Below are 288,358 nucleotides of genomic sequence, written 5' to 3'. Positions count from 1 at the left end.
GGTGGAAGCAAAGAGGAGGCAGGCAAGGTCATACAGGAGGTAAAAGCGAGAGCAAGTGGGAATGGAGCAAGGTCTGCGGTAGAGTTAGTATTGCTGCAGGAAGAAGCTCAAACAGGCTGAGCTGAGAAAAAGGGGTACACTAATGAAAGATGACCTAGGGGGACATCACTCGGGGGTGTCCTCTCTAGAGGACAAAACTCTGGTTAAATTGCAGAGGAAGACCGTGTTACTGGTGGATGATGCTCCCGGCGCCTTCCCAGAAAAAAAATCACACGTCTCCTTATTCAACTCAAGTCGGGTCACAATGTTTATTTTGTCCTGTGCAATCTGAACCTTTTGGCAAAGTATGTAAGAGTCAGCCTGGGCTTTGAATGTTCTTATCCCCTGGTACCACTTCCATATCTGGGATAGACTGGCCTCTTTGACCACGTCTTGAAGTAGAGAAGATCATGCCCCAGGAGCGCAGTCCCTAAATGACCTTGAATGAATATGCGGCAAGAAATAAACTTCTGTTGCTTCTGCCACTGAAATTTGCTTCGTTTAAACTACAGTATGTTCTACCTTCGCTGACACAAATGAAGGTGACTAGTTGTGAAGCTAGTAATTAATGGTCAGGCCCAATTAGGCTTATTTTACTATGAGAGGCAAAGTATGGAAATGATGTTGTAGGAGAAAAAAAAATGGGAGAGAATGAAATTATAGTGTTTATTTAGGAAAATTTGCAATAGATAGTAAGGCATGTAGATAAATTTGCTACCTCTCCTAAAATCATAACCAGTGAAGTGAAAAATAAATTAATAGGAGACCCAGCCTCCTTCCCTCTCATGAATATGACAGCCTAAGCAGAAGTCAGACAGATGCACCCCCCCCCCACACACACAAATACAGGCTTGCAAGGTGCTTTAGCTTAATAAAAGCACAAAAAAGTTTCCAGTTCTTGTGATACCAAATAAGAGACTTTAGTATTCATGGATTTTGGTATCCTTAGGGTGAAGTCCTAGAATTCCCATGGATTCTGAGGGCTGAATGTATTCTCAATTTTTTCAATGATAAACTATTTTAAGTATTTTTATAAAAGGTATTTCTATATAAAATAAAACATTGCAAAAAGATGTTCATTTTTTTTTATGGGCTGGGAAGGTGGCTCAGTGGTAGAGCGCTTGCCTTGCATGCTTGAGGCCCTGGGTTTGATTCCTCAGCACCACATAAGTAAAAAGAAAAAAGCCAGAAGTGGTGCTGTGGCTCAAGTGGTAGAGCACTAGCCTTGAGCTGAAGAGCTGAGGGACAGCGCCCAGGCCCAGAGTTCAGGCCCCCCCAAAAAATGTTCATTTTTCTCAGTTGACTCAACATCCATGCAGAAAAATGTTGAGAATGAGGGCGAGGTCGTGTCCTGAGAATGGCCCTGCTGAACGTTCTCAAGGGGAAGAAAGATGAGGGGCTTCGAGAGCATCCCCTGACCTCAGGTTGTTTTAAAAACACTGTTATGCCCCGCTTTCACTATATTTGATGTCAGTATAACATGTGGAGGAGATGGGGACAAACAAGTCGTTTAAGGATTCAGGTGGACCTGTTGCAACAATGAGAAGTACAAAATGTCATGTCAAAACCAGCTTTACAATGTCGGTGTGGGGGGGTGAGGGGGGTATAATTGGGTGGGGGGGAGGGGGGAGGCGGGGAAGAGAGGTGAAGGGTAAACAAAGGAGGAGGCTGCAATGCTTGGTAAGAAATGTATGCATTATCCTGCCCATGTAATTGTAGCCCCTCTGTACAGTATGTTCTCAAATAAAATAAAATAAAATTTAAAAAAAAAACAAAACACTGTTATGAAGCATTTCAATCGGAGAGTTGCTGTCTTCACAAGCCCTTTGAAAGATTTCCCTGAGTTATATTCAGTCCCTATTAATTTGCTAACCAGCACTTTTTCTTTTGTTAGTAAGAAAAAAAAATCTCTGTATGTACTGAAGTACATGACATTGCACATATCTAAAATTGTATAATTGTATACTTGTATAATTGTTACAGAAATAAAGCTTATAAAACACACGCTTGTTTGGATCAAATAAGATATCTAGTGTTTCTCTCAACCAACCATTCCAAAAGGAATGTGCATGTCCAAATTTGAGAAGTATATATACATTTTTTTAAAAAAAGACCAACAATGGAAAAATTCATTGAATACATAATAAACAGGATAATCTCTAGCACTAATGATATATGATCTACTCTAAGACTTTTTGAAATTTAGTGGGTTGCATACACATTCTGATTAATAAATGAATACATAAATAAGTAAACGGGATTTAGCTTTATAAATGAGTAAATATCTAACTTGTATATAAAGAAATGATGCCTGATTGATCCAGGAAAACCAGGGCAATGGCTCATCACAAACCGTAAGGTGTTTGTGGTGGGATACGGAAGGATTAGCTTTATCTACAGGTCATAGACTGAGGAGGAAGATGCTGGTCTATTTAGAATGCTCCTGTCCTCACACAGATGCTAGTATCTGAGATTCCTAAAGTTAAGGCAAGGTTTAGGTGTGTGTGGGTGTGTGTGTGTCAGTATTAGGACTTGAACTCTTGACATCTCATTTGGCTTTTTCACCCGTGACTGGTGCTCTGTCCCATGATCTACACCTCCATTTCTGGCTTTTTGCTGGTTAATTGGGAGATAAGAACCTCTCTGATTTATTGGCTTAGACTGATTCCAAACTTGATTCAACCTCAGATCTCAGCCTCTTGAGTAGCTAAGATTAGAGGTCAGCACTTTTGTTTGCTTTTTTAAAGAATATGTTACCAACGTAATATTGCTGTTTTGTTTTGTTTTTGCAAAGTGAAATACACATAGTTAACCGATATATACATGGTTAAAAAAATCAAATTACATAGAAGGACTTAAAAGGAAAAGCAGAAAACCTGTACATTGCCCTCATTTTTGAGATAGACATCAAAGAGAAAGAATTTTAATCATTCTTTTTAGTTTTTTTATTTCGATTTTCTTCCTTGTAGATATTGGTTTCACTCTTCCCTACTTAATCAATGCTGACATTCTCTGAGATGGTCCTGCTGTCATAACTGATAATGGAGCTTGAATTTGCCCACATCTCCCAACAGTAAGTGGCTTTCTACTCACTAGTGACTCCTACAACCTTGGAAGACTCCTATTTCTCCCTGATCTAGCCTTCCCTCCCATTTCTGACCTTAGCCTTTTGTGCTGAACAGTCTCTCCCCTCCTATGGCCACACCCCTCTGCATGTTTTCTCATTTCTTCCTGGTCACTGGGCTTTCCTCTATTTATTTTCCCTTTCCCAGAGCAATAACATACTTTTCTCTGCCTCTTGCTCTGTTCTGTTGTCATTTTCACGATGGGCTTTTACCCTGGTCATTGTTTACTAACACTGTAATAGAAACCAGGATGTGAAGAGAAGGAGAGAGGGAGGAAATAAAGATGTTTTAGAGTTTGAATGGCAATTTGAGACTGAGGATCTCCATCCTAATGCTGGGTTCTCTTATTTAATCAACGAGGTCTAAGATATCCAAACATTTATGCTTGAGCTACTTCCCACATATTTAAAACACCTACCATGATCAAACTATCTTGAATGGGATAAAAACATTCAATGGTATTATTTTTCAAAGTGTAGACTTTTTTACGTACTACATCATTAATCATGTAGGTTTCTTATTCAAAATACAGATTCTTGGCCTGACTGAATTAAATTATCTGAGCCTAAGCTTTCCCAGATATATATGCCTGACAAGCTCATAGTATTATGTATAACAGAAATATAGATGATTGATAATATTTACACGCTTGCCTTACAAAAAATACATTAGTTACTGAAAAAAAAACATAGGAAGTAGAGTTCCTACTAAAGTTTAGAACATAGAATTGGAGGAGAAAGATGTTGCTTTAATATCTGCTTATCTTAGTAATGTTATATAACTGAAATTCTTGTTCTCACTGAAATAGCTGTAAAGTTAAATGTTTTTCAAGCAACCACTGAGTTCCTCATCTCTACGATCTAGCATTGAAGTAGCTGAAATTTGCATTTGGTGACCATCTATCACAACTCTGGTTTATTACCACTTCCTTGGCTTCCTTTCCTTCCATTTCTTCAAGTTCATATATCAGAAGCCGAGATTGGTATCTCAGATTTTTTTTTGTAACAAGCATTTTTTAAATGTTTCATGTAGTCTTTTTCTCCTGCGGGTGTTTTCAAATAGATTCTCCTCTCTCTCTGTCTCTGTCTGTCTGTCTGTCTGTCTGTCTCTCTGTCTCTCTCTCTGTTTGCAGGAAAAACTCAGTTTCAGAATTTTTGTCAGGTATTAAAGGGAAGCTAACAGCTGAATAATTCCCAGATCTGTTCTCTTTCACTTTCCCAATTATCTTAACATCCTAGGCTGCTCAGTGCTCACACTGTCTGGGAAGTAGAATTTTTTTTTGAAAATACAGCTATTGGACAGAAGGAAAAACAGTTTTAAAATGATGGCATAAAAATTTGGAGAAATGGTTAGTCTAAAACTCTAATTGGCACTTTTTGACATTTTAAAGGCATTAAGTATTTCAAAGCCATTAAGAAAATCGCTATTATTATAAAAGTTACTTTAAAAGTATAAAACAACCAACTAGGTAGTTAACTCCAAAATATTTCCTTTGAACAGTGAATACCCCATCAGGATAATCTTACTGCCATTTGAATTAGTAACTAAAATGTTTCAAATATTGCCTCTAAATAGTCCTAATGCAATGTCTTTTGTGAAGTTATACTTTCTTAGGATTGGAGACTTGCTTTTCTACACGAGCATGATGCATTTCCTTTCTGTATGCTTTGTACAATTTTTACTTCTTTAGGAAAGAATGAACAGACTTAATTTGGTAGGGCAATCTGTGGTGGTCAGAAGACTACACTCAGTGTTTTCTCTCTTTCAAAAACATGTCTTTGCAGCAGTATTTGTTCCTTGTCTCCTTTCAACTACTGTCCTACATTTATCACACCTGCAATCCTAACTACTAAGGAGGCTGAGATCTGAGGAACATGATTCAGAGCCAGCTCTGGTAGAACAGTTAATGAGACTCTTATCTCCAATTACCAGCAAAAGGCTGGTAGTGGAGCTGTATTTCAAGTGGTAGAGTGTCAGCCTTGGGAGAAAAAACTAAGGGAAAGCACCCTGAGTTCAAGCATCAGTATGGGCACACACGCAAAAATGTAAACTAGAGAACTTTCATGATAAGACTTGAAGTTAGAGTTCAGAAAATGTTCTAACTCCCATGAATTCATGATGTGGGGGTTAAAGCGAAAGACTGAATTAGCTGGCAGATGTAACCTTATGGTTAAGCAGAAGCTCAGTATCTATAATATGTTTCATGAAACCAGCCTATTGCAGTACAACTCCATGAGATCTACAGCATTCTGGGCCTCCTATTTAAGTCCATACCTGAGAGCAGAATTTTTTTCCAAAATTATTTAAAATTAAGGACCTAGGCCCTACTATGAAATGGACAAATGGAACTATATAAATCTTGATTCATTATTTCAGGATTCAAGATGACTCATATAATGTAGCTATACCAGGAGGAGGAAAGGCTAATTCCAAAAATTTACAAATTGTAATTACCTTCTCAAAGAAATATCCAAACTTGGTTTCAAGCATACTACCAGATCTTCACCAAGTATGCTTTGCTTTATCGAGTTCAGCTTCCTTGGGGGAAAGAGCATTCTGACAAAATGTTGTGGTAGCTAAATAACTGGATTTTTTGCAACAAGGACACTAAGCAAAAAAAGGTATCTCTTCCCTTCTGGGTCTAGTTGCATAGTGAGCCATGGGTTACCGTGCAGTCATGGCTAACTCCAAGAACTATACTGGGCACAAACAGTCCTGGAAATGGCACAGAAATGGCATTAAGGAACCTTAGTCACAAAAAAGATCGGTCTCATAAGGAGCTAGATCCCAAGTTCCCAAGGAACATGCACTTTGCTAAGAAGCACAGGAAGGGTTTTAAGTTAGATGCAGGCAAATAACGCCATCTTGGTGCTGACGCCATCTAGAAGCAAAAGAAATGAACAATAAATGCAAGATCCTGTAGGAGGTCACTCACAAGCTCCAGTGACTTGGTGTATGTCACCCCCACTCTCCCCAAGTATAAGGAATGAAGTTGTATCTACATTGCCAAGGGTCGCAGGCTTAGCTGGTCAAAGGCCCAAGCCCAGGCCCAAGCCCAGGCTGCAGTTGTAGTCCAAGCTCCAGCTCCTGCTCAGGCCCAGCTCCCAACAGTGCCTGGCTGCCCCTGAAGGCCCCAGAATAACCATCTCTGTCTGCCAGGGAGACCAGTGTGACTCCCCGGCTGCCATCTGCAGAGGGCTGGAGTCCTACGCAGGTTCTGCAAACAACCTGAGGCCAGATCTAAAAAGGAAAAAAAGAAAAGAAGAATAAAAAGATGTCAATTCATTTAGGCTAGAAGCAAGCAGTGGAAGAGTTAATTTAAAAGAGGCTTAACACCGCCGGCAATGGAATCTGCTCTGCAGAGCCTTAAAAATAGTCCAAGCATTCACCTCTCTAATGCAGAGATGGTTTCAGCCCGTGGAGTAGCTGCAGGCCAGCCCCGGGCCTCGCTGGTTCCCTTCCACCTCAGAGTCTATGTAGGCTAAAACCATATCCAAGGAGGTCTCATCAGCAGGGTAAGCAGCAGTGATGTAAGCTCTTTACTGACTACATTACTGTCTGACCGTGTGGAATAATAATTGTATAAGTGGTGAGGGTCAGAATGTTCTCTGTACCACACGGTTGGCCTTACCAAGACAGATCACACCCACTCCTTGCAACAAGGGAAGGCCAAAGCCCAAGGGAAGCCAGTCAGTGCTGAGAGTCAGTGCTCTGTTAGCACTCATCTGTCTCATGGCTTAATGAGTGTGTGTAAAAGTGCATGCACCTGTGCATGTGTGTGTGTAAAAATAGAATACGTGAAATTCATTGGCAAGGAAATTTAGTTGGAACCAAGAAAACATGTAAGGAAAGTATTGCCCTAGTTTCTTGAGATTAGACTAATCACGCTTTTGATTCTGATATTATACTCTAGGACACAGCTTTGGGGTTAAAGGCTTCTTGATTACTGCCCATGGTTGGCAGACAGGGCTTTCCTCTTATAGATGAACTTTGCACTTGTCTCCTGACACTGCTTGGTAATGACTGGCTTCTCTCTAGGGCTGAGAAGGCAGTAGAGCAGATGGGCCTGGGGGTAGCTTAAAATACCCTGCACTCGATCGCATGGTGTGTGGGTGTCTCTGTTGTTTGTAATCGTATTTCAGTTCAACAAAGTGGTGTGACTTGCCTTCCCCCAACAACGATGTTCCCTCTGAAGGATTAGACTGAATTCAGAGAAATATTCTGTCTTACTGAAGCTCCTAAAATATTTCCCAAATATATTTAGGCATTATATTTGAGGAAAGTAATTTAAGGGCTGTGCCAGGCAGCAGAATGTATAGATGAGAACAACTCAATAAAAGTCTACTTAAAAAAAAAACAAATTTCCTCAAATGGTCTCAGGTAGCCTGTGTGGGGTGGATGGACTGCCAGACTGCAATGATTCTGGTTTGTTAAGGAGACATAAATTTGCTGATCTACAGCCTAGTAAATTTTATAAACAGGTGGTAAAAAATCTGATCTTTAAAAATTGTTTTCTGTATCTCCTTTAAATGCTGTTTTTTTTTGTTTGTTGTTATTATTGTTGTTTTTCTGAAAGGTCACTTGAGTTTTCTTTAGGAAAAGGAGTCTTCCTTCATCTCTGACCTTCTCTTTAAGTCTTCCCATTAACTGAGTTGGCCTCAAGGTGATAAACCATAATCAATAGGAAGGCTGGTTACTGCGAGGTGCTAATTGACACCCCAAAGAGTGGGGTAATGTCAACAATCGATAGAGAAGACAGAGAGCTGGTAGATTTATGGCTTTGATTTTGAAAAGGTATGGGAATGCCCAGCGATGTTTTCCCTGGACTCCTTTTGAATGTTAATGCTGTCTTGAAGATGATTTCAGACACACTGCTAGGATACTGCTCTACGCGCTGAACAGAAGCCTCTGAAGAGTTGCTGAGGCAGAACTGAAATCATGGCTCGCCTCAAAGAAGCAGCTGTACTGGACGCTAATGAGGCCTTGCACAGAGGGACCATGCTCCTTTAACTCCAGGTTTTAATGGGAAGTTTTGAAGACAGAAACAACAGCCTTTGATCTGGGGTGTGCCATCAGCTGCTCGTGGCTACCACTGCTGTACCTCGGCTCGATCGGCAGGAATGGAAAGTCAAGAGGCTTCTAACTACCTGTAACTGTTCCAGCAGGAAACGGATCAAGTGTTTGTTCAGCCAGATCCAGGTATTTCACAACAATTGTACCTTCGATGGGGCTAATTGGATGCTTTCCTCTAACTTTACAATTCATGCATGAGCAGTAATCACATAGGTGCATTTTGGGTCCAAGTTCTGAATTTAAATCTGGCTGTTAAAGTCTAATTAAACAGTTGGTAGGGAAAGTTAATATGAGGGGATAAAAATGCAATAATGCCTTTATTTTTAAAAGCATGCTCATGCTTGAGTTTATTATGGCATTGATATTGGACAAAGAAGTAGGAAAATAGGCTTTTTTTCCTTCCCCTAAGCTGCAGTAAATTATTCTTTAAAGCTGTTTGCTTATTTATTGCATTATGTTTTTTCCATTCACATCCAACCTCCCAAAAGGTTAACAAGGATGTTTTGATTTGTTTACGAAGATCACAACTCAACAACTCCCAATAAGATTGCTGCCTGTCCCTGGGTGCTGAGCACTGGGGAGCATTAGCAAGGGGTCTTTTTCTCTGAGAAATGCCCAAGGAAAAGACAAAAGCAAAACAGGTGCAACAGCGGGGTTATTATTTGAAGTGAACAGTCCCAGTTTGCTAGTGGTGCCAGTGAATGGGGCGCTGCCCAAGTCCCAGGAAGGTGAATATTCCCGGCTGGGCTGCAGCCTTTCCCCTGCAGTCCCTTTAAAACTCTCTCAACTGTGTTGGCAGGAGGATGAAGACAGGGGAGTACAGCTCAGGGAGGGTCTCAAGCTGAGGAGAACGGCTCCACTGATCCAGAGGGGACAGGCAGCAGAGAGTCTGGGATGAAAAGGTCCACTCCCAAACCCCTCATGCCGCCGAGGCTGCAGGCTGACTCTGCGGGCATTGAGCGCAGACCAGACCTCCGGGGGCTGCCACCTCTGCCCAAACTGCCTGTTGACATTTGTAGCTGACTACATTCCCATGTTTGCAAAATGGCTGTGGGATTTCTGGTAGCTTTGGCTCCACTGAGGAGAGAATCAAATCATATTCAACCTTAGCCATCTTGTGAATTTTTTTTTTTAGTATAAACTGATACTCAACCATAGCTTTCCTGTACATTCTGAAGCAGCAGGACTATAGTATGGAGGAGGAAGGAAGGGCTATCTAGATATTCAGAGGTTATTGTTTATGCCAGCCAAAAACAAGGGTAGGAGGCCAGAGGAATTAAAACATGAAGTGTCAACGAAGTCGCAGGAAACCTGAAGTTCTTGGCTGGTCAACCATAAATTTATCTGAACCATTTCATGCCCTTCTGTGTATATTCTGAAAAATTACTGTTCACGGGGCCAGTACGTGGAATTTCCAAAAGATTCTGAGAGAAAGAACTTTTGTCCATGCAGTGAGTTGATTACCGTGGTGACTGGCAGTTTAGGCGGAGGGGAAGGTGTAAGGTGGAGAAGTTTGCACCCCTGCAATGGGTGAGGGGGGTGAGAGGCTGAGGGGCCCTGGAGAGATTCCAGTTCTACAGGCAAGAAGGCAGCTGAAGCTTCCACTAGCTCAAGAGGCAGAGTGATTCTCTTTAGCTCTAGTCTCAGAATGTGTATTGATTATATCACCGAAATCCAAGTTATCAATTCCGTAGTCTGCTTCAGCACCATGACAGAATAGTATGGTGCTTTGGGTAAGCCTCCCTGCCAGACACTGCCGATTGACTCAGTTCTCTCGGATTGGTCTCCCGAGTCTGACAGGTAAACATAGCTAAAGTACACAGGATGTGTGTAGAGCCAAGTGTCCGATCAACATAAACTAGACAAGCCTGTCAATGTTCTTGCTCAATGGCCTGGCTGTTTTTACACCTAGTTTTGAAAACATATCAAGTCACAAAATTAGGGATGTGGCCTAGAAGTTTTAAAAATTAGGCATGGCAATTATGTGGTTTGGGAGCACTTAAAATATAGACAACATTGCCTGACTCTACCCTGCTAGCCATTCACCACAGAGCAATGATGGCTTCTAACTCATTCCAATACTCAGAGAGAATTTAGGCTCCAGCTTTCTTTGCTGGGGGTGGGGAGGGAGGAAGATACTACACCTTGGTAACTGGTTTTTATGATTCTGGGCAGTTTATTTATAAATCTTTGTGTGTGTGTGAATAAATGTCACATTACACAAAACTAGAATACACAAAACACATTGTCACATTACACAAAAATAGGAATAAATGTCACATTACACAAAACTGGAAGGAAGAGGGACAACTCACATTCATCCCCACTTAAATACTAGACCCCCATTCAGGCCAGGCAGAGCTGTAAATACCTCAGCCACAATCATCACAGACCCTCCTGGCATTTGAGTTTGTGACCCCCAAAGTAAAGAAGTAAGTTTCTTCAGACAGGGCTGCAGAACAAGGCACCCTATACATCATTGGTCATACTGTGGCACTTTAAAAATAAAAGAAATGTGTCATTGCTTTAAGATATGGTTCCTTCATAAAATGTATTTTCCTTTCTGTGAACTTGTATAACTAGATGATAATGAAATAACATGTCCAAAGGATCTAGCCCAAGAAAGACAAATGCTAACATGAATAATTTCCGTGTAAGACATTAGGATTAGGTATATTTTAAATGATGACTTAAAGCAGATTTGGTAAGAAGGAGCTGACCTCTTGTGCAGAAGGGTAGCTGTCTGTCTCTGGCTAATTTTTGCATTTGAGGACCCCATCTATCAGCATTGAGTCCAAGGAAAATTTAAGGAGCCAAATAACTAACATCCTTGCCAGCCATGAGAGCTATGACTATTAGAGAATTACTGGGACTTGATCTAACTGTGATTCTTCAAAACAAGACCTACTTTGAAACACAATGACTTGACATCCCAGTTGGGCTGAAGGACAGGAGTTTCCCCCCCACCTGGTTGTATCATTTAGTTTGGAACCTTGGACTGTGAAATCAGTTCTCTGGACTGCAAGAAGCCAGAAATTTGATTCGAAAGAGTCAATGGTCCCAGAACAGCCAGGTATGCCCCCAAGGAGCTTGCTCTTTAACAGGGAGAAGGAGACAACAGCGTCGAGACTTGTCCTGTAATCAGTGCTGCCAAACGGCAGGCAAAGCCTGGGACAGAATAGCAATCTCCATCCAGGGTGAAGGAGACATGGCTGGCCCCACCAGGATATAGATCCTGAAGGAGGTGGGGCGGGGCAGGTGGGACTCCCCAGGAGGAAAGAGAAAAAGGAGATGAGCCATTATGAGGTTGGAGCCCGGAGGTGTTCATCCAGCAAGCAAGTGCTAGATTAACCCGAGGAACAGATAAAATGAGGATATTATTCCTCAGGTGTCCCTCTGAGCAACTGGAAACCAAGTTGCTGTGATACTTGCTGTTTTAAACTTAACCACTGCTGTAGGATGCACTAACTCTGTGGCCTAGAAATGATCAGGGCATCGTGTCCCTAAGAGCTCAAGGGCCTGAGCCACTGAGGTGTGCTGCTCTTGGGAAGGGGCGTGGTGAGTTCTTGGCTCAGTAAGATGAAGCAGGATTGAAGATGCAAGAGGCACAGGCAAGAGAAAGGACAGCGAATGTTGCTGAAACGAAAGCACTTGGCGAATAGGTGAGCACTGGCTAATGTGGGCTGCTGTCACTGGGCTTCATAAGAAATCCTCGGTGTCTCTCAGGGTGCCAGTATCGCAGGGCCCAGGGAGCTTGATTTGAGAGAAGGACTGCATTATAGAATGCTTAAAAATGGTGTTGTGTTAATGAAAGTTTTCTTGGTCTGATAGTAAAATTAGACTTTGTTTCCTCAGCACACAGAAATGGCCCTGGTAAAGGAAAGACACAGATGCAGTGCGTGATTGGGAAAGCCAGTCAAGATTTTAATACTGCCGTGAGTAACGTGGTCCCTCAGACTTAAAATAACTGCCCTTTCCCATTAGTGAGGATGATGGCAGGGTGCGGAAGACAGAATCTTCTGAAGTAATTTGCTTTCTCGTGTTTCACTCTTCATCTATCAGAAGGATTCTTCCTTCAGTTACACACCATTATGAGCCTTTTAAAATAGTCTTTGTTGTTGTTGTTGTTTTTACCAAGAAGGGCCCTTTTACTTTAAGACAGACATGTTTAAAATGTAGGTGTCTCTGCCTCTTTCTGCAATGTGCTAGTCAAGTGTTAAATTCCTTTTTCCCCATCTTTTCTCTGATGCTTCCTTCAATTTGTACATGCTGTTGAGCTTTCTAAATTAGTAAATTATTGATTCGCTGATTGCAGGCTCTTCCAGGGATTTCAATCACTCCAAAGTCCAAATGTGAGGCAGCTGCTGGCGTTCGTTTCTGGATCTCTCTGTTAGATCTCGTAACTGACCATCTCTTCTCTCCTCACTCTTAGAAGATTTCTCCCGTTCAGTCAGTTCCCCGTGGCACCAGCTCCCATCCCCTTTCCCAGCAGCCCACCATGTCTCCGGGTCTTCCGTCTATTCACTGTGTTTTCCTCCTCTTTCAATCACCTCCCTTTTTGTATGGGTAGTGGGGCTTGAACTCAAAGCCTCTCTCTCTTGCTTAGCTTTTTTTTTTCTGCCCAAGGCTAATGCTCTACCATTTGAACCCTGTCTCTACTTATGGCTTTCTACTAGTTAATTGGAGATAAGAACCTCCTGGATTTGCCTGGGCTAGCTTCAAACCAGGATCCTCAGATCTAGCCACCCACCAGTGCCCGGTTTCAAGCTCCTTTCTCTCTACTATATTTCTTCTTCCTGCACATAGCAACAGTCCTCAGGGACAAGTGCCCACCCATGTGTTAATGTGCCACTTTCTTTGGTAGAATATTGCAATGTGATAGGAAGCTTATTTGACCAAAAGAAGTTGTTTTAATCAGAACTTACGTACCATGGTAAACTAAGAGAGGAGAGGTTTACAATTCATGATGTGTCATGGTGTTTTCAAAATTCCTTCACCTATTTTCTTATCAGTTTGATATATCTGGATTACAGGAGCTAATCCAGGATTAAAGGGGTCAACTCCTGGATTGGAAGGCATCCGTCAGGTGCGATTAGAGAAAATACATATACTTAAATTTTAGTAAGCCTCTCAAAGCCTTCCATCAGGCTTCAAAGAGGATTAAATGTACTTTTGCCTCTTGAAATCTTTTTGAGGGGCAGGAATAGAACCCAGATCTTTCTCATACACACTAAATAAGAAAGAGCTCGCCGCTTGCCTTTTCATCAGCAAAAGGTGTTAAAACACAAATTGAAAGTAATGTTTGAAAATCATCTGAACAGTTGCCAGTGGAATCGTGGAGAAGTTGAGGCCCTAAGTCCTTGATAAGAGGCCGAAGAGGGCAGAGAGGCAGAGGGTCTGGCGCTGAAGAACTAGATTCCATCCGTGCCTGCCGGCGCTTGTTGGGAAGGGCTGCTTCACACGCAGCTCCTGAATGGACAGTGCACCAGCGATCAGCCCCGAGTTCCAGGCAAAGCCTAGGAAGAATGAGATACTGATCCAGGAAAAAGGCCTCAACCATGACCCTGTCTTAGGTAGGCAGGGGAAGACTGCTGCAGAATGTCTAGGTAGTTGTTAACAAGCACAGATCAGTTGGGAAAGGGAGGAACTCAGTAAGACACAGCCAGCACTCAGCCAGCTTGACAATGGGTTATTCTCACAGACTCTAGAAGTTCTTTATCTAGTCCTCTCCTGCATTTATTGGATCTAGAAATCCTAGAGTAAATGCATAGACTTTTGTTTTTTCTATATTTCTTTGGGGATTATGATTTTTTTTGGGGGGAGATGCTGGAGGCAGGGCTTGAACTCAGGGTCTAGGAGCTGTTCCTGAGATTGGTGTTGGCTCAAGGATTGTGCTCGACTACTCGAGCCACAGCTCCACTGCCTGCCTTTGGGTGGCTAATTGAAGATAAGAGTCTCATGGACTTTCCTGTTTGGGCTGGCTTTGAACCGCAACCCTTCGATTGCAGCCTTCTGAGTAGTTAGGATTACAGGCACGAGCCACCAACTTCCAGCCTGGCTATGATGTTTTCCTCAAGAATTTTCTCAGCTTTGCTGAAAACAGGCATAGGAAAGGCCTCTCACTCCAGTTGGGCTGGAGGAGACACGGATATAGGATGAGATTTCAGTTAACCAGCAGGGAAAGCAGGGTGGAGAGAAAGTCCTACAAAACACGTGAAGGCAGCAGGACCATGCCCAGGAGGCCTGGCCTGTGTCCACCCATCGTCAGACGCATTCCCTTGTGCTAGCCCTTGAGGGATTTTACATTTAGAACAATTAGGTCCAGTGTAGGCACTTTGGGTGGTGATAGATGACTGTAGTCTATATGCTAAGAAAGCTGCATTGGGAGCTCCAGCCACCTTTCCTGGATCATTTCTCTCCAGCCCCAGTGGAAATCAACATCCAATGCTAGGAAGATCCTTAAAAATAAATGAACTCTAATCAAACCAAGCTCTTATCTTCAGTATTCCTAAATGGCTTATTTTAAAAGATATAACCAACTTTTATCTCAATCTTGCTTCAAAACAAACATGAATCATAAATGAATCTTGCACTGATTCTGACCTTTAAGAAAATAATTCAAGAGGTCCGGGACTTAACTCCATGGAAGAACATTTGCCTGGCAAGTACAAGGCTCTGAGTTCAGTCCTTGATTCTGCAGGAAAGAAAGAGAGAGAGAGAGAGAGAGAGAGAGAGAGAGAGAGAGAGAGAGAGAGAGAGAGAGAGAGAGAGAGAGAGAATAATTCAAGTCAGGCATGGTACCTGAAATCCCAGCACTTGGAAGCAGAGACAAGAAGATCCTAAATTAAAGATCAGTCTCAGCTACTGAGTGAATTCCAAATCCTGTCTCAAAAAGGAAGAGAGTCAAAGGGATGTAGCTTTAAAAAGTTTCTGTTACTCTCAAACATCTAACACCATTCTTTTAGACACTGGTTGTAAAGCAGTTTCACTAGTTATATGTTGGAAGCCTCTTTTAACGCTTTCACTTGCAGAGTGTATCAACTTGCATGCAAACTTTTATTATAACTAATGTTGCACTGAAAGCAGTGATTCTAAGTGGACTGAGGAAATAGTTTTTGGGTTGATGCTTTAGGCAATCATTACAATTTTTATTAGCCACTTACTTTCATCAAGCATAATTTCTTTGAATCTATGTGGATTTCTATAGCTACCCAGCATGTATCGGTTTCTTGCAGACAAATACATCATGATTATATCATATGACTCTCTATAGAGTAATGTTTACTATGTAGAGTGCCAGAAGCTTTTAATGATCTTTCTCTATTTTATTATTTGCCTTTAAGAGCCTGATACTTCATCTTTTTTCCACCAGCAAAATGGAAATAGTGATAACTTTCTCATCTCTTTTTCTTCTTTTCTACCAAATGAGCTTACGTGAAAGGAAGCCATGGTCAATTGTCCTTAAAAAGAACATGGAGTCAATCAATTCTCCTCCTTCAGTTCAGTTCTCTAGATACCTTCCTAGGGTCAAGGAATGAACTCGATCTTTGTTTTTGAAGGCAAAAAAGCAGCAGTGTCTTGATGGTTTGGGAGTTGGAGCTCTTCCTTCCCTTGGCTCAGCACAGAAAGCAAATGAGCAAACAGAGTCCCTTTCTTCACGGCTACTTTTTCTTCTTCTTTGTACATCTTCCAAAGGGTTTTCACAGATATTCGTAGCACCGTGAGATAGTCAGGCATCTCTAAATATGTTTTTTACAGCCTCGTTTCTCTCCAAGATTCCAAACTCATTTAGTAATAGAATGAAAGCCACAGTCCCATGTTCCCTGAGAGATCTGGGGCTATACAGGTCCTTGCTTTCATGGAGCCTGGAGCAAGCTGGCTACTGCATGTCAAGTCCAGCCACAGGACTGGCACACGGGCTGGTGCTCACTCATTGGAACAATTATCAGGTAATGTTACTAGAGGGAAGCTAGAGGGAACTTGGCAGGGAGGCTGGGTTTGGCTTACTTGTGTCGCAAACCAACCCTCCTAGCCCCAGGTGGCCACTGTGAGGACAGTTGGGTATAGTAATTTCATGCAAGAGTAAAATGTTCTTCTCTGTAATCACAGAATTAAGCCCCTCTGATGAAAAGCAAAGCTGGCTGATAGATTACTGCTGTCTGAAAACCATGGTTGTAAATCTAGACAATCAGGTTGATATTTGATAGTTATTCCTTTCCCTTCCCTTTTCTTTCTCCCTAACGGTAGCTCAGCCTGTCTGGAGTGCAGCCGCCATGATGTCAGCAGACTGATGATGGAAGGAAAGGAGGTCAGGAACGCCTGCGATTTGCTTGCCCTGGACAATGGATGGAGGGCAGCCTGTCCCTTCCCCCCTGCTGCCCCTTGGGAATGCGTCAGCGGACTCTAGCATGTCTCTGGAGCAAAAAACAACATTTGTCTTTGTGGTTTTGTTGTTCATTTTCTTGGGAATCCTCATCGTCAGATGCTTCCGGATTCTTCTGGACCCATATCGGAGCATGCCAACCTCAACGTGGGCCGATGGGCTTGAAGGCCTGGAAAAGGGGCAGTTTGACCATGCCCTTGCTTAAAGGGACAGAGCAGCCTCGCCTCCAGAGAGAGTGAAATGTATTTCATGCCAGAGTGCAGATTCCCTTTTGTGGATGCTCTTAACAAATCAACTTTTGACAATACCTAGTCCCAAGACCACAACTCATGATTCCATAAACACAAAAGTACGTGAAGGATATCTTATTTGAGGATGGTAGAAAAGGTTATTATATCAACCAAAACAAACACCCAACAGTCTAAATGTCTATTTAGTCGATGAGTGACTATTGTGGACTATATGATGGTAAAAACCAAGAATATCATCACTGCCATTGAGTTTACCCTAAACCAAATTGCTGGCTAATCTAACCAGACAGGAAAGGATTTAGAAAAGAGCTGATCCCAATCTGGTGACTTAGGAAGAACTGGCTGCCTACTTCCACTCAGGCCTCTCGGTTTGCTCTGTTTATCTCCTGGGCAGAAGGAGAAAGAGTGTGGTTAGAGAACTCAAGGCAGGGACTTGGTTCTGTCCAAAGCAGGGAGCACTGACAAGTAAAGAGAGGCTTAGAAGAGGTTCTGACCTTGGCAGACACAAGTGGTATCATTTTAGTGCAAAACTGAATTGAAAGGCCGTGTGAGAGGTTTCAAAACTTACCAGAGCATTCTCTGTCCTCATGTTCATACCCCAGGTAGAGCTAGCTATACGCAACGTGAATTTACTTTGTTTACACTACCGATTTAAATAATAGGTTACAAGTACAGCTGCAGGTTGCTTTCATTAAAAAAAAAATAAGAAAAAGTTTAGAGAAGACTTTTAGCATCATCAAGAAGAATGTGCATTTATAACTGTATATAGTCATCAAATAAGAAAACCTTTCAAGAATCTTCAATGCCTCCTCTCAGTTCACCAAGACAAATGTGCTGGGGTGCTGTATGGTATTGATTTTTCTAAGAGAGAAGAGGGGGGTGGGAAAGAGCAAAGAACATGAAAGGTCATCTAATGCATCCTATCTCACTTCAAGAAGGGCTCCTGCAGATTGTTCTGACAAGATGTAACAAACAGAACCTTTTCTAAAGGGAGGTTATTAGGGAAGTGAAAAGAAGTGGGGGGGGGTTAAATAGGGAAATAGGGGTCAGTATAATCAAAGTATGTTGTCTATGTAAAAGTAAGAGAATGCCACCATGAAACCCATTATTTTATATGGCTAATATGTACAAAATAGACAAAATATCCATTCTGAAAAAGAATATGTGAACATTTGTATATTTATTGGTACGAATAACTTATATCTAAACCAACTCTCTCTGGCTGTATTTATAATCTGTCTTCCAATTTTCTCCTCAACTAATGATCAGTTTTCAAAGTTCTTTGAAATAGAAAAGGCTAATTATGTCTCAAAGGGCAGTCTTTAATCAAACTTTATTTTTTGAATTATTTTATTTATTTTTTCCTGGTCCTGGGGCTTGAATTCTGGGCCTGGGCTCTATCCCTGAGCGCCTTTTGCTCAAATCTAGCACTCTGCCACTTGAGCCACAGCACTGCTTCTAGCTTCTTCTGTAATTAATTGTAAGAGTTACAAGGACTTTCCTAATGTGGTTGGCTTTGAACCACAATCCTCTGATCTCAGCCTCCTGAGTAGCTAGGATTACAGGTTTAAGCCACTGGTGCCTGGCTATTTTATTACTATTATCTTTAAGTCATTGTACAAAGAGGTTTCAATTCAACAGATCAGCTTATGAGTACTATGCATCTTGATCAGTGTCATCCCTTTTACTCTTCTTTCCCATCTTTCCCACCCCATCCCCTCAACTTTCCTAGTTCCAGTTCAATATATATACACCCATCCCCTCAACTTTCCTAGTTCCAGTTCAATATATATATATACCCATCCCCTCAACTTTCCTAGTTCCAGTTCAATATATATACACATAAAATTACAACTTCATTCTTGTATCCTTCCTATCTAACTTCATTCTTGTCTCTATATGCATACACTTACATTCTGAGTATCCTGTGATCCAGGTTTCCATTCCCCATTTTCTTCTTCAGTTCTTTCCCCCCCCAAACATTGTTATCTTTAAGTAGTTGTACAAAGGATTTGTCATTCAACAAAGTGGTTTGTGAACACAATGTGTCTTGATCAATGTCACCACTTCTTTGATTCTTTATCTATTTCACATTTTGTTTATCCTTTGTCTTTCGTGATTATTCATTGGCTATTTTGAGTAATGTCCTTAGAACACCTGTGTATATGTTTTTGTTTGACATGTCTTCAGTTATCTTCAGTATACATCTATGAGTGGATTTTCTGGGTCACGAGATAGTTGAATATTTCACTTTTTGAGGAATTGTGGGAAAAGAACTGTGTGATTTTATTTTATATCTTTATCAGCAACATGAGAGTTTTGGTTCTTTTCTGAAATCTTTCCAGCTATTCAAATTTCTTTTTTTGCTGCAAGTTATATAACTAACACACCACTCTAAGAATGACTCAGATTTAAACAACAAACACTCATGATGTCTACATGCTAGAAGTGTGTTGAAGCCTTCAAAATTCCTTTCCTTCCAGATCTAAAGCAAAAGACTGCTTTTGAGGTGTGCTTATGTTGTAGCCCGTTGAACCACCAACTATTTTTCCTGTCTTACAAATCCAGACATCTTTACCTCAATGATTATAAGGTGTTTTCCTTCAAATGTGCCATGTATGTTCTTATTAAAAAAATTTCCTGATTTCCCTGAGCAGCTACTGATCACCATTCAAGTGTTTATGAAGCCTTTGTTTTGAGCCTGATATTGCTAACACAGGAAAGAAAGAGAAGGGACAGGGCTGGTTCTCGTTCTGTTAAGCCTTTCTACCTTGTTGAGAAATCAGTGAAAGTTAGTATGGCTGAGTCATTGTTCAAATGACCAATTAAGAAGCCATGGCTTAGCCAGTGGCTGATGCCTGTAATCCTAGCTACTTAGGAGACTGAGATCTGAGGATGGTGATTTGAAACAGGAAAGTCCATGGGGCTTATATCACCAATTGACCACCAGAAATCCAGCTGTGGCAACGTGGCTCAAGAAACACTCAAGCACAGCGCCCAGGCTTTCAGTTCAAGCTTTACAACTGAAGAAAAACCAAAAGACCAAAAGAAAACACCCCAAAACAAAAAAAAACCCAAACCCTATAGCTCACCCAGCCCCTAATCATCCGGGAGCTCACTATCTGTATAGGTTTTTATTTTAAAAATAGTCATGGGCATGGGCATAGGCACGATTACAGTTATGGTAAGATGACAATGCCGATGCATCTAAGAAGCATTAATCAGAATTCTGCCACCTAGGTCACTTTCCCTGGGAGTTTGTTTGTTCCTGACTTCCATCCCAGGGTGTCGATTCTGCAGTTCTCAGTTAGTGCACAGATGTTCCTGAAGATAAAACACAGGGAGAGAGGAATAAGTGTGGCCAAAACGGCGACAAAAAAAAATGTCCCAGGAGACAATGGCTCAGGTGTGCCAAATGCATGCTTAAGTGCTAGCTATAAAACTTTATACAGTGTAAGTTATTCTTAGAAAGTCAATCAGATTCTGACCTGAGAAGACAGGGTGGGTGTTTTTAGTATAAAAGAAAAGGAGAAGGAACAAGGAAACAGAATCAGGAAACAGAGGGGTGGGTGTCAAACTCTTCAGTGACAAAGGCAATGTGAGTGGTAACTAGAGCTCAGCGGAGAAAGGCCAAGGCAGAGCTGGGAAAGTGAAGTGTGGACGCCACTGTTGGTTTACACGAACAAAACTGAGGCAGAGAGTGGTGCGCTGGGTCTGGCTTCCATCCCCTTCCTCCGCGCTGCACGAGTTTAAACTCTATCAGGGGGACAGACCCAGACTTGGAAGCCAGGCCCGGCCAGCAGATGCCTCTCTCGAAGCCTACTGGCTTTTCTTTCTTCCCTTTCTTCCCCACTCTATTTTTGTTTTTTCTTCTCAGATTACAGTTCCATGTTCTACCTTCCCCTGGCTGAGGCTCTCCGGCTGCTCTCTGGCTCAGAGGAGAGAAACATAACAAGTGATAAAAAGCTTTGGCCTCTCCGGAGAAAATTGATCCCCCTGTGAGAAGTGTTCAGTGTGTTATAATTACTCTCACTCCTTGGGGTGAGCCGCATATTCGTGAAAGGTCACAAGAGCCTCTCTCTCTCTCTCTCTCTCTCTCTCTCTCTCTCTCTCTCTCTCTCTCTCTCTCTCTCTCTCTCTCTCTCTGTGTGTGTGTGTGTCTGTCTCTCTGTGTCTCTGTCTCTGTCTGTCTGTCTGTCTGTCTGTCTGTCTGTCTCTCTCTCTCTCTCTCGGGTTTCTGGTTACAGGACTTACAACACAGCACTTTGCCTATCCTACAAGATATTTAGAATGAGTTCAGCTAGCCTTTATGGTGTACATCCACATCTCATGATAACGAAGAAAAAGGAAACTTTTCCAAGGTCATCCTGGAATAGATTTGACTTTTGATTTAGAAAAATGTGGTCACCTCCTACTTACTCAGAGCATTAAATCACCACCTACTTACTCAGAGCACGGTTAATGTGCTCGGAGCCCCCCTCCCCAAGTTCTGGATCAGCCTCTTTCCTTCAAAAAGAATGCAAAGGCTCATGAAAATCAAAGGTAGTTTGGAATGAGGAGGTTAACTTGACTCCTGCTATTACATTAATAAGCATCGTGAGATGAAAATTCTGCTATTTTTAAGAGTTAAGGCTGAAGCAAAATGAAAGTTTCGGGAAGCAGAAGCTAGTGCATATGTTTATAGATGCAGAAAAATATGCATTTGACTTTCTTTTTTATTGGGTTCATCGCACAGCATGGTACTTCAACACTGACACTCTGATGGGACAAGCATGTTGATAAATTTGTTGCAATAAAAAATTTCACCATAAATAATTAAGCAAGAATCCTTGTAGTTTCAAGATGTCAGTTTTGAGAATTGACACACAGCATACATTGAGAAGCAATTATTTTTCAGAAATAGTCTGAGCCTCTAAGTAAAGGATAAAAATCTGAGATTTGTAGAACGTGAGGTAGATGTCTCATTTATGATGAATCACAAAGTTGCAGATTAGAGCTACAATTTCTAGTAAAAGTGCCCACATCATCATCTGTGCCTGTGTAGTCCAGGAATAAACCAGCTCATGGCAGAAGAGGTTATTTGCTTATTTTTGCATGGTAAAAGAAGAGTCCTTCTAAGCTTTGCTTGTCTTTCCTGTTCTTAGAAGGGATGAAAGAATTATTCCCAGACAGATGTGACTCTGTAGATGTGAGCCTCTTTAACCCACAGCTTTCTCTGGAAGATGAGCAAGGGCTCCATACTTCAGTCCGTTTGGAGATCTTTCCAAGGTCATTTGTTTTAGAATAGGAAGTATGCTGGTTAGCACAGAGCAAGGCAGCCTACACTACATTTTCTCTCCTGTTTCCTGCTATCTATGAATATGCATGCCTTGTCTCAAAGTGCCAAAGGATTTCCTTAGGTCTCTGGACCCCACAGCTTTCCCCAGGATCATGACTGATGTCTGTATAGTTCCTTTGCTTTAGACTAAGAGGTATTCTTTTTAAATCATCTTTCAAAAGAGACTTCCCCCTTTATTCTCTTCCAAGCCCTGTTATCAGCCCTAAGCTTATGCCATTTTGTAAAAAGTAATGTCATGGGTTGAAGTTTAAAAAGCTAGAAAGGTTGCATCATCTATATCAATTGTCTTATTTTACATTTAAAGAAATAGAGAAATCGGTCATAAGACACAACCACCCACTAGTTGTAATTAACATCTTCCCTATGTGGTGTGTAGATCCATTCAAACAGAATGACCCCCTAGTAAATTCATATGTGAAAAGATTCTTTTGCTGAACAATATGACAGCAAAAGGAGGAGCAATAACAAAGCCCTGGATGTTGCATTTTCTTTTGGAAAATGCTGAAGTTTCAGTTGAAGTCTGGGAAAACAGAAAGACTTATTAGACTTTAGAGGATAAAGGCTTCGAAGTTCCTCTATGTCCACACAGACTTTTGAGTTGTTTTCCTTAGCTGAAGAGGTGTAACATGGGAGCTTCCAACCAAGCTCATCAAGGCTATAGCTCCTACAATGTCATGGGTCACCAAAGCAAATCTTGGGATACAGCCAGAGCTACAGAAGATAGATGCTCTGTGAGAGGAAGTATCTCAAGTTTGAAAGGGCATTTTAGCCTTCTCTGCTCTCCTTTTCTCTTTGTTATAGTAGTTGTCCCCTCCCATCTCCTACCCCTCTTTAGAGGGGGTTTCCTTCTCTCCTCCTCCTCTCTCCCCTCTCCCCTCTCCCTCCACAGCTTTAGTTATCTGCTATCAATGGTACTCTGAAATATGAGGTGGAAAATTCCAGAAATGAACAAAGACTCTATTTATATAACTTTTATTTACCGTGTATTATTATTTTTCTCTTTTATTGATAGTGACTATTGTTAACCTAATTTATACACTGCCTAATTTATACACTGTCCTAAGTATATGTGGCCAGGAAAATACATATCTAGAATTCAGAGATGACCCATGGTTTTAGGCAATTGTTGAGGTTGCAACACATCCCTTGCAATGAAGAGGGAAGTACTGTACTTTGCCTTTTGGTCTTCTTCTGTTTTTTGATAGCTGGAGTGCAGAACGATGTTTAACGGATCCTTGAATTCAGTATTTCTGTGGCATATGCGTATTTTCCTTCACAATCAACAACAGTTGATGGCCTGCTCTTTCTTGAACCTGTCAACTTCTTCAAGTCCATCCTATTTTTGAGTTTGTTCTTTTGTTTACTAATAAAATATTTTCTTAACTTCCGGGAATTTGTTGCTCTGTAACTTTCACCAGCTCCATCTTGTTTTGTCATCTGGGATAGTAGCCTTGTAAGCATCGTAATCTTAAGATGTGGTATTACAGAAAGCCCAACTCCCATGGTCCTCTCTGGTTTCTACATCTCTTTCCAGCAAAGACTCGGTGATCGTTTGTTCTTTCTAAAGAGCATTGCTTGTTGGAAAGGTTTACCAGGAGCCCATTATAAAAGGCCGAGGTTTCCTAAGCTCAAAGTTCTACTCCTGTACAGGGAGTAACTGTGAGTTCGAGCGTCACTGAGCCCTTCCTGAGCTTCCCTGTGGCAACTAGGCATGAGCACAAGAAAATGCTGTTATTGTGACTGTGTGTGTATGTGTGCACGCATGCATGCGTGTGACTGTGCATACACATGCACACACATTATGTGTCACTGACCAAGAAACGTACCTCTCATATTAGCATCCATGAATCTGTGGAAGACTGATTTGTTAGCTTGCAATTCTTGGCAGCTACCATATTCCCCTGAGACAAGCACCTGCTGTGCCTTCAACATGCCTAATATTGTCATGTTTTGACCCTCCCCTGCCTTCTGAGTATCCAAGACTAGAACTGGCTATGTAGCTCAAGATCCTACTACCCCAGACTTCTGAAGGCTTGGATTATAGGAATATATTACCATGCTTGGCCCTTGACATGTCTCTTATTCATATAATAAAACACACCAGTTTAACAATCATCTTGGTACCTAGAAAGGAAAATAACAATCCATAGGTAGTCTAACTAAGATGAGTGGAACCAAATTATCGCTTCCTTTGTTCTAATAAGTAAGGCTGCCCACGATGAAATTATCCTTTTAGCAATCACATTACCAAGTGTGACTTACATAAAAGTTCATAGTCAGTTTAAGCATTTTACCTAGACTAAACCAGAAGTTTATCCATGCCAGGGCTGTGTCAACTATTCCAATCCCATTCCTCTACAACTTCCTTCTGCATCTGAGGTCAGGAATGACACATTTTTCTTTTGAAATGTAATTCGCCTTGCACTTCTTCCATTTTAGGTTTTTAGAACCTGATTTCTCCACGATAATCCTTGTTCTTCCAACTTGGTGATACCTGCAGGTTGGCTCAGCAAGGCATTTATCTATTTATTCACATTAGCAGTTAAATTGTGAACATCACCAAGCCAGAAAGCAGCAGAACCCTGCACCTTGTCACAGACATCTCAGTGCATTAAAGGAGTCAGTTGACAGCAGTAATTGTAAGTAATTGCTCCCTAGGGGAAACTCCATGGAGATGCTCACAGCACGGAGACCTATGAAGTATGAAAACTCAATTATGTCATGAAGCAAAGGGTCAAAAGACAAGGAGACCACCATAAAGTTAAGCATGTAGCATCTAGAGCTCTGCTAACATGTATTGGTTCAAATTAACAAATGAGAGACAACACAGATGATAAGTAGGGACTCAGTTCACATCTGCTTATGGAAACTCCCCCTGGTTCTACTGAAAACTCTGAACTCCAGGTAATATCAGCTTGAGGCAGCCTGGGGTTAGAGATGCCCATGCACTCTGGACTCTGGGATTCCGGATTCTGGTATGTATGGAGCTGGATGGGAAGATTTTATAAGCCATGTAAAGGTTGGATGTGGGTTTCCATAGCAAAGGACCTGTTTAATATGCTTGAATCCTGAGCTTAATCTCCAGAAATTGGAAAAAAAACATTTAATTTCTCAAAGCTTTATCTTTTGCCAATTATAAATGAACAAGTTTGACCCAATCTCCAAAATTCTTTTACTTCCTAACAAAACATGAAAAGCTAGAAATTTGAAAAGGTTCACTGAATACCAACGTGAAACTGCTTTTTAAGCCGTAGGCCATGTGTCCCATGTGTTGGAAAGCAGAAATTTGGATTCAGTTAGCAAATGTTTTCCTGCCTAGAACAGCAGTAGAAATCAAGCCAATGGAGAATTTTATAAAACAAGGGAAAGTCTAGAAATGAAAGTAAAGGTTTATACAAATGCTATATTGAATCACAATTCTGTTGAAGGCACTATTGTTCTTATAGTTGTTTTTATAAGCTTCTTGGAAAGCAGATTTTATTGATCAGAAAGCAGCCTTTCACAAGGCTGTGAAGTTAATTTAATATACTATTTTGTTGTGTGATTTTCCCCCCTTTGTGTTCTTGCTAGGCAGGTGCTCTACCACTTGGGCCACTCTAGACTTGTGTGTCTGCTTGGGATAAATACTCAGCTTGTTTGTGTTTTTCTCCAGTCATTTTATTTCTGTGAATTTGGGAACATCAGTTAACATTTACATATCTGATTTCTTCATCTGTATAATGGACCAAACAAGAATAGTACCCCCCCCCATACACACACACAGTGTTTTATAAGAACTGAATGGGGGTTGGGGATTTAGCTCAGTGCAAAAGCCCTTGCCTGGCAAATGCAAGATCCTGAGTTTGGCCCTCAGCTTGGGGGTGGGGGGGAAGGGGAAAAACACATATAATAACTAAATGCAAAGTTGGAATTAGTATTTAATAAGTTTTCAGTAAATATTGGCTCAAGAATATGACAATCCAGAAGCTATCTTCTTCTTTCTTTTTTTTTTTTGCTTGCATGACTTACTAAAACACCAAGTTATTTAAATGCATGCCCAAAGCATCAAACTCTGCCATTATAAATTGGGCTCACAAGGACAAATAGTATAAAATTGTGGGTTTAAAATAATTCTTTTCTTTTTTTTCCTCCAAGTTCGGAACAGAACAAGGAGGATGTCCGGTTAAAGTGAAGATCACTTTGAGGTTGGCATCTACAGTGAAAAGCTTTCTCTCTGGAGCTAGCATAGATCTCTAGGCATTGAGACACAGGTTTCTCATTGTCATTCTCAGAAGTGCTCTTTTATCATACTTTTTTCCCCTTTTCCCTGAACCAACTTCTAACCATTTGGAAGCAGAAAAGATTCCCTCTCAGGTTTCCACCGTTGCTTTGCTGATGACCTTGGTAATGTCAGTTAAATTCCTTCATGTTTCTCACTAAAATGGGAAAAAACAAGTGAGCTTCTCAGCACAGATATCAATGACCTTTTAAATGCTTGAAGTCCTGCAAAAATATTAAATTGCAATGTATGAAAAAAATTATAACTCAAAGATAATGAATTTCAATTTACATTCTCCCCGTAGGTTAAAATAATCACACATTTTATTGATAAAACCAGGTACATGGTACCTGTGAACTAGAGCTTGAGTCCTAGCAACAGATTCAGTGCTGAAACCCTGCACAGAATGCATTGTCAACGTTATCTAACAGTGTAATCCCTGCTCCGTGCCAGCCTCTCTCCCCATCTAAGTAGAGGTGGGTGCAGCTATTTTTAGTTTTAAATCAGTTTTAAATAGGGAAAACATTAATCTTGTGATTACCCTCCTCAAAGAACTACAAGCCTGAGCTCTCCTGGAGGTCATGCTGTTCTCCAAAATGATCCGTAACTGAAGGTTCAAAGAATCCCCAGCTAGTGAAGAATGGAACTATGTGTTTATTTAAATCCCTCATTAATGAGGGCAAAGTATGAGAATGATATGTCCTCTAGCTTTCACCAAGGAATCTTGGCAGTAAATCCTGTTGACTCTTTGGAACTGGATAGCTCTCTATGTTTCCAGGCTATCAGGTTATCAGCCCTAGCCTTGAGTGGGAAGGTTTTCTGTGCAGGAAATACCTTTGGCGATGTGTCTGCAATGGGTGTATCCCATAACATCTCACCAGAAGGTCCAATGGAGTGTCTTCGTATGGCTAATTGTCCCCCTCCAGATATGTACTCTCCTATGTTAGTCAATTTCCATTGCTTCAATAAAATATTAGGGTAAACTTAGAAGGAGGAGAGCTTCCTTTTGGCTCCTGATTTAGAGGTTTGAGTCCGTGGTCACTTGGACCTGTGGCAGGCCAGTGCAATATAGCAGGAACAGGTGCAGAGATGTGTTCAATTCGTGGTTGCCGGGAAGCAAAAAGATCCCAAACCCCCCTTCAAAGATACCTTTGGTTGACCTAACCTCCACCTCTCAAGAGCACCCGGACCAAGCTACCACAGCTTCAGTCAGTATCGTGGCCATGAAAAACCATTTAAGATTCAAATGATAACAGCTTCTTCCTGTGAAGCTTCTTCCTTTTGCCCTATGAAATAACTGTTTTCTTGGAAGGCAGAGGCAGGAGAGTTATAAACCCTTCCTTTGTTTACCTTTATGGGTAATTTTAATTTAAGAGGGGAAATTTCCAAATACTACAAGACCACATGGCGTGATTTAGACACTCATTCACTAACATAACATACATTAATGACTGCCCAGTGAGTATCAGATACCATAGTAGGTTTTGTTAGGTTTACAGAAATAAAAAAGAGTACTTCTTCTTAGGGAGTACACAATCTAGTTGGACTTTTAAAAAGCTCAACTTTATTGATAGTAAGTACACTAGTTAATAATTTTTGAAGAAACTAACATTTTGATTCATTTTTACCTGAGATAGCTTTTTTTTGGGGGGGGGGGTCCAGTCGTGGGGCCTGAACTCTGGGCCTGGGCACTGTCCCTCAGCTCTTCAGCTCAAGGCTAGCACTCTACCACTTGAGCCACAGCGCCACTTTTGGCTTTTTTTTTCTTTTTGCTTATGTGGTGCTGAGGAATTGAACCCAGGACCTCAGGTATGCAAAGCAAGCGCTCTACCACTGAGCCACCTTCCCAGCCCCTACCTGAGATAGCTTTAAGTTCGATTTGTATTTCAACTTTTCTAGAAACAAAATCTTTCATCGTTTTTCAGGGAAGATAATTTCAGGCATTTCACAGAATTCGCCAAACTACCATACACAAAGAAACGATACTAAAATGTGAAAATGTTTTCAATGAGACCTTCAGATCCCCACAGCTACACAGTTGCATTTCTGGAAATGTCTTTAAGATGAATTTAAAGAAAATGCTTTGATTTGGGCCAAATTAAAAACCATACTTTCTAGAGAATCAAATGAGTTAAATGATGAATGGAAAGAATCACCTAGTCATTTGGAAACCTTGCCTCTCAAAGAACTCGTGCTATAGTCTAAAGGTGGGGTAGATTGTAACCCTTGAACAGTAGCTACACTACCTCAAACTTCTGGATAACTTGAGGACCCTCCAGTCCATTTGTAATGAACATTGATTACCTTATATTTCTTAGCCAGCACACTGCCTTACATATTACAAATATTCAAGAATTACTTGTTGCATAGCATTGAAGTAAAGCAAGTTAAGTCAAACCTCTAAATCCCTATCTACTTATCTCCATGGTTACCAAACATTGCCATGCTGTGGCTCCGAATGTCACAGAGTCTGTTCCCACCTGCTCTTTCTTTCTACCCATGCTTTCTCATTTAAAGAAATGCCTGGCAGCCCTTGGTGATGGAAGTGTGTGTGTGTGTGTGTGTGTGTGTGTGTGTGTGTGTGTTTAGGAATTTTCCAGTGAACAAATTTTCATTTGGAGCTGCATTTTACTGTTTAACCCTCTTTTGAGTTTTATATAAACAACATAGCTAAAAATAGAAGTGCATTGATGATTTTGTCCTTTTTAAGTTAAAGCCATGTATGAGGTGCACAAAATGCCTACAGTTTAGAAGCCATTCTCGTCTCCGCTGCAGTTCGAAATGGAATTTAGTATAATAAACATTTACTTAATAAACATACTGAAACAGAAGAATTGGGGTAACAGATTGTTTTACATTTAAACATCCACTAAGAAAAACTGACTCATTTTTTTTTCAATTTAACTAGTCTGGCTCTCTGGCTTAGAAGCCTTTCCACACTTAAGTGAACTGGCTCTCTTCGTTTATTAAAAAGACTCATGGATTTCCAAACTTAATCTTTAAATCCCTAGTAGCTCGCTCTCTGCTATAATTCACTAACTCCATTCTTCTTGTTAAAGGAAAAACTTCACGAAGAGAGATAAAATTATTGTCCAAAAATCAATAATAAAGCAGGTCATGGTGCACATCTGTAATCTTAGCTATTTACGAGGCGAAGATTGGGAGGATTATAGTTCTTGCCCAACCAGGACAAAAAGCTCTGAGGAGCTTCTTTAAACTGACAGCTGGAGGCTCACTCGTCATCCCAGCTCTGTGGGAGGCTGAGGTAGGGAGGATCATGGTACCAGGCTAGGTTAACTAAAATAAATCTGTAATACTTCTTCAATGGAAGAAGGTGGATGCGGCCGGAAATGAGGCTCAGTGGTAGAGTGCTTGTCTAGCTTGCAGGAAGCCCAGGGTTCGATTGCTCGGTGCCACATAAATCAACTACTGCAGTAAGTCTGCAATAGGAAGCTTGCATTCCAAGTGTGGGTTTGGGCAGACAGACCCTCTCTCAAAATAACTAGCGCAAAAAAGATGTGAAAATGTGGCTTAGAGGTGGAACACCTTTCTAGTAATCACAAGGCCCTACGTTTAAACACCTCACTACCAAAAGGAAAACACATCAAGAACAAACCGGGGAATGACTGTGGAAGATTGGGGGGGGGCTGTTGGTGGCTGTTGTTGGTGGTGGTGGTGGAGGTGCCAGTCATAGTGCCTAGGCGCTGCCCCTGAGCTTCATTTTTGCTCAAAACTAGCTCTTTACTTCTTCTTCTTCTTCTTTTAATTGTGAAAATACTGTACAGAGAGGTTACAATTACATGGGCAAGGTAATGAGTACATTTATTATCAAGCATTGTTGCCTCCTTCTTTGTTTCCCCTTCCCATCCCTTCCCATCTCTCCCCCGCCCCTCCAGCACCAAAGTTGTAAATTCGTTTTTGGACATAACATCTTGTACATCTCATTGGTGCAATGGGTCCACCTGTATCCATATTTAAACAAGTTGTTTTTTCCCTTCCCCTCCACAAGTTATACCAACATCAAATACAATGAAAACGGGTTATACCATGGGGGAGGGACATAAAAAGCAATAAAGAAATCATCTTATAAATATGTTAGAAACAATCGCAAGAAAGAAAAAACATTTGAGTCTTTATCATAGGGTTTGTTTTGCCTAACATCAACTAATCTGATCATTTCTGCTTGTCTCAGACATATACTAGTTATTGCAAATAAGGGAAACCATGGGACCTATGTTTCTTTGGGCCTGGCTTACTTCACTTAATATAATTTTGTCTAAGTCTTTCCATTTCCTAACAAATGGGACAATGTCATTCTGATGGAGGCATAGAATTCCATTATGTATATATACATTTTCTTGATCCGTTCATCTACTGAGGGGCATCTAGGTTGGTTCTATATCTTAGCTGTGGTAAATAATGCTGCAATAACCGTAGTTGTGCTGGTAGCTTTAGTATGGTCTCATTTGTGATCATTCAGGTAAATGCCCAAAAGTGGGATTGCTGGGTCATAGGGGAGCTCTATGTGGAGTCTTTTGAGGAACCTCCATACTACTTTTTCCATACATACATGGAGAACTTCCTATTTGGAAGGGTTTTCACCGGATACATGTTATATCAGACAGATTCATTATCTGCAGCCTATATGAAATCCAACATGGGAAGGTCGCGGGCAAGCAATAGACCAATGACAGGCTCCTGTTTGTTTGGTCATGGCATGGGGTCATTTGTCTTAGATCTTGATGAAAAGATAGAATTTCAATCTGTAAAATCAGAAAATGAAGAAAAGTGAACGATGTGTTGGGCCAAAAAAAAAATCAACATTGGTCTAGAAAGTAGCAGATCTGGGATCTGATACCATTAGCAACCGAAGAAAGGTGCTACTCAAACACCTATAGGGAAAAGTGGAAGACAGTGATTGTGAAGGCACAGCTGGAATCCAGCATAGCAGAGAGAACTCTGAATGGAGACTCACCTGTGGATGTATTCTAAGGAAGTGAAAATTCAATGATGCTATTGAATGTGGTTCAGAAACAGGGACTGAAAAAAAAATAGTCTGAAGGATACAGTCAGAGCTTGGGTATTGAACCAGGGATGGCAGTCACCTTGAGTAGGGGGCAGTTGAGCAGATGTGTCCCCAGAATTCAGAAGGCACAAAAGGGCTGGAAGGACATGGAAATGTGAGAAGAAAACAATGTGTAATAAACAGGTGCTTCTTAATAGCCAACTAATGAAATCAAGTGGGGTACCCTTCCATCAACAACTGAGTGGAAAAAGAAAATGTAGTGCATGAATACAGTGGAGTATTACTCAGCCAAAAAGAAGAACAAAATTATTTGCAGGAAAATGGATGGAATTAGAGATTAGAATGTTCAATAAAATAAGCCAGACTCAGAACAATAAATATTGCATGTTTTCTTTCATATGCAGAATTGAGATTTTTTTTTTAAAGACATGAAAATAGAAGGAAAACTATGGGAAGGGATGGGGTAGAAGCGGAAATAAAGAGAAGCCTCAGTGTGGGTAACGGGGTTAAAAATAATCAAAGTATGTTATATACATTGCATAAAAATGTCATCAGGAAACCCATTATTTTATTCACTTAACCAAAAGGAAGAAATAGATGCTTCAAGTTTGAGTTTTATTGTGCTATTAACTCACTACGTTGGAACAATAAGAGAAACTACTTCATGTCATTCATTATGTGCCAGACACTGTACTAAAGGACTTAGCAAACCATTCTATTTAGTTTTCACAAAAAAGTTTATGAAATATATTTGAGAGGTTATGCTGAGATAAGTATTAATTAGCCTTAATATGGCTTACATGCCACAATATGAAGTATGGACAATGACAGGTGTGGCATTATGTATTACATGAGTTTCTTCCTAAAACCCCAATACAGTGGTCTAATTAAAAGGCTGAAATTTGTTAGCCCATTCTCTCTGAGGAGAAAGTCATGACTCAGTTTACCACTCCAACTTTTAGTGGAGAAATGCCAGAGGCAGACACACCAAGGTACTCTCCCCCCCTCCCCCCCCCCCCCCGCCCCACTACTTCCCAGTAATCTACCAAGAGAAACAATGTCCCAATAAGTGTCTTTAGTCAGTCAGATTAGTTGGGAGAGATAAAACAGTGGCAGAGGAATGGTTGAGATCATTAATCAAATGTAAGCCACTGTCCCCAAGAAGTTCTACTGTCCCAAGTCTACAAAAAATTGTAGAACCCAGAACATATAAATGACAGTGGCAGGATTCAGATTCACAGACAGTTACTACCTGATTTCCAAGTCCTTAATAAATGAATTCATCATTTACAACTAGTGTTTTACACTTTGCAAGTAGTTCATGAGGAAGCAGAATTTCCATCAATGTATCTGAAGTCAAATTTTGTGCTACTTAGATACATACCACAGTCTGCAAATTATTGCTCACTTCATTCCTTCTGAGCAAGTTAATTTGGTTGTATTGCACTGACATATGAGAACAGAGTCAAGAGAAATAACATCCTAAACTGAGCACAGAAAATAATTTAAATATATAAGCAGCACATACTAATAGCTAATGCTATTAATTATCTTTGTGTGTGTGTATACATGAACACACCCATCCTGGGGCCTGAACTCTGGGCCTTGGCATTGTCCCTGAGCTTTTTAAAGTCTAGGCTGGCACTCTACCACTTGAGCCACAGCTTCACTTTTGGCTTCTTACTGATTAGTTGGAGATCAGAATTTCACACGTTTTTCTGCCCTGGCTGGCTTGTAATTGCATTCTGGATCTCAGTCTGCTGCGTAACTAAGATTACAGTCATTAGTCCCTCTTTACTTATTCTTTATCTTGGCCTAGTTTGGATTCTCTTTAATTTCACATACGTCATTTTTATTTCATTTCATTTCACATACTCAATTTTTTCCATATTTCATAAGTTCAGAAGATTATTAATATTTTACTTATATAAAATCATAGATGCATAAATATTACATATACATATATATACTCACCCTCAAGATAAATATAATTTCTGTCAGTTTACTAGCATAGCTGCTTAAATTATTGGGCACATGAACCCTAGTATCCAATAATAGTCTTAAAATCAACTTCCCTTGATAATCTGGCCTAAACTTTCTTAGGTCAGTGATCAAATACAAATGTAGGATTGTGGAAGATATCCCATTTTAGCTCACCTTGACACCTCCTGAAGCCTTATGTGTTTCCCCCACACACACCTTTTTTTTGTGCGTCAGTAATGGGGCTCAGACTGAAGGCATGGGCACTGTCCCTTAGCTTTTTTACTTAGTGCTGGTACTTTACCACTTGAGCCACACTCCTACTTTCAGCTTTTGGGTGGTTAGAGATAAATGTCCTGATTTTTCTTCCCCTGTCTGGCCTCAAACAGTGATCATCATATTCCAGCCTTCTGAATACCTAAGATTACAGTCATAAGTCACTGACACTTGGCTTCCCGCATCTTTAGTTCAAACTTAGCCCGCCAATTCATCTTTTATCCTTCTTTGAGATAAAGATTTAGCATCTAGAAAGCAAATTTAAAATACTTTTGGTTTCTCTAGGCCAACACTAGTCAACTTTTGGTGCAAGTTGCTAAATTAGATATCTGACCTATTATTTTATTTTATCACAACAAAGCAGCTCTCATTTATAGATGATTTCTATGTATCAGATATTGGATATCAGATAATAGATATTAATTCATGTTGCTCATGAATGAATTAATTAATAGTCACACTGATCTGTGTGTCAGATGCTATAATTATTCCCCTTTTATAAACAGTAAAACTTGTTGGAGGATATTTGCTCAAGATCATTTACTAGATTTCTATCATCCAAAGACAATGGGGCATTAACCTTTAAGCACTATTGTACTTCCAATAGAGAATATGTATGTCTGCAAGGCATAGAAATGTTATAAAAAAATGTAGGCCCCAATACGAAGAATCAATTATAATGTCTTATTAAAAATGACCACCTAATTGGAATCTTTGTTATTTTAGTCTATTGTGGCTCATTTACTTAACATCTATGGTACAGCACAGCTCAAGGAGATGTGGCAACACCTGATGATAATTCAGAGTCCTCAGCTCTGTGTCACATAGTTGATTTGATGAAGCTGACACACAGGACCTTCAGAGGCAAGAAACTGTACAGTGAAGTGCTTAGTCATGAGGTCGATCAAGTTGTGTACCAGAAGGACATAAGAAGGGGAATGCCAAGGGCCAGCACAGAAACAGCCTGAAAGGCAAAGGAGAAATTGGAGAAGGAGAGGAAGAAGGAGGATAAACCCAGCAAAATGAGCCTGAAGAAAACTAGAATTTCAGAGAGTAAAATGAAAATGTTATGATTACTTCTCTTCTTCATTTCCTCTCATCCCCATTTTCTCCCCTCTATGCATATACATTCATGCATAGAACATACGTGCATGAGTGGACACATTTGCGATTGTGTATAAGTGACATGAACATAAGTGTTCATAGACCTTCTTCCACATCGTGTTTGCCTCACACCAGTATTAAACTGTTGTGGAGTCCAACGTGGTTACACACATCAGCAATCCTAGCTATCAAGGGGTGGCAATAGGGACAGGAGGATCCTGATTGGAGGCCAGCCCAGATAACTGAGACCCTATCTGGAAAACAAAATGTAAAAACAGAACTGTGGGGGATATTGCTCAAGAGCACTTGCTTGTCATGCACAGGTGCTGGGTTTAACCTTCAGTTGTGAAACAAAAATAAATGTAAACACGTTTCTGATAAACAGGATGGGGAGGTAAGAGGTGAAAATGGTAACTTTTAAATCTGCATCACTAATCCCTGTGAGACACATAAGGTATTGGGCCAGCCTTTAGATTTTTTTACTATATCCACTAAAACCATCATCCAGAATCTCAGAAATCATGAACAGGTCAATACTTACACCAGAAAAACTTCTTTTATTAAAAAAACAAACCAAAAAAATCCACACTATATATGGAAAATTTATTTTTTTTGATTGACATACTTTACTCCTGTACACACATTTTTGGTTTATCATTGCTGTGGGCAATAGAGAAGAAATTGCTCTATAATATTATCCCTCTGTGTTTGACAATAAAATTCAAGAAAAATATAGTATTCCGTCGGTACAATGAATTATGTGTTTGAGCTGAAGATACCAGTTTTATGGGTTGAAGGTACAACTGTGAATCATGGGTGCTGTTACAAGAAAGCTAAGTTACTAAAACCAGGATAAAACTCTTATGTGGGATTCTCACTGTCCTCTGCAACTTCGATTGTATAAAGTAAAGGAAACAAATTCCTGGAATTTAAGAAGAAATGTTTTGAGTCATAGTAAGTAGGATTGGTTCGTCACAGAACTTTTTAGAACACAGAAATGTAGTATCATCTTAATATAATCCTTATTTAAACAGGATTAAAAGCAATCTTCCATATTAAGTGAATATAATAATCTATTGTTTATGCATTTAATAGTTCTTTGTGAGCAATTTGTGAATAAATAGCGATATCTGAGTTTTGCCTATATATTCAAAGTAGCCAATTATATTTGGGTCTCACATCTATATCTAGGAGGTCCCTGTTGAAGTAGACCAAAGCGGAAAATTTCATTCTCCATCTTTTCCTTTACTATTTCATCACAAAGGTAGATATTTTAGCAGGCAACAATAGTGGTATTTTTCCTGATCTATGAACAAGAAATTTGTATTAATTTTTTTCTGATACTTTACTATAATACTTGAGATTAGATTCTTTACAAAGAAAACATTTTTGCTTGGCTTATGGTACTGGAGGTTCAAAGGCACGGTACCAGCATTAGCCATAGCTGGGCTATGTGTGTGAGAGAGACCAGAGGGAGAGACAGGAGACCAGAGAGAGACTGGAGTGCCATGACAGCTGAGAATCCCCTGCGAGAATACACACACCACACCCTGATGACTCCCTGGGAGAGCACTTCTTAACAGCTGCCATGTGCAGGCCAGACCTCCAACGCACGAGCCTTAGAGGGAAGGAGTTACAGCATGTGTAAATCACAGCAAGTGTGTTCCTATAGGAATCTGTGTGTGTCTGCTCGTGTAACGAAAACATCAGCCTCTTGGAGCAATTATCCCCACTCTACTCTTTTAGAGCCATTTTTCTTTCAGTGTTTAAACAAAAAGTTCACTGACTCCTCTTCCCACCTCTGCTGATTCCTGTTGGGCTTGATTGATGGGAAAGACATCACTTAATGCTTTTCCCCATCCCTTCTGACTTCTGACTTTTTCTCTGTTAAATTCCCAAGTTCTTCTCAGCCTTTCACTTCCGATCTGTCAGGCCATTTTTCTGCACTATTTCACTCTGCTTTATTCTGTCTAGACAAACACAGTCCAGCTTCCTGAAGGACTTGAGAGCCCCAAACAAGATCATAGAAAAAATGCAGTGTGTTTGATATCATCTAATGCTCATTCGTAGACTGCTCGCTGGTAAAAGTCACTTGAAGGTTTCCATACGCTTATCTATCACCGGTCATTTGAATTCAGACTAATACCATTTATTTGGATTCTCAACTTCTTTCAACCCTTCCCCTTTTCTCTTCAGTTTGTTGTACAGTATTTTATCTGTCCTTTTGTGTGAGAGACTATTACCAAGAACGGGCCAAATTTGTCCTGACTTCCAAAGCCTCTGTTATCTCTATTACTAAAATACTTCTGCATGTGATTTTTGTGGTGAAGTAATCACTTCAAAATCTTTTTACAAAGAGTGATACATACTGGAAATATTACAGAAGAAATGGTATATTTAAGGATTGCTTCCAAATAATCAAGAGGAGACAAGTAAGTAGAAGAAGAGGTGAAAAAATGTGAGACATAGGTTGATGTGTCTAATAGTGACAATGAGCTGGATGCAGTAGATACAGTCTTAGCTATTCAGGGAGCTGAGAGCTGAAGACCAAGATTTGACACCAATCCAGGCATAAAAGAAGTCCATGAGACTCCATTTCTACAATAACTGGCAAAAATTGAGCTTGAGATGTGGCTTAAGAAAGAAAGAAAGCAGAAAGATCAGCTAAACAAGCTGGCTGAGTAACTGTGATGTCCTGAATTCAAATCTCCCTACTACCCATGAATGTTGTAGTTGATAGAGTACACATGTAATCTATTAGGTTTTTCACACTTCTTTTACATATGGTTGAGTATTCTTTAATAGTAAATTGATTTTTTTTCTCTTTGATGTATAGATTTACAACTCATGTACTATGTATTACAAATATAATAATTATAGAAAAATATACATTTTTACTACACATCTAAGAGATAAGTAGACTAAAGCTTGAAGGGTGAAAGGAAATATTGTATAAAAGGTAAACGTAAGGACACATTGGAGATATTTTAAGTCAGACAATGCAGAGATCACAAATACATTAATTCTTTAGTGGATGAGAAATTGTACCAAAACTTAGTGACTAAAAGCAACAAACATTTATTATCCCAAAATGATGTGTCAAAAGCTGGGCAACGTTCAAGCAGATTTCTCTAGATCAAGATGTTTTTTTTAACAAGGTTGCAATGAAGTTGTTGGCTGTGACTCAAATGATCTCAAGGCCCAATTAGAAGACTGTCTACTTCCAACCCTATTTATTTAGCTATTGGCAAGTCTCAAACATTCATTGACTGTTGGTCAGAGACATCTGTTCTCTGCCCATGATTCCCTCTATCAGGCAACTCCACAACCTGGCAGAGGTTTCCTTTTGAGAAAGATTGAGAGAGCAGAATCCAGATACAGCTATCTCCTTCTGGAATCTAGCCATACCCGTTCTGAAATCTAGCCCAGTAAATATTAAAAATTCTTGGATTGGGTCTCCAGGCCTAGTAATACTCCTCCATTAAGTTTGACTCTGCCTACTGGCGTGTATTAATCAGCTCAGACTGTCATAACAATATGACACTAGTTGGATGTTTGGGCCCACTCTCATCCATGTATAACTCTGAGACTTGTAGTTCAGAGGGAGTAATTCTGGGAAATTTAGTTCAGCATATTAAAGGTGACACCTTAAAAAAACACACCATGACAAAGGCAAAAAAATAAAAAGAATATCAAGGTTAGAGAAGAAAACAGAGGAATCCTTTTACTTTAACATACAGAGTAGAAAGAAGTATAGGTTTTAGCTGAATCAGTCAGGAAACTGGTGTTGGAACACTGCTCATCTCTCCTCCTTTAGAAAGGATTCTGAGAGAGTCAGGAATAGCAAGTGGGAAGGGAGATTAAAAGTTCCACTAGAGAATTTGGTACATCATTTCTGGGTCAGAAGATCTTGTTTTGGATAACTAATAGAAGAAATGTCAACACAATCCTTTCCAAGTTGGAATGTGTTAGCAGACCCCAGACAGAGTTGTAATTCTCTATGGTTACAATGTCCCTTTAGACAAGTTTGTTCCTTTGGGCAGAATGCTGAAAACTGATCTAATATGGCATAATTTCCAAGATGCACTGTTAAGTGAAAAGTAAGAAAATTACAAACTAGTGTGTGTAATGGTAAATTAAGGAATTTAATGTATGTAGGTTTAAATGTGTAGAAAGAAATATGAGTATGATAAACCAGAAAGAGATTGGCCATCTCTCAAAGGGGAAGCAGAGATGAATATCAGTGATACTTTTCTGATTATATCTATTTGTCCTTTTGTAAAATGTATGTAACTCTATGTTTCTAGATACTAGGGAGGTGGAGATGGGAGGAAGATGGAGATTTGAGGCCAGCCTGAACACAAACTACATAAAGAAAAAGAACTGAGGTCATGGCTCAAAAAATAGAATACTGCTAAAAGTCATACATACACTATGTACATACATGAACTCCATACATAAACTCATAAAATAAATAAAACCAACCAGAACATGCCCAGGCATGAGATGTGACTGAACACAAAATGTAAGTAGTAACAAAGGACTACACTCTATTACAGAGAGGAATAGCTGGTGAACACAGTTATAATACTCAACATACATATGAGAAAATAGGACTTGGGAAATTGAGGAGACGGGTGGGGATGGGAAAGATGGAGGAAAGATGGAAGAAGGGATACTGATCAAGATAGATTGTACATAAACATTGGTGGGTGAAACTTTGTAAAGATAATAAGAAACCACTTGAAAAAATATATTAAATAAACAAACCGTATCACAAGTGAGTAACATGGCCACACTGTACAGGCAAGAAATAAGGACCAACCTAAGTAACTTTGGAAAATAGGCTTTTAAGAACTTATTGTTATTATTGAAGGAGTTAAACATTTTTAAGAACTATTATTATTATTATTATTATTACTTATTGGGGGTGTCAGGGCCTTGCGCTTGCTTGGCTGGCACTCTACCATTTGAACCATATGCTTCTGACTTTGCTGGTTATCAGGTGACAGAATCTAGCTCACTTTTCTGGCTGACCTCAAATCATGGTCCTCCAGATCTCAGCCTCCTGAGCAGCTAATATAACAGGTGTGAGTCACTGACAAGCTGCCTGAAAATAGTATTTATGACTAGATGCTGTAAGGCTTAAGACAAAAACCAAACAAATCTGTATAAACTTCATGCTAAAGTTAATAGACTTGCTATTCAAATAGATATGTCTGTGTGTGTGTGTGTGTGTGTGTGTGTGTGTGTGTGTGTGTATAAACTGTTAGAAATGAAATTTTTAAAAGTGAATATTTAGTAAACCTCACAATAATATTTGATTCAAGTAAGAATTATCAATGGATATTAAAATTAATGGAGGAAAATAAGATGAGAAACAGGATATTTATTTATGTAGTCTTACTGTTTTCTTGCCAGATACTTATTAGAAAGAGGAAAAAACCAACTCGAGGGGAGAAGGTGTCAGCTGAGTCAGATGATAAAGGTTGATATCACCAGAAATACCACCCATTGATACCACATAGCTCACCACAGCCTACCATCCTGCTAGCATGCTCTAACAAGGGCAGGGTATCATATGTTCGATATTTTAACTAAAAACTGCACCGAGAATTTAATCACGTGAAAATATCAGACACACCTCTATTAAGAGAGATTCCACAGAACAACTAGCCAACCGTTGAAAGACAAAGGAAGTCTGAGGAACTACCTTGGATTAAAGGAGACAAAGCAGAATGACAACTGATTTAGCTGCAAAGGTTTCATGGTCATAGCAACGCTGGTATTTGGGGTTAACTCATTCTGAACCGTGGTCTCCTGAGAGACAGGTGGTGGTGGGGAGGAGTCAAAGGGGAGGATGAGATCACTGGTCAAGGAGGAGCAGAGAAGATGAAGGAAGCTCGCATCAATAAGGACATGAACACTCGTTGGAAAACTCAACATTATTTTCCATAATTCATGTAGCTTTCTGACTTGTAGCTTTCTTCATGTGTACAAATATCATCACCGTTTACAGAATATGTCACAGTTTCTCTGGAATCCTAGTTTTTCATCAAGTTATGTCAATCTTCCTTGGTGGTTCTTCTCCGGTCTGTTCTCCGTGATTTGACTGGGTTTGAGGGATGGGGTAACTTCGTATCGCAGTTTACTTAAAAGGCCTACAGTCCTGTTGGGAAGGAAGCCATTCTCTCTCAGGTTTGATGTCATTTGATCTGATGCTGACAGTCTTTGAGCTTCAGCTGATCTGGTTTGATTTTTCAGGCACATCTTACATATTTCAACCTGCCAAGATGCACAATGGCTTGTCATTTGGAGTTGGTCTCTGCCTCAAGCTGATCTATGTAGAAGTTAGTGATACAGACAAAGCCCCGGGCTGTTGTTCCTGTTTCTTCCTTTAGTCCAATCTTCAGGCTTCTTTTAGCCTTCTTTTCCTTGTCCTAAATTCCTTTCCCCTGTTGTCCTTGGAATTCGGGATTCAAGGACCCTTAGAAGCATCTCCTTGTATCCTCCCCACCCCACCCCGCTTTTTTGTTTGGCCATCTTTGCCCTTTTTTCTGAAAGGACGCAATTCAGCAGCTGATTGCTTGAGCCCGAACTGGACTTTGCCTACCACACTTTGTTCGTTTTCCTCATGAAGATCTCAGGAACTTCTCTGATCAAGTTGTATTCACCAGACAATAAAATTGAAAGGAGAATTCCTTCCTCATTTTTAGTGGGGGGCAAAAGCATGATCACCCTAAAACAGACAAAAGTCTGAACATTCCGAGCCGAGTGCCAATGGCTCACACCTGTAATCCTAACTACTCAGGAGGCTGAGATCTGACAATCACAGTTCAAAGCCAGCCCAGGTAAGAAAGTCCATGAGACTCCTATCTCCAATTAACCACCAAAAAGCCAGATATACAACAGCACCCAGGCTATATTCAAGCCCCAATACCAATATACACACCAAAAAGTCTATATATTCTGATTGTCTTCTCAATTTACTCATTTTTTTTCACACAACAGATGTGTTTTCAAGGGTAGCTATTGAGCAAGACAATGGATGGTGAAATATCATCATATGGCTTTTCCTCTCAAGCCATTGTTTGAGTATTATAAAGGTATCAAGTCTTTTGAAATTACATGCGAAGAACTTGAAGTCATTGCTCTCCAGATGAATAGAGCACTGGTCTCATAGTTGAATGATATACACGCACTTGAAATGCACCATGGAATGGGCACAGGAAAAGGGAAAAATAAACTGGTATCTTAAATTATTTCCCTGACAAGCAATAATTTCAAAGTCTAATATCTTCTAATGGAGATTTTTCCTTCCACTTAGGCTTTTAGTAATGATTGTTTGTGGTGTGCACTAAAAAGGATTCTAAGGTCCCGTGTACTAGTCTGATAAAGCACTTCTTAGTTCTCAGTGGATCCACTTTCTGTCTTCATTCATGCTATGTGTATTCCCTGTTCCTCTGTCTCACTCAACTGTCAGGCCCTGGTCATTTCTGTCTTCTTTTATGGATCTTTTCCATGAAGTCAATCTCTTCATCACCTGTTTCCCAAGCATTTTTCTTCTTCTGGTTGTACTGTATTATCTCATGTTGTTAGTTTTATTTTCCCAGGTAAGAAGAATGTCATCAGAATGTAGTGATCGTGATATGTATCCCTTTCATATTATACCTAGAATAGTGCTAATACATAATAAATACTGAATACTGGTTCATCGTTGGGTATTCTACATCAGAAAAAGAAACACAAAAATCTAAGCACTGTTATAAGTTATTTTCTAGGTTGCAGTAACAGTTTTATTTCTTTATTCCAGAGACACAAAAGGATCCTGAAGGATTTTAAAAGTCAAAGGACTTGATTTTCTAATTTTTACCATTATTACTTTACAACAAAATGATGACCATAGATAGAACATTCTGTGAAAAGTGCCAGGTAAATAGTTGTTGTTGTCTCTGTATTCACCATCATTCCTAGCTCCTGGCACTCTGTGCTGTTTAAAATCAGTTCCCCCTCAAAGTTCCCTCTACTAGGAAGAGGTATAAAACTAGGCTCAAAGAAGCAAAGAGAGCTGGGGAATGTGACTCAAGTGGCAAAGCTCTGTCTTGCAAATATGAAGCCCTGAGTTCAAATCCAGTACTCTCAAGAAAAAGTTGAAAAAAACAAAGACTAGTCCAGCATAAATACAGAAATCAAAGGAACAACCTTATATATTATACTTACTAATCGTAAAAGTAATTTTCTGAATGCTTTTTCTTAGATGAAGTTAAATCTGCTAAACATACCATAGGATAATTCAAAATCATGGTTTCATCTCTTAAAGAATAATATAATTTTATTCTGGTTCCCTTGTTTTACCTAAACAGATGCATTTTGATTTTGTCAATATTCCATCCATCTATCTATTCATTTATTTAACAAACCATTACTAAGCACATACTACTCACTAGGTATTGAGGTGACAATAACTCCTACCATTGAAGAATTTAGACATTTTAATTTCTACTTCAGTTGGACGACTTAATTTTCTGTAAGAAAATGAAAAACTGAATAATGCAGGGTTTTTTTTTCACGCAACTTGTAGGTTTCCTAAATGATTCCCATTTCTCTAAATACTTTCAAGCATTTTGTGATAAGCATACTTAAAAGTTATCAAAGGAATTGAAGTTTTCTAAAAGTAAACATTTCAATTTGAATTCTAAGTATGTATCTGCTTTTTATTTTTTAATTTCTTTTATTTTTTTGGGGGGGGAGGGGGGTCCGGTCATGGGGCCTGAACTCTGGGCCTGGGTGCTGTCCCTCAGCTCTTCAGCTCAAGGCTAGCACTCTACCACTTGAGCCACAGTGCCACTTCTGGCATTTTTTGTTTTTGCTTCTGGGGTGCTGAGGAATCGAACCCAGGACCTCATGCATGCAAGGCAAGTGCTCTAGCACTGAGCCACCTTCTCAGCCCCTTATTTTTTAATTTCTGGCTGAGAAAATACATTGGATTTATATTGAAAGAAGTAGCTCCACGCTAGCTATCTTTGAAGACAAAGGCCACATGCGAGGCTCTGAAAGCAAGGCAGGCTCAGAAATCCCCCTCGGGCTCCCTGCAATGAGAATCAAGAGCTCCGCTTTAATGTTAGCACTTGGCAGATGAACAGTAGCAGCCTCCAAGGGAGATGATCCTCCCGGGATATCACATCACTGCCAGTGAGAGGCAGAGGGACTGCACTCAGTTGTTGACAAGCAGAGGAAAGTAAATATTTATGCCAGGAATGGGCACACTGGCCTGCTGGCTGTCCCCTCCTCAGCTGCCCCAGTAGATAAACAGGTCCTGTGGGCTCTCTCCACAGTCATGCCACTTCTGGGGCATTCTTTGACTTGAAACAGTATTCTGTAGGAGGTGAAGGAAGAGCTCTGTAGCGATGAATATATCCGATATCTAAGTCTTCTTTGGATAACTTAACTGAGCCCACTCACTGTTCTTTGACCAGACCAAAATATTCCCCCAGCACCTCTGTTCATGTCAGCATTCTGTGCTGTTCAACATCAGGTCGCTCTGCTGAACGTAGCTCCTATTATTCTGTATTTGGAATGACCTGGCATCCTACAGTCACTCATTTGGACAAATAAAATATAGTCCGGGGAGAGTGAGTGGGCCTTTTATGGTTCCATTTTCAGGCTGTCCTGAAGGCATAGTGTGCAGTGACCCGATGAACTCCCTGCGCCCTTTGCTTGAAACGACACATAAATTGCAGATCTTATTTCCCAAATTTAAAAGTGATCAACAGAGTACATCCCTCATTAGGAAGTGGAAGAGCCGGGCAGCTTAGCACTTTTTCATTTCAAAGCTGAACAACATATTTTCCAACAGCATTCTCATTAAAGGAGATATTTACAAGCTGGCTTTGATTCACTGCTTTTGATTCTTAGAATACTCAGCTGGGTCTTGGCCAGGATAGTTTAGTAAAACCCACATTATAATTTTCTTCGTGTAGATAAAAAAAAAAGTTCTAGTTAATTAAATTGCATCCAGGAACGGGAACCATTTTAATTATTTTTTAGCTGTGATAAATTAACAAAACTTCCTTTTAAGCATCATAGGAAATGAGTCATGACTGAGACACCTGAAATATAACTGAATGAGGAAAACAATATCACCAGAAGGAGACTGAAGAAGAAAGGAATTTTGCTTGAATTCATAATGATTTCATTAGGGTGTTTGGTACAAGTATTGAAATAGAAAGATGGAGGAACTTCAAAACAACTAAGAACGCAGACAATCTTTCTTCCATTGTAGGCTCTGACGATCAAAGGAGGGAATACCAATTCAAACCTGATGTTTCTCTGCATTTCCCATCCTCGCTGAGTGGAACCACTAGTACCGTATGTTTCAAACAGCCTTGACTTTTGGTTTGTTATCTTAGAATGGAGATGAACTTCAATGCAAATAAGAGACAAAGAGAAATCTTGAGTAATCATTTCCCATTGTTGAAGTTGCTATGAGATTTTCTGGATATATGTATATATGTAACATCATTTTATGATTTATGTTATGTAAACACTTCATAACATGCAACGAGTGGAAGAGAAATAACCAGGACTCTCAGAAATTCCTCTCCAAAGTTGTAAAATAAGAAAAAAAAAGCCTTTGAAAAACTCCTAGTATATCTCTTTAGATTGAACGAAATATTGTTGTTTTAGGCCTGTCCTTCTGAACACATTTTCCTTCTAGCAAATGAATAGAATGTAATAATCACTTGTGTCAAAGACACCATACACAAGACGACAGAATGCATGCAAAGGGAGATACTAGAGGCGGGTTTTTGCTCAATCTAGGTCTGACAAGAGCCCGGTGGAAACGGTGAAAACATAAAGCTAAGAGGACCATTGTGCTGAGGCAGCCTGTGGAGCTACTGGCAGGACTTCCATGCTGTCTCAGGGCAGGCCTCTGGATTTTCCTCGGTACGTTCCCCTCCTGAGACTGTGGGAGCAGCCCACACTCAAGGACAAAGGCGCACGGACGGGAAGATTTAATTAGGGACCCAGGAGGTGGTGAAGTCTCAGCAATCAAATTAAATATCTTTCTGCAGCTTTTTGTTTTCTTAACAACTTACAAAGTTACTCAGAAATAAATCTAATGGAGAATAACCCTGAGTGATTAGATCAGCAGCAGCAAACTCGGCAGCCTTTCCAGAGGGCATTTGGCTTGCCATCTTTTGTCTGAATCCATTTTAAGAAAAAATAACTTCAAAAATAATTAATGTACTATGTGATTTCTTTGTGTGTGTGTGTGTGTGTGTGTGTGTGTCTTCTCCCCTTTGGTGTATCCCCTGTTGTCATTGTATTTGATTTTGGTACCCTGGGTATTGTATTTATGTTTATCTGAAGGGGAACAACAAAATGGTGCTACAAAGCACAATGGGGGAACCAATGCAACAGCGATACTCAAATGACAATATGTTGGAAATGAACTGTACAACTTGGGGAGGGGATTGGGGAGAGGGAAAAAAAGGAGAAAAATCAAGCAGGGATAAAAAGTTCAACAAGAAATGTACTCACTCCCTTACCTATGTACTATAACCCCTCTGTATGTCATCTTGACAATAAAATTAAATTTAAAAAAATAATGTGGAAAACTGGTTCAGTGTGCAAAATTCAAAGGTTTGTCAGAAACAATCTATGACAGGGCAGCTAAGGGTTTAGTGAAGACTACTTTGAGATCATTCCTTTTTTTTGGGGGGGGGTGTTAGTCTGGTATTGGGATTTGAACTCAGGGACTGGGCACTGTCTCTTAACTTATTTGCTCAAGGATGGTGCTCTATCACTTGAGCCACATCTCCACTTGCACTGGCTTGTGCATTTGCTCACTTATATACTTACTTACTTTGTCCACAAGTGTTTGTTGGAAACTACTATGTGGTAGGCTCTCTGTCAGACACTTCAGACATAATGTTAATCAAAACCAGACAGCCCTTATCCTCCACAGCTTACTACATGGTGTGAGGAGGAGACATTGGCTCCTGAATGATTACAATGCTTGAGATCACGTAAGTGCTCTAAAGGGACACGATGCTGTCAGAGGAGACCTTAACCAGTATAGGCAGGCAGTGCAGTGACAGATTCCTTGACAGAACAGGTCTCATTTGTAATCTGAGAGCTGAGTGGACAAAGTTCTTTGTGGGAAGAGGAGGGTAGAGCATCCTTGATACAGGAAACAGTATACACAAAAGTCATAAGGCAGAAGAGAGCACATTTTGTGGAGATCTTTCAAAAGGATCAGCACGCATAGGGGCAGCAACATCACAAAAGCAATAGGCAAACCTAGTGTCCAAACTTCAGTTTCTAAATGTCACTTTTCACTAAAAAGAAATAGGAAACCCCGGAGGAAAAGCCAAGTCCTCAGATGTTGTTTTATCAGAAAGTAAGGAAGTGCTGAAAGAGTAGAGGGACTTGGAACGTCTCTGAGTATCTGTGAAGCAGACAAGTTGGAAGGGACTCCTTCCTTTTAGCCAAATTTCTGACAATTTGAGTATCAAGGAATAATAATAACATGTTATGGAGTGTTTAATAAAATAGGAAACCATGAGTATATAATGACATGATTATTTATACATGGATAAATTTCAAGCTTGGTGAGAAAAGGGATATTCATGTAGCCTCAAATTATCTTCTTACAAAAACAGCTGTTCATTAAAAAATGGAAAAAGATTACTTGACCATGAGGAACCCTGGCTGATAACAATTTAGGTGATCAGTGCTAAGATCATTAGTATTAGAATGAATTAAAATTCTGTACAGTTTTATAGCACTCAAAGAGAACACTTCATTTCTTTAATATTCCTACCAAAGTGCTTATCATGGAAAAATCAGAAATATCTAAATTAAAGCACATTATCCAGAATAGTTAGTCAGTAATCTTCAAGTTTCAAGGTCACAAAAGTCAGGAAAAGAATGAAAAGTATTATAGAAGAAGAAGGCTAACCAGACGTGCTTACTAAACATAGCATGCAACTCCAAGGGAGATCTTTGACTAAGAAGGAAGTCTTTGGGATACTTTATAAAAGATGAATGGTGTCTGATAAATGAATGAATAAGTTTGATGGCTAATACTGGGAATATTATACTTACATAGTGAACATCTTTTTTAAAGAAACACATGAGTACGAGGGGTTAATTGTGTGAATCAGGAATATATGCACTGGAAACATTCAAGGAAAATAAATGGTTTATACAGTGTTTCCAAATATTCTAGCAGTTTGCAATTCCTTCAAAACAAAGATTAACTCAGTTAATTTAAGAGTGAAAAAGGCCAATATGGTAGAACCTTTGGACCTCAGGTTCACTGGTGGCTAATAAGGAGATCCATGCAGCTCAGGTTTGGGTATACCGCAGTCTGTTCACTAGTTCCTGGAGAGGTTTGTAAATGAGAAAGAGCACTCACTGCTCTTCTGTTGCTCTGCTAATGAATTGACCACAATCCTGGTTGCTTAAAATCACATCTTTTGCAGGCCAGAAATTTGAGCGAAGCTGACTGAGTGCTCTGCTGAAGGCAGACATTGGTGTCAGCTCTCTGGAGCTCAGGGTCCCCTCCCATTATGAACACCATTCAGAGCCATATGGTTGTAAGATGGAAGCCCTTATTTTCTCACTGGGTGGTGGCTGGGGACTGTTCTCAGCTTCTAGAGAACGCCATCACATCCCCGCCCCATGATGCTAGTCAACTCCATCTTAGCCACAGATAATCTCCTTCCCATCAAATTCTTCTCAGGTACCCAGTTGTCTTTTCCATTCTGCAGAAAACTCTAGTATACTTGAGAAAATCTCATGTAATTAGGTTAGACACCTATAAAGTTTCTCTGTTTCCACTTGACTCGTACTTTAACTAGGTCAATTGTCACCATCATCCCTTCTTGTCACATACCAAAATCATGGAAGTCACACAAAGGAGTATGCCTACCACAGGACAGACAAGAGACATGAGTTGAGTCTACTATCAATATATATGTATATACATATATATACATATATATATATATATATATATATATATATATATATATATATATATAAAAGAAGGGTATCAATCTACCTCTCTGATCCATGAAATGAAGGCTGGGAAATTCTGGGCTTTGATCTCTGACATCTTTAGCAATGACTTTATCTGGTTTGTGTTTGTTAGTATAAGAGCAAGCTCCATGTGTTTCTGATTTTCTGTGGTATCTCTATCATGCAGCCCAATGCCTGACATATTGTTACATGTTCACAAATGAGGGCTCAAAGGATAAATAATGAGTGAATGATTACATATGATAGCAAAGATTTATTTTCTTACTTAAGAAAGCAAAGTCTTCAATTCCACTCCCTCCGTGAGTCATTCTTCCAGAATAAGCCAGGCTAAGGAGAAAGCCAACAGCTCATTTCCAGTTCCCTTTTGATGGATGATATTTGGGTGTTCATAGAATCTGAGAGGTTTTGGTTTATTCAGTGTAATTTGCCAAGAAGGCCTGGAACATATTCATTTATCAATAGAACTTAATACATTTATAAATATGGTATGGTGTTTCAATGAAGAGATTATTAAGATAAAGGCCCACAACATTGTCATAGAAGAGTATAGGAAGAAATTGTTTAGATGATGATTTTGGAAGTAGCTTTATTGATTTTTATTATGACAAAAATAAGCTCTAGGTCAAAAATTGATAAACAAAGAAGAAGCTGAAGAAGTAAATAGAGATCATGATGCTATATGTCAAAGATTCAGAGTGATCACTATGAGTAGTGAGAATGAATCTTTACAGATATTTCTCTCTGCAGCCTTGGCCAGCAGCACATTCATGTACACACACATCTAAAAGAATAACCTATGTGACTTTTATAAGTCTGCCTATTTTATTTGAAAAAAAAAACACACACACAGTTTAGGATAATAAGCATAAATATGAAAGCTATTTTTGAGAGCTACAGGACTTTTTATTTTGTAGTTTTCACAATATATTTCATTTAGACAACCTCTTCTAGTGGACTACTATATAAGAGGCAGTTTTTCTAGGAGTGTGGAATGTGTATATCATGCAGGGAGGGTTCCTGGCATATCAGTCTTTGAATGTTGGCTTACCAACCATGCTGTTTTTTAGCAGTTTTGTAACCAGTGAATAATATACAGTTTCTCTCATGCTAATGTACCATTAGTACCATTAGTGTTTTTATCAGGGGTAACATTAAATCACCCGAGATTAATTTTTCTTTTATGCTTTTTCTGTACCAAAGAACACAAAAACATAATAATCTTTGCCCCTGGTAAAATTCTTTTTAATCTCTTAACTTTTGGGAACAGCTTTTAGAAACTTTTAGAAAGTTCTGGTTTAAATAAAATAGCCAGAAAGACACACTGACAGTCAGTGGGTATTTGAATCTTAAAATAAATCAGTGGACAGTGGGTTTACCACTAAATGCTTAACTTCATTCCTCTCCACATTCAATATTGTATTAAAGTTAATGCAAGGTGAAGTGTACATTTTAATATAGCAAATGGTTAAAGCTAGTGCCAGTGGCTCACACCTATAACCCTAGCTACTCAGGAGGCTGAGATCTTAGGATAATGGTTCAAGGCCAGCCTGAACAGGAAAGTCCATGAGACTCCTCTTTCCAATTAACCTACAAAAAGCTGGAATGGGAAGCATGGCTCAAGTGGTAGAGCATCAACCTTGATTGAAAAAGCTAAAGGATAGTGCCTATGCCCTGAGTTCAAGCCCCAGTACACACACACACACACACACACACACACACACACACACACACACACACACACACACACACACACACACACACACACACACAACACACACACAAATAGCAAATGGTTAGTGGACTCTTAAGAATTAGTCTGCCAGCAAAATTCGGTAATTGTGATAATAATAAATCATGACATCTTCTAAATACATTCTTAGACCAATTTCAAATAATATTTAAAGGCTTGTGGAAACATAGCTTAGTCATTGGACCACCTTTACCTAGCCTATCTAGCATTACAAATCAGCCAGCCTTGCTGTCAACCTGGGTCACTTTTTCTTTGTGACTTGGATCTGTATGTCTCCAAAATTTAGCTAATGGAGTTCCTTGTTTGCTTCTCTTTCTTTTCTTTCTTTCTTTCTTTCTTTCTTTCTTTCTTTCTTTCTTTCTTTCTTTCTTTCTTTCTTTCTTTCTTTCTTTCTTTCCTTCCTTCCTTCCTTCCTTCCTTCCTTCCTTCCTTCCTTCCTTCCTTGCTCTTTTTTCTTTTTTCCTTCCTTTCTATTTCCTTCCTTCCTTGCTTCTTTTTTATTTCTTTTTTCCTTCCTCTATTTCCTTTTTTCCTTCCTTCCTTCCTTCTGTAAGGTCCATTCCTGGACGGCGAACAGACCTCGCCCAGTACCTGCATTACTTAGGCAATTGGGACACCTGGAAGAGGTCACATCCGCATCTGCTGAGGTCTCATCTTAATCTGATGTGGCCACACCTTTCTCCCACCTGATCCCACTTCCCTTTACCTGGACACACCCTTCCCCGCCCCTACCCTATATAAGGCCTAACCCGGGGCCAGATGGTCTCTTTTGCCAGCGGAGTGGAGTGCCAACCTTGCCTGGTCTCAGCAGGTCTTCTGAATAAACCTACCCCTTACCTGAATACCACGTGAGTGCTGCTGTTCTTACTGGGCTATCTCTTTTAAAAACCTAACATAAATGGTGCCGTGACTCAGATAAAGGGCTTAAAGTCAGGATAGCTGGGATTTCTGTCTGTTTTTTCCCTCTTTTTTCTTTTTTTGTTTGTTTTTCCCTTTTTGCTCTGAGGAATACCCACAGTTCTGACGGCCTTTTGCGAACCAGTCTGTCTGCGGTGGAAACAGCGCATCGATACCATTGCTGCCTTCACATCTACGTCCACACCACTTCTCCACTCTGGCCTTTCCCAGCCACGTGGAATGCCAACCTTGCCTGGTCCCAGCAGGTCTACTGAATAAACCTACCCCTTACCTGAATACCACGTAGTGCTGCTGTTCTTACTCGGTTACCTCTTTTTAAAAACCTAACACCTTCCTTCCTCCCTCCCTCCCTCCCTCCCTCCCTTCCTCCCTCCCTCCCTCCCTTCCTCCCTCCCTCCCTTCCTCCCTCCCTCCCTTCCTCCCTCCCTCCCTTCCTTCCTTCCTCCCTTCCTTCCTTCCTTCCTTCCTTCCTTCCTTCCTTCCTTCCTTCCTTCTTTCCTTCCTTCCTTCCTTCCTTCCTTTCCTTAAGCTATGGGATTTTGAAAGCTCCATTATCTGTAATACCTCAATGTGAAATTTATGTTTGCTGTTGGTTTTAATGTTATCAAGACACAAATGAAAGCCCTTCCCATGTTGGTAGTAACAAAGAGTGTCATGGCTGACCTGATTCATCTGCCATATGTAGCAAGCCAGCAGGATCATTCAGGAAATTCAATATGCCCCCAGAGAGAAGCCAAACACGACAGCTTATTTGGGGAATCATTTTATCATGAAGATGTATTTGGTTCTTGAAGCAGACCCAGAAATTTTTATTGAACTGTCTCTTGATTAAAGGGATAGATGATATCTCTGGGTTTTCCTTGACAAAATTGCCTTATTGTTGTCTATATTTCTCTTATCGTGAGGAAGGAGGTTTATTGTTCAATATTTGTTTCTTGTCTGTTTCTAGTAGCAGAGATTGAGGGCTCCTGAAAGGTTGGGCTCATTCATCCTAGAAATTACAAACAGTAAATCCTTATACTAGGGCTTCTGACATGTTTATAACGTCACAATAGGTTCCTGAGGAGGCATGTCCTGGGAGCTGATACTTCTTCACATTTTTAAGTGTGTAATCTTTATACTTATGGCATCATTGACCAAAGATTATTTAGTAACTAAAATTTAAAATTTGATTGCAAACATTATTGTATGTTCATCCTAATGTGTACATGAAAGCCCACAATATTATATAGTGATTAAAAAGTAAGGATAATGGTTGTTAGAATAAGTTAGCATGCCTTTTCCTTTTTCATTCTCTTGAGTAATGTACTTTCCTTTGCCAATAATTTTCGCTCAATACTAGAGTTTGCTGTTCATGCAACTTGCTTTGCCAATGTGAATCAAAAACTATTCTCTATAAATGATAAGGAATGAGTGTGATAGATGGAAAGTTAGGTAGGTTGGTCTACCCTCTTTCTAGAACTTCACACTGCCTGAGTTGCTTTCAGATGCAGGAAGTATCTCACAAACCTTCTCAGAGAATAATAAAACAGCAATCCCCATGTTCAATGGACAGGCGCTGGTTTCCTAGATGAGGTGTAGGCTGAGATTCCCCCCTCCCCTCCAGTCTGATGTAGGCTGAATGTTCCTAATTAACATTAGAACTCTGGCAAAAAGACCTCTATCAAGTTTATTTGGTTAAGAAATACCTTTTGCTTCTTTTAAAACTGTCACACCTTCAGCTTCTCCAAGACAAAATTTCCTCTCTGACATAGATTGAAGATTCATTCCTTCCCCTCAAAAGGAATTACAAAATTGTTTTTCATATATATATATGTGTGTGTGTGTGTATGTATATATATACATACACATATATGTATATATACATACATATATATGTATGTATCTATATCTATATCTATATATATATATATAGTCAGTTGTGGGGCTTGAACTCTGGGCCTGGGCACTGTCCCTCAGCTCTTCAGCTCAAGGCCAGCACTACTGCTTGAGCCACAGCACTACTTCCGGTTTTCTAGTGGTTTTTATTGGAGATAAGAGTCTCACAGAGTTCCAGAAAGCTAACAAGTTTAACAAAACACATCTGTTGTACAACTGAATGTTTTTACATGGAGATATAATACCATGACTTGTATAAATTATGAGATCCAAAACACCGGTATAAATACACCACAGGATATTTATTATAAGTGAAGGGAATGACTGATGGAAATTTGTGTGTTCAATATATATACATATATATACACATATATACAAAACAAAGTACAAAATTATGAGTAGTTACATAATTTCATACTAAATATGTGAAAAATATACCATGCTAGAACAATCTTGTTCCAAAGTTTGAAACATAATTGTCAAAAAATTCTTCATACAATATATGAACTTATCAATAATTTTCTAAGTATAAAGTTCTTTTATTAGAACTTTGTTTCCATTGGTACTTGAAGAAGACAAAAAGTTTTTGTTTTAAAAGATTTGTTAAGTTCTAGTGTCAATGGAGGCTAGAATTTACCAGTTACCAACAATTTTTTTGTCTTGAATTTTAACGACTAATCTTACTACTTGTTAACAGAGATCTATGTGACATGTTTGATCTATGGACCTAGTGTAACTTAAGTAAAATAATACTACAATAAAAAAAAGTCTCACAGACTTTCCTGCCCTGGCTGGCTTTGAACCTAGATCCTCAGATCTCAGCCTCCTAAGTAGCTAGGATTACAGGCGTGAGCCACTGGTGCCCAGCTCCTCTATATTTTTAAATTGTTTAAGATGACCTTATTTTAAAAGTCATTTCCATTTCTTGTCTCTGAGGCAAATAGTGTGAGCTACTGAAACAAGCTTCTAAGAGAAACATTTCTTGGGCTGGAAACGTGGCTTAGTGGTAGAGTGCTTGCATTCATGAAGCCTCAGGACTGGCAAAAAAAAGAATAAAAGAGACGAAATATTTCTCCAAGTGGTGGTTTTAGTGATTATTACCTTCAGCACCAGGAGAAAGGCCCCGGCCTGAGTAAGTCCTGAAGAGGCTGATTAACCTTGAACCACCTCTAACTTCTGAGCCTTCAGCTACAGGAATCAGCAAATTACCTTTATGACTTAAAGGCTCTGAGTTGGCTTTTCAGTTACTTGTAAATGAAAGTATCCGCCGCAGTTCAAAGTCCATCAAAGTATCTTTGACCATTTGGCTGTGAGCTATGAGAACATTCTAGCAGAGCACTCTGAGAAATAGCTTCTGTGGACTCCCTACTGTTTTCTAGTTTTTTGTTTTTTGTTTTTTTTTTGCTGATTTGATACTAGATTCTCTATTGAAAGAACAACAAAATTATTAAAGAAATAAAAACCTAGTGTTTGGAAAATTTTAACTTTCAAATGAATCTCTAAGAAATTTATTAGAGACATATTAGGGAATAAAGGACATATTTTCTACAGAGTCTATTGAAGCAGAGCATTAGAAAAAAAGAAGGGAAATTTATTAGTCAATGTACCAGTCGAACAAACACATCTTGGAACCACCCGTGCTTGGATGGCTCACGCGTATCGCTATCTAGTATCTTGCATTATGATGGGCATATGACAAATAATGAATGAATGCATAATTCACTCTCTGGTGAAAACTATAAAGGAAGAGTAATTCAGTCACAGAAAAACAGAAATATGTTCTCACTACTACTGTGGTTGTGACCATCTGGAAAATAATGACTGCAAGAGAAATAATGAATAAAGTTCTGTAAGTCAAAGACTGTTTCCTGGGTAAAGGTCCACCCCCAGGCTAGACATGGTAGTGCATGTTTGTTATCCCATGATTCAGGAGGCTGAGATCAGAGGATCATGAGTTCAAGGCCAGCCTGGGTTGGAAATAATATGAAAAATGTAAACGCATAGAATTAGGCTTTTACTGATTGGTAGTTGCACTCAAAACCAAATCGAATTAAAGAAATAAAAATAGGAGTTGCTAGCATGTTAGGGCTTATGGACTTCACTGAAAGTTAATTAGTTTGGATAGCTTAGAAACCAGGACCATTCCAGAGAGCAGAATGCAGGATTTGCCATGGGAAACACTGGGTGAGGAAGGAGCTGTGTGGGGAGGGGGTAAACTAGAAGATGACGGTGACTCAGATGAAGGCAGTTTTAGTGGCATGTATGCATAGTTGGTTGAAGAAGACTGAAGAAAGAATAGAAAAAAAGAAGCTAGGCTTTTGAAGAAATTTGTTGAGAGGAGTCACTGGAAGACATGAGGTCATTGTTTGAGAATGGATGAATCACAGGCTGCAAGCGTCCCGGCCTGCTTTCTTCCCATCCTTTGCACTTCTGGCCATGGTCTCATTACGTTGTTCTATTTTCTTACACACCTGAGCCTGTCCCTAATGACCCTCCATATGTGTTTGAATAAAACTACTCACAGCTGCTTCATTTATACCACTGTAAGACTAGCATGTGGAGAAGTACTGAGCATCCAGGGTAGCCTTGATCAAACAGAGAAGTGTAGAACAGCAACTGTTTCCAAGGATCCAATTTCAGAATAGTCGAGATCAGATGACCTACAGTCCTGTGTTGACACAGGGTCTGTTTCCCCTTTATGTGGAGTAGGTTGGACAGCAACTAGAACTTACTGTCCCTCCAAAGCGAAATACCACAGGAGAGAGGCATTTCTCACAGGGAAGTATAAGCCTGCTAGGGATCCCCAAAAGCTCATGGCAAGAAAGAACAATAAGGAAGAAGTGTTCATTCATTGCCTACAACAAACCCTAAATGAAATGCTGACAGTCCCATTCATTAATTAAAAGCTTTGCATTTTATCTTTGTTTCCCAAGGAAATATTGTAGAAAATTCTTCCAGAAAAGTTTCCCTGTTCACATAGACAACTATTCTGCTCCACGAAAGCAGGCTGGAAGTTTGGCGATGATTAGATCCACCATGCAAAACAACCGTGTTCAGTGAGCTAGCTACCTGTGAAGGGAAACAGAAGGGAAGCCTTTGCCCTCGGATGGAAGGCGTCAGAGCTGGTACACTCGTGAAGTGATCAGGGCCTGGGTATGTAACGTTACTTTGGTTTCTCCATTATCTGTCCTGTTGTGCCCATCTCTCACCACAGCCCAGCACAGTCACCCTGCTGATCAACTCTAGGGAAGGTGGCCATTTTTCTCCACATGATGGTACCTCTACAAGAGGTACACCTGGTATACCGGGCCTGCTTGCTTTTGAGTTCTTTCTTTCCTTGCTTAGGGCCTTCGAAGAGCTCTTAGAGAGTGTAAGAGCTGCTTCATTACCCGCCCCCTCCCATTGCCAATGGAGCAACCATGATTGCTGGAATGATAATAATCACCTCCATGAGGACTGATCGTTCAGTACTGATTTTGTTCCAGTGTACGGTGGGCCATCCGTAAATATTCAGAAAATAAAAGAAGAAATAAGCAAAAGCCAGTGGGCAGATAAGAAAAGTAAGTGTGAAGACTTCTTTCAAAGACGGCCGCTCTCTTCCTTCTCCTCAGCATCACCCCTTCAGTGTAAATCTACTCTCTGTTCTGTCTTGCCTTTCCTCCTTACTAGGTTTTATTTTCCTCCCACCCTCCTTTCTGGTCCTATTAATACTCACTGGAATTTGATGACCCATCCCAACAAGCATTAGAAGAGGAGTGTATAAAATAAGCCTCTTCTTCTTGGCACATACATGACTTCTGATCCTAGGAAAAGATAAATATTTGACAGATACTAGGTAAGATATGATAGACAGGTACTAGGTAAGATATGATAGACAGGTACTAGGTAAGATATATGAACTGCTAAGAACTTATAGTGCTTTTTAGCTAAAAATAATGGTAATAGTAGCAGAGCCAATAGTTTACATGTATTTTATGAGTTTTTATTTTTAAATAACATCTCTTTATTCCTTTGGGCTTAAAGTTTTCTAAAAATTCAACCTTAAAAATAAAATTCTTTGTATAATTTTTTTTTAATTTAATTTAATTTTATTTGAGAACATACTGTACAGAGGGGCTACAACTACATGGGCAGGACAATGCATACACCTCTTACCAAGCATTGCAGCCTCCTCCCTTGTTTACCCTTCACCTCCCTTCCCAGCCTCCCCCCTCCCCCCACCCAATCATACCCCCCTCCCCCCCCACACCGACATTGTAAAGCTGGTTTTGACATGACATTTTGTACTTCTCATTGTTGCAACAGGTCCACCTGAATCCTTAAACGACTTGTTTGTCCCCATCTCCTCCACATGTTATACTGACATCAAATATAGTGAAAGAGGGGGTTACACTGTGGGGGAGGGACATACAAAGCAACAAAGAAATAATCTTATAAATGAGTTAGAAACACATGCATGAAAGAAACGAAAACATTAAAATACATATTTAAGGGTTCGTTTTCCTAACATCACATTATCTGACCTTTTCCGCTTGACTCATACCTATACTAGATATTGCAAATAAGGGAAACCATGGGACCTATGCTTCTTTGGGCCTGGCTTACTTCACTTAATATAATTTTTTCCAAACCTTTCCATTTCCTAACAAATGGGGAAATGTCATTCTTTCTGATGGAGGCATAGAATTCCATTGTGTATATATACCACATTTTCTTGATCCATTCATCTACTGAGGGGCATCTGGGTTGGTTCCATATCTTAGCTATGGTAAATAATGCTGCAATAAACATAGTTGTGCTGGTAGCTTTAGTGTGGTCTTGTTTGTAAACATTTGGGTAAATGCCCAAAAGTGGGATTGCTGGATCATTGTATAATTTTTAACTTAATTATATTATCTCATATTTCCTTCCAGAATCCTTTCCACAGATCTTCCCTTTGAGAGAGAGAGAGAGAGAGAGAGAGAGAGAGAGAGAGAGAGAGAGAGAGAGAGAGAGAGAGAGAGAGAGAGAGAGAGAGAGAGAGAGAGAATGGAAAAGTTCCTTTGTTTTTCAAGGACTTTTAAAGGTCTGTTTTTGTATCGGCCATATCTCTTTGCCTCTCTTTTTGATCAGTGAGACATACAAGAAGATTAATAACCATTATAAATAATTAGTGCCTACAGTTCCTTTCAGCACCCATTATCAACATGACCTTTCTTCCATAAAATATTAGGAACCTTTGACCCTGAGGATATCTGCACATTCTCCCAAAATGCACTAACGTACAATTCATTTCGGTGGGTTTTTAAAATCACATTGTCTAAGAAAAAAGATTAGAATATTAAATCTGGCTGAAATCACAAACGTGATTCAAGTAGTTCTTTTAAAAATAGGAAACCTATCGAGATGCACAGTACTCATAAACTGATATGTTGAACTGAAACTCCTTTGTACAACCATTTGGACATGACTAGAGAGAAATAAAATAAAAAAGATGGAATGATTTTCCTGATCCTCCATAATCTATTAATTAGATGCAAGTCCCATAGCCCAGTCTTTGTTTTTCCACATCTACCAAGATAGTGTTGAATTTTCCACTCTGAGCGCCAGCTGCTCGATAATTCACTTTATTCAGGTTGATTTGTACAGGCACTGGGGGACTTAGAACTATACTGAAAGAGAAATGCTAATCACCTTGTTTTATAGATAAGTTTTAACAATTTGACCCCCTGCTACTACTGTAGTTATTTGCACTATATGCTCTAATCCTAGCAATAAATTCTATGGTGAGAACCATTTCTGGCATCCAGTCTGATTTACTTTGGATTGGACAGTGTGACGAGGTTGGATGAATACAGGACAGCGATCAAAGCCTCAGGAATGATTCTGATCTGTGGACTGTCACAGCAGGAAACAGACTTACCTCAATTCACAAACGCCTCCAAGGAGAGGAACAGAAACTGGCTGGGAGAATATGGCTGGAGGCTTTGTACAAGTAACAGGGAAGACAAAGCAGTGTCTGCAGAACTATGACAGCGAATGGGACACTAACTAGCCAGGGACGAGATAAGTTGCCTCTGCAATCCTGTGTCAGGAAAATAGTTGGAGTCAGAACATGGCCAGGTGGAGGTCTCTGTCTTCAGTGGGTGGGCCCACTGAAACCAACCACCACAAGGGGCCTGTGTGAGATCACTGTCTGTCTATTCACGAGTCCGTGTGCTCCTCACGCAGCAGTATGACGTCTGATCTGCAGCATTGGATCTAGTTATAAACAGACTTTTGGTTTGAGCACAGCCCATTGCTTGTCTTCTACTTCCAACAGGTTTCCCAGCAATGATGACTATGTGATGATTCTTCCTCTGTCTGGATCTGATTTTTGAGAGAAGTTTTGAGGGATTCTTGTGGCTTTGTAATAGGGTTTTGCTTGGGGAAGTTAACTGTCCTTGGCATGTCCGTTGTGGTTGCTTAGGAACAAGGGACAGCAGAGCAGTAGCAGTGATTCTAAAACTCTAGGGAATGGGCTTCGTTAGTGTGTGTCTCATTGACGGGCAATCCCAGTGTGCCTGGCCTGAGATGGGAACATGTCATAGCAAGAAATGTGTAACCCCAGACTCAGAAACACCAGAGAGAAGCAGGTGAGTCCCCAGCTCTTCCTGACTCAAAAGAACTCATGGGAATGTCTAGATGAAGTAGCCTTCACTCTGTACTTCAAAGGCAGCCCTCCTTCAAAGCCTGGGGAAAAACATCAAACAGACTTTTTCCCTTTCCTGGACAGTGACCTTTTCCTTGGGACAGGGCTGGCTTTCCAGATCATAGAGCAAGGCCTAGCACTCAAGTTTTCAACCAACAGTTTTGTTAAATAACAAAATGTCCATCAACATCACACACTCACTCACCCTAACCATTTCACTAGTGTGAGAAGGGCAGGAAGGGGGAGGGAGCTATTTTCCCAAATCACTGGACTCAAATGTCATCCCCGGCCCACTAGGACACACACACACACACACACACACACACACACACAGAGTGCTGGGTCACTCATTGTCCCTGAGTTCCCAAACTACAAACCAAAACAAATAATGACTATCAGTACACAAGTGTAGAATTCACCTCAACAATCAGTAAACAATCACTGGAAAATTTGCCTGTGGGCACAAGTCATTTCCCTTTCAATGTGGAAATCCCTTCCATTCAGAGTCTTCTTGCTTGAATGTGAGACACATTGCCTCTTCTGTAAAGAAGCTGTGTCCTGGAGGGAAGCCTCTCTGGTGGGCTGTTCACAGCTACTGTGGTTCTACTTTGTTCAGATAGAAAAACAGGTGTTCTCCTGTGTGACTGTATGGCTGGTGGGCAATGCAAGAAGTTCAAGAAATTCATGTATCTCCTAAGATTTCACATCAACCGTTGTTTCTGTGTGCAAAGGAACCCATGACCTTCAAATGACAGTTCTAGACAGAAAGGTTTTGTTGTTTTAATGGTTGTTTATTGAAATTTAGCATTTTCTTTTCATTTCCCTTAACAGAGCACCTACAGACATGTCAAGATGTTCTAGCCAATTAGAGAGGGGAACATAATGTTACCCAACAAAGGAAAAAAATGCCCTTCAGTGAACACCTTGAGACGAATCATCTAGGGTACAATCAGTAGGGGAGGGGAAAGCAGAAGTCTGTTGCTCACTGCTGACTATGGCTTGTGTTTGGCTGTCGTCCTGCTAGATGGAGCCTCCAGGCAGAGAGCAGGGCTCTTGAGCAGAACAGGAGCGCCATTCTATCCTTGTTGATCCTCAGCTGGCTTCAGCTCAGCTTTGTCAGTGGGAGCAAATACAAACTGGCCTAGAGTGACTTTGGCCTGGCCTTCTCTTTACTTTTCCCTTTTCTTCCCATGCCCTGGCCACAGACCTTTTCCACAGATCACATCCACTAAGTTGTCTAAGGAGAACGTTACGCTCTCTGTGCAATTGTCATAGGAATTTCTTTTTGAAGCATTTTCCCAGGAAACCCTCTGCTATACCATAAGAATTGGGTGCTGAATAGTTATATTTCCTAACCTATTTTCTGTTAAAAATATTTTAAGTTAAAATACATTATTATATACAGGAAGTTCCTTGTGACATTTCTTAGACGCAGTGTTTCCCGTTACTTTCCCTTAATGTCCTTCCTCCTTCTTAAAATGATTTGAACAGGCTTTATTGTTTTATTTTCATATATGAAGGACTTCAACTTTCTCTATCCTTATTCACCTTCCCCTCCCCCTGATGCCTAATTTTATTAAAATAACTAATTTTATTATAACTCATTGATGACTATTCCACCATAAAAAACATAGAGCAAAAAGTTCTATTTCAGACATTTTGTTCAAAAGGAAAGGCTTTTTGTTGTTATTTATGTAAAACAAAGAAACAAAGCCACTATAAAGTTTCTATGTCTTATTATTTCAACTTTCCAGTAGAAATTTGAAGATATTCTTCCAGTTTCTCCAAGAATCCCGCAATAACGAAACATTGAAAGGAAAACAGAGTTCACAAATGCATTTGTTAATTCTAATTTGTGTAATCTCAAGGCTCCTAGGCTTTACAAAGCCTTTCTTAATTAGCGTACAACATGACTTCTCTGTGTATGCTGAGTTTCCATGGTAACGTTGAGGCCATGACTCATGACCTTTCAATATTATTGTCAGACAGCCAAAAGCTCCTTCTTTTTTAAAGTGATCATTTTGTTTGGGAATTTATTAAAAGAGGTTGGCTTCAAAGAATACTTTCTGTGGTGTATTTGTGGCAATCTGAACATGCATTTGAGAGTGGTATAATTACAACAAGCTGAACATTTCTTTCTGGCTTGATACATTATTTGGTAAACAAAAGATAAAGTATGCTGGGTGCTGATGGCTCACGCCTAGAATCCTAGCTATTCAGGAGTTGGAGATCTGAGGATCCTGAGAGTTGGGCAGGAAAGTTTATGAGACTCTTATCTCCAAGTAACCAGCAAAAGGCTGGATGTGAAGCTGTGGCTCAAGTGGTAGAGCTTTAATTGTTTTGCAAAAATGCTCAGGGACATTGCTTAGGCTCTGAGTTTAAGCCCCAGTACTAAGGTCTCTCTTCTCCATGAAGGTTCCAGTGACAAGTGCAAAGGTACAGGCAAACAATCGTGAATGTTACAAACCATAAGGACTGCAAGAGATAGATGTTCACAATCTGCTTTTGACTCTCCTGCTTCCTGGAGACTGCTTCCCTCCTTCTTCTGTTTTAAGTTGAAATAAGAGAATTCTATGCTTCCATCAGAAAGAATGACATCGCCCCATTTGTTAGGAAGTGGAAAGACTTGGACAAAATTATATTAAGTGAAGTAAGCCAGGCCTACAGAAACATAGGTCCCATGGTTTCCCTTATTTGCAATAACTAGTACATGTGTAGGACAAGCAGAAAAGGCCAAAAGCTATGTACATATGACCAGATAAGATGATAAGAGAAGTGAACCCCAAGATAGGGACACAAATATCTTTTTTCTTCCTTTGTATTGTTTCTAATGTATTTATAATGTACCATATGGTTTTTTATTGTTGTTATTGCTTTGTATGCCCCCCCCCCATGGTATAACCTCTGTTTTCACTGTATTTGATGTCGGTGCCCTGCATCTTGTATATATATACTTCTCTAATTCGGGAAGGGGAAGGGGAAAAAACAAAATGCTTAAATAAGGATACAGGTTGACCCATTGTGACAATGAGATGTACAAAACACTATGTTGAAAATGAACTTTACAACTTTGGTGGGGGGGGTTAGTTGTGGAGGTGGGAGGGAAGGGATGGTAGGGGGAAAACAAAGGAGGAGGCACCAATACTCAATGGGAAATGTACTCATTACCTTGCTCATGTAACTGTAACCCCTCTGTATAGCATTTTTACAATAAAAAAGTTCCAAAAAAAAAAAAAGATTTTGCAGGGTTTTGGTGTTTGGGTTTTTTTTTTTTTAAGGACAGATATTCTCAAGAGAGACTTTAAAGTCTTTTTTATCTTCTGCAAGGAAAGTTTACATTCCATTACTTTTATTTCTTTTTGACATATCCAGAAACTGACATTTGGAGGAAATACTTTAAAATGTTATCTTCCACCTTACTGTGTAGGGATCTGTGTGTGTGTGTGTGTGTGTGTGTGTGTGTGTGTGTGTGTGTGTGTGTGTGTGTGTGTGTGTGTGTGTGTGTGTGTCTGTTTGAAATACAAAACTGAGACTTCTCAACCTTTGCTTTCTTTCAGCCTGGTGTCCGCTTCTGCAAGTTCACAGTCAGATATGCAGCCAAACACCAGAGTGTCGGTAAGAAATAGACTTTGGATGGTTTCTTGGTGTAATAAGAAAAGTAGTAAAATGAGCCTGCCCTTTAATTGAATTAATACGGAGGATTTGCCTTGATATAGGTTCATTTGCACAGCTTACTTGTAAATACTTAAAGCCGAAACATGCAATGTTGGTTCCAGATGCGAGGCTGAGTTACAGAGGGGTGGAAATCAGTTCAGACGTGGCATGGGTGGTGGGGAGAAACGGGCGTGGAGGGGCGGGTTCTCTGTGGCCTACAATGGTGTAAGTAACCTGGGCTACTCTTAAGTATTTGTTTGTGTGTGTGGAAATCCGCGTGTGCAGATGTGATAGAAACCCAGGAGAGCACTTGATTTTGTTTAGCTAGGCTTGCGTTTAACTCAGGGTCTATTCTAGAAATAGATGGTTTTTGTGGTTTTTGTCGTTGTTGTTGCTTTTCAAGCCAGCTGCAGACACAGCTGGGTCTGATAGTCAAGTCTGCAACTCCCTGGCCTCAGAAATCCCCAGCCTGCTCTCCCTGCACTCCCCCTCCAGGGATCTCCCGCTTGGTGTTCGGTTAAACCTAGGGGCGTACTTAGAGGGCTTAAATCTGGGACAGGGACACATGGAGGTTTGTCATACTTGTTCTCTACTTTTACATAAGTCTGAGAATGTTAGTTTTCTTTTTTTTTCCAATTTTCTCAAAAACATCATTAAAGAGTGATGCCAAGGGGTTTCAGTTCAACACGTCAGTTGATGATCAAAGCTTTATTCATCCATGCCACCCTCCCATCATTCTCCCTCCCATCCCGCCCAGTCCCATCCCCCCCCCAACTTAACCTTGTTCCGTGTCCATACATGGACATTTTAAGCTTATTTAATGCAGTGGGTTTTATTGTTTTTTTGATTTTTAAATTCATTGCCCCAACTAAGAGTAACCCTTCCCTATAGCATGTAAAAATGGTTTTTCTGTGTGACAGGAACCTTTGAGCCTGAGAAATGGGATGTTTCAGAGCATCAATCTGTTTGCTGCCCTTTCCTCTAAAGATGCCTATTCACTTATATCCTAGAGGTCTCTAACTTGAAAAAGACAAAGTACCAATTACCTTGCTTAACATTTTGCCTGGGGCTCTCAATTAGCTCCCTGGAGTTCACAAACCTTTCTTTCTAATTTACAATGACAGGGTTAGAACCCTGGGGCCTGAAACAACTCTGCTCCCCCTCCCCCAAGTCTCTCTACATTCAAAACATCCAACCTTTTGGGAGGAAGTTAGGATTAGAGACCTCCAGGTCATCACTCATCCAAGTGAGTGCTGTCTCTCCCTCAACCGCAGAGTCCGGCTAAGTGGTGAATTCCAGATACTATGCAGCAGAACCAATTCTGCTGGAGACCAGTGATGCACCCAAGTGGAGGAGGTCTTCAGTTGCCTCTTTAAATCATTATGCTACTTCTAGTAGAGAAGATTGGAAGGGAGAGGGAAAGGGAGTCAGTCTTGACCACCCGAGCACATTTAAACACACCCAAACTTTGTCAGACTGTACTGGAAACCTCATTCTCTATTGGCTTGTACAGTGCTGTTCTCTGTCTTTTGGACTCCCTTGGTTAATCATGCCTTCTTAACATCCCTGGGACAAAATTTCAGACATCCAAATGGCTCTCCATCAGTATCATTTGAAATACAACAAATGGACTAAGCTCCAGGCAGAGAGCTAGGTGTGTCCCTCCCTGTTGGACAAGGTGGTATCCAGAATTAAATGATTACATTGACACTTATATTATTACTGTTGCCACCCTAGTAGTGGAGAAAACAGAGATTTGGGGTGGCTCAACAAGCTTCTAGACATGAGTGACCAGAGGATGTATTCACTACTAATGTAAAACATTATCAGGTAATCTGTTAAGAATTAGATGCACTTCTCAGATTTAAGATGGTGCCCATTTATCTCACCCTTACTTTCTTGGGCCTGTTGGAGAATTAAAATGTTGCTTAAATTGTTGACTTTGCCCCATAAAATCTCCTAAACAGCTAGCACATAAGGGATCTCATTTTAAACTGCTTAGGAAATCAAATTTACATCACATGGGGACTTACTTAGTCTGAACTATCCTTGAGAATCCAGCAAGTGAGCATTGTAAACTCAAATTCCATTGGTTATGCCAAGTGGTACACCCCAATGTGAGACTGTACATGAACTTGTTTGTGCTAGAATACATATTATGCAAAAATGAGAATTATTATGAAGCCTCATAGCCCACGGTTGCTTTCAAATTGTTATTTGGTGATAATTTTACCGATGAATCATTATTTAAGTGCCTAAGATACAAAAGAACTTTCTGAGAGGTTTTTTTTTCTTGACTTATAAGGTCAGATTCTTATTATGCTATAAAGAAAGTCAACTTTACAAAATGACCTTTAAGTATCTAAAAGAATTTACATTTTATAAATTGGGCAAAGTAAGCCATGACTTGCATTGTGTCAGATCCTTAAATTCTGCTCTTCCTTTATTGCTTGATATAAGATGTCATTAGGTTTTCAGGGAACATATAACCACCTTTTTTATTTAAAGCCTTTCTGATATTTACAGTTGTAGCTCCTTGTGATTTTGATTTGCATTTCCTTCAAGTAACAAAAATGTGGAAGTGTCTCTTTTGTTTTCTTTTAATCTTTTTTTGCCATCTTTCTCTTATTTGATATTCGTATATCTTATACACATTTACTTTATATTATTTGTTTCTTATTAGTTGGGATTGATAGTTCTTTCAAAAACTATCTTTTGAGACAGATGCTCATGTCTGTAATCCTACTAACCCAGGAGGCTGAGATCTGAGGATAATGGTTCAAAGTTAACCTGGGAAAACAAACCTGAGAGATTCTTATCCCTGATTAAATACCAGAAAAAAGCCAGAAGTGAATCTGGGGCTCAACAGTTAGCGCATCAGCCTTGGGAAGAAAAGCTAAGGGAGAATGCTTGGGCTCTGAGTTTAAGTTCCAGTACTGGCACACATACACACCCCACCTCCACACACACACACACACACACACACACACACACACACACACGTATATAAGTAAATTTTCTGATGCCTTTTGCAGGTATTTTCTCAAGTCTGCAGTTTCTTTATTCTTGTAGCAGTGTTTATAGAATAGCAGGAGTTTTAATTGTGATGAAACCTTACTACTATCCATTTGGTACATTCATGGCTCCTGTTTCTGGCATCTCACATAAGAAACCTTCGCCCCAGGTCACAGATATTTTCTCCCAAGTTTCCTTGCAGAAATTTCATAATTTGAGGTTTTGCAATGATGGATGAATGAAGGCTGCAGGACTTGGTCTGGCTCTGACTGGGTACGGTTCTGTAGCCCTGCTCCCAGTAGTCCTTGGGAAGTGCTGACCCCCTCCCTCCCCTTCCCCTTTTCCTTCCCTTCCCTTCCTGCTTTCCCTCCTTTTCTAGATACTGTCTCCAATACGTCTCTGCAGCCAAGTCTCTCTTCCTGTCTTATTTCTTGAAACCCTAACCTAATATAAACATGAAATCAAAATAGATCCTAACCTAAGGAAGACAGTTTTGTGAATGGAAATTCAGCCATGTTGCTGGCGCAGAGGACAAGACAAACATGGGAATTTTAAATAGAAACGGCCACTGTGACTGAGGACAGCCCTTTGGAGAAATAGTACAAGTGGCTAATGGTTTAATATTTTATCTGAATGGTTTATTTCCCCTCCATAGACTCCATCCTGGGCTAAGACAAGGCCTCCAGGGCCTGGGTGCATGCTTCACCTCTAGGTGTATAGCTTTGCCTCTGGGCCGCCCCAGCCACAGGACTGAGGGGGCAGGTAGTGCACAGAGACCCACCCACAAACACCATGTCCTCTCTCCTCCCGCTGCTTTACTGGCTCAAGAAATCACGTGGTCCAAATCAACTTCAAGGGTTGAGAAAGCTAGCTCTTTATCGTGTGTCTAGAAGCTTCATTGGATGGAAAGAAAGTTACAACAGTACTACACCAGTCTTAAAAAAAAAAATGGGTTTAGCCCAGCACACCAGTGGAGATCTGAGCATCCCCGTTCAACACCAGCCCTGGCAGGAAAGTCCGTAAAACTCTTATCTCCAACAAAGCACTCTGAAAACTGGAACTGGTGCTGTGGCTCAAGTGGTAGCACACTAGTCTTGAGCTGAAGAGCTGAGGGACAGCTCCCAGGTCCAGAGTTCAGGCCCCACAACCGACAATAAATAAATAAATAAATAAATAAATAAATAAATAAATAAATAAATTCCCCCAAAGCAAATCCTCAAAGAAACAACCTCAGTAATAAGTGAGCTAAAGACTTAGAGACTTCTCTGAAGAAGAAATAAGAATAGTCAATACAGACATGAAGAAGTGTTCAACATCTCAACATCTCTGACCATAAAAGAAATGCAAATCATAACAACATTGAGATTTCACCCCATCCCAGTTAGAATGGCCATTATCAAGTAAACTGACAATAACAGATGCTGGCAGGGATGTGGCCAGAAGGGAACATCACTACACTGTCGGAGGGAATGTAAACTTGTTCAACCACTCTGGAAAGCAGTATGGAGGTTCCTCAAAAGACTTAATGTAGAACTTCCTAGGACCATCAATTCCACTCCTGGGTATTTACCCCATTGATCACAAACCAGTCCACATTAATGCCACCAGCACAACTATGCTCATGGCAGCATTATTTACCATAGCCAAGATATGGAATCAACCCAGATGCCCCTCAGCGGATGAATAGATCAAGAAAATACGGTATATGCACACAATGGAATTCTATGCTTCCATCCAAAAGAACGGCATTGCCACATTCCTAAGAAAATGGAAAGACTTGGAAAAAATTACACTAAGCCAAATAAGCCAGACCCAAAGAAACATAGGCTATGGGGTTTCCCTTATTTGTAATACTAGAATATGTGTATAAATTTACAACTTAATTCAATGGATAGTAAAAGACAAATAATTACACATGAACATGATTAATTAAACAGCACTCTAATCATTCACACACTGAGAACCAAGGAAGATATTCTTAGGAGAGGATCTCAATGGTTCAATAGTGATATACTGTATAAAATGATGCTTATCAAAATGGACTCCAAGAAATGGAAACAAAGTTTTTTTTTTTAATACACTGTTTTCAGTTATTTCTTTTTCTTTTTTTCTTTTTTTCCCTTTGGTTTATTCCCTGCTGTCACTGTTTTTGAATTTTGTACCCTTTGTCTTATGTATAAGTTTATCGATTTGGAGAAGGAAAGGGGAATCACAGAAATGGTGGGTCAAAGAGTGAAGTAATACAACAGTGATACTCACTAGACACTATGTTGGAAATGAACTTTACAACTTGGGGGTGAGGGGAGTTGGTGGGGAGTGGGAGAAAATGAAGGAGAAGGTAACACTGATCAGAAAGAAATGTACTCATTATCTTACTTATGTAACATCACCTTTACAATAAAAATTTAAAACAGATGGCTTCCATTTTACATCCTCTTTTTGTTGTTTTGTTTTTGATTTAGCATATTCTTCTAATATGAGGGGCTTTCATTATGGCATTTCCATACATGTACATATTGTGTTACCCATCATCTTTTTTAAATGCCCAGATACTTTTGGGTACAGTAAGGAACTAAAGCTGAAAGGTGATTATTTCATTGCTGTTTGTCCTTTCAGGCTTTGCTACTGGGGCTTGAACTTAGGTCCTGATGCTGTCCTTCAGCTTTTTAGCTCAAGGCTGGTGCTTTACCACAGCTTCATTTGTTTTCTTGTGTCCTCTCTCTCACACCCTATATCCAACCTGTAAACAAATTCTCTTGGCTATATCTTTAAAAGTTACCCAGAATGCAAGTACTTTAAAAAAAAATTTTATTTTGACTTGACTTTCTGGTACTGAAATGTAAATAAGAATCTCACAGACTTTCCTGCCAGGACTGACTTCAAACCACAATTCTCAGAATTTGGCTTCTTTCGTAGCTAGGATTACAGGTGTGAGCCACTGCTGCCTAACCACCATTTTCTTTTTGAATTATTTTGGTGTTTAATTTTTAAGTAATGGTGGATTAATAATAACTCAAAATAATTCCTAGAATAGCTACAATAGCAAAACAAGCTTCCATTTGAGGAAGTTACTTCCCTAAGATTCTACAATGTATCTTCGATTTATGAAGATGCCAATGGACAGAGAAGATAATGGCAAAACAGAATTAATTTCATTCTGTCTTTGCAAGCACATATATGTAATCTGGCTTTTCCCTGTCACAGAGAATAAAAGTAATGAAATATCAATTTTTACAAATGTAATTGCTCAATAAAGAAGCAAACTTATAGTTGGTTCTAATGAACACAGGTGGCATAAAACACAATGCTTGAAAGGCATCTGGCGAAAATTTGAGAAACAAGCAAATCTATCTTCCCATTCCTATAGCTTCCATCTCAAATGATAACTTTTCTCTGCCAAAAAAATTCTTATGAGAACCTTTTCCTAAGGCTCTAGTCCACCCATCTCCTGCTTGTATTCACTCTCCTCTGTGGAGAGTTTCTTTTTTGTTGTTGGTGGTGGTGGTCTGGGCCTGAATACTGGGCCTGGGTGCTGTCCCTTAGCTCTTTAGCTCAAGGCTAGCGCTTTACCACTTGAGCCACAGCATCACTTCCAGCTTTTTCTGCTTATGTGATGCTGAGGAATTGAACCCAGGGCCTCATGCATGCAAGGCAAGCGCTCTACCACTGAGCCACCTTCCCAGCACCTGTGGAGAATTTCTTTAGTAAGACGATGACCAAAAATTCCCTTTCATCTTTGTTGCAGTAGTAAAGAATAACCAGGCAAGGTATAATTGCATAATATCATGATGACTACTTTTTAAGAGTTCCTGGTCCTTGTAATCAACTTCCAGGGTCTCTGAAGCTGTGAGCTCCCCAAAGCTACACCACAGAAGCATAGAATCTACAGATTAAGTGGACAATGATTATGATTATTACCTACAATGTTATTACTGTTGATCACGCACTATCTATGCTAAGTAGGCATTGTCCTGCATGATTACATGTTGCCACCACAGCAGTCTGGAAGTTATTTTCTTCCTTCTTACCAATGGGGAAATGGAGGCCCAAATAATCAGCTTACCTATTCAAAGTCACACAAGCCAGAAGTGCTCATCACTCCCTTCACTCCACATCAATCAGACTCACGCTTGACATCAACAGAAGTAGTCCTTGCTGGTGTGAAGGACGAAGTGGAGGGTTAGAGAATGGAAGGTGCTGCCGAGCTTCTTGAGAGTTGGAGAGACTGGTTGTCAGGAGTCTGGTGATGAGCACACATTCCCTGCACTGAGCAGAAAACCTACAACCCTGTCCTGTTCCCGGAGCGTGAGTTCCTCCTACACCTCTATATTCAGCCTCTAAAACCAGGATGACCCTGTGCCAGATTCCATCCTACCTGCTATCTTTTTCTTATCGTTCTCACCCATAGTAGAGTTTGGTATGCCGATGTGGCTGATTGGCAGAGCCTAATTCTCCTGCCTACAACTTGACTACCAAAGATGCTCCAGAGGTACTGGTAGCCATGATTTGAGGATCATTGCCAGACAATCGTTGCCAGACCCTACAGCAAAACCTATGAGACCCTTATCTCATATTAACCAGCAAAAAGCTGGAAGTAGAGCTGCGGCTAAGGTGGTAGAGTGCCAGCCTTAAATGAAAGAGCTGAGGGACAGGCACTGAGTTCAAGCAGCAGCACTTGCCCCCCCAAAAAATGTTTGTGTGAGGGGATTTCTGGTTTCTCCCTGGAGACCTAGCATTAATTAGACAGGGAAATCTCCAAATAAGGAGAGACACTGGGCAGCCCGAGCAGCCTGGCCAATGGGCCCTGGCACAGATCAAGTGAATGGGAAAAGGGAGGTTCGCTGAGAAGCTTCTGTTGGCTGGGCTGGGCTGTCCTGGCCACGCCAAACGGCCAGACCTGAGAAGAAGTGGAAAGTTCCAGCAAAGGCAGGCTCTCCTCCTGTCCTCTGTGTGACGTATCATATTGGAATGTGCTATGGAAATTGCTGCTGAGCTTTATCTGATACCAAAGGATGCATGACACATTTCTCCTTCAGATACTGGTAAAAAGGACAGTCTGTGCCAATGCCAGGACGAGAAGGAGAAAAAAAGAGTAGGGTTTCTTAAACACTTCAAGTTCGGCTAAGGAGTGCTTTGGTCGATATCCAGAGCATCATCTTTGGAGTAAGCAAGTTCTCATCACTGCATTCAAATCTTTTAGAATGTTTTACTTAAGCTTTAAAGGTCACTGGGTAAAACACATTACCATTTCTCTGAACACTGCCAACAATAGAACATTCGCTGCTGATTATTTACAGTTTAACAATTATTTATTTAACAAAATAAATTAATTTAGAAACCTCACAATAAAATTCTATCACCGAATTCAGGAACTAACTCAAAATCTCTCTTTCCTGCAACCATGTGCATTTCCTAAAACACTGGTGTATGATGGGAGAATGGATTGTTGATCAATATGTCCAAGTATTCAAGTAATCTAAACCTGTGAATGATGTAAATTAGTAGTCCTGCTCCACAATACCTTAACTAATCAAATGAGAAGAGTACTTAAAGTATCTATGAGCCGCTTAACTGAATTGTTTTAAGAAAGGATATTTTTGGTAGCTTTAAAGAAACAAAAAATTTTAAAGCAAGTTTGATCTTTTTTCCTTTGGTGTTTTCAATCCTTTTTCTAATTATTCTCACCATTCTTTGAAGTAGACAACTAATGGTTGAGTCAGTTTTAAAATAGACTGTTTTTTCCTCGTTTCATGACATACTTGTTTCATATATCTGTGTATTAGAGTAAGGCTTTGTTTGTGTTTTGTTTGCCATTACTGAGCCTTGAACTCGAAGCCGTGCACTCTCTCTTGCCTTTGTTCTGTTTAAGGCTGTCATTCCACCACTTGAACCATAGCTCTATTTCCAGAATTTTCCTGATTAGTTGGAGATAAGAGTTTCACAGACTTTTCTATCCCTGCTGGTTTCAAAACATGATCTCCAGATCTCAGTCTCCCAAGTAGGTAGGATGGGTACAGAGTTTCAGTTTTGAAAGATAAAATGTTCCAGAAAAATGTAACAATGTAACCATACTCAAAAGCCCAGATTGTAGGAATAATATGTAATTACTTCAATTCAAACTAAAACATTAAAAAAAAAAACTTACTGTAGCTGGATGCTGATGGCATGATCTTAGCTGCTATTTCAGCTTTTTGCTGGTTAATTGTAGAAAAGAGTCTCACCGAGTTTCCTGCCTGAGTGGAGTTGAACTTCGAGCCTCAAATCTCAGCCTTCTGGGTAGCCAAAGTTACAAGCATGTGTCACTGCCGCCCATCTTAATCAGATAACTTTTAATAGTCTTTAAAATTTTTGCTTTTAAAAATTATCTTTAAGTAGTTGTACAAAGAGATTTCAATCGAACATGTCAATTTAGGAGTACAATATCTTTTGATTTTCACGTAGAACAAAATCTCAAGAAGTTAGTATTGAACAGAAATTCTAAGCTGAGAATTCTGCTGAATATATTTATTCGGATTGCCTTATCATGATTTGTTTTTCTACTGCTTAGCAGAAATATCTACTGACCTTACAGGAAATGAACTGGTTTGAACTGACTTGAAATAGGAGCGAAAGTGTTAAGAATTTGGGACTGACTTGTCATCTCAGCTACAATGATAACACACATTGGAAGATTGTGGTCCTGAAAAAAAGCAAGATCCTACCTCAATGAATAACCAGAACATAAAGGTCTGGAGGTGTGGTTCAAGTGATAGAATACGGGCCTAGCAAGCATGAAGCCCTGAGTTCTAACTCAGTATCTCCAAGAAGAGAGGAGGGAGACATTAAAACACCAGTCTCCACTCAGTGTCACCATAATTCATTAAAAACCATCCTCTTAACACCAAAATAGTACATCAGTCTTAATTTTAGAATAAAGGATGGTCTTTTCAGTGGGATACATCTGACTTCACGAAAAACATCGTAATACTATTTTTAACATCTTGCCTTTGTCCTTCAGTTGCTGACTGGCGAAAGTGTATTTGCAAACCAGCCTCATGGTCTAAGCTGGCACTGGGCACCGCTAGTGAAATGAAATCCCCTTTTGCTGAAGTTTTCTTGGGTCCCACCCACTTTATTATGTCCCCCAACCACTCTTTACCCTTCATCCATTCTGCTCTGTTCAGGGAAAGCTCAGGCTTCTCATCGGCTTCATCCCAAGGGAGAGTGGGCGGAGAGCAGGGATGAGAGAAGAGATGGCCAGGCTGCTGAGCATTCGCAGCAGTGGCTAGATTCTTCTCCCTGGGCCTTTCTTAGATTCTCCCCAGAGACTAACCTCCCCTCTCTTCTCCTGCCTCTGGTCAGGCTACACCATCCCCATCTGTGTAAGAAGTCCCTTCCTGCAGCTCTTCCCAGTCCCTCCTGTGAACAGCCACCTGTTTTCATCAGAAAACACATTCCTTATGGAAAGATGAAAACACTCAGGCGGAGGCCAGGGGAGTGCTGGGCTCTGAGTTACACACAGTCAGATTCTGAATGCAGCTCTCCAGGGGACTGGCCGAGTGCTGTGCTGGCTGCTGACCCCTCCCACCGCTGTCATCCTCTGGGACATGTTGAAGGACACTTTCTACCACAGCTTCTCAGTGCAGTTCGTTCACATTCTAACTTAAACCTCTTCTTGGATGGCTATGAAAGAAATCCCCAACACAAGAACAGTTTCTACTTTTGTCCGTAAAGGCTAAACACACGAGAGTGGTGAAATTCCCATGATGCCTTGAATTCTGATGACATAAATGTGCCTGGTATAACTGGTTGAGGTCTCAGGGGTAGGGACAGCACGAGTAAAGGCTTGTACCTGAGTGAGAAGCATAATCAGACAGTAGAAGAAGGGTAACAAGTGTAGGTCCGTAGGTACCTGTCAAGCAGGGGCAAATAGGAATGGACAGCAGTTGTTTACAGAGGGAGAGAGCAAACAGGAAGTGCAGCCATTGCAAACTGTGTTGCATGCATGCTTTATTTGCAGGAACTTACTACACCTCTCTGAGCAGGGGCCCAAGCATGTCCAGCAAACTCAGACCTTTTCAGGACATTTAATTCTTCAAAAGTCACCAATGGGGTTGGAAGTATGACTCAGGTAGTAGAGCACCAGCCAGTGAGCAAAAAAGTGTCAGATACCAAGTTAGAGTCCTGGTCTCAAATGAAAAAAAAGTAATTTTTCAAATGCTCTTCTACAAAGGTAGAATTTGTTGTGTCTACATTTTTACCTAGCAATCTGGCTTCTAAATAAAGGCACTATGTACACACACACACACACACACACACACACACACACACACACACACACTTATAATTAAATTTAATTATCTCAATTCACACACGTGTGTATGTGTGTATATGAGTTAACACATTATCAACATATCAGCACTCATAAGAAAACTTCAGCTGTTGAAGCATTTACCTGTATTACTTGACTGATGATTAGCTTTTCCACCACCTGACTTCGGCCTTGATCCTGCTCTCTGAAGGCAGAGACTGCCCCAGCAGGCAGACTTCCTTGGGGCTCTTTTCCCTGCCAGGGTCCCAGGCCCAAAGCCTGAAAAGTATTGCCCAATGAAGCCTCTGTTTCGGCCTCTGAGCATGAAGTACTTGTCCCTCTTGTCGATCCCCTGCTTGGCTGCTGAACCACTGGTCAATCAACAGTTACATATTGGGCTCCTGTAAAAGGCTCCCACAAGTCCTGTCTGGCCATTCTGCATATGGCCTATCAGAGACCATGCACCAATTCTCAAGGACAGGGGAAGTTTGCTCAGCTAAGCTTGGAGAGCAAGGTCATCTTGGGAAAGAGAAATAAAGATGCAAGAACAAGGAATGGAATAAGAAGATGACACTGGGTTAGCTTAGAGAAATCAAGAAAAAAAAACAGGGAAAGTATATTTTCCTCTGATTTCCCAAGTGAGAGACCTCTGCGACCCAAAGGAAATTTACTCTTACAGTATTGTATCAAGTTTGTTTAGTCCAGAGCCCCATAACCCCTAGTGTGCATTTGTGGAACAATCTAGTGTCTCTACTATAGTCAAGGAGTTTACTTAGGGTTTAATATTATTTACTATTATTTTAATTTGATCATCTTAGCTAGAGATATTTCAATTTCTGTCTTGACATTTAAGTAGAAAATATTAAAGACCAAAAAGTGGATATAAATAAAAATGAATTATTGAATTGCTGGAATTTATCGTGTGGAAATCCATGTGCATGTTTAATCCCCAAATATATATGTATATATGTATATATAATAGGCAGGCTGATAAATTAGATCTGTTGATAGCTAAGATACACATATATGGCTATTTCTCTTCATGCTTTAATATGCTTTGGTCATATTCACTCCCCCCCTTCAATTGCCTTTCTTGCCTCCACTCCTTCTTTTCTCCACATCCTTATACCCCTTCTTTACTTTCATGTACTTTTATCCCTTGAGATTCTCCATATAAATGAGAACATACCATACTTGTCAATGTGACTGGCTTCTTTCACTTAGCATGATGATCTCCAGTTCCATGCATTCTCTCTCCTCCAAATGACATCATTTCATCCTTTTTTAAAAAAATAGCTGAGTAATATTTCACATTTTCTTTATTCTTTCATCTATTGATGGGCACTTTGGTCAAATTTGATCTTGATTATTATGGATCCAGCTACCATAAGCATAGGTGCACAGGGTTCTCTGTTGCATGCTGATTTACATTTCTTTGGTTATGTTCCCAAAAGTGTCATATCAGGATCATGTAGTAGTTCTATTTTCAATCTTTGGAGGAAAGTTCTTGCTACTATAACGTGCTTGTCTTTGCATAAACGGATTCTCTTAAGGGAGTAGGGGAGGCAGAGGCAAATGTGGACACAGGTGTGACCGCTTTAAGGAATGAAAGGCATAGGTTGTAGTAGAGTGAAGGTATAGAAGGTAGGCTTTGCATTCCTCACAGCTGGTTTAGGTATCTCCTCGTTCTGCAACACTTGACATTTTCCCGTGTTTTTTCTGTACAAAATATCCCAGGTTTGCTTAATAACTTGTTTCATCTGGCTTTGACTTTACAGTGCCTTTATCTTCCTGGAAATGGCTGCTCTTGGCCAGTGAATTTCAGGGTATTTAGAGGAAAGGGCATAAATTAATGGATTAGTGGATGTGTTGCTGAGTTTGTTCACAGATGTTTTTTTTCAATAGCCTCTTGAGATCAAATATCAGAGTCTGCCTGAAAATAACATCAGGTATTCCTAATGCCAAGGGAATAGTTTGACCTCTTGACAATACCCTCTTTCCAAATGTTTCGTAGCATGCAAGTATGTCCAAGTATAAATAGACAAAATGTTTGCTTTGAGGCTTGTTTTATGGACTTACTCTTTTATTTAATTTTTATTTTCCTTTTTGAGTCCAGATCAGGCTGGAAAACTCATTCTCTGAAACCTGGGTTGGCTCTGCACTTACTTCAACCTCCTACTTCAACCTCCTGAGTGCTGGGATTACAGACATGTGGTGTGGCATAATACCTACTCTTTTTTTTTGTATTTTAATACTTTTTTATTGTAAAAATACTGTACAGAGGGATTACAGTTACATGAGCAAGGTAATGAGTACATTTCCCATCAAGCATTGTTGCCTCCTCCTCTGTTTTTCCCCTACCATCCCTTCCCTCCCCCCTCCACAACTACACCACCCTCCCCACCCCCAGCAGAAATTGTAAAGTTCGTTTTTCAACATAGTGTCTTGTAACTACTAAAACCATCCTGGGATAGAGAGAACCCTTGGTTCATATTGCCCCTAGTATCACCAGTCCAGTCCCAAGATGCACCCCTGTGGCAACGTTTTGGGGGGAGGACGGGGAGGGATTAAGATAAGTTCATTAAGAAGTTTATCAAATCAGACCAGGTCAGCATTTTTCTAAGACCATATCAAAGAAATGCTAAGAGGTTACAGGCTGGGGAAAGTCGCTATAAAGCACAAAATAAGCTATAGGCTGGGGCAGCCCACCGATTGGCCCCGTCCAGCCTCATCCCTGTCCTTCTGGTAATGAAATCCGTGAGAGGACCAATCTGGGGTGTTTAGTAATGGCTGCCGGCTTGGAGGCTCAAGACTGACCAGGCAGGCTGGGAAGGAAGGACGGGCAGCGGGAGGTGCATGCTTTCTTCAAAGAGCGCCTAATGGCAAACTTATGAGGGTGCTTCTGCCGCTGGATGGGACAGACGTTGGCTTTGGGACAGGTCGGTTGTGACCAGCATAAATTGGCTTCACCCAATGGAAGTTCATTTTCTTGAGAGGCCAGTAAGTAGCAGAGACCCACAGCTCGGCATTCACCGTAAACAATTGTTAAGAACTGAGTGAATGTTTTCTCTCTATGGTTGGCCCCACTTACCAGCAGATGGCTCCATTGTATCACCAGGAATTGCACACGTGTAAGGTTAATGGCGTAACCAAAGGGAAAAACAGAACAGCCCTTAGACCTTTAGAAACAGAGTTCCTTCTTGATGGGGTTCATCACAAGCAGCTGGGACAGAGGGAATTTTCGCAAGCAAGCAGGACAGACCCAGAGAGGTTGTGAGGTCAGAATGTTAATACAGAGGAGCGTTCTCTTTTCATGTTTTCATGCTGCTCTGTAGTCGTCACATTAGCCGCAAAACAGTTAGGAAGTGATTTGACTCTCTACAGAACCTGTAATGATTTCTATACCAGTGTGGCACCATCTGCTTATAGCACAAGAAAAGCAACCTTAGAACAATGTTGAGAGGCAGTATGTATACATGTGTTACATCTGAGTTACATGGCTGATCTCTGGGGAAGAATGATCCAAGACTCTTACCTAGCGATGCCTTGTCTTTGGAACACTTTTGATAAGAGGGTGAAGGTAAGAGGGACCCAGGGATGTTTTTCTCAGAAGTCTTTCCTGATAGGTGGGTGTTCACCATGCAGTGATTTAGGTGACCCCTTCCACTAGGGAGAAACTTTGAGCCTTAACTTGTGACTTGAACAAGAGTTGTCCATGAATCAGATTCTACAAGGACTCAGAGTAGCTTTCTGAAAGCGATTTCTTTTCGCCATTCAATTTTCACTTTCTAGTCCAACACACTGAATTGTCAACTAAGATCGATGGTTAGTTTTAATTCTCTGTTATTACTGTTTAGAAAAAGAAGGATTAATGTGATCCTATGAATTAAGCCGCTCCTCAGTTCATAAAGTTGTTCAAAATGTGCTCAGGAAACTAATTGAAAGTAATGTTGGTTATTGTTTTAAAGAAAGAGTCGTTGGACACTGGGCAGATGACTTTGACTTCGGCCCAACTCAAGTACTTGGAGGTTTGCCTGAAGGAAGCAGAAGAAAAGGCGAAAGCTTTAACCGAACAGGTAAAACCTGCACGGGGGCTGGACGTATAGGTTCTTCAGTCACAGGATGGAAAGTGAATCTCTGACATATTTTAACCTCTGTCTTTGGGGCTTCCACATGTACTTGGACACACACACACACACACACACACACACACACACACACACACTTCCCTTACATACATGTTATGCTCACATGCTTAAGCATACACCTTGCAGGAGCATGCACACATATACACACATGTATGCACACACACGTGCACATATAACCATCCTTGTAAACCTAACAGGACTTACTTTAGTCTATATGGAACTTTTCAGCCTTAAACTTTTTTCCACATTTACATCTTCTTTGATTATTATTATTATTATTATTTTGGTCATTCACCACAAACCATGTAATCCTGATTACAGTGCGTGGTTTTCCTGACTAAGAAAGGCGTATCAGCGTTTATAAAGAAACAAGCCCAAAGACACATAGGAATGACACAGAATAATTTTGGTAAGCTATCTGAAGACAGCTTACTTGGAAGAGTGATTCTCAAACATTGACTTCCTTCTTGGAGTCTGAAGACTCTCGGAAGCCAAGCAGGTCACAGAGTGGAGCTTGGCTTGGGTCATCAGCCTGGGCACTGCCAGAGCGGCCGTTGCCGGTCATGGGTCCCAGATCGCTGACCTCAGACATGGCGGCTGTAGCTAGCAGAAAAGCCCAGATGGGGGAGCTGAGCCATTTCCCAATGACATTAGCAGTGAACTATATGTCATTACCCCCACCCCACACCTGCTTCTCCAAGCTGGATTCCAGCCCAGGGCCCAGGGCCACCAACGCTCACTCTTAGTGAAAGTCAGTGGAGAGAACAGGAAAGAGGAGACCTCAGTATAGCAGCATGCTTGATTAATTTCCCATGGACTGGTATAGACTGTTGAGAGAATAGTGTCTGCACTCCTTAGAATATTTTTTTATTTTCTTTAAGTAGTAGTATAAAGGGGTTTCAAGTCAGCACCGTTTGTAAGTACACTGCATCTTGATCCATTGGTCTATGTCCCTCCCCTTGATCTCATCCTCCAGTAACAGTGTGTATTCCAGCTTCTTGGTAATCATTTTGTGAGGCTGTGAGATATTGTTCAGAGGAGTTGCACATTGGACTCCTCCCCCCTTGCATATATCATATACCATTTTCCATTAGTGTTTGACAAGATTTTTCTGCAGGAACTAGGGGAAAGAGGTAGTTGTATTGTGAGAAAAGAGCTCCAGTTTGCATGCAGTGGAGTACATGCCGATTGTTCTTTGTGCCTGACACAAAGAAGTGGATTCATTCTCCTTTCAACTTCCAAAAAAATAAATAAATGTGTCCTTAACTTTAGGGTGTGTTTATTGTTTGTCACTAAATGTGACTGATACTAGGGCTCACCAGGGGATGTTTGTCTATTAATAAAAGTATGTAGCTTTTTAAAGAAAGTTTCCATCTCAGGTCTGCGTCATGGCTCAGGACTGCCAACTGATTTTTATGTTTGTTTTCTCTGAACCAGACAAAAGCAAACCTCAATCTGTGGCAGAATTACGAATTTCACAAAAAATAATGACGATACAAAGGAGGGAGTAACAATGCTCCATAGGAAATGGACTCATTACCTTACTCATGTAACTGTAACCCCTCGGCACAGTATCTTTACAATAAAAATATATATTAAAAATAGTGATGATGGACTTTAGCCACCATTTCAAAGCATACACACACACACACACACACACACAAACACAGAGACATCTAAGAATTTAAGAGCTTCCAATCTGGGAAGGATTTTTGCATGACTGATTAAAGTAAGCATTCCCTATGCTGAGACATAGGTTTATTTTTTATACTTGAGTGATTTCTATGATTTCTTATTCAAATAAGTCAAATTCCTTTAAAAAATGAAATACAAATAGCCCCTAATATTTAGTACCCTTAACTGTATGGCCCTTTTCCACAACCCCAGACAATTAGATGTACTTGTTCAACTTTTTTAGCAGATTAAGTATATGAAATGGAAGTTGGATTTCACTCAACTTCTTTGTACCTTTGGGTAGTAAGATGGATATACAGGGTCTTCTCTCATAAAATAGCTCAAGGACAACAGAATCACTAAAAATGAAGGAGAGAAAAAGTGGATATTTTCTCGACTTCAACATGAAGTTCACAATAACATTGTGTTTAAGGGCTTTGTGTCTTAATGTACTAAAATACAGTTCTGGAAGTTTCAGATTTGCATAACTGAGTGAATTTAATTAGAAGTTGGCCATGATTTGAGCAAAAGGAAAATATGATGTTGAAAGGCACATTGCAGGCATTTTCAATATTGCATTTTTAATTAAGTTGGGCGTTTTATTAGACTTGGCTGCCTCCTCTGCTACTGTTGAAACAGATCAACCAGGTTTCAAAGGATTTAACCCTGAGATCTAGGCTTACCCTTGAAGAGATAAAAAAGTGTAATCAGCAGCAGCATGTGGCCTATTTTCAAATGTAAATCTCTGTTTTAAAAACAGACAGGGAAAGCACACAAGTGACCTTTGGTAAGAATGTTAGCTAGAACAGTTCAGAAAGGAACAGAACAGATATCTGTCTCCAACAATCAAGCATTTGTCCACTGGGTGCCACTGTCTTCCTTGACAGTGTCTACCATTAAGCAACAGCAGAGAAAGATACATTATTTTTTTTTTATCACTAACAAAGATGACTCTGTGTACGTGTGTGTGTGTATGTGTGTGTGTGTGTGTGTGTATGTGTGTATACACCTGTGTGAGTGAATGTTTTCATCTGCATCTGTTAAGACTCCTTTATATGTCATTAATTTAGGATTTATTTCAAGCATGCTAGAATTCTAGCTGGCTTTTACCAATAACTCAAGTAATGTACGTTGTTGTTCTGTGGCTTAACACTGGCCCAGGTGGACAGACAGGCTGAAGAAGAAATGACAAGTCAAAGGCTGGTGTTGGAAAAAAAGGAGTGGAGGCTCACAGTGTTGCCCACTAGTGGACCTTGCCTTTGAGAAAGGGGAAACGTTTGTCCTTCTCCAAAGTCTACCTCTTGGCTTTGCTTTTTAAAGAACACAGAATGAACTCTGAAATGGGAAGTACAGGTCCCGTTGTAGTCATCTACATTAAGCAACTGTGGGTCTCATTGCCTCAGTTTACTTAAACTGCTTTTTCTTCATGAAAAAGAGGGAAAAGAAAAAACCATAAGGAAATCAGGAGATTGTGGTCACCTTCCCCAGGTGAGATCAGCAGTCAACTCTGGCTATCAATTATTCTCTATTGCTCTGTAGTCATGTCACTATTGTCAATATAAAAGAAACACTAGAGCAGGATGCTTTACAATTAAGACATATGATTTAAACTTGTCAAGGCTGTGAACGAAATGATTAGACACTTCAGCTGGAGCAGAAAGGATGACTAGATTCCAGCTCAGGTCCTGGGTTATCATAACTCCAAATGTCTCCACAATTGATATGAAAAAAGTACCTGATTATATTTCTTATAGGGTAAACTCAGTGAGAAGAAAACCACATTCCTGGGAATGAGTAGTAGATAAAGAAAAGGGGATAGGCAATGAGGAAGAACATTAAAAGTGTTAAGAATGTGAAGAGAGCCAGACGCCAGTGGCCCATGCCTGTAATCCTAGCTACTGAGGAGGCTGAGATCTGAGGATCAAGGTTTGAAGCTAGCCCGGGGAAGGAAAGTCCATGGGACTCTTATCTCTCATAAAACCACCAGAAAATCTGAAGTGGAGCTGTGGCTCAATGTGGTAGAATGCAAGCCTTGAGCGGAAAAAGCTCAGGGACAGCACCGGCCTAGACCCTGAGTTCAAGCCCGTGACCACCACTACCAACAACAACAAAAGTAAAGGAAAGAAGAAAAGTACCATTGTTTTGGAGATGCTCATAAAAAGTAGCTTATGCCTTTGTGCTAGCTTCTATTACCAATAGATGTAGGAAGATCTGGTGATTGTCATTTAGGGCCACACAAGTAAATTGACCCTATGGCTTTTCTACGGAGCCAGATTCTAAGAAAATGCCAAGCAAACCAGGAGTTTCACAATGCAGCATGATCGCGGACAGCCCCAGGACAGAGTTCAGCAGGCGACATTCCTGCGAGCCAGAGTTTCCCCCACTTACCAAGGCCTTCTGGTTTTTCCTGCGCCCAGCTAGAAAACCCAGGCTTTTTTTCCCTACTGTTCTGTTTGCAAGCCTTAGGTTGTTGGGCATTTCACTCCATGCCTCTAGCTACTGTTGTGTCTAAGAGGAGCAGATAAACATACTACTATTATGGGATAATCGTCAGACTTCTGATGAGATAGATAACAGTGCCTTGGTAGATGCTATGATCTGCAGAAGGGTGTCAACTCAAAAACCATGCCTTGCAATCTAACCTCCAATATCATGACATTTGAAGGTAGTGCTTGGAAGGTGATGAGATCATGAGGGTAGAGGGCTGGTGCATTTATCAGAGGCCTGAGAGAGCACCTTTGCCGCTTCCACATGTGGACAGGAAAGAAGGTACCATCTGTGAGCCAGGCTAGCTGGGCTCTTACTAGACACCAAATCTGTTGGCACCTTGGTTGTGACTCACAAGAACCATAAGACATAGATTTCTACTCAGTATATGACATTTTGTCCTATCAGCCCAGATGGACTGTACTGAAGGGTCTCAATGGACCTTCAGTCAGGATCCAATTTATCTTGACTCTCATCCACGTCTTAAGAGAAACGTATCATTCTTTTCATGTCTTGGGCCACAGAAATTATACACAGCTCCATTCAACCACAAAAATGGTGGTGGTGGTGGTGTGTGTGTGTGTGTGTATGTGTGTATGGTATATGTGTATAGGTATGTGTAAGGAATTTCTTTCCTTACTGGTGTCTCCCAAAACATTGGCAAGATGGCACAGGTCCTATGACAGCCATTATTACCTTACTCTCATAGTCTTAAGTCTCTCTGCCTGCCTCCTCCCCGAGTCACGCTCCTTTCTCTGGGTCTTTCAGTCCGCTTTCTCTTCTATTCTCAGCTCTTCATTTGGTATAATGTCAGTTCACGCTTTAATCGTGTTTTTCATTCAACACCCCACGAGGCTTCTGTGTGTCTGTCCTCGCAGGTTCTATGGTTTTCCCCAGACAAGCCGCGCTGGTGTCAGGTCACCTCAGGGTTTTCCCTGGTAAGCTGGAAAGAGGTGGTGTCCACGCATTCTTCCACCAAGACAGGAATCCACTCGTACCTCTGCCAAAAGGATTCATTTGGGACACTTATGGGTGCGCAACTAGGAAAATGCTCATGCATATGAACGACGCTGTAAGGACTAGTGGGGAGGAGATTTCTGGAGGTAGGAAGCCAGGTGGGAAACTGACCTTTTTGTTCCCAAGCATCCTTTCCGCCAGATGGAAATGAGATAGAAACATGGCACAGTAAGGGGGCCTCTTGATGATCTTTGATGGGCATAAAATACGTTTAATCCTGTGGCTTCCATCGAGGTGATCGTGGGATTGGTGAAACCCAGAGATTGATGACACCAAGAACAGAAAGAACTTTCAAGAGAACCAAACGTAATAGTTTTGTTTCTTATTTTTTTAATTAAGATTTAGGATCTAATTTTAGGGAAAACATACCTATTTTTTTCTCACTTCTTACTGTTGGCCCATATTTGTATAATTTTAACCGGTGAGATCGACATTTCCTAAGGCCCCAAACAAAACTGGCAATGGGGCATTCCTGTATCTTTACTGTCCCGCTTGCTTGACCAGTTAGGACATTTGCAAAGGAAATTCCTTTCCCTCTTTCTCTTTCCTGGGATCTCCTGCCTAGCTCTTCCTTATCTTAAAAAACAATAGAAGTAGAAGAAGACTGGGGCAGGGGTGGAGGTGGCTGCATTCACTTCCTACAGGAATGCATGTCTGGAAGCAGAGCTCAGCATTGAGTGGGGAATTAGCATTTCTTAGGCACCTGCAGTGTTCCAGGTACCGAGCTGAGCTGTGTACACCTTGCATTTGAGCCACGCCATAACCCTGTGAGAGACAGTTACTACCATCTCCATTTACTAGTGAAGACAAGGAGACTGGACATTGACATGTTCCCAAGTCATGTGGTCAGTAAATAGTGAATTGGACATTAGAAGTGGACTTTTTTTAAAAAAAAAAAATTCAGTGCCTATTCCTAAGAATCATAAAATAATGTTCCTGAGAATTTACCACACGAAATCCTGAAGAGTGTATTAGACAGATTTCTAGACCCTCCCCTAGGGGTTTCTGATTCAGTGACTCTAAAATCAAACTTTTTAGACTCTGGGCCCAAACATCAAGATTTGTACATGTCATTTTCCAGCCTATGAAGGGCAGAGAAAGGAGATTTATTACATGGTAGCTTCGGAAAGACAGCGCATGGACATGTCACCAGCCATCTTTGGAGTACAGATGTTAGGTTATAGGTTTAGGTAGACAAGGAATGGACACAGGAGGGGAGATGTGTGCATGGTTATTCGGTGCTCCTGGGGAAAGGATGGCTTGGTTAGCTGTTATTTTAGTCCTTGTTTTGGGTAGTTTTCGGGGATGCTGGGTCACGGTCACCCCTGGTCAAGATAAGGAAGTCTGTCTTTGTCTGGTGGGTAGTCTGTCTTGAAGAAGCTCTACTGATCCTTAGGGAGCAATTTCAGATGTTATTGATCCACAGTAAGTCCTGTTCTTCCCAGATTCCAAGGTGATTTCAAAATGACTGCAGAGAGAAATGGCCTAGAGCAGAGACACATACAAAATGGTGGCAGGTGTGTCCAGCTTTTCTGCTGTTTCCTTAGTCATTGGTAGGCCCAACAAAAGCTGCTTTTCTGTATCTCTTCCAGATCTGGAGTATGGTTTAAGAATTTGCATATCTAACAAGATCTCATCTAGTTAAAGCACCAGATGTTAACCCAGACCCTTAGGCTGAAGTTCCTTTTCTCTGTGTTCCCCAGCCGCAAGGAGCAAATCGCTTTGGATTCTGTTTGGGGATATAAAACAGACATCACCAACAAGGAAGGCAGATTGAATTTTCCCTCACACAAAGCAAGTCTAAGCCCGCCCATGCCGGGAAGCTGGGTAGCTCCAGGAGACTTGAACTTGGTCTCTTTGATTTCTCCTACATGGCTTTTCCCTCTTCAGTAGAACAACAGAGTCCAGCAGCCCCATTTGTCGAATTCATGTTTTAGGCAGCACTGGGAAGGAAGAGGCTTCCGCAGGATGGGGTGGTGGTGGAAAGCAGAGCAGCCCTTATCCAAGGAATTTTTTTAGAAATCTCAATAACCAATCAATTCCTGTAGGTCACTGGCCACTTCCATTTGTGTAAGATCTGAGAAATACAGTTACATACCTGGGCACAAGTATGAGGGCTTCTCTTTTTCATTAAGAAAGTAAGAGTGGACATCTGTTGGACGAATAGCTATCTCTGCCTCTCTTTACCAAGCCCTTGACCAGATTTGTTTGCATAGAAAGTTTATCCTAGTGACGTCCACGCTCTTTTGGGTGGGGAGATTCATCTTCCCCGCACTAGCTATTCCTGAGAGAACTAGTTCACCATGGAATCATCTTGACACGTTTATACTGGCTTATTCCTGAGCGCTAAGTAAGTAATTGTTTTCTAGAGTCTGTATCAGTATGACATTAGTGGACATTGCTGTGTAGAAGTGTCTGTCATCAGACTGGTGTCTGGAAAATGTGTGTTGTTGGGTGTACTTCATGTAGAAAGAGACAAATAGAGTATGCATTCGTTTCAGCATCTCAGACTGAGGTGGTATTTTCTTCCTTTGATGTCTCAGTGCTCTACCCCTTGAGCCATGTCTCCATCCAGCTATTTTGCTGTTTAGTTGGAGATGGAGTCTTAGGGACTTTTCAGCCAGGGCTGGCTTCAACGTGTGATCCTCAGATCTCAGCCTCCAGCATAGCTAGGATTGCGGGCACCAGTCATTGTTGCTCGGCTGGAGACCCTTTTAAGGCAGGAAAGATAGAGGAAGGCTGGGCAAAAAACCATTGCTCTGAGAACCCCGTGGTCCAATTTATAGTCTCAGTCTCAGCCAGGACAGAAAGCCAAGTGACAAGCGTTGGGCAGGGAGGTCGTTCCTCCCTGTTAGAATCATATGAACAGGGACAAATAATCTGTGATCTTTATTTAAAGAAAAAGCTCTAAGCGCATGTTGTGAGAATGGCTGAGAGCATTAAAGCAAACCTGAGAGGAAGCGACAAAGATAGAAAGGAAAAAGCCCAGGGTCTGCCCTGGCTCTCAGCTCTAATGCCGCTGCAGACTTGCTCTGTGTACAAGAACCCCGTCTGAGGCCCTAATGGCTTTGAAGGCCATTCCATGTCAAGACTGTGACCAAGCTATCACAGAGGGTGCTGTGCTTTGTTTATTTGCTTGCTTGCCCCCCAGCCCCTAAGCAGTGCACTCATTCGGTTCCCAAGCATTGACTGAGGCCCGGCCATGCATGCAGCACTGTGCTGAGAGGTAGGAACAGGGCACAGAACAAGGCAGGCAGGATCCAGACTTGTAGAGCTGATATTCTTGTGAGAGGACACAGACAACAAACAAGCCTGACAGTACACAGAGCTGCCTGGGGTCTTGAATTCTTTGCTAGGCTTCAATGAGAAGTGTCTGCTGTGGGTCAGTGCTGGGTCTTAGGGTAGCCATGAGGCTCTGGTCTTTGGGAAAGTAGGCATTGGAGCTCTGTGTGTGTGTGTGTGTGTGTGTGTGTGTGTGTGTGTGTGTGTGTGTGTGTGTGTGTGTGTGTGTGTGTGTGTGTGTGTGTGTGTGTGTGTGTGTGTGTGTGTGTGTATGTTTTGTGTGCTTTATTGGATTTGGAGGATATTTTTTTCCTTTGGTTTGTATTTTCTTTTTGAGTGCTACCTCCTCAGCATATATTACTTGTGTTTATATTGTCCCTCAATCAGTAACCTCTTCTGTATTTCTGTTTCCTGTTCTTTTCACCTATTTTCAACAGCTTTCAGCACGTTGTCTTGTGCCACCTTCATCCACAGACACAGTGGGCTTCTATACTCTAATGACTCCTACCACCGTTCTCTTTTCCCCTTTTCCCTGTCCCTCATTCCCCAGTCTTTAAATCCTGATACACACACACACACACACACACACACACACACACACACACACACACACACACACGTTTGTTGTTCTGAACCCAACTTACTTTAACACAATGATCTCTAGCTTTATCCATTTCCTTTCAAACACCATAATTTTATTCTTCTTTATGGCTGAGTACTACTCCACTATGTATATATACCACCTCTTCTTCATCCATTCATCATGGAAGATCATGTAGGCTCATACCATAGCTTGGCTATTATGAATAATGCAGCAATAAACATGGGTGTGCAGGTATCTCTGTAGTGCCTTGACTTGCAATCTTTTGGATATATGCCTGGGAATCGTATCCCTAGATCATATGACCATGATTAGTTTTTGTCCTTTGAGTAACCTCCATGCAGCTTTCCGTTATTCTATTGGTTTTGAAAGCTTAGGCAAGGTAATACCTCAGATTGCTCAAGGTTCTTGGGACACCAAGGGTTTCCAAAAAGGGATAGGATTCTCCTTTATAGTACTTCTTTAGACATAAGACTATGTCATAAGCAACAAAACAGAGCTAAACAACAGCTGGCGAGGTGGAAAGAAACATCCCAGTAGCAGAACAGGGAAGATTCTGACAGTTTACATTCTCTTGGGACTTGTAATGACTTCTCCAGGCATATCTGTGTGTGCGATGATAAAGCTTGGACAAGAAGCAAAGAAAACCCAAGGAAGTAGTGGGTTATGTTTGACTATCATAACTAAGAACTTATTGATTCTGGCTGGGATGTCTCTCAAGGGCAAAATGCTCACCTAGCAAGTGCCATGCCCTGGATTGGTCCCCCAGACCAAAAACAAAAGAGAGAGAAAAAGAAAAAAAAAACCTGAAATTATTACATGTCTCTATCCCTAAAGGAAGTTACCACTATTTTCTTCCTTGCATCCCTCTGCTCCACTTGTATTGTCTTTAGAGGGGAAATTGATTGCTGGTAAATTTTTAGATACTGGAAGTTATGTACTGAGTGGTGAAAGTTGATGGCCCCCAAATGTTCCGGCTCTTCTTTATTGTTCACATGCACAGTGGGCTCCTTGATGTCAAGTTTACTTGAAGTAAGTAATGTGCCCTTGGTAGGAGTATTCATTTCTGCAAACTCTCAGAAATTATGCTTGATATGCCAGACTGCGATCATGAGGTTTTTGTGAATGAGTTTTTGTTTTCTGGTCTATTTTGAAGTCGACTTTAATGCCATAAAAATCACAAGCAGTCTGTTTGGCCTGGAATTGGGTTCTTTGTTATCATAAAACTTACTTATCAGTAACTTTATTAAGCAGTTTGGTTAGTCAGAGTTCTGATGGATTTTTATAGCCAGAGTTCCCTCTTTAATTACCCCACCCCCCCCAAAAAAAAAAAAAGAAAGAAAAGCTTCCCATTCAAGCAGATGTCTATCTTCATTCATGCTACGGAGTTATTGGGCATAATTTGGAGACGAAAAGGGAAAATTTTCAGGCTGGTGAAGAGAAGTGTTTTGAATTGAGTTAAGCACAATGACAAGCCTCTGTTGTTGCAGGCTGGGTTTGTTGGACTGCCGGCTTGTTATGTAACCAAAGACTTCCTTTTGCTTGTAAATGTCAAGATCAAACAGAGGTCAGTTTTAAATAGCTGACTGGTGCTAATTAATGTAATGTTCCTGTATATAAAAAAACAAATGGCCTTGTTCCTTAGAAGACTGTGATAAGAGCTGCTGTCATCTTTCTGCGTGGGTTTATATCTTCTTTTCTTGTATGGCATTCACATCTTTCTGGATGGGTTTATATCTTCTTTTCTTCTGTGGCATTCACATACATTTTCTTTATAAGGTTTTCTCTGAGAAGCCACATTCATTTTCATTTTTCTTTCTGTTTCTAAGTAACATAGGAAGTGAATGTCTGTCTTGATGGATTTTGTGATTTTTGTCCTGCTATAACAAAAGACCTGAAGGTTGGTACTCCATAAAGAAATGAGGGTTATTTAGCTCACAGTGGTAGAGATTCATAAGAAAACTGCCAGCATCTGCTTGGCCTGGAAATGGGACCTAGAGTAGTAAATTGAATCTCAGTGGTAAGAATCTATATAACAATCTATTCCTGGGTGAATTCTCCACACCTAGAAGATCCAACTCCCTCCTATAAGGAAGAACTAATCATTCATAACCCCTATATTTAAATTCCACCAGACTCCCCCCCCCTCTTAAAAGTTGTACCATACTGGGAACTATACTTTGAGCATATGAACTTGTGGGAGACTAGCCATGTCCAAACATAGCCATTATATGCTTTCATTCTGTCATTCATGTATTCATCCAGACCATATTACATAACCTGTAAAATGAGTTAGACATTCTGCTAGACACACTCGGTGCTTCTTCACTCAGGGCATTTCCCGAACAGCCCGGGAACCTTGTCTGTGCTATTTTACAAGCGAGTGCTCCTCTCGAGTCATCCTCTGTGTTCTTGCTTGGTGACGTGGCTTTACGGCACCCAGCTATGGGAACCAGCCAGTTTTCCTCCTCTTCTTCCTAGCCTAAGACCTGACTCTCCAACTGCCTACTGAGCTGCTCCACTGCGCTTCTCACAGTCAACTGAGGCCGGGCCTCTCCAAAAGACAAGCCATCTGCTGCTTCTGTCTCCAAATCTACTTCTTCTCCTTCATCCCCTAGGCCATTGAGAGGTGACACCATCCACCCTGTGGCTAAAAGCAGAGCTCTGTGCCAGTATGAGTACTGAACCATGTCTGTCCTTGGCCATATCGACGCCATCTTGTTTCTCTGAATCCACATTTTCACTCTTGTCCGCACAAACCATTTGCAGCAGCTTTTCCTGCTTGACTTCCACGCTGGTCCTTCTTTATGGATTCGTTAATATGATAGCTGGAAACCATGAAACCCCATATTTCTCCTCAGCTTAAACTCCCAACTGAGCCACCTTTCACTGTTAAGAACAAGTATGTGATCCTAACGGATCTGACAATATCATTTGTGTGTGTGTGCTAGTACTAAGACTTGAACTCAGGGCCTGGGTGCTGTCCTTTAGCATTTTTGCTTAAGACTGGTGTTCTACCACTTGAGCCCCAGCTCCACTTACAGCTTTTTGGTGGTTTATTGGAGATAAGAGTCTCATGAACTTTCCTACCCAGACTAGTGACCAGCTGAGCACCATTTTCTATCTGACCGCTTACTTGTTTCTTCATTATTTCATCATCCCTTCTTTCTGTCTTTAAGATGTAGAAATGGCTTGTTCCTTAGAAACAAACTCTAATATATTCCTTTCTCTTTGTTTCTGCCCCGAACTTCTCTGCTCTGCTCCTATGACCTCCTTTTCCCCTCTTTTCTGCTAATTATACTTTTCTGGGTGGACAAGAGTATCCCGTACTACACAACGCTAAATTCAGAAGCAGATAGAAAGACCCTGCTGTCCTTTATTAAGAAAGTAAGGTTTTCAAACCACCATGCAATACCACTATTTTTATTTAGTTTTCTTTTATGCTTTATTTGGTACTTTAATTAAAATATACTTTATGTTACTACATATATGGAACATATTGCGAGTTTCAAATGGATTCATGGAAGTACCTCATTTTTTTCCATTTTAATTTCTATTTCAGCAAACATGAGCTGGACAAAACCTACAAATAGTTAAGGATTTCAATAATTATCAAGAATACGAGGCCCTCAGAAGAAAAAGGTTAAAAGCTGCAGGTTTAGTAACCCTGCAGCATGTCATCTAAGAGTCAAATCTCATCTAGGCTTATTAATATATATATATATACACATATATTTATATTTAAAATAGCTTTGCTTAATAAACCAAGTAATAAGCGTGACACAGAGCTCTTAAAGAGGGCAGTAGCTTCAGCTGCTGGTAAGCCCCGACAGTTGATTGTTGAGCCCAATGATCTATTCCTTTATAAGTAGAAGAAAACCAATGAAGTGAAACTATTCCCCATTCACACAGGTACAGTACCACCATTACTGGAAGAATTGTCCACATTGTCAGACTTTTTTTCCTATGATGATCTCCTGCCCACTGGTATTTAGATCCAAGTCCCCCATGGCTGCTTTGACTTTTCCCTACGACTGGCTTTAGCTCCTTAAGCCTGTGTTCACTCACAAAGCCCCTGTGTTGACATACGTCTGTTTCTGATAAAGTTATTTTAAGTTCATCTCACATCCAGGTAGAATTACACTCCTCTAAAATTACGTAGGGGAAGAGAAGGCAGCTTTGCAGAAGAAGCTGCCAGAGTCTTGGTTTCTGTGATAGAGTTCCATCCACACAGTCAAGGGAAAACACCTCCAGAGAATGTTCCTTTCACCCAGACGGACATGGATTACACAGTGTAATACGCATGTGCAAATACTAAAAACTCTGGAGGGAATATGCAATGAGGTATGAAATTGATTTCCATTCCTTCCTGACTATGGAATTGGCTAAAACAAACACACCAAAATAACAACACCAGAAACAAAGCTCTTCCCTCGTCTGGCCCAGGGAGAAGGCGTGATCTAGGCCGCATGTTTTCTTCAGGTCCTGGGACTTCTCCAGGTCCCATGTGGCTCCTTGCCTCCTCCAAATTGGATATCTTCTTCTTCTAGGACTTTTACTAGGACTATTATTATTATTGTGTCCTGTATTCAAAAAATGAAAATGCTGCAGACTCTGACCCTACAGATTTCCACCTTCTACTGCTTTGGCTATGTGTGTATGTGGTAGAGAGCTAGTCATGAGCAAAAATGGTTGGGGATAGTGCCAAGGCCCTAAGTCTAAATGCGCACGCATGCACATGCACATGCACACGCACACACACACACACACACACTCAGTTTGCCTTCTTTACTGCGTCACCTGTGGGAACTTCTCCTAAAGTTGCCTAATTTTTGTTTCCAAGAACATAAACTCCTCAAATAGACTAGCAGGGATGTAGAGAAAAGACAAGGTCTGAGAGAGAATGGAAGACAGCAGAATGCACTTGGGATGCTGGGAGGCCCACCAGGGGAGGAAGCCTACGATGTGCTCTGTGAAGTTGCTGTGAGGATGTGCCAAGCCGAGCAGGTGGCCGTATCCTAGAAGTGAATCCCCAGTCCCTGCACGGAAACTTCAGAGACGGCTTGGGTTCTGTACTTGGGGCAAGGGGTGGCTGGATGATGGTCAAAATAAGAACCAGGGCAGCTTCTCCAGTGTTCTGAGGACATCGTAGTCCCTCCGATGGGTGAAAATCTGTGTGTGTGTGGGGAGGGGGGTGTCCTCAGGAATGAGCATTTGCCTAGGGTTGGGGGCTCTGAGTTAAGATAAAATGGATACTTCTGGCAAACTTGTTTGTGTATTATGAGCTATTTTTATTGTTCCTGGAAATAGTAGCTTTGTTTTTCTAGAATTACTTTATGTCCATCATTACATTGACTTCAGTTTCTCAGAACCTTTCACATACAAGCATTGACCTTTATTTAGTTCCAAGTCAGTGATTGACTGCCTGAACTTTTACTATGTCTTTTCACTTCTCTCTAATATTCTTATCTATTCATAACTTTTTTTAAAAATCGTAGAAAATTTAGGAATCTATGCACAGATGCATAACTTTATATTTCAATTACTTGTGGACCTGAGGTTAAATATGTCTGCTTCTACTCAGGGTTAAGTATTCTTTTATTATTCAGGGCTTTTTTTTTTTCAAAAGAATTGAAGGGTATTGTGGATTGAATTGCAGCCTCATAAAATGCATTTGTTGCCATTCTATCCCAGGAGCAGAGAACAAGACTTTAAGTAAGGGCATTGCAGATATAATTAGTTAGTATGTGGCTATACAGTAGTAAGTGGTCTCCTAATTAAAGGAGATTGGTGTCTTTACAAAAGGTGGAAATTTGACTGGGCACTAGTTGTTCATGCCTGTAATCTTAGTACTCAGGAGGCTGAGATCTGGAGAATCATTGTTCAAAGCCAGCTTAAAGAGAAAAGATTGTTAGACTTCATCTCTGTACCTAACAAAAACAGAGCCAGGCTGGGAAGGTGGCTCAGTGGTAGAGTGTTTGCCTTGCATGCATGAGGCCCTGGGTTCGATTCCTCAGCACCATATAAGCAGACAAAGTTGGAAGTGGCACTGTGGCTCAAGTGGTAGCGCACTAGCCTTGAGCTGAAGAGTTGAGGGACAGCACCCAGGCCCAGAGTTCAGGCCCCACGACCACCACCCCCACCAACAACAAAAATCAGAGCCAGAGTCATGTCCCAATTGATAGAATGCCAACCAAGTAAGTTCAAGGCCCTGAGTTCAAACACCAGTCAGGGAAAGGAAGACAGTCATGCAAAGATGAAGGCAGAGTCCAGAAGTACAAGCAAGTGCCAGAGATTGTCGGCAAACCACCAGAAGTTTGAAAATAGATGTGGCATTGATTCTTCCTCACAACCTCAAGAGAAACCAAGCCCACAGCTCCTGGAAATGGCCAGCCAACAAATCCCCATTTCTTACATCTTTCAGCTTGTAGGATCGCTCCAGCAGCTCTATTCAGGGAGTCGCTCTACTCTCAATTATAGTCCCTTGGAGGTGGCTGGAAAGAATCTGTTCAAGGGAAAAGATTAATAAATGTCAAAATCTGTCTTGTGTAGGATAGAAGTAGAATGAGGCATTTGTTTTTAAAATTGTAATGTGACCAAGTAAGTTTGGTGAACTAAATAGGAACTCTTGCCCCTTCCACTGGTAGGTAAGGTAAATGTTTAACGTGTTTGCTTCTGTTTATATAATACTTGTCCAAATCATCTTGCAAAGTCTCTAGCACAAGCAAGCCTTTTGTTTTTAAGTCCCTCCTTCCTCTATGACATGACATCTACAAGCCTTGGGGAGGCTTCGTTTATATTTCAGTAGCCTTTGAGTAGCACTGGAAAAAAAAATCTATCTTGCATTATCACTTGTTAGTGTGTATGTGTGTAGGTTGTGGAGGAAAGCAAAGAGCAGGAGCACAGATAATGTGAGTAGATAAATGAAATTGAATATGAACATCTATATTATACACTGGGCATCATGGTTCATGACTATAATCCCAGTTCCTTGAGAAGCAGAGAGAGGCAGATCATGAATCTGAGATCAGGCTGGGTAACAGGTGGCGAGATCTTTTCTCAGAAATAAAATACAAAACATTAAACTCCTGTCTCTCACTCTGTACAAAATTCAACTCTAAAGATTTCAGATCTTAGTGAAAAGATTGAGTCTTGGGGACTCCTACAGGAAAAAATAAGGAAAACTCTAGAAAACAGAGGTATAAGTAACTATTTTCTGAATAGGACTGCACTTGCCCCAAAAATTAGAAAAAAAAAGTGGGATAACATTCAAATAAAAAGGTTGTGCATAGTGAAAGAAATAACTAGAACCCAGAAGCAACATACAGAATGGGAGAAAATCATCACAAGCTATTCAACAGATAAAAGACTGATTAATATCTAGAGTATACAAAGAATTAAAAAATTACACAGCAGAATAACATATGACTCAATTAATAGAAAGGCAATGATCAGATACTTCTCAGAAGAAGAAATGCAAATGGCTAACAGATGCATGAAGGAATGGTAAACATACATGTCATAAGGAAATGCAAATCAAAACTACACCAAGATTCCACTCACCCAGTCAGAAAACAAATAACAATAAATCCTAGTGAGGACATAGAAGATAGAAGTCTCTCCTTCACTGTTGGTGGAAAGATAACCTCATGCAAGCACTATGGAAATCAGCGTGGAGGTTCCTCAGAGGCTAAAAACACACCTACCTTATGACCCTACTATATCCCTCTGAAAGAGTGCAAATCAGTATACAAGAGAGTGCGTACCCATATTTATTGCAGCTCTGTTCACAATGGCCAAAGTCATGGATGAAGAAAACCTGACATGTATGTCACAGAATATTCATGAACTTTAAAGAAAAATGAAATTTCTAGTTGCAAAAAAAAAAAAACAAAACTGGATGGAACTGGGGATCAACATGTTGAACAAGTTAAATCAAGATCAAAAAACCAAATATCTCATATTTTCTTCATTTGTAAAATATAGACCTAAAAGATATACATAGGTACATACATAGGACTATATAATTGTAATTCTAGGACTGTTTGGGGGAATAAGTGAAGAAAAAGTTAAGAGAGTGATGGAGGATGAATACTATCAAAACTGCTGTACCTGTATGAAGATGGCATAAGGAAGCTCATTGATAGCTATTTAACAGCAGAATAGAGGGGGATAGAGAAAGAATAAGAGGTCAATCTGACTACATGACATGCATGTGTGAAATGTCATGGTAGAACTCCTGTGCATAATTTATACTAAAAAATAAAAATACAAAAAAGAAAACTAGGCTCCAGTGGCTTATGCCTGTAATCCTAGCTACTCTGGAGGATGAGATCTGATGATCATAGTGCAAAGCCAGCCGGGGCAGGAAATATCCCTGAAACTCTTATCTCCAATTAACCACAAAAATGTGGAAGTGTTTCTGTGGTAGAGCTCAAGGATTAGAACACTAGCCTTGAACAAAAGGTCTCGGGGAAAGTGCCCAGATCCCAAGTTCAAGACCCCAAGATTACACACTCAAAAGAAGATAGAAAGGAAGGAAGGAAGGAAGGAAGGAAGGAAGGAAGGAAGGAAGGAAGGAAGGAAGGAAGGAAGGAAGGAAGGAAAGAAGGAAGGAAGGAAGGAAGGAAGAAAGAAAGAAAGAAGGAAAGAAAGAAAGAAAGAAAGGAAGGAAGGAAGGAAGGAAGGAAGGAAGGAAGGAAGGAAGGAAGGAAGGAAGGAAGGAAGGAGAAGAAGAAGGAGAAGGAAGGAAGGAAGGAAGGAAGGAAGGAAGGAAAGGAGGGAAGAAGGGAGGGAGGAAGGGAGGAAGGAGAGGGAGGGAGGAAAGGAGGAAGGTAGGAAGGAAGGAAGGAAAAGAGGAAGGAAGGAGCCTTTGGGTTGATTATGAAGGTGGAACACCCATGTTGCAATTTTTTTTTATTTAAATTTTTTTTTTTTTGTTAGTCGTGGGGCCTGGACTCTGGGCCTGGTGCTGTCCCTCAGCTCTTCAGCTCAAGGCTAGTGCTCTACCACTTGAGTCACAGCACCACTTCTGGCTTTTTCTGCTATGTGGTGCTGAGGAATGGAACCCAGGCCTCATGCATGCAAGGCAAGCACTCTACCACTGAGCCACCTTCCCAGACCCTGAAATTTATATTTTTATGAGAAACAGAGACCAGCCAAGTGCTGGTGACTCACATCTATAATTCTAACTACTCAGTGCGCTGAGACCTGAGGATTATGGTTCAAAGCCAGTCTGGACAGGAAGGTCTGTGTGACTCTTCAATTAACCCCAATCCTGGGTTTGAACTCAGGTCCTGGGAGCTGTCCCTGTAAGGTTAAGGTTGGTGCTCTATTACTTGAGCCACAGTTTAAGAGTCTGATGGACTTGAACCTCAAACCTCAAATCTTAGCCTCCAGTGTAGCTAGTTTTGAAGTATTTGCACCTGGCAAACCAATGTCTTCTCTCCATTTAAGCTGGAAGTGGGGCTATGGTTCAAATAGTAGAGCTCTAGCCTTGAATAGCAAAAGCTACAGGACAGCTTCAAGCCCAGCCCAAGATTAGAAAGCTCTGATCTCTCTGTCTGTCTGTCTCTCTCCTCCTTTTTCTCCTTTCTCTTCTTTCCCCTTTGCTCAAGACACATGCAAATAAAAATCCGGGTTTCAGATTCAGCTGGACATATACAGCACAACCTAGAAACGCAATGATATTGAGATAGTTTCATTTTTTTTCTGAACTTTGGAAGACTGTAGAAGGGGGTTACAGTTTAATGGGTGCATCCATGTGTCCAGCGTTTCCTGTCCAGTCATACTTCCCATCATTCCCTCCTATCCCATCTGCTCCCCCGCAGCCCCAAATTCATTTCACATATGCATTGAAATCTTGATTTTTCTGTCCAACTTGCCGCTTCTCCAAATTATATCTTTACAAGTTGTAGAGGTGTGATTTCAGTTCTCTTCCCAAAAGACCTTACTTGTTAGAAACAAATGAAATCAGCATTATTTTCTTCTTTCTCATCATGTATGAGAAAAGTTCTAGAAGCGATTTCCATACTTCATTGGTATCAATAGGAGGTTGCTTTACATCTGTAAGTTGATCTTTTAAAAAGAGCTTTTAAGGCATCACACCCTTAGAAGAACATATCTTTAGCTTGCAGTCTCCGAAGAAACTAAAGCAAAACTGCTTGATCAAGTGTGCTGGCTAGAGAAACAACTAGAGACTATAAACCGGAAAGAAGCCAGAGAAGAGTCATATGAAGAAATGGTACTTAAGAAGGACCAGGTAGGTATGTTTTGGAGGAAAAAGAGCATCTTCACCACTTTAAAAGTTACATAACTCGGGGCTGGGAAGGTGGCTCAGTGGTAGAGTGCTTGCCTTGCATGCATGAGGCCCTGGGTTCAATTCCTCAGTACCCCATAAGCAGAAAAAGCTGGGAGTGGCACTGAGGCTCAAGTGGTAGAGCACTAGCCTTGAGCTGAAGAGCTGAGGGACAGCGCCCAGGCCCAGAGTTCAGGCCCCATGACTAGCAAAAGAAAAAGAAAAAAGTTGCCTAACTACATTAACTGACAATCCTGCAGAGCAATTTCTGGTGGGTTGAACATTAATATTTAATGAATGGGAGGGTGTAATTCAATGGTGGAGCCATGCACAAGGCCATGGGTCAATCCCAGCACTACAGAGAGAGGGAGGGAGAAGGGAGAGGGAAGGGAGAAGAAAAAGAGAGAGAGAGAGAGAGAGAGAGAGAGAGAGAGAGAGAGGAAAGGAAAGAAGGGACTAAGGAAGGGAGGGAGGAGTTCATATTTATATAAACAAAGAAAAATACAGCCTTTGTTATTTGCTAATTTCCTGGTGCATATTGATAGCAAATAGTTAATTTTTTTGAAGTTTTTGAATAATGCACCCTTTTGAATAAAGGTAGTTGTCTACTCTACCTATTTTGCAAATGGTATTGACTGTAAATATTTTGAACATGTATTTTTTGTTTTAGTTTTCAAGGTTGAACCTAATCAAACAATGTCTATGTAGTAAGACAAGTGGATCATAAAGTTTAGCTTCTAATTTTATCAATTATTTTATACAAAATTATGAATCTCTGTGGATTTTTATCTATAGAATGACATCAATTTTCTTCTTGTCTGACTCAGAGGGATTGTATCTGCTTTGGAGGCACATGGCTATGTTTCTGTGTTGAAGGTATCTACCGACATGTGTGTAAAAGGAGAGACATAGTGCCAATGTCAGCACATCAAGCTAACACTCCTCCCCTGCTTCCTCGTTCTTAACACATTTGTGTGTTTTATTGCCCTTGGGCTCCTCTGAAGAATGGAAGGGGGCGAGGAATAGGAGAGACGATCTCGCAGTCATGATTTCTAACACATCTAGTTAAGATTCACAAGATTTGAGAACTAGCACACATTCATATCTGGAACATTTGGAGTATGGAAAAGGAAAATCTCTGCATTTGGTTCCTAAATGTTTCTCCCTTTTAGTGCATTGAGAAGCTACAAGCTGAAGTAAAAGCTTCCCAGGAGCAACTTAAAGCCCATGTAAGTGTTTCCCTCCTTTCTTTCTTCCCATTATTTATATTATTGCTAAAGAGACAACGACTTGCTAGATGAGATCAATGAGCCTTGTCTGCTACCTACAAGTCTAAAATCATTATTTTTAACTGCATCTCTGTAAATAAACCTCAGATTTTTGATGATGGTAAAAATGACCAACCTGAGATCTTATGGTCTAACCATACCTATGCTGGGCTGACTTAGTGAGTACATGTGGGTAGAGAGAAGAGACAGATGCGACACATAGAAAGTAGGTCTAGAGCAGAACTTCTGAAGCACTGGTAGCTGGAAGATGGGGTCATTTCCTAAAACAAATCCTGTGTCTCCTGTATGCTGAGAGTAGGGCCTGAGAATGTTCACGTCTAGGGGATGATGGCTGCACGTGATACTAGAACTTCTAGTCTTTGGACACACTTTGAGTAGCACGTTTCATACATAATCATTCTACTTCAGTCTGGTAACTTGGGAGCAAATGATCGCATAAAGCAGAGTCTTAATTATCCATTCTCCTGCAAGTACTTTCTCAAGTTAGAACTTTGACAAATTCATTCACACTTCAGCCTGTCTGCACAAAGAACCACTAATGAGTATTTCCTGCACTGTGTATTCATTCATTCATTCATTCATTCATTCTGTCTGTCTGTCTGTCTGTCCTCTCTCTCTCTGGTGCTGACACCAGGACTTAAACTCAGGGTCTCTTACTCTTGCTGCACATTTTTGGTCTACCACTTGAGCCCCAGCTCCACCTCTGGATATTTTAGCTGATTAATGGGAGAGAAAAGTCTTCTGGATATGTGTTTGTTTATTTGTTTGTTTGTTTTTGGTCTGAGCTGGTTTGGTCTGAGCTGCTATCCTCCAATTTCAGCCTCCTGAATATTTGGGATTACAGGTGTGAGCCACCAGCACCTGGCTCTTCAGTCTTTTAAAATCAATCACCCAGACACAACCTAATGTTTTAAAAGTTAAGTTTTCCTTTCAATTGTCTCCTCTATGTATTTCTTGGCCACTATGGGGTGAATTTGATTAAAGACCAACCTTTGATTAAAGGACCAGTCTTGATAACACCAAGTTCCCCAGATACATCTCAGATCTCAGAGGCTAGTCCAGGAAAGACACAGAAAAGCTGGCAATAGAATAAATCCTGGAAAGAGACTGACCTGGGTCACATTTTGGGGGGGGTCCCATTTTCATTTAGAGAAAAGCTAACCTACCATGATCATGAACAGTTTGTAACTCTTTTAATAAATTCAAAATCTTTTGAGCCCTTGTATATTCATTTAACCAATACTGAACATGCCTTGCGCCCGAACTGGCACCCATTGTGATATAGTCTAACCAAAATGCACCTTGCTACTTCAGAGTTCTGTTGCACCTGCCTGTTGCTCAGCCTGGTCTTGAGGTGACAGACAACATCTGTAGTCAGAGAAGTAATGACAGATGGCTTAGAGGAGGGTGTTAGCAGAGGACATTTGAAGGAAAGCACGTGTTACCCCCACCACCTTTCCATGATAAGCAAATGGAAAACAGAATATCACTGGTGCTTGAGGGAGATTTCTACGATGTCCTCTTCCTCCTTGCCTAATTTTTCTGGATTTCTTTGCTTCTTTCTTGTCACTGTCCCTGGCTTATCCGGACTGGGATTGTCTGAGTTCTTTGTGTGTGGGTTGTTGAGATATTTTTTATTGCAGTTGTCCTTTATTCAAGTGTCTTCATCAAGGTTTTGCTTCCATTCATGAATGAACACAGTATTTCCCATAATGGGCATTGAGAGTGAACTGTATGTCTTCTTATATTATGGAAGGTACTTTTTAGAGTATTGATTCAAAAGAAAATGAAACAAGATGAGCATCATTCATTCATCAGTGTGGAAAAAAAATCCCTGCATCTCCAATAGGTTAGATCACTTGTCATACACCGAAACTCTTGATTTTGTTATTGTAACTTGCTGCCTCTCCAGATTACAGCCTCTGTGAGCACCTGAGGTGTCAAATAGTTTCAAAAGGTTCTGCTTCTGATCTCTTTTTCTCCTCCATGTGTCCCATCACCACAGAGCCCTGTTGGCTAAAAAGAGAAGTGGTTAAAATCCATGTGTAATGATTTGAAGTGAGGAATTGTGTGTGGTATTATGGCTCTGTGGTGCGTGCATAAGATAGCAAGATTTGATCCCTAAAACTGAAAAGAAAAAAAGTAAAGATTTGAAGTAGACACAGAAAATCAAGCAGAACCAAAAGTTGACAGTCACCAGAAGCGTGTGACCTACTACTAGAGTGTCAGAGAAAAGGGGATTAAGGGCTCAAGGGCATGGGAACAGAATACTGTACATGAAGTTTTCTGAGATAAGAGATTGAAATGTTCCTGGGAGATCTCAGAACGCTGAATATTAAGACAGAAATCACAGGCCAGGCACCAGTGGCTCACTGCTGTCATCCTAGCTGCTTAGAAATAGAAATGAGGATTACAGTTTAAACAAGCCCATGCCAAACTCTCATGAGACTTTATTTACTTTGATGGGAAAAGCTGGGCACTGTAGTATGTGACTGTCATCCCAGTTACAGGAGGATCACAGTCCAGCCCAGCCCAGGCAGAAGCAAAACCCTGTCTCAAATAGTATCAGAGCAAGAAGGGCTGGAGGTGTGGCTCAAGTAATAAAGCCCCCACCCAGCAAATGTGAAGGCCCCAGTTCCAGTGTGGAGATTGTAGCCTTATTAAATTTAACAGAGCTCGATGTACCCAAAATACTACATTTTGTTGACACTATCCATTTCTATATCCATCCCCAGTAGACTCTTAGGTCACTCGGACCAGTGCCAGTAGTTTGTGTGTGTGCACTGTATCAGGTACAGGGCTGCGAACATTGTAGCCACCCACGTTCTCTGGTCTACTCCTCCATTCATTCAACAAGGTATCTACTTTGTGTCAAGAACTAGATATGACTGAAGCCAAGTGCCAGAATTTAGAGAACTCAGCTAATAGAGTTGAATAAAGGAGAGGAGAGGAGGAGGGAGGGAAGGAGAGAGAGAGAGAGAGAGAGAGAGAGAGAGAGAGAGAGAGAGAGAGAGAGAGAGAGAGAGAGAGAGAGCATGCTTGGGGGGCATTCCACCTCCTCACCCTGTGCAGAGAGGGCAGGAGAGGATGGAGAAGAGACAAAGACCTGTCCTGAACCTAGGGGTGCCCTCAGTGACTTCCAGCCCCTCCAATCAGCACCATCATCGAGGGTCAGCTGGCATGGAGAGAGCCAAACATGATGCTGTGGCCAATGAGCAGTTAGACGTGGACAGTCTGTCTGCTTTTCCCAGGTCATCTCATTTACTTATCTGTGGCCACCCACCCACCACACCCGTGGCATCCTTGTCCTGCAGGGCTTTGTCTATCGCTCTCATTGACGGCTTTTTCCTGTCCTCCTGGCTAAACGTTTCTGATTCTTGATCAAGGACAGCCAATGTTCCTTTCCAGTCAACCCGGAAGTCATCTCTCCTGTGTTGGTGTTTACCCAGCATGTCTCTGTACCTCTTTCCACTTGTCCCCTGTGTGGCCCATGCCAACACAGTGGGATGTGGCCATCTCTTCTTCCAAACCTGAGTTCCTGCACAGCGGAGACCAAATCTATTTTCATCTCTCCCTCTGTGTCTATACAGTTTCTAGTCCAGCGTTCATGGAACGATTTGTGTTGGCATAGCCAAATAGACACGAACTTGGTAGCTCTGGGGAAATTACTTCCGGGAAGAACGGTGCTTCCTAAACTTGTCAGCCTTTCCAGTTCTGCCGGACAGAACTCCCAAGGGATGCGAGATGTGGCCTTTCTGGATTGGAAAGGAGAGGAAGAGAAAGAAAATCCAGCTGTGGAAAACCCCTGTTGTAGATGAAGTAAGAAAAGTGTCTGAAAGAATCATTGTCTTAACATGACAATTACCAGCCTAGTGTCTGGGCTTGCTCTTATTTGTTCATCTGCAGCTCAAATGTTGAATCATTTTATTGCATCATTACATTGATACCTGTGAAATGGAAAAGAGGCACAAGTCTTAACATTTCAGAGTTATCATTTGCTGGCATGTTGACGATTAAAATCTCAACCTGTTCACTGCTGTGCGTAGTCACAGCTTATGCAGAAAAGAAAAGAACAACACACAGCTTCAATCAGAATTCCTCCTAGTGCACACAGGGACGTCCAGGCCAAGCCACCCACAGAGCTAAGCTGTCCCGGCATTTTTATTCCTCCTACTTGATTACTTTGCTGCTGAGAGGCTACACAGAATGAAACAAATATTTACCATGTGTATTTGTAAGGATTTGAAAATAATTGTTCAGATTAGACAAATTTAAGTTAAGACTATCTTAAGGATGATTCCTTTCAGAATCGATGCTTTTATCTAGTGCCAGTGGTTCATGCCTGTAATCCTAGCTTCTCAGGAGGCAGAGATCTGAGGATCAAAGCTCAAAGCCAGCTTAGGCAGGAAAGTTCTAAGACATTTATTAACAGTTAAGTGCAAAAAAAAAAAAAAGCTGTAAGTAGAGGTGTGGCTTAAGTTGCAGTGTGCTAGCCCTTCTCTTTTCTATTTTTAAAAATTAGTTTTTAAGCTGGGCACCAGTGGCTCTTGCCTGAAATCCTAGCTACTCAAGAGGCTAAGATCTGAAGATTATGGTTCAAAGCTAGCCCTGGCAGGAAAGTCTGTGAGACTCTTAGCTCCAATAAACCACTAGAAAACCGGAAGTGGCGCTGTAGCTCAAGCGGTAGAGTGCTCACCTTGAGCTGAAGAGCGCAGGGGCAGTGTCCAAGCCCAGAGTTCAAGCCCCATGACCGACCAAAAATAAAATTAGTTTTTTATATAATTTAATTATACATATTTATTTATTCTAATGTCATAAAGGATTTGAGATAGCTTATTAGAAATTCACATCTAGAGTAGTTTAATTTTAAGTACATTAATAACAATAATTGAGATCATATATACTGAAATAAAATGTCAATATCAAGAAAGAAGAGAATATGCATATAAATAACTTCTATTTAGTACAGTTGAAACAGAAGTATAACTTTTACTAACAGTCAAAATCGAAATAGAGACAATTATTTGATTAATAATTCTTCATGTAGGGAAGGAGAGAAGGTTACCATTTGTTTTCCAGTGAGTTAATTATTAATGAGACTTTTCTGTTGGATTTCATTATTCCATACTTTGAGAAACTTATTGGGAAAAGAAAAAAAAACTCATCAATAGTATCAGACTGACAAATATTGTAACAAATTTCAAATGGCTATTTTTGTAATCCCCAGCAAAAAGAAGCCTGTAAATAGTTAAGGAACTTTCCTCATAATAATTATAGTATAGCTGCCAGTGCATATTTTTAATCCCCAGCTATTTATGATAATGCAGTGGGCAAGCTTATCTTTAGCCAAGTACATAATGCAGAGAGGGAAGGAGGCTGGAATAAGTCATTGTAGTGTGGAAGTTGCTGACTTACATAAAAAAAGGAATATAAAATTCAAGTTATCCAGATCATCCAATTTTCTCAGAAGATGAAAATCTACATCTTAGTGTGAAGTCCCCTTATTTATAAATGTTGGCAACTCAAAAACATGCTTTGTGTTAATTGTAGTTGAAATAGAAATCTTACCATGGATTTTAAATCCAGTTTTCTCCATCTACCCATAGCACAGTTTGGAAAATGTTCTTTACAGAAACCAGGACTAGGGGCTGGGAAGGTGGCTCAGTGGTAGAGTGCTTGCCTTGCATGCATGAGGCCCTGGGTTCGAGTCCTCAGCACCACATAAGCAAAAAGAAATAAGCCAGAAGTGGCGCTGTAGCTCAAGTGGTAGAGCGCTAGCCTTGAGCTGAAGAGCTGAGGGACAGCGCCTAGCTTTCCCTCAAAGAAAGAAAGAAAGAAAGAAAGAAAGAAAGAAAGAAAGAAAGAAAGAAAGAAAGAAAGAAAGAAAGAAAGAAAGAAAGAAAGAAAGAAAGAAAGAAAGAAAGAAACCAAGACTATATGTGGTTGCAGATAAAGGAAAGACAGTTTGCTTTTTGCTCTTGTTTCTGGAACTTGGATTTGTTTGGTGTGATAATGCTAACTATTGTAACAAATTCAGGATTTCAGCAGCTGAACACAATAGAAGATTGTTTTCTTGATCATCCAAGTACCAATTGATTACACATGTTCTTGTCCAGGAAAACACTATTAATCAGCATTATTCTGTAAAAACGCAAGGTGCCTCTGAGACTGAATCTATAGGAACTAAGGTCACTTCGGAGATCCCAGGAGGCCAGAGAGGAAGAGATGATCCTTGTATGTGTTTGGAAGTTTCTAGAGAAATATATCCGAAGGCGGAGTGCTTCTGCTCATATTTCCATGGTTCAAAGTTGGTCATGAAGACATAGTCATGGCAAGAAATTTTGGGAAATGTGGCCTAGCTGTGTACCAGGAAGAAGAAGCAAATATAGATTTGAATAACCCACGATCAGATTCTACCACACTAATATTTAAGTCATTCAGCTGACCCAGGATCTGTAGTTCTTCACAGTTCGACACTCAAACTGGCTTGTTGTAAGCTAAGTAAAACTTGATTGAAATGTATACAATTAAGTACCAGATAGTCAAAAGCTCTGAGACAAAATGTACAATAATATACGTTGGAATATCTTGCTCTATTATATTCAAGCAACAATAATTTTTCATTTTTTTAAATGATAAAAACTAACTCAGACCCCCACGTGTCATTGTTGGCAGAATATTCATTTCATATCATTTCTTTTCCCCACCCCATGAACTTTATTGTCCCAAAGTTGGGGTCACTAGCCTATAATCCATGGGCCTCTCATTCCCTCCACCCCATACCCATACCATAGACCCATTCAAAGCTTTCAAAGGCTTGTGGTGGTGTGGCTGAGCACTAAAGTTGAGCAGATTTATAGGGGTTCTTCACATCTACATAGTACTGTCCCCAGCCTTTCTGGATCTACTTTACACTTGAAGTCCTATAGTCAAAGGACTTAGGTCCAAGTGGCATGTGGCCTCTGGTACAGGAACCGCCAATGCTCACAGCTCTGTTATGGAGAACTGAGTTCCTCCACGTAGGTTTGTCTGCTTCCTTTTTCTTCTCAAGCACAACCTGCACCTTCTATCCACCGAGGCAATTGTCAGGCTCTTTTATTAGCGACAACACCCCTGCCAGCCGAAGGGCTCCCGCATGCTCAGAGCTGTATCAGGAGTTCACTCTCTCTCCTTGCATGGAGTTGAGTTGATGAGGGTGTGTGAAGAAGTTGCTATTCTCCAGTTTGACTTATTGGAAACTTGGAGAGATTCTCAAAAAAGGGCAGACACTTAGATAGAAAGGCATCCCCTTAGTGTAAGCTTAGATCATTCTAGAGAAATGGAGTGTGCTTGTAATTTATCTTGTTCCGTTTGAAAAATATGGCAAGGATTAAGTATAAAAAACAAACTTTGATCTCTTCACTTCCCCTAGCCTCACGGAAGCAGACTGAGAAGTTCCATGTTAGATATCTTCTAATCCCTGATTAGCAGTCATCCTCACTTAAGTCCACTAGGATGCAACGTCTACAACAGGCAATGTCGACAGTAATAAAAGTGGTGTCTAGTCGAGTCACTGGCAAGTTCTGAAAAGAAAAGAGAAAAGAAATGTCCACCCTCCTCCTCCCACCCTCTCCCTCCACGGCCCACGCTCTCCACACACTCACTCCTCACCCCAGAAAGGTGAACACATCAGGGAAATCATTTTAAACATGCTTGAGAATCAACTGAACATTCAGAGCAAACTGCCCAAGTTCCAAGCCCTGCTCTCTAGTTTATTGGCTGTGCATTTTTTTGAGTTTTTAAAATCGTTGTTTATTAGTTATTCTTATTGCTCAGAAGCTTCATTTTCACAACTGCCAAGTGAGGATACAAATATACCTAGTCTATAGAATTATCATCATGATTAAATGAGGGAATGTTTCTAAAAAATCTTTTTAGATGATTATCATAACACCGGTATAAATGTTATATATAAAGGTGTGCTTAAAACCAAACCAAACCACAGTAAACTAGTGAGCATGCTTACAAGTTGCTCAGTGTAAATGTGCACAGAATTCTCTGTGAAAGGGTCTCTGTGAGATATTGTGAATGTTTGTGTAGCACCATCTCATAGAGCTCACTGCTGAAGCATTGTTTCAAGGATTAAATGAGATGATACAGACACACTAGTGTTGCCAATGACCAGACCAACCCTCACTAATGAGAATACTGTTTGGCCACCAGGGCTGCTGTCCGGCCCTTCCTAAGTCCTCACTGGCAATACGTCCTTTGACATTCACCTAAACCATGACCAAGCATGTATTTCCCAGTGCCGAATCCTACTGTAGGAGTGTAAGTCTCACTGACTTCACTCTTTTCAAAAGTAAGTTCACATCCCTGTGGAGCCGAAGCAATTCTTCATGGTTTCTGGGCATGGTCCGCTCTGTCTGCCAGGGCCGGCGAGAAGGAATTAGCAGGGTAGTTTCTGTTCACCTTCGCTTGAGTGAGGATTTGCTGATTGCTGTCGGCAGGTGCCAGTGCCACCGGGAATGGAAAACTACTGCCCAAGAGTTGCATCAAGGGGAAAGATTGTTTTTGATGCTCCAGGATAATTTTGATCATACGCCGGCCCTTTTCAGCTTTCTTTCCTCACCTTTACCTTCTCAGTCCCCCTGGAGAATGTTATCCTACCTGTTTCTCCCTAAGTCTTGCTTGACCTCATAAACAAATGTCCCAAGTGAAAATGACGATGATGTCTATTCCCAGTGCTCAGCGCTGCGTGACTGCAGCCGGCTTTGCTGAAGTTTATTTGCTATCCCTTGTTGGGTAGCTGCATCTGGAGCTTTCTCTAGGTGGAGATACTCAGGCCTCCTTTAGTCAGAAGCCAGGGCAGGGTAAAGGCATGCAGAGCACACCGGCCTTTCCATGAAACTCAATGTGATTACTTTTACCTTCCAAATTTCAGTCCTCAAGACAAGCCTCAAGCTGTCCCTTCATTACTCTCTCATTTGTCTGATTTAGCCTTCCAATATTTCTCAGTCAGGAGTTATAGAATGGAAGAACCTACAGTCAAAGTTCAGAGAGAACTCCAGATGGTTGAGGATTTACAAGTATATTTTAATGTTAGTTTCCTACAATCATCCAGGATGTGAATCTCTCCCTGCCAGATAGAGAACAGCTTCAGGTTTTAAATGTTAATTTCAGTAACTGCTTCCCTGTATAAATGTTTATCATTTGGGGTGTTTGATATACACATCATTCTATGGTTTTCCAGTCTCATCCCTTTTAAAACGCCATGTGTGAGAGCTGATCTCAGCCTTACCGGAGATTCCAGGGAGAAGAAGGGACCTGGGGAGAGTTCTCTTGAACCTTTAAAAGTGGAGAGATTACCAGAATGCTGGAATCTGTAAGAAAAATCAGCGACCCTATAAATAAACAGTGTAGACCGTCATTTAAATGAGTGTGTTTTGTTTTCAAAAGAGGGTAACCAGGTCAGAGAGCCAACATACTCATATTATTTAGGTCTGAGTCAGTATCTTGACAGTAAAATACTAATTTCACACCTTTTAAGTATTTTTTGTTAAAGAGTTATGGCTGTCAGAAACTAAAGAGGACTTGAACTTCTCACAGAAAGGATACAACAAGTCTCCAAATCCCAGGAAGAGACAAAGGAATGCAAAACCAAAAGATAGAGATATTAAGTGCTCATTCTTCAACTATCTTTGCTGATCCTTACAACCTTCAGGCTTAATGGGATGGGCAGCTTTGGGGTCATTAATTGTGATTGTCTGTCCTCATGGAAGAGCTGGTTGAGAAGAAGGATTAAGAGGAGAAGCAAGAGCTCCCAGGCTCATCTGATCCAAAGAGATTTTGCTGCAGGCCGGGCGTAGGGGAGAATTCAGGGCACATGAAGGAGAGAGTGGGTGCAGGAACAATGTGAACAGTCAGAATGGAAGTTCAGCAGAGGGGATAGGCAGAAAGGAGAATGAGAGGGCTTTCTCTGCTCTGTGGAATTGCTAATGAGAATGCAGAGAGATGTTTACTTTAAGCATTAAAAACAAGTTATGTCCAGTTGGAGCCCCTGGGAATGTCCCCTCCTCCCTCCCTCTCCCCCCCCCCCCCAGTACTCTTCCAGGCGTAGAACACTCCCATCCCCAGAGACAGGGCTCAGGAGGTAGCCAAAGTAATTAAAGAGTTCGGTACAGTTAACCCTTGAAAAGCTGCTGCTGTGTTCCATTAAGATCATTGTCGTGGATACATGTTTCACTAGATGGAAATCCAGGTTTGAGATGGATTTCAGACTGAATACCTGGCATGTTAAATGTTTATTAATATACGATCTCTAGTGCATTGGGATCGTTCGACATTTAGTGGGAAGAGACTCAGTGACAATTTGGAGGACAATTCTATGACTTTTCCAAAACCATGTGGCCTGGGGAGCTTACTTGGTCTTCTGGGTTAAGGATTTCAGGATATATGTCTAGACTTCTCCATCGGGCACAGTGGATTATGCCTGTAATCCTAGCTACTCAGGAGGTAGAGGTCAGGAGGCTGGAGGTCAAAGGCCAGCCTAGGCACAAAGTTCATGAGCTCTCATCTCAGTCAGCAAAACCTGGTCTTGGTGTCAGGCGTCTTCTCATCCTGGCTACAGCGGGAATGGAGGGGACTGTGGGCCAGGTGGGGTGAGGCATTAATGACAAAAGCAAAAGGGTTGGAGGTGTAGTTCAAGGACCAGGGTACCCTTCCAGCAGCACAGGATCCGGAGTTCAAACCCCAGTACTACCAGACATAGAAACTGACTCCACACGATTTCTCCGCAGAAGGAGGTTAGTCTCAGGTCAGGCACCTTTGAGAACTGATTCTAACAAAACTGTGATGCTGCTCGACTCTTACTACCCTCTGTGCATGACTTCAGCTCTGTGCTGCCTTCGGTGACACTGAGGATAAATAATTGGCACTCTTTGCTTAAGGAGCTTGAATTTTTATTAGTTTTTATGGGTGGCAAACGATTTGTTTTGTTCCCCCTCACACACACAACTATATCTTCTTGGAAATTTCTAACCTCAAAATACAATTCTCTGTACTACTCGTGAGTAAATATTATGGATATTATGGCAATGGGAGGGCTTTGTTTTTACTAAAGACCAGGTGTACCTCAGAAATGAAGAATAGTGGCTGAGAACCTGTGACTTGCACCTGAAAACTTAGATACTCAGGAGGCTGAGATCCAGAGAATTGAGGTTTGAAACCAGCCTAAGAAGAAAAGTCTGAGAGACTTCATCTCCAATTAACCAGTAAAAACCTAAGAGGGATGCATGACTCAAGTTGTAAAACACCAGCTGAAGTAGTACAAGGTACAAGGCCCTGAGTTCAAACCCCAGCCAGATCAGAAAGAAAGAAAAAAAAGCAAGCAAGCTAGAAAGGAAGGAAGGAAGGAAGGAAAGAGAGAGAAAGAGAGAGAGAGGGAGGGAAGGAAGGAAAGAAAGGAAGAGAAAGAAAGAATGAAAGAAAGAAAGGGAAGAAGAAGAAAAAAGAAAGAAAGGAAGGAAGGAAGGGGAGAGAAAGAGAGACAGAGGGTGGGAAGGAAGGAAGGAAAGAAGGGAAGAGAAAGACAAAGAGAAAGAAAGAAAGAAAGAAAGAAAAGGAAGAAAGGAAGAAAAAGAAAGAGAAAAGAAAGAAAGAAAAAAGAAAGAAAGAAAGAAAAGAAAGGGAGGAGAGAGAGAGGAAGGGAATGAGGGAGGGAGGGAAAGAGGAAGGAAGGAAGAAAGAGCAAAAGGGAAGAAGGGAAGAAAGAAAGAGGGAGAAAGGGAGGAAAGAAGGGAGGAAGGGAAAGGAAAGGAAGAAAGGAGAGAGAGAGAGAGACAGAGAGAAAGAAAGAGGGGTCAGATTTAAGTCCCTATTCCCCACTTTGGATCTACACATATGTATCAGGTCTGTGTAGCAGGTATGTACACTGTGCCTTGTATAAATCAGCTTTCACATAGTTGTTATGGGTTATCATATATGCATAGATATAATTTTAGGCAGATGAACCCCTTCCATTGCTCTTCCCACCCCATCCCCGTTATGTCTACCTCTGCTTCTAGTGAAATTCCTTGTGCCATTCACACACATTAACACAATCTATTCCAATGTTCTTCACATGCCATCCTCCTCTCTACTTCCCTCTTCCCATCAGCCTCCCAAGCAGTCCCATAGTTACAATCAGGCTTTAGTATAACTTTAGCATTGACATGTTTGTCATTTTCTGTGAACCCCATGGGTCAGAATAAATGTAAGCTTGATGAAGATAAAGTAGGAGACCATCAAGTGACACCTTGCCTCTCTCCTGCTAGATTTCATTCCTGTGCATGGTTGGAAGAGATTCCAGGGCTGGTGGCCCAAGAGCTGGGCTGCTCAGTGCTGGGGTGGGTAAAGGAAACTAAGAAGGTTTTCCATGATAGCCACACTCACAGAATCTCAGCATCACAGAGACAGTCTCCTCTTAGGAGCAACCACATTCCCCAATACAAGGCCAGGTGGCAGTAGCTCACACCGGTAATCCTAGCTACTCAAGAGGCGATGGATCATACTTTGAAGTCAGCCTAGGCAGGAAAGTCCATGAGATTCATCTCCAATGAACCACCCAAAAGTCAGAAGTAGAGCTGTGACTCAAGTGGTAGAGCACTAGCCTGGAGCAGAAAAAAGCTAAAGGATAGCACCCAGGCCCTGAGTTCAAGCCCTCATACTGGTATAAAAACAAAATAAAATAACCTCAACAGCAGCAAGAACTACAACAAAAAACAGGTTCTCCAATAGAGTGTAAGGAGCCTTTTTAAATAGGAGAATGTAAAACAGAATTAGTCTAAGTCATTAATTACATATATGCTTGACCTGGCATTATTAAATATATACCATATATATAAAGCACACATTCAAAGAAGCAAGTTTTGACGCAAAAGTTTCCATCCAGGACCGATGTTAAAATAATGCTACTAGACAATATATTTTAAAGCTGCTGTTATATACCTATATATGTTTCAGAAAATGTATTTTGAAGCTGCTTATACATACCTATATATGTTTCAGAAAAGCAGTGGAGTGGGAGGGTTGTGAAGAAATAGAAGAACGTGGTGGACTTGGCAGAGAAACCAGGATTCAGCGCTAGTGTTCTGGAAAGAGCACCTTAGAGATCCACACACTGCTGTGTGGATAAATATCACCAAAGGTTCAAGTCGCATCCATGAAACTTCTAAAACTTGCAAGTATATATAAAGATGAAAAGTATTTGTTCAATGATCTTTATCCATGATCAGGACTTTTGCAAAAGAGGGCGGCAGCAATTTTCCAAGGCCCTGAACCTAATTTGCAAATGTGGGACATGCATATGCTTTAAAATTAGCATCAATGGGCTCCTAAGGTGGAATTCTGTGGTCAGGGTCATGTTCTTGTTTAACAGAACCAGAATAGTATGAATTCAAGGTCAGAGGTAACACCTAGGCTCCCTGGGAGGAAGGAAGGCCAGACCTGGCAATGGTGCAACTACAGCACTATTTCCCAGCAGAGCCTCTTCCTGCTTTCTGTCTGATGCCCACTGGTCCCTGTGAGCCAATACCTGAATACCTCCCCTACCTCAGATCCTTTGCTTCCAAATCCGGTATTTCTGCTGTGAGTAGAGTGGGCACAGCAACCGCTCTGGATTCAGGCCTGAATGCTTCTGACTGCTGCAAGCTTAATGCGGGTGTCGCGGGCCTGCGCTGATGGTGCAGGTGCAGCGGGTGAATCAGGATCTACTTTAAGAAGAGGAAGACTCAATGGCGAGGAGATGCCTACACTCAGGGAAAGTGTCCAAAAATGATTAGCTGGCCAGAAGAATGGAGAATTTCCATCACATTTGTCAAGTCCAAACTCAGGCTCCTAGAGAATGGCCTAATCTAATAAGATCCTCGTTCTCAGAACACAGGAAATCAAAGCAAGCTCAAGGAAGTATCAGAGCTCTCAGTGATCCACCTAGTCTGATTTTCTTTTTCTGTAAGATATCTGCAGTAATGTGACCTTGCTAGTTATTTATCCTGTTACCTTGGCATTGACGAAGCAGAACAGATGGAAAATCCCTACAGGTTTTCTTTTGCACCTCTTACCAGTACTATGTCCTAGCTGGTGGTGGTTGGAGTGTCAACCTCAATGAGTCTCAGAAATACCTGAAAAGATCGCTTAAAACATGGGTAGAAGATTTATGATATGACCTATCATCGCAATTCAGAGCATCAAAACGTATCTGTACAAATACTTGCACAAAAAAATCTTCTTAGCATAATCTGCAATTGGCATATTTATAGACTTTCACCTACTCAGTATGTTGAGGTAGGAAGGTCATTTGAGCTTAGAAGTTTAAAGATAGCCTGAACAACATGAGGGAGGGAGGGGGGAGAGAAGAAAGAGAGGAGGGAAAGGAAGGAAGGAAAGAGGGATGGAGGGAGAAAGGAAGGGAGGGAGGGAGGGAGGGGGAGGGAAGGCAGGCAGGCTGACCATTGTGACTCATGCCTGTAAGCCCAGATATCTGGGAGGTCAGGAAACAGAGGTCAGGAGGACCACAGTTCACGACCAGCACAGAGATCCCACCTCAACAAACAAGTCAAGACAAAGTACAGCTAATTTTAATTACTGAAACATAGCAAAAGCAAAAAGGGTTAGGGCATGGCTAAAGTGGTAAAGCCTGAACTCAAACCCCAATATTGGCAGAAAAAAATTCTGGTTCTTGCTACAACACAGATGAATATCAAAATTCCTATGTTAAGTGAAAGGTGATAGAAACAAAAAAAATCCACATGGTATGTGATTCCATTAACGTAACTATTGAAAGTGTAAGTAAGTCCATCAAGATAGAAAGTAGATCACTGGTTCATATCATCCAGTGGTGTAGAGAAGATGAGTTCTCGCTGCCAATTGGTGTGCATTGCTTTATTGTCATGGTAGTGACAAGATGGAAATTACAAGTGTTCTGGAATTATATGATAGTAGCAGGTTGCAAGTATAGTAAAAATTATTGAGTTGCACATTTCATTTAAAAGAGCAGAGTCTATCTCAGTATATAAAAAAGAAAAAATCCAATAAATTCCTGATGTTTTCCACCAAAGAAAACCAAATCCAAACAAAGCTCTAAAATGATGGTGGAAACATTTAGTGTGGTCTGTGAACCACTGAGAAAAGAATGCCAGGAGGACAGTCCCAAGAATCTATGAAAAACACAATGGCTTCCTCCCAATCATTGCTAATTACAAATCATTATACATCAATGGGTGAATGCTTATATTTGTGCATATTTGGTATATTTTGCTCATTAATGGCTTGCATTCCAAAATAAACTACTATGTAATGCCATTCAGTAAGAGTCCAAGATATTTCGGTTTTAATTGTCTCAATCCTGTTTGTTTTTAAATGATGCCTTGACTGGTCCAAGGCTGGCATTCTACCACTTGGACATTGCTTCCTGCTCAGCTTTATGCTGAGCAAAAGTGGCTATGAGCCACTGGTGCTCTGAATTGCATTAATTATTTTATTAAGCAACATCTCAGTATCAGATAGGCATTTGCACTGAGTCTATAAACTAAATAATTTATCACTTAGTGCAGTGATTCTTGTCCCTGATTGCATTGGCATCAAGTAGGAATCTTTTTTTTTTCTTTTTTTGTTATGAGGCTTAAACCCGGGGCCTGGACGCTGTCCCTCAGCTCAAGGCGAGCACTCTACCACTTGAGCCACAGAGCTACTTCTGGTTTTCTGGTGGTTTATTGGAGATGAGTTTCATGGACTGTCCTGCCCAGGCTGGCTTTGAACTGCGATCCTCAGAGCTCAGCCTCCTGAGTAGCTAGGATTACAGGCGTGAGCCACCGGCACCTGGCCTCAAGTGGCAATCTTTAACATTATATAATGAGTCCTGGATTCTACCCTTCACGTCATCCCCCAAACAATGATTTCATTGATCTGCAATGCAGAAAGAAGATTGAGATTTAGATATTTTTCCTCATATGATTTTAATACTTAAGTCATGTTTTAGAACTACAGCCAGAAGGAAGAGGTGAGCCACCCCTGAGTGACGGATCATACATGATGCTAAGTGGTATGAGGACAGGAGTCAAAAATTACCCCGGGAACTCAGAGGAGCCATTCTCACCCGGGCCAGAGGACAGGGCCGCTCAGGGAAGCCTTCATGCATATGGCGACCCCTGAGCTCAGTGTTTACTGATGGAGAAGGATTGTCCGGGTCGGAGGTAACAGCGGGATGGATCAAGGGCAGGTGAAAGAGTCCAAACGTTAGCTAGAGCAAAGAAGAGAGAAATGAAAGTCCAAGAGGCATGTCATCCATTCTCTAGCTGGCCACGGCCGCTGAAGTTTCCCCAGACACCAGCTCCGACTCACTGCACGTGCTGGTCATGACAGTTTCTTGCTTTCTTTCCCCTGAAGAGAGGCAGCAGTAAAAAGCCCTGTATTATGCAATCACCATGGAAGAAAATCCAGCAGGGTCAGCGTTTCTGGTGAGGATGAGTCCTAGAGTTCATTATTTGTTTGGCAGCTTCAGACCTATCTTTTCATACCAATCCCATCAACCCGGGAAGCACCTGAGCCCAGGGTCTCAGGTAAAGATTCTCCATTGTTCTTAAACTCAGTAACTGCTGAAGGCTGGAAGGACACAAACTGAGCAAGCAAGGACTGGAAGTTATCCTTACAGAGCGAATGAGGCCTATTTCTTTCTTATCTCTAAAAGAACTTTGGGGATTGGATAGTTAACATCTCATTGCTTTGGTTCCTAGCCCTGTATTCTTACGATCTTTACTACCTTTACAGTCAAATGACCCATGACACGCCCAGAAGGTTCTCAGCTAGAGTCAACAGTCTGTAATATTTCTGCAGGAATCTATTTGCGTTGTAGGGAGATTGTCTTTAGCTGTGGCGAAGCCAGTGAGTGACACGATAATCTATACTCTCTTTTATTGAATAGGGGGTTGCTTCAACCATAACATTTTAAAGATGTGAACCAAAAAGAAGCTCACGTATGGCAAACACTTAAAACCTCAGCGCAAGTCAGCATGGGAGCTAGACCTTCTGATGGCTTCTTTTATGGGAAATGCATATGTTGGCTTCGCTTTTGTTTGCAGTTTCACGTTCCAAAGTTTCAATTATCCATGGTCTGAAGATATTAAATAGAAAATGTCAGGAATAAACAATTCCTATGTTTTAAACTGCACGCGGTTCCGAAGGGTGCAGTGAATTCTCCCTCACCTCCGCACTCTGTCCTGCCTGGAATGTGGATCAGTCCTATGTCCAGCTTCTTCATGCGGTCCTGCCTGCTGGCCACCGCGCAGTCCTCTCGGGTGACAGAGGACGGCCACTGTGTGGCAGGGCATGTGTCCAGACAACCCTGCTCCAGGAGCCGAATGCCATGTCTCCCTCCGTCGAGTGGCGCAGGTTACCTTGTGGGTCGACATGCAAGAAGGGTAGGAGCAGCAAGTACAGTGACCCTTCACCCACCTTCTAATGTAAGAGGTGTCCTAATCACTCTATTTTACTATCAGTTATTCTTACAGTACCTAATTTATCTATTAAACTTTATTATAGGTATCAATCATGTCTAACATCTATATGGGTAAAACATTACATCAAAGTGTGTGTACATATATAAAACACATATAATTTATTTATATTCAATATATGTAATTTATATATTATACATGATTTATACATAAACATATATGTGTAATATATATATATAAATTATACACACATATACATGAGGGTCTTGGGATACATCCCCTGTGGACAAGTGGGGGGTCATTGCATGTATATATTATATAATATATATATTATATAGTATATCTATTCACACAGAATCCCCCTAAAACAATTCATAGGCAAATTCCACAGCCGTTTCGATATTAAAGGAGTGTTGGCATCGCACTTAGAGTAGGCAGAAGGACACTAAGGCTCCTGTGCCCAGCACAGATGAATAGTCCATTGTCTGGTAGGTGCCTGGGCCTGGACAGGCATCTCAGCTCTCTTGGCTGTCTTCATCCATGTTTTTTTTTATCAAGGTTCAGTGTTTCTAAGCACATGCACACACAAACACACATCTCTGTAATATTTTATTTTTTCATCTTCATAATATAGCGTGCGTTATTGTCATATGTTTCTATTTTGAGCAGATAATGCTGTGAATTATGCTATGAATTTTGTGTGAAGAACTGAATGAAGTTAATTTTTCATGTATACCTACAAGATTGCATTCACACAACATTTCTAAACTCATCATTCTACAAAACCATTTTGCTAAGCATTGGCTCTGCCATTCCAAAAGTATAACCAAGCAATATTAGACTTAAAGGTTAATAATATACAGGCATATGAATTTAAATTTATTTTCCCTTCCTTTGTCAGACCTTATGTTAGCAATCTGCAATTTTTATAATTTTCAACAGAAAAAAAAATCACCTAGGGACATGTTTCTTTTGGATTGTTTTTACCATATGGTTTTTTTTACTTGTATCACATTGCAAAAATATATTAGCACTTTTTCCTCTTTCAATTTTACTCAGAGACATATTTATAACATTATTTTTAAATCTTAAACAAGTGAAGTTTCTATCAAGGATTATTTAAATATATTTTAGTGCAAAAAGGTCTCAGTTTTTAGGCAAGATTTCTCATCTTCCTACATCCTCTGGTTATTTCTTTTTTAATCACCTTTTTGTATCTTTCCATCTCCATAACAATTATGCATTATATATGTACACACACACACACACACACACACACACACACACACACACATACATGCACCTTCTACTTCCTGCAAAGGTCAGGAAGTTAAATAGCTCACAATAGTGTGGAGTAATGATTTAGTGACGACTTGGTAAATGTTTAGAATTCAGCGTACGATGGGCAGGAGAGAGAAGCCCTGATGTTTAAACACCTTTTCCCATCATACATCTTTTAAAGCTGCCTAACGTTTCTGAAATGGAAACAAGTAGCTTTGCTAATAAGCCTGAGCTAATTCCCAGCTTGCCAGTGACAGGCTGTGTTGCCAAGTGAGAAGCGCTGCCACTCGGAGTATTCAGGGCTGGGGAACGATTGATCGGGATCCCACTCTTGGATCGAGCTCCCGGGGTTTTATGAACTTCCCTTTCTTTGGACATTATGGAGGGCAGGAGTGTTCCCTGGTATCTCTTACAGAAGGTCTTCAAATGTCTCTCACATGTCTTTGGCATCTGCAAGGATGAAAAAGCGCTTGGGAGACGACGTCCTTCCTCCACTGGTCCTTCCTCCGCTGATTGTGCAGCCCTCTCTTCCTGTCGCCAACGCTTTCTTTTCCTCCATGTTGACCTGACTGCAGCCCTGGAAGAGTAGGAGCTCCTGACTGTGGCACCAATGACCAAAATGAAATCCAGCCCATTGTCAATCTCTCCATACAATTTCGTTATGAAGCTCTAGGGGCTATCTTGATTGAGAAAAGGTAGAACAAGGGACAGTAAAAGAAATATGTATTACAAAATTACAATCGAGAGACAGGCCAGCACCTTTGAATTTCCGATATTTTCTTAGGCCACCATTTAAAAAAATCAATTTTCGGGGCTGGGAAGGTGGCTCCGTGGTAGAGCGCTTGCCTTGCATGCTCGAGGCCCTGGGTTCGATTCCTCAGCCCCACATAAGTAAAAAAGAAAAAAGCCGGAAGTGGCGCTGTGGCTCAAGTGGTAGAGTGCTAGCCTTGAGCTGAAGAGCTGAGGGACAGTGCCCAGGCCCAGAGTTCAGGCCCCACGACCGGAACAAAAAAAAAAATCAATTTTCCTGATTCTTTCTCCCCCTTAGCACCAGGAACGTGCCATAGAGACTCTAGACACAGCTCGCCAGGATTAGAAGGGCCCTGCTTTAGAAATGGCACCCTCTCGGATTGGCTTGTCCATGCCCTTAAAGCTTACGACTCCTGTGGGTCTGAGGGAGTTGAGAGCATTTAGAAAGGGTTAAAAGATTTTCTTAAGGCCTTTCTCATCGATTTGTTCAATGTCTGTGATAGTTATGAGATGCAGATGGTGGAGTAAGAACATGCAAACTTCTGCCCTTGTGCAATTTAACACTGTGGTAGAACCTCCAAAGAAAAGACAATGAGCAAATAAACTAGCAGATATATAAAACATCAGGTGATAGTGAACAGGCTACGAAGTAAAAAACAAAAAAGTATGAAATTGACTGGGGATTCTAGACAAAGGCAGAGGCTTATTATTATTATTAATATTTTGGTCAATTGTGAGGCTTGAACTCAGGTCCTGGACACTGTCTCTGAGCATTTTTTGCTCAAGGCTAGCACTTTACCACTTGAGCCACAGCTCCACTTCTAGTTTCGTTCTGGTTAATTGGAGATAAGAGTCTCATGGACTTTCCTGCCCAGGCTGGCTTAGGACCATGATCCTCAGATCTCAGCCTCCTGAGTAGCTAGGATTCCGGGCTTGAGCTGCTGGCGCTCTGTCAGAGGCTCTTTTGAAAGAGCGATCAGGAAAGCCTCACTGGGAAGCTGTCTCTGGTATGCCAAGAGCTCTGGCCACATCCTCCAGCAGCTCCAGGAAGGACAAAGGCCACATGCTTGCAGTCAAAACACAGTTCTCTGCAGGTGAAGAGCTTTGAAGCATAGCCGATACAAAGGTCCTTGAGGAGGAGATGCTGTTGGTACAGGATCCAAGCTGCACCAATGCTCATCTGGCCCCTAGGGCAGGGTGAATAAAGCTGGTTTGGACTCTGTGTAGCAGGTGGAGAGTTCCCTCGATGACAGGCCTTAAGACAACACTTCCAGAGATTGAATGAACCAGTGCCCGCTCAAGGCTCCTCAAGCAGTATCCTACATCCAGCAAAATTCCAGACCATGATCCAAGGACAGTAACTGCACCCATCAGCTCCTATTACTAGAGGGCGATCAGACAAGTCTGGCCCTCCCCTGAGGAATCTCTCCTGGTGCTTTGTTGACTTGGCTTGTCCGAATACTTACTAACAACAGCTTGGTGACGACGGTAATCTTATTATACAGGTGTCTCTCCCACACTCTGTGTGGGTAAAGTCCATCTTTTCAAAAGTCTGTGAGTACAGCTGATGTTGACAGAGCCTTAGGCTGTTTATACTCATGCCTCTCTCCTCTGCCATCTGCTTTGTCTTTGGTCAGAAAGAACCTTTCTGCTTTTGATTACTGAGTGCCAGGCTAATCGTTTGCCCTTGGGATGATCTTGAAGTCGCTTTTATTCTGCTACATTATTGGTCATCCCATTTTACTAAGTCTTTGCAGGTTCTTCTCCTCCCTCCACTGATTTTTTACTTGTCTGATTGACATCCTAATCAAAGGAGGTCCTCCCCCATACCCCCAACTAGTGCCAAGCAGAGATCTGAGGATCACAGTTCAAAGCCTGTCCAGGGCAGGTAAATCTGTGAGATTCTTATATCCAATTAACCACCAGAAATCTGGAAGTGGGGCTGTGGCTCAAAGTGGTAAAGTGCTAGCCTTGAGCAAAAAGAGGTCAGGGACAATACCCAGGCTCTGAGTTCAGCCCCACAACCAACCAAAAAGAAAGAAAGAAAGAAAGAAAAAATGATGTCCCCAAAGATGCATTCCCATTGTGACCTTGCAAGACCTTCAATGTTCCAAAGAGATCATAGGAAACTCCCTGTTACCTCTCTATAATCATGATTCCCAAATTTTATTAAAATTGGTGAAAGGCTTTTTGTTCTGTGTGCTCAGACACAAAAGAGCCATTATTGATGACCTTAAGTTACCACCTGACCAACTCAACCCCCCTCGTAATGGAAATCACGCTACCTAGTCCTGTCACCTAGCACCTTAGGGCTAGCCAGGTTGCCAACAGCGATGTGTGAACCTCAGCGCCACAGCAAGGGTTCCTAAAGACAAAGCATGCTCTAAAAAGAAACTTGAGCAAACCAAAGGGAGACTAAAGCTTTTATTCTCACCCCACACCCATTGGGAAATGATAGATGCCTAAACGAACCTGTCTTCAAGGACATAGCCAAGGTTGAAAGACTTGCTTTACCAAAGACAAAAAAATAATATTAATAAAGAAAAGAAAGAAATTGCAGCTGTGCTTTTTCTTGAAACATTAACTATCATATCAACAACTTCTTTCCCAGCCAGCAGAAAGGAAAGAGAAATGATAGAGAGAATAATATAACCTTTAGTTGTGATTGAGAAAGGTACCGGAATTACTCAATGTCCCATGAAATCCATTTGAATGGTTCCTGTTGAAATGTGCCAGCTGGAGGAAATATTATTTATAAAAGCAACAAGCAACATTCAGCAAGGAAGCAGGATGGCTGAAATAATGTGGAAAAAAATTATTTAAAACTTCCCATTCTTAAATCTCTCCTCCGGAAGGGCTCGTATAAATTCAACAGGTTTTGTTTGAATGTTTTCACAACTCGGCAAATCTTTTGCTTAATGGAGCTTTTACCTTTCACACGGAATTTCATAGCACCAAGGACAAAAATGCAGCTGTGCAGATGGGGTGGGGGGGTAGGTCTGGCCTCACCGATGAAGACGAAGACAGAGTCTAGTTAAAAACCCCTCGCAGCCAGGTGCTGGTGGCTCACACCTGCAGTCCTAGCTACCCAAAAGACAGATCTGATGATCAGAAAGCCACCCCGCTCCTATTCTGTCTATCTGTGTTTGGATTTGGGTGGTGATATTGCTGCCTAAGTCCTTTCTACCCCTTCAAAAAAACAAAAACAAAACAAACAAAACCCATGTTTCCAGAGAAACAGAAGTCTTCATTAACAATTTTTAAACTTCTCCAAGAGAATCTGGATACCTGGATGGGCACAGCACAGCAGGACTGTCTGGTCCTGGGGCCAGCTTCTAATATCCTCAGAAAATGAAAAAAAAAGATATTTTCTTCAAGTGTTTGCCTAGGATTGACTAAGAATAGATGACCACTTGGAGAGGTATTGCTACTAACATTCACCTTTACCTATTAAAACCCATCCCAGTTTGTAATTAATATGCAACAAGGCACCCACAACAACACTAGAGAAACAATTCAGAGACACAGGCCAGAAAGGGAGAAGTCACGTAGGTTGGACCATCAAAAGTCCAACCAGTGTGCCAGACACCAGTGGCTCACACCTATAATCTTAGCTACTCAGAAAACTGAGATCTGAGGATCACAGCTCCAAGCCACGCCCAGACAGGATAGTCCATGAGACAGTGGTGCTGTGGCTCAGGTGGTAGAGCACTATCCTTGAGCATAAAAGAACTTCAGAGACAGCACTTTGGCCCAGAGTTCAAGCCCCAAGATGATGATGATGGAGGAGGAGGAAGAAGAGGAGATGAAGAAGAGGAGGAGCCTCAAGGAGGAGGAGGAGGAGGAGGAGGAAGAGGAAAAAAATTTTGAGCAGAAATATCTACAGTAATTTCCTCATCAGACATCCAAAGGGACTCCCAAAGCCAGCAGGAGTCTTAGGGACCATTTGACTCCAAGACTGGAACCCTTCAGCTACATCTCAGTACTTGAAGGATGAGCAGCTAAATTCAATCAGAAACATCTCCTGCTCCTAAAAGTGATTTCCCTTTGTTCTCAGCATAAGAGCCACAGCTGGGTTTCCTAAGGAATAAGCCAAACGCCATATGTCTCCAGGAGTGCCTCCAACTGATCCAAAGCACACAGTCTTCCACTGAGAGCAAAGATGTACATTTCCATTCCTGTGTACATTTACTTTAAGGAGGACTGCTGGGTTTTTTAGCTAGTTAAACAGTGGGTGAGCTATGTTAGATTACTCATTTTAAGGCTCATAAACTAAACTTAATACACTGTGAAAAGGAAGAAGATTGACAGATTTCAGAGCAAAGACATTCTGTAGATAAGAGGTCTCACACAACATTTGGGTGTCAATGTTGGAAAGCCATGCTTTCTACGAATATAAATACTCAGTAGGCTTTGTTTCCAGAACTTATCTTGTGAGTTGATTTTTGATGTTCAGTTTCTTTCTTTGTAGTCACAAATGAATGTTAATTTGTCTTCCTCATTTTCAACCTGATCTGTTCACTATTATTTGGTTATTTATTGAGGATTGTTAAAGACTATTTGGACAAATTGGGCATGATTACACGTATTCCTAACTTTATTAGTCAGAAAGCTGAGGCAGAAGGATGATAAATTCCAGACCAGCTTGGGCTACATAGTAAGACACTGTAAAAAAAAAAATGCACATGGTCATCTGGTTGAGAGTATTAGTACTGCCGTGTTGGTGGTGGTGGTGTGTATTTGGTAGTATTGGTGTTTGAACAGAGGGTCTCTCACTAGCTAGGCAGGTGCTCTACCACAGAGAAACACCTTTAGCCCTGAGTGAGGCTAGAGCCTCACTTTCTTCTTAAGCACATGCCTAGACAGATATCCTGTTCTAGGGCTAGGATGAGAAGCATGTGCCACTGCACTCATCCTTTTTGTTGAGATGCAGTCCGGTGCAACTTTTCTGCCCATGGGAGAATCAGAACTCTCTCAATCTCAGCCTCACATATAGCTTAGGGTGATAGGTGTATACCAGTGCAGCTGAGGTCTTGTAAACTTTTCTCAGACTCCCCAAGTAGCTAGGATTATCGGTGTGAGCCACCAGCCCCTAGCTTGTTATAGTATCTTTACTTATTTCTTTCAAATGAATAGTAATTGAGATATGTACATATTAAGGTTTAATAGGAATCATCTATGACCCTCATGCTAAACAGATGTTACAACCTTCTACCATTACTTTAGCCTACCTGGAGTTATTCTTTTCCTGGCTGAGGTTGAGTTTGTAGTAATCTTGCAGTCAATTTTGTAATGATCTAAAAAATAACTCTTTTATGGAGGAACAGAATAAAGAATATATCTCACAGTTCTTTCATTTCCTGATAGTGCCTTTATGATAACTTTAGTAGCATGATTTTAAAAAATGAAGCCAGGCATGGTGGCACATACCTGTAATCCCAGAACTTGAGAAGCCAAAATAGAAAGATTGTGAGTTCAAGGCCAGCCTGGGTTACTGAGTGAGTTTCAGGCCAGCTTGGGGTATATAAACCAGACAAGAGCTCAAGAACACTAAAAAACTAAAAGAAAGAAAGAAAGAAAGAAAGAAAGAAAGAAAGAAAGAAAGAAAGAAAGAAAGAAAGAAAGAAAGAAAGAAAGAAAGAAAGAAAGAGAGAGAGAAAGAGAGAGAGAGAGAAAGAAAGAAAGAAAGAAAGAAAGAAAGAAAGAAAAAAGAAAGAAAGAATGAGAGAGAGAGAAAGAAAGAGAGAGAGAGAAAAGGAAAGTCGCTAACCAAACCCAAACCCCAAAAGCATACTTTAATTTTAATTCGTATGCTTTTTTAACATATAATTTGAAATTAAATATAATTTGTACAAACTATAAAGACCCTTATACTGATTTTTAAATATGGAAAAATCAATATGGAAATGTTGAGTACACTAGCCCTACTGTTGTGGGTTAACTATATCACCCTACTTAGGTTTTTCTAGGGCCAATGGTGAGAGACACAAATAGGGCTGGGCAAATCTCTAACATAAGAAATTCCTCAAAGCAGTAACAACTCCTAAATAACCCCTTTCAGAGAATCCAACTTGTGCTTCATTTCTTCTAGAGGAAAAAAAAAAAAAAGGAGTACAGGTTTTTGTACAAGCACCACACACGCATTTGGTCTGTGAAGGTGCTTGATTGTAAAAGCCACCTCCAAGTGTAGATTTCATGCGTTATCTCGAAGCAGCTCTCCTTTCTGGGTTGACATATTATATGCATGAAGTCCTTTGGAAATCAGACTTTGAAACCAAAAAGAGTTGACTTGAGTTTAGAAGATCTGCTTATTTCTTAACATTCCTAAGGTGAATGATTAGCCAAGGAGTAATCTGACATTTTAAAGATCTTTTGATTTAGATTGGCACGCTTTACAGTGTACAGTGTCTTTCAATTCAGAACCTTGGTGTTCTTAAATATTTAACCAGTATAAAAAGAATAAGGTGTGGTTTGCAGAAGAACTCCTTGTGCTGGTGATTGTCATTAATGGTCTTCTCTCTGCCCAGACACAGCTGGGTACCAGGTAGGAGCTGTCCTGAAATACTGAACCAACACATAAATGTCAAAACAATAAAGGAACTCTTCTCCCATGTCAGCTTTCTGTCAGATGCTAACTTCCTACTCCTCTTGAGCATCTCAGAAGTTTCTGGACAGAAAAGCATGGGGTATAGCTATGTCTGGATTTTCTCTGGGTAAAATCCTTGACCAGGGCTAGCCACTTCCCATCCATTTCTTTGATAAGAATTTGTGGGTTTGACTCATTTCATTTTTTAACCTCTACCACCTGTCTTTCAAGAAATTCACAGCATCTTTGGCTCTCCATACTTTAAAAGGCTAGCCTTCTCTTGAGTAATGAGAAACCAATGGGAAAATGCGTTTAAACTTGAGAAGCATAGTGAGTCATACTACTTATTTAGGCTATCATAAAGTAATAGGAATGGCTAGTAACATTGAGATCCATCTGGAATCAGGACCATTTTTCCTTTCTGCCAATGAACTTCCCTTGGGAGTTTTGTAAAGAATGAAATAGAATGTCCATCTAATGGATCTCTTGATTTTTCAAGCACATTCGAAGTACCTATGATATGAATACAACATTCAAACAAAAAGACAGATGTAGGTATCCATCAGGAGCAGGATGGGCTTTGCTTTTTAACTGTCACTCCATTTAGTTAATGAACACCTGAGAAGCATCTGCTGGGTTTTCAGACTGTCAACACTGAGTATCAGAAAGATGTCCTCCACCTTATGAAACTTTCAGACTGGTGGTACCCCAGTCAAGTTACCGTTCATTTCCAGTGCAATCCAAGGAGTGCTATGACCCGGCAAATACGCATCTTTGTGACAATTTCTGGGAAGAGCTCCATATTGAGGCAGAGTTGATGGGGAAGCTTCAGGGCCACAGGTACCTTAAGACACAAAGTGTGCCTCGTACGGGTGAGCTAGAATAACACGCAAAAGCAAACTACACTCAGTTCCTCAAGAAAGAACATAGAACAGTTTTCCAGATCAGCTAAAGAGGAAGTCTCTTGACTGTTTAAGAGCATCCCGTAGTCACAGAATGGTGATCAATAGCGTCAGATTTATGTTCTAAAAATGTCGGTGGTGCCAGGAGTCCATGGCTCACACCTGTCATCGTAGCTACCCAAATGGCCGAGATCTGAGGATCACAAATTGAAGCCAGCCTAGGCAGGAAAGTTCATGAGACTCTGGTCTCCAATTGACCACCCAAAGGCCAGAAGTGGCAGTGTGCCAACTTTAAAAGAAACAGCTAAGTCGGGCGCTGGTGGCTCACGCCTGTAATCCTAGCTACTCAGGAGGCTGAGATCTGAGGATCGCTGTTCAAAGCCAGCCCGGGCAGGAGAGACCGTGAGACTCCTATCTCCAATAAACCACCAGAAAACCGGAAGTGGCGCTGTAGCTCAAGTGGTAGAGCGCTCGCCTTGAGCTGAAATGCTGAGGGACAGCGCCCAGGCCCAGAGTTCAAGCCCCATGGCTGACAAAAAAAAAAAAGAAAAAGCTAAGGGACAGCAGCGAGGCCCTGAGTTTCAGCCCTCGTACCAGCAAAACAAACAAAACAAAAACAATAGGAACAGAAACATCAGACAGGCCTCATGGAGAGGTAGACCCACTTCTAAGGATTCCTTCTGCAGAATCTTGGGTGAGAGGTGACTGTGGCTTCCCTTGGGCAGAGGATATGGGATGGAGAAAGGAGGTGATACAGGATGGCGGAAGGTTAGGAGCGATACAGAGGGAGGACAGAAGAACTCGGGATGCCGCAGGAGCTCTGCAGAGAATGGAAGGTGGTTCTGCTCATGAGCAGGGAAGTGGGTGAGTGGCAGGTTGGAAGCAGGATTAGTTTGATTTTTGAAGACATTGACTTTGGTTTGCTTGGTGGGTATTGACAGTGACCTTGATCAGAAGTGAAGCTGAAAAATATAGATCTAAAACTGGATGCTGGTGGCTCACACCTGTAATCCTAGCTGCTCAGGAGGCTGAGATCTGAGGATTGGGGTTCAAAGCCAGCCTGGGCAAGAAAGTCCATGAGACTCTTAACTCCAATAAACCACTTAGTAAATCCAGAAGTGGTGCTGTGGCTCAAGTGGTAGGGCACTGCCTTGAGCACAAAGAGACTCAGAGATAGCACCTAGGTCCTGAGTTCAAACCCCAGGACTGGAAAAAAACAAACAAACCAACCAAAAAACAGCTCTAAAGCTGAAATGTGAGAAAGGATTAGAAGAAGTTTTAAATTCAAGCCAACAAATGGGAAATCTGGCTGCTCTTAAATCTTTTCCAAAATTGTTTTGTGACAATTAACTTTATAAATACCCTCTGGAATATAAGGAAAGAGAAAACAACCTCCTACCTTTGTCTTTCAAACTTGGGAGACAGCACTGTAATTTACAATGAGTTTATTTTTAACCCCATTGCTGGAAACCAAAGGGAAGAGATAGAGGGGAACAAAAGAAGTTGCCGCAGGAAAACCTGGGTAGCAATCAATCATAGAATCACAGGAACAGATTTGCATGACATGTCAAGTGTTTTCAACATCATAAAATAGTTGCTGTTACAATTAGATGCCTAGTGAGAAGCTCCATAGTAAGCTGTTTTTATTTTCCAATTTTATACAAGTGACTTAGCATCTTACTCATTTGCAGTCCATGCTGTTGTTTGTTGGTTGATTTGTGGGAGGGGGCACTGACAAGAATAGCAAGAACGGTGCCCTTCCCCAGCTGTGGCACGCAGCTGGTTACTAGAGACCACACAGGACCTAAGGCCAGGATCTCTGACAAGTATGCATAGCAGGCTGGTGGCTGGACTAGATTCATGAGAAAAAAAATTCTTTTCATTGGGAATTGGAACGAAAGATAAAATGTGAACCCTCGGTTCATCCCAAATTTATTCCTCAGACTTACAACTATCCCTTCAAGCAGTCTGCGACGTTAGCTCAGAACCCGTACTGCAGAGCCAAAGCCGTGGGGGTCGAGGAGATGCGACCAGGCTCACAGCCTCATGATACACAGAAGGTTCTGGTATTTTTGAGAAAATCAAGGACTCAGTACTTTTTTGTCCATGTTAATTTTTAAACAAGACCTGAGTGAGTACACTCTTTTCCTGACCAGTGCCTCCAAGCCCAGGGAAAAAAATAAAAACGTGTCCTCCATTTATCCTGTAGAGACGAATGGCATGATTATCTGAGGCGCTGGCCCGCCTGAGCGGCTATAACAAAATGCCACAGAGACTAAGGGATTTTAAACAATTGACATGTATCGATTTCCTCACATTAATAGGGGCTTGATGTCCGAGGTCAAGATGACAGCATGTTTGGATTCTCCTGAGCTGGACTGAAGGTCTCTTGCTGTGGGCTGTTCCTAAAACTCCAGTCAAACCACTTAGGTTCCACTCTGAAGTTCCAATCTTAAGAGCTTCTCTAAAGACTTTAAGTACAGGCTAGTGACATTCTGATTTACTGAGGGTTGAGATATCCATATATAAACTTAAGAGGGACCCTTTTCCCTAATATTCTGCTTGTTTTCATTTAGCAGAGGTTTAGGAGACAGAAGATTTAGAAAACTCTTTGCTCTGACAATTCACAAATAAAACGAGCTCAAAACAAACTGTGCCTCTTGATGGAAAAGTAAAAGTTTTGGTTTATCTGAATACAGACTGTCCAAAATGAGCTTAAGGTCCTGTTTTGGCAACCTATGGAAATGACAGTTGAGGATCTGTTAATGGGAGTTTTGTGCAAACTTACCTAGCAAGCTTGGCAAAGAGTCCAAGCCTCTAGGGCTGTTTACAGTTCCTTTTGAGGGATGTTATTGTTAAATTTGTTCAAGCTATAGCTCAGGTTTTCCTTGTAAATAAGCCCTGGGGCTTTCAAAAGTCCCATTGACAGTTTGTAGGATAAGCCCTAAAATCACAATAACTTTTTCCCTCTGAAAATGTCCTTATTTCCTCTAGTTTAAACTTTTGTCTTCATTAGACTGTCAAAAAAAATAAGTGATATGTTTTTAAAGCTTGTGAGAGTTAATACTAATTACAGGAAAAGTAAATAAATTTAAAATCTGTAATTATCACCAGAATAAATTGTTTCAAGCTGTTCAAAATATTATGTCTTCAGTCACTGTATTAGCAAACTGTGTTGCATGTTAGATATTTTTGTAGTCTCAACTTTCTTACATAACTTACTTTCTGTCAAAATTCAACATCTATATTTTATTTTCCCCTCACTAGTTGTTATTAGAAAATAATGAGATGACACCAATTTAGTGAGGTATTAGTTATTGATTATGACATACTTCTCTTTAAGACTCTTGGAAAATGAAAGCTGAGTACTGGTGACTCACACCTATAATCTTAGCTGCTCAGTAACCTGAGATCTGAGGCTCGTGGTTCAAAGCCAGCCTGATCAGGAAAGTCAGTGAGAATCTTATCTCCAATTAACCACAGAAAACCGGAAGTGGTGCTGTGGTTCAGAGTGATAGAATGCTAGCCTTGAGCAAAAGAGTTCAGGGGCAGTGCTCAGGTCTTTAGTTCAAGCCCCACTAGCAACAACAAAAATCTTAGAAATAAAAACATAAAATTCCTAATGGTAAAATTATTTCAGTGATTACAGACTACTACACCATATCTACAACTTTCTTTCTAAGTCAGTGGCACGTGTATTTTTCTGAAGATTTATCTTTGTTAAATACCCTAATTAAATAGAATCTTAAATTAGTCAAAATACCCATTAGCAAATACGTAAGATGTGTCATATCCATCTTAAAAGTCATTTCTTTAGCCTACTCCAAGGCAAAGAATATGCTAACCACAGTGCATCGTGGCTTCCAGAATTCCACACAAGAATACTGCAAACTGATGGGTACACCCTAGAATATTGAGTAAGGCATCAATGACCCCTAGCCCCATAAAAAACCTTAACGATGTAGCCCAGATTGAAGCCAATAAAGGAAATCCTTCAGATCTCCAACACAAACTAACTCAAAATGAGAAAGCTCAGTTGGAGTTGATGCCAAGAGACTCAAAGGAAACCAGGATCCTGGACTGGTGCAAAGAGAGATGGAAATCGGGACTCTGGGGGCAGAGAAGTGTGGTGGAGCTCTGTGCCTAAGGCTGGGAAGTCAGGAAAGATTGTTCCGTAATGAAATCACCACCTGAAACACTTGGGTTAACTAGAAGGAAGTGTTTATCTACCGGGAGCTGCGTGTTGTCATCAACCACAAGAATTTTCAAACCTAGACCTGCAATGTCTACCAGGCCCCAATTCATGTAATATACAGTATATTACTTGTATCGAAGATGAGTTACTGTAGAATAAAACACATGGAAACAAGAGTTTTTACTGTTCTACAAGGGAACTACCTTGAACTTTTCAAAAATGCCAAGGTTAGAAAAGAAAAGAAGTGGGGAACTGGCAGCTCACCCCTGTAATCTTAGCCACTCAGGAGGCTGACACTTGGAGGATTGAGGTTTGTATACAAACCAAGAAGAAAGTCTGCAAGCCTCCAGCTCCAATTCATCTGCGAAAAGCCAGGCTGGAGACCATGGCTTAACTGGTAAGAGTACTAGCCATAAGCAAACATGCGGAAGAAGAGTGCCCTGAGTTCAAGGTCTGATGCAAGACAAAAAACAAAAGAGAAAAGGCTGAGTGCTCCCATTGAAAGAAAACTAAAGGAATAAAAACAAGACGAGGAAGCACAGTGCATGAACCTTGACATAATACATTTAAAACAAGACAAAGCCCTAAGAGCTGTTTCTGGAGCCAAGGAACACTGAACTGTGGAATACATTCTGGATATTATTCTTGTATCAATATAAATTGCTTGGCTGTGATGACTGCGTGATGTGTAGATAGAAGAAGGTGGTTATTCTTAGTAGTGCTTGTTGAAGTATTTCATCCTAACTGGCCAGACGGTCTGGCACACAACTGAGGGAGATCAGGCAAATAGAGTAAATGGATGACACTCGATGAATGCAAGGAAAAGGGATGAGTATGTTCCTGGGACCATTCTTTCCATTATTCTGTTGGTTTAAATCTTATCAAAATAAAAAATTGGAGTCAGATGACGTGAAAATAAAGACAATTCTGAAAGAAAAATATGAGCGACAAAGAAATAAACTTGATCAAATTATAGCAACGTTTACCAACCTATTGCATGTTCACTTTTTCCCCCTCAGCGACAACCACTGTACTGAGTTCTTTTGTAGCTTGTTGAAAACATTTTCAGAAACTATTGGCATCCTATATGCCAATGCGTATATTGCTCCATTGGTTATTTTGTGTGAATCTGAGACATGCCTTTTGTTCTTTCTTGCTTGACAGGCTACTTTAAAAGTTGCCCTTAAGGCTTTGTGCACTATCTATAGTATTTAGTAGAGTTCTGGAGTGGAAATTTCTTCCAGACCTTACCTTTATCTGTGGTTCCCCTTTCTGCTGGTTCAGTTACACACAGTTACCAGTGGTCAACTGCTGTCCAAACTAGTACAGGCTGCAGAAACAACGCATTCATGAGTTTTAAACCGCAGGCCATTCTCAGTAATCTGATGAGGCCTGGCACCTTTCTGCCCAGGATGCAGGTCAGCATGTATGTGTGCATACCTGCGTGTGTATACATATGTGTCCATGCATGCAAATGTCTGTATATACACGTGTATATGCATATATGTATCGTTTTTAGATTTGAGTTGTGCTGCCCACCCTGGCAAGCACCTGCCTACCACAGGCTTTCCATCTCTCATAGTGTTGCAGGCCTGTACCACCACATCTAGTTTTCCTCTGTGGATATCTGAGAATTGTGGTGCAGACAAACACATGCTATTCTTTTATTTTTTATCTTTTTAAGTCAGTCATGGTGCTTGAACTCTGGCCTGGGCACTTTCTCTGAGCTCTTCAGCTCAAGGCTAGCGCTCTACCACTTGCGCCATAGCACCACTTTGGGCCTTTTCTGTGTATGTGGTGCTGAGGAATCGAGCCCAGGGCCTCATGCATGCAAGGCAAGCGCTCTACCATTGAACCACCTTCCCGGCCCAATACATGCTATTCTTATCTCCAAGTAACTAGGAAAAACCTGGAAGCAAGACTCAAGTAGTAGAGAGCCATCTATGAAGGAAAAATGCTGAGGGAGAAGCAAACCTAAGTTTACGTCCCCCCCTCCCCACCATCTCCCTCCAACCATGAGAGTCTCACTCATTCAAATTATGACCATTCTTTTGAAGTCCTGGTCACTTGAGGACTACCACAGATACAGGGGATGTCCATGCTAATCAACTTCTGTTTTTCTCTTGTTAGTTACTGTATTGCCAGTTTAATTTACAGTGCCCCAGCCAGTAAGCAAGCTGAAAGTAGGTAGAGGACAATAGAGAATATTTTCCTCCCCTACATTAAAAAAGAAAACCTGGTCATCAATTATTATAGTATTTCAACTTTTATAAAATGTATACATTTATTTATTTAATCATAGTCTTTTGGTAGGAAAGCCATCTCAAATGAAAGAAAAAACAATCTAATATCTTCATCAAGAGAATCTTTTTCGGGGCTGGGAAGATGGCTCAGTGGTAGAGCGCTTGCCTTGCATGCCTGAGGCCCTGGGTTCGATTCCTCAGCACCATATAAGCAAAAAGAAAAAAAAAAAGAATCTTTTTCAAGGAAGAAGTACTAGTACAAATCAGTAATCTCCTGGGGAGAGTCAACAGAATTGTCCCTGAAGGTCAACAGCTAATCACTTAGCTCTCCAAAGAAGAGCAAACACGTGTGAGCTCTTGATCCTGTAAATACATACATACATACATAATCTAATGGGTACAATAATAATAAAGGACATGGCACAATAATAACAAAGGGAAACTATATTAAGTACATCAGCCATGTAAGGTCAATGGATATATTTACTTCATTAAAAACAAATAAACAAACAAAACAGAGGAAAGCCGAACCTAAATGATCACAAAGCCTTGACAGAAAAAGTTGAAATTACATAGTTCCATTTTCTTTTCTTCCTCTTCAGCTGAAATCTACCAGATGTCTCAGAAAGCATTTGTAACTTGAGAGTATAAATAAACGTTATAATGTCCTAAAGTTCTATTTAAACTAAAACAGACTGGGCAAAAAAAGAAATGTTTTTACTCTTTCTATTTGATCTTCTGGTAGGTTAGAGGTGTACACTTTAGCAAATGGTATTCCACAAGAAGCTCAGGCTGATTTTTATGTCGATGGTACTTTGATTGAAACTGAAATGCTAAGAAGGAAGTGGCTGGCTCCCAGATGGCTTGGCACCCAGAATCTACACCGCTTCCCCAGTTCGCTCTGACATTTCCTCCTCGGGAATCTTCTCCCAGCACGCTCCTTTTGCCCAGTTTCTAAGGCTGCATTCCTACTCAGCACTCACAGACCAATAAATGTCCCTTGAACATGAACAGACTTTTCTTTTTTCTTCTTTGACCACTAGATCTCTCCTCCGACCTGAGCCCAGATCCCAGGAGATGTAGGTAGGTCAGGTCTGGCCACTCATCTTCTAGTCACCAAATTAAGAGGCAAGAGAAAGGTCGGAGAATGGCCGGCATGGCACGGGCTTGGTGCAGGAAGACAGAAATTCTGCCCATCTTCAGCCATCTTCGGGAAGCAGACGTGAGGTGAAGTAGGAAGAATTGGGGTCAGTGGTGAGAGACATGGTGGCCAGAGGTGTCATCAGAGCTGGTGACACCTTGTCGTCTCAGGATTGATCAGCTGGGACCTTGTCCCATGAAGACTCACTGATGTCAGTCAGGTGTTCAGGCTCTGGTCTGCTCCTCCCTGCCTTCCAAGACGGCTGCAAAGTATGCACGGGACAGAATGGCTTAGGACAAAGCACACACCCAGTGGAGAGATTTGGGATGCTTAGGTTTTTTATCCTGATCCCAGTTAATTTATGGGCCTGCAAGAGCAGTTTCTAAGCACTTTTTTATAAATGGGAAGCTTTGGATTATGGGGATTGTGGCGAAATCTCTTGCTTCATTAGAATGAAAATGCTTTTGGCACAGCTCTGAAGCTTCGACAATACACAAAAGAACCACCCTGGACAGTGTTACCTATTAGTCACAAAACAAACGTTCATTGCTTCATGCTGAATAATAAGAATTAAGTGAGATTCCATACCAAAGTTTCTGCAATGTAGGCTTGGAGCTTGCCCTGTATAGGCAAACAGCTTCGTCTGCCCTTCTGTTTCATCTCCTTGATGCCTACCATACCCTTATCCTATCTTGGTGTGTAAGCCCTGAGAAAGCAGAGGCCTGGCCTCTCTTTCAATTGCTTGTCCCTCTGGTATCTAGCATGTGGCCACCCAGACAGTGACATGTAACTAGTACTGACAAAGCCGGAACAATTACAGAACATGGATTGCTGTTGCTTCACTTAGAGGAAATCAGGTTTATGGCTACCTAGAGTGTTCTAGTTTTTTCCTTTGAAACCTGAAAGGCTGATGACTGTTAATTGGAGATACTGAGAAAATACCTTTTCACCTTCAAGACATTTTAATCCCAATGGTAAACATGAGTTCACCCGTAAACAGAAGTCACAATTAAAAAAAAAAAGGAAGTCACAATTGCCCATAGTTATTCTCAGAAGGTGGACTGTGTACAAAACATCTTTCTGGGCATTAATGGATGAGCTGTCAGGAATGTACATCGTCTCCCCATGGGCTTTGTCCAACTTCCTTTTATTCAGTTCACTGTGACCTTGTTTTGTGACTGAGTTCCCCTAGGACAGCTGCTGATTTCCCATCCCTGATGTCAACACTGAGAAGAGGCAAAGAGAATATAAGATTCAGAAGCTCAAAAGCCTTAAAAATGTTTGCCTTAAGTGCCCTGGTTTTCCATCTTTTTTTTCTGCCAATCCCAGGGCTAGAACTCAGGGTCTGGGCACTATCCTTGAGCTTCATTTACTCAAGGCTAGCTCTGTACCACTTGAGCTGCAACAATACTTTTTCTGTTTATGTGGTGCTGAGGAATCGAACCCAGGGCTCCATGTATGCTAGGCAAGCACTCTACCACTAAGCCACATTCTCAACCCTGGTTTTCCATTCTTATATGTTTTATAAGGGTCCCATATGCCATAACCTATTCCCCAAAGCAGTGCCTTGGTGGTAGCCTGTACATTAATGATGTGACTAGAACTTGCCTGGTGTGGTACAAAGAGCACTGTTGCTCAGGGCTTTGTTGGTGAGGCTCTGATCCCCTCCTGAAGAAGCTGAATGATACCAAGGATCAACTCCATAGGAAGATCCGCTTGTCTTAAAGTAAATGTTTCTTAGCCAAGTGTCGGATGTTTCAGGTACTTCCTTGTAGAAGGCACTTTTAATTCTACTGCTAAGGGAGACTGAGGGCTTAAAAAGGAGTCAACAGTTTCTGGAATCCTGTTATTAAGTCTACCTGTCCCATGTACTTACAGTGAAAACTTGGAAACCGTTTGTGACATGGCCCTTCAGTCACATTCCTATCCAACATGTGAAAACATGGAAATGTGAGTGGAGCGTCGGTGGTTCACGCCTGTAATCCTAGCTACTCAGGAGGCTGAGATCTGAGGATGGAGGTTTAAAGCCAGCCTGGGCAAGAAAGTAGTCTGTGGAACTCTTATCTCCAGTTAATCACCAGAAAATTGGAAGTGGCGCTGTGGCTCAAGTGGTAGAATGCTTGCCTTGAGCTGAAGAGCTGAGGGACAGCACCCAGGCCCAGAGTGCAAGCCTCATGATGGCCAAACAAACAAACAAACAAACAAACAAAAACCCCAAACACATGGAAATGTGCTCACCACACAATGCTGAATGAAAACAGAAGATGCTTCCAGTGAAAAAAGATGTTGAAGACTCAACAAAATGTGCTTATACTTGTCCCTTCAGGAGCTTTTGTGGGAGCATATAATCTTTGAAATTCATAGAAGAACATTCGGCAGTCATCACTTCAGAAATGTAAGAAATCAAACAAAACCCTGAGTGTGCAGGTGGGGGCTGGACGCGAGAGGCCTGCAGAGCGTGCAGAATGCCTGGGGAGATACTCCTCAGGGCCGCTGAACGCCGGGCTCTAGACAAGAAGATGGAACCCACGGGCCCCTGTCTTGCCACCCATAGACAATGCAGCGCCGCTTTCAAAAGGAATATGACACCATGTTCTTATACTTCAGAGTTTCAAATCTTTGGGTAAGAAATCCCATGTGCAAACTTAAGATAGAGAAAGAACGAGAGGAAGGGAGCCTGAGCCTGAGTGGCTCGCGAGCCATTACTTGTGCCAGTGTCCGTTGAGCAGTCACAGGACGGGGGCTGCACCATCACAGGGACAGAGTGAAGATGAAAATGCACAAGACAGGCGTGCCTGCCTTCTCTTTCCTTTGCTCAGTGTCCCCAAGGAGGAAACAAACCCAAACAGACGTGTAACGATTTAAATGCGTATAATAATATGCATAAATCTCAATAAAACAATACAATAAATGCAAAAATAGACTATGCTGCAAAGTACTTCTGTTAGATTGTTTTATGGTTCCTGAGTTACAGTTAAGAAGTGAATGCTTTTCTCTGAGTACTTTTTTTTTGTTTTTTGAATATCATTTGTGACTGCATGCGCAATGATCTTGATACAGCAGTAGGGAAAGGCGAAAGACAGAAGAGTTAAAAGCATTAAAAAGTACGTTTCTTCACCTCAGTCACGTATGGGATGAATGTATTATGTTTTGTGTTTACGGAGGCATAAAGTACCTGCCAAATATTTACCACGAGCATTCTTAAGCTCGACGAATGCAAAGGCCACAGCTAGGAAATGAGGTAATGAATGTTGACCAAGTGGGAGAGATTTGGCAGAATGAGCCAACCAGAGCGCTGACTATTGAACCTTCTCAGGTTTTGTATAGAAACAAGATCTGGTGTGGAAATGCTCCAGAAAAAATGCTGCCAGAAACCACATCGGGTCAAACAAAGGGGAAAAGGAACTGTTCACAGAAACATAGTCCTTCCGTTTTGTGAGTGGACAGCCACATTCCCAGTGGGGTCTGAAACAAACTTCAAGCTATTGGACAATCAGGAGGCTCAAGAAAACCCAGGATACCAGTTTGCAGTGTAGTACATTCAGGAAAAGCTGGGCGCTGTAGATTTAGCCTCCCAATTGCCAAAGAAGAGCATGAGTTCTTTTTCTCAAGAGAAAGATTTGTCAAAGTATATGAGTTAGGGCCAAAGGGAATGACTGATATGTGATACTGCATAGAGTTAATTTGCAAAGAGTGGTAGTGTGTGTGTGAAGGGGGTGAGGGATGGGTGTATTGGGTGTGTGTGATTCTTTTATAGGGGCCATGCTAATATTCTCTGTCTTGTTCCAGTTTCAGTATATGTGCTGCCAAAGTGAGCACAAGAGTGAATTTCTTTTAAATGTGCACTTATTCATTCTTGCCAAGTGTCTTCATTATTGGAAGGGTGGGAGAATGCAACCATAACATTCCATACACAGATGTAACAATGGAACGAGGAAAATGGAGGGGGTGGGTAGGGTTGGGAGAGATGGAGGAGAATTATGAAAGGCATGACATTGATCAAGATGCACTATACTCCTAAACTGACAGGTTGAAATCCCTTTGTATAACTAAAGACAGTAAAAAAAAAAAAAAAAAAGTGTGCGTTTATTTGTGTTTGCCAAGTGTTTTAGGTGTTGGAGTATTTTCAGAATAGAGTCTTTCAATTTTTCATAAAACAATGGACTCTTCTAAATCCTAGAGTCAATGATCTGTAGTCATCTTCTAGTCTGACTTGTGACCTCTTCCTTGTAACCCCTCGCATGCTGAGAGGTAGAGAAGAAAGGCTTTTGTGGATCGCCTCGGATACTTCTTTACGTGTGCCCATCTTGGGTTGCAGTGGCCTAGAAACAAAAGGAGTTGTACAACCTGAGTTTAAGATGGCGCTACTTTTCATGGCCAACCACGTCTGGGAGCCTGGTTGGTGCCCCAGTAATGTCTAATATGTTAACTTTTGCACCAGAAGGCACAGTTCCCACAGTTCCACACAGGCCAACCACGTTGTATAAAGGAACTCAGTGTACCCGGGGTGAAAAAAATTCTATCCATTGAGCAAGTGTGATGATGAATGGTGATTGACACCTGGGCCAATACAGAAAGAGAAGAACAGGACCCAGAGACAGCAGGCTTTGCTTTAAAGGGGCAGCCACATTCAGCTTCTATTGCGTGGGCCAAAATTTGCAAGCAGGACTGGCTGCCTGGGCCAGGATTGGAGGACAGGTTCTTACTGAGTAGGCCGCATACTGAGTTCCACGCTCTCTGGCTGCTGTCTTGGAATTCCTAACAATTTTCTAATAAGAAGTGTCTGGACTTTGGATGTGCACTAGATTCCCAGGATGTAATCAGTCTTTTGTTAAATTAGTGTCAGTTAGTGGGCAGGGTGTTTCCCTTGAACATGATGCATCTTGACCAGTCACTTCTTCCTTCTTTCTCCCTCACTCTTCCCCAACCAGTCTCATCTACTTTCCCTGTTCTATTTCCACGCGTGCACACAGATTATTACCACTGTGTTTGTCCTCCTAACCAGCCCCCATTCAGCTACTCCCTTCCCGCACCCCCCCAAGTTCAGACATCCTTCAACTTCTGAATGTTCTTTCTGTTACACTGCCTGTTAATTGTCCAAAGGGATTTTTATCATGGTACCCCACACCTAAAAATATTGTCTTTTAAGAACAGCTCTACGTCTGTAGTTTCCCATGGAGATTATTTCCTTGGAAATATTCCAGTTTTTAAAAATTTTAAGCATCATGAATAAATATGTCTACAAGTTAATGGATCAAGGTAAACAGATTTCAACCCAAAGAGTGCCTCCATGATTATTCTAGAATCTTTGGAATTGAAACTGTGCCTTAGATGCAATTTAGTTATTTCCCTTACTCTCCAGATGAGAGGACAATAAAAAGAAATGAAGATAAAATAGAGGTTGTCATGATTTATAATTCTCCACATAGGAGGCCTGTTGGGAAAGGCTTTGCTGTCCACAGGACAAATGTGAAGAATCTGCTTTGTATACCAGCTGTGATAGTGAGCACTTTATGTTTCAGTACTTTAATTTCTTAAGCAGTGTTTTAGCCAAGAAAGTATCTTTTTATCTTCTGCTGACATGATTTATCCTCTGGGATTTTAGACCACTGTTGACTTTCTTTGACCATTTACACAGTAATTATCTGAGTAATATCTTTTGGGTGAGCCAAGGGTTAGCAGGATTTTAGGAGCTGGTCTACTGCAGGAAACACATGAGCAGGTCTTACCCAAGGATTATAGCTTTCCGACTGGGAAATGTCTTTCTTTACGCCTTTTTACATGCCACCAACTTTGAAAACATCCTATGTTCTATAAAAGGGGAAAATAGCATAAACAAATGCATATTTACATTCTAGTTTAATATCTTTTATTTGTGCACACTAGAAATAAGTACTTTATTGGTTTATCATAAGAACTGCTCATGTTCATGGACTTTAATGTGTTGGACCAAGTGTGAAATGACCATTTCTTTTTAAATATCAAAGTGTACATTTCTTTCCTTTCCTTTCCTTTTCTTTTCTTTTTTTTTCTTTTTTCTTTTTTTGTTGGTCTTGAGCTCTGGGGCTGGGCGCTGTCCCTGAGCTCTTCAGCTCAAGACCAGAGCGCTACTACTTGAGCCACAGCTCCACTTCTGGGTTTCTGAGTGGTTTATTGGAGATAAGAGTCTCACAGACCTTCCTGCTCCAGCTGGCTTTGAACCGAGATCCTCAGATCTCAGCCTCCTGAGTAGCTAGGATTACAGGTGTGAGCCACCAGTGCCAGGCCATTTCTTTGTTTTTAATGGCTCTATTCTATATATTTCCCTGTTTCCTGACTCCTGTGAGCTAAGAGTACTCTGGAGAAGCACTAGTAATTAAATATGGCCTTTGACAGATCCTGTTTGAGACAAAGAATAATTTTTTTCTTTTTTCTTTTTTTTTTTTTATTATTAATCCACTGTTCAAAGGAGTTGCGGTTTCTTAAGTCATGCCATGAGTACAATGCTTTTTGGCCAACATCACCCCTTCCATTGTTTTCTCCCTTTTCTTCCTCCCATTCCTAACTTCTGGTTCCATAGTTCCGTTTTTGCATAATGACCACTGAATATAATGACTACACTTGCTCACTTTTCCTTCTTTCATTCCTGTCTCCACCCTTTGCTTATCCTCCAAAACATGTTTTTGCTTCTTGGTTTTTGTTTGGATAAACGGTATGTTAGGTGTTCTGAGGAGTTATACCTTTGGATCTCCAAGCCCACATATAAGGGTGTCATCCTTTAGTCAGTTTGTTTGTGTGTAAATGCATTGAGCCCTGTATATGCCATCATGCATAGCTGTTTTTAGATCTAGTTTCCACATATGAGAGAAAACATGTACCATTTGCCTCGCTGAGCCTGGCTTACTTCACTTGACATGATTTGTTCTAGGTCCATCCGTTTCCTTGCAAAATGACATATTATTCTTTCTAATGGATGAGTAACATTCCATTGTAAATTTGAACCACATTTTCTGGGCTGTTTCCATAACCTCGCTATTGTCAACAGAACAGCAATGAACATGAATGTGCTAGTGTCTTTACTGTATCCTGACTTGTAATGTTCTGGGTAGGCGTCCAAGAGTGGTAGGGCTTGGTCATGGGGAAGTTCTGTGTTTAGTTTTTCGAGGAATCTCCAAACTGCCTTCCACAGTGGTTGCACAAGTTTCCATTCCCACCAACAGAAGCGAAATTTCACACTTTGAAGCCACTGCCTTCACAATTTCAACCCTGCAAGTTGAAAATTTTAAATTAAAAAAAATTACAGTTGGTTAAACTTTTTAATGGGTTAATCTGATTCCGAGATGGTTTAGTTGAAAAGTATCATCATGGGATGACAGGTGTGCTTAGGGAAAGATTTAACAGAGCCAATGAAGATAAATGTCAAAAAACAAACAAATAATTTGAATAGAGTCCTCATTGCAGCCAGGGTTTCATTTAATTTGAGGCAAAACATTTCTTGGATGCTTATCTCTACCTTGCAAGAGCGCTGGACCTACCCAGGGCTGTCTGTGCAAACCATCTTGTGTCCAATTGGTGTCCAGTGCTACACTGCACTTCTCTCTCTCAGAGGCCAAGGTTGTGGAGGAAGGGCTGGGGGGCGGATGAGCGGGATGTTTTGGGGACACAGCAGGCTGTGGATGGTGTGGCTGTTCTTTGTGCATTCATGGTGGCAGCCTGCCGGGTGGCTTGGCCAACAGTGCCCTGTGTTTGCTCTTTTGTTGTCTCGTACCATGTGGTGCCAGCAGTGTTCTGGCAGCTGTCACCATCAGCAGGTGCTCCTAAAATACCAACTAACCCTAGTAAAACAGGAGGAGGAAATAATGTTTGTGGTCACCTAGGCCCGGTGCCACCTCTTCAGAAGACATTGGCTTTTGTTATTTGTTTATTATTATTTTTAACCAAAGGGTGCCACCCTGCTCTTTGTGGTCCTTTGAAGACAGCAAGATTCCACTGCTTTTCTCTCTTCTGAAGAAGGATCATGTGTGAAAGAATAAATATTCCGGAGAGAATCAGAGGGAGCTGGACTGACTTGAAAAAGCCACATTGGAACGAACATATCAATACCACTGTCTAAGCACAGCAAGGAAGATGCAGTTTTCATTCTGGGAAATGGCTTCTATCCCCTGATGAAACTATGTGAAAGGCATGGGAAGTCTTGCCACGCCCCGTGTGTTCTTCCGCAGGGATGTGTGAAATTCACATGCAGGCCATAAGAAAGATGTATTTGCCTCCAGCCACCATAAGCAGACCCGAGTCATTGTTTGCCTGACCACCAAGGTCTTCCTATGTAACCCACAAATTTCAAAGTTGTGCCAGAAAAAAAAATGCTGTATTCCAAAATGAGAATGACTGATACTATGACCTGAGATCATCAATGCTTCTACTGGACAGGTAATAGCATCAGGTTCAAAGCAATCTCATCCATATACAGTTCAACCTCATCTCCATATTGACTTCAAAACATTGAGTCAATGAGTCATTTTTGGTCAAAACTTGGTTTTGTATTTTTCTCCCATTAAATAATTAGCTTTAGAGCAAAAGAACTTAACCATTACACATGGTCCCCAAGAAATTAGATTATCCTTACACGTGCTATATAGGAAACTTTATTAATATAGAACCCTAGAATTTCTTTAAAATCTGAGAGAGACCTGGATATTAAATTTCACTCTATTAGTAAGTCAAGGATCTTTTCATATATTCACTACCTTGGGATTAGTATAGGCTGGGCTGGGGTGAGCTGTGTGTGGTTGAGCCCCAAAGGGACAAAGTGAGTGTCACCACTCATTGAAGGAGGCTGACAGACGGAAAGGGATGTGGAATAAAGGTTGTTTTCAAGAGAAAACAAATCATGAGCACACTTAATGCTGTAAAGAATAAACCTAGCCAGGAAGAGTCTGAAGACATGACGGCAGGGCTGGGGGAGAAAGGAAAAGGTTCCATGAAGGAAGGAGTGCTCTCCTTCCACAAGCACAGTGGAGGGCATCCACCCTCAGGCTGGCAGAGTGTCCCTTCCTTTGGAACAGCCAGGAAGATTGAGAGGAAGAAATACCAAAGCCATTGAGTCCAGGGCTTCTGGGTGGTCTGAGTTGTTTACCTGGAGGTGTTTCTTCCGCATAGGGGGAAGCACAGTTGCACGTGGAGAGGAAGGGGGCTTCACTGCGCCGAGAGGATCGGGAGGATTGCTTTGCCACTGGGGGGCTCAGTTGAGGTTACAGACCACCGGGTCATTAAAAGGCAAGAGAGTTGTGATTTGGGGGTGCCCAACCCAACTGATGTTGGCCCTGGGATGCAGAAGAGTCAGGGGACCTGGAGGGAATTAGCGAATGACACCAAGAAGGTTCAATGACACAAGAAGAAAACCCACAGCAGATGGACTTGTTTGACCTCCCGGGGTGGCGTTGGAGGGCAACTGTATAAGAATCCCTTTAGTTAATGAATATGGACATGGAGGCTCAGAAAGTTTTCCATTTAAATACTACTCTTTGATGAGTATGTCACCCTGAAGATGATCTTAACATACTTGTTAGTGTCCCAAGTAAACTTGTAATAAAGCAGGGAACTAGCAAATAAATTGAATTAATAAAAACCTGTCATAAACTTCTTCACAGCTAGAAAAGACCTTGCATCATACACAGAGATAATCATTTACAAGAAAGGAAACTAACATGATAGATTTTGTCTTAATAAAAAAAAAAGTTTCGCTGAGTCAAGGGGCACATACATCCGTCGCACAGAACTATACAAAAGTTTTCCAGAGTTCTCAGGAAAGAAGCCAGCACCTTGCAATTGGTCCTGCAATTCATAGTTAGCTACTTTCAGCAGAATGTAATCTCTAGAAAGACTAGGTATTTATATTTCCTATGACAGTTTTCCTAGAATCTAGACAGTATCCAGACATGTAGATATTCCATACTAGAACAGATTTATTAAAGTTACAAATACCCAAAAAATACTGTTGACTCTTCCCTTGGATCTCTATAAGCAATTAAAAGTTGAATCTGGAAAAAAGTTGTATCCATTCTTTCTTTGTATTGCCTGCTTCAGTTACAGTAGCTTCAGTCCATCTAGTGAACAGAGCAAAAAAAACCCAGAATGTCCACCATTCCCCCTTCATCTCTGTATCTAGCACTATTGGTGGTCAGATCCTGTCAATTCTTTTTTTTTTTTTTTTTGGGTCCGGTAGTGGGGCCTGAACTCTGGGCCTGGGCGCTGTCCCTCAGCTCTTCAGCTCAAGGCTAGCGCTCTACCACTTGAGCCACAGCACCACTTCCAGCTTTTTTCTTTTTGCTTATGTGGTGCTGGGGAATCGAACCCAGGGCCTCAGGCATGCAAGGCAAGCGCTCTACCACTGAGCCACCTTCCCAGCCCCTGTCAATTCTATCTTGAAAGAAAAAGGCTGACCAATAAGTTCCCTGGGTGTGAATTTTGAAAGAGGTAACATTGATCAGGATGTATTGCATTCATACTCGGCCTTGTCAAATGACACCACCTTTGTACAACTATTTAAAGATAACTTAAACAATCACTGTGCATTTTACTATAGTATTTTTAAAAAGCCAAACATGTAGTTTCCCTGCCAGAAGTCTCACTCCACTGACTTTCACCAGGACTCAACTACAAAGGGGAAAAAAATTAAAAAGAGAAAAGGTAAAAGGAAATGAGAAAAGAGAAAAAGGAAAAGAAAAAGGAATGGAAAGAAGTGAAGTGGAGGGGACAGGAACGGGAGAGGTTGTGAAGGAAAGAGGAGAAAGGAGCAGAGAGGAAAAGAGGGAAGGGAGGGAGGGAGGGGAAAGGAGGAGGAGACAGGGACAGGGACCAATCAGTGGTGACGAAATCACCGCTTTCTTAAGTCTGCTTCTTTTTAACACCTCAACTGCTCCACTTCTTTTTTTGTCTCCCATTGGAAATTGAGATTCAGACCCTAGCCAGGTCCTACTGGGAAGGGATAGACACTTAAATTCGGTCAGTTTTGACTTGGGGACATGAATTTGTTTTCTTTTGGAGAATGTGCTTGGTGTTCCTAAACAAAACAGGCCCATTAAGGCGGGAAGTGAACAACTGCGCACAGCCAGAAAATATAGACCAGTAGAACAGTGGAACCATGGAACGTCTACTCAGCAAAGTGGCCAGGATGTCTTAGGCCAAGTGCTCTGGTGCACACACATTGGCCATCCTTGAGGAGATGTGGAGGAAGGGGTTGGGGACCAAAGATGCTCCTTTTGCAGTGTACAAATCAGTGGTAGCACCAGGGTAGCTTGGAGAATAAAACTCCCTCATCCACCAAACCACCTCCAATAAAAACACAACCTAACAATGCAAACAGTGCACTTCCTGTGCAAACACAGGCCTGGATCCAAGCCCTGTGCACACTTCCATCTGGATCATTTGTGCTCTAAAAATCTCTAGTCTAGAAATCCTGAACCTATTACGAGGCTCATTCAGATATCTGAGTCTGACATCTCTTAATAGCATCACCCAGGGTCAAATCAGGGGCAATCAAAGAAGATACTGGGAGAAGTCAGACCCAACTAGATAGTTGGATAGTTTTTTAAACTTTTTTTTTTAATTTTATTTTATTTTATTTGAGAACATACTGTACAGAGGGGCTACAATTACATGGGCAGGATAATGCATACATTTCTTACCAAGCATTGCAGCCTCCTCCTTTGTTTACCCTTCACCTCCCTTCCCAGCCTCCCCCCTCCCCCCACCCAATTATACCCCCCTCCCCCCCCACACACCGACATTGTAAAGCTGGTTTTGACATGACATTTTGTACTTCTCATTGTTGCAACAGGTCCACCTGAATCCTTAAACGACTTGTTTGTCCCCATCTCCTCCACATGTTATACTGACATCAAATATAGTGAAAGCGGGGGTTACACTGTGGGGGAGGGACATACAAAGCAACAAAGAAATAATCTTATAAATGCGTTAGAAACACATGCATGAAAGAAACGAAAACATTAAAATACATATTTAAGGGTTCATTTTCCTAATATCACATTATCTGACCTTTTCCGCTTGACTCATACCTATACTAGATATTGCAAATAAGGGATACCATGGGACCTATGCTTCTTTGGGCCTGGCTTATTTCACTTATAATTTTTTCCAAACCTTTCCATTTCCTAACAAATGGGGAAATGTCATTCTTTCTGATGGAGGCATAGAATTCCATTGTGTATATATACCACATTTTCTTGATCCATTCATCTACTGAGGGGCATCTGGGTTGGTTCCATATCTTAGCTATGGTAAATAATGCTGCAATAAACATAGTTGTGCTGGTAGCTTTAGTGTGGTCTTGTTTGTAAACATTTGGGTAAATGCCCAAAAGTGGGATTGCTGGATCATAGGGGAGATCTATGTGAAGTCTTTTGAGGAACCTCCATACTGCTTTCCAAAGTGGTTGAACAAGTTTACTTTCCCACCAACAATGAAGTAAGGTTCCTTTCTGTCCACATCCCCTCCAGCATCTGTTGTTGTTAGAGTTCTTGATTTTTGCCGTTCTAACTGGAGTGAGGTGATATCTCAATGTTGTTTTGATTTGCATTTCTTTTATGGCTAGGGATGTTGAACATTTCTTCATGTGTCTATTGGCCATCCTTCTTTCTTCTTCAGAGAAGCTTCTCTTTAAGTCTTTCGCCCACTTATTTATTGGGCAGTTGTTTCTTTGAGGATTTGTTGTTGGGTGGTTTACTTTTTTGAGTTCCAAGTATATTTTAGATATGAGACCCTTGTCCGTTGTATGGCTAGTAAAGATCTTCTCCCAATCCGTGGGCTTTCTATTGATCTTGCTAGCTATGTCATTTGCCCTGCAGAAGCTCTGCAACCTTATGCAATCCCATTTGTCCAACCTTTCTTTGATTTGTTGTGCTTCCGGGTCTCTATTCAGAAAATTTCGGCCTGAGCCAAGGAGACCTAGGGTTTCTCCTATTCCATCCTGTAATGTTTTCAGAGTGTCTGCTTTGAGTTCAAGGTCTTTGATCCATTTGGAGTTGATTCTGGTGCAGGGTGATATATAAGGCATTTTTTAAACTTTTAAATTAATTTGTTAGTTAATTTCATGCCAGTTCTGGGGCTTGAACTCAGGGCCTGGGCCTGGGCACTGCCCTAGAACTTTTTTGCTCACAGCTGGCAGTGTAGCACTTGAGCCACAGCTCCACTTCCAGCATTTTTTGATTTAATTAATTTAATTAAGAGCCTCACAGACTACTGTCTGGTTTGGCTTTGAACCATGATCATCAGCTCTCAGCTTCCTGAGTATAGGTGTGAGCTACTGGTGTCCATTAGTAGTCTTTTTTGTTTTTTAGCTCCCAACTTTTCTTGGAAGGAACATAATTGCTAAAGTTGGATTGCCTTCAATTATTCCACTATCACAGGATAAATTTCACTTATTCTTTTCTAGATAAGGCTGATTTTCTTCTTCTCTATGTTTTTTCCACTTCTCATCACGAACCTGGTCTAGGAAGTGTTTCTGTGTCTCACAAATTCCACAGGACCCTCCACAGGCCCCCTTATTCTAGGGATCATCAAACAACCTCACAAGAGATGAAGTACAGAGAATCTTAGCTATTATTCAGCTTGAGAATAAACTCTCAGCTTCCTACTTCCCTGGGTTATTTCTATTTTTAGACTTCCCATGGCTTAGTCCCCATTTACCTCCCATCCTTTGACTCTCTAATTCCTGACCTCACTTCTTCAAACTTTTCTTCTTTTCTTTTTTCCTGGGGAAAAAAAAGAAGCCAGTCTGAATCTCATTTAAGAGCTCAGACCACAGCCAGCTTTCTGGTATTCAGATTCTATTACTGCTACTTTCTATGTGTGACTCTCGTACCTCAACTCTGCCAGTCCTGTGGTCAATCCTCTATGCTTTGATAAATTTACTCCCGGAGTAAATTTACTCCCGGGAGTGTCTGCCATATTGAATCCTGAGGCTGTTGTGAGTTGGTGCATGTAACAGGCTGAGAAGAGTATCTAACATATATTTAATGAGCACTGTGTAAATGTTAGCTATCCTTACTACTTCAGAGTTCATCCCAGAAAGAAAGCACAGTATCCATTACTTAAGTCAGAGTATCTCTAGTTGTAGCCAGGGACTAGTGGCTCATCTCTGTAATCTTACCTAGTCAGGTGAGATCAGAGGATCTAGATTCAAAACCAGCCTAGGCAGAAAAATCTGTAAGACTCTTATCGCCCATCAATCACCAAAAAAAAAGCCAGAAGTATAGGTGTAGGTCAAGTGGAAGAACACCAGCTTTGAATGAAAAAAACAAAGAGTATTCTGGTCTTGAGTTCATGCCATAGTACTGGCACAAAGAATATAACTGGTTATGTAAATTTTAATTTGGAAGATAGGACATATTAACAGAAATAGTTCATGTACCCTAAGATAAAGTTTTCCATGTAAACGTTAGGCATTTTTATATACACCATACGTTTAGTTGAAATTACTAAGTACTTATTACCTCGTTCTTCCCAGCTGTATAGCCAGGATTCCTACCTGTAGTTTCATGGTTCTCTACCCTCCACCTCACCCACAGCTCTCACAGGCTGGATGCTGATTGTACCTGCCACTCTGATGCAAGCAGTCTCAAGAAATCTGGCCAGTGTAGGTCCCCTCTGTTCACGGGAAGTTCTGGAAGGTAGCCTCAGGTGACCCAGAATGTAGAAAGAACTGACTTTCTGGGCTATGAGAATGATTTCATTGGCCTTGAGTGATACACACTTTGTTACCCACACATACCTAAATAGTATACTAGATCCATTCTCCAAGCCTTAGACTTCTATAGCTCAAAATCAAAACACTGTCAACTATGGAATTTATATATGACAAGTGGAAAGGAAACTAATGAATAATTTCTCAGTAATTTTCTGTTGGAGCCAATCCTGCTTCCTGGACTGACTCAAGATTGAGAGTTCAGGATTTTTCTAGGCTAAGAAAATTCTTCATGAAGAAGAACTTCTCCAAGATAGGACTCAGAAAAACAAATAAGGCCAATCAGTCTTGAGAGAAAACAAGATACCTCACATTTACTTGACTTGCTCTACTTGGCTACTTACTCAGATCCCTACAATGACAAAAGCAAAGGAAAAGAAAAGGGTGCGTTGCCTTTTCTGATAACACCCGCCAACTAACTATAAAGTAGTAGCTCATGGCTTGAAGTTGGCTTGCAAAATGAATGCCTCATGCAGTGTTTGAGATCGGTGCTCACTCCTAAAGGTTGTCATCTTTTTTCTTTCTTTTTTAATTGTGAAAATACCATACAGAGGGGTTACAATTACATGGTCAAGGTAATGAGTACATTTCTTATCAAAGCATTGTTGCCTCTTCCTTTGTTTCCCCTTACCATCCCTTCCCCTCTCCACCCTCCCACCCCCATATCCCCCACCCCCCACCAAAGTTGTAAAGTTCGTTTTTCGACATAATGACTTGTTCATCTTATTGTTGCAATGGGTCCACCTGTATCCCTATTTTAAATGATTTGTTTTTTCCCTTCTGTCATCTCTTTTCAAGTGATTTCACAATCACATTTAACTCCTTTATTTCTAGCCTATGTAGAGCCGCTAGGCACATCCCATAATAGTTGGAAAAGGGTATAAGGAAATTGTCCACTATCTATCTATCTATCTATCTATCTATCTATCTATCTATCTATCTATCTATCTATCTATCTTTATCTTCAGTGAAAATACAGAACACCATAGCAGATAAATTTTCAGCTGCTTTTGCAGCCAACAATCAAGAGGGCGTGGCCAGTCCAATGCACATTTCACAAACTATGAATCGGAAGTATGTGGTGCACAGAAAAGAATAGGTAGAAGGCTATCCAAGACTAGTTCTGATAGTCATCCTGGCTTCTGTGAATGGATTTGTCTTGAGTCTGTGTTGTAATCTCTTAAGTTTTTTCAGCAACAAATTCTTTTCTTGAAGTTGGCCTCTGTGTTTTAATAACTAAGAACATGAGGAGGGATTAGGAAAGTTTCCTAGCAATGCTATCAGACATGACTATTCACCCTCCTATCAACATGAAACGTTGTGTCTACTTCTTTTGGTCTTATATTCACCTCACAGTGGATCCAAGAACGTCCCCTACCATTTTGGAAATGTCTCTTCTATAATGTTCCGCTCCCTCCTTTCTAGTAGATCCTTTCTGTCAATATTTGAGCATGATTGCATAGTTCCAGTTAAGCAAAATAAATTGCTTCGATTCTTTGTGTCTATGTAACTATTGCTCTAACGCAGGGTTTACCAACTGGTGTGTCAGTGTACTACGTGTTCCAAGAATGGGTTCTAGATGTCCTTTGATATTTTAAGGATTGTAAATATTTATGGTTATAAAAAAAACTTAAACCAGTTTTACAACCACTCAAAACTTAACAGTTGAAATTACATTTGAATACTAGTTTTATAGTTCCCACTATAAACCCCGAAGGCAGTAATCATTATTTTGTGCTCAGAATGTGTCCATGTTACCCAGCCCCACACTCCAAACATGAGTGCCTCCTTGCCTTGTCTTTCCCTTCAATTATTTCTGTCAGTCTGACAGAGTCAAGGTTTGCCTTCACATTCTTTTGCCGATGAATGTGAAATAATTACTTGCTTTTGCATTTGGATTCATTCACTTTAGTTGTCCTTCAGCATGGAGCATATGCTTATTGTTGCCTTGTTCTATCATGGTAGGAAGGAGAGGAGGTGGGGTTTGGCTCAGGAGGAGAAGCACCTGCTCAGCTTTGTGAAACAGGATTCGCTGCAGCATTTGCTCGCAGGCGAGGCGGCAGCTTTAATCGGGAAGACGGGGCAGGGTCCCGAGGCTCACACGTTCATGGCAGGCATTTGGTAGTCTCCAAACCATGTTTTGGGGCCCCAAGTGTCTCAGCTAAACCCCCAACCTATTTCAGCTGAGTCCTCAGCCATCTTTGAAGGTCAACAACAGATTCTGCTTCTTCTCCTCATTGTGCTGTCTCCTTCTTGTGGGACAGAAAGGGAGATGCTGTGTCCACTCGCTGTGTGTGGCTGCTGCATTTCATATTTAACTCAGCAGTTTTGCTTTTTCCTTTAACGATCCTTAGTATCCTATTGCTTTTCTGAATGCTTAATCACAGTCAGCTGACTTCTGTGTGTTTGCAGGTGTTTTTATTCCCATTCTTTTCAAAAGTCTAAGTCTTTTGCCTGGGCCCAGGTGTTTATCTCCCACTGGAATATTCTCCTCATTTACCACAACAGGAAGTTTTAGCAATAGACTACCACTTATTGTAGGACTGTCTGTGGATCATAGGAATCCTACAGTCCCCTAAGCATGACTACTACCTACTGCTTGGGAGAGTCATGTATCCAAGACAGCCAAGATAGCCAGGAATGATTCCAACCACATCTCAGCACAGGAAAGCTACACATACTGTGGCATGCACCTCTAACTGTAATCCCAGCAAAGACAGGCAGTCTAAAGGAGGTAAATACAGCTCCCGTATACAACAGGGAGAGAAGACCTTACCACAAAAACAACTAGCAAGCCGGGCGCTGGTGGCTCACGCCTGTAATCCTAGCTACTCAGGAGGCTGAGATCTGAGGATCGCGGTTCAAAGCCAGCCCGGGCAGGAGAGACCATGAGACTCCTATCTCCAATAAACCACCAGAAAACCGGAAGTGGCGCTGTAGCTCAAGTGGTAGAGCGCTCGCCTTGAGCTGAAGAGCTGAGGGACAGCGCCCAGGCCCAGAGTTCAAGCCCCATGACCGACAAAAAAAAAAAAAAAAAACTAGCAAAATACAGAGATGAAGGTATGGCTCCTATTGTACAGTGCCAGCCTGGTAAATGGAAGGCCCTGAGTTCAAATCCTAGTACTGGTATTTGATCATTTACTTCTTCATCTACATGGTGCTGGGGTATAACTCCAGGGTTAGAGAGCTAGCTTAGAAAATACAAAGCCCTGTGTTCAATTCCTAGTACCAACTCCCCTCCCCAAATCACCAGTTTACTATGAACACTTTCTTAGGGCAATTTCAAAGACATTTCAAATAAACTGATCATTTTCAAGTCAGAGTTATATCTCCATGACAACAACACAAATAAAACCCCACCAAACACAAACTAACTCACCTAACTCACAGCTGTTATCATTTTACCTAATTACCTGAATACCACTGTAACGCAGACAGGTATGTAAGTTGAAAGCAAGTACATATCCTTAAAACTTTCTCACTTTTGTCTTCTTATCCAAACCATCACCAGATCTTTTTTGTATTAACTCCCAAGTATCTCTAAAATCCATCCTTTTATCTTCTGCCACCAAGACCATGATCTCATCATAATATGCCTAAATTACTGAATTCATATCCTTCCCAGCACCCTAATGTACCTGACTCCAATCTATTCTGGTTTACTCAGATCTGTTCACTGAAACCAGAGTGTATTCATGAGAGAAACTGAACCAATAATGTATGAATATGAATACAGGAGGGGGAGAGAGAGAGAGAGAGAGAGAGAGAGAGAGAGAGAGAGAGAGAGAGAGAGAGAGAGAGAGAGAGAGAGAGATATGCCAGGCGCCAGTGGCTCATGCATGTAATGCAAGCTACTCAAGAGGCTGAGATCTGAAGACTGAAGTTCAAAGCCAGCCCAGGCAGGAAAATCCATGAGATGCTTATCCCCAAAAAGCTGAAAGGTGGTTCTGGCTCAAGTGGTAGAGTGTTATTCTTGAGGAAAAGAAACTCAGGGACTGCACCCAGGCCATGAGTTCAAGCCCCAGGATCAGCAGGAGAGAGCGCGGGTGGATAGGAGCAGGCTTACATGACTGGAGAGGCTGGTAAATTGAAATGTGTAGATCTGTAGCGCTGTCTGATAAACTGGAAATTGAGTCAATGTTGTAGTTTTCTGTTCTAACTCCGTGAGATGGACCAGAATTGCTCCTTTAGGATGCTTCAGTCTTTGCTCTTATGGCTTTCAAATGCTTGCTTGGGGTCCACCCACATTATGGAGGGTAATACACTTCATTTAAAGTCAACTAATTGTAAATCCTAGGCATATCCACAAGTTCCTTTACATCAACACCTAGACTAGTATTTGGACAAACAACTGGCCACCATCGCTCAGCCATGTTGACACATAAAGTGAACCATCCAGGTAACAGCTCTATATGAGAATAGCAATGGTATCTGTTTCATGGGCTAGTGTGTATGGATGAGTTAATATGTATAAAACACCCCGAATGGCCTGGCACTGGTGACTCACACTTGTATTCCTAGCTGCTCATGAGGCTGGGATTCCAGGACTGTAGTTCATAGCCAATTTGGGCAGAAAAATCTCATGAAATCTTATCTCCAGCAAAAGTCCAGAAGCGAGGTGTGGCTCAAGAGATAAAGCCCCAGTCTTAAGCAAAAAAGTCAATTGAGAACCTAAGGCCCTGAGTTCAGGCTCCAATAGTGGCTTAAAAAAAAAAAAAAGAAGAGGGCTGGGAAGGTGGCCCAGTGGTAGAGTGCTTGCCTTGCATTCATGAGTTCGGTTCCTCAGCACCACACAAGCAGAAAAAGCCAGAAGTGGTGCAATGACTCAAGTGGTAGAGCGCTAGCCTTGAGCTGGAGAGCTGAGGGACATCATTCAGACCCAGAGTTCAAGCCCCATGACCGACAAAAAAAAAAAAAGAAGAAGAAAGAAAACACCCAAAATAATGCCTAGTACACTAGTACATAGCATCCATTGAGCGAATTATTAATAATTAACAATTATTAATAATGTGGTTATATCAACCACCTGCACAACTTATTTTAATAATCTCTGATTTTTTTTTTTTTTTTTTTTTTTTGTCGGTCGTGGGGCTTGAACTCTGGGCCTGGGAGCTGTCCCTCAGCTCTTCAGCTCAAGGCGAGCGCTCTACCGCTTGAGCTACAGCGCCACTTCCACTTTTCTGGTGGTTTATTGGAGATAGGAGTCTCACGGTCTTTCCTGCCCGGGCTGGCTTTGAACCGGGATCCTCAGATCTCAGCCTGAGTAGCTAGGATTACAGGCGTGAGCCACCAGCGCCCGGCTTAATCTCTGATTTTTACCAAGGCTTTTGTCTGTCTTTGCAGGCTCTCTCTCTTCACTAAGGGTGGCTGTTTTCTCCCTGACCCCTGAAAGGATCATTTCCCCATTCATCACAAGCCTTTACATACATTGTTCCCTTTGCCTTAATGTGACTTGCTACTTCTTTTCAGATCTAATGAATGTCTCTTACCCTTCGGGTGTCTGTCACTGGAAAAGCCTTTTCTAGTATACTGAATAAGATAAAATCTCCGATGATAAACCCTCAGCATTCTACAATTCATTTCTTTAAATGACTTGTGAAAGTCAGCAACTGTGTGTGTGTGTGTGTGTAATTGCTTTAAGTCTGCTTCCATAACAAGACTCTAAATGCCATGCTGGGACTATGGTCACCTTACTCATCTCCATATTCTCTGGGTTGATAGGTATATAAACTTATTGGTGACACATAAATGAATGTCTGCATGAAGCACCTGTCACCTTGTAGAGCCAACTTACAGGGGAAACTGAGAACAAGAGCGTCCTGGTCACCCTGGAGGCACAGTGGCTTCTCCCCAGATAGAAAAATAGAAGAGACAGCGTCTAGTCTGTGGTTTGCAATGTATTCAGATTCCAATTCCCTTATTCCATTTCTCCGGAATGTTCTTCCATGTTTCCCATCTCTTTGTTCCCATGGCTTATTTAACGTCCTCTCTTACTAATAGTTCCAAGGTATGAATTCTGTGTCATTGCAGAGTCTGCTCCTTTCTAGGATTCGTTGCTGTCCATGGGAACGCCCAGTCCCGGTTCCAGCATCTTACTTACCTCCTGCACCCTTCCTTTTGCTTTGCTATGCTTTATCTTTTCTTTATTTAGCTGGCTTCTAGTTTAGAGCCTGACATATAGTTCGTGCTCAGTAAATATTGGTTGGATTGAAGTAATCTATTATGAATCTCAGAAAAGACAATTCTTTCTTATGATCTCTATTCTTTCAAAGTTTTATCAGCTTGATATAGTGTCAGCAGGTGAAAAATATATATACATATATGTACATGCACATATATTAGGCTACAAGTTTTCTAGCAAGTTTTCAGTTGAAAAATTAAGATACCTTCTTTTAAATGTTATGATAGCAGAATACTTTCAAATCTCATAAGATTTTCTCCCTATGACAGACAAACTAAGGCTACTTAAGATACTTGACATATTTTATGCCACAAAATATGCATATATGTATGTGTAAACATATAAAGCTATTAATAAGATGCATTGTATTCATAAACTGGTTTGTTAAGTGGCAACTTCTCTTTTACAAATACTTAAGGATAATAATTTTAAAAAGACTTCTAAAGCATTTAAGGAGCATTGACTAATTTAAAAAATCTTGAGTTACTTTTAAAGTAAGAAAAATAACTATAGCTTTAGTTCTTAAAGAGGGAGGGCTTTCCTAAAGTATTCTTCATATTTTCTCTGTGACCCATGTCACTTGAAACATTTAGCTGATTTTTACCAAGGCTTTTGTCTGTCTTTGCAGGCTCTCTCTCTTCACTAAGGGTGGCTGTTTTCTCCCTGTCCCCTGAAAGGATCATTTCCCCATTCATCGCAAGCCTTTACATACATTGTTCCCTTCACCTTAATGTGACTTGCTACTTGTTTTCAGAGCCAGTGGCTCACCCCTATAATCCTAGCTACTCAGGAGGCTAAGTTCTGAGGATCGTGGTTCAAAGCCAGCCTGGGCAAGAAATTCCATGGGACTCTTATCTCCAATAAACCATTAGAAAACCAGAAATGGAGCTGTGGCTCAAGTGGCAGAGCACTTGCCTTGAGCTGAAGAGTGCAGGGACAGTGCCCAAGCCCAGAGTTCAAGCCCCATGACCCACCCCAAAAAAATTAGTAGCATGTATTTAATAGCATGAGTTTATTTACCCATACATGAACTTTAAGATGATTTTAAAGATACCATTTGATCCCAGCACTGGTGGTTCATGCCTGCAATCCTAGCAACTCAAGGGACTGAAATTTGACAATCATAGTTAGATGTCAATGCAAGTTTCCAAGACTCCATCTCCAATCAACCAGTTGGGCTGGTGGTGTTCATGATACAGTGCCAGTCACAAGCAATCAAGCAGAGCTAGAGCAAAGGCCTTGACTTTCAAACCCCTAAAGCAGAAAAAATAATAACAATTGCCTTTGGCATCAGGAAGCAAAAATCAAGGCATTTGCCTTGATTTTGATGTAGAAGGAGATAGAGAGAGGACTTAGAATTTCCCTGCTAGATCTCTTTGAAGCTTATAAAGCTTTTGCTCAGCCAGGGAAACAAACAATAGAATAGACAATCAACAGAATAAGGGGAAATAGTTGCAAACTGCTCATTGGATGGGGGATTAATATCCAGAAAACACAGAGAGTTAAAAAAAAAGTTTCTAAAGCAGAAAAGCAAATTATCATATTACCAATGAGACTAATAATTGGAATAGACACTTCTCAAAAAAAAGATATACAAATGGGCAGCAAATATAAGGAAAGAAAGTGCTGAAAATCATTAGTCATCAGGGAAATGAAAATCAAGTCATATTGGGTATCCTCACACCTCATTTACAGTGGCTATAATTTTTTTAAGGCGCATGCTGGCAATGACTGGAGAGAGGGGAAACTCTCATGTGACTGGTGCATCATTACTCAAGCCACTTTTCCAGCCCCCAAAGGAGAACTCTTAAGACACTATTGGTACAAATGTAAATTAGCATAGACCAACAATGTCTGTATAATTATAACTATAATTAAATGATAATTAAAGGATATAGTTCATGTAAAAAGGAATATATTACTATATATATAGTAATAAGTGTACTACCATGATCACTATTTCAAGAAATGTCTCCCACATTATACAAGAGTCAGAACCAACTCAACTGCCCATTAATAAGTGATTGGGCAAACAAAATGGGATCTAAATGTGGAATAGTATTCAGCTTTAAAAAGGAAAAAAATTATGGTTTTCCCACATTTTTATAAATATCAGTTGTCCAAGGAGATTTCATCTGGACATGTCCATATGCAATGCAATGTGCACTGTTCAGAATTCCCCATTTGCAGAACTTTCATCCCTCCACCTCTTTCCCTAACCCAATTTCATTGGTTCATTGTTCCATTTTCACTTGGATGTAAAATGTGTTGACCATAGTCCCCTCCTTTGCTCTCTCCTTCCCCTCTCCCCTTCTCACCAGTGTCTCCACCCACACAAGATCTGTTTACATGAAAAAGAATGGAAATTCTAACACAAGCTACTATATCAATAAACCTTGAAGTCATTATGCCAAGTGAAATAAGTAGATTACAAAAGGGACACATACTGTTTGACTCCACTCACATACCCTATTTAGAATAATCAGTGCATAGCAACCTGAAAGAGGACTTGTAATTGCTAGGAGCTTAAAGAAGGAGGAAATGGTTGTTGTTATTTAATGGGCATAGAGTGTTAGTTTTGCAAGACTGAAAGAGCCATGGGAATTGGCACAATCATGTGCCCATATGTTACTGGATTATACACTTAGAATAAATAGTAAAGATTATAAATTTTTCTGTTATGCTTTCCAGTTGAAAAGTCAAGTGCATTTGTGACCCAGAGTAATTGACCGTGTCACTTTAGATAAGACTATAGAACTGAATCAGAGGAAATAGAAGTCAGTTTCAACTTTGACTCGTGATAGTTGAGCACATATACGAAACCTATTATTCATCTATTCATTTCTTAGACAGCCAAATATTTGTTGTGTATCTTGCTAGTTTTTAGTTTCACAGAAGTCTGGCCATATGGCTCTGAGTCAACTTAATTCTACCTACGGGTATTAGATACTCTCCTGGTTATCCCAGGGATATAATTTGGAGCACCAGAGATTTCCATGGGTGGTCTTTGGTCAAGCTAATGTTGATCCCTCTATTACAATAATAACTTGGAAGATCAAGTAAGAACTAATTAAATATGGCCTCTGTGGGTTTTCTGGGTCAGGACCAAAACAAGTAACTATTTGTTACTGGGAAATCTTCCATGCTGAAGAACTGATGAAGTGATTAGCCCTACATCTTACAAGCTCACACTCGAGGGAATTGTGACAGAGCAAGTCACCTGCAAGAGATGAAGCCTGCTCTCCTCAGCTAACACTACAGGTTCCCTCCCCTACCTGCTGCGCAGGCGCGCTCTCCTCAGCCAACACTACAGGTTCCCTTCCCTACCTGCTGCGCATGCGCGTCTGAGTCGAGGGTGTGTTGTTGGGAGTCAAGGGCTTGCAATTCACCTCTAGATCCCTACTTGGAAGTTCAGATTCATGTAGCATCCTTGCAGTGCTAGATTTGTAATAAAATTAGAGATATTAGATACTACTTTCTAGAGCATAAGTTAATAGGATTATAGAGAGCTAGGAGTTCTAGAAACCCAGGGAATAATCTACACCTAATGACTTGGTTTTAATAAGGGAGTATGTTTAGACTTGTTAAAATATGCAGCTTGAAACTTGCTAATATTTCCCAAGCAAGTTCACAGCACCAGCACCTTCCATTCAATGCCTATTGACACTCTATCCTCAAGTGCCAAGAGCTGCTTTTATCAGGTCGTACTTTACACCCCAGTTCAAATAAAACACCAGATTCTGGAAGTGCTTTTGTTTTAAGCACCATTTTAATTGTGCATGTGTGTATTGTGTGTGTGTATGTGCATGGGCACGTGCGCATACGTACGTATGTGTGTGTGTGTGTGTGTGTGTGTGTGTGCATCTGTAGTGGGACTTACACTCAGAGCCTTCTGCTTTCACTTGGCTTGTTTACTCAAGACTGGTGCCCTGCCTTTTGAGACACACCTCCACTTCTGGCTTTTTGCTGGTTAATTGGAGATTAGAATCTCACAGATGTTTTTTTCTGCCTGGGCTTCAACCCCCAATCCTTAGGTCTCAGCCTCCTGAGTAGCTAGGATTACAAGCCTGAGCCACCAACACAATGAAACATCATTTTAATTTATCTAAATATTGCTTTCTTCCCACTGAAGAATGTCGCATCATGACCTAGGCAAGAAAACATCTCTAAATGGGGCAGAAAAAAATACACCAAAAACCAAAACAAATAAAAAGAAGAAAGGCAAAAAACCAGACTACAGTCAGCTGGAATGTTGAGTAAAGTCAGCCGCAGTAGCTGCTTACTCTCCAGTCCTTTTCTCAGGCATTCAACTACTGCCCACAGCAGAACTCGCACATTTTAGTCAAGACATCTTCAGGAGTGGCTAGCCGCTCCTATTTCTTCCACTGCATGCTTTTGGTGTGTTTGTTGTTTTGGTGGTACTTTTGTGTCGTGGTTTTTTAAGGAAGAGTCACACTATATGGCACAGAGTGGCCTTGAATTTCCAGACTTAACTGACCCCTTCTCCCCAGACCTTGACAGAGTTGGTGCTGCCACTGTGCCCAACCTCCTCCTCCCCCGAAGAAGGTTTAGAGTGGAAGGAGCTTTGCGTCAATGCAGCTTGCAATGAGCGAATGGGAGGTGTTTAGTTTTCTTAAGGAAAAGTTTAAGCTTGAGAGTCTCGACATGTATGCCTGTTTCCAGGCATCTATCAGGTAAAACAACCGAAAAGTTAGATTGACAAATTGCTCATTTAATTGTAGTTCTGTAGTATTCAACTTAATAACTATATATACACAAATGACCACACAACTCACTAGAAATGACTATAAAGCCATGTACTTGCGTGCTTGCATGCTTCATCCCCAAAGATCAATTACTACCTCTAGTTCTACTTACAAAAAAAAAAAAATATCAGCACTGCGAACTAATATCATGGTACTCAGCAATTTTTCAAAACACTTATACTTAAAAGTCTCAGGGAAGATGGGCGCTGGTGGCTCATGCCTATAATCCTAGCTACTAGAGAGGCTAACATCTGAGGATCTTGGTTCAAAGCCAGCCTGGGCGGGAAAGTTTATGGGACTCTTATTTCCAACAAACCACTAGAAAACTGGAAGTAGCGCTATAGCTCAAGTGGTAGAGCATTCGCCTTTAGCTGAAGAACTGAGGGAGAGCACTCAGGCCCAGAGTTCAAGCCTCACAACCAACAACAACAACAAAAAGTCTCAGGCACTTTCCTGCCCAGGTAGCTTCAAACTACAGTCCTCAGATCTTAGCCTCCTGAATCGTTAGGATTACAGGCATGGGCCACCAGCTCCCAGCCTAGCAAATGTGGTTTCAAATGAGCTCAGGTCAATTTCGTTTTAAACCTAAACATTTCTGCTGTGAAGGTGTTCACCTCTGCATTAAGAAAGCAGATTACACCTCTGCATTAAGAAAGCAGATTACACCTCTGCATTAAGAAAGCCTAGCCTGAGAGCCTAATCCACCCCACATTGCTGCTTTCTCCAATTTCTTTTTCCATGCCCTCCAAAGTTATTTCCTGCTGTCTGGGCATCATTTCTCCTCCTCTGATCATTTCCATTAATCATTGTGGAGTGGTTTTAAGGTTACTAAGATATTGTGCGAACCCTCCTGTTATTTCTCTGCTTTGGGGACAGAGTAGCGTTTGAGAAGAAGAAAATATATTAGGAATATTAATCAAATTAGATTATGTTTACCTCCCCAATACCTCTCTCAAAAAAAAACCCTAAAGATAATTTACACACCTTAGTGCTTAGGATCTCAATGTTTTAGTCTTTGAACACGTGCTTTTGCCTTGTAATTCAAGATCAATTACAGATTGGCAATCATTGGTGACTTTATTCTAGAAGGAAGCCTTAGTCAAGGTCAAAAGGAGTAACTGTTAAAAAAGCTTTGCCTTATTTTGGTACTCATGGTAGAGAAACTGAGCCTCATTTCACATAGCTGATAAGGGATTTTTTTTTAACCATTGTATAGTCCATCCTCTCCTTTTTCTGCTTTTTTCCACCCATGTCCCTTCTAATGGCTGCTGCTAATGATGCCCACACCTGCAGAGGTGGAGCTGAGAAACAGAAATTGCTTCCCATGCAGCTTTGGCCCTTCGGGATTTCTCGTTCTTGCGTGCTCTCCCTCTCCCTCCCCCCAGGAGATCTGGACTGGAAAACAGCTTCCTCCCTGTCTCTGTGAGGTGTGACAATGCACATCTCTCTGCTCTCAGGGTGTGATCAGAGATTATACAGCCAACAAATAGACTTGGCTTTAGCAAATGCTGCCTGTATTTTCTTTTTGCATGAATTCCTTTGAAGACTTTGGTTTGTTCTTTGCTAGGATCAACTAGGAATATACAAACTTATTTATTGCTTTCTCCTTCCTTCCTTCCCTCTCTCCCTCCCTCCCTCCCTCCCTTCACCTTCCCTCCTTCTTTCCCTTCCTCCCTCCCTCTCTCCCTCCCTTCCATCCTTTCTTCATGAAAACTGTCTACCCAATAAAGACTTGCTGGGTAAAATAGATAAGACTGTGTTTCACAAAGAAAAGGACATGCAAGCAGAATCCCTCCCTTTTATCTCAGAAATATTATTATAGCTTGTGTTTTCAAGGATTTTCCTCCATAGTCCTTGGCGCTATTGATTTGGAGCCCAGTGAAGGCAGAATATGGTGTTTGTGGAGCATATGGCACTGAGGACTTTCATCACATCATGGTAGACAGGAAGTAGGGAAAAGGGACAGGAGGAAGACTGAACAGGATCTCACCCAAGAATCCACCCTCAGTTACCTGCTTCCTTTCATTAGGACTTACTTCTTAAATCCTAAATGAAAAATGAAGCAACTTCTTATTGCATTTGGTAAGGTCACAGTCAGAAATTAGTTGGAGCTGAAGCCCAAAATGCATACATAGGCTTTTTGAGGAGACACTTCATATAATAGAATCTGAAAATGCAATTAATAATACTCACACTTCATTGTGTTGCTAAAAAATGAAAAGAGCTAGTGCATTTGAAGCTCTCGGTGCTATTTCTAGCACAGTGGAAGTGGTCAATATGCATTAAGGTCTTTCTAGAAAGTTCCAAGTAATGATTTGTGTAGAACATAAAAAGAGGAGGAGATTAAAGTACCATCTTTAGGGGAAAACCTTCCGTTTTTAGGATATTTTACTATGGGAACTCACTCCAATGTAATGCTGTCTATTTTGTATTTCTTTTTAATTTTTCTTAAACATACAGATATCATGAAAATGAGTATATCTAATGGCAAACTCAACTTCTATCTCTAAGAATTGAGGTGTGGTCTCCACTATAGTGAGTTAAATTTCCTCATTATTGAGATTTCCTTTTCTTTTTGTGAAAATCCAAAACCTCTTGAGTTGGGGAATAATTAAGATGCATTTTTATGGCACTTTGTTACCTTAAAATCAAATGAGTGGATACTCAGCAGAGAATTACTGCAAAGAAATAAAACATGCCAGTTCTAATTTCCAAGATCTGGAAGACAGGAAGCACCTATTCTCTTGTATAATTCCTGGTCGTGAGAATGTGATCAGGGGTCCTCTGGAGACAAGCGAGTGTATCTTAGTAATGGAAGTGTGCTGTCAAGTGATGGACAGATTCAAGCAAATGTTAAGTGATGGACAGAGTCAAGCAAAGTGGGGAGAAGGCTGTTTTCTGGCAGACACAAGTCAGTGTTGCCATGGCAGCATGAGTTACAGACTTAGAGTGCTCCTCCGCTCATAACATGCAGGCAGCCCTCCCTGGGGCCACTCGGGCATCAGACTAGCTCTGGATGGACACGGAATCAGGACCAAACATTTAGGTTTTGTCTACACATACCAAGTAAGGAAGAGGTCCGTGCAATCATACAGAAAACATTTTTTTAAAGAAGAAAAAGAAAAGTCTTACTTTCAAGAAAATGCAGATTTTATTTTCTGTAAAGTAACATAAAGAAATATTTAGAAAAGCTGCTATGAGCCAGGTGCTGATGGCTCACACCTGTAACCAGCTACTAAATAGGCCAACATCTGGAGGACTGGGACTTCAAATCACTCCAGGAAAGAAAACTTTTGAGACTCCATCTCTAAAATACCTGCCAAAATGCCAGCTTGAAGGCATGATGGAAGTGTAGAATTCCAGCTAAACAAGGAAGCCAAACAGATATGATGCTTTGAGTTCAAACCCAGGTATTGACAAAAGAGGGAGAGGAGAGAAAGTGAAAGAGAGAAAGAGAGAGAGGAAAAAGAAAAGACACTACAGTGTTTTAATGAAGTGTTAAAGGTTTTCCTTATGTGATCATTATCCTTCTGTGATCTTCATGTGATAGTCAAGGAATAACAACCAAAACAGAAGGATATAACTAGACTGCAAACACTGCCCTGGGTCCCACCATTTCTATCATGTCGTTTGATTCCCCACACAGCCTTATGAAATGGGATCGAAAGCTTGGCGATGTCAGGTGCCTGTCCTAATTTGTCATGGCCAGTAAGTGAGAAAGCCCAGCTTCATAATCCAAGGCCATGATTCAAAGTGTATGGAAATAGCTGTAAATTTTAAACAGTGCTAGCAACTGTGTGTTGAAACTCTTCTAAAAATAGCGACCTGGTTATTGCTAATCCTCATAGACTTGGTATAATACAAGCCAGCCCAGCAATATGATACTGATAAATACTGCTTTTTCAAAACAAGGTACAGATATGTGATTTCCTTCCTCCTCTGTAGGAGAAACAGGGGCAAAAAAGAAAGGTTACAGGAATTTGCCTCCAAGCCATCAAGGTTTCCTAGGCTTCTAGTTGTCACCAAAGAGAATCCCTTGTTACTAAGGAGACCATACAGACTCCATTAAATTCAAGTACAACACTTGGGTTGCCTGGCTAGGAAAGGCCAAAAACGCAAAGGAAAATATTATCACTGCTGAAATCATTTGATGTCTATGACTAATGAGAAAACATGTTGGCAAATTGAATTGTTCAAAGTACCCTAAGGGCTTGGTTAATGTTATGAATTAATAGCATACAGCAGTTTTGTCTGGAGAAAAGGAAAGGAAAGGCATAGATGTTAAACTATTTTTTTTAAGTATCTGCATATTTGAAAGGTCCCACAAGAACCTTGGGCAATCTAGGTCTCTCATCTAATTTTTAATTTAAATTTAATTTCCCCTTCCCTCTCCCTCATAGCTAAATAATGAAGGTTGTGCATTTCGATTCACGTAATTCTTGAATTCTAAGCTGTCTTATCCAACTTCTCAAAAGTCCGAGAAGTATCATTGAAGTGTTCCTGACAGTGTGCCAGCCCTATAGGTCTTTAGGGCCAGGCCTTTGTGACAAGTGTTGTGCCCTTCACGGAGCCCAAAGGAAGGCAGGAGTGGAAAGGATGGGAGGGAGCCAAACGCCTCATCCCTCCTGACCCAGGTCCCAGAGGTTAGCCGAGGCCTGCTTGAAGATGTTCATCCAGGCTCTGCTTGACAGTCCCCAGTGGCCCGTCTTCACCAGGATTCTTCTCTTGTCATGGATGGATATGGCTGTAATTTTGGCAGGGGGGTACTTGCTTGCATTATGATGAAGCCTGAATCTTCATGTTTTCTGTCTAGTTCTTCTATCTAGTTCTATCTAGAATAACACTGTTTGACTCAACTTGCTCTTCTCTTGAATAGTCAGTCCCTTAGAAACCTGAAGTCAGCAGTACCTCAGCACTGACAGTACCCAGGGGACTCTCACTCCCAAACTAAATACTTTCAATTTCTGCCTCAGGTTTGAAGAGCAGCATACAATAAGAAAAAGCAGAAGGTACAATTACTATAAGAGAAAGACAAAAATTGGTAGTCTAAAAATTAGATCTTTTAAAAATGAAGTATCATGTTTCTTCTCTGACAAGTTGAGGGGCTGCAGCTGTAGAGCTTAATGCTGAACACCTGTTCGCATCTATGACTCTCCCTCAGGGCAGTCTTTAGCACCAAAGCTAACAAAATAAATGAGGAGGAGGAGAAGGAGGAGGAGAAGGAGGGAAGGAAGGAAGGAAGGAAGGAAGGAAGGAAGGAAGGAAGGAAGGAAGGAAGGAAGGAAGGAAGGAAGGAAGAAAGCGGGAGGGAGGAAGGGAAGGAGGGAGGGAGAGAGAAGTTGAAAGTCTTAAAAGATTTTTGAGAAGTACTGTGTCTGTACTCTGTGTTCCTACATCCTATCTGTCAAATCATCCTGTAAAAATGGAAATGTAGACACTTCCTTAACTATGTCACCCACAGTAGCTTGTAGTAACAAGCCTGTTAATCCTCACCAAATTGCATTATTTTTTTCTTTTCTTTATTTACTATCAAAGTCTGCTGTGAGAAGAGTTCTAGAGAAACACTTGCATGTGACTGGTTGTGACATGATTTGAGAATGTGAATATTAAGAATTAAGGGAGTGGCAATATTAGGAAACAAAGCTTCAATTCTTTCTCTTCCCAAGATCTTATTATGAAAACATCTGAGCCTATAGACATGTTGACATAATTTTATAGTGAATAGCAGTAACTCAAGCCAACTATGAACAGTTTATGATTTTCAACATATCTCACATCTATTTGGCTCTCTACACATCTGTTGACCCATTATTGTTCAATACATCTCAGTGCCACTTGCCTGTGTCACTAGAGCTAATCCACAACACTCCAACATGCATATCACTATTAGTTCTTTCTTGAGTCTCTAAATTCCTTCTTGCCACACATTTATGTATTTTTTCCCTGTCGCTATCTACTCCAAAGTTCTAAGAGGAAAAAGGCAAGTCTAAGAATCTGAGTTTGAAATAATCTTGAAATAGCACGGGGCAAGCCCCTGGTATGGCTCAAGGTGCAGATTAGCATGACAAGTCCATCGTTTGCTATGAAACACACAGCGAGCAAATGCCCAGACGTATTTCCTGATCATCTCATTGAGCTCATCTACATGGCAAGCCAGATTATGAAGAGGGTTTTAGTGAGTTGAGACTCAGAGGAAGGGAAACGGTGTTCGCGTCTAGAGGCTTCTCAGCCCTGAAGCTTCATGGGTCGGCCTGCTCAGTGCCTGACACCAGTGGATGCTTCAAGGCAGGAATGGCAGGAACGCTAACCACCACCCTAGGAGACCTGCAGCAAAGACCAGGTGCACCTGAACTGTGGCCCAGAGCACTTCTCTGCCCTCCTGTCCCTAGGAAGAAACTCCTTGAAACCTGTCCCTTTGAGTAACACACTATTTTCACTCATCAATTAAGGTTAAACAATAGCTGTCTTATGTTGGGTCTGGAAGACAAATCTTCCCCCCACCTCTCTTCCATGTGGGGATTAAAGTCAGTTTCTCTCATGCTAGGAAAGTGCTCTAACGTTGAGGTATAACCTATTTTTAGAATTAGAGGCTTCTTGTCAGTCTAATCCTATCTGTGATAAATTGATTTCACTGGCTTTCCTCTCAAAGAACAAAGCCATTTCCTACCACCCAAGTGTGCTCCCTTCGGGGGAAGAGTAGACTACTTCCTACTGAAGCAAAAATGATCCCTTTCCCTGCTAAGATTTACGTCTGTCAGGCAATGTTAATGCTTCGTTTTCTGGGCTTCCTAATTGCAAGCCACAAAGACTTGGCAAGGTGAGCTCTCCAGAGGGGAGGCGGCTACCCAAGAGCAACACAAGGGCACAAAAGCAGTGCTTGTCATTGTCATTGCAGACGAATCCACTTTTGACAAATGGCATCCACTTTGAAATCCATGAAGGGATCATCTAGTCAAAAAAGGCTCAGGGTGAACTCTCTGATTATGTAACAACTTCCTCCAACCATGCAGACTTAGAAATCAGACCGTTTTCATAGGAAGTTTTTCCTGTCCTCTGCTGCTTATAAAATCATTCTTATCTTGGACTATAATAAATATCTATAAGCATCTTCACTACCCATCAGTGCCTAGGTGACACTTGTATGCATTCGCACACACTGGAAAGTCAACTTCTCAAGTCGTCTTCATGATAAACAACCAATCCGCAGGGCTCAGATCCACATTCAAAATCCTTCTGGAGGTAAAAGATCCTGCGATGCAGACAGTGGGCTTTTATGGCCAATTCTCTGACAGAGAATGCACATGCACTCTGAGTCCCAGACCTCAAACCGCACTCAGTCTAGATAAAGGGAGCTTTTGATCAAAGCGGGGCATCACAGGCAATGTTTGTCCAGACATCATTAATTCTCCTGATTCCTATTCCTTTGATGTTTCGGTCTCTAGTGACGAAAGTTCTTCTTGTTCTCCTTATTGTTATTTTGAAGAAACTAAAGCACAGGAAGAAAGTGGAAAAGCTACAAACTGATTTGGCCACAGCTAAGCAAGAGGCTGCCTTCACTGTCCTGGAACTCAAAGAGAAGATAAAGAGGCTCTGTGAGGGAAAGCCAGCCCCTAGAGGTCAGTATTATCACGTGATGGGTACACATGGGGGCCCCTGGTCCCGGGTGATGCACACAGCTCAGCTCACTTCAGTGGCAACAATACAAAAAGCCAGGCCTGTGCACAGGGACACACATCATGACCCGCAGCATCTGGCCTGACCTCAGCACATGAATGCCAACTCCAGGCTGGAGTCTCTTGCCCTTTTAGAGGGAGAGAATGCATAGTTCTTCATCAGAGGGAAGTCGATGAAGAGGGGAAGAACTCGACTGGAGTGGATCTGAGCCTTCACTGCAAAAGCTTAGTGGCAGAGAAGGAGAAGCAAAGCAGAAGCAGTACCTGATGTCTTGAGCCATGGCCCCTGGTCGTGGGGGTGGGGGTGGGGGTAGGACAGGGGCTCATTGGAAAGTACAGACTGGTAGACAGAGACTCAACAAGGAAGAAGATGCTTCTACCCTTAACTGAATGGACCAGAGAACAGAGAAGGATAGTTAGGGGTAAAGTCTACATAGCTGCAAAAAATTTTTAATAGCTATATTGATTTTGATGAAAACACAAAGACTTGTGCTGAAAAGGGATAGATACATAGGAGGGGAAAAAAGCCCCACTCAATAGGAGTTAGCCTTCAACACTTGGTGCCAGGCATTTTGCTAAGTTTCCCGTGGTATGTGCACTTAACAGATTACACAAGACTGAAACAGAGGTGTAGAGGTATGCATTGCTTTTCCCCAGGTTAGACACGGGTGGGCACTTTGGGGGTCACCAACAGCCACAGCAGCAAAATACGCTAACTGGGAGATATTTCTGAGCCTGGCTAGAGCGAGGACATTTCCCCATGCTGTGTCACAGCAGTCGCCGCCGTCAGTTCTGCCTGTTGATCTCTCCCACTGAGTGGCGGCCCCTGGGATGAGCGTCTCCTCTGAAACACGCCACTCCTGCAAAGCCTGGAACACACCATTGTTCTCACACCGCCTTCCTCTTTTACTCATAAGCAGAGCTGGAAAACGAGGAGCAACTTGGAAACACAGGGTGGGTGGGAAGAAGTGGGTGATGTGGTAGCTTCAGGAAGGGGACACTCCCAGCATCTTGACCCCATAGCAAACCTTTGAAAATGAATTTGGTTTTTCTTTTGGACTTGAAATAAGACTTTCCCAGGGTTTAAATGGCATGTAACACTGTCACCTTGAAACATATACTGAAGGTCAAGCCAAAATAACATAAAAGCCATTCATAAATTTGCCTTTATCAGTATAAATCCTCCACTAATTAGAGAGTTTGGGATTTACCTCTTTGGTAGAGAACTTGCCTAGAATGTCTAAGGCCCTGGATTCAGTCCCTAGTAACACACACACACAAACACACACACACACACACACACACACACACACACACACACACAGATCAATTAGCACAGCCTTGACAGAGAAACTAAGAGATAGTACCCAGACCCTGGAACCAGTATACACACACACACACACACACACACACACACACACACACACACACACACACACACACACACACACACACACACACACACACACACACCTTCATTCTTAGCTATCGAGGCCATATTTTCAATTGGTTACAGATGTAGAACACTGAAAATGATTGTAAAACATTCTAGAGAAAATTTTCCTATTCAGGAACTCTCAACTTCTCACTCGCATGTTAAATATTGTAAAAAATAGTATTATAAGGTACCTCACTTGATTTCATTTTTTTTTTTTTTACAAAAATAGTACCATTTATTTACTTATTATTTTTTTGTCAGTCATGGGGCTTGAACTCTGGGCCTGGGCGCTGTCCCTCAGCTCTTCAGCTCAAGGCTAGTGTTCTACTATTTGAGCCACAGCACCACTTCCATTTTTTTTTCTGCTTATGTGGTACTGAGGAATCGAACCCAGGGCTTCATGCATGCAAGGCAAGCGCTCTACCACTGAGCCACTTTCCAAGCCTCAGTACCATTTATTTTTGAATGACAATTTGATCTACTGGATCATAATTTAAACAATGCAGAGCACTAATTATTTCAGGGACTGGAGAAAATATAAACTATCTTTCTTTCATTGGTCATTTTCCTCTTTCTGTTAATAAACAAAATTTGTTGTACTTATGATGAAATAAATTTTAAACACTTCCAGGGACCAATTATAGATCTAAACAGTGCCTCCCCTTCTAGAATGTTCTACTTCTCTTATTTGATGGACAGATTGACTTATTGGACCAACATATAGTACTAACATCTCAAATATCTGTACCTTCTCACTCTTTTTCTAATGCCTCAACCTAAATTCAGTAGTCCAAGAGCTTGTCAGGCCATTGAGATCTTAGAGTAATAGTACTTTGCTTTTTCAGAGACATGGTCACCTTGCTCCACCTCAATTCACTTGAAAATAGTTCAAAAATATATTTAGGAACTACGGAACACAATGACCTTTATTTTACCACAGACCAAATAAGACCAACCTTCCCTCCCCCCCACACTGCTAGATCTAAAACACTACCTTCCCCATTTTCCCTGTATCCTTTTTTAAAATGTTTGTTTGGACTTCTCTAACCTCTGTTTACAAATGACGGATGCTCCAGCCGTACTAGTTTAAGAAAAAGGAGGATTTACGCACATGTAAATTTACCAAGAAAGGGCATGTCTTTAGCCTTCTGGTGTAATGGATTCGGGGTCTCCAATACCATTAGGACATTCTGACACTCAGTTCTGCTTCTCTCTGCCTTGCCTCCTCATTCTCTTCTTAGGCTACATAGCAGGACGCTAGAAGCATAGATTTAAGCATCTGTGGCCTGAGCTTCCTATCACTTTGTCTCCACAGAAGAAACAAAGTCTTTTTATACCAACTCTAGTTGGGAAAGTCCAAGGAAGAACTCTGGCTTGAGCTGGACATGCGCCCCTGGCTATGAGCCAGTCTCTATGGCTATAGACGGGGAGCTGTGGTTCAACAAGTTCTGGTCATGCATCTAGACTGTGGGGCTGCGGGAAATAAGATTGGGAAAGAGAATGTTCTGCCTAATATCTCCCACCAGAAGCAGAGATCTGGGCTGGGAGAAAAAAAAATCTCTTCTTTAAAGGAAAAGAAGAAAGACAAAAACAACATCTACAGTGTATTCTCAGCGAGTGATTTAGTTCAAATATAATGTAATATAATGTCCCCCATCCCATAGGAGATGTTTATGACAGACTTCCCAATGAATAAAATCCTTTTAATGAGTCAAGAAGTAAATGCCTAGTGGTAAAAGTTCAGCCAATTTTCCTACAAGTTTGGGGAATGGCTGGCAGAAGGGTCATAAAAAGGCCTGTGAAATCATTTAGTGCGTATTGAGACAGACACATTCATTCTTGTAAGCTTTGCTTTCGCTAGCCACACCAGTTTGTCCGTACTGATTATTTTGTATGGCCCCTAGCAGGAAAAAAAGGTTTCCTCACCTCTGCAGAGATAGAGAATCAGTCGCCTTCTTCATTTTCTAAATAGTCTTTAGGTTTTAAGTCTTCTGATTCAAAAATGTGTAGAATAGTAAGACTATCTATGAGTATTCATATTCAAATTGATGAAAGAATGATAAACCAGGTATTTCTTCTTATGTGAACACAGTACTATTGGCTATGTTCTTAAATTACTTCTAAGGAAATAACTTACTGAAATCCATGGAACGTTCAGCTGAATAGAATAATGTCTTTATTATAAAACTGGCCCAGCAGGAAACTTACATCCTAAGTGCTGTTTGTTTATCCTACTTTGCACAAATAATCACAACCCGAGGCAGATTCCTCTGTCATCTCCACAGCCTGAATCTCAAGTGCTTATAGACTTAATTACCAGCCGAATCCAGTGAAATGCCTATTGTGCTCTTTCCAAAGTCTGAGTCTACCTCTTTGTAAATCTCAGCATGCAGAAATGTAAGGTTGACTTTGAGAACAAGTTTTGCTGCTTGCTTTGGTTTTGAGTACACAGTTAATATTCGTTTTGCTCTTAACCTGTGTGACCAAAACTCCTGACAGAACAACTCACAAGTTTTGAAGTTTTTTAACCCATTGTCTTTGCTTTATTGATTCTGGGCCTGTGAAGATATAGAATAGGCTTGGTGGAGAGTGTGTAGCAGAAGTTGGTCACCTCATGGTGAACAGGAAGCAGAGAGAAATGGGGAAAGGGCAAAGGGTCAAAGCTACTGTTACAAGGAGATGTTAAGGGTGTAGGGATTAGGGAGTGAGGCAAAGGTCATGGAACTGGATTACGGCAATTGTTGTACCATATTGTTAATTTAGTAAAACCACTTCTAAACGATAAACATGTTGAATTCTGTTGCATGAATTTCATCTTAGTTACTAACAGTGATTGAAACAACTTCTCACTAACTTGTAATAACTAACCATTCTAGCAAGAGCAAGTGTATTTTAAAGTATCTTGGATCTAAATAAAATCTTTACTTGGTAAAATTCCAAGAATTTATAAAGAGGTCCTTCTCATATTTATCTGAGTGAACAGATTTTTCAGTCTTGAATAGTTGTCCATTAGAGAGTGTATGTTCTTCCTTCCTCCTTTCTTCTTCCTTTTTCCCTCCCTCCCTCCCTTCCTCCCTCCCTCCCTCCTTCCCTCCTTCCCTTCCCTTCCTCCCCTTTCCTTCCCTTCCCTTCCTCTCCTTTCCTCTCCTTTCCTTCCCTTCCCTCCCTCCCTCCCTCCCTCCCTCCTTCCCTCCCTTCCTCCCTTCTTCCCTTCCTTCCTTCCTTCCTTCCTATCTTCCTTCCTTCCTTCCTTCCTTCCTTCCTTCCTTCCTTCCTTTTCGTTTGGTGGTACTGGGATTGAACCCAGGGCCTCATACTTAGCAAAGCAGTCATACTACCACATGAGCCACACTCCTACCTCTTATGTAGGTGTTCTAGAAAATACCACCCTCTCTTTCTCTCAGCAGAGTCCTTCTGAAGGCTATTATTCCCCAGATCAATGAACAATTAAGCTATAGTTAAACTGTTAAACTAAGAAACAAATTAAACTACACATGAATAATTCCAGACATAGCCCTTTGTTCTCCTCCAAACACAGATATTTACACTTTCAGTATACCTAGGGTTTCCTAAGAAAACGACAAGGGCAGTCCTACAATCTCACTGCTTCAACCGCTGTTTCTTAAAAGCGATCAAACAGGCATAATAACTTTAGGGTGAACTTTGTGATATAAATTTCTAAGAAGTTCCATATTGGCCTCATGGAAATAGCTTGTATCTACTGGACTATATGTTATTTATTGCATTTACTGTGTTTTATTTATTTTTTTTAATCTTTAGCTCTCATTCAGAGATTGCCCGTCAGGTTGTCTCTGCCTTTGGCCACTGAAACAAAGCTGCTGCATTTCCAATCAAAGCCTTCTCACTGGTGAGGCATCTGACCCAAGAGTTCCTGGAAAGCTTAATTTATTGAACTAGACCCCCCCCCCCAAATTGCCTCATGTAGCGGAGGGATTATGAGCTAATTCCTTATGCATACATTTAAGGTGGTTGTCCAATGCTTCAGAAGCCTATAAATCACTGATGTAACAAGTAGGCATTCATTGGGACTTTGGGGTTCTCAGTAGCAGAAATGGAAAGGAAACTGCTGTAAGCAGGAGCTGTGGGGGCTGGAAAGGAGGCTCACTAGGAGGGTTTCAGAATGCCGGCCTGGCTGCTCCTCTCTTGGCTCCATCTGCGCCGCTGCAGGCCCAGCGTAGGAAAGGTCCCGGTTTCCCTGGCTCCTGCTCTACGCCGACCATCTGTTGTTTCACCTACACAGAACTACTTCCTCCTCCTTTGGTAGCAGAAGCACGGTTTTCCTTTCAAGAAGAATCTTTCTCCCCTTCTCTGCAGTCATATGACGTGGTCAAGCAGGTGTCCTGTCCCCATGAGCTTGAGGGAAGGCTTATAACTTATAGGGTCCTGGATTCAAGCCAAGAGCTGAAGCTTGAGTTGAGCTGAGCTGAGCTGAATGAAAGAGGGCAGAAAAAAACCCTAGGGCTGATTCATCCTGGGCCTGGTGTCTGGTCTGAAGGAAATGTCTATTAGTTCTTAGTGCCAGTATTTCCACGTCTGCCTTTATGAGGTTTTCTTTTAATTAAAGCTTTCCTTTACTGCTGAGAGCCATCTCATATCCTTTCCATACATCGCGTCATTAAAACAGTCAGTCAGCATTGGCTTATAGTACTTCTAAACAAGAAGATTTGTACCTAACCCAAGGGAGCCCTACTTACCTCCCCCCCCAAAAAAAATCTACAGGTATCTCAGAGAAGGAATTTGACTAATCCTAAATATTACATATTGCATTTTTACTCCTTGGATCAGTTGCTTTGGCCATCTTAGGAAGTGGAGCTATCATAGATTACACCTGGGCCATGTGCCCAGGCCGGAGAATGTTATCAGATAAGAAAAGATGAGAAAGTTTTAAAGACAGAAGATAAAATGTGTCTGTCACTGTGCCCTGTCGTGTGCTTTAAAGGTAAACCTCATAAAAGTGAAGGAGAGAGCCATTCGCTACTTTATCTTATCAGGAAAATACAAACGATCTCTTCCCTCTACTCCCTATCATTTTTACTGCTGTTTATTTAGGCCCTTGCTTTATGAGTGATCTGCAAGTCCACTTATCCTCTCTCATTAACAAAAGGTAAGAAGATACCATTCTGATACTTTTGGTTGGGTGGGGGGTTTGGTTCCAGTACTACACCAGCTGTGGGAATTCAGTGATGTCAAGATCCCATCCCTCCTTCATTTGTAAGACTAATTTTGGAATTATATCATGATCAGGAAATGGTGTTCCCTTCCTTCTGGCCATCCCTTAGGGACTCTTTTTTTTTTTTTTTTTTTAAGTCAGTTGGCTTCTATATCCAGAGAGGTTGGATGAAAGGGCAAGCACTAGCTAAATGTCAGACAAGGCACGTGGGAATTAGAGCTTGATCAGTTTCAAAGGTTTGCTACTTAACCCTGGAGACTGCCATGATCACCAGAAGAGGGTGTGCTGTTGTTAACAAAGGAGTGCTGAGGAGGAAGATACTTCCAGGAAATGTGCAGAGCATTCTTGGGCCCTCCTTTGTTAAACATCAGCAAATGAACATTTGTCAACAGGAGCTGAACTGGGGACATGGGTTGTCAACAGTGACCAGCCGGCTGCCAATACCAGCACAGCTGCCCCTGGTCTGAACCTCTTGTTAACAAAGTAGAAAGGTGATTTACTGTTTCCCCCTGTAGATACCCAGGAAACTCTCTCTCTCTGTTTTTATTTTTCCTGGTAGGAGTTTGAGGTGAGAAATGTCACATTGGCCAAATGGATAAATTTGGGAAAAGAAAGTATAAGGTCATCAAGTCAAGTTTAGAAAGGATACATGGAACCCAGTTCTTCTGGACAAGTAGAAGTCCTTTGTTTGACACACTGGAATTATTTTTGGCCAGTGGGATAGAGTTAGATATGTACAGTTATTGATTTTGAGATGCACACCTCTGTGTACATCACTGTGGTACAGAAGAGTTTTGTTTTCAGAGATGCACTCCTGTGGACCAGCTTATCCTATGATTCGTTTCAATTTCCTCAAACAAATGTGTCTTTATAGTCACATTTGGTATTTACCAAAGAGCACATAATTCAGAAATCATGAAGATATGTAAAGCTGGGATGTAGCTCAGTGGAGCATGTTTTCTTGGTATGGGTGAGACCCGTTTGGAGCACAAACACTTCAGGAAGGAGGAGGAGGGAGAGGAGAAGGAGAAATGCCAGGCTTTAGAGTTGCTTAGCATGTAATTAGAAACAACAACAAAAAAGTATGTCAACTCATGCTAACAGGACAAATAGAGCCTGTGACACTAAAAGGTTCCACTTTTGTGCAAATGCTTTCCTTGATCCCACAATCAGTGGCCAAGGTGTTCCCCTGGTTCTCCAGCAAGACCCGGAAGTGTGGCCACACCAAGTTATCTTCTCCAGCTGGGCACGCCATTGGAGCGTCTGCTGCCTGAGAGTGGTCGGGAAAGCTTCTGGCAGCCACCAGTTCTGTGGCTATTCTTCTGGGAGAAGGAAGGAGCCTTGTTCATAGCCTGGAGAATTTCCAATAGAACCTGGCAAACAAGAGGGAGGGGTCGACACACTGAACGTGTGTTATTATAAATATTGGCCAATTGTCCCTCCAAACAGTAAAATCCTGAGGCCAAGGAAAGGAGGCAAAAGCTGGCAGACAGATGCACAGAAGCTTCAAGAATGAAAGAAAGCCAGAGTTCTTGAGTCCTCAAAGGCAAATGAGTCCTGAAACACATCAATAGGATAAAGCCTACTGAATTCGTTCTATAGAATCTGTATATTACCCTAACTCTTGAAATAGGTCTAATAGTTTGAGAGAATACAATGGAGACTCTTATCATACTGAGTATTCTAGGTTCAAGTAAAAATTGCATGTCTGGTGTGGATGACCAGCTGACCAGTGAAGCCATCTCACCTGCCACAGTTCTGAAGGGAGAGTAGCTCTAGCTATTCTGGACGAAGACAAAAACCTCTTGTCTTAGCCGGGCACCGGTGGCTCACGCCTGTAATCCTAGCTACTCAGGAGGCTGAGATCTGAGGTTTGCAGTTCAAAGCCAGCCCAGGCAGGAAACTCCGTGAGACTCTTATCTCCAATAAACCAGTAGAAAACCGGAAGTGGCGCTGTGGCTCGAATGGTAGAGTGCTCAGCTTGAGCTGAAGAGCTGAGGGACAGCGCCCAGGCCCAGAGTTCAAGCCCCACGACCGACAAAACAAACAAAACCTCTTGTCCTATCCCAGGTTGCTAAGTAAGTTTCTATTGAAAAAGTTCGTTTTCAACATGCTTTAAAATATTATTTGTCTAAGAGATGGCATAAGCAGCCACTATTCATTTTCACTTTAAGTGATGTATGATGCGCCACGCCCAGCTTTTTGCTAGTTATCTGGAAAAGGAATTTTTTGGACTTTTCAGACAGGCTTCAAACTGCAATCCTTTTGCTTTCAGATTACCAAGGAGCTAAGATTATAGGCATGAGCCCCTCATACCAGGCTTCCCAAATGTGTGTGTGTGTGTGTGTGTGTGTGTGTGTGTGTGTGTGTGTGTGTGTGTGTGTGTGTGTGTGTGAATGCACCCATGTGCCAGCCCTAAGACTTGAACTTAGGGCCTGAGCACTGTCCCTCAGTTTTTGTGCTCAAGGCTAGTGAGCTACAATCTCCTTCTGGTTTTTTGCTTGTTTAATTGGAGATAAGAGTCTCATGGACTTTCCTGCCCAGGCTGGCTTTGAACCACAATCCTCAGATCTCAGCCTCCTGAGTAGCTAGGATTATAGACTTAGCCACTGGTGTTCACCTTTGCTATTACTATTTTTTCTGTTTTTAAAAGATGAAAATTATTCTAAAGTTTATAATATAAGAAAAATTGCCCAGGTTCAGTGAGTGTCATGTCCTGGAATCCCAGTTACTCAGGAGACTGATATAGGAGGTCACTTGAGTTCATGAGTTTAGGTGAGACTAGGAAAACTAAAGAGACTCTGACAAAAAAAAAATACATGAAATTAAAAGTTTTAAATGTAATTTTTGTTTTGTTAAAATATCATAGTGATCACACTAGTAAAACTAAGGATATAACATGACATAAATTCTGACATACAAATTTTCATTCACACTCAAAAATATTTGAAATGAGGAACCATGTTTCCAGTTATCTATACATATTGTGTGTATGTGTGCATATATTCTTACACAAGTACTCACATAGGTCTGTATATGTTGAATATCTATATATCATATATATCTATGTACATATATTCTAAATATTAATATTCTGCTTATCTGTATATTATATATTGATAATATATTTACTATATTATTAACATATAATATAGTAAATATATTATCTATATATTATCTATTGATAATATATTTAGAATATATATACACATGTATATAAGATAGATAAGACACACATGTGTATATATATTCTAAATATATTATCAATGTACTTATAGCTAAAATATGATTGGCCCCGAGGCTGGAAATGCTACATTTTTTTTAAACTGATCTTATATTAGCCACTAAATGTCTTAGGTGTTAGAAGCAAAAGTTAGTAGAATGTAGTTAACTCCAGAAATCCAAGAGAATGTCAAAGGCATTGAGAAGATAAGGATCTGACTGCTTATCTTTTATTACTATTATCTTTTATTTGAATCAAAAGACAAAAACTGGCAGACTTGTATAGTCCCTCTGTCTTGAGACTATGAACACAGTTTTCAGATATAAGTTGATAATATTTTTCTTTCTCATAGGCATAACATTTCCATAGAAATCCCCAGAGTCACTAATTGAATGTGAGAAAAGATGTCCTTTTGAGGATGCTTTTGATCTAAAGCCAAAGGAAGTAATTTATTTAGCAAAAGCTGTGGGATCCAAGTAGAGATATAGCTGTGGAAATATCGACAAGCCAAACTAAGTGCCTTAATTTATTTGTCAATACAGTAGTATTAGCATGCTAAGAATTCACTTTGGGAGAAATTCTCAAGATGATGGAAACGGGTTTCACTCTTATTTATATTATATCAATTGGTTCTGGTCCTTTGGAAACATTCCTGAAGAGAGTTGGTAGGCCTAGCAGTCTTTTATTACTTCAATACCTTCCACTCTAAGATGTTAGAGAAACACTCTTGGCCCATTTATTTATTTATACTTATATTTTTTGTCAGTCATGGAACTTGAACGCAAGGCCTGGAGCATTCTCCCTCAGCTGTTTTGCTCAAGGCTAGTAGTGCTCTACCACTTTGAGCCACAGCTCCACTTCCAGTTTTCTGGTTGGTAATTGGAGATAAGACTTTCCTACCCAGGCTGGCTTTGAACCACAATCCTCAGACCCCAGGCTCCTGAGTAGCTAGGATTTCAGGCATGAGCCACCAATGGCCCAGCCCTCTTGCCCCTTTTAATGACAGATTTTACATGTCTATTTCTGTTATGGTGCAATTTTATTAGTATTATTTTTGAATTTAATATGTTTATTCATTGTATAAGTACTGATTAGTGCTCATGAAACTTAAAAAAAATCTTATTTGAACTTCAAATCAAGGGAAAGAGTAAAACATACTAAATAAAGATCATATTAGAAAACCAAAAGCACAAGAAATGAACACAATCCAAGCTTGATTGAAATGTGGTAATACCAGCTCCAGCCATATGCAACCATTAGGAATTCCCTTCAGCACGCCCTTCTGCTCGCTGCCCCTCTGATTGCAGCTTCATCCAGCTCTTGTTCTGGGGCTGTCCTCTAGCCCTAGCTCTGCCCCTTCCTTCCTTTCTTTCTTCCTTCCTTCCTTCTTTTCCTTCCTTTCTTTCTTTTTTCCTTCCTTTTTTTCTTTTCTGTTGGTCAAGGGGCTTGAACTCTGGGCCTAGGCACTGTCCCTAAGCTCTTTTGCTCAAGACTAGCCCTCTACCACTTGAGCCACAGTACCACTTCTGGTTTTCTGGTGGTTAATTGGGGATAAGAGTTTCATGGACTTTCCTGCCCGGGGCTGGCTTTGAGCCCTGATCCTCAGATCTCAGAAGATTACAGGTGTGAGTCACAAGTGCCTGGCTGGTCTCTAGAATGTTCTTCTGGGAAATGTCACTTCATCCTCTCTCTGCCATCCCACCCTTTTCTGGGACTTCCCGCAGGTCACGGGTTCATGAACTTGTGAACACCACAGTCAGAACATGTGTTATGAGCGTATCTTTCCTTATTTGTTTTTTCCAGTACACTATGATTTTCTTGAAAAGAAATAGAGCATCAGATGTCTTGTCTTTGGTGGTGTCCTAGCTCAACGTCTAGTGCTCTGAGGTCATGAAACATCTGGATAGAGACCTGTAGAGGGACACTTTTTTGGTGCATTATTTTTTACAATGTTTATTCATTGTGTGGCGATGGAGAGAATTTTCCTATGTCCCTGAGCTTTGTTGCTCAAGGCCAGCACTCTACCACGTGAGCCACAGCACCACTTCCACCAGGACTCTGGTTGCCTTTTGACAGGGCAAGGAGCCGCCCTCCTCCCACCCCAGGTCTTCTTCCAGGTTCCAGGCCTGCATTCTCCCCTCCCCAGGTATGTGAGTTATTTGCCCTTTCTCCAGCTTTGACCACACACTCCTCTTCTCCACTTCATGCCTGTTTATTTAGGAGCACGCCTGTGTCTCCCATCTCTGCAAACACTTCCTTGACGCCTCCTCACTAGGTCCTTTGTTAGGTTGTTACCTTAGAGTAAGGTCAACTATTTGAAAAGGTTATCTCCACATGCTGCTTCGCTTCCTCCTCTCTTTCCCCTCACTGATGAATCACCTGAGTCTGTGTTGCTCACCTTATTGAGATGAAAGTAGACAATTGAAAGTGCTCTACCTAAATGTGCTAACCACACCACGGGTCTATCCTAAAGTAAACTCTTCTGTATTTGTCTTACTTGAACCCATAAAGTTACATACTCCAGATGGCTCTCCTGTCTCCCTACCCTGAAACAATGAGGTTAGACCCCAGTACCTTTTTCTCCAACCCTGAAACCACTCCTCCAGTCTGGATTTTTGTTGGTTGTTTTGGAGCTAGAGTTTAGTGAGGTTTTCTGGCTAGGCTAGCTCCAAACTACCATCTTCTGGAGTATAGCTTCCTAAGTAGCCAGGATTACAGGCATGAACCACAGGTAACCAATCAGGTAACCCTTGTATTCTTGACAAAACTGTAGTCTTTGCCTAAGTCAAACCATACAGTCCTGGGATTTTTTTCTTCCTTACTGGTTACCTCTTCTCTGTAACTTGTTGAAGCTTGTTCTACAAAACCTCATAAAATATTTAGGTCCTAGTTCAGGGTTATTCTGTACCTTCAGTTGCTCCATGACTCATTCTAATATCCTTAAACATCACCATTCATCTAATAATTCTTAAGTTTGTATCTCCAGGTGATGTATTTCCCTCCTGAGCTCTTGATTTTATATTTGTACATAAACTTTGGGGCTGGGAAGGTGGCTCAGTGGTAGAGTGCTTGCCTTGCATGCATGAGGCCCTTTGGTTCGATTCCTCAGCACCATATAAGCAGAAAAAGCTGGAAGTGGGGCTGAGGCTCAAGCGGTAGAGTACTAGTCTAAAGTTGAAGAGCGGAGGGACAGCGCACAGGCACAGAGTTCAGGCCCCACAAACCACAAAAAACAAACAAACAAACAAACAAATAAATAAATAAGTAAACTGTATATACTCCTTTCCTTACCTTTCACTCAAAGCTCACTTGAAAAAATAATCTTCCCCTACCTTGTCTCTTTGCAGTCCACAAAAGGATCATTCCCCGTGACTCGAGCTAAATAAATCAGTAAAAAAAAAAAAAAAAAAAAGAAAAGAAAAGAAAAATTGAAATTGAAATTGAGATAAGTGCAGCAGAGAAAGGAAACAGAGTTCTGTAAGGTAAAATAATTTAGAACAGAGGAAGAGAAAACATGGTAGGCCACTAGATCTCTCTAAGGAGATGACAATATAAGGAGTCACCAAATAGGCAAAGGGAGAAGATCCTGAAGCAAACAGCAAGTATAGAACACTTTCTGTTCATGCATTTCAACAAGACGCCTCAGTCTAATTTCTAAAGCAAAACAAATAAGGGGAAAATTATCAGAGGGTAGGGGGATAGAGGTAAAAAGAGGCTAGAGCTGATATGGGGGCTTCATTATTTCAGGAGCCAAAGAGTAGTGACTTAGACTGGAAAGGCAGATTGAAAATAATGGATTTACTCTTAAAAAGTCACATCTTTTTAATAAATAAAATATGTATACATAAAATGATTTATTCTAATCATGTGTAAGTATACAATTTTGTGGCATTAACTACATTGACAATGTCATGTAACCATTATGACTGTAGACATAACGTACATCATCTTCAACAAAAGCACTGAACCTGGTAACCTCCATTTTACCTTTTCCATATGAATTTGTCTGTTGCCTGTGCTTCCTGGAAGCGAAATTATACGATGTTTGTCCTCCTGACTATGGCTTATTTTAATGTCTGTTTTAAAAGTCTACTCATGTTGCAGGGTGTGATAAAATCTTATTCCTTTTTATAGCTGAGCAATATTCCACTCTAAAACTACATTGTGTTTATCTGGAATGGGTTTCATCTTTATTTTAAAAGAGTTAGCAGTGGATTGGATGTGGAGATTAGGGAGATGAGGGTAAACAATGTTTCTTGGACGTATAGCTTATGATAATATGCAGCAGATGAAAAATTGGGTGAAATACAGGAATCTAGAGAAGAATAGCCCTTAATCCCAATCAGAGTAGACTAGATCTTGTTAATACTGGCTACAGAAGGATTCTTAAAGAATGTGACTACTAAACAGCTCTTGAAGTGTAACTATGATTTAACCATATTCAGAAGTGTGTACTGTATAGAAAAGTGCCACATATATGTGTGTGTATATATATATATATACATATATATATGTATATATATATATATATGGAGTGCTTACAAGTATACGTGTGGAGTTCAGGAGATATGGAGAGAGTTAATAGTTCACTTGACACTTGGTAGAGAAGTCCTCTGCCATCTTCTCATATTTTACAGTTATATAAGGATGTGACATTGTTTTGCATGATATTCTAAAAAGAACCTGAATAATCGACAATCTGAAGGAAGTTCTCAGAAATCTATGTTATAGTTGGTCAAATAGGCAGAAAATGGTTTTGTGTGTGTGTGTGTGTGTGTGTGTGTGTGTGTGTGTGTGTGTGTGTGTGTGTGTGTGTGTGTTTAAGAAAGGCAAGTGTTAAATATAAATCCTTAGCTCAGGATAAGGAAAATAAGTAGGACAGTGTCGTTTTCTGTGAAAATAAATGAACAAAGAAAATAAGGCTGTCCATTGTTTCAAATGACAAAGAATTGGTAGCAATCCAAATACCACAGGAGACAAGATTAATGTTAAGAATATCTGTCAACATCCTGTTTGAAAATCTCAGTCAGGATCAAAGATATCTGAAAATATTGACTGAGGGTTTCACCCAGGAATGAGCCACATGCTCTGTAGCAGAAACCTGTAAATTGCTCGTATAGGGTATTAGGGGGCAAACAGACCTTGACCATCAACTTTTCCAACTCCCATGTTTTACAGTGAGAAGACAGGGGCCTGGAAAACCTGTTCTCCTCTCTGAGGAGCTGGAAAGCAGCAGGAAGTAGCAGGGATTGTGGATTGTACAGTATTAGGTTCCATCCCAGCTCAGTCATCTGTCCTCAGTTTACTCAGCCGAGAAGTGAGGATCAAAACAGTTAGTTTGGAAGGTGCTTGGGAGATTAGGAGCAATGTACATAAAACATCTGGCACACAGAAAAGCATCAAATGCCAGATCTGGTTGCCTGAAGTCCTGGGATTAGTGACAGAACAAGGACACCACTTCCCTCCGCTTCCCTCCACTGGTACTGTTAAGTTACCTTTAAGCCTTCCAGCAATGGCGCTCTTCCAACAGGAGGCGAGGGGAGGCATTATGATGCGACTCTATAAATACTTCGGCTTCTAATAACCTGTAAATATCAAATGAGTCAGTATTGTATAAAATGCCAAATGGAACTTAGTAATCTTTCCAGAACACCAACACAGCAAAAGAGAGTTCAACACATGGGACAGCATGTTAAAATTTGGCTGAAGAAATTTTTTTCTGAACTGAAAATTTTATACTTAAATATATTCGATTTCACAAATTATACAATGATTATTTTTCTAACTTAGCAAAATTGCAGTAGAGTCATGTAATACTGAGAATAGGAAAAAATGTAAACTGACTAATAATAGTTGAATTATAGCAGAGAAGTAAAGAGAAATTGCTTAAACGTTCATAGTTTGTAAAAGGTGATTAAAGATAACATAGTCATCACAATTAGTCATCTCCATTGTGTGTGTGCCTGGCATTAAAATAGGAGAAACACTGGCAACTCAATAGCAAAATGCTTGACCAGCATCTGCAAAAGCCCAGCACGGAAACCAAAAAATTCACCTTAAAAAAATCAGCCAATCTGATTACTGTCTCTAATTCTAATTCACTTGCATAAACATGGTCATTGGCCATGATGCATTCAACAGAGTTGGACAGACAACTGAAGCTTCTACCACCACGCTTCTGCTCTACTCAAGACCTTCTTGGCATGGTCCCTTTGAAAAGGAATATGAATCTAAGTCTGTCAAGAGCTACCCTTACGTCTTGCATCTCCCATTACTATTTGTGTCATTTCCAGGTAAGCAGAGTTGCCAGAGTGTTCTGGAAGGTCTGGATGGCTGAGATGAATAAGAGGTACACTGTGAGCAAGAGCGTACTTTATTTGCAGATTCATTGCATGTAGTTTTGACCAAATGCAGCCCCAAACTATCAAAATCTTAAAATCTTCAAAGTAAAAACAAATTAATTTGCCGGCACACCACACAGCTCAGTTGATTCAGAGAAACCGTCAGTTTGACATGATATGCAGTTGTGTTCAAATCCTTGTGTGATCAGCTGAGTAGTTCCCTTAATTTTGAGACACTATACCTCCCCCAAAGGATACCCAAGCAGCAATTAATTAATTCCATGGCCATGGGTATGTTTTAGATGTGTTAAAGTGCAGCAGGGTGGCATTTATTTAAGCAGATGTAGGAAAAATAACTCTAGCACTCAGCGTACATCCCTGGACTTCCTGAGCACTCATAATTTTCTCCCCACAGCTGTCTCCTTCGAACTCAGTGTGTGCAGATGCCAAGGATCTATTGTATAAGATTTTAAAATGAGGAAGACCTTCACAAGGCCAAAATTAGTCCATGGGTTAAATTCTGTCAGTCTACCAAGTGTTTTAAATACTCCTTATAGTCCTGGCCTGCGCTATAAGCCAAATATTTTTGACAATTTTTTAACCACTGAACAGTGAAGAGATTTCCCATTGCAGGCAGGAGATGTAGCTTCTTTCACAAGGCCAGATAATCTGGCAGCCGGGGATTGGATTCTTGACCTGGTCTCCTTTGATTACACCTGCCACCTGTATAGCAATTTTAATTGTCTCCATCTTCCATCATTCCCAGTGGAGTTACCCAGCCTTACCACCCAGTTAAAGAAGTCTGAATCAGTATGTCTGTGCTGTAATTCAAGAATTTACTTTTGTTCTTTTTTTTTTGATGATTTTTGTGTTTTTTTTTTAAGTTTCCTTCTTTTTCTTTTTCTGAGACAAAGTTTCCTGAGACAGGCTGGATTTGAACTCACTATTCTCTGGCCTCAGCCTCCTTACTGCTGAGATTACATATGCAATCACACCTGGCTTAGAATGAGCATCTTAATAAGAGCATCCATTACACAAGAGAAAAGACCGCTTTCACTCCCTGGGTTCTAAGGGATCTTAATCCCATGATTCCCCTTCATCTAGAGAATGGAACTGTCCCGCTTACAATCTATGATTCTCCCCCCCACCAAAGAAAACCTAATGAGATGGCCTTCAAGTGCTTTTCATCTTATCTGGCGCAAGAGAACATTATGTACATATGGAACAATATAGTTTTAGAAAAAGATTATGTATAGTAATTTTTCAGTTTCCATTTCCCCCTTAGAAATGAGCACTTACAGTTTTCATGTTTCTTTTTCATATCAGAATAGACATGCTATTTTATACATCTCTCTCCAAGAATAATCATTTCAGAATATGAAAAAGTTTAAGACCGTTTCAGTTTCTAATGTATTTTACTGGTTCTTAAATATAAGTCAATATGCTACAGAAACAATTATTGGACAGTTATTTTATCCATAAGACTCTTTTCATTAGATAATGAGAAGCACAACATATTGGGTAGTATAAAAATAATAGCTTGAAAGGGTTAAATTCAGCTTTATGATTAACGTAGAACACAAGATCTGAATAGCTCTAAGTCTGCTAGTGTACACTGTAATTATCTGAGAGACACTATGGGTCCAAACATGAGTGAATGAAGGAGAAAAGCTTGTTGATTCAGAGTTTCTATATAATAGGCACTCTTTTTCATAGGTACAGTAATTTCAAACATTGGTTTGGGACAGGAATTAGGCCTTTATTGAACCTAGAACTCTGTCCTGTTTTGCAGGTAGGAGGGGAGGTGAGCTAGAAAGAGAGGAGCTGGGAAGAACTGGAGCCAGCAAGTAGTTCTACCCTGTGAGATGCCAAGCTATGGAAGCAGAAACTCTAGCCTTGGTTGTCCGAGAGTGGCAGGGGAAGGGAGGGCAGACAGCAAGACAGAGGTCATTCCTGACAAAATGGCTGCAGAGGAATTTTGCAGTGCCTCTGGACAGACTTGTGCTTCCCGCCGTGATCCCTGCAGCTCTGAGCCACCCAGGCCATGTCTAGACCAAGTACTGCGAGCCCGAGACCCTGGCCTCAGTTCTGCGTCCTCTGTGGAGCTTGCTCTGGATCCCAAGGCAAGGGACGCAGCTTGCCTTGGGTTTGTTAGATTCAACTAGCTGTTAGAAGGCGCCTAAAAGGTTTATGCATGAGGATGAGTCACAGACGAGTGTTGAAGTTCGTTTCAAATGTTATCGAATGCTCTGAACTTTAAAAGCCAGGGTAAACGTTAGTAATGATGATTTTTTAAAATTCTGTTTTGTTCCTTGTTTTTCCAGAGATGAGGGAAGTAGGAAGGGAAGATAATTATTTTCAATTAAAGCAAAAGAAATGATTTAACCCAGAAGTGACAAAGAAGACCCTCCAAAGCAACCATGCTGAATGAACATTTGTCTCAGGAAAGGAAGATGTTCAAGAAAAGCTGGGGAAAGCCAGGGCATGTTCCAAAGGGACTTGCAGTCGGCTCCAAGGCTGTGGGCCGGGCAGCCGAGAGTCATACAGAACACAGACAATAGTACAGGAGAGAGACAGAGACGGAGGAGACAGGAGAAACAGAGAAATTCTGGGTGGAGAGGACCAGCTTAATCATAAAGCTACAATGTCAGTATACCAGTGGGTCTGCTCCTAAACTAAAAGAATGTAAATACTGTCTTTCAATGGTCAGCCATAAGTGTAAAAAACGTATCACAGTCATCACAAAAGAATGAGTCTCCATGGCTAAAAGAGCTGCCCATCCAAACCCAAACATCCAGCTGAGAATCACTGATTCAAGGATCAACTTGGGGAGGGAGGGAGGCAAGGAGGGAGGGAAGGGTGGTTCAGAAGCTCAGTCTAAAGACCCAGGCCTCATCTTGATCTTGTAGGACCAGAATTACATGTGGAGTATTTCCAAAATTGTGGCTAATTCTCAAAACAACCTACCCATTTATCTTCAAATAGTTCCCCAAACACTCTGGGTGTATAGGAGTCCCATTCTAGGTGGGATCTTAACACTCCCAATGCTACCTCACGTGTTTATCATCCCACTAAAGCCATAGCTTTAGAACCCCAGAGAAAATTGTCCAAGCAATTCAAAGAATTATCTAAGATGTTTTATTTTATTTTATTTATTGGCCAGTCCTGGGGCTTGAACTCTGGGCCTGGGCACTGTCCCCGAGCTCCTTTTTGCTCCAGGCTAGCACTCTACCGCATGAGCCACAACACCACTTCTAGTTTTTTTCTAGTGGCTAATTGTAGATAAGAGTCTCAAGGCCTTTCCTGCCTGGGATGGCTTTTGAACAGTGATCCTCAGATCCCAGCCTCCTGAATTGCCAAGATGATAGGCGTGAGCCACCAGTCCATGGCTTACCTGCAATCTTTTGAGAGTTCAGCATCACAGGTAGAGTTAGCCAGCATTTATCAGAGATAATTTGACAGTTTTAACTGTTGAATATGTAGTCCTCAAAAGAAAAGAGTGTAGAAGGAAAGAACCGGAAAACCAGCTCTATTGATCCTAATATTGGGGTTGTGGCTCAGTTCCTTGCTGCTCTAAAGCTGGAACCGCATTTCCTCCCTCTTAGTGATGCTGCGTCTATAAAACAGGATTGGAATTTCAACCCATCCTAAACACATAAACGAAATGAAACCGTGCTTATTCTATTAGTTACAAGAGTGTCATTAAAACCATTGCAGAGTGGAAGGGAGACAGCTAGATTCTGCCTCTCAATGGAGCGTGGCAAGTTCACTTCAGATCAAATGGGATGGGACTTTGTGCTGAGGCCATCTTTGGAAAATACCACTTGCCACATATGGTTTGCTGCTTAACCCAATTTTGAAGGTCAAAAGCTGAGTATAGCTTGTTTGTTGGTGTTGCCTTTGTAATGAATCCCGTTTGCTCTTGGGAAGACAGAGGCTAAGAGTGGATTAGTTCAAAGGACTTTGTACTCAGAGTCAAAATCGGAAAGAACATCAACTGCTGTCAAACGCCATCACAAATGCATCTGTGATGAAGAGAAATAGTTTTAGCCATGTTTCTATTATTTGGCTTCCTATGGGTTTAGCAAACAAGCAAGGTAGCACTCACAGACTCCATAAAATTCTTAAATCTTCATTATATTTAAAATGTTGTTAAGGAAGCAGCATATGAATTCATGTCCCACTAAAGAGTCCCTTTTCTGAAGAAGATCTGATAAGAGAGAAATAAGCATTTTCCTCTAACATCACATCATTTAGCCAAAAAATGTCTAAGTGAATGTAAGTTAAATTTTTTTCATTTTTTTCTTTTCAGTGCTATTCCGGGGGCTTGAATTCAGGACCCAGGCACTGTTCCTGAGGTGTTTTTTGTTGTTGTTGTTTACTTAAAGCTAGCACTCTACCACTTTAGCTACCACTCCACTTACAGCTTTTTTGGTAATTAATTGGAGATAGGAGTTTCATAAACTTTCTTGCCCCCAGACTGGCATCAATCCACAAGGCTTGGATATCAGCTTCCTGAGTAGCTAGGATTATAGGTGTCAGCCACAGGAACCCAGCTAGTTACATTTTAAACAGAATTATGAATTACTTCAAACAGAGGGACATGAATTAAATTATAATGAACTGTATTCTACATAATAAAATTGAGTGTGTATAGTAGCAAAAAAAATTGATTTCCCTGTTTTCATAATGTTCATGTGAAAGTCATTCCATGGGTTTTTTGCTGTTTGTTTGTATAAGTCCTGAGGCTTGAAATCTGAACTTGGGTACTATCCTTGAGCTTTAATACTCAAGGTTAGCACTCTACCACCTGAGCCACAGTTTCATTTCTGGCTCTTTTTTGGTTAATAGGAGATAAGAATCTCAGAGTTTCCTTTCCAGGCTGGCTTCAAACCACAACCCTCAGATCTCAGCCTCTTGAGTAGCTAAGATTACAGGTGTGAGCCACCAGTGTCTGACTCCATGTCTCTTCTTACTTATATAAAATTATCTTTAAGTGGTTGTTCACTTCCATGTTTTAGTAAACTATTTCTTTTTTTAAAAAAACAAGCTGTTCTGTTAAATCATGATGTGAGATAGATATCATTAAAATCATATTGAACAATAATCATCTACAATTGCAATTATTTTGGATAGACATTGACCAAAAAGAAGGATTATTTAGAAAGTTACTAGCAAATATGTTCTCTAATATAATTTTATTAAAGATTAATAAGAATTTTATGGGGGGAGGATGGGAAGGGGTAGGAAGGGGAAACAAAGGAGGAGGCTACAATGCTTGATAAGAAATGTACTCATTATCTTGCCCATGTAATTGTAACCCCTCTGTACAGTATTTTCACAATAAAAAAAAGAAAGAAAAGGAATTTTATTGATGAAAATATGTGAGGAAATAGGCAACTGGTAAACCTGTGTTCAAGTCCACACTTAATGTGATTTAGAAAAGTAAGCCAGGAACTGTCGGCTCTTGTCTATAATCCCAGCTACTCAGGAAGCTGAGATCCAGGAAGATCATGGTTTGAAGCCAGCCCAGGTAGAGATGTCTGAAAGACTTCATCTCCAATTATTCTGCAAAAAAATGGCAGACTGGAGGCATGGTTCAAGCAGTAGAACCCCATAAGCAAGGAAGCCAAGCGAGAGGACACTGAGTTCAAGCTCCAGCATGAAAGAAAGGGAAAAGAGACAGAAGGAAGGAAGGAAGGAAGGAAGGAAGGAAGGAAGGAAGGAAGGAAGGAAGGAAGGAAGGAAGGAAGGAAGGAAGGAAGGAAGGGAGGGAGGGAAGGAAGGAAGGAGAGAGAAAGAGAAAAAGAAAGAGAGAAGGAGGGAAGGAGGCAGGGAGGGAGGGAGGGAAAGAGTAAGCAAAAAAGGAGTCTGAAAACAAATAGCACGCATTAAAATCATGAGTTGAAATATTAAAAGCAAACACCAAGTCAAGAATACTTAGATAATTCCTAAAGATTGGTGAAAGAACACATTGTTTTCCAGCGCATCAGAGAAGGCCTTGGGGCAGAATATGGGATCCACGGTCCACCAGCCCATTCTTCTTCACAGTCATCTGTTCCCATTCCACACATTTTTGATGGTTCACCTCAAACCTCAGCACCCTGAAGCTGTTGCAAACATTCCAGTCCTCTCTGACTTCATCCCTTCTGACCAGCCATAGCCCGGATAATCTGAGCTTTCTGCCCAGGTCCTTAATTCTGGTTTATCTTGAATTATTTTCTAATTGTCACATTTGACTTATGGTTGTTGTTTTGCTATTTGGTTTATTCATTTTTATGGTGCTAGGGATTGAACCCAAGGCCACTGTCAAACCAACTACCAAGTTCTCCAAGTAACAAATCAGTGAACCTTCTGGACCAATGGGTCATACCAGAGAAGATAAATCAATGATGTTGTTTTGTGAAGTGGAAAGGTCAAGTGTAATGAAGCCAAACTGGAGTATGAGTGGCCAGAAAGAAATCTATAAACTATTACAAGGGTCGCTTTCTTGAAGGTCCTTGGAGCATATTCTTGGACCAAGGCCACGGACTCAAGTAACCAATAGTAACCAGGCACTGTTCCTAGACTGTGTTTCTTGATCTCACCATTCACATACACCTCTCACGGAGGAAGCTTAAAGTCAGGTACTGGAGCCCTGACAATGCCTTGAATAGCATATGCAAACTTCCCAGATCAATACAGAATATCTTTATGTCACCTTATCTAAAGCTATGGAGGAGACCAGGTTGAATCTGACCTTTTGGAAGTAGAAGTGGAGGGATGTATATTCGCGTAATTTTACCCATAATCTAATCCCTTTCATTTCTACGAACAGCCAAGTGTGGTGGCTCACACCTGTCAGGAAGCTGAGGCCAGTAGGATCATGAGTTCGAAGCCAGCCTATGCTACATAGTGAGCCTCTGCCACAAAAATACCTTCACAAAGAAATCGTATTTAACAAGTATTTTGTAAACAATAATATGAGCCAAAATCTTGGGCAACATAAAAATTACTAATAACCTTATTATTCTAACAATATGTTGGGTTTTGCATATTAGGATTCTATATGTACATATTTACATGGGACATGTTTTTATGGTCAAAATATCATGTATTTGTACTATGCTATTTTAATAAACAGATCTCTTCAATTTCAATGTATGAGGATCTCAACTAAGATGAGTAAATTGTATCTGTGAGTAATTGTTGAGGAATGTAAACATTTTTTAAAAAATAATAACAAAGTTCTCTAGAGAGAACATAACAGCCGGAAACTATAAAACACTTTTTTTTTTTCCATTCTTGGATCTAGGTCCTGACATTCACAACATGCTTGTTAAAAAGAAAGAAAGAAAGAAAGAAAGAAAACTTCCTGCCTTCATTCAAATAGTTTACAAAGTGTTCTTCAATTTACTTACAAAGCCATTCCTTCCTTGACCATCACCCCCGGTTTTCACATAACTCCCATGAGTACGTACTCAGGAAACATACCTCTTAGTTGGCAAGGAAAGCCAAGTGTATCATTGTGAGACTCCTCCAGCCAAGCATTCAACAATGTGCATGACGATGAAGTGTGAATGAAGTAAATGCCCACAAGGATTGCTACTTGCGTGTTGTTCTAAGGAAGGTGGCAGCCAGATAGAAACGTCAAAGCTAAATGAGAGCATATTTCATCATGATGAAAGGTGGCATGCATGCACGTGCGCACACACACACACACACACACACACACACACACACACACACACACACATTCTCATCCTAACCTCTGCAAATACAATATTCTGCAAATAGGATATCTTACATGGCAAAGAGGATTTTGCAAATGTGGTTAAGGATTTATCTCTTTCTTTTTGTACCAGTACTGGGGCTTGAAGTCAGGACCTGGATGCTGCTCCTTAAGCTGTTTCACTCATGGCTGGTGTTCTAACACTTATGCCACACCTGTGCTTCTGGCTTTTTCCTAATTGGAGAACAGAGTCTCTCAGATTCGGATTTGTCTGCACAGGCTAGCTTTGAGCCTCAGTCCTCAGATCTCAGCCTTCTGAGTAGCTGTGATTACAGGTGCCAGGCTAAGGTGAAGGATCTTGACAGAGCAGATTACAATGGATCAGCCAGGTGAGTGAACTATAACCACGAATCCTTCACACCAGGGAGACTTGCTGAGCTGTATGAAAGGGAGATGTGACGTTGAGCGAGAATCAGACAGATGCAGCGTCACGAAATCTAAAAATAGAGAAGTGGAGCCACAAGCCAAAGAATGCAGACAGCCAGTGGAAAATGGAGAACACATGAGAGATTCTAAAGCTTCCAAAATGAATGCTACCCTGCCAGCAGCTCCAGTGTAGCCTACAGAGACTTAGTAGACATCTGGCCTGCAGTTCTTTAAGCTGCTGTTTAAGTTATTAGAGTGGTAATAGAAAGGCAACACAACAGCCATTCTGGCAGCTACGTGTATGCTGTAGCCTAAATTCTCAGGATAGGGTGAGTTTGAACTCTCAGAAGTGCTCTGACTAAAGAACCTAATATGGGCAGAGGCATTTCTTGCTCACCTTGCACCCCGTCATATTGTAGAGTCATGTGCTATTTTCTGGCCAATGCCTGTCGAGCCTTGGGCTAAGAAAACATCCATGCAAACCTCCAGGTCTCCTTGCTTCTCTGTCTGGGAACTCCAAAAGGCTCGTGGGGAGGCAGCTGATGCCCAGGACACACATCCTGACTTTCTTGAGATTGTTGAAAAGAGGCCACCTTCAGGACCTTTAGGTTTGCAGCAGAGTTGGGTTTGTTGTTGTTGTTGTTGTTGTTATTATTATGATTATCCTTAAGTAGTTCCACAAAAGGGTGCCCGTTCAACAGGTCAGTTTTTGAGTGCAACGATTCTTGACTGATGTCACCCCTTTGATCATTCTCCCCCATCTTTCCCAACTTCACCAGTCCATTTATGTAGTTCCATTTGCACAAATATACATTGAGTATTATGGCTGCATTCTCTCTCCCCTGCCTCTCTTCATTGGTCTGACCTCCTCTCCTTAACCTCATGAGTTCCTATCCTGGGACTTGTGTTGGTTATTCAAAGAAATTACACTATTGTGTTGGTTATTCAAAGAACTTGCACTATTGGAATCCCCCCTAATGTACCAAACTTTAGTTAACATGTCTGTGTGTGTGTGTGTGTGTGTGTGTGTGTCCTCCCTCTTACAAGAGAAACTTAACAGTGAACAAAGACCAATGAACATGCAAATGAGTGTTTATTTTAATTTTCAAAAGTAGCTGGGTGCTGGTGGCTCATACTTGTAATCCTAGCTACTCAGGAGGCTGATCTCTGAGGATCATGGTTTCAAGCCAGAAGAGTCTCACAGGAACTCTTATCCCCATTAACCACCAGAAAACCAGAAGTGGAGCTGTGGCTCAAAGCAGTAGAGCACTAGCCTTGAGCAAAAGAGCACAGGGACAGCACCTAGGCCCTGAGTTTAAGCCCCACGACTGACCAAAAAATAGTAATACACATATATAAACTAATTCATTTATTTAGAGAGGGGCAATCTTTTCAGACTCTTGTCTTTTAGAATAAATTAAAGTGAATCGCCTAACTAATACTTCATATATGGATTGGAAATTTGTTTCAAGTGGTTTACACTGAAAATTTCTTTGGTATATTACCATTTTTAGCTATTATAATTCAGTATCAGTATTAATTATGGTATTTTTAGATGTGAGAAAGTCTGTTACTCATTTTCTTTCTTGAGGGACTAAGTAGATGTTAATGTCTGATATTTATTTCAAAATTTTACTTTGAAATGACTTTATATTAATCAGTTCTTCTCAGTAAATAAAAGTTATACCTTATTTTATTTTGAGAGGGTTTAATTTTTCATTAAGTATATTACCTGTGGCTAAAACTGGTAGAATAAATTCAGGTCTCACAAGATTTCACTATTAATCAAAATTAAACAACCTTTGGCATGGGGGCAGCTCTTCTGTAAAACAACCAGCCACGGAGGCCTGTCAGACCTATTAGTTAGCTAAATGAGTATGCATAAAGAATCTAGTAGTTTGGTTTAGTAACTCAGAGCGCTGTGCCCCTCTAGGCCTAACAGAAATGTAATACCAATTCCGCAGTGAGTGCCATCAGTTCTGTGTACCAAACAGGCAAAGTATCTGTGAAGGAATGTGCACTATTATCTCTTCTGGGATGTGAGCTATTATCTCTTCTGGGATGTGAGCTATTATCTCTTCTGGGATGATGCTTTGTTTTTAATAACACAGTCACCTTGCAGAAGGGTTTCGTGCCATTCTTTGGCTCACGTGCAAAGGAGTCATGTCATCTGCTACCTCACCCTGTGTACACATGGATGATACCCATGTTGAGGTTTGTTCAGCTCTACAACAACTAACATCATAGTTCTTTCCCATGACTGTTTCGAGGTAGTATTCAACACAGACTGATGGTCTCAACTCAGTTATTTTACTTGGTCATGTAATTGAACACACCTTTTTTTTTTTTTTTTTAATTTAGGGCATTTCAGTTTCTCCTAAAAGTACTTAAAGGTCTTCAGGTATTAATTAAGGAGAAAATTAAATATCATAATATATAAAGGTTTTTAGGTTACTTTTTATGGAAGGATGTAAAGGAAGAAAAAAAATGGCTTCCCTCTATCCCTCTAGGTTCATTGGTATTTAGAAATTAGATTGGCATATGGCCAAATGACAGGCAAAAAGCTATTCTAGTTATATCCCAAATGGTGGAGTGCCCCAAATAGGAGAGTTGAAGGGTCAGATGATGCAGGCTGTTGTAGCATCCACAGCTACAGATCAGAAGCGGGACTTGGGCCTCTGCATGTAGAGACCCAAGTGTTAAGAAAGTTGGGAGAGGAAATGCATTGTGAATGACGTATGTCAGTAGGGTAGTATTGAATATTTTTAAAGTAAATTTGGGTGTTTAAGGAAAACTAGAATTTTAATTCACCTCCAGGTTTGTGCTTATTGCCCCTCCCATAAAAAAAACCAGTACAAACAGCACAATATTCAAATTATATAGAGAGAGGGGGGAAGGGGAGAAAGAGAGAGAGAGAGAAAGGGAGAGAGAAAGAGAAAGAAAAAAAGAAAGAAAGTGAGAGACGGTTGTTTTCGTTTGTTTGTTTGTTTTGTGCAGCCCTGGAGTTTGAACTCAGGGTCTAGATACTATTCTTGTGCTTTTTTTTGCTCAAAGCTACTGCTCTTCCACTTGAGCCCCAGCTCTATGTGTGGCTTTCTGGTGGTTAATTAGAGACAAGAATCTTATGTACTTTCCTTCCCAGGCTGGTTTTAAGCCTCTATCCTCAGATCTCAGCCTCCTGAGTAACTACAGGTTTGAGCCCCTGGCAGCTACCTTAATTTGGCTATTTACTCACTTCCCATATGTAACAAAATATGCATGTTAACCTTAGACAAAGCAGAGAGAGCCTCAATACAGAGACAGAAGGAATCAGGACACACTAGAAGAAAGTGCTAGTCCTTTTGAGCTCTAAAATCTATCAGAGATACTGGATCCCCAGCTTCTACAGCTGGAGGCCAGACCTTTCTGATTCTTGTTTATACATCTATAAAATAACATGCACATCTGTGTGGCTTTTTGCTATAAACTTCTCTACCTTCAAATTGGATATTGGTATTTAATAGGTGCATCACTGAAGCTTTTGAAATGCTCAGGATGAGTGATAGCTCTTTTCTAGTAAATTACCAACAGTGTGTGTCCAGATAACACCGCCACGCTGCCTTTCTCAGATTTGTTGGCCAGTGTACCTATCGTGTGTGTGTGTGTGTGTGTGTGTGTGTGTGTGTGTGTGTGTGTGTGTGTGTGTGTGTGTGTGTGTGTGTGTGTGTGTAGACTGGGGCTTGAACTCAGGACCTGTTACTGTCCCTTAGCTTTTCCACTCAAGGCCGGCACTCTACCACTTGAGTCACAGTTCCATTTCTAGCTTCTTTGGTAGTTCATTGCAGATAAGATTCTTAAGGACTTTCCTTCTCCAGATGGCTTGGAATTGGGATCCTCCGATTTCAGCCTCCTGAGCAGCTAGAATGATAGACATGACCACAGACACCCAGCAGTGTATCCATCTTTATTGACAAATGCTTGCTGTAGAGAGATGCTGTGTGGGGAGGAAAACTTCAACTATGCTTGTCAGGGACGGGAGTGCTACAGGGAATCTGGTAAACTCCCTGTGTGTCGTTCAGAGTTAAATAAATATGCAGGAGTTTAAACAGTGGCACAGAACACAATTCCCTCTGAAATAAGCACAGGACGTCTCTTCCTAAGCAGGAGCCATACAAAAGGTGGTGTCCATTTGTATAGAGTAAGACCACTGACCATCCAGACCCCAGCATTTCACATGGCCCCATCCACTGGCAGACAGCAGTGTTCCACCAAAGTGTAGCCCATGGGAATATGCCTTTGAGGTTGTTTAAAAGTGGTAGGCTGTGTGAGAGAAAGACATTTCCTTTCTTGGAGCCTAATTTAGCTAGAAAAAGAAGATAGACAGAATATGAGTTTCCTGTATCTGAGTGCATTGTGTAATTCCATTAGCCATAAACAAACTTGCTCTGAATCACTTATGTTAGTCAACTGAGCTATTTAATTTTGTGCCAGATGTGACCTTCAATCCATATATAGCACATGGGCCAATAGAAAATGCTAAAAATTGCTCCCCAAATACCCCCATCCCTCTAGGCTCCTACCTTGGAGATCATTTCTTTAATAACAGGTGGACAAGAGTCCCATGGTGTCAGTGCAGGTGGGCACACACTGATCCCCCAGAGTGAGCCACAGACCTGTGCAAGCCCTGGAGAGTGGGGTATGTCTCTATGGCCAAGAGGTTCATATGCCGGGGATGGAGACAAAGCTTTGGACAGGCAAATACAATAATGCAGGATGTTCCGATGGCTGGAGAGAGCTGGGCGGGGGGGGGGGGGGTCGGGGGACTTGCTCAAGTTGCTGCTGCTTGCTACCGCTCTACTGCTCAGTCCTCATGATCCTGGAGACAGGACCACTTTCGCAATCTGGAGGGTCTACCTTAGAGCCTGCCTTTCCACTCATCAGCAAAAGCTTGAAAGCAAAGCACAGACCCCATTCTCCTGGCACCCTAAGTTGGGACACTCTATGATGCGAATGTACCTATTGACGGAGGTAGATATAGAGAAAGAGAATGTTTCTAGTTAGGTCTACAGAGAAAACAACATCCTAAGACATTGAAAAGGAGCGGAGAAGTGTTCATGCTGAGCCCTATTTTCAGTCACTCACTGATCTTAAGCCCTTCGCCCTCTTATCTCCTCTACTTCTCCTCAGAAATGTCTGTTGGTAGGAAGCAACGTGGAGCAAGGCCATGCAATTGTAGACCCAAAGCAGTGACTTCCACCGTCTTTCCAGTAGACCCTCTTATTGGCAAGGATGGGGTGAGCAACTGCCTTCCCACTTTATCTCCACCGAAAGCAGCTTCCTACGTTTAGGAAACAAAGGGGCTGTACTTTATAAAGCAAGCAAGCAAACACTCCCCTCCCCCCCTCCACACACACACCAAACCAGAGAGATTTGGATCTTGCACTGTAGAAATCACAGGGAAACCCCAGGTTCCAGGGATGGTGTGAGCCTGTGAGCCTTCTCAGCAAGCAGTTATCTCCTGTCTCTTCTCTCCAGTGAATTTCCTTTGGTGATAAGAAAAGGAGTCCAGGGAGCTGTCATATCACAGACATCTCAGATGACTCTGGAAGGAGCCACTCTTACTCTCTCAGACTGTTTTAAGACATTCTGCTATGGTTTTACCTGCACGGCTCAGCTCTCAAGGAATTCTGTAATCCTTCTAATGAGACTTCCTAAGGTGTGGAAGCGGGTTTCTATCTCAGACTGGCCTACGCTTCAGCATGCTGAGTAGGAAAATAGTTTCATACGTTAAACCCCCTGCGGCTGTGTTTGGCATGGAGCTTTAAACATCTGGTTCTATCATCAACACTTAAAACAGTCCAAAATCTCTTCCACACGATGCTAGTCCCCAGGGTGATATCAGAGGACCATGTGTGAATTTTTTAGAGAGAGCAAGATTTGAGGAGATCAATAGTTGTGGAGTTCATATGAATCTGAATCCAAGCTCAGCAATTATTAGCTGTGACCTGGGGTGATTGTACAAAAACTGGACTTACAAGGCTTATATATACAGAAATTCTGGAACAGAGCATAGTCCTGAGACACACATAAATGAGGAAAGAGAGAGAGAACTCTGGGGAGAACTCAAATGCAGTTGCCATCTTCATGGTACTTCTTGAAAAGTGGGTCTTCCCTTCCTTGAGATTCGAATGTTTGTTTGCACGCATAGCTATCAATAAAGCTACACTTGCCTCTTCACAATTGGTCACTTTGGTAACTGAGTAGCTCTATATCTGAAGGCCTTAGAACCACAAAAGAGAAAGAAAATGTCCTTAGTACCCTGGAAAAGAGATTCTTTTTTTTTTTTTCAGGTTCAGTTCTGTCAGGCTTGCTTTCTATTAGAAATATGAGATCAGATTCTGGAGCTTAGTTGTATTTCCTGTGGTTAAATCTGATGTGGAGATTAGGTCGGTTCAGGGGCATTTAAAAACACATGAAAAGACTTTAGACTTCCTACAGATAAAGAGGAAGGAGTTTCAGAAGAATTTTCTCCTAGACTTCTGAGATCCTAAGTGTAGTTAACAAGAATAGGCCTTTTAGATTGGGATCTGCTGTCTACTTCCTGAAATAAAACCAGATGATTTGCCTGAAGACTGAGACAGATCTCCAACCAATGGCTTACGCATCACAGGACATATTCTGGAAGGCAGAATAGAGTTAGGATGCAAGGCAAGACACAGCCTCCTGAGACCTTCACTTATCCCAGATATAGTAGATAGGAAAAGCAACCCACACAGAGTCAAGGAGATACAATACCTGTGTCCACCTAGCTGAGAGGTGGACGCAGGGAGAGATGGGAGGGTGTAGATCAAAAGAATTGGGGGAGCAGTAGAATTAGTATACCATGAAAAATGTTCCAAAACCAAAATAACTGTTCCTTGGAAGTTGTAACAGAAACAAGTAGGAGGGAAGATTGACCTGGATAATGAATGTCGTGGAGGAAACGAGTCTCACATTTTCTAGATCTGGAAAGCTGATTGGTTCAGCATGTTTATAATTGGAACGACTCACATCCGAGCTGAATCAATCTTGCCTCACAAGAGCATCGACTGAACTGTCTTCTACACTGTCAACACTGACCAGTGCCGGTCTGCAGTCAATAGTCTGAAATTTAGGATTCTCAAAAGGCAGATTTGTTCTCATTTGAAAGGCAGCCATTAAATACAGCCCTGTTTCCCCTGGCTGGGTCTGTATATGTACAATAAGTAGTTTCCCGGCCATTCAGGTCAGCTTTTGCTGCTGAGTGAATTCAAAGCCAGGTTAGGTCAGATTTTGCCACCAGATGAGTTTTGGCAAACTGATTTTCTAGAGCTTTGGGGATTGGGGAAATTTGGAAATAGAACTATGGAACTGTGAACTTGTATAGGTGGAAATTTCTACTTGAGCATTCCGCTAAACAGAAACATGAACTGATTTACAGGAAACTAGGGAAATTTGAATTAGAGAATGTGCTTTGAATACCCTGTAGAGGATAATAGTAATAATAATAATAATTAGCATTTCCTGCTCAGGCTGTGTTCGAACCACAATCTTCAAATCTCAGCCTTCTGAGTTAGATGTGATTACAAGCTTGAGCCAGGCACCCAGAGAGATTCTTGTTTTCATTACGGAGGGGCTTTTTGTATTTGAGAACATCTGCAATTATTTTTCTTATGGTAGTACTCTAGTTTGAACTCAGGGTCTTATGCTTGCTTGACTTGATCGCTCTGCTGGCATTCTACCACTTGAGCCACACCTCCACTCTGGCATTTTGCTGATTATTTTGAAGATGGAGTCTTGTGGATTTTTCTGCCCAGGTTAGCTTTTATCATCAAAATTTCAGCCTCCTGAATAGCTAAGGGCATAAGCCACCAGAGCCCAGCTTTGCAATAGCTCATATCAAAACTAGGCCAATCAGCAGATTATTGATACCAACAAACTTATTTTAAATGATGTAAAAACCAAATTGAACAATTACATTTTCCTCGAAGTCAAGGGCTATTCACTGCTTTTTGCCTAAGGCCTAACTTTAATGGCTTATCAAAGGCACAAAACATGGAGTAAATATATCCAGAACACTAAAACCTAACAAAATGGATGCATCTCATTTGGAAAACACAGTACACTTCATGCACTTACATTTTCCTCTTGGTTGATACTCATCTGTTAGGATGCGTTAATAACATCAGACTTCCACATTGGTTTAATTTTATATAAAAGCATAGTACTGGTTGAGGAGAGGGGAGACCTACTGCTTGGCATTTGGCTGGATTCATTATTTGCACTGGTCTCTTCCTGACTCCGGGTCAGGCTCTAGGTGCGCGTTTGTGTGACACACCATGCACACGTAGAGCACGGTGCATGCAGATCGGACCAGGCCTTGTTCCAGCAAGGCTCGGAACACGATGCTGCGCATCCAGTTTTACCACTCCCCAGAGCATGGCCCTGGGTAGCCTCCGTGGTTCCCAGGCCTGTCGATCACATCTGAGGAGCTCTTTGACTCAGAACCTTGATAAGATGAAAAGATGGAGGGCGCCAAAGCCGCACTACAGGACTAACTAGGTGCTGTGTTTTGCAAGTTAACAAGCAAGTCGGGGACTTTTATGATTAATTTCCAACCTTTGTTCATGAAAGAATTGATGGCTATGGCAAAACCCCTCAGTCCTGGAGAATCCACGATTCCCTCAGGACCTGCTCTGTCCCAGGTCCGCAGTGGACATGGTAGAGTCCCAGCACACTCTGCATCTCCCTGTAAGCCGCTCCTCAAAACTCGCCCTCAGAGCATGAAGTCTTTCTCACAGAGCTTCTGCAGCGGATTCGGCCTGGAGACTCCCTCGGGACAGAGCTGGGCCTTCAGAAACTCCCTCTCTTTCATCTTCTCAAAAGAAATGGCCAGATTGCTACTAGGTCGCCTCTCCATGTCTCTTACCCCTCCCTGTCTCCCATGGCCAGGTGTATACCTCTGTGCTCCCCACTATCTATTCCGCACCTCACTAGCAAGATAGGCTGTTTTGACACAACAAAACTTTCTGGTGGGGTAGGACCAGATTAAAAGTAAGGACCAGGTAAAAGTGACAAGGGGCTAATTATACGCTTCGTGGGTCACGCGATCACACTTCCTGTAGAAATGCACAGACATAAATTCACACATGCGCAGCCATAAATGCACTTCTAAACCATCCTGACAGAGAGGTGATCATTTGAGGATTTAGGATGTCCTATTTGTCATTTGCACACCTCTTTTATTAGTTAATACAGGACTCGTTTTCAATTAATTTTTTTCCAATGTCTTAACTTGTTGATGTTCTCATCTTCTCCATTTGCGAAAGTGTATGGAAAACAAAGTACCTTTCTTCTCTCGCATCACAACAATCAACCCAGAAGCCTTCTTGACCACAAAAAGTTGTGAGCATTTCTCCTCACCAGCAAACAAGCAATTCTGCAAGAAATACCAGCTGAGTGCCTTCTCACTCGAGTGAGTTCTGATATGGTCTACCTGCAGATAGTATCAGATTCACAGGCTCTCCTACTGCAGCTGCTGCTCATGAACCCCACATGGTTTTCTAGTGCTGACCAACCAGCTATAAAACCTTCTCCTTGAGCTTCTTATTGTAATAAATTCCAGTTGAGATTCTCTTTGATGCTAGACTAAAAGAAGAGAAGCATCCCAGGAAGACAGAGGTAGCTTTGTGGCACCTCAGAAGATGCTACACAGTGAAGAACGAGAAGCTAGACCGAAAGAAGCCAGACTTCAATTATATTATTTAAATCCTGACTCAAGCTAGCACAGTCTCTGAGCCAGAACATTCTCTTCCTTACTTAAACCGGTTAGACTTAGGCTTTCAGCTTATTTGAGCAAAAATAGTAGTGAGTGATACACTATTATTGGCATTTGCTATACAACCACTTTTGTCCGCTGTGGCATATTCTATCTAGCCAGACAAAATAATGTATTTCAAGGACTTTCCCTCCCACTCCAGAACACTAATCTTTATTAGTCTTAGCCCATCATGATGTTTATTCCTATTTTTAAAGACTGCTTTAGGAATATGATATAACTAGGAAGGAGGATGTGTGTGTGTGTGTGTGTGTGTGTGTGTGTGTGTGTGTGTGTGTGTGTTTGTCTCTGTTTGTGTATCTGAGGGAGAGAGAGAGAGAGAGAGAGAGAGAGAGAGAGAGAGAGAGAGAGAGAGAATGAAAGTCTATCACAAGCATATAGAAGCTTTCCTAACTCTTAAAAAGAGACAAGACAGACTTTTCTTCCAACTTTTAAACAATGCTCTAGGAAGAATGCAGTAACTTCACAAATAGGAGGAAAACAAAACCAAAAACAAGAGAGTCTAAGAGAAAGCAACCTAGGTCCCTGAGCCACAAAATGAACTAACCCCGGAATTCCCCAGACTTCACGTGTGCAGTAAGGAACAGCCATTGTCTGAGCAGCTAGCCGCCCTGCGTCCTTCTGAGAGCTGAATGACTCTGACGATACATCCACAAACAATATTGATTCTTTGAGGCTAATCCCAAGATTTTTTTTTGTTTCTTAAGCAGCTTACTTGAAATCTGAATCCAAAGAGAAATATACTTTCATAATTCTAGACATAGTTTGTCACTTGAAGGTTTAAGTAGTTTCAAGAACTGAAGGGACCAATTAATCTATGAAGTACATTAAATTTAAGTTATTCTGAAATCTTAAGCTGGAGACAAAAGGGAAGCTTGGCCTGCTAGAAATGAATGTGTGTGCTCCCAGTCTTTGTTTACCCAGGTGGTTAGAACCAGAAGATACTGGGAGGGTCACCTTGGAAAGTAGTCAGAACAAATGCCCACAAGTCTTGGTGGTAACTTTGCTGCCAATTCCTAAGATTTATTTTTTAGCATTTACTAGATCAGAAATTAGTAATACTGTAAATGGAAATGGAAAAAACAATGAGACACCTGACCTGTTGCTTTATTCTTTGAAGTCAGGAATATTCTAAAACAATTGAGAACTGCTTAGCATATGATACCCCTGGGTATGTTGTGAGCCCCACCAAGCAGTAGATGTTAATGGGGACCTGGGACCAGGTTTCCATGGATCTGCATAGACACTTGACAAGCAGAGATTGGGGGGGGCGGGGAGAGGGAATGGCATGATTTAGAAAGAGCTTATATATTTCAGACCTGCTTCTACACAAAGGGGTACCAGTCAAAAGAATAGAAACAAAATGCAAATGTTTGTTCTGCTTTAGCATGATTACCGAACAAGTTCTTAGAAAAAACACATGGCTCAGGTACTCAGTAAACGTTTTCCCTCACCATCTGTATCTACCTCCCTCCCTTTTCTCCTTTGTTGCAGGTGCAAAGAAAGGGAGGAATACAAATAAATAGGGTAATTCTCTGATTTCTAACCATTATATATATATATATATATATAATTTTATGATTTTATTGATGCACTATATTTCTCAAAATGTACACAGCAAAGCTTCCCAGTACCAGTAAAACAAAACAAAAACAAAAACCAAAAAACATTTTCTAAGCATTTCATTGGTTCACTACACAATTTTGGTACTTCTCTAAAGTGCTTTGGATTTGAGCCTGATCTGAAAATAATTCCTTTCCCATAAGCTGTGATACTCTTCTCAAGAAATATGATTTACCTGATAAAGTAGGGAAAAAAATGTCTATGAAAAAAATAACATACTGAATATGAGAAGTTTCCCTCAAGAAAGAAAGGCTTGTTTGAATTCCCCACTGGGGAGTTTCTCACTTTTTAGTTAGCTTCAAGATGAAATTACATCTTGAGATTGCAAAACATAAAAGTCGAGCTGATAAAATTGGGAATGGCACTCCATAAGAGAGAAAAATGGAAAGGACTAGACTAGCCCACAAAGTGTCCCGAGAACATGGGCATTTGGGTACGCTAATTTAACTTCATGTAGAAATCTCTGGCCCTCACCTCTTCCTGGAGCCAATTTCCTACTAGGGTCTTATTTGCTGTAGAATTTAAACTAAGGGAAGTTGCATGAAATCAAAGAAAAATAGACTTACCAAAAATAAAGTTAGATCTGACCGCTTATATTGGAATTAAGACTGTACAGCAATATTTGTTTCTTTAAGCTTCTCCTACATGTAAAGGGGCTCTCTCCCTTTAACCTTTTTATCCACTTCAACATGGCTTCTCATGCACTTAAGCCTCTTTCATGACTCTTTCCTAAAATCCACTTTTCCTTTGGTCTCTTTCTAATTGAACTTTGCAACTTTCAATGCTAATATCTAGGAGTACCACCCAATGCACTTTGAACCAGCTGATGGGTGTCCCCTATTAGCTTGTTGGTTTCTATGGCCACCCATTATATTTCCAGAAAGTGATGAAAAATGAGAAAGTAGCATAGTTTGGAAATGTTCCAGCCAAAATAGTCTTAATCTAGAAGTTGAGAACAGTCTTTATTTATTCAATTATTTTTTTGCTGTGTTGACCGGTTAGATTCATCCTGAGCTTGGTTCAAAAGTGGTAGAATATTGCCTCTCTGCCTCTGAGCTATTTCCTTAACTCATGAAAATGTAAGTTTTAGTGATAACTTTAAGGACAAAAGGTGAATAAAATGACAGGAGGAAACTGTTTCACCTAACCGGGATGGGGGCAATTGGAGTTAATTACTCAATCTTTATAAGTTTGACATAATAGGACTTGTGATAAAGTAGAAGGAAGAAGGCTGGGAGCAAGGTTCTTGGAGGAGAGAGTACATGCATGTTGCCCTGAGTTCCAGCTTAAGAAAAACTTAAAATACCTTCCAAGCTTCTGACTTTTGCAGTAGGTGCATGATAATGCCATTTTACTCAGCTGGGAGAGTTGTAGAGATGAGGAAATGGGTTTAATTTGGGTCACATTTTAGCTGAGGTATTGATGAGATAGCTCAGCCAAGGTGCAGAGAGAGCTCAGGTCTGACTTAGGGTTATTAAATTTGCCATCATTCATATCAGTGGATTACACCTTCAGGCAATGAAAGAAAAGACCTATAAAGAGAAAAAGGCCGAGTGTAGGGGAGTTGGGAACAACAAAATCAGGATTGCAATTAATATGAGAAAAATATAAGGGAAGAGAGTCAGAGAATGGAAACATCCAAGAGTTTTGACTGAGAAGGGGGGAAGAGTGATAGAAAATAGTTGAAGTAATTAAATAATGAAAGAGCTCTAGATTATTTTAAAGAAAGTGGCTTAAAGTTATTGGAATGGTTAATGTTTTCAAGGAAAGGGAATGACACTTATTAAGATTTAAGAGGGACAGGAGGACCTAGAATTCAGGTATCTCTGAACTTTTGGGAAGCCTGCTGCTGCCTTTAATAGAAATCCAGGTCTACACATGATGTACTTAAATAATCACTCTGGGTCTCCTAAAGGGATAGATTTTTCTCAGTACTTATATGTTCATTCATTTTCTCTCATTGATTTCTTACTATAGCTGTGACAAATTATCCCAAAAGCTTCATAAATTAAAGCAGCACAAATGTATTATTTTTTTAGTTTCAGGGGTCAACATCCAAAACAAATATCACTGAGGTTTAGTTATAGAAGAACATAGTTCTTTTCATTTTTCCAGATTATATAGGTCATTAAATTCCTTTATCTTCAAAGTTAGCAGTGTAACACCTTCAGCTCTCTCTCTCTCTCTCTCTCTCTCTCTCTCTCTCTCTCTCTCTCTCTCTCTCTCTCTCTCTCTCTCTCTCTCTCTCTCTCTCTCTCTCTCTCTCTCTCTCTCTCTCTCTCTCCCTCCCTCATTTTCTCACCCTTGTGGTAATTTTAAATCTACCTGGTAATCCAGGACAATCTTTCCATCTCAACAAATCTAATCTAATTCTAACTGCAAAATTATTTTTCCATATTAAATTCACACATCCTTGGGCTTTGGGCACCTCTTTGAGGAATGGTATTTTGGACATCTTCAAGGTGTATCTCTGCAAAGCTCACTGAGAATTACAGAAAGAGCCTTCAGAGCTTCCTCTGCCTGATGGTTTATAGAAGTAAAAATCTCAGTAGAAAACTTCAGCAGTGTCATTCTCAAGCTATAGAATAGTCAGCCCTTGTAAAAATTTGTCCTAAAAATTGTGTGAAGATTCTACTTGGCTGCTAGTAGCCACTGATTGCATCATTTTAATGTTTGGAACAAAATAACTGAATTGTTCAAATAGCTTCTGTGTCCTTCAACTACTCTGATTTTTTTTGCAGCTTTTTAATGTTTTGGGCCCAAATCTTTAAACTCTAACCAAGAGGCAGACTAGTGGCAATGGTCATCTTCCCAAGACTAGTCAAAAGAGAGAAAATGAAGAATGGGGTGAGGTTTAAGGAACATTTGATTGTGTCAAGTCAACTAACTTAAAATGACTTTCAGTCTTTCTACACAAGACTTATTTCTCTTTACAAATGGACAAAGTCCTGATAAACCCAAGCACTTCTGGGCATAAACTCAGTCTCATGTGTTTGCTTGACTTGCTAGACCACAGCTAGCATTCTACCACTTGAGCCATGCTGCCAGCACAGCTTTTTGCTGGTTGATTGAAAATAGAATGTTACCAAATTTTCTGACTAGGCTGCCTTCCAATTGCAGTCCTCTGGATCTCAGCTTTCTGAGTAGCTAGAAATAACAGGTGTGAGCCACTGGTGGCTGTCTATGTTCTTGATCAAAAACCCTGCTAAAAATGATTATAACAAAAGCATCAGTGCTACACAATGGCAGAAACTACAGCATCTTCTGTTTAAAAAAAAAAAAAAGAATAAATTGTTTTTTTTTCCTTTCTGTGAAGGGGTAAGGAAGGGAGGGAACAACAGGAAAATGTCTCACATTTGACCCACTAGTGCAACATGCACTCTAAAAACCAAAAACGCATCTTGACTTTGATTCCTTCAATTGCCTTTTGAGTGGCTACTGATTCCTTCTCTGATAAGCACAGAAACAGGCCTCCCTCCATTGTCTTCTCTCTTTTGTCCTTTCTCAAAATCTCCTGGGTCTCTCCTTCCCTTGGGTTTCCTAACCCTCCCACCAGGGTCCATTTTTACCTTCTGGCTTCCTGCCAGTCTGTTGGTCACTGCCTCTCACCCTTTATTCTCTCAAGAGCCAGCCTTGCTAGCCAGAACTGTGGGTCTCATTCACTGTAGAATAAGAGAGATTCCAAGTCCCTCCCTTCTGCTTAGATTGACTTCTTTCTAGTCTAATCCATGGGAATGGTGTTTGTGTGTCTTCAGTCTGGAAGAACCCCTCCTGGCCCTAAGTGCTGGTATGAGGAAGTGGTGGGTAGGAAATCTGCCCCATGAAGGGAGAGCCAGTCTACCCTCACCCCAATGAAACACTTGCCCAGCTGGTGAATAGACAGAAGATGGAACACAGCACCGGCCTTGGCTTATTAGGCAACATCTGGCCACTGGATTCTACCTCAACCTCCCACCTGGTCCAGCTTAGGGATGTTTTCAATTCCCATTGTCCTCGGACAGTTAGCTAATTGGAACCTAGAAAATAAACTGACAACAGGTGAATAGGGAAAAAAAAAACAAATTTGTTAACACAGAGAAACCCAGAAGCCAAACACAGAAGGATGAGATGCCAGGGGTGACTGACGGTGGGCACTTACAGAGCTAAGCTGAGCACTGGCACAGAGACATCTTGGCCCAGGAAGGCTGAGGAGGACAGACAGGTACGCAGAGGCAAGGGCTGTCTCCTGCAGATGAAGTGGCCTGGATAAAAGCCACCTGTGGCCACTCTGTCTGGGCCAAGGGCCACATCCCCAGTCTCTTCTTCCTCTGAAAAGATCCTCCTTAAGCAGTAAAAAAAGGACTATCCTCCAGTTGGGTCGCTTTACTAATGTACATGTCCTTATCACTGCAATTGGGCAGCCTTTCAGAGTTCATTCTGTCTTCCTCAGAGTCGCCATGCTGAAATGCACAGAGAACTCTGTCTACCACAGGCCTGCACATCAGCAATGTTACTCGCTTCATAGCACCACCACCTCACTTGCTTTTCCACACAACCACCACCACAAGCAGAAGCACCATGCACCTTTCTGTAATGATGTTCTTCAGAGTCTTTCTGGGTGTTTCACCTGACCAGGAAGCTCCAGGAATGAAGCCTGGGCTTTGGGCCTTCGAAGCGAAGATTCTGTTCATCCTGTGGGGCGGTAGCTCTTGCAGCTTAAAGGGAGGTGTGATTGTCCTTCTTCTGCTCCTGCCAAGCCCGTCTTTGTTGTCCACTCCTTATGGGAAGGAAAGGAGACTCTTATCATTCAGCTTGGAGGAAATAGATACAGGAATTCACTGAAACAGAAACAGAAGTGAAACCAAAGCCAGCCCTCCAACACTCCTCATTCTCTGTGAATGCTCCAGATGATTTTAGCCATGGAAGAACTGGCAAGAGAATACTGGGACATAAGTTCCTTAGAGAAGAGCAGGGGCTGTCAGGCCCATCTGTGTCTTTAACCAGCCAGTGACATTGATAAGCAAAGCCTTGTCAAAGATGCAGGGAGAGGCAGGGGGACAGGAAACAGAAGAGATGTGCATTCCCGCCTCTGGCTCTGAGCACTGTAGTCCCGTCAAGAAGAAACTTGCCTGGGTGATTGCTGATCTTTTTGGATTTAGCTGAAAGCTTGATTTTTTTTGGGGGGGGGGAGGGAGGGGTCCAGTCGTGGGGCCTGAACTCTGGGCCTGGGTGCTGTCCCTCAGCTCTTCAGCTCAAGGCTAGCCCTCTACCACTTGAGCCACAGCGCCACTTCCAGCTTTTTTCTTTTTGCTTATGTGGTGCTGAGGAATCGAACCCAGGGCCTCATGCATGCAAGGCAAGCGCTCTACCACTGAGCCACCTTCCCAGCCCCTGAAAGCTTGATTTTACCGTGCCTCTTGTAAGCCAGGAGAGACTCAATGGTAGAAGCTGGCTGTTCATCAGAATGACCTTGGGAGGTTTCCAGACATTCTAGATTCACTCAACCAGAATTAAAAGAGTGAGGCCCTCAATTCTCTACATCTATGTCTGGGTGCTAGGTTTCAGAAGTCATTTCTATAGTTTCTAGAATCTAAGTCATAGATTTGGAACTGGTCTAGGAGATCAACTATTTTATTTTATTTTATTTATTTTTGCTGGTCATGGGGCTTGAACTCAGGGCCTGGGCTTTGTCCCTGAGCCTGTCTGTGCTCAAGACTAGAGCTCTAACCACTTGAGCCACAGCGCCACTTCCAGCTTTTTCTGTGTATGGGGTACTAAGGAATGGAACCCAGGGCTTCAAGCATGTTAAGCAAGCACTGTACCTCTAAGCCACATTCCTAGGCCCCTTATTTTCTAGTTCTGAAACAAGTAAACCATAGGTGTTGCATGCAATGTTACAAAATCACAACTGTTTGCCATTATGGTTCTTTTAGTGTAAGTAAGTGCTTGGGGAAAATCTAGCTACCATCTTAATGAGGCACCAGTTGAAGCCCTTGACTCCATTGGGCTTTTTTTTTATTTAATAGCATATATTAATTGAACAAAGTAAAAAATTTAATTCATGACACTTCATTTTGTGTATATAAATACTTCTGGTCCTTTTCACCCCTATTGGCCAGCCTTGTTCTGTTCTGTTTCTTTTTTGCTTTGGTGATGACGCTGGGGATAGAATTGCTCAGGGCTTATCCCTGCCAGAAAGGCACCTGAGCAATCGAGTCATGGCTCTAGCCCTTTTGCTTTACAACTATTTTTGGAATCAAGTCTGTGTTTATTCCCCAGGTAGGCTTGGATGGTGGTGGTCCTATTTATGCTTCCATCATAGCTGAAATGAGAGGTGCATTCCACCATGCCCAGCCTTTCATTAGTTGAGACAGGGTCTCGCACTTTGTCCCACAGCTGGCTCCAAATTGGGATGCTCCAGATCTCCGTTTGCTGAGTAGCTGGGCTTATGGGCATGAGCCACTGAATTTTTCTGGTGGCAATCTTGTACCATAAGTTTAATAAAGTTAACTTCCATGCGTAAGGATGCTATCTACTATATCCCAAGCACTGTTTTAAGCACAGGCTATGTAGTGTTAATAAAAAATGTTAATGAAGAAACTGTTCTTACAGAGGTTTTAATCTAGTGGGAGAGATACAGACAAGATAAATATAAAATAAAGAATGGGTTGAAACTACCTGTTAGTCAAATCAACTTAAGAAATAGAGATTTGGTCAGATACTATCTGTTAGTCAAATCATTGCAAGAAATAGGAATTTTGACTATTCAGTAATAGGGATCAGGTGTGTGAAGTTGTGAAGGTAAGCTTGTGTGAAGGTAACCTCAAGAAACTGAAACAACTAGCTATGGACACCTCAGGGGTACAGTTGTCTAGGAAGAGGAAATAGTAACTGCAAAGGCCTAGGGACAGAAACATGTCCAGTGTGCTAGAAATAGCAATGCTGATGGCGGAAATGTAAACTAAATTCTGTGTTTATTCTAGAGAAGAGAAGTAGGAGATATGTTGGCATAAAAGACCATAGAAGGCCTTGAAGATTGTTGGGGCCTGTAAAGTCATTTGAAGGGTTTGAGGCAAGTAGTGGAGCGCCTGCCTGGGTCGAGTTGACAACAGACCAAAGCAGCAGAAATGGGATGAACAGACACGAAGCTATTGAGACACTTCAGCTCTACCTGCTGGGAGTTAGCATTTCATTAAGTGGTACCCATGGATACTGGAGGGATTTTGTGTCTTAAGCAAGCATTAAAGGATGAGAAGGCTCTGTACCACCCTCAATCCACATCCCTCACCCCTCACTACGCTGTGAGCACTACTGGTAGGCCTGGTGATTTTCATCCTCTTTGGTCTCTTAACTACCAACGACATCCTCAATGAACTCTCATAAGCCAGATCTCCCACTCTGGCTCTGACTGCTGTGTTTGGCATGCTTACAACCTTCTCAAATCCTCCTGCTGGACTCGAATACCCACTGTGTGGGGATTAAGAGGTAGAACCTGGGCACCAGCAGTCCTAGCTACTGGGGAGGCTGAGATGTGAGAATCCAGGCTCCACATCTTCACTAATGGAAGTGTCTGGGACACTCTCATCTCCAGTTAACCAGCGAAGAGCCAAGAGTGGAGCTATGGGTCAACTAGGAGCCCTGAGTGAAAAAGCCAAGCAAGAGCTTGAGGCTCTAAGTTCAAGCTTTAGTATCCGCATCAAAGAGGGAAGTGGATTTGGGGTTAATGGGTGGATCTCGATCCACCACTATACTGCCAGTATAATGGAACTAGCTGTTGCCCTTATAAAAGAGGCTGGAGGGAACCCCCAGCCAGCCCTCCTGCCATGAGAAGATAAGTAGAAAGTGCCATCTGTGAGGAACAGGCCCTCACCACACAGTGAACCAGCAAGAGTCTCGGGCTTGGGCTTCTCAGCCTAGGGAGCTGTGAGAAATGCATTTCTGGTACTTGTAAATGAGTAAGAGTTAGCAGCTAGGGACACAGGGCACCTTATCTGCTTGGGACCAGATGACTGATAAGCAACAACCACCTCCTGCAAGCTTCTCTCCCACTAGTTTTTCCTGTTTCCCCTTCACCACCTGCTCCACAGGCTCTCTGCTCAGCTGTTTGGAGGAGCACGAACCCAAGCCCTCAGGGCTGAAGACCTTCCATAATGGTATCAGCTAAGTATTTACTCTCGTTCAAGGCTCTTAGGAAAGCAGATTTTTTAAACTCTTAGATGAATGCTTCCTACTAGGCAAAAATACGTATTCTCTGTAGCCTATAATTGCATCTGACACGTTTCCTCTAAAACCATAATCCTATTATACAACTGACTATCATTAGGATATGATTTCAAACATTTCTAACAAACATCATACTCCATGGTAATTTTTTAACTGATCACATATATTTAACCAATCAATCCTTACTTTACAGTGCTGCTTGCATTTTCCCCAATTAGTACGTGCCAACTTCAGAGCCATCCTAATGGCTTAAGCATTGTGGAAGGAAATTGAAACATCACTGAAGTCAGTCATTTGACAGTCTAGAGCGTGATCTTCATGAACAAATCAAAGCATTAAAGTAGGAGGATGGGGAAAATTTGAAGACACAATACAAGAATGCAAAAGAAAAGTCCATCATTGATTTCAGAGAACCGTCATTCTCCAAAGCCCATGGGAAGGCTAGAAAACTTGGAAAGGGTTTTTGTTGTTGTGGTCGTCGTTTATTTTGTTATTCAACTGAAAGAGAGATATTGTTAAGAGTGTGCCAAACTTACAAGTCCAAGTATGACAAGAGATGAAACTAGACTCCCTGGTAGTTGTTGACAAATACACACAGCTTTCCAAACCAGCCCTCAGTGACTCAGAAAGATGGGCATTCGTACAGAGGAGGAGGAGGCTGGCACAGTCTCCCAGGCCAAACACTAATCCTGGGTGGCTCTGGGGAATGAGGTATTTAATCACCTCACCGGTAAGAGTCTTTCATATTGAGTAAATACTTGGCAGCCTTGGTCATCCGCTTGAAAGACAGAGAGAAAAGCAAACTTTCATGACTGAGTATACACTAGAGGTGTTTGTTTAAGCTAATCCTGACTGTTCTTTAATTCTAACTTGGGGCTGTCTCTCCCATGTCCCATCATGGAGCCATGACTGTAGGAGTCAACATCACATTATTTTCTTTGTATGTGCCAGGGCCCAATTATTAATTACTGGATGAATAAATGAACAAGAAGATAACTGTGGAAGACACAATCCCACAAATGTGCTTCCTACTGTCAGAGACATTTGATTCACAAATTAGTGTTTCTCAGTGTTCCTCAGCATTTCTCTGCTTGGTGGACACTTGGTTGGTGCCAGTCAAGAGGAATTTAGAAAATCAAAAGTGATAAATGAATTTTTAAAAACTTCTTGCTATTTACTACCCTATCATTCAGAACTATAAGACTGTTTACAGAAAATGATCAACTTCTTGGCTTCATAAAGCAATATCTTCACCTATTGTAGGCTTTCTGGCCTAACATGACACTACATGCTCTTTCTCTAATGGGTAGCAGGTGGTACTCCATTCTTTTCCATCTGTGCATCACAGCTTACCACCCGTGAACTCTACAACATTTATAGCTACAGTGATGGCAAAATGCAAGTCTGATCCATTAGTTTCAGGTTGGCAGCTGTTAGATAAAGAGCTATGTGAAAGCCACTGGCCTACAGAATCATCACGAAGATGTTACAGAAATAATTCCTGTCCCCTGGTGCCAGACAAGACCAAATATCTTCTAAATCTCTGGCTTGAATCTATTCCTTAAACTGTAATTATCTCTCCTCTAATCTATTTAGTTCTTATTAGCTTTTTTATAACTCTTTGGTGACACATGCTAAGAGCATGAAAGTTGTGAAGTTATAAAGAATGGAAAGCTGAAAATGGCCAAAGGCAAATGTCACAATTTCTTCTGACATAGAAATGTGGGCATCATCTGGCCTAGTCACAGGCAAAATGTTCTTAGTGTCTCTCATAAATCTTTCTAAACCTTCCCAGCTTCCACCGTGTGTGTAATAGTTACTAGTGAGACAAATGCATTAACAGACAACAACCTAAGGGAGAGAAGATTGGTTTTGTCTTACACTGTCAAAGGAAGTGAGCCATGGTTCACCCTCCTGGGCGGAACATTGAGGTGGTGGGAGCAGGTGGAGGAGGAGACCACACACCCCATGGAGAGCAGGGAATGAGGAAGGCAAGAGGGACTGGACCTACTTCAATGACCCACTTCTTCCAAGTAGGACTCACTTCCTGAAGTTTCAAGAACCTCCCCAAATAGCACACCAGCTGGGAACAAAGCAATATGTGAGACTATGGGGAAATTTTATTACGTAAACCATACCTTCCAGGATGGGAAGGTGGCTCAGGGGTAGAGTGCTTGCCTTGCATGCATGAGGCCCTGGGTTCAATTCTTCAGTACCACATAAGCAGAAAAAGCGGGAAGTGGTGCTGTGGCTCAAGTGGTAGAGCGCTAGCCTTGAGCTGAAGAGCTGAGGGATGGTGCCAGACCTAGAGTTCAGGCCCCATGACCTACGATGACAACAACAACAACAAAAAAACATACCTTCCCCCCTGAACCCCAGAGGCTCATGGCCATCTTCTAATATAAAATTTAATCCATATCCAAGAGTCTCCAAAGTCTTAACAGTTCCAGTGTTAGTAAGAAGTCCAATTTTATCCTGGTTTGATACTGAAAATGTTTCTCCTAGACTGGTACATCTCACTTGTACAATTTCACAAATTTTTTAGTGATGTGGGAAGCATATCATGGTATAAAATTATAAATAAGTCATTTTAAAGTGATTGAGTTATAAATTGAACAGAATAGTGTGACTATTTAAATGCAGTTACTTTGATTCGTATGTTTCTTTTGTACGTTTAGTTTTAATTGACAGATATAAATTGGATATATTTATAGAGGATAACAGGTCCACTCTTAAAGTAAACTCTAAGACTCAAGGCAAACTCTTAGCTGTGAATAAAAAAGAAGTTATGTACTCCCAAAAGACAAGGACACAGAATTCACATTGCCATTTGCAAATGGTCCATGAAAAGAGAAAAAAGACTGGACAGGAGCAAGACCAAGACTTAGCTGAGCACACTAAATCTTGTAGCGGCTTGTGTAGCATCCAGGGCTAATAATGGAATAATGCCGTGAGCTCCAGCGGGCTGGGCATCTCCAACCCTTGGGCTTTGCTGGTTGCTGCCAGCACAGCTTCTCCCTTGAAATGGCTGTGCTCACTGCCTCCAGCCTTCTCTGGCAGATGATCCGCATCCTGGTATCTCTAGGATTCTAGGATCACTTAGGTTTCACCCTCTCAGCCTCCAGCATCACCCTCTCTGGGGTTGCAACCCTGTCGCACCATTGTTTGGTCTTGGCTTTCCTGAGATAAGGAAGCTTCCAGGTCACCAGAGCTCTTGCATTCTGTAGGCCTGCAAAACCAGCATCAGGCAGATGATGCTGAAGTCTGCCAACTGCTGGACCAGGAGCTAGGTCCTCTTGGAACATGGCTGCCCAACCTCTGAGTGTCTGGGTGCCTGGATATGGGGAAAACACTTTTCCTGGCAAGAATCTCTGTACATAAAACACATCCTGGAACTTTCTTCTCAAAGGCAAGCCTTTCAAAGTAGCTGAAACTTTTATAACCTTGATCTTGAGCTAAGTGAGGTCCAGCCCATTCCCCTGATGTCCTCAAAGAATCTTTGTTACCGTTTCAATACAAAGTATTTGATTGTTTTTATGGCTATTGCCATAAAACAACCATGCCCACCCCCTGCCCCGCTTTCTTGCAACTTTCTATGTGCTCCTTTGATGATCAAACTGTACGTAAAACCTTTCTGCTCTGATTTTTTCCCCTCCCAATTCTCTCTGTAAACCTGGCCAAAAACATCCATCATTATTCATGCCTCAGCCCAAACTCTATGCTGCATTGAACTTCCCTTCACCAAACTGGTGTACTACTTCCTTTTAAGATTTTTTTTGAAAATTGTTTCTAAGTAGTTGTACAAAACGGTATCAATTCAGTATGTGAGCTTATGAGTCTAATAAATGTTGCTCAGTGTCCCTAGCCCTCGATAACCCTCCCTCTCTCCCAAATGACACCATCCCCTCAATTTACCTGTTACATTCTCACACAGGTACTTTGGATATTCTAAATGCATTCTCCCACCTTTCCTCTCTCCATTCACCCATCCCCGACTCCAAAAGTTTCAGTTTTCATTGTGTTAAACTATGTTAGTCATTCAAAGGAGTTACACCATTGGAATCCTCACCTGCCTATATTATAGTTAATATAATTGTGTATAGACGTATATGACCCCTGTATGTATACATGTGTGTGTGTGTGTTTGTGATTTAGGTCTAACTTCCACATATGAAAGAAACATGTATCCTTTGTCTTTCTGAGCCTGACTTATTTCACTTAACATGGTGGTATCCCAGGTTCATCCATTTCCCTGCAAATGACAATCAAGCTTCCCTTCAAATCTCAGGAAATAGAAAAAAAAAAAAAAAAAGGTCAAAATCTCCTTTGCCAGAATGTGATATGAGCGGCCTATCATTGAATTCCCAACAAAGCTCATGCACTAAGTTCTGCCTGCACCATTCTAGCTTGCCTCCACCCTGCTTCTCCATGTCTCCACATTTTCCCCATTAGCCACCATCACAACTTAAACCCATATGGTCAGGTTTATTCGTAGCAATGGCCCTGCTTCTCCAGGAGCAAATTGGTCACTTCATCATTGTTGTGGCAAACGTGCCTAACAAAAACAAGCTCAAAGAATAAAGATTATTTCTGGCTTACAGTTTCTGAGAGTTTGGACCGCAGTGGTTGGGTCCAGTGCCCTTGGGAAGAACCTTATGGAACTGGAGCATATAGAGAGAGGAGAGCGTTCACCTCAGAGCAGACAAGAAGTGGAGAAGTGAGGAAGGGAAAAAAGCATGCCCAGGGGCCACCCTGTCTGCCTGGACCTCACTGCTGAAAACCTCCAAAACTTCCCCAGATAGTACCAGCAGCTGGGGATCAAGCATTTGACATGTGAGACGGCTGGACATTTTATATTCAAACCATGTAAAAACAACACGTCGTGTGTGTGTGTGTGTGTGTGTGTGTGTGTGTGTGTGTGTGTGTGTGTGTGTGTGTGTGTGTGTGTGTGTGTGTGTGCATGCCAGTCCTGGGGATTGAACTCTGGCCTGGGTGCTGTTTCTTAGCATTTTCTGCTCAAGGCTGCCACTCTATTACTGGCTTTTGGGGTGGTTAATTGGAGATAAGAGTCTCACAGACTTTCCCAGCTTTGAACTTCAATCCTCAGATCTTAGTCTCCTGTGTAGCTCAGTAGCTCGTATTACAGGTGTGAGCCTCATGGTTCCATATAACCTGTCTTTTGTTTCCTCTTTGCTACAATCCTTAACCCTCGTTCTTACTCTTACTTTACAACTAATTTTTCCCTTCTGGGGATTAAGCCCAAAGTCTTATGTAAACTAGACAAAGGTACTAGCACTGAGCTATGTCTACAAACCCCTAATACCCAATTTCAAAGTGGTAGACAGTGGAAATAATGACAAAACTATATGTAGATAAAATCCTTTGTGACACACTCATGCCCTGGCTGTGGCTAATCAGGTTCCTATCTCTCAGACTCAATCTTTCTTGTGACTGCCTCTGGGTGTGCTGCAGAGTGTAAGGAGTTAATCCTGGGTTTATCTGGTCAGGTGGCAGGACTCTCATGTTTAAGAACCACGGCCTTGTTGACAAAAGTCTAGAGAAGCCTGCAGTTGTTTGAGATTCGGGATAGGTAGGGTGCCAAGACCTTCCTGTTACAGATGAAGGGCACTTGTTAAGGAAAGATGAATGGAATAGTGAGAGAGTCCAGAAAACTCGCTAGGGTGGCATAGGACAAACGCCAATGCACATAAAATAGGAAACACTTGAAATCTCCCATTTGTTGAAGGGTTTAGAAAAACGTATTATTTTTAATGTGCTTAGAAATAGAACAAAAATATGTGTAGTGTACTTGTAAAGAAAGTATTAATAAAACATTCCTGCATGATCCTTTTTGATATACATACCCTTTAGCTCAACTTGTAACCAGCATTTTCACTTAATAACATAAAACAACGCAGTGTCAGTCAAAGGCTTCCAGCCAACTCTCCTTGTTTTCAGATTCAGGATCCTTTCCCACTCATTTCTTACAGACTATGTGATTGTATTTACCAATGGCCGCTGCTAGAAGTCATTTTGCTCCATAAGATCTTGGGAATGGAGTCTTTCTGATGGTATTAGTGTCTTGATAGGAAGGGACACAGTGAGCCATGGCCGTACATGCCTACAAACTCTTCCACTGGGGATTGGCTGGACCTTCAATTATAGCAATCAACTGTGTCAGCCATGTGTCAGGATATCATGGACTCCTATTCTTTTTTTTCTTTTTCTTTTTCTTTCTTTTTTTTTTTTTTTTTGTCGGTCTTGGGGCTTGAACTCTGGGCCTGGGCGCTGTCCCTCAGCTCTTCAGCTCAAGGCGAGCGCTCTACCACTTGAGCTACAGCGCCACTTCCGGTTTTCTGGTGGTTTATTGGAGATAGGAGTCTCACGGTCTCTCCTGCCCAGGCTGGCTTTGAACCGCGATCCTCAGATCTCAGCCTCCTGAGTAGCTAGGATTACAGGCGTGAGCCAGCAGCGCCCAGCTGACTCCTATTCTTAAAATGATGCTCAAGCCTTGACATTCACTACTACTTACAGCTAAGACTGCCTTTTAGGTAGCTCAGAGAAATTTGATGATGGAAATTTGAAGAAAGAATGGTAAAGAAGACGGTGGTACTAGAGTTGAGTAAGATAGTTTTTACTTTAGGGAACTAACGGCTTACATGAGCCCTGAGTATTCCAGAACACCTTTCTGCTTCATCTCATTGTTGGGGTCCCCTTCTCCCTCATTATTCATATTTGTATCCTTAACTGAGAGGCAGTTATAGAAATTAATAAAGAGTAAGCTTTGACATCAGAGAGGAATTTGTGATTTTATTAAGAAATGCTGAAAAGCTTTCATATGCAGATGAATGGAATTTCTAGGGCAGATAAGCTGCAAAGTTACCTAGAACAGGGCTAACCCCTTTCCACATACCTCCCACCCTCCCACTTTCCAATCTTCCCCAACCCTAAAGCTTGCCTTGAGAAGCTAGCTTTTTCTCTTGATTATTTTCCCCAGAAGGGGAAAGGGAAACCGTGTGTGTGTGTGTGTGTGTGTGTGTGTGTGTGTGTGTGTGTGTGTGTGTGTGTGTGTGTGATGATCCTGGGGTTTGAGCTCAGGGCCTGGGCACCTGAGCGTCTTTGCTCAAAGCTAGCAATCTACCACTTAAGCCAGAACTCCATCTCAGCTTTTGTGGTGGTCAATTGGAGATAAGAGTCTCAAGGACTTTTCCTGCCTGGGCTGGCTTCAAACTGTGATCCTCAGATCCCAGGCTCCTGAGTAGCTAGGATTATAGGTACCAGGCCAAGCCTTTAAAAAAAAAATCAATCAGATAAAAATTTAATAGGAAGCATATTTTTTTCTCCTTAATTGCAGATTTGGCAGGAGGCTGTTAAAGAAAAGCGTACCATAAAACTTAGGGATGGCTGTTGTTTGTGGATTGGATTTTTGAGGTCAGCTCATTCCCACAGTTAATTAAAAGTTAAATACACATATATCTAAAGAGTAGACAGAAGCTCTTCATTCTCAAGAGACTCCGAAGTTTAGTCCTGTGCACCCACTCTTTCCCTCACTGGGTCTAGATTTTGTTCTCATTGTATCTAATCAGACGACAGCATATCTGTACCGTCTTTTGAGAACATGAGAAATAAAGCTTTTTGTCATTTTCCCTCCTATTTCAGTTCTGGGAACCGCAATGAAAACTGTTCCGACTTTCCTTCTCTCGTTTACTTTAGCAGACCAGTGGCCAGAAGAGCTATGTGGAAAGCTCCCACCCGTGGAAGCAGGTGATAGAAAAATTAGCCTGATTATGGAGCTGTCAAGCCAACTCTCCCTTCAGACAGAGAAGATCAGTCACTTGGAAGAAGTACTGGAGGAAAAAGAAAAGAAGATTCAGGAACTAGAAGCCGAGCGGTCCTCCTACATAGCCCAAGACACAACAGCCCCTCCAGAATGTGTATAAAAATGCTCCTCCCTTTTCTTCAGCATGCACGTGGTCTCAGATAAGGACTCGTAAAAATTCCCAGTAAGAAAACAATAAAAGTATATTACGTTGCCATCATGGTAAAGTCCACGGCCTAAGCATTCTCTCAAGTTCAAGTTTCCTATAATTTCACATTCAGAAGCAAACACTATACACTTCCCCATTAGTCAGCAGCAGTCACATAGCTTATACAGCTGCAGAATCCTAGGTCTTTAGACTTTCCTGGTTAGCAGTGAGAGAAGTCAGGAACCCCAAACTAGTCAGCTGGTAGACAATGTAGCACTTGCCTGCTACCAGAAACGTGCCACACAGCAATGGAGGAGGGGCACCAGTCGCTTTGCTATGTCGCTAGGTGCATGTCATGGAGGGCCAGCTTCCAACCAAGGAGTGTTAGAACACTGAAAAGGAGGCTCTGCCCCCAGAGGAGCGAGCTCCGGAGCCCAACCTCTCCTGTCCTCTAGAGCTTCTTCATAGCATACATCTTATTAACATTAGCAAAGGGAGAAACAAAACCAAAGCAACTTTGAGAAATTTCATATGAATGGATGAATCAGCGACGCGGTCCTTTGGGAAAAGTGTCCTGGGACATCTCCCTGGGAAAACACTGAACATTATTTTTTTTCTCCCTTAGGAGCAAGACTCTGATTAAAGCAAAATACACATACACTCTTCTGTTCTGATTGTATCACATAACTGGGAACAGTACTAGCTTTTCAGTAGATGGAAAATAAGGAACCTGGACAAAAGAAAAGCCTAGAAGAAATCTCTTACTCCTCAGTCACTCCCTTTTACTGGAGAGAAGTAGCTAGGTACTGTGAGGAAGACTTTGGTACTTAATTCTTATTGTTGATACAGTATTATTCTGGTCGATAATTCTAGTTCCCCTACAAGTGTGACTATATTCCTACTTTGGAATTTAATCCAGTAAGTTCTTTCTACAAATCTCATCAGAATTCTTCCATTTTCAAAGCACAGTAATAGACATCTGAACTCTAGCAAACGTGAGAATCACAATTGTTTTAAATCCAGGAGTTCACAGATATGAGTCCCTGTTGAACGCTGGTCATATAAGATGGGAAATGAAAGTGAGCGTGAGCCAAACCTAAATCAGCACTGCCTTAACAAAGGTTCTCAAATTCACTGAGAGAGAGTGATCAGTAACCATGCTCAGTCCATGCCTATGGATTAGGCTCAACAGTATGCTTTTCTTCCTTCCTTCCTTCCTTCCTTCCTTTCTTTTTCTTTCATGTATGTGTGTGCACACACATGAGCTCACACTTGCCGGTACTGGGGCTTGAACTCAGGAACCAGGCACTCTCCCTTTTCTGTTCAAGGCTGGTGTTTTACCACCTGAGCCACAGATCCACTTCTGGCTTTTTGGTGGCTAGAGATAAGAATCTCATAGACTTTCCAGCCCTGGTTGGTTTGAAGCTTAATCTTCAGATCTTAACATCCTGAGCAGCTAGAATTACCATTAACACTCAGGCAGGACTGTAAATTTTAACAAAAATGTGGCATTCCAGGTGAACATATTTCAGAAACTACATTGTAAGACACATGGATTTAGGCCCAATTTCAAAGCTGGCTCTTATATTACACTCTCAGACTAAGGACTAAGGACTAAGTCCCTTCTCTGTGCTCTCCTCCTCTCATCTCCTTGGTACACTTCGTGATCCTCTCTGCCCCCAGAGGGATGTCCCCCTTCCAGCCTTGGGGTTCTATCCATTGCTCCTGACACAGCATGGTACGTCCTTACTCTGTGGTCATGGGAGAAAACTTTAAATCTTTTCCTTTTTGAAAGGGTGGACAATTGCCGAGTGCCAGTGGCTTTTGCATGTTATCCTAGCTATTCAGGAGATTGAGATCTGAAGATTAAGCTTCAAAGCCAACTCTAGCAGGAAAGCCCATGAGATTCTTAGCTCTAACCACCACAAAGCAGGAAGTGGATCTGTAGCTCAAGTGTCAGAGTGCTAGAGTTGAGCAAAAAAGCTCAGGGACAGCACTGTGTCTCTGAGTTCAAGCCCCATGTGTATGCACACACACGCACGCACACACACACACACACACATGCGCGCGTGCAGAGTAGACAATTTCAAGATGAAACCATCATCTCTACAATTTTGATTGCTGTTATGCTAAGAAAGTTCCTATCTCATTAGTATCTTAATACTGAGGAGGCGTATTGGGATAACAAAGTAAAAGGGAAAGGAGGGAGAGAGAAAACCCATGTCATCTCAAAGAGACAGGTTAACTTCTAGATGAATGTTCTCTAGCTAGCTCCCAACAGAGAAGCAGCCTTAGGGTAGAGATAAAATAGCAAGCAAAGCAGAGCTGCTATCAATAATTAATTGAGCCTGTTACCTCCAAATACCCACAGATTGGCCACTGCAAAAGAAAGCATCAGGGTCATATTACTCTGTAAAGCCAATTTTTTTTTTTTAAATAAGAAGTTGATCTCGATTCTGGTCTCAGTTACCTTCAAATCAGAAGTTGGAAACTTGGCCAAAAATGAAATAGACTACTCGTGACATTTTAATAGCCAGAATTCTTTGAGTATAGAGTGCTTACGTGGGGAGGGAAGGAGGTACTGGCCTGTGAGCAATTTCTAAGTGGAAAATTTCTTGTAAGCTAAAACTACTTTAATGTAATAGATTGTGTTTTAGATGAGTTGAAAAGCAAGCCACTGAGGAAACTGTCCCAACCATGTGAATGACATGCTCTAAGAGCCAGCTCAGAGGAAGCAAAGAAGCCAGAGTTTAATACAATCTACAGAAATATGCATTTCTGGAAAAATAATGAGTTTTAATACAATCCACAGAAATATGCATTTCTGGAAAAATAATGAGTCAAACTCAATTTGAATGATCTTCCTATGCTCATCTGTGTTTATTCTAGAATTCAGTCAAATTCTTCTATGGGATGCTGAACTAAAGAATACTTGCTTTAGTAAAACAGAGAATTGTTGATAGATATACAAGGCCTAAATGAAAATAGTATTTATTTTGCAATTAACTAATATGAGGACTTCAATGACAAAATTATCATATATATGGCAACATTTTTTTTACTCATTGAAAGCCAAATGTTTGAGTTAAAAAGAATTGGACTCTAATAACTTGAAAACATTAAGACTACAGGTGTAATTCGTTAGAGGGTGTGCTTAGCATGTGTGATTGATCTTCGGTTGCATCTGAAGCACAGTAAAGGAAAGAAGGAAGGGGAGGAGGGAGGAGTAAAAAGAGAAGCTAAAAACTAGAAGAAAAAAAGTAGCAATATTATTTCCTCAGTTTCACAACAAAATCTTTTATTATGATTTTTTTTTTTTTTTTTTTTTTTTTTTTGTCGGTCGTGGGGCTTGAACTCTGGGCCTGGGCGCTGTCCCTCAGCTCTTCAGCTCAAGGCGAGCGCTCTACCACTTGAGCTACAGCGCCACTTCCTATTATGATTTTTTTGGGCTTAGCTGGGTAACACCTGCCTAGCTACTTAAGAGCCGGTGATCTGGGTATGATGGTTCATATCTATTATCCCAACTGTAAAGGAAGTGCAATGGCTGAACACAGTGGTGTGTGCCTGTCACCCCAACACCGGGGGGAGTATATGTAGGCATACGCCCAGGCCAACCCTAGGCACAAACTCAGAACCTAGCTCAAAAGATGACCAGCTTCATAAGGCACTGGAGGTATGGTTCCACAGATAGAGGACTGCTTTGCAAACCTGAGGCTCTGAATCCAACCCCAGAACCACCCCCCACCCCCAACACACACAAATGAAATATCAGACAGGATTGGGCACAGGTGGGCTACTTGGGAGGTAGAGATTGGGAGGAGTTCTGTTTAAGGCCAGTCTTGCCTCTTCTCAACAGAAAAAAAAATGAGCATGTTGGCATGCACCTGTCACCCCGACTACAGTGGGAGCCCAACTAGGCAGATGGCAGCCCAGGCCAGAGTGTACAAAAACCAAGACTTGATCTCAAACCAACCAGGGCCACAGAAGAGCTGAAGCATGCCTCAGGTGGCAGAGATCTAGCTCACCAAGATTTAAGCCCAAATTTCAAACTCCTATACCACCATTCCCCACCCCCAAAAACTAGAGAATCAAGGAGGTGAAGGGTAAACAAAGGAGGAGGCTGCAATGCTTGGTAAGAAATGTATGCATTATCCTGCCCATGTAATTGTAACCCCTCTGTACAGTATGTTCACAAATAAAATCAAATAAAATCAAATAAAAAGAAAAGAAAAAAAATAGAGAATCAAGCTCAAGGAGGGAATAATCTTTTAAAAATAATTTTAAAAATGCACCCTAGGACAAAGTTCACAGCAAAAGGCAGGACTGCTCACAAAGTTTCCCACATCTGATGAAATTACGATTGTATGGTAAAACAAAACAAACAAAAATATTTCCTCTTCCCAGCTTCCCAGCAAAATCATCTTGAAAGCCAGCTACCCAGCATATTTTTTTAAATTTTTTTTTTTGGGGGGGGAATCCGGTCGTGGGGCTTGAACTCTAGGCCTGGGCGCTGTCCCTCAGCTCTTCAGCTCAAGGCTAGCACTCTTATCACTTGAGCCACAGCGCCACTTCTGGCTTTTTTTTCTTTTTGCGTTTGTGGTGCTGAGGAATCGAACCCAGGGCCTCAGACATGCAAGGCAAGCACTCTACCACTGAGCCACCTTCCCAGCCCTCAGTATATTTTTAATGGCTGAAAGCTGCAACAGGACAGATGTAACCAGTTCCATTTGTAAGGTTTGAATTTATTTGTGTTGGTTTATTTCCCAATAAGGATGACCCTTAATGCTCAGTCCTGAAAGATTGGGAGGAAAATTGCAGGATACATGTATATCTGACTAATAACTCTTTTCTTTGAGATAGGTCTCACTTAAATAGTCCAGGCTTGTCTTTCAGTTGTGATCCTACTGTCCAGTCTCCCAAATGCTGGGATTATAGACATAAACCCCTATGCTCCTCATCTATTAACTCTTGAATTCATTTTGCTAAATGTCACCTGTAAGCTTGTGACATTTCATACAATGATAATTTCACAGGTGACCAACAATAGCACAATAGACAAGCACCAAGTCATGTGTCAAGTGTGATAAGGTTAATAACAGGGAGTTACAGTTAAAAGGAAAATGTTCTTCATACAATCCTTAGCCTTGCAATAAAAAGGTGTGACTTATTGCCTAGCTGCTAGTGACACAAAGTCGATATGGCAAGAGTGAAAGATATGAGAAGCTATGGTAGATGCCACTATCTTGGTAGGTGGTTAGCTGAATCTTGTTAGCTGAATCTTGTGTAGAAATGTACCTACTATTTTCACTGCAATATCAAGTTAATTAAATTATTCTCAAATCAATTCTCTAATCCTCATAAAGTTTCAGGTGGAAAAGAAATTCCAGACTTTTAACTTGGAAATGTCAAGACCAGGACCTGCAGTCCCCAAGTGGGTAACTTGTCCTCACCTGTAACCTGTCACCTCACACAAGTCCTTTGTCTAGGTCTCCTCCCCCGAGTTGGCCCTAGTACACTTACAGAGAAAAACACTTCCACAGCTTCCTTCTTCCTCCACCTTGTTCTACAATAAAGATCCCACCAAAAAGAGCCTAGGGTCAATGCAACGTGATTGGCTTGGAAGGATCCTGGGGCTGGGATATGAATGCATAGAGCACTTGCTGCATGTGTTTGAGGTTCTGGGTTTGACCTCTAACCCCAGAAGAGAAATGGGTGAGACTCTGTGTGAAAACAAACAAGGCTACATAAAAAGAAAAATACCAAGATGCCACTTCCTGGCAAGATCGATCCTTCCATTGAATTCCCCTCCCCAAGAGACTTATGGAAATCCAGTGAGATCTTTCTATGTTTCCTTTCACAAATCCATGACATTGTTGAGTCAATACCAGAGCCCACCATTCTTACCACGAATCACTGAAACTCAGAGAAGCCTGCTATCTCCCTACGCCAACCCCACACATCTCTGCCGTTCTCTACCAAGGGGTCAGACCTTGATAAGAGCCTGTCTTTTAACTCCCATTAAGCATGGCCAGCCCAGGCAATAGTAGTAACCAAACTTTACTAAATGGTTGGGAATAGCCAAGATAGAGTGTAAGAAAAATCACACAGTTGGTTCAAGTTATTCGCTGGCTTGCACGTAAGACCTCAAGTTCTTGCCTTGGTTGTTTTCAGTGGATTTCCACATGGTGAAAACCAGCTCTGCTACCATCCTTAGCATTCACTCCAAACACCATATCCCTTCCCCAGAACAAGAGCCGGTCTCTACTTCCCCAGTAGAAACCCAGAGTAGGTTTCTACAATCATCCCAGGATGGCTAACTGACAATATTATTCATCTCTTAGAGGAAATTCCACACCACCCCTCAGGATGTGGTCTGTCCTCAGGATCCCTAACCATATGTCCCTAGCACCTGGGTTGTTCAGACTTAAATAACACTTCAGTGGCATACCAACAGTCCTATAAATATCCGTACTTAGGAACAAATGTTTTCAATCTATACTGTTTTATAGACTGGTGGGTATCTTAGTCTGTGCATCTGCTTCATCCTCAAGAAGTATGTGATAGTTTTTGCAACTTTCTTTATATAAAGTAACACTTCTCCAAAGATGAGTTCATATTAAAACTTTAGAAATCCATGGGTGACAGTCTTAATGCAAAAACAGTTTCTGTGCTATATTGCCCTCTGCAAAAGACTAAACTACTACTATGAACTGAAGTAGGAATCTCACTGCACTGTCATTTTGGGTAGAAACTTCCATCATTTGAATCAATGACTAGCCAGGGTAGCTGTATCCCATTCATACAACACGTATTTACTGAGTACTCTTTACAAGCTTGTACAAATTATATTCTCTATCGTTTCAGATTCCAAATTACTCAGAAAAAGCTGGAAGTGAGGCTGTGGCTCAAGTGGTAGAGCATTAGCCTTGAGCACAAAGAGACTCAAGGACAGCAACCAGGCCCTGAGTTCAAGTCCCAGATTGGCAAAAAAAAAAAAAAAAAAAAGTTAGACTGGCAGTCACCTGATCTCTACTCTTCAAGTAGGTAGGATTCCAGTCTTGAGTCTGGCTTTATTCTATAATTTCTGTATATAAGAGTTGCCTTCTAAAATGTCTGAGTGCCTTTGACTTGGGAGTTTGGGTTGTGGAATGACAAAGGGAGTCATTTCAGGCATAGATTATACTGACAGATTCCCCCATACCCAACCAAATATTCAAATGCGGTAGACCTCTAGGGAGAGAGAGCAGAAGCGTGTATACTCCTTCCTCACTACAAACTGGAGAACGCGATGCTCATTAAACTAAAGAAACTAGATTTTTCAAAAGAGCCTGCATCAAAACTAAAGTCTCCTTTCGTCAGTAATCAAAATTAGAAAATGCTTGCTTTACAAACTGAACATATATAAAAATCCCTCCTAAGGAATGAGCCCCAAGAATCATCTGTCTCATTAGAACCAGTACTAATCTTCAAGAGGTTGGAATATTTCATTCTTTCTTATCCCCTCCAGGTGAATGTAAGAATCTAAGAGTTTTACATTCCAAAATACAAACATTTGACTTACTTTAGTGAATTCTCTTCAGGAGAACGTCTTGGGATGAAGTGAGAAATGTTATTTACTAATTGGAAAATAAAGAGGTGAACTATGTTTTCCCTTGATAACTACTGAAGTTGGCTCTCTCTATGCTTAGATAAAGTATGTTTTTTTTTTTCAGAGGTGACTTAATTAGGTACAAATGAACTGTGATGGCTAAATGCTGAGCAGAGATTTGCTAATTTGAACTTCTTTCACCCTTCACCCAGATAAAGAAAAGATCTAGGTCTAAATCTCATAGGAAAGTTTGTTGTGAGTTTGGTAGAATTCTTCCCAGAGTAAGGTTGATTCAAATTTTCCCTAAAGAGAGGTAGCTTAGGGAAGCATACCCATACACATATCAGATGCTCATGGGTACTTCTTCTTCCTGGCAACGCCCACCCCAGTGTCCCATCCCAAATCCATGCCTTGTGCAAGTGCTCCACAGCTGAATCCCATTCTCAGTCCCCGTCTCCCTCCTTTGCTGATGGCTGAAATCACCTGGGAGTAAAGGCAGTGATAGTGGTTTTGAAATAGAAGTGACCTAATTTTCCTCCCTGTCAGAAATCACTTTAGGAAACTCTATGTTTCATTTCTTTGAGAGAGTTCTACAGATTCACAGTAGAATGGGCAACAAAATGAGGGTAATATACTTTTTAACTAAGAAACTATAAATAAAACTATAGTTTTATGAAGAAAATTGTAACTAAAAGTGCATCAGAAAATGCAATACCTCCCCATTTCCAATGGGAGATTTGGATGCTACTTATATAAAATGTAATACCTAGAGTAACCATGAAAAAGCCATGTAAAGAAATACATTACCAGTGATAATATATAAATCCAAACTAAACTAGAAAAAACTCAAACCAGAAAAAGGCACAGAAAAGGAAACAGAGAGAACCAAGAGAAGGCAAATAGAAAATGACAATAGCGGAGTTACGCCTGTCATGGTAATAGTTATATAGAAATGTAAATGGCTGAGCTATATTCTGCCTAAAAGAAATTCATCTCAAGAATAACAAATTAGGCAGGTGGAAATTATATATATACACCAACAAGAATCAAACAGCAAGAGTGTATAAAGATTTCAGAGCAAGGGAAATTAGCACTAAGGACATTACTTGTGATTAAAAAAAAATCAGTCTGGGGCTAGGAAGGTGGCTCAGTGGTAGAGCGCCTGCCTTGCATGCCTGAGGTCCTGGGTTTGATTCCTCAGCAGCACATAAGCAAAAAGAAAAAAGCTGGAGGTGGCACTTTGGCTCAAGTGGTAGAGCACCAGCCTTGAGCTGAAGAGCTGAGGGACTGCACCTAGGCCCAGAGTTCAGGCCCCACGACCAGACCCCCCCCCCCAAAAAAAAAAAAAGAAAAAAGAAAAAAATCAGTCTAACAAGAAAATAGGGCAGTGCTGAATGTACACATATCATGCAACAGAGCTGCAAAATAGGCAAAGTAAAACTTATGGAACTTAAAGAGAAACACAATCCACAGCTGTAGCTGAGATTTCAATTTCCCTTTCTTCACACCTTCAACAACTTATAGAATAACTACAGAGATGATCAGCAAGGATAAAGGGCGAATCAACACTACTAATCCCTATTAATCAGCAAGGATAAGTAGCACAGCAATACAATTACTCAACAAGATGTCATCAACATTTATAGGACAACAATCCAAAATAGAAGACTTTCTGGCAGTGGAGCTATGTCTAAAGTTGCAAAAGGAACAGTCCCCAGGCCCTAAGATTAACTTCCATGACCGGTATAAAACAAAAACAAAAACAAAAGCAACAAAACAAAACAGAAAACAGAAGACTACATATACATCACAGGAGCCCATGGAACATATACCAAAACAGACCATTAACAGGGGCTGAAAAATAAATCTCAACAACTTTAAAAGAATTGAAAATGTATAGAGGAAATGCTTAGAACACTATGGAATCAAACTCGAAATCATTAACAATGACAATAGAAAAGTCTTCCATTAAGACTTGGAAAAAATTATATTAAATGAAGTAAGCCAGGCCCAAAGAAACGTAGGTCCTATGGTTTCCCTTATTTACCATAACTAGTATACATCTAGGATAATCTTACCAGACAAGCAGAAAAGGTCAAAAGCTATGTACATATGACTATATAAGATGTACTAAGTGAAAGGAACCCCAAATAGGGACACAAGAGGTTTTATCTTTATTGCTGTTGTTTTTAATGTACTTATAATGTACTATATGATTTTGGGGTTTTTTTTGTATGTTCTTCCCCCATGGTATAACCCCTATTTTCACTGTATTTGATTCTGGTGCCCTGCATCCTGTATGTACTTTTTTCTAATTTGGGGAGGGAAAGGGAAATAACAAAATGCTGAAATAAGGATATAGGTCGACCCATTGTAACAATGAGATGTACAAGACACTGTGTTGAAATGAACTTTACAACGTTGGGGCGGGGGGGGGGAGGAGTTTGGGAGGTGAGGAGGGAAGGGATGGTAGGGGAAAAACAAAGGAGGAGGTAACAATGCTCTATAGGAAATGTACTCATTACCTTACTCATGTAACTGTAAGCCTTCTGTACAGTATCTTTACAATAAAAAATATATATGAGAAGAAAAAAAAGAAAAGTCTTCTGTTTGGAAACTAAGCATACTGTTGTTCAGTCTGGATACAGCATGCTCTGTCTTATAAAAGAATAAATTACATTTTCTTTTACTGTTTCTCCGAGAATCTATTCTCAGGCTGGGGATGGTGTTCAGAAGTAGAGCACCTGCCTAGCCCTTTTGAAGCCCTCAGTTCAGCCTCTAAGCTACAAAAGAAGTAAAAAGATTAAAGAACATATTTTCTTCATGGAAAGCACTTACAGAAAGCCTACAGGTAACATCATACTGGATAATGGAAGCCCAAATGCTTTCTCCAGAAGACTGGGAACAACGCAAAGCTGTTCGGTTTCACCACAATTGTTCATCAGAATGCTGGAAGTTAAGCACAGGAAGTACAATTCAATTAGAAGAGGAAGTCATAGGAGTGGAGATGGAAAAGAAGGGACAAGACTGTCCTCTTTAGAAAACTTATAGAAAGTCCCTGAGAACTATCAAAAACACCTGAATTCAGCATAGCCTTAGAATACAAGATAAAAATACCAAATTTAGTTACATTTATGTATAGTAACCCTGAACCTGTAATTTAAAAATGAGTTACCATTGTAATCATTTTAAAAACTTAGAAGCCTGGTGCCTGTAATCCTAGCTACTCAGGAGGCTGAGATCTGAGGATCATGGTTCAAAGGCAGCCCAGGCAAGAAAATCCATGAGACTCTTATCGCCAATAAACCACCAGAAAACCAAAAGTGGCACTGTGGCTCAGGTGGTAGAGCACCAGCCTTGAGCTGAAGAGCTGAAGGACAGTGCCCAGGCCCAGAAGTCAAGTCCTACGATTAACAAAAAGAAAAAGAAAAAAAAAGTTAGAAGTCTAACAAAATATATACCAGACCTGTATGCTGAAAATTTTAAATGCTGATAAAACTAATCAAAGAAGTAAATAAAAGGAGGACATATGATGTTCCTAGATTAGAACACTCAACATAGTAAAGCCATCAACTCTCTCCAAATTAATGAATAGATTCAACACCATGCTCATCAAATCCCAGTAAGAGCTAAAAATATCAGAAAATCATTATTCTAAAATGTATACACAAAGGCAGAGATAGATAATTTGGAAATTCTTGGCTGAATAATGGCTGACACTTTTCCCAAGTTAATGATAAGAACTTCTCAAGAAGCTCAGAGGATGTCTTGGATAATACCAAAATAAATACATACATAACCCTTCCACAAATACACACACAATAGTCTTCTTCCTTCCAACCCAGGACGATTGTTCTTTATGATTATCCTCAATTTGCGATGTTCATAAGCTTTGTTGGATGTAAGCAGATGGCACCTCTGTGGCAATGGGCAGCAGGCATCTACTCCTGGTTCAGGCTCTGAATTGGCCTCCTGCTCCAGCTGTGACTAATTGTGGCTGGTCCTGGGCTTATCTCCATGGTGCCTGGATAGGCTACAGATCCAGGCCTAGCTCCCTTGTAGAATCCTGGCATCCATCTGCTAACAGGTGACCCCAAGCCCTTCATCATCACATGACCCCCCCCCCCGTTTTTGTTTTTGTTTTTGTTTTTGCTATCCATGCTGCCCAGTGGCTTTCCTCAGCTCACACTGGGATTTTCCTCAAGAGGCTTGGGAAACTTTTGTGACTTTCCCCACAACTTCAAGTGCACGTCTATTGGAGGAGACGTTCTCTGATGCTCTGTAGCCCTTATTTTCTGGGCTATTCGTCCTCCTACACCTTATGACTACCCCATCACCACCGTGCGGGGAAGGAGACACTTACACCCGGGAATTCCCATCCCCACTCTCATTCTTGGTTATGAGTTTGCAAAATATGCACTGAGAAATCTTTCATTCACATCTACTTTTCCCTCCATTTGGCCACACGAGAAACTGATTGTACGCATATGCTTCAGGATTTTTCCTGAAGGTGTGAATTTAAAAATCTAGAATATTCTACCTTTGCGTTTCTACTTCCTTGGTGTGAATTTAAGAAGGTGTGAATTTAAGAATCTAGAATATTCTATCTTTGTGCTTCTACTTCCATGGCCTCTTCCTTTTCCTCAGAAAATGTGCAATTTATGGCCAACTTAACCTGAAATAAGAAACAGATCTTGGGGTGTAAGTGGTATGAAAGTTTTATAGAAACCAATCAGAAGGACAAACCACGAAAATCAGTACATGCGGGGGTGGGGGGGTAAGAAGGATTGTATCATTTATATCATTATATCAGTAGACTATCTTATGGGTATCATGAATGATTCACATAACAATGCTTCCAAGACAGTATTCTATTCACAATGTTGTAGAGCTTTTTCTACTGGACTTCAAACCACTTGCCTTTCATCCACAGTACAATTCAGTATGGATCTAAGACAAGAATCTCTTTGAAGTTGGGTGTGATGGTACATGCGTATAATCCCAGCACTGCAAGACTGTCTCTCAAAAAATAATAACCATGGTAACAAACACGGAATCTTTTTATACATACTTAATCACATGAATGTTTTCATGCTTCATCAAAGGAAAGAGAGAAACATATATAAGAACACAATGAAGCAGAAAGGAAATCCCTTAACAGACTCCTAGAGGGAAATGGATTGTGTGCAAGTCCTCATCTTAATTTTATGTGGACCACAGAACTTTCATTCCCCCTTCTCTTTTGCTCTCCTCCAACATCCTAACACCTTCCTTCCATTACATGGGTTCTATTTCCCTGCAGACCCTTTGGATGCCTCCTGTCAGCTTAAATCCAAAGATCCCTTCACATTCTCAGGCCATGTTTGGCCCTAGCCAGCTGTCCCACAGGTCACCTCACATCCTGGTGCACAGGGTACTATAGATAATTAACTTTGTAAATTCCCTATAAAAATCCAAGCCAATGCACCCTTGGTCAAAGACTTCAAACACAAGAAAATCCTTTGTGTGAACAGGAAACTGATTTACGTACTTACTGTTAACTAGACAAACAACTTGTAAGTGAATTGCATTTGTTCCCTTGGCAGCACTGTTTGTATAAAGAGGCTTAACCGAAAGATTAAGACAAATTCTATCTTAAAATATTGTGCTGTAAAACCACACACCTGCCCCGTGTTCAAAGGACTGTGTCTTATTCCAGGTTGTATAAGCATGAGGAAAAGTTTTCCATGAAAAACGGTTCACAGTAGCAAACCTACATATCCAAAGCAAATCTCTCCAAACCCCAAATTTCTTGAACTCTCCAAGTGAAGAGTGAAAGCCAAGCTTGCCTGCTTCCTGGAGGAATAATAGCTACACTGCTAGTGTGGAAACTTCCAAAGTCCTATGGAAAACAGGAACTAATGACCTCTAAAAAAAAAAAAAAAAAAGCAAGAAACACAGCTACTTTGGACCTCATGAAACAGATTTAGGATTCTGCTAATCTAATCATGATTACTGGGGCATGGGGGAATGCAACTTCCCTAGCTTATAGGATGATCTCTTTTATTTTCTATCAAGGATTGTTGTTTGAGAGAATCAGAAGGAGATACAAAACCTAGGAGAAGGTTTAGAGAAGCAACCACAGGCTTCCAGCTCTCAACAAGCTGAAATTTTCTGGGAAACTACCCACAGAGCAGATAACATTCATATACCCAGGTGTGCAGAGATATAACTGGGAGAGGCCCATTCATCTACGTATTTTAAAAAACTGCTCTTTTATTACTACCTGCAGTTTTCAAATTAATGGCCTAATGCTGCTCAGAATGAGTAGAGCACCTCTTAAAGGACAGTTGAACTTATATGTCATTTTTTTCACTCCAAACAGGAAATGCTCTGACTGAGCTTCTGGCAGAGCTACTTTAGGCACCATGCCAAGGTCTGCTCACCACGCCTTTATTCTCCTATTTTTACCTCATCCAAACCTTTGCCTGGTGCTGTCATTCCTTTCTCATCTCCTCTTTCCTGCTTGCATCTCCCTCCTGCATGTTAGGTAATAGAGGAAATTTACATTCCTGCTTAAATGGGGCAAGCTCAGCCCAGGAAGATGTAGAAATCAGTTATTGGCTTGGTCTTTAATACAAAAATACATATAAAAATCCGCTGAAGTACCCAATCTGGTAAACCAGGCTCTGTTGGTTTCACTAAAAGAATGATGCTTTAATATACACTTTTCAGAAAAACTTTCTTTCCAATATTTAAGCCACTTAGCATTTCTCCTAAGTTTCAATAGAGATTTCAAAAGAGCCAGACTCAGAAACACATTCACTACTAATCCAGTCTGTCTTTCAAGTGCTTCTCCATCTCTTCAGATACCTGGTCTGCTTCTGGGTCGTTAATAGGCTTAATTGTATAACAGTAAATGTCTCTTTGAAATGTACGTGCTAAACTGATCTCAGTTAGGACGAATCAGGAAGGCTACCCAGACTTCTCATCTGTTGGAGTGTTACTGTTTTCTTTGTTTATGGAAGAAACTGTCTTCTTCACACACTATCACACCCCCTCACCTCCTTCTTCATTTCATGTACCCAGCCTGAAGTGAAGAAGCCATGTTCAAGTTCTGATCGCATGGCTTCCTCACTAGCAACCTTGGCAAGCATTCTTTTTACCTCCCTAACCCTTGGTTTCTGGCTTAGAACCATACCAAACAGTCTTATCTGGTCTTCCTTTCTGGATTTTCCCTTAGAGTCAGAGGTCATTTCCACCTACACTGAAAAAGACAAAGCATTGCCATGCAACTAAGAAACAATGGTGTCTCTCGACCCTCCCTTCATAAGATTTTCTATTTCCTGTTGTGGCTACTGAAGTCAGGAATTCACGGACTTGAGCAGGGCCGTTTATTCATTTCTCCTGTTCCTGTGATGCTCACAACACTTCTTTCAGAAAGAGAGAAAAGTACTTTGACAAGTGGTGATTAGCATGTAAACATGCAAAAGAGTGGTTACTGGGGTTGATACAACTCTCTTAAAACATTAAAGATAAGTATTATTATCCCACAAGTATGAATTATCTTTGCTGCAAAAAAGGGAAAGAATCAGTGTTAGGTTTTTCTTTCCATTTTATTTTTGCTTTCGTGTGTGTGTGTGTGTGTGTGTGTGTGTGTGTGTGTGTGTGTGTGTGTGTGTGTGTGTGTGTGTGTGTGTGTGTGTGTGTGTGTGTGTGTGTGTGTGTGTGTGTGTGTGTGTGTGTGTGTGCGTGTGCGCCGGTATTGAGGCTTGGACTCAGAGCCTGGGTGCTGTCTCTTAGCTTTTTCACTCAAGGCTGGTGCTTTACCACTTCAGCCACAGCTCCACTTCCTACTTTGAACTGTAACTGGAGATAAGGTCTCATGGACGTTGCTGCCCAGGCTGGCTGCACACCTCAATCCTTAGATCTCAATGTCCTGAGTAGCTAAAATTATAGGGCGCCTAACTCTTCTTAAGTGCTGAGGATGGAAAGCAGGGTCTGTGTTTGTTGAGCAAGAGCTTTACCATTGAGCTACATTCAAACCATAGATTCAGTGTATTGATCAGAAACACTCCCTTGTCTCTAGGTTTTCCTCTCAAGACAATTTGATGATGAACCCAGACAGGCTAGCTCTTCCAAGTTGAAACGAGGTCAATGTTTCTTGTCTGGGACATTTATCAGATGTTTCCTGAATGCCATAGGTCAAAGACTATTTTTATGCAAGCCCAGAAGTCTTTTGTTGATAGAGCAGAGAATCGTAGATCAAAACCCCAGATAGAAAATTATTTAGAAAACATTCAGTCAAAAACTGGTTAAAACAATAATTCTCTCAAATAGTCCTGGTAAGGGTTCAATGAGAATACTCATGTCTTCAATACAACAGTGCAGAGCCTAGCAAGCACCAAGCAAATGTTAGCCAGTGCTATTTTTACCAGAGAGAAAAACAACATTTTGAAATCTTACAGACTATATGAAGCTAAAACTATACAAGTATGCTTATAAATATGTAACAATGGCAAATGTATGCTTTTAATATCTTATTAGTTATACTATCTGTCTTTGTAGGGATCCTAGAAGTAGGGTCTGAGACAGAGAACTGGGTACCTATGAATTATTGAGGGAACCTTCCTCCTTCAGGAAAAACCAGAAAGAGGACAAAGAAAGGAAGATAAAGAAGGGATAATGGGTGTCGTCTCAGACTAAGTCTTCTATATTATAGAGCTTAAATAATCCCATAGAATTGTTGCTTCTAGAGGAACCAGGATAAATTCTCTGTTCTTTATCCATCGGTCATTTGCTGTAGACTGCATTTCCTTCCTCCCATGTGAAAGATGGAGACAAAAGAGGAAATGTATTAGCTAGCATCAGCTACCACAATAAAACACCATGGACTGCAAGGGTTCTGGTCAATGTATGTATCCCAGATCAAGATCTAGCAGGGCTGTGTTCTGGTGAGGGTCCGTTTCTTGGCTTACAGATGGTTGCATTTCTCACCATGTCTTCACAAGTACAGCAAGGAAAAGAAAGACTTCTCTGTCTTCCTTTACTTGCAGGGTCATAATCCTATTGGCTGAGTGGGGGGTGGAGGGGCTTACCTTTATGATTTTACTTACCCTTTGTGGCCTCCTGAAGATTCAGTATCCAGAGCGGTCAAATAAAGGGTAAGAGCTTCCACAGTTGAGTTTTTCCTATGTGTTGATGAGTTGTACAGGCAGTTTCAGGTTAACATGCCCACATATGCATACAATGCACTTTCAACGGACTCCTCTCTGCCATCCCTCTATTCCGTTTCTCTCCACCTTTTCAAACCAACCTCAACATACATTGTTGCTCCATTTTCACATGTAGTCACCCTCATTTACTCTCCATTCGCCCTCTTCCCCCACTAGTACCCATACCCTAGAACCCTAGAACTGATTTACATTTTAGTCTATTCTAATTGGTTTCACTGTGCTATTTAAACACATGGATTTTGGAGAGCCACAATTCAGTCCATAGAGCAGAGGGACCACTGTGACCCATTAGAAGCCATGTTCTCTAGTAACTGAGGCTCAGGTCCAAAGGCCAGGTATGCTTTATAGTTGATAAACATGGTGCCCTTTATTTTTTTCCTTTCTGTATTCCTGGCCCTTTCAGCATGATCTCACAACTCCTTCCTCATTCATTTATCTGAACTGAGTTATTTAAACCACACTGTGCTGGAAAAAATGAGATTGTGCAATGCCAGTTCTAACTTTAGAGTCAAGAAGACCGGGTTAAAAGTAGCCGCCATTCATTCTCATTCATTCAGCATTATTCCTTCTTATTTATTCAACCACATGAATAAGCCTGGGTTAGCTTGCTGGATGATGACAGACATCATCCCAAGCGATAGCCATCCAGCCATCAGATGAATGACTAGGACACTCAGCGCCCAGTGCCCTCCTCAAGCTTATCACAGACACAAAGGAGTTTGGTTGGGATCAATTAAGCCTGGCTGGCTCAGCAGAACTTCCCAGCTGGCAAGCAGACTTGGGAGTACTAATAAATGATGGCAGTGTTAAGTGGGGAGGGAGCTGGTTAACTGATAACTGATACACTCAATAAAGGGAATCTGCAAAAATAGGAGTGAAATGCAGGTCATCATGCATCTCAAAGCAATAATTCCTATAATGATACTTGAAATTATTTCCTTAAAGGGACTTATTTGGCTCTATAGCTCTTAAAAATACCATAAAAATGTAATCTATCATAATCAGATATATTCTTCTCAGTAACTATTGAGTCAAATGTGTGCAGTCTGGTTCAATTTCTGTTTAGCCTCATAGATTCATATCTAGATTCAAATCAGCTTGGGTCTAAGGATGCTGCTCTTATCTCGGTCACCAAACAAATCCCCATGAGGTATATAAGTAAAGCATTGTACACAGAGAATGTTAGGGCTTTGAGACTGGTTCTTCTTTGTTTTTTTTTATTTATTTGTATATTTTGGCAAATAATCTGCCTGAATCAATTTCCTCATGTGCCAAATAAAGGTAGCAGGAAATGTCTCAGAATACTTGTGTTCTGATACATCAGACACTGGTTGTATATTCTTTCATCAAGGGAATAATAAAAAAGAAAAGATCATGGTTACATATTAAAGTCCTAAACCAAAGATTGGCTTTCAAGTTCACATTTGTTAACTGAACATAATTTTTAAGCCTGAGAGAAATAAATATCCCATTAAAATGCCAGCACGTCATATATGATATAAATGAATAAACCTTAGCAGTATGGTAAATATGAAAGTGATGTCATCAACTAACTCTCTAGAGGATATACAGTAGCTCCACTCAACTGGTAAGCAAGACCCAAGAGACCGGAGGAAGTCACAGTCTCATGCAGAAGAAGGGGAAGGTCAACCAGGGTTTGTTTTCTCAACTGTGCCCCCAAAATAATCCCAACAACAGAAACAGTGGGAACTAGGGGAAAGAGCAGGATGAAGACAACCAGTGAGGTGACTCGTTAGAGGATATCAAAACAGTTACATCAGTGTCTACCCACAGCCCTGTTGTCAGAGAGGGAGTGGTGGCTTCTCAGACCTACAGACTCCTGGTGGGTCTCCACACTCACTCTATGAGGATAGCTCCCTAAAGTGGGAGTTGGGGCTTGGGAAACGCTGAGGCTGGAGAAGCAGATGAGAACTGTGACCAGCCTATGCTCACCATAATGGACTAGGACTCCTGCTACTTGTGTTCCCCATAGACATCCGTCTGCCCCAAGCCTCCTGTGATAGATTTTGTTGTGGTGTTACTTGAGTCTCCTGCTTTTGTGAGCTACGGCTGTGAGCTAGGGATAGACAGCTGAAATGTCTGCATATTGAAGAAAAGTGACGGCAAGATTTCTGATGTAATAAGAAATGAATAGCAATATAAAGCTCTAAACACAACAAGCCAAATTAACCCCTGGGGAATTGATGGGATCACCACAAATAAAAGAAAACCACAACCGAATCAGTAAAACTCTAAAATAAATAGAGTATCTTCCAATCTCTTGGAGGAATTCTCTGCTCAAATTGCAATGTAAAAGCAACAAGAGAAATATTTGAAATTTAGAGAAACACCAAACAAAAACCCCACAATCATTATCTTTTGATGCCTCCCCCCAAAGCAAAATGTTCAGGACTGAAAGATAAAAGGGCAGAAGATGAACCTGAGGTGGTTCTCTTCTCCTGTAACTCAGAAGGACAGCAATGAACAAAGGTGGAGGGAAAAACCTAAAGAATCTGAGGAAGACATCAGAGAGAATAGTCATTCATTTAGTAGGAATTCCAAGAAAAGCTTAAGAGAAGTGACTGTGAGGGGAAAATAATTAATAATTAAAACAAAACAACCTTATCAGATTTCAGAGGGAAAGCTTCATTTTAAAAACAAAAACAAAGGCCACTATGCATATTTTGGTGAAATTTCAGAACAAGAATAATAAAAGAGATACCCCCTTTGCACAAAGACAAGTGTTGTGCAGAAAGGCTCAGCCTTGTCAGCTTGCTGACAATCATCTTTACTGTAGGCAACTTGGTGTCCACATAGTCTTCCGGGCTGGAGCTTTCAAAACTTACTTTTGGGAAAGTGTACACTTACATCCCAACTCTGAAAATATACTTTTAAAAAAACATTTAAATCTGGGCACCAGTGACTTACATATGTAATCTTAGCTACTTAGGAGGCTGAGATCTGAGAATCACAGTTCAAAGCCAGCTTGGGGGTGGGGCGGGGACCTCCCTTGAGACTCGTATGTCCAATTAACCAGCAAAAAGCTAGAGGTGAAATGTGGCTCAAGTTGTAGAGTACCAGCTTTGAGCAGAAAAAGTTAAGGGACAATGCAAGGCCTTGAGTTCAAACCACAGTACCAGAATACACACACACACACACACACACACACACACACACACACACACACACACACACACACACACACACATATATACACACACACACACACATATACACACACACACACACCCAATAAATTTCAAAAAGCGAGTAATTTTAGCTGCACTTTTTTCTAATTCTAATTCAGAAAAAGAGCAAAAAATCTTCTACTCACTTAAAAATTATTCAGTGTCTCTCTAATAATAAATGCTGAGTGAAATCAAAAGTGAAGGTGAAAGTCTGAAGCCAAGTACCAGTAGTTCACATTTATCATCCTAGCTACGCAGGAGGCTGACATCAGAAGGATGGGATCTCCCAGCCAGCCTGGGCAGGAAAACCTCAAGAACCATCTCCAAAATAATCAGAAAAAAAAAACAAATCTATTCTAGACGTGTGGCTCAAGTAATAGAGTAGCAGTTGAGCAAGCAAGCCATACTGGTACAAGGCCTTTGAGTTCAAGTTCTGGCACTAGGAAAAATAAATAAATAAATAAATAATAAATGACTTGAAAGTGTAAACAAGTTACTTGAAAACTTTTATAAGAAAACATTAAAACTGAAAGTGATCATCGAAGTATTTGAATTAAGACACTTAATAAAGGAAAATCAACAACAAAATTAGGGATAAAAGAAGATAACTGTAAATAGAAAACTAAAAATTAGTAAACATTCTCAATAGTGTCCTTCTGAAAGACAAGTACATTTACCAAACCACCAGCAAATATCATAATGGGAAGAAGTGAGCATCTCTGGAAGAGTCTCCCACGTGAACAACAGTGATCATGCTCAGTTCATAACTGACCTGTTTGCTTTGTATGTGGTAGGAAGGCCATGGGAAGGCTGCACACAGGGTCTGTAAGGAGAGGAATGGCCTGCTGCTTTGATTTGTAGCTCAGAGAAATCTCATTTTCTGTGATGTGGAAGGGAAAAGAGAAGGATGTAATTGGAGACACCAGCAAGTCGCCTTTACAAGAACCCAGGTCAAGCCACAGCAGCAGGAGTCAGTTTCCAGAGATGCTTAGAAGAACTAAAACAAAGGTTTTCGTGACTAACTGAATGGCAGGAGTCTGAACAGGGGATGAGAAGCAGATTTAGAGAGTAAAGATGCCAGTGGCTTATTCCTGTAGTCCTAGCTATTCAGGAGGCTGAGATCTGAAGATCCCAGCTTGAAGCCAGCCCAGGCACAACAGTCCCTGAGACTCTAACTCCAATTAACCACCAAAAAGCCAGAAATGTCTCAAGTTTCATCAGCCTGGGTTTTAATCATGTTTCTCTAATCAGAAGAAAAGAGTTGCCTAGGTTGTACTTCTAAAGTACAAGTTGATTTAAAAGCTACGATTTATTTCAATACTTGATAACTGTACCCCAGGACTTTAAATTGGGAGAAATATTAATAACAGTACTTAGCTCTATTGTCCAATAATTTTTTTCAGTGCTGAGGATGTATGCTGGGTAAACATTTTACCACTGATCCACACTCCTTACCCCACAATTTTTTTTACCACTGCAGAATTCCTATCTAATGTTTTGTATCTTTTTTATCTAAGCCTCATATATTTTAGACCCAATAATTATATTCTCAACTAATTTCTAGAACAAATGCTTTCTTTGTCTCCTCAATACACTTCATTGATTTTTTTCCCCATCCAACAAAGACAGAAATGGTCTAACCACCTTATTAAATTTAAATCACATTAAAAATTCATGTCCTAATGTTGAGTTCTTAGAGATAAGGCAGCCTAAATAAGAAGAGGCAGAACATTTTCATACATCTCAAAAACATAAAATCAAACTGGTCATTACACTGATCTTGAATCTGAATGCGTGCCCTATAAATGAGGATGTTATCTTGGTTGTGTTATGCTATCATGGAAAAGGCTTTATATGAGAAAGTAGCATGGTGTTTTGAGCTGGTTCTCTGGTTGTTGGGATGCCAACTTATCTCCAGTCTCTTGGAATTTTCCTGGTTTTAAGCAGCTAGGATTACAGGTGTGAGCAAATATCTATCTGTCCATACCTAGGTATTTACTAGTTGAGATTGGGTCTCATGAACTTTTTTGCCTGCCTGGCCTCAAATCATGATATCTGCCCCTTGAGTAGGTAGAATTACAGGATGTGAAATTATATCTTACCTAACACAGCATTTTATTGTTTTCATGTTTATGCTGGTCTGGGGTACTTAAACTCAGGGCCTGGGTGCTGTCCTTGAGTAATTCTGGCACAAGGTTAGTACTCTACCACTTCAGCCACAGCTCCACTTCCAGCCTTTTGCTGTTTAATTGGAAATAAGCATTTCACAGACTTTCCTTCCCAGGATGGCTTTGAACCACAGTCCTCAGATCTCAGTCTCCTGAGTAGCTAAGATTACAGGTGTGAGCCACCTGTGCCTAAATGGCATAGCGTTTTAAATCCCCCCGGTATTCAGCCTCTTCCCTCGTCTAGGTGGGTCACACTCTCACTAACACAGAGAGCGAGAGAAGTATTTTTCAGGGATATAGAGCTAGGATAGCTGGTGGGATGAAAATCTAGGGGTTCTGTGAGTCAGAAAAAGGCCCTGTTTTGAAACTAAGAGGCTTCCATCTCACTGGCCTGCCCATCCTGGCCTAGCCAGCATCCAGTCTCTTTCCTTTTATTCAATGGCCATCAACAACAAAGGTCCTGAATAGAGATCAGCCTCCAATCAGAGTGAAAGCAGGGCTTTGTAAAGCTGTGAATGCAATAGGCAGTGACCTGGTTTGTATAGAGCCGGTCAAAATGAAAGGGAAGCGTTCTCTAGCTGAGACCAAGAGGTTGCTTATCTCTGTGGCTCCCAGTGTTTCCCTCAGAAAAAGAAAAGTCCAAATGAGAATGTGTGGGTGTTTTTTGCCGTCCCACTATTCCTGGGAATCATTCACTTTCAGCTAATTCCATTTTTTCTGAGATACAAACTGTTCTCAGAAGGGGCATCTGAGATTCACTAGCATCTTCTCTCTGGGAGGCATTTTATAGCATCAAAAGAAAACCGGCCTTTCCTTTTCCACTGGAGTTTGCCAAATCCAAAAATATGTCCTATAGGAAATTATAAAGGAAAACTAAAAATGGGATGTTCATGTCTTATAGCTGATGCGTCAAAGCCACTGACTTGCTGGGTCAATTTAATAACTAATTCAGAGTTCTTTTTTTAAAAAAAAAATCATGCTGTTTTATTTAATTAACTACAAAGACTTCTCTATAGCACGTGCGGAGATCGTTTTAGTCCTAAGTGCTTATTGGCTCTCTTGTTCAGTGGTGAACCAGATTCTCTTTCCTCACAGAGAAATCTGTTGCCTTTTGCCAATAATGAAAATGTTAGAGTCATATGCCAAAGTTGTTGCCACTGGCACCTTATCAACAACCAAGATGATTCTTTCTGTTGGTGATCACACCAATTCTTCTCAAGATAGCACCTCCAGGCACCTATACACAAGATTACCAGTGTTGAACTTCAAATCAAGCGGGGCCCATTGTGTACCATGCTAATCTCAGGCTAGTTGAGATTTCAGAGTTGGGAACATTACAGTTCAAGGCCAGAGCAGGCAAAAAGCTAATGAGATCTGACCTCAACAAACAAGGTAGGTATGATGGTTTACACCTGTGATCCAAATACGTAGGAGGCTGTAAGTCTGAGACCAGCCCTGGAAAACCTTGAGACCCTATCAAAAAAGTAATCACAAAATAGACGAGAGTGTGGGGTTCAGGCAGTAGGGAACCTCCCTAAGCATTCATTAGGCCTTGAGTGAGAACCCCAACAGACAGACAGACAGACAGACAGACAGACACACACACACACACACACACACACACACACACACACACACACACATCAACTAATCTCCAAATCAATCTCAACAGTAGCGAGGTTCAGGATAGTGAATGGTGTGAGCATCATGAGTCACCAGGTAAGATTCCTTTCGTGCCCACCAGAATCTTTCTCATTTCCCATAATTTGTGTGTTACACAGTGAACAGCATAGCAACCATCCGTGTCACCAATCAGGTGGAAGTTGTCTCCAGTTTTATTCAAGGCTGACAGCATCCACAGAACCATCCGGGAAGATTCTATCACCTCTGACTTTATCATCCATCTTAATGAGGTTCTGCATGCAGATCTTCTTTGCTTCAGGTACTGTCAGGGTGTACTTAAATCTGTTCCTGGAGAAAATGACGAGAAGCAGACATTTTCTCAGCTTTTACGGCTAGGTAGATGGGCAAGGTGCAAACACACCACTGCTTGGCTGATGTCCTCCTCCGATGTTTCTTGGACCATGAGTGACGGCTGTGTAAGGAATGCAAAGAATGACTCATATGAATTTCTCCAATAGCAAAAGAAAGGCTAGCCTGTCTTCATTAGACACTGAATTGTGGTTAAGAAATGGGAGATAGCTTCAGAGATTCATGTATTCCCTGACTGAGTTCATAATTTAATAACTCACATAAAGTAAATTTAAATTTTAATACAAATGAGAGAAATTATTGTCAGAGGTCAAAATACGAAGTAGACTTAAATTAGTTTCTCTCCTCCATAAACATAGCTTCTTACATCAACTTACAACAACTTATAATATAGCACCACTAATTGCACCTTAAGTTTCCATTCTTAGCTCTTTTTTTCCCTGCATTCCAACTTACTCTCTTCTGACCATCATTTTCCAAATGCCCATAGGTTTCTCTCCTAGAGAGCCCTCTCCAAGTCTGTCTTTTTCTTAGAATCCTATGTTCTTTTCTGGCTCCATTCTTTCAAAAAATATTTTCTTAGACCTAAAGACCACACCAATGTATCCTGTTTGGGAATTCTTGCAGTACATGTTAGAAGACTTCATTGGACATCTCAAGTGCTGGGTTAGCTGGTTTTACAAAAACACTCTGCCCTACCAGACACTTCAAGCCAGAAGGTCAGTAACTCTGATACCTCATTTCCCCTTCACTGTTAGGAAGTTGAACAGTACAATTTACTCAGTCCTGGAGACTTGCCCAATGACCTGAGTGTCATTTTATAAAAATCATTTGGATACTATTCATAGTTCCTACATTATAACTATCCTCCACCCTGAGTTGTGTCATGAAACTTTTATCTTCCTCCCATCTTTCCTTCTTGGAGTTAGCTATAGAGAATTTTTTCTGGTCTACCTGTCCTGGTATTAGATCATAAGACCCCACTTCAGAAATAATGCTAAAAAAAAAAATCTAAGCAGGGATGCCTTGCTAGGTTTTCCCCAATGGGGGTACTACTATCAGTTGATATCCCATGGGCTCAATCACATTTCTCTGTGGTTTTCCATGCTTCTACCAGGCCTACGCAGCGAAGTACTTGCAAAGCTCTGCAGGATCATGTTTGCCTGAAGCATGTCCATGGTTTACGAAATCCATCTCAGAAGCCATGAACAACAAAAACAGGAAGTCAGAGACATGGCAGTGAGAAACAGAAAAATGCACACATACGCAAGCTTTCATAGGTGCTCTAGAAGAAGTTATCACTCATTCATCATGTGGAATGTTTTAGCCATTATTTCTCTGGTTCTTAAGAGTATTTGTACTGGATCTATACCTTTTGTACTGTTGGGAGATGATTTTTGTCTTCTTTTGGCTCAATGTGACATCATATTCACTTGGTGGGGAAAATGTTGCTACTTACAAATCATTGTGTACTTTGAGGAAAATTATTTATTGTGCATGTGTACTGGTCTCCTAAGGAGATATTTAAATTCCAGAATATAATCTTCAGTGGATGGATTCAACTTTGGGTGGGGGTAGACATTTTCCTCAATTGGAACAGTCAAGTCTTAAGTTGCAGAGTCAGTTTAACCTGGAAAAATGTCACTGTCTTCAATATCAGTGAGCAGGAAAGCACTCTGGGTTAGAGGACAGACTGAGGACTGAGGACAGACAAGAAAGGGTGGATTTAGAAAATGTAAAATAGGAGATAATGAAGCTTGTACTCCTCGCTCCATTCTGACAGTTATAATCTGGTCACTTTGGGATTACTTCTCAAACCCAGTGCAATGCTATGAAAAAAATCTATAAGAAAAGTTCTCTTAAATATTCTGAAGAAGGTTTAACTGCTTTTAGGACTAAAGAGTGCAATGACACTAGAGCCTCCAGGAAAAGGATAGAAGAGTTGAAAAAGGAAAAGAACATGTATATTTGCAAGTTTCAACAAGTGAAGACTTACTAATGAATGACAGTAACTTTTATAGACATATCCTGTTGAAGAATTTAATTTTATTCCAGTATCTCAAGGCGCAATATCTCAAAAGCTCAAACAATGCTTTAACAGATGAGCAAATTCTGAATTAAAGATACTACAAAATCAGTCTATCAATTACTATCTGAAAACCCCTTTGGATGGAGAAGGGTTTTCAAAAATGGTACAGCCTATATTAAACACTGACGAAAATTAGAACTCACAGAAATCATGAAGACTGTCCAAATTTTGTGAAAGGAAGAACATCAGACCACAAGCCCACAAGAGTAGTACAGAAGAGACAGCCTAGGCCAAGGACCAAACAAGAAAATTCTAATGAGAAATGAACAGCTAAGGAGGGTTCAAAATCTGTTTGATTTCTTAAAAGCCTGTAAATGAGAGACAAGAGAATACATACCAACTTTGGAGGAGTTCTTTAATGGAGCCATTGCACATGGAGACACCAAAAACATGGTTGAAAGTGAGTATAACACTGTGAACAATTCCAATTATTGCTGAGAACATAGAGAAGTTCTCATGTCTTCCAGCCAACCAACCAGCAGTGTGAAAGCTTGTCAGAAGAGCTTGAAAACATGATAATAAAGGTAGGCAAGGAATTTCCACCTCCTTCTGAAGAAGTCAAAACAGGCATGGATGTAGATGAGGAAGATGATGACACTTGATTGAACTCAGGAAAATGAGCCTCTTGCTGTTCGATGAGATAAACCCGTAAACCAGGGGAATAGGAGGTGTTGGGTGAACAACAGAAGATTCCAGCTCCTTGCTTAGAAATGCTAAGTTCTGAAGTTAGATGACTTGAGTGTGACAGTGAAGATAGGAAGACTTGACCTAAGCAGCTCCGAGTTGTCTGGCAAGGTCAAGTGTCTACTTAGAAGCTTGATGGTTGCATGGAACAAATCTGGATTCCGTGACCTTGCAGAAAGTCTAGCCACAGTGAAACAAATACCGAGCTTTTTAAAAATTAAAATGGTGATAAGATTTTGTTACCAAGTATCATTTGATAAGTAATCCACTGTTTTTTTAAACACTAATCTCATTCTCCTTTCTTTCTGCTTTCTTCTCTCTCTTTTTTCTCTCTCTCTTCTCTTCCTCTCTTTTTATACAAGTCCTGGGGCTTGAACTCAGGGATGGAGCACTATCCCTGAGCTTTTGTGCTCAAGGCTAGTCACCAAGTCTTCTATGTTGATTGCTGTGGTGTAAAAGCAGAGGAAAGGTGGTTTGTTTTGTCCATGTATAAAGATAGAGAAGTTAAAGTCAGAAAGACACTGGTAGACCCCGAGGATCATAAATCGATAGCAGTGCATAAAATGTACTCCAAAAGGATTCTAAAATTCTATAATGAGAAACAACTTACCAGCCAGTTATCCAAATCCAAACAAATATTAGGATGAAAAATGTGGCAATGACTCTAAACTGAGAAGTGAGAATATTTAGCCAAGGAATCAGCTGGGTTTTAATTCTTTTTTTTTTTTTTTTTTTTTTTTGTCGGTCGTGGGGCTTGAACTCTGGGCCTGGGCGCTGTCCCTCAGCTCTTCAGCTCAAGGCGAGCGCTCTACCACTTGAGCTACAGCGCCACTTCCGGTTTTCTGGTGGTTTATTGGAGATAGGAGTCTCACGGTCTCTCCTGCCCGGGCTGGCTTTGAACCGCGATCCTCAGATCTCAGCCTCCTGAGTAGCTAGGATTACAGGCGTGAGCCACCAGCGCCCGGCTGGGTTTTAATTCTTAATCAGAGGTATTATTAGTTTTTTTTAGTAACTTGACATTGTCTACTAGCATTAAAGGATAATCAGATTGAGAGGAAGCCATTTGCAAACCAAGCCATGGCAAACAGAGGTTCAATGTCCCCTTTTACTTTTCTCCTATTACCTATATCACTGTTTGTGGATTTTAATTCCTAGATCATAAGAAGTGATGATGTGTCAATTCTATAATCTAGAATGCTACCTAGGTCAGAGGAAAATGCCATGTGCTTTTGGTTTATCCACGTATGAATAATTTAAAGTTGATTTAAGGTTTGCAGTTTAAGACAAGAACACTGGGAAGATCTGTATGATTCCTTCTTGGTTTTCTGCTTGTCTGTTTATGGTGAGAATGGAACTGAACTCAAGGCCACCCACAAGTTCAGCATGCCCTTTACTACTGAGTTATATCACTAGCCTGTTCTTTATATTCTTAATAGTTGAAAGAAGGTAATTTAGGAAGCAATCATTCTCACAGAAAGCATGCTGAATCACCTGTCAATGAATCCTTGGTCTCCTCTTCATTTTACTTCGCTCAGGATCTGCAAGGATCCCCATTGCTGAGAGGTACAACACTAATTCTGCAGCACCCTGATCTCTATCAAATTATCTCAAAGGCATTGCCATTTTGAATTTCAGTTTTAAAAGGAAGTTTCTTTTTTTTTCTGAGAAAGAGCCTCTTAATCCAACTCTCAAATAAAAATCTCTCACATTGAACACTGTGAAGGGGAGACAGGAGTCACTAAACCAATTAGTCTCAGGAAGTCTTACAGAGATGTGTTAGTCCAAAAGATAGAATAAAGGAGAGAAGATGAGACCAGAGTTCCACAGACTGAAAATTAAAATAGCAAGAATAAGGAAAAACAGAGAAATAAAAGATGATGACAGACCAAAGGAAGACATGTGACGTCACCATGGCAACGAGATGTAAACAAACAAGCATCCTTCCTCAAGTGGCTTAGTAACATGCCCTGCAGGAGGCCACTGGACAGGATTAATATGACTTCACAGTTGCTTTATGTTTAAACTCTTATTTCTTCTGGCTATGTGTATATCCATGACTTACAGGAGAAAAACATTCTACTAAAGACTTCAGTTCTTCAAATCTCTTAGATCTCAAGACTAAGCAATGTGCTAAGCTTTCTCCCTCCCTCTCTCCCTTCTTCCCTCCCTTCCTCCCTCCCTTCCTTCTTCTCTCTTCCTTGCTCACTTACTCTTTTAGAATTAAAGACTGCTTCAATCTGTTGTAAGGCTCAGCTGCGGAACGCATTAACCACAGGCCGTGTCCACACACTTGGACCCCCCTACCCCCAGACCCCCATTCCACTTCTCCCCAACACTCTCCCTTTTACCTTGGCCTAATAAGGATCTGACTTTGCATTCGAGGAAAGTGTTCAAAACCATTTCAATCTCAATTAGGAAGCCATTTGTTTTTCTTATAAAAACAGTCTTAGGTAATTATTTTTAGCTCCATATGTACTTTTTTTTGGTCGGTCATGGGGCTTGAACTCTAGGCATGGAGTACTGTCCCTCAGCTCTTCAGCTCAAGGCAGGCACTCTATACTTGAGCCACAGCACCACTTCCAGGTTTCTGGTGGTTAATTGGAGATAAGAGTTTCATGGGCTTTCCTGCCCGGGCTGGCTTTGAACCATCATCCTCAGATCTAGCTAGGATTACAGGCTTGAGCCAACAGCGCCCAACATCATATATACATTTAAATCCAGATTTTTCTTAAAATTTGAATCTTTTGTCATTTTTAATTCTAATTTCTCCTCCTAGTATTTTGAAAAATCTTTTTTAACCTCAAAACAGCTGGAGATTGCCTACAATACTTCATAACCTATTTAAGTAGGCTGTGTTCCAGCATCCGCAGCTTCTCAGTCGGCCTGGCTTTTTTCCTCTTTATCTACCATGGTCACAATTATGTCAGATTATTAACACACATGTTGAAATATCTGAAAGGGAACATTTTACCTGCAAGGAAACAGTCAATACAAAGACAGTACGTTTTCCTTGTCAGTGCCCTAGGGTGAGGGTTCTTGCTCAGGAAGAGAACAAATACATAATAGACCTTCATATTTCATAGAGGAAGGGAAAGATGAACTACAAGCGAGAGAACTAATATGTGTGTGGCATCGATGGAATGCCTAGTATGTGCAAGACACTAAAGCTAAATGTTTGATTAATTGGTTGGATGGTTGGTTGGTTGGTTGGTTGGTAGCCCAGGCTTCCCTTGAACTCTTAAACCTCTTGCCTCAACCTCCAATGTGTGGGATTACAGATATGCCCTGGCACATTCAGTTACATGTTGCTATATTTCACATTTTTATATTTTTCCTACTTTTGTCTTCACAATATAGTAAATGTAAATTATTTCTGTTCCACAGACTATGACACTGGAGCATAGAGAGACTGATAGGCAGTTAATTCTCTAGTAGATTCCACTAATCACATGTTATTCTTTAGTTCACCAGACTATTCATATCAAACACAACATGTAGCAATGACAGAGGACAACCAAAGTCAGTTGTAGCTAGTGGTTTCAAAGGCTTTGACAATGAGAAGGTAGCCAGGCCCATCCCTTCTAAGCAGACTAATGCCACACTGCACCTGAAGCATCTGAAGGGCATAGGTGTCAAGACTGCACAGCATTCCAGGACCCAGCTGACAATATGATTTTAGGATTGTTTGTGCATTCATGCACTGGTGCACCTATGCATACAATACAATACGCAACAAGTATTTACTGAGGACCTACTACGTGCCAGGCATTCTTCTCGATTCTCACAATACAGTAGGAAACAAAACAAACCAAGACAGCACAGAGTCTACATACATGGGGAAAGAAAAACATTATACCTCTGTATTCTCCTTATGTGAAGGAATAAAAGTACCTTCCACATCGGGTTCTACTGAAAAGTTCAGTAAGTTAATACGTAGATCACTTACCATAATAACATACTAGGCTGTAAGCCTTAAAAAGATATTAGTTACTATTGTTTTTAAATGCATATTATTCTGTCTGGTTTAGTTTGAGCTAAAAGTCACCACCACCAGGGCTTTGGGTATATGGAAATGGGGTGAGGTTGGAGAGCAGTTGTCACATTTTGTTGACACTGGAGGTCTCTAATGTGAGCTCCTTGGTCATCAGTCACTTGAACTGTAATGGAAATACCAGGCTCAACTGAAAGCTTTGTTTCCCTTCACATTTTCAGAGTGTAAAGTGGTCTGTTCCAGGGCTTATTTTTGTCTATACAGGCAATTAAGATATCCTTAGAGAAAGTAAAGTGCAGGTATTACAGGAGTTATTTTTGAAAATCCAAACAGAGAGGAGAAAGCTTTTTGGATAATACCTTTTGAAAGTTGGAGATATTTTCCTCTCATTTTCATTTTTATCCAGAAAGGTGGAGCCGCATCTGCCTGCTTTATAAGCTTTGAGAAGTAACTGGAGTTCACTGAGTTCTAGTTCAATGACTAGATAGGTTAATGGCTTCTGAATCATTCCAAAGACTCTCTAAGCTTCACTCATCACTAGTTCCAATATGAACCACACCAACAGAGAACAGGAGTTAGTCCAAGTTTCAAAGAGTCACTTCCAAGGGGAAAGGGAAGAGAAAGAATAATGAAACAAGACACAGCTACAAAAAGCTTAATAACATGCCCAAATCTAAGACAATGACTGCATAGCCCAAGCAATGACCCCCATTTCTCCCTTCCATTGAAAATTTTGGAACTAATAACAAAAATGATATTGATGATAACGGAACAACTATTTTGGAGGTCATAGCAGGAAGGGGAAAGAGACAGGAAAAGGTGATGGGGAATGATTTTGATCAAAGTGTGTTACATATACACATGAAAACAGCATATGTAGCCCATTGAAAATTGCTTAGAAGGAGTCAAGAAAGAGTAATATATATGGGGTCAATTTGACCAAAGTATTTCATATGCATGCATGTGAACATCACAGTGAAATCCCTGTGTACAATTGACTTGTTCTAATAAACTACCTTTAAAAAAGTGTTCTACTAAAAAACTTAGGTTTCATACAGTTAATTTCTAAGAATGCTTTCACCTTCTTGGTTGAAAAAAGTTGATTCATTTAAAATCTACTCAGCGGATTTTAAAAACAAGGAAAGAAGAAAAATAAAAGACAGTCATTTAACCTTTGCCTTAAATAAACACACATTTGTTGATCTATCTTTGCTTCAGGGGGTAGCAATCTAATTTTGTAGGTATGTTTTTGTTTTGCAATGATGAAATTCACCCTTGGGCATCGAGTATGATAGGCAAGCATTCTACCACTGAACTATATTTAACCTATGGTTATGGTTTTAGCATAAGTAAAATCTAAACAAAAGTTGTATACCCAAGGATCATGCCTATAATCTTAGCTACTCTGGAGGCTGAGATGTAATAATCATGGTTTGAAGCCAACCTGGAGAAACAAGCTCAAGAACCTCTTAACCAGGCTGGGAAGGTGGCTCAGTGGTAGAGCGCTTTCCTTGTATGGATGAGGCCCTGGGTTCAATTCCTCAGCACCACATAAGCAGAAAAAACCAGAAGTGTCACTGTGGCTCAAGTGGTAGAGCACTAGCCTTGAACTGAAGAGCTGAGGGACAGCGCCCAGGCCCCACAACTGACAAAAACAAAGGAACAACAACAAAAAAAACCCCAAAGAACCTCTTAACCAATTAACCAGGAAAAAGCCAGAAGTAGAAGTGTATCTCACAGAGCTAAGGAACTGCTCCATAGCTCTGGGTTCAAGCCTGGCATTGGCGTGCGCGCGCGCGCGCAAACACACACACACACACACACACACGATCTAATAAGGAGATATTTTCAACTAAACTGTAGTAGTGCCTTTGTATTACTGTAACTAAAATGTCTGTCAGAAATAATTTAAGCAAGAAAGGTTTATTTTGCACATGGTTTCAGGGGATTCAGTCCCTGTTTTCACGGCCCCGTGCACTCAGGCCTTCCCACTACAAGAGCTTGTGGAAGAGGCTGTTACCTCATGGTGGACAGGAAGCAAGACAGGAGTCATAGGGAAAGACCAGGAGGACAGGTATAGCTCCCAAGTGTACACCCTCCGTGATTCACCTTATCCAATCAGATTGGGTAATGATTTCTGAGCCATTCCAAGGACTTTCTAGATCTTCAAATCATTGATTCCAATATGGACCATACCAACAGAGAAGTGAGCTTCCCATAGTTCTACTACTTCTCAATGGTCTATTTAAATTTATAATCAAACATAGGTCAATCATTCATTAGGTGAGAGCCTTTATAATCTAAATGAGTCTATCAAGTAGTTCCTACAAAGAAGTAGAAAAATGCTTGACCGAGGCCTCATAAAAGGAGCTGTGAGATATCATTTTATCCAGTTGAATCTCTTTTGACTATACAAAAATAGTTCTTAGTTTATTGGCTAGAAATACAGGTTACACTGATTTTGGGGAGCAGGGGACAGTCCTGGAGTTTGAACTGAGGGCCTAGGCATTGTCCCTAAGGTTTTTTTTTTGCTCAAGGCTAGCTCTCTCCACTTGAGCCATAGCTTGTTTTGGTAGTTTATTAGAAATAAACTGTGCTGGCTTCAGTGATCCTCAGATCTTAGCCTCTTGAATAGCCAGAATTACAAGCATGAGCCACCAGTTCCTGGCTTGTTAGACTGATTTTTAACCTATCAGTTTTCAAAGTTACATGGGATTACCACAGGAGTCAACTAAATAAGCTAACTAGGCTGATTCTTGTGAACATCAAACACATGTCACTGGTACCTAAATCTTGATGTCAAGTGGGCTGCTCCCTTGATAGGAAAATAAAAACACACTGGATTCTTCTGTACACATATGTGTTCCAGCGCTACTTAGCCATCTCTCTCAATAGTTCCAAAAAATCATCCAGAATGTTAAGCAACTATAAATAGAAGAGAAGAGACTCAATCTGAAATCCAATGAGGTAGGCTTAATTTAAGCTACAACTCTTGCCCAAGCATGGAAACTGAATACACAAAGAGCAACTATTTACCCAGGAAAAGCATACTCACATAATTGCCAAGGGCAGAAAATAAAGGCATGCTTCCCCTGCTGAGTAGAAAGCATCACAAATTTTGCAGGGTAACTTTCATAGGTCAGGCTTATGGAGAGTCGTTACTGAGCTAAGCCACAATTAGAATCTGAGTCTCTTGTCCCAGAGAAGACTTGTCCGCAGTCACTGAAGAGAAAATAGCTGATCTCAGCTTTGAGTCTGGTCTGTGTAGCTCTGTAGCCTAGCTCTGGCTGTTGCCTTAGGAAGAAGCAGTGTGCAGTGTCATAGTGACAGTCACAGGACTAGCCTGAGGTTAGTTCTAACCGTGATCTTCAGTGCACCACTCTCCTTGGGTAAAATCAGATCACATAATGTGAGCGACTCTCATGTGCCAAGTCCCCCATGAGCCCAAATCAGAACACAAGAACTGAGCCTGTCTAGCAACCAGAAAGTAGAGTGACTCTCAAATCTGTTTCATGAGTTTAGTTACTACAAGTAAGAGTACTAGAGCAGGAAGGTAGATGGAGAGAAAGAAAGTATAAAGAATAAAATGACATTGAATCTCTAACCTATAACCCATGTGGCAATGGGCTGGAGGGAGAGGCTGAAAGGATGACGTTACTCCAAATTTTATCAGGGCCAAGTGACACGCACAAGTGTGTGTGGAAACACAAAGATGCTGCCGAAAATACCTGAAGGCAGTTGGGAAAGAGAAAAGAGGTGTTGGGATATTCCAAAGCAACATCTTTGGAAATGTTATCCTAACAATCAGGGTAAAAATATCCGTACAACTTCAGTCTCCCCAAACATGGGAGCCCATTTATTCCTCACCACAGCATCAGGAAGCAAATATGTATCACTACTATTTACTCCCCTTGGAATTTCGGGAAGTTTGGGTAGATGGATGAAGCTAGTTCTGTTCTATGTATATTAAGGTTTGAACTCAGGTCTTACTCCAAGGCAAATGCCCTTTCCAGTACATCAGATTGCTTTCAAAGCATGAAATTCTGTTCATTTGCAAATGTACAGCTGAAAGGTTCTTAAAGAAATGAATTTATAAAAACACCCAGATAACAAAAGGGATATACCCAGATTGCTTTAGGTAGAGTAGACTTAGTAGGGACTAAAAATAAATTAAGCAGAAATCGGTTTTACATACCGATTATTACGTTTAAAAAACCAGAAAACTCAAATCTATATACTTTCTTTTTAGCACTTTCTTTTACTAGATTTGCAAATGGAAATACTGAGGCTGAGATCCCTTTTTTCCTTCCTTTTGAAAGTCCTCCTCTAAAGTCAGAACTTTCTTTTTTGATTGACTTGAGTTGCATGGAAATAGGTGAACTTAGCTTTACTGTTGATGGCTTTGGCACTTCACATTGGAAAATTAATCTGTATTGGCCAAGGTCTTGATTTGCTTTAGAGTGATATGGTCAGAAGTTCTCCACACACAGTTATTGTCAATGTGGTAAACTTGGGTTGTAAAAGAAAACTTCCACAAAGTGAGATACTGTCTGGAAGTTTTAGTTTTACCCCGATCATGTCCAAGATATCTGTATTTCTTCAATTTCAATGCAATCACACACCCTTGCCTTTCTCAGTAGGAATTTCAGTCGTTCATCAAGAGCAGTGAGTTCTTTTCATGATTTGAAAATACAGAGTATGTTCCAAGAAGCTGAGATCACTTTTCTGCAATGTGAGGATAGCTCTGTCTAGAGTAATCATGAAAATGATTTGGTCTGAAGGGGAAAAGCATTAATTTAATCTAGAAGTTAATCTCTATGCTGAAGTAGAACTTCTAAGTAATTTCACATTCACAAAGTGTTACTCGAGTGGCCAATTCCTGTGGTTCTGGAAGGTCAGATAACACTGTCTTTTGGTTCCACATTAGAAAATGATCCAAGAAAAATGAATTGATATGCTGAATGTCTTGAGCTAGCCTGTAGCAAAACTGATATGACTCTATGCACTGACTCAAAAGGGTTCCATTTTCAGGTTGCTGGTAGCAAACAATACCAAACAAGTTCTCATGAATGTAGAGCATCAGTAACTCAGACAGTGGAGACAGTTGTCTCTCTCCTCCGTGTCTGGAGCTCCAGCCTGGTCTGGAGTAGCTGTGGGTAACTAAGCTGACTGAGATGGAATCATCTGGAAGCATCTATACTTCATATGCCCGCTGCTAGCAAGGACGACCAGAATGCTCTGGTGGGAAGATGAGCCAGAATGCCTCATACAGCCTCTCTGTGTGGCCCAGCCCATTCACAGCCTGGCATCTGCCTTCCAGAGAACATCACTGGCGAGAGCATCTACGGAATTGCTTTAGGAACTGGACCTCAGAGTACTGGCTCTACCAGCATGTGATAACCTAACTGAATTCTGTTGGATGCAAATCAGCCAAGAAGCCCAGGTTCAGTGGGAGGTTTCTTGGTGGAGGAACAGCAAGTGGATATTTTAGCAGGTGGGATGATAGTATTTGTGGCCAACTTTGAAAAACAACAGTCTTCCACAGCAACCAAAATAGACACATTTCCTACACAAACAAGATAAAATGAAAGAACAAAATATCTCAAGGAGAACTCTAAATATTTATGAAATAAGCAAACAGTAAGATCTGTCTATACACCAACAATGATAGGTAAGAAAATAACTAGAACAAATTATCCCATTTATATCAGTGTAAAAAAATTAGGTAATTTTGAAAATTATATCTTGACACTACTGGGGTTTATAGCAGCACTATCTATAATTGCCAAACTATGGGACTAGCTCAGGTGCTCAACCAACGAATGGATAAAGGGAATGTGGTATGCAATGCAGTATTCATAAGCAGTAAAGAAGAATGAAATTAGGCTATTCTCAAAGAAAATGGATATAACTGGACTGTGATATTTAGCAAAATAAGCCAGGCTCAGGTAGATAAATATGACATGATTTCACTAATGTACAGAATTTAGATAAATAATAATAATAAAATTGTAAAGGGTAACTGTGTAGGGGGAAACTAGAGGAAGAAGGGAGAAGAAAAAGAGAGGGTGATAGGGAATGAATATGGTTAGGTTACATTATATACATGTATGAAAATGCAAGATTAAAAGTTTAAAAGGAGAGGGAAGGTGGTAGAGAGTAGAAGAGAGTAGAGCTAGGGTAGATGGATCAAAGTACATGTGTATGTATAGAAATAACACATTGAAACCCCTTTGCACGGTTAATTGTACTAATAAAGTTTGTTAAAGTTTCAAAATTATGTAGGACTCACATGAAGAGAAAATAATGTTTTGGAAAACATTTTTATATTTCTTAATGATGCCACTTCTGAACAATAGTATTCTGCTCCAAATAGAACTTAATTCCAAGAAACAGTCCAACATAAAGCATGTAAGTATGACTTCATTGATTTAAAATGTATCAGGAAAAATAAAAGTATTGGAATACTCAGCAGCATTACAAAATACTAGCATATGTTATTAAAATGTTTTTTAAGGCTTCTATAATTTAAATAAAAGAACTTCTGATAGTTATTTAGCTATATGACTGGTTATATCTATTGTACAGTATAATAATTTCATTCTTAAGAGTGACCTGATTTAAATATTAAATTATAAGATCATCCTACAATTAATAATATATATTATTATTGTATATGTCTATTTTTCCCAAACCCTGCTTAAATAGCAGTATGCACAATAGAAGAATGTTAGTCAGAAGCCCTAGAAAAGAGATGAATAGATGGATGGAACATAGTTAAATGGAAACATTAAGTAATTGAATAGATATTTAGGCATTTCATTCTAGATAAATATCAAAATAAGTAGACAGGGATAATTTCTATTTAGGAGAAATATCTAGTGAAAATTCCATAGGCTAAGACTAAATTTAGCTTAGAAAACCTAAAAACTTACACAACTGAAGGAAGTATTCATATCTAATATATAATTCATATATAATGAGGTCTAAAAGGTAGATTAGACTATTTAGGGCTTTATAAACTGAGATAAGAACTCTGAAAGTATATCCTAAATGCTATGTGAATCAATTAAAGAATTTTATACAGAAGGTTAGTGTCTGATAGACATTTTATTGTTATTATTAATAGATATTTGTCTGTCATTCAACTGACAAAGCATTTCCCTCATAAATGTGAGGCCTTGGGTTCAAGTCCCAGTACCAAAAAAATTATGTTTTTCTTTCTGTGCCAGCCCTGGGGCTTGAACTCAGAGCCTGGGCACTGTTATTTGTTTTTTTTCTGCTCTAGCACTTGAACCATAGCTCTACTTCTGTTTTTTTTAGTGTTAATTGGAGGAAATAAGAGTCTCATGGACTTTCCTGCCCAAGCTGGCTTTGAACTGTTATCCTCAGATCTCAACTTCCTGAGTAGCTAGGATTATAGAGGTGAGTCACTGATGCCCAGCAGAATTACAATTTTTAAAAGTAAATAAAATGAAAGAGAAAAGAAAAAGTACAAGGTTATATATCTCTGTATTGGTTCAGAAGATAGATATAAATTAACACAGAAAGCAGAAATATGTAAATATCTTCCAAATTTTTTAAATAGCAGAATAATTCTCCAGAGTATTACTCATACTTTCCACCAAAAAAGGCCTGAGATAAGCAAATTGAGGGAGGACGAATTGAGATGGAATCGCAGATTCATAGGCTTCAGTCCATGATTGACTGGCCTTGTAGCTTTGATGCTGTAGTGATACAGAACATTACAGTCGAGAAAAGCTGCCCCCCTGTTGGGGGCTGGAAAGCAGAGAGAGTACTTTTAAAGGTGTACTTTTAAATAGGCACATAAAAGGGTATAAAATAATATTCATCACAAAATGTTTGTAATGGCAAAAACCAAATCAAGAGGAAGCCCACGTGTCCATTTTTAGTGGTACTTACAGCATGAACTATAGAGTATACATGGTAAAGAAATCTGAAAGAATGGCATCGGTATGTATAGACTTGGAAACATTTCTGTGGGTTTTTTTTCAGGATATTTTTAGAATAGTCTCCGGAAGATTATGTTAGAAGGTTAGCCATGATTCAAGAGAGAGAAAGAAAGTGACTTGGGCATGCTCAGGGAAAGATGGATAGACAATGGATCCCTTCTGAGATTTATACTGTACACGTCAGTATTGCTTGACTATTTAGTTGTACACATTTATGAATCACCTGAGTAATTATCTTAAAATACTTGACAGGATTTATTTATTTTAATGTAAATATATCGGGCAAAGAAACAGAGCGCTGGCAAACACCTTAGAAAGAATTATGTTACCAGTGCAGCTTTTATTCTAACGATTGTGAAACATTGGGGGAAATTTAAAATTCACGGGGGAGGCTAATACTGCCCACCCAACTGGTCTCAGAGAAGTCCACAGCACAGGCTTCTAGAAGGGTATCTTGGTGGGTAGAAGGCGTAAGAAATGTTGGCCAAAGCAACATTTCAAATGGTTTCGCTGAGATTGGGGGAGGAGCAACTTTATGTTCCCCCAAATAAAATCACATGAAAATCTCATTATTCAAACTTGATCAAAGTAACATTTCTGTAGTGAAAGGAGGTCAAGAGTCAGAGCCCTACCCAGCTCGGCTGCTCCGCTGACTCCACACCCTTCCTTCAGGGGACCCTGAAGCCATGCAGAACATTCCTTTAAAATTCCAGTCTAGGTAATTTCTAAGCCCTTTTCTCCTCTAAAAGCACAGAATTGTCATTTATAGATGCTTCATAGGAGTGTCCGTCCAGTGAAGTCCCAGTGAGTGTAATATGCAATGCAGTTTGAATTTGGCTGAGAGATTCTGGGGAAAAGGAAAGCCAAAAGGAGTAGCATTAACTTGCCAGAGCACTGTAGAAACCGTTTCAGTAGTTTACTGTGTGCAGTCCTCAAAAGCACCGTGCAGTTTCAGGTCTATTTGAATGAAGAAACAAGAAGACCTGCCTCAGGTCCCATAGTGGGTAAGTGCTGAGCTGGAATTTTAACTTGTTTGATAATTGGAAAGGTCACCCTGGGCAGACTCAGAACACAGATTCCTACTAGGCGAAAAGGGATCCAGAGTTCTGCCAGAGCTCAAAAACTACCAGGCACGGGGAGGAGGGAGGCTTCACACAGGAGGCCCTCAATCTTCCAAGCTTTATCTTAGAGGAGGCTTTCTAATCGTCTATTTTAAGAGCTGAGACTATTTTGGGGAACCCAAGCAGCATGTAATTAACTGTTCAACTACATTGTTTATTCCAGAATTGGAGGAGCGGTGTAACAAATTTACACTATTCTTATTCTACCCTTTCGAGTAACCTGGGAGATCTAAGGTGGTGTGTTCAGTCCTGCAGTTAAAGGCAGCTTGAGCACCTATGAGCATAGTGTTTTCATATAATGACCCATCATGGTTAAGCTCCGTCTTCATGGTTTCACCAGTTTATCGAAGTACCTGCCTTTGTTGGCTAGGCTTAACTGAGTGCTCCACATCTTGTGTATTAGCATTATTTCACATCTCATAACTTAACATTGTAATTGCTATTTACATTATTTTTCAACTCACCAGTTTATAGAACAGCCAGACAACGGCTGAATCATCTTGGCAAAGGGCCTCAAAATCTCCCATGCTCAGCAAGCATTATGAAAAGAACGGCTTTTACACAATGCAAACAAAATGGCTTCCAACATTAATTCCCATCCCCGAGACATTTTAATACTCTATATTGAATCTTATGTCATGCCAGCTAACAAAAATATCTGCTCCTAAACTTTTCTGAAGCAAGTGCCAGCTTCTGGATCTTGTCAAATATAATCTAGAGCATCTTGTTTTGGGACCTGGAAGATTATGTAGAATTTAAATGGAATGATTGTTATAACTAATGATTGGTATTAATGCTATGCCACAATGCACATTTTTTCTGAGACATCAGGCTCCAATTAAAAAAATAAAGTATTGGCATATCCTCAGTTCAAATCATTTAACTGTCGTTTGTAAGAAGCATTAAAATTAATAAAAGAATTCACTAATGCTAATTCTATGACAACAAACATAATTTGAATTTTAGTGGCTTCCAACATAAGGGATATTAGCAGAACCACAGGAATCAGCAGAGGTAGAAACCGAAATTATTTTTTATTAAAAATATTCACTGTACCACCTGGCTTTGCATGATCTGGCATGTAACTGATGATCAATAAATGTTGATCAGGTAAATAATTGAGACTAACATTGAGGACTTTGGGTAATTAGAGTGGAAGACAAACTGAATTTTTTTAGGGGTCTAAAAAGTAATGGACTCCTGTCCACTGTAGAAGATTAAATATCTATTTCTTGCTTTCTAATAAAAATGGTTTTGAATGATCAAAGATACCACTTTATCTTGTATATGACTGGAATCCTGGTATAATGATAATACCCTTTCAAAAATGTTCTAGTTTGGGAAACAAATCGTGTAGTCATCAATAAAAGTGTCATAAAATCACTTTGATACAATGGAAGATTGTACAGTGATCCTTCTTCATACTAAAGAATAGCTGGAAGTACCTTGCAATCATTGAAGCCTTTTTAGAAATGAAGTCCTTTCATGTTATTGGAGAGACCTTTCTCCCAAAAGGAGGCTGAGCAAGTTTTCTCAACCTTGAGGAAAATCAAAACTGAATGGATCCTAACAAGGAGAAGGGAGATGATGTCCTGGGACTGTAGTAGGTAGATAACACACCAAATCAACCCAGTCCAACTTTGGGTAATGTTCTGAGTAGCTGTGTGGGAGAAAAAAAAATCCAGCAAGCTTAGTACTGACAGAGAGGCATTGGGCTTTCTCTAAACACATTTTGACAAGCACAAGGTTTATGTCAGTCTAGAATCCTAGAGTGTCACAATCATGACAAACAGCATGTCTCTTGAAAAAAGTCTTTGAAAGCAAGCTCACAGGCACACCCACAGGACAGGGCCTCTCTCTTTAACTGAACATGAGAGTCAAGCTTCTAACTTTCCCTTAGTGCAGTAGAACACACAACAGAGGTGATAAAAAAAAAAAAAGACAATCAAGGCTCAAAGATTGTTAGAATTAATCATGCATTTGGTTATTTCATACTAACATTATAAAGGAATTCACCCAAAACATTCAAGGGAGAGGTGTGAAAGACCGAACTGGCTTGAAGCCATTTGAAGTAAGAGTTTTGAAAGAACAGCATGGACTTGAACAGTCAGAGTGGATGCAGTCCCAGGAACACTTGAACTACTTTAACCCCACAGCCAGGCATGAGGGGAATCTTTCACTTCTAATCAAATCACTCCAAGTCAGCTCTAAGGTTAAACAAAACAAAATAGCCAAGAAAGCTGTTCTCTTTAGGGAAATTTAGGTTTATGACAATTGTGATTGATTCTTAAAAATTTCAGGGCAATAATATGTGTTTTAGAGCTTTGAAGTTTTCTGAGGACCATCTGAAATGAAGACATTTACTCCGCATATAGATGTGGAGTCTTACCAGACTGGCTGGCCAGAAAAATGAAGACTTTCAATACCAAAAGTCAATCCATCAGTGCCAGTGAGAGTTAAGTGCTTCTCCGTTCCGTGTCATGGAAGAGTACTTTTGAGAAGACATGAGACCCAAAGAAGAAGAATGTAAAGAATGAATAAGAAATAAGAGCATTGGAGAATTTAAGGAAATAAAATGTGTAAAGAAGATTAATGTAAGCAAAGAAAAAAATATACGATGAAATTATATTGAAAGATGGGGAAAGGAAAAGGAACCAAAAAGCTAGCCAGGATCCAGTGGCTCACTCCTATAATCCCAGCTACTCAGAAGGTTGAGACCCTTGGATTGCAGCTCAAGGCCAGTCCAGACAGGAAAGTCAATGAGCTTCTCATTTCCAATTACCCATCAAAATATAGAAATGGAGGCATGGCTCAAGTGGTAAAGTGTCATCCTTGATTGAAAAAGCTAGGGCACAGCACCCAGGTCCTGAGTTCAAGCTCCAGATCTCTCTGTCTCTCTGTCTCTCTGTCTCTGTCTCTGTCTCTGTCTCTGTCTCTCTCTCTCTCTCTCTCTCTCTCTCACATACACACACACACACACACACACACACACACACAGAACCTAATAGGTATCCTGAATGTGGCACAAGGTTTGAGAAAACTACTGATAGTATCCTAAAAGAAAGCTTGGGGGGGGGATGCCTCAAATCCACAGATATGTGAACTACAGAGATGTGATTGATATTAGAAGACCATAATGAGTAAGAATCTAAGAATTAGATCTTAAATGGAGAGCTAAAGATCCTATCTGATTTAGGACAAGGCCAGCATTTTGTAGGCCAGTGTTTACATTTAGAGTTATGTAAGATGTGAGTGGCATATTCAGTCATCCAGGCAGGCTGTTAGAGTTTAAGGCTTTTGTTCAGCCCCATGCAATAGCATATGGAAATTTTCCACTGCTTATAGATTGGGCAGGCTGCTCATTTCCATGAAAAGTAAACTCATTTTTTTGAAAAGGGCTTGGGACTTCAGAGAGAAAACTACAAACTGAATCTCATCTCTCATCCAAGTTCAAAAAGGTTGGTTACTGTCAACTGTGAAGCATTTTTGGTGTTGGCTGTTTGGTGGTGGGATATCATTCTAAGACAGGCTTTCACTAGTAACCACAGAGCATACGGTTTGTGCTCAAAATTTTGTGGGATTTGGTCACTGGTTTCTAGTTTTGAAACAAAAGTAGGTATTTTGTAAAACTGTATTCCCCAGACCTATTCACTACAGCAATAAGTTTGATTTTGGAAATCAAGAATCATCATGAGAACATTATATTAGTGAATTGGACCCTTTCAAGGACTGTTCTTCATATACTTAATATACTTAATATAGAATGAACCATTTCGTTAACGGCCAGGCAAAGGTGCTTATAGAATTTGACTCTACTCACCATCCCCTAACCCTCAATGCTATGAATTGATTGGGTTGTTAAACAGAATTGCGAAACGTATTTGCCAGCACTGAACAAACTCAAACACATAAAGGACATGTTTAGCATCTGGTAGGGTATGAAAAAGTAACCCTTGTATTATGGAACAGGAGACACAAAGAATAAATTGTGAATTGATCCAAGTAAACAGGACATTCTGTCATAGCAATATAAGATCAAACACAATGATCTGGCAATCTATGTCAGGAAAGAAAACACGGAAAAGCCTCCTCCAGCCAGTGTCTAGGAGTGCCAGCCCAGCGGGGAGGGGTGGGGGGTGTCAAGGAATTCAGTGGGGCCTCGTAGTTGTATGGATATTCACTTCCATCCCTCACTCTGGCCAGTCTTTGCTCTGCAATGTGAGCAAGGAACTTCCATCCATGCAACAAGTAGGTAGGTTCTGATGCCCACACTGGACTGGGTTCTTTGCAGGCTGAATGCAGTGCCTTTGCTACCTAAGCTGAGAAACAATAAGTAGCCTTGCTTTCCTCAGCTTAGAAAAGTATGTAGAAAGAATCTGTGACAAAGACACAAACAGACCCAGGCCTTGTACTTGTCCAATTACGAATTATGTAACCTAGAGTGAGACTTTTGCTTTTCTCATTTGTAGAGTAACGTATAAGGAACTGTCTCATATAGGTTCTAGTATAGGTTCATTAAAACCGTAAGAGATGAAAAAGTAATATTATATGGTGTGTGTATGTGTGTGTTGTATATACATGTGTGTGTGTGTGTGTGTGAAAATGGAATTAGGTAAAATGACAGGATGGGTAGGGGTAGAAGATATGGGAGAGAAATTACGAAAAGGGTGACACAGATCAAGATGCACTGTACTCACAAGCTAATGTGTCAAATTTAAACCTCTTTGTGCAAGTACTTAAGGATAATAAAAATAATTAATTCATTACAAATAATTATTATAAGAAGTGGTAAGTATTGGACCATTTGCTTTGTGAAGATTTGTTTGTCATAGGATGATGAACATTTCCATCTTATTGTTTGCTTTGCTGCTCACAAAATATTAGTGAATACTCAAAAATATGAAAGAAATCTCAGAATCCAGTATGTGTGCCATAACACATCACAAATTTGGGATGTCTGTAGGGGCATGTATTCAGTCTTCATTATTAGCAAGCAAATTATTTTGAGATCTAGATTCGATGAACATGTGTATCTCACAAATTGTCCTCTTGCCTGGAGGAAGCTAATCTGAAAATGTTTTTCTTTCCTGTGACTAGTTCTTCCTTCTCAAAATAGACCCCCTGCCCAGGGATTAGTCCATGGCTCACCTGAGCCAATCATAACACTTCATCTCTCCTCTTGACAGACCTGTCATATCACCAAAAAGCTGTTAAGTCAGGAGTCTGCAGCTGGCAGTGTTCACCTTCTACCGGGTGGAGAAGGTTTGTCTGTGCAAAGTGAGCCATTCTGTTTCTCTAAGAGATGAGAGAAACCGAATCCTGATGGAATGTGAACTTTTGATTCTCTTCTATTGGAGACTTTTTGAGACTGGTTGCTCAGGTCTGCTTGCACTTCTAATCCATCTCCTTTTTAAGATAATTTGGATTTGCTTCTGTCACCAATGTAAAACCCAGATCTACAGAAAATGAAGAAACCCAGTAGCGTCACTCTTGAGTTAATCATCGCTTTAAGAATGCTTGGAGGGCCTAGGTTTGATATCACCCCTGTAATCCCAGCTACCTGAGAGGCAGAGATCTGGAAGATAGCTGTCCCAGGCCAGCCGAGATACTCTCAGAAAAATAACAAAAGAAAAGGGTTGAAGGTATGGCTCTGTAGTAGAGTGCCTGCCTCTCAACTTTGAGTTCAAACCTGAGAACCAGAGAAAGAATAAAAGGGGAGGGAAGGTGAATGCAAATAATATACAAAACAATACAATCTGAAAATAAATAAAATAAAATTGGAAGAAGAGAAGTAGAAGGATAAAGAAAAAAGATAAAGAAAGGAGGAGAAATGAAGGGTACCTGAGGCTGGGAATATGGTCAGGACTCTCTCTCTCTCTCTCTCTCTCTCTCTCTCTCTCTCTCTCTCTCTCTCTCTCTCTCTCTCTCTCTCTCTCTCTCTCTCTCTCTCTCTCTCTTGTTTTTTTTTGTCGGTTGTGGGGCCTGAACTCTGGGCCTGGGTGTTGTTCCTCAGCTCTTCAGCTCAAGGCTAGCAATATACCGCTTGAGCCACCACTTCCCGCTTTTTTTCTGCTTATGTGGTGCTGAGGAATCGAACCCAGGGCCTCATGCATGCAAAGGCAAGCACTTTACCAGTGAGCCACCTTCCCCACCCCAGAACTCTCTTTAAGGGAGACTTCAGGCTGCCACGTTGGCCTGGGTGCTGAGAAGATGGATGTTGATTTGTGTACGAGCAGTGGTGACATGGGGGGGACACTTCTGAACTGAGAGCCCCACAGAAGAACACCTCTAAATCACGATTGAGGCAAAGGAAGGATCCAAAGGGCCTTAATCCTGGCACTGTGACCACCTACAACTCTTACTTTAAACTACTCATATCCTTTCCAGGGCTGATGTTCATCTATAAACAAGGGTTTCAGACTGCAAAGTGCTATATTTCTTTAAAACTCTCAAAATTTACTTGAGACTTAACAAAAAGTGACTGTGAGCCTTTGGAAAGAGTCTATAAAAGTCCATTAAAACTGTTTTTTATTTGCATTTTTTTTGAACCAGTGGTGGAGAGTGAAGCCAGGGTCTCACACCAGATAGGCAAGTGCTCTACCATTAAGCTACATCCCTCAACCTGAGACTGGAGTCCCATATCATTATTTTACCAGTAATAACATATATAACATTAGTATAGGCCAGGCACTATTCTAAATGCAATAAATATGTTTACTCTTTTCATCTTCACTTCATCCCATGCCATATTTGTATTATCTCCATTTTAGCATCAAAGAAAGCCATGCATAAAGGAATCTAGTAACTTGCCTAGCATTATAAAATTAGCATATGAGAAGCAGGAACTTAACTGATGTTGTAAGGCCCGAATCCACATGTTTAATAATGGCGCTGCACACCCATTATTCAGTGTGTCTACTTTCCTGCCTTATTAAAGTAGGAATTGAACACGTGCTTCTGAAGTTAGCAGATGACTATAAAGTAAGCTTTCTGAACACAGTGACAGCAACCCAATGAGACATGTTTGTTAGGTCATGGTGACCTGAGTAGAGCTATTCCCAGGGGACAAATGATTCTTCGTAGGGATATTGTATAACCATGTTTTCCCAAGTGCATACCCCTTCTGTCACACCCTGGCTGGAGAGGTCTTGGAATATTATATAACAAGGGCAAAGCCTTGCTGAAGGTAGGATTGCTCTTGTATAATTTCCTTGGGAAGTAGATTATACAGTATAGGCTAGTGTCCTACCTCATACCAATGAGAAAACACAGGAAGTCAACTGCTGGAGGGAAAAAAAACCCAAAACAGTGAATTACAAAAATATGGTACCCAACAATAACCCTTCATCCCATTTGTTAAGTGTAGTATTCCCTTTTTCCCTAGAAACTGAAATATAAACAGTCCCTGCGGGCAGGGGGTGGGGGCGCGGGGAATGCTGTTGTACATAAATATACATAATTGGGTCAGGTGCTGATGGCTGAATCCTGAAATCCTAGCGATTCATGAGGCTCAGATTTAGAATTGTGGTTTGAAAACAGCCCAGGCAGGAAAGTTTGTGAGACCTTTATCTCCAATTAACCACCAAAATGCCAAAAGTGGAACCATGGTTTAAGTGGTAGGCACTAGCCTTGAGCAACAAAGCTCCAGGACAATGCTCAAGCCTTGAGTTAAAGCCACAGCACTGTTACACACACACACACACACACACACACACACACACACACACACACACACACACACACACACACACACAGAGCATACATCAAGGGGAGTTTTGCTGTGGTATTTCCACACATCTATATAATGTGTCCCAGTCAACCTTAACCCCTTCATCACTCTTCCCTGTCCTATCTTTCTTAAAAAACAATTCCAATAGAATTTTATTGCCCTGCATGCGAATAAATGACGTCGATATATTCATCCTCATTTTCCATCTTCATTAGCCCTCTTCACTTCTACTGATGCTTGCGCTCCCTGTTAGAACCTAAACACAGTCCTTTAAATCATAACTTTCTTAGTTCCTAGAGAGACAGCAGAAATGGCTTTTGTTAACTAGCCTGTATCATTTGGATAATGTGTTTATAATAAAGTTTATTGCAGACTATGCTTTAAGCAAATTATGGTTTTGTTCAGAATAAAACTTTGATAACTAACCTCATTATCCTTCTAACATAAGCATTGGTTTCCTACACTAGCTCTGTTGTAAAGAATTATTAGAGTCAAACTTGGTGGTTTCCTCAAACCACTCCCTAGTTGGAATGCTGAGATCAAGTTTTTTAATCCATACCAGCAGAGATTTACCTAAGCAATGGAAAGAACCATTGTAATTTGCAGCTACTATGTGGTTTTACAAAACAGGTGAAGATTAGCAACTTCCACTCGTATTGTCCAGCAGTTTCAAGGATCTAAAGCTTAAAGGACAATTCAACCCAAATCATGACAATTGCAAGGATCTGGAAATTTTTGATTACTAGGACTACCAATAACTCTCATGTGATCAGAATAATAGCTGTGGAAAAAAACCTATTAGATCATTGTGTTTATGGATCCCCATGCTTGTTCTAAAGAAGCAATTAAGAGCTTTGCTTGCACGGGTATGGAGAGAAGATTTAACTCCTTGTAGTGTAGCCATGTTGGTACCAGTGAGAAATGATAGACCACTGCCCAGCAGAGCAACCTGTCTCATCCAGATAGAGAAACCTGCTCAAGGTGAAGCCTGAGCTGAGCCCCTGGGTTCATGATCTGGTACGGGATACATGGGGGCTGATTTGTTTTGGGGGTATTATTTTTTGCTAATCTGGCCCCTTGGGAAATGTAGCCACAAGAGCAATCTTTCACCAAGTCCCAGGAGGACAAACACTCCACACACAGGACAGCTCAGCCCACAGAAAAGCCCTACAGATTTGAGTGTTCCCTATCCCGCAGGGACATAGGTGCATGAATCATTTGCATAAACTGTGAGACCACAGTGGATGGAAAACTCTGAATGGAAATACGGCTTTTTTCTCCCTTAAAACTATGCTAGCAGCTTGAAGAACCCTTATAGAGAATATGGATCCTAGTGTCACAAAGAGGTTGTACTAGCCAGAAAAAATAAGGGATTGAAGTAACCCAGAGGAATTACCTAAAGGTGAATTAATAAAAGCTGAATTATAAAGGTGAACATGTTGGACAGGTAAGACTAACCCAGAGAGGAGGCTACAGTAATGATAAATTTCTGACCTTGGGTGCCAAGTCACTTGAGTTTACCTTCATTCTTCATTTTGTGTCGTTTTGTTTGTTTTAGCGGTGCTGAGGATTGAATCCAGGATCTCATACATTCCATTTCAAATCTTTTGTTTCCCCCATTTCAAATCTTATAGTAGGAATGTATAGGAGAAACTTTTGGATTTTGTTTTGAATTTATAGGCATTTATGTTTTTAAAATGAATATGCAAATGTTGGTATAACCCAACGTAGACTAAGCTCCTTGAGGGTTGGGAGCAGTCTACTGCTCCTGTGGAAATACATTTTTTGGGTGGGGAAAGTCCAGCCCATAGCAGTTGTTACAGTAGTCAACCTCTGAGATGACCCCCCAGCACCTCTGCTCGCATTGCTCACATTCTAGAACAGTCACTAGCAACAAAGTGAAGGTGCTAGGTCTCATCTAGGATTTGACTATAAAAGACTGAGGCTTCTAGTTAGGTTCTGTCCCTTCCCTACCCATCCCCTTCCCTTCTCCTCTTTCTCCCTCTCCCTATGCCAACTGCTACTTCCTGGGGTCTCCTCCCTTGTAGCATGCACCATGCTTGAGTAACATTTTTAGAAATAGTCACATGGCCACAAAAATGCAAAACAAAACAGAAATCCACTCACAGCCACATCACAGTAGGCTTGGAAGCAGACTCTAATTCTGCACAAACCATAAATGATTACAGCCCTATTCTGCAACCAGACAACCCCTCTAGGAAACCTCAAATTAGACTGAAGAGTGGTTAACTTCTAAGCACCCAACTAAGCTGCTCTTGGATTCCAAAACTTTAGTTATCTTTGTTAGCTAATCACTAACATTAATAAAAAGAGTCCAACCGCATTGCCGATTTTTCTTAGTAACCTTGATCTCAGTATGTTTTGGTTTGTTTTTCAATCTGTTTTGGAGGTAAGGTCTTTTGGCATAGTCCAGACTTGTCATAAACTTACTATGTAGCCTATTCTGTCCCCAAGCTTTCAATCTCCTGCCTCAGTTTACCAAATAGCTGAGATTACAAGTATCTGTGAGCACATACGACTTGGTTTAAACATTTCTGTCCAGCTAATCCTGAACCCAAATTCTTCCTTGCCTTCCTGGTGAAGAGGTAATGGCATTTTCTAGTTTTATGATTTCTAAATTCAGTTGTGTTGGGCTATTCTCCTTCCTGACCTCATTGCATGTCTATTTATTCACTCATTCGACAAATACTTAATGAGTGCCACTCTTCTAGGTCTTGGGGACAAAATTGAGCAATCTTTGGCCCTGAAGCAATTACACCTTGCATAGTCTTCTGATAAGCTATATTTCCTGACACAGTCTTTCTCACCTATCAGTTGTCTGTGTTTTGACTCTCTACATAAGCTCTTGCTGATGGAGACCAAGCACTAGCTAGCCTTTTCAATGGAAGTCTAACAGACACTCTTACTAGTCACAACAGCCCTTAACAATCAAGACACCTGCATAACACCATGGTCCTGGTTATACAATCGTGAGTACAGTCAATGCTGGGAAGAAATCACCATATGCCTTACCTCCTCTTTTCTGTTTCTATGACATAGTACCTGACATGGGTAATTTATAATGGATTTTCTGTAGCTTTCTTTAGATTATAAAAGAGATTTCTTTGGATTCACAGTTCTGAAGGCTGGGAAGTCTAACATCAGGTGACTGAATCTTATAGAGGATTTTGTATGATTTCAATTCAAGACAGAGAAGTGGAAAGGTGAGTGGGCACATGTGGAAGAGCCAGAGCACAAGGGCTGGGCTGCTTTCCCACAGTGGGTTCTCCCAGTAAGTACTCTAATCCTCCAAAAGAAAGGTGTCAATTCATTCTAGAGCACTCCACGCCTCTCACTCCCTCTCGCTGGTCTCCACCTCCCAAACTGCAGCACGGGAGGAAGTAAGTTTCCAACCCAGGAGTCTGGGGGATGTACTGAAACCACGGCACCACACATCTTGCTCCCATCCATCAAATGAAGCCTTCCGTGACATTTCATGGGGTTTCACATGCCGTAAATCTTTAACAAATCGCATGTTATCAGTTGATTGACATTCCAGAGGGACATTTCCTCCCCAACATCCAAAGAGACTGTGCAGATTAGAAAGATACAATCCACATATTGTCAAAATAATAGGTAGTGGCTTAGTTCTTCTCAAGAAAAATGAAAGCACTCAAGAAGTGTCTCCTGTATATGCCACAAACCAGCCCTCTGGGGGACCTGTGGCCGCTGCTCCTTTTCCTCTGTCCCAGTTACTGGGTCACACATCCTATTGTGGTGAATACCATAGGAGGCAACTACCCTCAACCAATGTCTGCTAACTCTGCAATGCTCATGTACAGAGCACAGTACCCCAAGCCAAGGCCTCCCTCTGTCTGAGCTGCTAGTCCCCTTTCTGGCAGGCCTACTACAACAGTTCCAGTCCTCTGTTCAAAAGATCAGTCTAGGAATTAGCCAATGGATTCCAGGGGCAGCCACAATCTCAATGCTTTTCCCTAGTACTGGTCCAATCATATATTTTTTTTCTAGGAAGTAAATCTTTCTCTGAAGACTTACGCAGACAACTTGAGCGTGTAACTTTCTCTAACTCATTTTCATGGACCTCAGTGCTGGGTGAATTTAGCTTTGGCCTACACTGAAACGCGTGATTGAAGGATATTCCAGGAAATGTAATTTAGGATCAAGATTTACCAGGGTACTTTTAGCATTATGGCTATTTGGGGAAAGTCACCTGAAAACTAAAATAAATATACAAATAAGAAAAAGTGCACAGAAGAAAATGTTAATTCATGTTTTCCTCCTACATTAAATTTCTGCCTTTACTATTTACACTTCAAATTCAGCTTTTCAATTTCCAATTCGTTCCATGCAACTTTTTTGCCTTTGGATTACCACGTAATGACAAGTTTGGCTATTATAAAGAAGAGGAAATCTTTGTTTCAGAGAAACCAAGTTTTTTTGTTGTTGTTGTTTTGTTTTTTGTTTTTAAGGAATGAGACCACTTGAATCTGTGGCAACAAAAACAGTTCTTGCCTTGGGGTTCAGCAGGGAAAGGTGTTCTTAACTAAGCAGATGAAGTTGTAAACTTAATTTGGCTTTTAAACTTTTGCTTATTGAATATTTACATGTGTTCTTTTGTCTTCCGTTAGGATTACGTTTTATGAGACCGTAAAAAACAAGGCAAAATTAGGAGAAAGATAAATGAAGTCTACTAAGTCCATGTAGGGAAAGGTCATATTGAAACTCATTTAAGATATTACAAGAATTTTTTTAGAAAGGAAAGCATGAGAAGGAAGATAAGAGAGAGTAATAGAAAAGGTGAATATCATCAAAGTATATTGTATGGAAAGATTACAATGAAGGCTCGAAACAGCACACAATTAATGTGTGCTAATAATATTTCAGGGGGATGAAAATTATCATATAGGGGCTGGGAAGGTGGCTCAGTGGTAGAGCGCGTGCCTTGCATGCATGAGGCCCTGGGTTAGATTCCTCAGCACCACGTAAGCAGAAAAAAAAAAGCCGTAAGTGGCGCTGTGTCTCAAGTGGTAGAGTGCTAGCCTTGAGCTGAAGAGCTGAGGGACAGCGCCCAAGCCCAGAGTTCAGGCCCACGACCAGACCCCCCCCCAAAATTAACATATAAATGATATAATCTTTCTTTTAAAAGACAAATTTGTTGTTAATTGAGATAGATTTTTGGATTAAATATACTGAAAGATCAGATAAAGTTATTATGATAATTAGATGAGGTATGTATGCTTAAGCTATGGAAAACAAACTTGTGGGAATAAATCCAAAATAAAGATGTTCGTAGATTTCAATGAGACCCAAAACAAGAACATTAAACTGACAGTTGTGCCTTTATGTTATCATAGGCACCCAGTGGGCTGGATAAGAACTTCTGCATTCTTTTCTAATAGTTCAGAAAAGGAGGCTGGTGCTGTAGCTTAGTGGCAGAGTTCTTGCCTAGCACGCATGAGAAGCTGGGTTCAATCCCCACCACATGCACATGTGTGTACAGATGTGTGTGTGCATGCACACATGCACACACATTGCACACATGCACACACACATACATTTGTGCATCATGAAACCATGAAAAGATCACCTGTATGCTGTATTGTTCTGAATTTGCCTTTTTTAAAACCAGTCCTTATAGGTGCAGCTCTTTTTTCCTGACTGGTGAACAGATATATTTATCTTAGATAATGAAGTACTAAATATGTCCAGAAGTGTAGAAAAATAGAAACAATACATCTTAAAAATCATTACAATGCACTTACGTTGTTTTCTTCTTCACATTTCTTATCATCCCATGATTCTCTGTAGTGAACAGGGTTCACATCAGAGGATGGTCCCAAGAGGAGAAAGAAGATCCCTGTCATCATCACTCGTGCATTTGACCTTTTCTTTTGCTAGAACATTGCACTAACTAGTTTACTTCAAACCACTTCACTTGTATCACTCATTCAGGTGGCAATAATGTATATCCATTTGTCCTTGTTCCATATTTTTTTTTGCCAGTCCTGAGGCCTGAACTCAGGGCCTAGGCATTATTCCTGAGTCTCTATGTGCTCAAGTCTAGAGCTCTATGACTTAAGCCACTGTGCCACTTCTGGCATTTTCTGAGTCATTTATGGGACATAGGAGTCTCATGGACTTTTTTGTTTTCCAGAAAACTTCCATATGGGGTTCGTTTCATTTTTGAGGCAAGACATTACTATGTAGCTCAAGCCTCAAATTCTTAATCCTCCTGAGTATTCTCAATATTGAGATTACAGACATGTGCCACCACACACTAGCTCATGTATCGCTTCAGAATTTAGCTCCAGGGTTCTCTAGTCTAATTCCCCTGGTTCCAAATACAAAAGGAATAAGGAAGTCAATGAATGAAAAGACAAAAACAGAATCGATATGTGCAGACACGCTCTATATAAATTTAAATCATAGAATATAAGAGTAAAGCACATATAGGATTGTGTCACTGGTGTCCAGACATTAAGGAAAGCCAATTTGCAATGAGGCGATTAACACAAAAGCCAGTGGCAACAAGCAATGTGTTCTGATTGCAAACATCTTTGCTACAAATTGCTGTTAAAAGCTTCTCTGTTTTCTCTTTGTTTTTTTTTTTTTGTGTGTGTTTTTTTATTGCATGGTGATGATTTAAGGTAATTGCACAGTAACTGCAGAATGCTACATGTTATTTCATGCAAACCATTTAGTAATTATGCCAGGTAACCACACACGCACAGGAAACCCTTTAATTAGAAGATAGAATCACTTGCATTGCCCAGCTGCGTTCACTCTTGATCTATTGGTCAATTCCTGAAGCTCTCCTTGGTCCGGGGTTTGGATTTGTCAGCTGCACAGAGCTTGAAGTGCTGCTCTCGGCTTGAAGCACCACCGCACAGGGATGGCCTCTCCCTCCCATCTTGCCGTATTGTGTTTGAATGGCCACCCACCTCTTCTACTTAGGGACACTTGGAAGATTCTGTGCATCCTGGAATCTAGGAAGAAAATGAAAATGATCATTGTGCATGACTCAGCCCACACTGTGGAATAAATTAAACAGAGCTCTGTTGGCTAATTTAAACAACTCTATGCAAACATCCATATATCTGTAAATAATGAAGTTTGGAGTGATGCCTTTTCAGCATTATTTCCAATTTTTCCTCAGTCGAAAGAGTGGTACCTCCTTTAGTTACATGTGGGTAAGAACATTAAAATAACCATTGTAGTCCTTCTTATTCCAATATTGTCACTTACATATTATTTGCTGATATTCCTTTGTTTATATGTAGTGCCACTTTTTCTTTTTTTTTTTTTCTGTAGGTCGTGGGGCTTGAACCCTGGGCCTGGGCTCTAGTGCCACTTTCTACTCTAGTATGTGTTGGCTTCAGCCACTATTTTCTCCAGCAGCTATTTTGCAGGCCACAGTCAATACCTTTGATGGTAATTGCTCAAAATTCAATTTCTAAATACACACTATTGTTTGCAATTTGCCATGGATTAGAAACCAAAGCATAGGGAGGGACACTCTTCTCTCCCACGTCTTCTGAGAAATACTTGCTCCTGCAATGACTCCCTCCCATCTCAGACGCCCTGGCTTTTGATAGGATGAGAATGACTGACATCAGGCTGAATGCTACTATGAAGAAGAAACCGGATCCCATTGTGCAGAAATTGGATCGGCCTTTTCTCCAGGCTGCAGCTATGACAGACCTGCGGCTTAACTCCTTCATGGCCACAAGCAATGAGCTGTCACTGCTACATCTGAAATCAAGATGTTTATGCCCCCCCCAGATTCCACCCCATTTGTGGGGTTTGGAAATGTGACCAATAGAGGTATAACATGACCTCTTAGATCACCATTAGAAATATTCTATATTGTCTGACAATTGCACCCCAAAAACGTTCAGGTTAAGATAGTTCACACTTGCAAGAAATATCAAGTGCTTTTCCAGTACTCCAAAAGTTTCCAGTGTTTCTTGTTTCTGTTTCCTTGGGTTTTTGCTGCCATTGTAATTATTGTTTGTTTGTTTGGTTGGTTGGTAGGTTTATGGATTTTTTTAAAAAATGTTTTCCTATGAGACAGGGCTTTCTCATGTCTGTAGAGTGTCATCGAGTTCGGCTTAAAACCTGCTACGAAGTCCAGTCTGCCCTTGAATTTGACATCCTCTTACTTCAGCCTTTTGAGTGTTTGGGTTTATATGCATATCCCATCATTGTCTCATTCCTCTTTTCCCATTTTTAAGGATGGACAGGTGGCAATATTGTTCCATAAGATCTTTAGTTAACGAAATTTCAACATGCCATCTTACTCTGTGTCACCTTCCCCAACAATTCCCAGGGAAATCCTTTCCTAATCTTTTGGTCTTGTTCAATGTCCAACTCTGAAACACACCAACCCAAGTTTAGACAGTTTCTTTGACTGCTACTCATTCAAGTCATGTATATTGTTAGGTAGCAAAATCTTATATTTTCAGAAATGTTAATAGGAAAGATAAATTCAATTTTGTAACTACCTAGCAGAAATTACATATTTAGATATAAAACCATAAAATTGCATTTTGTTGGTTTTTTGGCTGAATTTTACATCAGTATGGTAACACATTTACTACTTCAGGATTTACTAAAATGTTTCACTGTCTTCTTTCTACCTCTCATGGTACTAGGGAATCTAACCTACTCGGGCTCAGTCATGCTAGGCAAGTGATCTATCACTGAGGTACATCCCTAGTCCTCTAATGAATAGTGATGAGCTCAAAAGAATTCCTAAAACATGAATAGAACTTGAATTTAAAATGTTCATCATATAAATAATCTGGGTGCCAATGATTCATGTCTTAATCCTAGACACTTAGAAGCCTGAGATCTGAGCGGATCAAGCCTGGGCAAGCAAATCAATGAGATTCTAGTGTCCAATAAACAGTCAAAAAGCCAGAAGAGAGGGAGGGCTCAAGTGGTAGAGCACTTGATAGAAAAAGCCAAACAAGAGCACAGGGCCTGGAGTTCAATCCCCAGTAGTGGCATAATAAATTAGTTAATTAATTAATTAATTAATGGATGTGGATCCATTTGCGAACAAATATAGCTGACTTTTTTTTTTTTTTTTGTCCATCATGGGGCTTGAACTCTGGGCCTGGGTGCTGTCCATCAGCTCTTCAGTTCAAGGCTAGCACCTTACCACTTGAGCCACAGCTCCACTTCTGGTTTTCTGAGTGGTTTATTGGAGATAAGAGTCTCATGGACTTTTCCTGCCCAGGATCCTCAGATCTCAGCTTCCTGAGTAGCTTTGATTACAGGTGTGAGCCACCAGCACCTGACTCAATAACTGACTTTTGATGCGGACTTAATGACAAAGATCTGATACCAAAAGTAGCAATATATTTTAAAATAGTTACTCATCTGTTCAAAGTTGATGCTTATTCTTAACACAACCAGAGCAATAATTTTTGAAACCTTGATGATAATGAGCTGTTACTTATAATCTGTATTTTTGTCATATGAGGAGAAATAATATCTCAGACATTTATCTTGGTTTAGTTAAGTGCAGTTTGCTTTATAAATTAAATCTTGTGAATCAAGGAATACATTGTGAAAAGAGCAGAAGTTGTCATTGTCATCTAGCCACAATATAGATCATATCTCCATAAACTTCATTTTATTCCAAGTAAAAGGTTTTCATTTAATTCTTCCTTTCTTTTGACTTGGGATGATATAGAAAGCTTATAAATGGGTTTCTATCCTTTACCATCTCTTCTCATCTCACCACCTTCTGATTTTTTTCATCATTCTGATTTACATGTTATCTGCTGATTTTCTTCTGTTTATTTATGAAATTACACTTCCGACCCTAACTATAGAGAAAGTGCTCAGTGGTTTATTCCTTTGGAGGGGAAACAGAATTTGAACTCAGGGCCTCATACTTACTTGACTTACCTATTCAACTGGTACTCCACCACTTGAGCCATGCCTCTAGTCTCTCAGTGAATTATTCCTGCTCAAAATGTTCAGTATAGATCTATTGCCCTCCTAGGTACAAAATGCCTTTTCATGGAGATTAAACCCTCTTAAATGCAACTGCAACCTGCATCCTAATCCTTAACCCCCAAGACTTCTTAATCAAATGCTGTGTCAGTCAACATATGTTACCTGCTATTATTAGTCCCAGCAGTTAGACAAGGGGGCTCTGTCCTCAATGATCTTAAATTATCATTCTGCCACTTCTTAGCTCTATGAGTTTCAGCTGGTACTTTTGGACTCACAAAACTTAATGTCCTTATTTGCAAAATTGAAATAACTCAAGAAAGTTCTCTGTTGTTGCTATTCAAAGTACTCTTAAATCTCATGCACCTCAATTAGGTTCATTTTCCTTCTCTGTGCTCCTTTTCCACCGCTAAAGCACTGTTCCTCTAGATGTTGCTTCTGAAAGACAGTATCAGAATCTGCTAAGAATGTATTAAAAATGCAGATTCAGGGATTCCATCCTAAATCTATTAAATCAAAAATTAAGCATGAGGTTGACAATTTGTGCTCCAAGAAGCCTTCCAAGAAATTCTAGTACACACTGAACTTTGAGACTCCAGATCCACCACCAGTTCTATGACCTAAACAATTCTTTTTCCATTTATTTTTTCAGCTCCTGTTGTTCCCTTCCTTATCATCTATCATCTACCCTTCTTTGCCTTAGCATAAGTATACATAGATAGATAGATAGATAGATAGATAGATAGATAGATAGATAGATAGATAGATAGATAGATAGATGCTTTATTTTCTCCTTCTTGCCAAATTGTTAGTGCCTTTCAAGAAGGAATTTTCCTTACTAATCTTCAAATAGGAAGCAGGATTTGACCAAGTTCTTCCAAACTTGCATTCATCTGTGGTTCTCATGGTACCAAAGAACTAGAAATAAAAACTTTTCTTTTCACTACTGACTAAAAACTTTCAATCTAGGAAATGTAACAGCTACATAGACTGCTTTGAGTGCTTAATTGGAATTGAGCTGAAAGAAGGCAAAGGAGTCACACCTGGACCTCACATTCATCTTGGTGCTTTCTTCACACCTGTAATGTGAGAGGTATGGGAAACAAAATATCAAATGGCTATGTAAGGCTGATAGGTCTGCAATAAGTATTTTCTGATTTATCTGCCTACAGATATGTACATTACAATTTTTTTTCCCATTTTGTTTAGTAAATGTGAATTTGTAAGTGAAACCAAGCTCGGTCCACTACTACAAACCTGATTTTAAAAAATAACACACAGTTTATTCTTTCTGAATGCATGAAGTATCAATTATGAAGGAAAAAATTATATTAAAATTTACTAATTGCCTGCAAAGGAGCAATTTTAAAAAGAAAAATAAAACAAGGAACTGTTAGCTGCCCAGATTTTCAAATCATGACTTATAAACATAATGAGATTACCATAAAAACCATCTTTTGGTTCATTGGATGCTGGTTACCATCCAACTGATGGGTGGTCAGTGGCTGTCCACAAGCATTCTTCTCAAGCAGTGTGGTAGTTTGCGTGACTTTCCAGTGGTAGGAAGGGAATCTACTGTCATTGGATTTCTTTTGACCTACTGCTGGGCAGTACTACTTACTTTATTTGCAGGCAATCTTTTCTCCACAACTTTAATAAGTTGATACACAATCTGAGAACTCATAGATAATCAAAAGCCATGTTATCATTCTGTTCTAACCATATCTATAGAAAATACTGTTTCATTTTTTTCCCCTTGGCAGAGATCCGTGTACTGCTGCCCCTGTTAAATAAAAGCGTTATCTGCAAAATACAGATAAAGGTAACTTAAAAGACTCTCTTGGGATTTTTTCCCCCAACATTTTTTACAACCCTAACATCTACTTATTTCCTTCACTGAAAAAAACAACAACAACATAGCCATGTTATCAACAATGCTTAAAAGACAGTTTTCCCAGCAAATAAAGTCCAACCAATACAACTTCTAAAAGGTATTATCTTTGTTTGTTTCCTACTGCTGAAGTATTTAAAGATTTCTTTAGAAGGATCTAGAAATAGAGTTCCTGGATAAGTTCTTAGAGATGCCTAAGAGGCTTTGGGGGAACTACATGCTGTAGCTGGCTATGGAACAAGGTGAGAGCAAGGATTTCAGTAATACTTTGCACATGAGTCACAGAATGAATAATCAGCACACAAAAAATCCACTCTCCTGTTGGAACAGTCAAACCAAAATGATTCTAGACTCTATACTTCACAATAGGTAGATCTGGTGAGGGAAGAAGAAGAGGAAGAAGAAGAAGAGGAGGTCAGTTGAAGAGAAAGAAAGTCATGAAATAAAAATTGTTATTTTGGGAATGGACTCTAGCAAAAACGTAGATATGATTATAGAGATTGTAGACAAAAAACAAATCAGATATGTACTATATATCTATAATCTCAGCACGTAAGAAGCTGAGACATGAGGATCAAGAGTTCAAGGCCAACCTGGACTAACGTATCTCCAAAAGAAAATATCCTGCCAGGTTAAAAGAATTGACCTAGCCAAGGGCTGGTGGCTTATGCTTGTAGTCCTAGCTATTTAGGAGGCTTGATATCTGAGGATAACAGTTCAAAGCCAGCCTGGGCTGGAAATAGACTATGGCTGAGTACTAGCCTTGAGCAAGAAAAGCTCAGGGACAGCACCCACGCCCTGAATTCAAGCCCTAGGATTGGCACCAAAAAGAAAAAAGAAAAGAAAGAAAATGTCCTGAAAAAAAAATCTGTCAGGATCCAGGTGCCAGTGGCTAACGCCTGTTATCCTAGCTACTCAGGAGGCTGAGATCTGAGGATCGTGGTTCAAAGCCAGCCTGGGGCAGAAAAGACCTAGTGAGACTCTTACCTCCAACTAACAGCTCAAAAACTGGAAGTGGTGCTGTGGCTCAAGGGGTATAGTGCTAGTCTTGAGCACAAAGAGGCTCAGGGACAGCATCCAGGCCCTGAGTTCAAGCTCCACAACCACCACCAACAACAACAACAAAATATGTATCTATCAAGAGAAAATTCAGAAAGTGATCATTGTTGCAGGATGCTACCTATGAGGTATCTACAATGGAAAAATTCATAGAAGCAGAAATTAGAAGTTACCTATGGTGGCTGGGGATAGAAAAAAAAAGAAGTTATTCCTTTCGTGGAGGAGGAGGTACTGGGGATTGAGTAAAGCAGAGCTTTAGAGAAATTGCGGTGGGAGGCGGGTGTGATTCTATTCAGGAGACACCTCAAGACACTGATTTCAGAGTATCTACTTCCCATTTCCTCCCCTGCTCTTATTGGGAACATTGTAATTAAAATCACATCTCCACAACCAAAATGATTTTTTCAAGTTTAGGCCAAGTGTTTCTGCAGCAAAATGGTTCCTTTGGAGGTTAAAGGTGTCTGCAGTGTTTTTTTTTATTTATTGTATTTATTTTCATGTTACTCTTGGGGCTTGAACTTAGGGCATGGGCACTGTCCCTGAGCTTTCATCCAAGGCTTACTATAACTTATGCCTCAGCTCCAGCTCCAGCTTTTTATTTTTTGGTAGTTAATTGGAGGTAAGAGTCAAATGGACTTTCCTGCTCAATCTGGCTTCTAACTATAATCCTCAAATCTCAGCTTCCCAAGTAGCTAGGATTACAGGTGCGAGCCACTGGCACCCAGTTTATTTTCTTTCAAAAAATTAAATAATTACACACACACACACACACACACACACACACACATTTGTCCTTCTGATAAGAAATAGCTTGAAGCACTATAAGCTGGTGGTGAACCTTCTAGTCTATACTTACAGTACAGCTATAGTTTAGAAAGCTCTATCAACTGGTGAGTGCTAGCAATATGCTGGCAAATGTTACTGTTTTTCTTAACAATGTGCATATGTTTTGTTTATAACATCTTCAAGTTTAAAATTGTGTTTAATATTGTGTCAGAAGCATTCACTTTCCTCGAATCCCATGTCACTAATTCCATTATCCTTTGTGCTTGCCTGTTTATCTGTTTCTAGTACAGCCAACATTAAGGAAGAATGAAGTGTAGAACTCTTCCTTCTTCTCAATCCATCTTATATCCCATTTTACTTCCCACATTTTACTTCCTGGAATGTGCTCTTTTACTTCTCAGAGGCTCACACCAGTGTCCAACTTAACATTTGTGTTACTTCTTTGATTCGAACCCCAGGTTATAATTTGCACTGGTCCGGTACATCTACTTCTGTGTAGTAACAACTGCACAGGAGTCAGAGAACACCTCATGGTACCATTTCTACCACTCTTTCAGCAAGACCAATAGACCCAGATTTAAAATGACATCAATTAAAAAGTGATTAGAGGTTCTCCGTATTAAATAATATTCCTGAGTAAGTTATAAACAACCATATCATTCTATGACAGTACTTGCTGATGCCTAAACTCTGGGTATAACCTATCAGCCACTTACCTAAGAATCAATAATTATGGAATTTATTCCTAATAGATATACAGTGCATGACATTCTAATTAGATCATTTTTGTGGCTTGGAACATTGTCAAACCAATGAAACTTAAAAGGGAAAAGTTGTAATTCTCTAAACTTTTCTAGAACTATCTGTGACTATTTAATGTTACTTTTAGAGTCAGAGTTTCAAAGAAATAAGGTAGATTGAATAAATAGGATTAGGTAGTGACTCAATGGGAAATGTAATGTTCTTTGCTTTCTGTGTTAAACAAGAATGCTTTCTTTAGAACACAGCTCTAAAGTATTCAATGGGAGGTTGACTGTACTTGTTGCTTGGAGATAGCAGAGACTACCATAGTAATGGGAGTTTATGACAGTTTATTACTACAGTGGGTGTTCACATCATAGAGGCCAGGCAATAGAGAGGAGAATAAAAGGAAGAGACAGGAACAAGGTACATCCTTTGAAGATTTGCTACCAGTGACCTACTTCCTCCAACCAAGGCCCCAACTACTTTCTGCCATCTCCCCAAACAGCCACCATACCACAGTCTATCAAACGATCAATTAAAGGCAAACAAGCCAGGTCAAATCACCTCCTAATGACTGAATCTATCAATTGACAAGCCTTCAACATATAGCCTTTTTAGGGACTACTTCTTCTTAAAACTATAACAATGCCCTTCTTATTTTGTTTTCATTTAATCTTCTTGAAATTCATGCTTATGGAAGAATTAAAGGATTTATTTGTAGCAGGAGTATTTTTTTCTGCCCCCATTATTGAGGGTAGGAGCCAGCACTCTAATTCCAAAGTACACTTACAGTACCGAAGTTTGTGAGTAATTCTGTTTAACCATAGTAATGATGACCAGAAAACTAATCATAATGACTGGATAATGTCAGGTTAACAATGATAACAACAACAACAAAATTATAGTCACCCAATACAATCACGTTTTATTTATGCTCAAACAATATCAAAACCAGTCCAGAAATCCTCTCATGAAGTTGCCAGCTCCTTCAATATTGACACCACAGAAGGACCGAAGGTGCTGCTGCAGAGATGGAAAAGAGGGCATACAGAAATATGCTGGAATTTAACTGTCATGACTGAGAAATAACACTTTCTCTCTACAATTTCCTTGGACAGTTAGTTACATGATTCTAACCTGACAGGAACATAAGCTGATAAATACAGAAAAGCACAAGAAAACTTGGTGAGCCCTAAGAGCCTTTCTTACGAGCAGAACTGCTTTCTGGATTAGTGTTCTTTATGGTCCAAGAACTGCAGCAATTAAGTTATATGTTATCTCAAATCCTCAATACAGCCTTTCAAGATAAGTTGTTCATTTCTCTTTACAGGTGAGTAAACAAAGACTCACACAAATTAATTTCCATGTAATTACCTCTGATTCATACAGAAACCTTTAAAGGCATGCATTATCAACTCCAGTTTAGAATTAAGCTTCTAAGGACCCAGTAGCAAAAGTAGGATTTGATTTATGGAAAGCTAGCTTCTTGCTTCTCTACATGTGTTTACCAAGTACACCAGGGTCTGAGGATCCACAAACAAAGGAAACGTGAAAGAGGAAGAGACACTTTGGCTAACATGCATCAGCACCATGCTCTGAGACTTCAAATCTGGTCCACACCAGGAATGGAGTTCTAAAAGTCAGTATTTCCAATGACAAAAACAAAACACAATGGAACAAAAAATAGGGACATATGGTTAGAGTTAGGTTTTCTACAAAGCCAATAGAGCTTAAGTTTTGGAATTCACGGGCAACTTCCAATCCCCTGGGACAGACCTTTGTTCGTGTATTTAGAGGAGATACTATTTCTATAAAAATATGCAAAATAGGACTTTTAACAGCAGTTAGTTAAAACCACTGTGTCTTTCTACTTCTTTATCCTGATTGTCACTTAGCCTATCATATTATTAGTGAAAAACTCTTTAGAAGATTTTTTAAGCTCCAATCAGGGGAAATTTGAATAGAGTATACATCTTATTTGTCTTTCATGAGATATATTCACGAAAGTCACAATCTCTTCCCTGTATAACCAATTATACATAAGCTATTGCTAGCTAACTTGGTATGAGAAATAACTGTCAGGAATGTCCTTAATGTCCTTTACTTGGCATCATGAATATACAGAGTTAGGACTCAGTTGATAAGAGCAGGTCCCACAGTGCCTACCAACAGAAATGTGTGGGTATAGGTGGAAACAGACAGAGGAGTAAGTCTGTGGAAACCTTCTTGACCATCAGACATGTAATGTAGTTTTCCATGCATGTTTAGCCCAGGTAGAAGTAATATTTCTGTCTGAAACAAACTCCACAATGTGACATAAACAATGACCAAATCTATCATCATCTTTTTCTTTGGATGGAAATTGCATGACGTAGAATTTAGTACAGAACGGATGACACTGATAAAGATGCACTATCCCCATAAACTGACACAATGAATCGGAATCCGTTTGTACAACTACTTAAAGATACTAAAAGATAAAGTAAATGAAATTTTAAAGGATTTATTGCAGATTCATTGCATAGGAGATTATCTCAGAGTGTTCATTTGTAAATAAAACTTTCCCCAAGTGTAAAAACACATTTCAAATGTAATTTCATATGTTTTATGGTGATCATTGACTGGAACTAAAAGAAAGTTTTGTAAACTATTTGCAATAAAAACAAATTTCAGTCAAGGATATTAATGATATAAACTTATGCTATTCTGTCTACAGGCATTAACAAAATTTAAAATGCATTCATATATGAAGAAGTAATCAAAGAGCATATACCCAGGGCAGGGGTCTAGTGCAAGTCACAAAGCTCTTGCCAAGCAAACATGAGGCCCTGAATTCAACCCCTGGTACTGGTATAGTCAAAAATAAAATAAACCAAAAGAGTATTCATCTTATTAGGAAAAGATCCATTTTACTTCAGGGATTTAATTTAATTTGTGGCACTTGCCAGCTCTCTTAAATGTATGTGTTTAATTTCTTTTTTCTAACTATATATCAGCATCATACCTACTTTCTGTTCTTTTCCTTAGAGTCCTTCCTCTGCCATTATGTAAACTCAAGTGCCCCCACATTAGAACCTACCTTTGTGTTGGCACTTCTTGGCAGGTAAAATGCCCTTCTTAAGGACCTAGAAAGACTTTCATTGGAATAACATTTGTAAAGCATCACCATCATCCTCAATATCATTGTCATCAGCATCATCAGGAAACAACAAAGGCTTTCCAGGCCCATCATAGGGTCAGTTCACATGTCGGCCATTTCAAAGCAGAATTTATTACAGGAGGTGTTTCATTTGCATACACAGGAATTTAAAGGTAAAGAAAAGCCTCTTGGTTGCAGCTAGTTATATCTCTATATAGATTATATTTATCAGTCATGAGTATTCAACTTGAAAGGACAACCCTGGTTCTGTGAGGCCAGGGAACAAAGGCTCTTGACTAAAGCTAAGAAAGGCATCCCTCTGATCCACACTCCATAAAATGAAACAAGCCCAACTCTCTGGAGAGAATTAGAGTTTCTGACTGGCACAAAGTGAAGTCATTCTCTTGTTTGTGGATATAGGATACTTTTAATCACCAAAATACAAAAAAGAAATTGGAGAGGGCCCAGAAAAAATACTGCAATTTAATTATTTAAAATGTACTAAATAATGCTACTGTTTGTGCTCAGTAAATGACTGATGGGTTTTTTTTTTCTTTTTTAACATGTGGCTATCACAGACAACATTTTCATAAGGGTCTACTTGGAAAACAGAAGTAGCTTTGCTCATATGAAATGCTTTTAATAGCAAAGGAAAGTGAGACCAGAATGAAACACTGGACTTATCACTCTTTATCAAAACATATCACAGTGTTTAACTCAGTCACCTTAGTTTATAGATAATTCTGAATTAGTGCCCTTGTCCTTTAGCTGAGTAATCTGTAGCCCATGGAAATGAACTAACTTGTTCAAGGTAATTAGTAGGTTGAATGTAACAATGAAGGTAAAGGATTTTAGTAAAAAGTAGAATCCTGATCACTAATTCCCTCTCTGATCCAGTCTACAAAGTTTCTCCCTAAAATATGTTATTCTTTTTTTCTTAAGAAAACACTGAAGCTTTACTTTCAATAAACTAATTACAGAAACAATAATTAATCTGAGTGATATAAATGTTTATAATTATATTGCGGTGTTTATAATTACATGTAATCAGAAATACAGATAATCTTGAAGAATTTGATTCATAAAGTATACAACCACAAATCAATGGAAACTGTTTGTGATAGAATGTATCATATAAAAATGTTTTGTCCACATTTTGTATTTCTTTCAAATTTCCTTCAGTCACCTTTGAAAGAACAAGAGAAAAGGTTCTAAGCTGAGTATTATTGGCTCACCCCTGAAATCCCAGCTATTCAGGAAGCTCAGATCTGAGGATCACAGTTCAAAACCAGTCCTGAAAGAAAAATCCATGAGGCTCTTATCTCTAATTAACCCTCAAAAAGCCCAAACAGAAGGTGTAGCTTAACTTATACAGTGTTAGCCTTGAGTGAAAAAGCCAAACAAGGTCCTGAGTTCAAGCCTCAGTACCAGCACAAAACAAAGGAAAGAGAGGAGAAAGGAAAGGAAAGAAAGAGAGAAAGAGAGAAAGAAAGAAAGAAAGAAAGAAAGAAAGAAAGAAAGAAAGAAAGAAAGAAAGAAAGAAAGAGAGAGAGAGAGAGAAGGGGGAAGGAGGGAAGGAGGGAGGGAGAGGGGAAGAAAGGGAAGAGGGGAAGGAAAGGAAGGAAGGGAAGGAGGAGATAGAAGGAAGGAAGGAAAAGAAGGAAGGAGGGAAGGAAGGAAGGAAGAAAAGGGAAAGAAAAGAGAGGGAAAGAGCAAAAAGAGGGAGGGAAGAAAGGAGGGAGGGAGAGAAAGAAAGATAAGAGGAAGAAAAATAAAAATACTTAAGCTATAGGAATAAAATCCTAGAATCTTTTTTTAAAATCTTGGAATTATTTTTGTGGCTGTCTATTTAGTCTTCAACTTTCCTGTTCTACTGATCCTGCATGTTTGGATGACTTGTAGAACCTGAACCCAAATATCTCCATCCCCACCCCATAGTATCATCACACATCACACTACGCCTTCCTAAACCTCTACCTCCAATGTGGATGAACACTTTGAAAAATATTTCAAGGTTGTATTAGCAGGGTTCCTAAGAACATAGATTTTTAAAAAAAAAATAAGCAAGATAAAACTAATGGTCCCAAAAGACAGGCATGAGCATTTGGCTTTTAAGGTTAAGAATGGGGGTAGCAAAAAGGCAAAAGAGGAAAGGGAAGGAAAGAGAAAGGGAAGGGACGGGAAGGAAAGAAGACAAGAAGGTAGAAAGGTAAGGAAGAGAAAAGGAAGATAAGGGAATGGTAAGGAAAAGAAGGAGAAACGAAGAGAATGAAGGGAGAGTACAGGTCTATACACCCAGGGACTCTGTGTGAGCCACACACTGGCTGTGGCGGAAAAGGAAATGGAAAGCTGCCCCACTCCCTGCACTTTCCACTTCCACTCGGCAATTCTTTCCATCAGAATCCAACACACATGTGGTGGCCCATGGAAACAGGGTGAGCTCATGGACCCAAGAGAGCAGAGTCCAATATCCCCACCAAAGCACCCTACAAGTACTATGCCACTCCCCACCTCCACCCCTGTGGGTAGAAAATGTCAAAGACCGAGTGGTGGAAAAAACCCACTTCATAGCAAAAAAAGAAAGCCAAAAACAATGCAGACACCTGACTGCCATTTATGAATAATTTCAGCAGATAAAAATCGCTAGATCTAAAACCAGTCTAACTGGAAAATTATCTTTATTCATTCAGATCATAACAAAGAACCTTTGGGAAAATGGAAGATAGTCGTACCAAGAACTGATAATCAATGGAGATTAATTGAAAGTGGGGACCCTGAGAATGCAGAAAAGGGGGTGGCTGATTCTGTAGGTCTTAGCATTTTAGGCAAAGAAAAACACGTCATATGAAGACAGGGCATTGTATAAAGTTCCTCACACAGGGAAGGAAAGCTGTTTTCCCCCTTCCAGGTTCAGGTATCTAAGGCTGCAGTATTCACATTTTAAATTACATCTTTTTGTTTGTTTATTTGTTGATCATGGGGCTTGAACTCTGGGTCTGCGTGCTGTCTCTCAGCTCTTCAGCTCAAGGCAAGCACACTACCTCTTGAGCCACAGGACCACTTCTGGTTTTCTAGTGGTTTATTGGAGGTAAGAGTCTCACAGATGTTCCTGCCCGGGCTGGCTTTGAACCATGATCCTCAGATCTCAGCCTCTTGAATAGCTAGGATTACAGGTGTGAGCCACCAGCACCCAGTTTAAATTGCATCTTTACGTTACCATTATGATATGGGAAAGCCAGGGTGGTGACAG

General features: G+C 40.8%; 1 protein-coding gene, 2 long non-coding RNA genes, 1 other non-coding gene and 1 pseudogene across 7 annotated transcripts; 3 read left to right on the top strand and 2 right to left on the bottom strand.

Moving 5' to 3' along the window:
• The first annotated feature begins 7,943 nt into the window (after positions 1 to 7,943).
• Positions 7,944 to 16,579, top strand: LOC138835856 (uncharacterized). 2 transcript variants are annotated; one of them, XR_011374752.1, is made up of 3 exons: positions 7,944 to 8,363; positions 12,093 to 12,172; positions 16,485 to 16,579. It is a non-coding gene; the product is annotated as an uncharacterized lncRNA (long non-coding RNA). The 2 variants fall into 2 exon arrangements; XR_011374751.1 differs by lacking the exon at positions 7,944 to 8,363 and adding an exon at positions 11,744 to 11,899.
• A 39,845-nt stretch (positions 16,580 to 56,424) lies between these two features.
• Positions 56,425 to 59,881, bottom strand: LOC138835663 (uncharacterized). The gene is made up of 3 exons (XR_011374690.1): positions 59,354 to 59,881; positions 57,167 to 57,254; positions 56,425 to 56,520 (listed from the first exon to the last, which is right to left on the bottom strand). It is a non-coding gene; the product is annotated as an uncharacterized lncRNA (long non-coding RNA).
• Ccdc192 (coiled-coil domain containing 192) lies at positions 59,742 to 219,840 on the top strand. 3 transcript variants are annotated; one of them, XM_070034129.1, is made up of 7 exons: positions 59,743 to 60,065; positions 63,679 to 63,736; positions 79,049 to 79,156; positions 98,419 to 98,550; positions 99,759 to 99,815; positions 167,615 to 167,747; positions 219,511 to 219,840. In XM_070034129.1, exons 1-7 carry the CDS (start codon positions 59,947 to 59,949, stop codon positions 219,732 to 219,734), a joined length of 831 nt encoding a protein of 276 aa, XP_069890230.1. In that variant the 5' UTR covers positions 59,743 to 59,946; the 3' UTR covers positions 219,735 to 219,840. The 3 variants fall into 3 exon arrangements, with proteins under 3 accessions (XP_069890231.1, XP_069890230.1, XP_069890229.1); XM_070034128.1 differs by having other exon boundaries at positions 59,749 to 60,065; positions 219,508 to 219,840; XM_070034130.1 differs by lacking the exon at positions 98,419 to 98,550 and having other exon boundaries at positions 59,742 to 60,065; positions 219,508 to 219,840.
• Positions 138,154 to 138,260, bottom strand: LOC138835871 (U6 spliceosomal RNA). Its single transcript, XR_011374760.1, has one exon. It is a non-coding gene; the product is annotated as a U6 spliceosomal RNA (small nuclear RNA).
• A 7,209-nt stretch (positions 219,841 to 227,049) lies between the features above and the next one.
• On the top strand, positions 227,050 to 246,768 carry LOC138835669 (THO complex subunit 1 pseudogene; annotated as a pseudogene).
• The last annotated feature ends 41,590 nt before the right edge of the window (positions 246,769 to 288,358 follow it).

Source organism: Dipodomys merriami, unplaced genomic scaffold (assembly GCF_024711535.1).
Source record: "Dipodomys merriami isolate MVZ:Mamm:240054 unplaced genomic scaffold, mDipMer1.0.p SCAF_24, whole genome shotgun sequence".
Classification (NCBI taxonomy): domain Eukaryota; kingdom Metazoa; phylum Chordata; class Mammalia; order Rodentia; family Heteromyidae; genus Dipodomys; species Dipodomys merriami.
This window is presented reverse-complemented; position numbering and strand designations above follow the sequence as displayed.

Excerpts from the sequence above, each read along its gene's own strand:
- Ccdc192 (XM_070034128.1), top strand. The coding sequence starts at position 59,947 with ATGGGCTTCGTTAGTGTGTGTCTCATTGACGGGCAATCCCAGTGTGCC. Across the intron at positions 98,551-99,758 it reads TGGTACTTAAGAAGGACCAG|TGCATTGAGAAGCTACAAGC; the intron begins GTAGGTATGTTT and ends TCTCCCTTTTAG. Across the intron at positions 99,816-167,614 it reads AGGAGCAACTTAAAGCCCAT|AAACTAAAGCACAGGAAGAA; the intron begins GTAAGTGTTTCC and ends GTTATTTTGAAG.